Below are 287,293 nucleotides of genomic sequence, written 5' to 3'. Positions count from 1 at the left end.
TGCTGTTTCCTCCGTTTTCCTAGTGCAACCTCAACACAGGGCACACAGGACGCTGGCTGATAGTTCATAGAGTCCACCCTACCAAAGTGGGGGCGGAATGTGGATCTGCTGGGACAAAGCAGAAGAGTCCCACCGCAAGCCACTGCATGCCTGGGTCCCGAGGGAGCAGAGTGGGCCTAGGTGGGGACTTCCTTCTCTCTGGGCAAAGAAACAAAGAAGAAAGAAACTATGTCAAAGTGCTTCTTAAGAAGGTCGCGGCCTCACATCTATGGCCAAAGTAGATTAATTTCCTGTTTTTCTTTCTGCACTGAGCTCCCTGGGACTCATCCTGCTCCCACAACACGACGATTCTTTGATCAGAAAACAGTTCTGTCTCTCTGGCGCTGGAGAGGGTACTGGTGACCATAGCCTCCCTCCAGCCACGCGTCTGCTGAAACCGTGTCGCATTGGCTTTGAGGTTCAGCGAGACAATATTGATAAGTGATATTAAGAATATGCTATAAAAATCCACCCACAGTCATTGGATACTGAGTAAACATCGTCGTGTTTACATGCACTGCAGGCAGAGCATGAGGTCATTTTTAACAAGGTGGTGTTCAGTGTTTTAGTAAGGGCCTTCTGGAAATTTTTACCTGCAAATTTCTATCTTTCCCATAGAGAAGTAGCCATCTCCCAGCTGGAAACAATGGCAGATACCAAAAAATGGGCCAGCATAGGTTCTGTCTTTATTGAGACTTTTAATACTTTGTTCATGGTGGATTAAAAAAAAAACAACAACTAATTTTAGTTTGTTAAAATACGATTTAGGGGCTGGAGAGATGGTTCGATGGCTATGTATATGTCGCACAGAGTGCTCTTGCGGAGCCCCTGAGTTTGGTTCCTTAGCACCCATGCCTTGTGGCTCACAGTCATCTGTATCATCAGTTCTCATGCATCAGACGCCCCCTTCTGGCCTCTGAGGACACCTGCACTCACACATGCCCACAGGCAGACACACAGATATATACCTAACTAAAAATAAAATATTTTGCCGGGCATGGTAGCGCACGCTTCAATCCCAGCACTTGGGAGGCAGAGGCAGGCGGATCGCTGTGAGTTTGAGGCCAGCCTGGTCTACAAAGCAAGTCCAGGATGGCCAAGATATCATAGAGAAACCCTGTCTTGAAAAACCAAAAATAAATAAATAAATAAATAAATAATTTAAAATATTGTTCAACCTTGAGCCTCAAATGCTATCTCCCTACGTTTCTCATCCTAGCCTCAAACTGCACAGGCCCAGATTTACAGAACATTGTGGTAAGAGTCCTTTGGTAAGCCTACTTGCTGCCATTTGCTATTTTTTTTTTTTTACATTTTATGAATTTATTCATATTACATCTCAATTGTTATCCCACTCCTTGTATCAACCCATTCCTCCCTCCTGCCCATTTTCTTCTTACTCCCCTCCCCTATGACTGTGACTGAGGAGGACCTCTTCCCTCTGTATATGCTCATAGGGTATCAAGTCTCTTCTTGGTAGCCTGCTATCTTTCCTCTGAGTGCCACCAGGTCTCCTCATCCAGGGGACGTGGTCAGATATAGGGCACCAGAGTTCATGTGAAAGCCAGATCCCACTCTCCACTCAACTGTGAAGAATGTCCTGTCCATTGGGTAGATCTGGGTAGGGGTTTATTGTTTGCTTTTTGAGACAAGGTCTCACTATGTAGCTTTGGCTTGCCTGGAACTCGCCATGTAAACCAGACTGAACTTGAACTCACAGATCTTTCTCTGCCTCTGCTTTCCCTGTGCTGGGATTAAAGGCATAGACCACCATGCTCAGCACTTAAACCGTTCTGAATAGGAAATCAGTTAAAAAAAAATCTTTTCATACAATTTCAGACTCCAGCCTGAGGCTCCTCTGCTTTGGAGGCCTTCACTCAATCACAGACGCTCTTCGTCTCCTTTTACTTTGCTTTTACATTGATGCATTAGTTGTTTGTTTAGCATGTGTGTGTGAGTGAGTGTATGTGTGTGTGTGCTTGCTTGGGTGTCCATCCTGTGCCACAGTGCTTGTGTAGAGGACTACTCCCAAGAGTAGGTTCTGCCCTCTTCTTACCTTATGGGCCCTGAGGATTGAACTCAGGGTTGGCAGCAGGCACCCTCACCCACCGAGCCATCCCAGTGCCTCACACCACAAACTTTCAGAGGAGGACTTTGTTAATTCTCCAGTAGGAAGTAAAACTCAAGCAATAAAAAAAACCTTTTAAAAAAAAATGCCACTACTTTACTTTCCTCCTGTTTGCTGGCATTAATTTAAAGTGCTTTTTAAACAAAATGGTCTGACGGAAACTGCAAAAGCAGAAAATTGGATCCTCAAACAAATTACCTCGCCCCCCTCCCCCCCGCCGCAACCTTAAACACACACACATTGAGAGAGAGAGAGAGAGAGAGAGAGAGAGAGAGAGAGAGAGAGAGAGAGAGAGAGAGAGAGAGAGAGAGAGAGAGAGAGGGCAGTTTGGCACAAGAGTTACAGAACTAAACAACTAACTCCTGCGGGACAGCCACCTCCTCCCTGTGCACTACCTCCCATCACAGTGCCCCAGCTATTGGATCCCAAGAGCCCCGCCTCCTTCAAGGGGAAACCAGAAAGCTGCAAAGAGACAACCTCACTCCAGTCAGGGTAAGAGAGTCCCACAAGACAGCCTTTAGGGAGGCAGGAACCACCTCGGTGCTCGGTGGGAGGTGCAAACGGATCCCATCCAGTAGCAGATTAGTAAGGCCAACCAGGCAGGGAAAAGGTAGCTGTAGTAATTTGTACTTGTGCTTTCAGCCTTCCCACCCCCCACCCCCTCCACCCTTGGGCCAAGCCAAAACCAAAACTCAGATTCTGCTTAGAGACCTCAGCAGCTGACTACAGATTCTCAGCTTTGTCAACAATGCCCCAAACTTGTCGTGCCCTGCCCGGTTCCTTTGCCTGCCTGTGGTAGTGCTTCCGGCAGGCCAGTGGTCTTGATGGGTCACTTCTCAGGGTTAATCTACCCAAGAACTGCTGCTGGTGCGCCTGCTCAGGCCTGGCAGCAGCAGCTTTGTTTTGTTTTCTCCCATTTCAGTTTTATATTTCCAGAGCCCAAGTTAGTTTGTGATTCTGCAGGGTTGGTTGACGTTGAAACTGGTACAGGCCCCGGGGAGGAACAGGCCCTTCTTACCCAGCCTGGCCGAGCATAACCGCCTGGGGCTGGGCTGTGCAGCCTTGACAAGGCACTACTCAGGCTCTTCCCTGGGAGGCACAGCACAATGTACCCTGAGCTGCTGGGAGCTGAGGTTCCTGAATTATGCTGAACCATCGAATTCACAGCCACAACCAGAGGATTCTGGGAAACTCTTTCTAATCCTCTCAAATGACAGCAACGTAGCCCTTTGTAGACACCTCTTACTCATCTTAAATCTTTCTAGATGCTCAAAGGAGTTTTTCTTGCATCTTAAACAAACAGACAGATTTATATCCTATTTTTCACTCTGTGTGTGTGTGTGTGTGTGTGTGTGTGTGTGTGTGTGTGTGTGTGTGACTATGTGAACGTGAGTACAGGTACTATAACAGCTGGAATGGGTGCTAGACCAGAGATGTCAGTGCTGGAGCTGGATGTGGGTGCTGGTACCCAAACCCGGGTCATCTGAAGAGCAGTGTGAGCTCTTAACTACGGAACCATCTCGCCAGCCCATCTCTTGCATCTGCGTAGTTAGTCAGCTCAGTTACAATGTCACTGGGCTCTATGTCACTCCGTGTTGCAGAAACACAGGGCAGAGCCGTGGTGAGAATACGTCACCGTCCCTTTTCAGCTTTACTCTGCCAATAGGATCTAAGAACAGGCCAAGAAAGGCCTCAAAAAAAAAAAAAAAAAAAAAAAAATCACAGAATCTGTGCACGTGACATTATTAAGAAAGAAGAAAAACCTTGGCAGATGGGACAGGAAGAACTTGGGCTATGCTGTTCAGGGGTAATCTAAAATTTTTTGTTTTGTTTTGTTTTTGATTTTGTTTTTCCGAGACAGGGTCTCTCTGTGTTAGCCTTAGCTGTTCTGGATTCACTTTGTAGACCAGGCTGACCTCGAACTCACAGCAATACACTTGCCTCTGCCTCCCGAGTGCTGGGATTAAAGGCGTGCGCCACCACACCGGACTCTAAATGTATCTTTATGAGATAGACATGCAGAAGGTCCCCACAGACAGAGGAGAAGGCTGTGTGAGAAGAGTGTTGAAGGCATATGGACCCAAGACCAGAAGGTCTGGCCAAGCATGAGAAGGTGAAGAGGCAAGCATGGCTTGTGCACGAGGGCACCTGGGAGCACTGTGTTGGTGCCTTGACTCTGGCCTCCGGACTCCTGAGCTTTGAGACCACTCACTTCTGTGCCGAGCCACCCGGTTTGCACTCACGTGTTATAGCATCCTCGGGGAATGCACATAAGGTGCACAGCATGCGTCCCCTTGTGCTCCGAAGGGTTTCTTTATCCAATTATTATTTGGACGCAGGGTCTTGTCATACTGCCCGAGCTGGTCTTAAACTCTTAACCCTTCTGAGCACTACGTTTACAGGCTTGTACTACAGTGTCTGGCTTGTTTATTTGTTGTTGTTGTTGTTTTAATTGGGTGAGTATTCTTGTTATGGTGTGAATATAGCTTGTTCCCACCAAAGTCCATGATGTAGCTTCAGTCTTCAATGCGGCGGTGCTGGGAGGTGGCGTCAGTGGGAGATGTTTGGTCATGGGGTGGGGCCCACATGAAAGAAATCAGTGCTTTTCCCCAGTTGTGACTCTCACTGCCTGAGTTACTATGAATACTGTTGTTATAAAGCAAGTCCACCCTAAGGCTTGGCTCTTCCACACGCAACTTGCTTCTCCACTTTCAGCCATGAGTTTAGCACAAAAGCCTTCACCAGATGTAGCTGCCCAAACTTTGGCTTACCTGCTTCTGAAACCATGGGCACAAATAAACCCCTACTCTTTAAAATGTTACACAATCTAGGGTGTTCTGTCGTAGCAATAGAAAACAGACAAAGGAAACTCAGTGCTTGAGTTAGGGTTTTTTTTGGATTATTGTTCCTTTTCATCTCTAATAATATATTGCAGACGCTAGTCAAACTGAGTTTTGGTCACAGAACCAGCTGAGGCCACGCCTCCCTTAAGTGGAACACAGTTCTGTCTGGTTCTTACCTAATTCAGAGAACCCTTTCCCAAGAATTCCTTGGGTCCTCCTAGAACAGACTGGCAGGAACCCCAACCCACCCTGGACAATGCACATTGTGCACATCGCAGGCACAAGTGCATACTGAACAAGACTTTCCTATACATTTCAAAATCAGAACTAATCAAGCAACGTCAATAACAACAACCCAGCAATGACGACAATAAAAAGTGGTCTTGGGAGATAGATCAGTCAGGACAGTGCTTACCTCGAAAGCGCAAAAGCTGAGTTCCATCCCAAAATCCACAATTGATACATCCATCCATCAAATCAACCAATCAGCCAATCAACTGGACATTTTATTTTTATTTATTTACTTTTTATTTTTTTGAGACATGGTTAACTGGGCACTTTAAAGCACACTTAGAGCGCTCACACTAGGGAGGCAGAGACAGGAAGTTCTCAGGACTTGTTTGCCCTCCAATCTAGTCTGCTTCATCAATTCTAAGCCAACCCTGTCTCTTTTTGTTTTTTGAGACAGGGCTTCTCTGTGTAGCCTTGGCTTTCCTGGACTCCCTTTGTAGACCAGCCTGGCCTCGAACTCACAGAGATCCACCTGCCTCTGCCTCCCGAGTACTGGGATTATAGGTGTACACCACCTTGCCTAGTGATAGACCTAGTCTATCAAGGAAAAAAAAAGTGAATCAGAAGAAAGAAATCATGGAAACTGGAGAGATGGCTCAGTGGTTAAGAGCACTGGCTGCTCTTCCAGAGGTCCTGAGTTCAATTCCCAGCAATTACACGGTGGCTCACAACCATCTGTAATGGGGTCTGATACCCTCTACTAACTTTCAAGTGTACATGCAGACAGAACATTCATATAAATAAATCTTTAAAAAAGAAAAAAGAAATCATTGTGTATCTTCTCACCGAGTAGTTAAGAACATGACAGAAACAGTCAATAGACGGCAAAGAAAGGGTCAAGCTTGATGGTCCAGGCTCTGGTGCTAGAACTGTCTGGAAATAGTAGATCCTAAAAGGGACCAGGATGTGTCACAACAAGGCAGGGTGTGAACTGAGCACTCAAACACTGTGAACAGCTCTGGGTCTAGGTGGACGATTCACCCAGCCGTTGGTCTCTCCTCCAGATAGCAACTTAATGAGTAGTTGCAAGCGGGCTGGTAAAGTTGTATTGAAACAAGGAGAATCAGATGTCACAGGACTGGCGACAACTGAAAACTCAGGGTACAAGCTTAACTGTCAACTGGTGCAGTTATTCAGATCATTTTTTTCCTAAAGAGATTTATTTATTTACTATTATATATACAGTGTTCTGTCTGCGTGTACACCTGCAGGCCAGAAGAGGGCATCAGATCACATTATGGATGCTTGTGAGCCACCATGTGGTTGCTGGGACTTGAACTCAGGACCTCTGGATAAATAGTCAGTGCTCTTAACCTCTGAGCCATCTCTCCAGTCTAGTTATTCAGATTTTAAGTGTCTTTAATGTCAGTGGGAGAAGGAGCATGCCAGAGGCTCAGAGGTTAAGAGCACTGTCTGCTCTTCCAGAGGTCCTAAGTTCAATTCCTAGCAAGCACGTGTGGCTTACAACCATCTATAATGTGGTTTGATGCCCTCTTCTGGCATGCAGGTATACATACAGGCAAAGCACTGTACACATAATAAATAAATAAATAAATAAATAAATAAATAAATAAATAAATAAATAAATACCAGGCACACGCCTTTAATCCCAGCACTCGGGAGGCAGAGGCAGGTGGATCTCTGTGAGTTCGAGGCCAGCCTGGTCTACAAAGCGAGTCCAGGACAGCCAAGGATACACAGAGAAACCCTGTCTCAAAAACAAAAAACCCCCAACAAATAATAATAATAATAATAATAATAATAATAATAATAATAATAATAATAATAAATCTTAAAAAATATTTTGTACTCATTAACTCTCCAGCTGCCTCAATAATTATTTTTAGGGATCCATACAGTTAGTAATGCTAAGGAAATATATAAATTAACTCAGAGTTAAGACATACAAAAACAAACTTAAAAATTGCTTCTTTGTATCGAATGATGCAATTATGTCATGAAGTTACGACTACACTGTTACATTGCTTTACCACCGGATATGCGCAGGAGTTTATACACAGGTGTACTTGCTTCTTCAGCTGTGTTTCGTCATCTGAGGCAACGTCCAATGCCTGTCATCAATCAGTCTGACATGCTAAGAGCGCATGTGGTCTGATCTGATGCAAAGAATTCATCACTATCTCCACAGCGAAGCTTGCTGTTTGGGAACATTATAACAGGGCGGTGGCTACAACTGAGGGTCTTTAATCAGTTTATGCTCTGAGTTTCCTATTGAAAAAAAAAAAGAAAAAGAAATGTTATCATTACATTATGTTTCTATGATGAATAATTGTGTACACATACCACCAACTCTCTTTTCCCCCTGGGTGTCAAGGACAACTGATTTTCTCATCTGTTATCAATGGAATGTGAATGGCTTCCTAAGATGAACTGTGCTTTCAAATCTCATTTCTCCCCGACCACGACCACAGTGTGATTTTGGTCCTGCTCCTCATCCCGCCCCTCTGTGCTCTAACACCCGTTGGTTTGGTATGTAGGCTTAGGCATGTTCCTGAAAGTCTAATGCTAACCTAACGGGACACGGAAGTGACTTGGAAACCCAAGCGTTTCTACCACTCTGCTTGATCTCAACAATTCCTCCACTCACCTTCTCCTTAGAAAACAGCCTGTTACTAATTCATCAGCACTCAACAGATACCCAGGCAGGAGAAAGACAGTGGCCACCATGTGCCGTCCATGTGTATCTTATTCTCCAAGTTAGATAACAGGACACAATGGTAGGACCACACCACTGGGGCTTCTAGAAAGGTGTCTGATGAGGCACATGGCACTTGAAGTCTCATCTCCATTAGCTATCGACAGCCATCGTTTGTCAATAACTCACACAGACTCTCTGGAAAAAAAAAAAACAAACCGGATGTACTGCCCTCAAACACCCAGCGTGTCAATACAGTCCTCAAAACTCTCGTTGTCATTAGATCCTTAAGAGAGCAGCCAACAGGTCATCAGATGCCAATGTTTGGGAAAAGCAAAACAATTAGCTCCAAGCCAGAGAAAGCTTTTGGCTTAAAAACTGAGGCTGTCTGACTTCAGTATCCAAGCTGTCCCTACCCTGCCTCTCCAGGAAAGCATCAGAGAAACGCTTGCATGGAAAACGCTAAGTTCTCAATAAGTATCATGGAACAACGGAAAGAAATGGAACTGGAGCCAGGACGATGTTTAGTCCTTCAGTGAGGGAGAGGGGACAGAACTCCACCCTGCCTGCCGGAACACATAGCATTTCTTGCAGAAGTCCCATTTTTCTTGCCAGTGGCTTAATCTGGTATAAAATGTGGTGACTCCACACAGGGCTAGAGGTCCTGAGGTTCTCATAAAAGTTTTTAGTTTTCTGAGCCAGTGATCTGGGTTTTCAGCTGGAGGTGGACGGAGAGTGGATTGGATGAGCCTTAATTAGGTTAATTGACAGCTTTGGCAAATGAAGGATATTGCACTGAGAGGTTTCTTAAGAGTGCCTATCTCCCAGCTGCCTCACTCTGGTAGGAAGAGGCGGGAGAGGAAGTCTGGCTTTTAGCTTAAAGGCGCCATGGCTGATGTTTGCTGCAGATGTGAGATGAAGTCTCTTGGGTTTCTCCTCTGGGCTGCTGCCTCAGATGGAGAAGGATGTGATTTCCAGATCCAGCTTGGCAAACAGACAAGGGACAGGGCACCCTCTCAGGGGTGTCTGGCAACCCAGCTTCTGTCCTAGAGCAGGTGGCCAGGGAGGGGATCATTATTTTATCAGGTGGATAAAATATTTTATTAGCATGTACTCATTGCACAAGAGAATGGGTCTCAAAGAAAATAGACTCGAATGCAGTTTCTCTTTTTATATTTGTCTTGCCTTATTGCAATGTTAAGGGTTTGATTTAATTTCTGAAATGTATTATTATATACTAATTAATTATGCACAATTACGGTCAAGCTTGGTATTGCTCGCCTTTAATCTCAGCACTCGGGAGGCAGAGGCAGGCGGATCTTTGTAAGTTCGAGGCCAGCCTGGTCTACAAAGAGAGTTCCAGGGCTACACAGAGAGACCCTGTCTAAAACAAACAAACAAATACACATGAGCATTATGGCATTTTTATATGTACACAAAATGTGTTTTGAACACATTCACCCCACGTGTTACTCTCTTGTCCACCGCCCCTATGCTTCTGTGGATCTATGAAGGCAGTATGACAGAAAGTGTTTTTTCTCCAAAGGGCACCTTCTGCTTGGGTTCCAGAAGGTCTTCTGAGCTGTCTGAGGGCTTCCCAGTGCTCAGCACCTTTCTCTACTTTCTGAGCAAGCTGAGCTCTGTCCAGCAGTATGGGAAGAGTCAGTAAAGGAAAGGTTCGACTTGCGTCTCTCCTGAGCACGTTGAGGGAGCAGGCATTTCTGCAGCTGGAGAAACCACCTGTTTCCCAGGGTGTGCCCTCCCTCAGGTCCGTCAGGACATGTCTCTGTAGCTTGCTGGGGCATGCTTCTTCTATAATGGAAGTAGTGTTCAAACTAGACAGGCAGAGCCTTGGGTGGAGAGCAGCCAGAAACATCCAATGGCAACAAACAGCAAACGTAAGGGGGACATGTTTCCCTGCGGGGGGTGCAGCGGGGAGGGCTTGGCTTGGTGGGGGGAGGGACAGCACTCTCATGTGAGGAGCCAACCCAGGGCTGGGAATTATACTTTGAATGAAACCCCCAGAATTTAAGAGCCAAGAGAATTGGAGACAGAAAAAAAAAATTCCCATCCACACTGGAGAGGGTGCATTTCCCACTGGAGCCTTCTCCACTGCAGTTTGCGTGCCACTGGAGCTTTGCCATGAAGATGTTGCCTGCTTTGACCATGAGAAAATTCAGGTAGGCGGGGCGAGGGGTGAGGGAGGTGCTTGCCCATGGACCCAGCACTTGGAAGTGAGGCCGGCAGATAGGGACTTCTAGGTCAATCTGGACTGCAAAAACAGGATCCCATATCAAAAGAAGGAGACAAAACGAGAAAGTGTTCAAGTCAGGAGGGAAAGATGGAGTGAAGATGGCAAAGCATCAGGCAAGGGTCAAGAGTCACTGTGTAGGGGCTGGAGAGATGGCTCAGCAGTTAAGAGCACTGTCTGCTCTTCCAGAGGTCCTGAGTTCAATTCCCAGCCACCACTGGTGCCTCACAACCACCTGTACCCTTTAATGCCCTCCTCTGCCGTGCAGGTATACATTCATATAGAACATTAATATAAATAAATAAGATAAAATAATAAAATAAAATAAAATAAAAAGAATCACGGTGTAACCTGTTTCTGGAGGGCGATGATTTCAGCACATCCCACAAAGGATAATCAGAATCCTTCTGCTCTCCTCACATTGCTGAGCGGCCTTGGACCAGCCACTTCAGCCTGAAACTCACACTCTAATTCCACAAATTGTAAAGTGTTAGTAATCAGGGCAGCAGCAAGATGGCTCAGTGGGTGAGAGTACTTGTCACCAAACCCTGAAGACCTGAGTTCAATCCCTGGGACCCACAGAGCAGGAGAGAACTGACGACTACCAGCTGTCCTCTGATGTCCACACACGTCCCTGAAATGTGCTCACACACTCACATCACACAATAAACAAACAAATAAATATAATAATTTTTTTCAAAGACAAGGTCTTGCTACATCGTCCTGTCTGGAATCAATCTTGCGATCCTCCTGCCCCAGCCTCCTAAGCTCCGTAATTACAAACATGCACCACCACGTCTGGCTCCCTATTCAACTTTTTAATTTTGTTGTCTGGGACAGGGTCTCACTGTGTAGTACTGGCTATCCTAGACCCCACTATATAGACCAGGCTGGCCTTGAACTCACAGAGATCCAACTATGCCTCCTGAATATTGGGAGTAAAGTCACGTGCCACCACACTCAGTGCTGTTTGACTTCTTAAGGAGCCACATACTATTTCCCCAGTGTCTACACCACTTCATATTTTGTCAGCAATACACAAGAATTCCAATGAGATATTGAACTTCTATTAGTAAGAGACTTTATTCTGTAGAGGAAATCTGAATTTTGGAAAGAAATCGGAGGGACTAATTCCAGCGACATTAGGCGACTGATACCCAGCAAGCATCTGTGGGACAAAATGAAAGCAGGGTGTGATCTTCCCTAAGACAGATGAGGCCCGATAGGCTCAAGACAGGCTTAATTGCGTATGCTTTGCCTCTTCTATAGAAGAACTGAAGAGGCTTGTGATAGCTCACGATAGAGCACTAGGCATACAGTCAGAGTCAGGCAGGGGAGGTATGGAGGATGCCTGTAAGACACATCAGCAGACCGAGCCAGCCTCTGCCTACAGGCTCTTCCGGCCAGTGAGGGCTGCAGGTAGAGAGATGCTGGGGGAATGCTGGGGACACGACTCCATGCACAGTGCAATCCGACACGGCCTCTGCCCACGGGCTCTGTGAGTGTTGCGGGTGGAGGAGTGCTGAGGCAATTACTTACTCCATTCATGTATGCAATCTCCAGCAGCAGAGGAGGGTGAGATTGCTTATGTCATATGCACCTTCACCTAGAGTCTCCCTATGGGAACAAGAAAAGGAACAAGACTCTACATTGATCAGAAAAAGAAGCCTGCTGGGAAGGCAGAGTCTGTACCTCAGAACGGACTCAAGTCACAAACCCTAGGTTTAAGCTCCACTACTTGCTAACCCAGGGGAAAATGCATGAACGCTTTGTTTTTCATCTGTACAATAAGGGCCATGGTAGAAACTATAGTGAGAATTAAATGACTAGTGAGCCTAAGAGTCTTAATCTGGGTCCTGGTTAGTGTTCTACCAGTTGCTCTTTCTGGAATTCTTTTGGAGGTGTCCAGGCCAAATCTGTCATCTCTCTATCCCCAGCCTCCAGCCGACTGCCTCGCTCCTAGTAGGTGTTAGGTATAATTTTCCACTTGGATTACGTAACTGTATTTCCTGTCTGAGATGCCCTGTGCCATACTCTCTCTCTCATGGCAATGGGTGACAAAGTTGAGACGCATGAGGTCAGGCTGGTTGAAGGCGTTGCTCGCTAGGGAACACCCGGAGACTGCGTGCTCAAGAGCCCAATGGAACTCAAGCTGTGGAATGTACTTGACCACAGCCGCCCAGGCCGAGAGCCTCTCCCAGGCTTCCCTCTTGCCTCCTCTCTACAAGGGAATGTCTCACAGCACTTCTTCTTATTCTAGAAAAAGGTGTGACATGCTGGGGAAGGGATGGGAGAGGCAGGCAAGGACCGCCAGGTTACAGTTAGGAGTAGGAAGCTCTGGGCATTACTGCATAACATGGAGATTGACCACACATGGTCTGTGCAGCTCACCTAGCAAGAAGGATTTAGGATCATTTCTCACAAGAAAATGATAAAGTCGCTCAGGGGTAGGCATCTTTAACTTAGTTTAACGGTTGTACCACATAAACATGTATTGAACATCTCATAGTAGCCCATTGATGTACACAATTTTGATTTTTTTTATGTCAGTTGAAAATTAAAAAAGAAAAAGAAAAGAAAAACAGCAAAATAGCTAGTATCATATACTGAATTGATAAAATAAAGGAAAAGCCCAAAAAGCGAACAGAAAAAAATATAAAATTATAAAGTACAGCATGAGCAACATGAACTCTGCAAAGTTCATTTCAAATCAGCGACTCTTTTTTGACTGTTGAATGAATACAAGTTCAAGGCTCTTTGGCGGACACTGGAAAGCCAGAGTTGAGCTAGTAAACATCTTCCCTCTCAAAGATCATATTTTTAAGCAAACTCTCAGAGACCATATTTTCTAAGCAAATGTGTGGTCCATGGATATCCGGGTGCAGGGAAAATGCTGCACTGAGAGACTGGGTGAATGATGTGATGAGGCGCGGGAGAGGTCATATTCATCTACCCTCATGTGGAGGAGTGTGTGTGTGTGTGTGTGTGTGTGTGTGTGTGTGTGTGTGTGTGCTGCTTTATCTTGTGGACTTTGAACTTAGCAGGTGCGGGTGGGAGAGGCAAGCAGGAGGATCTGGAAGGCTTGGGAGGCAGAGGAAGGACGGCTGACAGAAGTAGATGTGAAGGGGGAGAGAGAAGCATAGGTGTTCGGCGGTCAGGGAGTCACCAGTTGAAGATGGGTGACACTGAGTAGACAGGAATGTCTAGAGAGCACACTTGGGGGTCTTGAGGGCCAAGTGAGAAATTCCCAGGGAAAGCAAATGAGAACCTGTGAGCAGGAACATGCTGTGATTAGGCTCGTGGTTGTATGGCCAACCTGGAAGGGACATGTGTGCCTCTCCTTTTCATCTGTCTCAACTGAGTAAATGGACCCCAAGGAATTGGAACTTCTTCTTTCCTTCCTTTCTTAAAAAGATTTATTTATTTATTTATTATGTATACAGTGTTGTGCCTGCATGTACACCTGCAGGCCAGAAGAGGGCGTCATATCACATTATAGATGGTTGTGAGCCACCATGTGGTTGCTGGGAATTGAACTCAGGACCTCAGGAAGAGCAGTCAGTGCTCGTAATCTCTGAGCCATCTCTCCAGCCCCTGGAACTTATTTCTTATGTGTCTCCTTTGGCGGTGGTGGTAGCGGGTGGGGGTGGGGCTGCTGCTAGATCGGGAGCTTGTTTCTCGGGAAAAGATTTAGCTTCTAAGAAGAGTTCTCACAGCTCTGATGACTTAAACAACCTTCCAGGATCAACGATAAGTGGGGCCACACCCTGATGAGGAGCGCTTAGTCAGGCTGACCTCGTGCCCTCAGCTAAACCTACACCTAAGTCAGGACCTCAAAGATGGACTTGGGGAGGTCACTGAATCCCTATTTCTCTTTCTAGATGGCCATACCAAACACATCTCTTTTCTTTATTTTTCACCATCACCCACCCCTTTAACTGGCATATTGAAGACGGGTGTCAAAGCCTGGCTTGTAAGGGCTACCAAAGCCCAGATTTGACCCCAAAAGATGGACAATTTGGATGGTATTCTGTTAATGGCTTGTGAAAAGGACAGGGGTGGAAGAAGAGCAGAAAGGGGGGGGGGGCAAACAAAAGGCACAGTTGAAGTGGAACAGGGCAGGGTTTATACAGGAGAGTGCTGGACGCAGGGATGGACAGGAGGCTGAGGGAAGGAAGCACTTACCATGGCACTTAGATTGCTCTAGGTTGGGAGGCAAAGGGAGGAGCTTGAGGTGGTGTTGGGCGTAGAGAGCTGGGAGCATCTCTCTTCCTTACTGGTCCTCAAGTGCTCAACCCTAACTTACTGTTTCAGAAGAAAGACTCAGATGAGATGGATGGGAAAGGAACGTCCCCTGGTCCCCAGCTCTGCGGGGGTGGGGGCGGGGCAGCTGCACTCTGCTCAGCAGACTTGTGCCCGATGGCATGTAGCACTTCCATCAGGAATCTTCTGGAACACGATAAAGACATGGACCATTGGCTTCATGTCAACTCTCCTTCCGAGCCCCCGTACTCCACCTTCAGCACCGACACAGAGGATTTTTCTGTCCGCTCACCCTCTCCTACTCTTTGACTCATCAGAGAAGATTCTGGCTCTGCTGCTTCAGTGTTTTTCTAATGAGATATAGGTGGGAAGAAAAGCGGCAAAACTCTTGATTAGGGGCCAGCAAAGTGGCTTAGTGGGTAAAAGCGCTTGCCGATAAGATTAGTGACCTGAGTTCAATGCCTGGAGCCTCCATTAAGTTGTCCTCTGACTTTCACGTGCATGCTGTGGCTTGTGAGTGCCCTGCCACCACCACCACCACCACCATGATAATAATAGCTAAAATGTAAATATTTCTCAATCGCTTAGGGTAATTCCAGGATTACTCCTTTGTATCTTAAACTCAGGCAACGAGCTAAACGGTACCACAGTACAGAGTGAGGCCAAAAGACAAAATCAGGCCACATAAGAGAAGCTAAGAAGGAACCAAGAGAGAAGAAAAAAATGTCCTGGGCTAGGTTTCCGGCACTATTTGTAGGGGAGAGTGAGCATCAGATGCAGGGCTCTGGGGCCAGAAATGTGGTGCTGTGATGTGGCGAGAGGCAGTCACCATCTCTGGACACATGCATCTGTATGAACCTTCCTCGCTGAACGTGAGCTGCACTTGTCTATGTGACAAGTGCACCAGGGATGATAGGATGTCCCTTCAACAAGTGACAAGAGGCAGTGATCTCAGTCCTGTTAGCGCTCTCTCTCTCTCTCTCTCTCTCTCTCTCTCTCTCTCTCTCTCTCTCTCTCTCTCTCTCTCTCTCATTACTGTCATGTTAGAAGGGACCCACCTGTCAAGGAACTAAAGATAGCTTGAGGCCAGTGGCTCACCACAGCCCCCAGTGAGGAACTGAGTCCTTCCACTTAGTAAAAGGCAATCCTTCCACCTGTTGGAGTTTCGTTTCTATTGCTGTGATAAAGACCACAACACAACTGTTTTACTCATTGTTTTATTGCTGTGACGAGAAGCCTTAACCAAGGAAATTTATGGGAGGAAAACATCTAATTTAAACCTTGCAGTTTCCGAGGGTTAATTCATAATCATCCTGTTGAGAAGCATGGTGGCAGGCAGGCAGGCATGACGAGGGAGAAAGAAAGAGAGAAACTGGGCCTGGAATAAGGGTTTGGAACCTCAAAGCCTACTCCATGATGCACCTCCTCCAACAAGGCCACACCTCCTCCAACAAGGCCACACCTCCTAATCCTCCCAAAAGCAGTTCTACCAACTAGGAAACCAAGCACTTAAACATATGAGTCTATGGGGATCTTTCTTTTTCCAACTTCCTCAACAACCAAAGGCAACTAGGGCGGCAGGGTTACTTTATTTTACTGTTCCAGGTAGTTCCTTATCACTGAGGAAGTCGGGGTAGGAACTGGAGCAGAGACCAGGAAGAAATGCTCTTTATTTGATTGATCAACCTGCCCAGGGGTGGCATTGCCCCAGGGGGCTGGGCCCTCCCATGTCTATTATTAATCAGGAAAATTCCCCCACAGTCTTACCTTCAGACTGATCTGATGGGGGACTTTACTCTATTGAAGTTTCCTCTTCCCAAAGACCCTGTCTTGTGTCACCTTGCCCCGGCCCGCGAGGTTTTCAAACGGAACCTAGGAAGAGGTGCGGGAGTGAGAAAGGGCAGGAGACACAAGAAACAGGAGGCAAGTCTGGATTCTGATCAAACCTCGTTTATTGAAAAAATTCACAGGGTTTTTATAGGCTTGGCGGCATGGGTATTTGTGTAAGCCAGGGTTGCTATGGCTACCTAACTGTGAGATGCTCCAGCAGGTGTCTACTTTTACACTTGATATAATCACAGAGGGGGAGAAATTCCAGAGAGAGAGAGAGGGAAGTTGTAAAAGATCTGGTTAGTCAGGAAAAAGTTCCCGGAACTGCTGCTTGCAGGCAGCTGGCCTTTATCTGATTTTTACCAGTAGTCTTATTGGAAAAGCTAGTTTATAGCCAGAAAGGAATAGCTCTTACTATGAGCTCGGGGGTCTTAAAATGACCGTCCCCCACATCAACTTGACAAAAAAGCAAAAACAGAACAAAACCAAAAACCCTAGATATCACAACTGACTCCTTGTCAACTTGACACACAACTCGACGTCATTATTAAACCATAACATTTCCTCTCTGTTTCTTTCCAAGACCCCATGTTAGTAGTGCATATAAAAACATAACATTAAAGATCTCACAGTCTTTAATGTGTTCAACACTTTGAAAGTGCAGTGCTCTTTGCTGAGGACACCTCATGCTTCAGACACAGGGACCCAGAGGGCCTGAGATGAACTTGGCTTAATGTCCCCTCTCTGAGGACTAGCTTTCATGGGGCCAGAGGGAGCTTCCAAGGGAGAGAAGCAACCAATAGTTCTGCCGAGCTCTGACACCTAGGAACCACAGCAACTACCAGCATGGTGTGATAATAGCCCTAACTGTGTAGTAAATGACAGGAAATCCAGCTCTCTGATTGGACGTAAGGCCTGCTCCACAAGAGAGAAATCACACCTGGTACTAGAAACCTTGCCTGCCATCCAGGACTGGAGAAATCATGGATCTTGGAGGAGGGGCTACAACTGTCAGTTTAATCCCTAAGTACATCCTAAATATTTGTTCTTATACCCACAAGTATAAGACAGAGCATTCATACACATAAAATAAATAAATCTTAAAAGTTCAATGCTTGGTGTCGACTCCTGACCCTCTGTACTCTAAAGAGCCTGGGATGCCCTCTTTGATGGCTGTGCCATCTGCAGCACACACAGTGAGTCTCCTAGGCTCAGCCCAGTTCTCTGGCACCATCTTTGGCAACCATCTCTCATTCCTAGCATCTCCTATCCTGTAGCCTTCACTGCCAACTAGGCTGCGCGCCTTCACCAATGGCGTCTCCTGGTCTCTCACAGTGCCAAGCCGGTGAGCAGTGTTTGTCCACGGCCTCTCCTTCAATGTATACCTCCAGGCTCCCACTGGTTCCATTCTCTAACTTTCTGGCATAACTGACTGTAATTGTAAGTGGAAATAAACTCTTCCTTTCCCAGGTTGCTTTTGACAGAAAGCAAATGAGGGCACCCCTTGATCTTAGCGTTGCAAGAGTTGGAAAGAGAGATTCCAGCTGAGCCGTGTCCACAGTCTACACTAAATGTGCATTGTTTTAACCCACTCACTAGAAGCACTTTCTTACTCAGCAGTAGATGACCACTATAGCCAAGACCCCCTAGCGACAACATGAGAATGGGGTGAAGGTGGGGAGAGCTACAGCTGAGAACCACTCTGCAAGACACCTCCTCTGCTTGGTGATGGAGAAAGCCCGGGTCTGTGCCAGGAGGCTGGTGACTCCTCGTGACAGCAGAGGCTGCTCTGGTTCTTCCTGTCCCGGCGTGGGTTGGCCTGGAACACTCAGTTCTCTCCATACACCCCTGGCCTCCTCACCGCGTGCCAATGTGTACCTTCTGGAAATGCCTGCTTATCTCTGTGATACTTATCCCTGGCTGTGTTTACTCATTCACGGAACAAGCAGGAGCCGGGCACTTCTGCGTACATGTTGAGTGTCTCTTGTTCGGAATGCCTAGGGCCAGATGTGCTTTTAGGTTTATTATTCTACATAGTTTGGAAAATTTGCATAGCCAACGAGATGGTTAGGGGTTAGAATTCAAGTCTATGCGTGCTGTGCCTTAGCTTCACACACGCTGTATAGACATTCTGAAGGCAATTTTATGTAATATTTGTTTTTAGCAATTTGTACAGGAAACGTCATGTCCTGTTATCATGTTGACCACTAAAATGGTTTCAGGCTTTGGAACATTGGGGATTTCAGGTTTTCAAATTAAGCATGCTCAGCCTGCAGTGTGTGTGTGGCGGGGGGGGGGGATACCGCTGATACGCAGTGGCTGCCACAACCTTTAAAATGTATTTTGATTTCACTGTTATCTTTTTGATCGCTTCTATAACTTCTTCACTGGGGTAACTTTTACCACACACCCCTTGAAGGCTTGCGTTCACAGCACATCCCTTGCTCCCCTGAGCGGTTTCACCTTTGTCACCACCGGTAATGTGAAATCTCTCTCTCTCTCTCTCTCTCTCTCTTTCTTTCCCTCTCTCTCTCCCTCTCTCTCTCTCCCTCTCTCTCTCTATATATATATGACATATATAATATTTATGATATATGTGACATATTATATATATATATATATATCAGAATACACTGGTTTCTTGGCTGTGTCTCCACCTGCCCACTGCGCCTGTCTAAGCTCCAGACACTCAAGTTCCCAATCACCAAGAGTAAACTCACTTTCTCTACCCCTTCTCTCTTGCCTTTCCAAAACTGTTTTTTCCATATTCCCCACCCCCATATACTGGTTTCATATACAGGCTGTTGTTCTGAGACAGGGTCTTGCTGTGTGTCCCAGGCTGGCCTAAAATTTAAGGTCTTCCTGCCTCTGCCTCCCACTTGCTAAGATCATGGGTAGTGACTACCACAGTCTGTTCTCCCAAGTCATGAGAGCATCATCTGCCCAGATGGGATGTGGCAGCCTTCCTTGTTCCTCCCTCCTGGCTTCCCTGACTTCTCAAACCTCCCCAAGTCTTACAGACTGGCTCTCTGAGCACCAATCGGTGCCCTATCGTGTCTCAAGCGTCTGTTTTCTTCTATCAGGCGATACAATGACCTCGGGTCTGACTTGGCAGTCCTAGGGCTGACTTTTTCAACCTCAGCAACTGACCTCACATCTGAGACAGGTGACATTTCTCAATGCTGACTGGGTAGCCCTGGCTCCCACTGCCCCGTGGAAAGGATCCACATTGGTGAATGTGCAGCCCTACAATTCATTATTATGTCTTCTTCTGGCAGTCTCCTGCCTCAGCCTGTTGTGTGTTGGACTTATAGACACCAGTCGCCATGATGGGCTTAGACTTTTATCTTTGGTTGCAGTAGTTGTCTATTACTATGCATTCAGGGAAAGTTTGTTGAATGAGTAGATGAATGAGGAGAAACACGAGTAGACAAAGAAACAGTGCAAGGCTGAGTCTGTATAACTAGAATAAATTGAGAGTTCTAGAAGCTGACATCGTGTCCTGTTATCGTGTTGATACTAAAAAGGTTTCAGGCTTTGGAACATTTGGGATTTCAGATTTTCAAATTAAGCATGCTCAACCTGCAGATCTTTCTCAAGATCTGCCACCCAGGCTTACTGTCATTGCTTTTCTAGAGATATCTCTGTTGAGGGCTGGGAATGTAGCGTGTTGGTGGAGTGCGTGCCTGGCATGCGTGCAAGCCTGGGTTCCATCCTACCACTCCATCTTCTGTCTTTACTTTCTTCCCTGCTACTGTCATTTCAATGAGAAATGTGCCCATAGGCTCAAGTGTATGAACTCCTGGTCCCAGCTGCTGGTGGTGCTTTGGAAGGTTGTGGACCCTTTGGGCAGTGGGGTTTCACTAGAGGAAGTGGCTTACCAGGGGCAGACTTGGAAGTTTTATAGCCTGACCCCACTTCCTGTCTGCTCTCTCTGTTCAACTAAGATGCAAAGAGGTGAGGACTCTCAGCTGTTCATTCCTGCCACCATAGCGCTTGCTGCCCCTGGCCTTGCCTTCCCCTCCACGGGGACTAAGCCCTCCAGTTATGATCCAAAATAACCCTTTCTTCTTCTTCTTCTTCTTCTTCTTCTTCTTCTTCTTCTTCTTCTTCTTCTTCTTCTTCTTCTTCTTCTTTCTTCTTCTTCTTCTTCTTCTTCTTCTTCTTCTTCTTCTTCTTCAAAGATTTATTTATTTATTATGTACACAGTATTTTGTCTGCATGGTCACCAGAAGAGGGCACCAGATCTTATTATAGATGGTTGTGAGCCACTATGTGGTTGCTGGGAATTGAACTCAGGACCTCTGGAAGAGGAAGCAGAGCTCTTAACCTCTGAGCCATCTATCCAGCCCCAACCCTTTCCTCTTAATTTGCTTTTGGCTAGCTATTTTGTCACATCATTGAGCAAAGTAACGAAGACACCAGCCAAACATCAACACTTCTTTGCTTATGCCTTCAGCTTCCTTGCTTGTTCACCTCTCAGGGTGATGTCGGCCAAACAAACCAATAAGCAAAAACAAATGAAAAATGGACTTGGATCCACTGATCAGAAAGACAAACAAAGGAAGTGTACATAGTTGAATAGCATTGCCCTTGTTTTGGTTACTTTTTTTTATTGCTGTGATAAAACACCATGACCAAGGCAACTTATAAAAAGAAAAAGTGTTTAATCAGGCTTACGGTTTCAGAGGATTAGAGTCTATTGATGACGAGCAAAGGAACAGCTGAGAGTTCACATCTTGATCTACAACGATGAGGCAGATTGAGAGCAACTGGGAATATTGTGAATCTTTCGAACCCCAGTGAGACACCTCCTCACACAAGACCACACCCCCTAATTCTTCTCAAACAGTTCCAGCAACTGGAGACCAAGTATTCAAATATATGAGCCTGTGGGAGCCATTGTCTTTTTTTTTTTTTTTTCCGAGACAGGGTCTGTCTGTGTTAGCCTTGGCTGTTCTGGACTCACTTTGTAGACCAGGCTAGCCTCGAACTCACAGTGATCCGCCAGCCTCTGTGCCACCACGCCCGGTGAGCCATTGTCATTTAAATCACAATATCCTCCAAATTCATGTTCTCCAGAAACTTACACCCTGACCTTATTTGGAGCCAGGACTTACCTTGGTTTGTTTGAGCTCTTATAACAAAAGACCCAAGACTTGGTAATTTATAAATCAAATAAACTTTAAAATCATACAACTGTCACGTTCTATGCCTGCCAATGGCCTGTTCCTTATGGGTAGTGCATCTAGGTGCCCTCAGGTGATGAATAGTACAGAAATGAAAAAGAAGGATAAATACTGTGTCCCCACATGGCAAGAAAGGAGACCAAATTCCATCCATGAAATCCATACTCTCCTTTGCTGGATATAAAGACTTCACCATTCTCTTCTGACCTCATTCTCTGGCAGCTCTCAATGTTTCCCCCAGCAACATGTGATTTGGTGTCCTTTTGAGACTCACTCTCTCCTGCCTGTGTCCCCACCATGCAGGAAGATTCTGTGCCCATTGGTTAGCTGGCATCACACAGGCATTCTCCACCGTCTGTGGCTTCCACAGAGGGCAGTGTGTGGAAGCTTTGTTCTGTTCCCTGTTGTCTGCTCTGTCCCACATTTAGGCAGCAAGGCATTTTGTTTCATTGTTTCTGGAATAGGATGACACTGCAGAATGTAGATGACAAAGAAGGCTTGTTAGCCTAATAATCCCAGGCCCAGAACACATACAATGAATTAGGAGAGAGACTAAAAACCAGGCCAATCTCTTAGGCTAGATAAAGAATCTGTGGCCTGAGGAGCAAAAAGGCAGCCCAGAGGTGAGGAGGCCACATTGCTGGGTGCTCTGGACTCTGTTCAGCCCTTGGCTGTTCTTCTGGGAGTGTCTCTCTGCTGATGAGTTTCGCCCAAGTCTTTCTCATGGGTGGGGTTCCACCAAGACTCTCTCCCTTTCCTGGAGACGGCCAGTAGAAAGGATTGTCACTGTGAAAAACAAAGCCTCACCCCATTGTCCCCCACTCAGGATAGTTGTAAGGGGTTCCCAGCCTAAGAGCTCCCCAAGGAAGAGACAGGGGCCCTGGGGGTAGAAGCATTCAGTTCACTCACTCTCTCTGCCCATGGCAGCCGCTGTTCTTGAGGCTTTCCTCACTTCTCACTCCCACTGACTCCACCCGACCAAGAAAAGTATTCGTCTCCCTAAGTCAGTCACCTAGACAGAACCTTATCACTTTCTTGGAAAATGATCGAAGAATGGGAGGAACCTACTTAGGCCTCCAGAGGCCCCAAGGCTCAGGCTTGTACAGGAGAGCTGAGGGGAAGTGATGTGTGGTCGACATGGACAGCGACAGCTTGAATCAGCCCCAGAGTTGCCCGCAGTCTTGAGCTCCTGTCAGAAGCCCACAGTGTGGCTGGAAGCATCTGTGTGGAGTGTGAGCCTGACCTCAGGGCTGGGATAAAGAGCCTGAAAGCTATGTCCTGTGTGGACTTCCAGCTAAAGGTAAAGGCGCTGCCTCATGAGGAAGATGACATCATGGTGATGGTGAGCATGCTTCTCCAGCTCTCTGCAAAGTCCTCAAGAAAAGGATACGGAGCTGGGATGCATGAAACAAGATCTTGGTTAAAACATCCCGTTCTTATTCACTACGAAATCATGTTTGCTAACATGGCTGTGACCCACAAGCCAATAATAAAAACAAAGCCAAAAAAAAAAAAAAAGCAAAAGATTGCAGAAAATATTCATCAGATAGGAAATAAGAGGTTACAAAGTTAACATTTAAAAAGTCCACACAAATTCAGAAAAAGACTGCAAATGGGAAACCCACTGAAAGGCAGAAATAAAAGTGCAAATATAATAATAGAATAAGTATATAGAAAGATGTTTCTTTTCACAAATAATTAGAGGTACAATTTTTTTTTTTTTTTGAGACAGAATAGCCCAATTTAAATTTTCAGTCCTGATACTGTAGCCTTTCAGGAGCAGGGGTTTTGTTTGTGCCACACCTGTGTCTCTCGCTGTATTTGGAATGTGTTTAACAAAAATAGAATATTGGTGTCCCATGAAGGGATATGTTACCTCCTTCTTGTACCAGTCTCGAGTGAAGGAGAAGGAGGTTTTCACGTCTTTCATGCTGAGGGCAGGACCCTTCTCAGACACAAGACAGAAACTCGGGCGTGAAAGGGCACTTCGATTCTTGGAGTCATGGGTTCACACAGATGAGTCTACCCATGTCTGCCCGGAAAACGCTTCTGCAGTGGAACATGGCAGACAAGAGCAGTTACTAGACACTGGTGCAGTGATTCCCTTAAAACGCTGCTTGCTCTGCTTAGTTGCCAAGCATGACGTCACTTGCTACCTGGAGCAGGATGACCTGAGGAAACAGCTAGAACAATGGGTGGTTGCCCTTGACAACCCACTTCTGGACAGGCTTGCTTGCTTGTTCACCTCACCTTGTGGCTTTAGACTATAAAACAAGAATGCAAACTGGACCTGTTACTGAGGCCTTTTAGGAGCCATCCTGGATCCAGGTGAACACATAGCGACAAAGCAAGATCCCATCCCAAAGCAAAAAGTGGGAAGTGTTAGGGACTCAGCTCAGTGGTGGATGTCCCCACTGCAGGGGAACAGCTAGTGACACGTACTCACATCTTTTGTCCCATTATTAACAGTGCAAATCTCAGGGACACTGTTAAAATTTAATGGTAATTTACATAGTTCATACTTCATTTTCTTTTTCGCAGTGGTGCCAGAGATGACACTTGAGACCTTGCTCACTCTAGTCACTGCTCTGCCACTGTCATATATCACCAGGATTCTATGTAATTTTCTGTTAATGGAACAAATGGCAATTAGCCAATGTCACTTAATGTAGGAATTGTTAAATAAGACATGTTCACAGGTGAAATATTTTTTTCCTGCAACTACTGAAGATCGTGGTGGTTGGATGAGACTGTCTCCCCAAACTTAGATATTTGAATTCTAGGTCCCCAGTTGATGGTGATGTTTGGGTAGGTTTAGGGGGTGTGGCCTTGCTGGAGGAAGTATGACACTCGATGATTTGGTGAGAACCAGGTTCAATAAGAGACTTTATCTCAAAAAATAACATGAAACTTGATGGAGGAAGATAAAGACACCCAATACCAACTCTGACCTTCAAACACATATGTGTGCAAACACATATATTTTTATTTTAAAGTTATCAGTCATATGCTATGAGCTGGTTACTCAAGGTCCAGTGCGCAGGCAGGATTGGCTCCCCTCCCATCTATACCACCTTCCTGGCTCATTACCCACAGTATCAGCAGCAACGTCCCTGTCTGCCACCCCCCATTTCCCCCACCCCACCCCACCTCACCCCGTATAGCACCATGGACCCCCAAGGGAACTGGGACTCAGAGAAGTGAAGTGTCCTAGCCAGAGCTGCATAGCTAGAAACAGCAAACGCGGAAGGGAAGCCAAGGTTTTCCAAGTTTGACTCCAATTTTTTCTGACTCCCATGATAGCTGCTGTTTCTACTTTCCTTTTCACTTAGGAACTAAAGTCTGTTTTTTAGCCGTAACATTTTTTTTAAATGAAAGATTTATTTACTTTCATTTTTTTGTGTACAAACTTTTGCCTGCATGCGTGTGTACCATGTTTATGCCTAGTGGCCTTGGGTGACAGAAGATGGCTTTAGATTCCCTAGAACTGGAGTTATAGATGCTTTGGAACGGCCATGTGGTTGTTGCGAATGAACCAGGGTCCTCTGCAGAACAGTCGGTGTTCTTAATTGCTGAGCCATTTTTCCAGCTTAGCAAGCTTAAGCCTCTGCAAAAACTGCAGCTAAAATGGGAATGTCTGAGAATCCCTTAATGTTGGCAACGCTCACGACCGCGTTAGTCAAGATGCAGAAAATACGTCGCCGCCGCTCACCACACTCCAGGCCATTCAAATTCTATCATCTTTCTGTCAGTAACCCTTTTGTTTGTTTGTGTGTTTTTGTTCCGGGATCTGATCCAAGATGCCCACTGTTGTACCGCTTTCCCTTGGATGGAACTAAAGACTTGGAGACCCGCTTTTTAAAAAAGTTTTTCAAGACAGGACATACTTTTTAACACCAGGGGAGGAACCACTGCACCATCTGGCAGTTGTTTAGTGAATCTGCTCAGAAGTTTTTGCGTCTTCAATAACCTCTCGCAGGAACACACAGTCTCTCTCACCAGCTCTTCTTAAGTAGGAGGAACAAGAGCCTCTACAATACAAAATATTACTGACTTTTTATAGTGTCTTTATTAGAATTTCTTCACTGAGAGGGAGGGGGAAAGGGGCACACACACATACACACACACACACACACACACATAGACAGGCAGAATCGAACTTGAACGTTTAATGGTTGGGGGCAACTTGAAGAGAACAAAATTTCTAGGGATTGCTAAGTCCAACATTGCAAAGACAGGGCCTCGCCGGATCTAAGACAAGCTGCACGGGATTCCTGGAGTTTTGGCGGAAACAGCATTTTAACTAATTCCTAGAAAAGCGAGCACAGAGCCAGCCCACATCTGCCCATTAATCTAAGAGAACGCAGTGGCTTCCCTCAGGGAGAAGAAAAACTAAGCTTGCTTATAAACTAATGTTTCTGCAAGCAGACACGCTAAAATTTACTGCTGTTCTTCAGGGAGTTCTGCCTTCAGCAATCCAGTGGGAAAGTCTCTCCTTGCATACTTGCCTATGTTCTCCTGCCCTCCCTCCCTCCTCCCCTCCCCCTCCCTCCTTCCTACCACACATACTTACTGAGCCTTTGCTGCATGTCACATGTTTGCTAGGGGACATATCTGGAAGCAAAGATCAGTGAATAAACAAAACAATGTATTAGGTATGTTAAACCTTTTGGGCAAACAGAAAGTCAAGGAGTGCTGGTGAGGGGCACTGTGATTTCAAATAAATGGCCATGAAAGATTTAGTAAGTAGCCAAGGCTGGTGCAGTGGTACACAGCTATTATCTCAGCCTTGGAGAGGCAGAGGCAGGTGGATGGAGAGTTTGATGCCAGCTTGGGCCGGCCATGGTAGTAAGATTCAGTGTTAAAAAAAAAAAAAAAAGCAAAGGCAAAAAAGTGATGAAGGCACCGAGAGAGAAAGCCTTGTGGGCATCTTAGGGCAAAGCAGGAGAAAAAGAACCGTTGCAGTGGGGCTGGAAGTTTGAGAGCATCAAGGGTCAGAACTAAGAGGTGGCAAAGAAGAAAAACAGGCCGAGCAAGTCCTGTCCTTCTTCCAATATTTAATGTTTGTATGTCACAGATACTTGCATTACTTTTGCAATCAACATCAAAGTGCTATTTACCTCGACTCCTGATTGTTTGGGCACCCTGAGGCCGAGGCACACCAGCATCACTTCCTTCTGATATGGATGCCGTTACATCGATCAGGGGTGAGGGAAGGAGGAAGGAGAGATTGTAGTGAGTTGGGGTTTGACTCTGTGTCTAAGGGGAAGCCATTGGTGTGACGCAGCAAATCGCAAGGCTGTGACGCACACAACACCAGCTTGCATCACTCATGGCTTCACGGGACAGCATGAAGTCATTGACGTGGCTGCATTCCTTACTAGCAGATTCTCAATCAATACCAAAAGCATCTACTATACTACTTCCCGATAGGGTGTAGAAAAATCTACTTCAGCATGCTACCTGTCTTGGTGGTGACATGTGGGGGCAGTGTTTAAAGGACTGGGGTTGCCCTCCCCTTGCTGCTGCCTTCTGACCGTGTTCTCCTTCATATTCAAAGGCAGCATAGAGAGCCAAGGCTTTCCCACATCCCAGTTGTCCCTCCAATCCACATTCCTCTCTCCCATTCTCACAGTACTTGGGAGGCAGAGGCAGGCAGAACGCTGTGAGTTTGAGGCCAGCCTGGTCTACAAAGGGAGTCCAGGACAGCTAAGGCTACACAGAGAAACCCTGTCTCAAAAAAAACAAAACAAAACAAAACAAATTACTACTGTGTATGGGCATCCATGATGGGGGAGAATGTGGGATATCGATGCCATACCCTGGAGGTCAGAGGACAACTTTGTGAAGTTGGTTCGCTCTGTCCACCTTTATGTAGGTTCTGGGTATTGAAGTTGGGTCACCAGGCTTGTGTGCCATCTCCCCAGACCCTTCTCCTGCTTCTAAGGACTAGTGTGATGAGAATGGGGCACCAGGATAGACCAGGACTTCCAACCACACCCATAAATCAGGGACTGTAACTCAGACAGTTTCATGGATTGGCACTTAGACATCTCTAGTGAAGCATCGCTCTGCCCACCACAAAGGGTTTGAGGAATGGCATGATTGCTTGCGCCCTACCTGACAACGGCTCCTTCTGCTCTGTAGAAAACAGCTTGAGGAAGTCAGTAGGGCAGAGAGGACAGCAGCAGCAGAAGGGGGCATGTGTGACGGGGGGGGTGGGGGGGGGGAATGACAACATACACCAAGTGAAGAGGCTCTAGCTACAACTCAGAGCCAAATACAGAGGCTCCAGCCAAGGGAGGGGAGCAATTATGGAGGACGGAGTCAGGCTGGATGACATCTGGTCGCATGCATTAACCTGACTAAATGACAGTCTGCAGCTATTCAAACACCAGTCTGGGGGCTGCAGTAAAGATACCTGTATGTATGTGACTCAAGTCCCTCATTAGGGGAAGGAAGGTAAATTAGTGGATAAGTCACTTTTGGTCCAAACTTGAGGATAGGAGTTCAGATTCCAAGCATCCACAGAAACAGCCAGGCAGGTGAGCTGGCTGCCTTGAATCCCAGAACTTGGGAAGCAGGGACAGGCGAGTCCCAGGACAAGATGGCTGGCTAGAAGAGCCAGCAGGTCCATCTCCAATCTCCTCGATCAAGGCACCTACCCCCACATCAACTTTGGGCCTCCATATGAAAGCACACATAATGCACGGACACCTGCACACACATGTGTGCTCACGTGAATGCAAACATGAATACATGCCCATGCACACAACACACATGAAAACCTATCCCTAATCATATACATTTTGGTTAAGGGAGCATAATAGATTTGGGGTAGGTCTGATCCAATCTGTTTGAAGGCCATGAGGGCAGAGCTGAGGTGTCCTTGATGGGAAAGTTCATCCTGTGAGCAGCAACTGTGGTCCACATTTGCACCGTCCTCACAGGATGCACGAATCAGTATTACATCAGGCTGTTCTGCATAATCTAGCAATGCATGCCTCTGCCATTTCCAGTTCTCCAATCAAATCTGATAGGTACAGATTCCAAACCCATTTTGAATGTGGTGTGGACAAGTGGGAGTAGGGAGAAGAGCAAGGGCTACTGCAGAGTCTCAGGATGGCTCACTCGTCTTCTTCCAAAGTAGGAATTGTGCCAACACAAAGGTCTTTGAGAGAACAGAGTCAAGTGACAACAGGAGAAGATGCTCCGCTGCCCTCGTTTGAGCCTCTTTCTGAGAGCCACATCCACAGGCAGGAACATGAATGCCAGCCCCAACCCAGAGCAACAGTGAACAGTCGCCGCTGTGTCCTACAGCATCCATCCAGAAACACTGCCATTTCCCATCACATTCCGGAATCCACAGGAAAGCTGGAAGCAGACTCGTTTTTCTCCTGTGAAATCTGCTTCCCCTGCTGGCCTGGGCTTTGTGGGAACTCATTAGCTGAACCCTGGGCCAAGGACAAGCAAGCAGGGTTCAATAGAGACCTTGTGAACAACTGTTACTTTGTGGGCCTCGGTCTCCTTGGGAAGAACAGGGTGAGCCTGAAAGTAGAAAGCAAGGAATTTGGTTTTGGTTTTGTATAGTCTTCCTGGAAGGCAGGTTGGGGGAAAGGTAAGGACAGCGGTTATCATTTGCCACTTGTGTTTGGATCCCTGACCCCTTTCCAAGACTCCCAAAACTTGACACTGAGTTGGCACTTAAGTTGGTCAACAGAAGTTGGCACTGAGGTAAAGATCAAGAAATAGAAGGAGGGGCTGGAGAGATGGCTTGGCAGTTAAGAGCACCGGCTGTTCTTCCGGAGGAGCCAGGTTCAATTTCCAGCACATGGCAGCTCACAACTGTCTGTAACTCCAGCTCCAGGGTATCTGACACCTTCACACAGACAGACATACAAATAGGCAAAACACCGATGCACCAATGCACATGGAATAAAAATAAATTGTTTTTTAAAAAGTAGAAGGAAATTTCCTGTGCGTTTAAGCAGCTGCAACAGACTCTGAAGCAACAGAAATGCCAGCTCCATCACTACCTTCGAGGCCCAGAGAGCAGGCTCCTCAGGCCTTCAGCTCTGACCAGGTAGCTTTCGCAGTGGGCCATCTCCTCACATAGACAGAGCATGGCTTTTCCAGCTGTGGCGAACTGCCCTGGTGCTCCAGTTCTGGCCTAGTCATTGCCAATGACCACCAATGGTGCATCTTTAATTTGAGGGGAACCAAAAAGCAGGCTGCTTTTTTTTTTTCAGTCCTATACAGATGCTAAGAGATAAAGCCAGCTAATTTCTAGAGCCTTCTCTCTCCTCTGTCAATTCTAGTTCAGATCAGCAGTTAGCAGTCAGAACCAAACCTCTCTACTCAGACAAGTACCAGATGACAACACCTGGGTCCTCAAGCATCAAGGACACCTTAGATGGTCCCTGCAGGGTCTTTGCTTTCTTCCACTGCTTAAGTAACAGCACATAAGATCCTTATTATCTTGGGCCCCAAAATAAATGAAAGATTTGTATCTTGTCCCCTACCTACCCTTGACCCTCATAGGAAAAAAAAAAGAAAGAAAGAAAAAAAAAAGGGGGGGGGGGAAGCCCCAAGCAGTTTTGTTGGGATAAGAACACACAGACACAGCATACACAATTTTTTGTGAAAATTAACTTTGGTCAAAGCCTTTCCAAAGCTGTCTAAACTGTGATGGGCAGACACATGGCTGAAAAGCCTGTCTAGACTGACAAGTACACACAGATGAGGAAAGAGGACCATCTCTGTAGTTTTAGGAAGCAAAGTGTGTGGTTCTGGGGTGAGGGCAAAGCGTCTCCCAGTGAGGAAGGCCAGAAGATACTCTTGGCCCTATGAGGAAACTAAAGGTGGCGAGAAACCCAGGCAGAAACTTCCAACAACATTGGAAATGTCCTCTGATCTGTGGGGTGTCTGCCCTTGTGACTGACATAGCCTAGAGGGGTCCTTGTCACCAACACCTGTGAGTGGAGGGGAAACTCCCAAGGTGTAGGATTTGCAGAACGTTCAGAGCTTGGTTCTGGTACGGAAGCCCTTATCCACAGCTTTGCCGTGCTTGCCGTTCCATACCCACAGTGGACCACTGTCCAAAAGTATTAAATGGAAAACTTTTAAAAATAAATAATTCATGAACTTTAAGCTGCAGGCTGAGAGGGACCCTGGTCCTGTCAGCTCCCTGTAGCCTTGATGTGGATTATTCCCTCGAGCACTGTGCCCCATCCTCCACCCGAGAGAGCTCCCTCACTTAGTACCCAGCCACTCAGCTCTCAGGACAACTGGGTGGTACAGTAATAACTCAGACCCACATTAAGCTTATGTTGTTGATCTGGCATCCAGCTATTTTATTGTATATACATAGGGAAACACATAGTATATATAAAGTGTGGTGCTTTCTATGGTTCTGTCACCCTCGGGAGTTCTTGAATCCCCTGTGAATAAGAGGTTATGTCCAGTGGGGTATGGTGGCGCACACCTTTAATCCCAGCACTGGGAGGCAAGAGGCAGGTGGATTTCTGTGAGTTTGAGGCCAGCCTGGTCTATATAGTGAGTTCCAGGTCAGCCGGAGTTACAGTTAGACCCTGTCTCAAAGACACAAAACAACAACAACAACAACAACAAAAGTATGTCTAACAAAATATTACATACTGTTAATCAGATTCGATTCCTTTCCTGATGACCTTGTAGTCTGCTCGTTAGCAAGAGGCCAGACTGGGTACACTTGTCTCATGTTTCAGCTATTCTCAGGAATATTCAGCCAAGGAAAATGTGGGTAGAATGCATGATGATAAATTGCCTTAGGACCTTGCAGAAGGATGTGCTTCTGGGCGGGAGGATGAGTAACTGATGCAGGTTTATCGATTACTGAGGAAGGTGAAGACACTGTCCTTCGTGTGTCATAGGTATTACTTTATTTCATCCTACGTGATGAATATTTTTCCTACTCAGTGGGCGAAGAAGCTTTTGCACAGAGAAGCTGGGTAATTTGCCCAGGTCCTTCCAGGAACTGGGGACAGCGCTCCATCTCCGACCTGTCTTCAACTAGAAAATGGGGAAGAAACATGTCAGTGAAAGTGAGGCAGGTTTGCTTTCACCCAAGTTGCTCAGACCCATAGCATGTCACATTGCAGAGTGTGTAACAGGAGAGTTTGAGACTGGGGGCTTTGTCTGGAAGGAATGGGGGTGGGGTGGGGAAAGGACTTGTAATCAGGGATTTCCCACAGCAGAGATGGGTCTAACTATGTACTAGCTCTGGCTGACCTGGAACACACTGAGCAGTCCAGGCTGCTCTCAAACTCATAGAGATCCACCTGCCTCTGCCTTGTATTAACCACGACACTCTCAACAAACAAGATGGTCACAGTACTTCCGGGGGTCATATGTAAAGATTTAACTAGTGAGAGATTTTGCCATAAGACACTCAGCAGTCCTTATTGGTCAATGAGACAAAAATCAAGACTCGTGTTTATGACCTCAAGGCAAAATCTGTAAGACAAAAATTCCTGCAAGCCTCTAGTCTGTAAACCCCACTTGCCCAGGGACAGATAAACTTCCTGGGATGCTGGAGGCTGTTCATTTAAGTTAACAACCCGAGTGGTTTCGCTTCTGTAAACAGGCTTGGTTGCACCAGCTGCACAGGATGTGTGCTTGATTACACGTAGGTGGGAAGTCATCAGAATGTATGCTCGTCCTTAATTGGACAAAGGTGGGAAGCCAGGAGGGCTCTGCCTTTATGAGGCCCTGACTAATGCAACATGGTGCCACACTCTGGGAATCCCAGCATGCACCTAGCCACATCCCTGATCTTAGCCACTGTTTAATAAAGCTTGCTTCAAATTTGGCTCAAAAACTGTGATTGTGGTCTTACTATTTTTTGTTTGTTTGGTTTTTCGAGACAGGGTTTCTCTGTGTAGCCCTGGCTATCCTGGACTAACTTTGTAGACCAGGCTGGCCTTGCAGTCACAGTGATCCATCTGCCTCTGCCTCCTCAGAGTGCTGGGGTTACAAACGTGTACCACTGCACCCGGCTCCATGGTCTTCTTCTTCTTAACCAGTGGGATTAACAGTGTTTCTTTACTCTGACATCCTGAAACCACGTAAGTGCTTTCTTTTATAACTTGCCTTGGTCATGGTGTTTTATCACAACAGGACAAAGGTGGAAGGCACCTGCTAAGCCATTTTACCAGCTTTCCAGTCTCACTTCCTGATCTGTGAACTGTGCATGGGCAAAAAGCTGGTTAAGGTCAGGACTGGATACAAATTGCTGAGCCATGACAAAAGACACCCACAGCCAGCTCCAGATGTGTTTCTAATCCGAGGCTGGGCTTCAAGTCTGCACAGCTGGAAACATCCGCTCCCGGTGCAGAATACATAATCCCCTGGAGGCTGTGTGGGGCGCAGCCCAGCATCCTGTCCAGCACGCCCCCCAGGGCGTGACCACTGCAGTCAGCCCACAGTCCTCAGATCTGGCTCTGCTTGGCTGTCCCTCACATCCACTCAGGAGGAATTTATTTCTCTCTTACTCTTAAGCCTCGTTTCACTCTGCTTTGTATGAAAAGAGATTTCTCCGTGTGGTATTTCCTTATCAAAAGAAGTTTTGGGAACTACTGGCACCGAAGCTGCTCAAGGTCATCGGAGAGAAGGCTAACTATATCCTAGCTCCAGAGAGATGACATTGTGTCTATCAGGGTTCATGTCAGCTGGGCAGGGACACTAAATATGGCTTAAACCAGATCGGGCTGTATTTTTATCTCATACAAAAGCCGTGACAGGAAGCTAAGCAGTACACACCTGTGATAACGGAACCAGGAAAATGTGAAATTCAAGGTCGTCCTTGGCTACATGTGAACTTCGAGTCCAGCCCGGGCCTCATGAGGCCCTCCTGTCCTAACAAGAGGACTTCAAGGTTCTGGGGCTCGACGGAGGGCTCCACAGTCCCGGAACCCCAGACTGCTTTGGATATTTGTTATATTGTAGTCCACAGTGGCTTTCCAGCCATGACATCGGCAGGAAAAGTAAAGGAGAGATGACAGGGCAAAGGGCAAAGGCAACCATTTTCTGGAAGCTTCCCCAGAGCAGGGTGTCTTACATTCCATTGGCCAGACCTTAACCTCCCTGGCACATCTTGCTACCAAGGAAGATGGAACATGACATCATATGATTCAGATTTCTCCACAGCAACAAAACTAATGTGTGTGTGTGTGTGTGTGTGTGTGTGTGTGTGTGTGTGTGTGTGTACCCACACACAGAAACTGGCTCCCGTGGTTACAAAAGTTGTTGGGTCCAAACCTGAAGACTGCACAGGCAGACTAATCTAAAGATAGTCGACTGGAAAGTTCTCTCCCTATCTACAAAGACAGTCTTTTTTGGCCAAGCAAGCTTTCATTGGATCAGATGAAGTAAGGAGGCCTTCTTTTGTTCAAAATCAGCTAAACCAAGCTCGCTGGTCTGGTGTTCAGTCTCATTGAAAAACATCAGCATGGAAATTCCTAGAATAATGTTTGGGCAAATATCTTGGCCCATTATAGCACAAAGTTAACCATCATTGCACGCTTTACTCAAGTCAGCCAATGGCTCGTTTCATATTAGGACAAGTGGCAGCAACCTGCAGCCCACAGGCAATCTGACCAGCTTCCTGTTCTGGGAACACAGCCACCCTCGTTCACACACATTGTCCTCAGCTGCTTAGACACTGCCATGGCACAGCGGAGTAAGTATAACGTGGCCATATGCCAAACTTGAAATGTGCTCTGTCTCTGGCGTTTCTGGAAAAGTCGACTGACCTCTGTTCTGGTTTTTGTTTGATACAGTGTCAGTGTGTATTCCAGATGGCCCCCACCTCCTGAGTCCTGGGATTCTAAGCTTGTGCTACCCCACTCAGTTATGACCTTTGCTGCCAGTGGCTGGCTTCCTAGTTAAACACTGGAGGTCTGAAAGGGTGCTGAAGGAAATCCATGATGAGCAAATAGCGCTCTCGACACAACAGGAGCATAAAGGGATCGCTGGTCTGGTGGTTTTATTTTGTTTTGTTTCCGAGAAAAGGTTTCTTTGTTTAACAGCCTTGGCTGTCCTGGACTAGTTTTGTAGACCAGGCTGCCTCGAACTCAGAGATCCACCTGCCTCTGCCTCCCGAGTGCTGGGGGTCTGGTGTTCTCAGAAGTCTCTCAGTCATTCAGCAACAAAGGTGCTTTGAGTGCCTTATGAGACCCTGGAGGATATGTCAGGATTGTCCTGGCGTAGGATGAAGAACTCACAGGTGCCAAGGATGAGCTAATTACCAGCCATGTGACCCAACTCCTCTGAACTTCAGATTTCTCATCTCTACCGTGAGCAGGGTCCCATTTTGCCTGTGGTATCTAGCCCACTACAAACCTTCCCGCCTTGCTTGATAATGAAAGCAATAATTATATTAAGTGAACTTTATGTGCGTGCCGGTCTCTGCATACTAATTCTTAGTCCTCGTAACTGCCCTGTAAGGTGGGCTTGGTCATTGTCCCCATTTTCTGGGTCATGGAAAGGTCATGGATCTCATCAGTTCACAGAAATGCTGGTTAAAATACAGCCCGTCTGATTTTTGAGCCCCAAAGCCAGGCTGTCCCCACACCTCCCCTTGTCAGAGCCCTTGAGCCATCTGTCTCTTTAATTCTCTGGCCACGAGGCCTTCAGGGAGTAACAGGAAAGCCTAGTGCATGCTTAAACAAGAGGCTCATTGACAATACAAGGCAACCGGGAAGGTGACATGCTTGCTTCGCTCAAATAAGGACAATTTCCACATCCTCGGAGTTGGCAGGGAAGGTGTCAGTGGGGATGGGGCCACGCAGGGTGACAATAGAGGGGCAAGATTTAGAAGACTGGGGGACAATGTGCCAGTCACAGGGAGTAGAGTGGGTGAGGAAAAGAAGCTGGGTTGAAGCCAAGTCAGTCATGGGATGTTCACAAGGGAACCCTGAAAGAACAGCTTGAAATGACCTCAGATGAAGATGGAACCTGAACGTGTGTATGAGACACTGCAGTGTGTTCAGCTGACACTGGTAGTCCCTTGGTGACTTTGAGCAGTGAACTCACCAAATGCAGGCAGTTTCTTTAGAAATAAAGCTCTGAGCCGGGTGTGGTGGCGCATGCCTTTAATCCCAGCGCTCGGGAGGCGGAGGCAGGTGGATTGCTGTGAGTTCGAGGCCAGCGTGGTCTACAAAGTGAGTCTAGGACAGCCAAGGCTACACAGAGAGACCCTGTCTTGAAAAACGAACCAACAACAACAACAACAAAAAAAAAAAAAAAAAAAAAGAAAAGAAAAGAAAAGAAAGAAGGAAGGAAAGAAAGCAAGCAATAAAGCCGTGGTTCCAAGAGGTGTGGCAGGCAGGAGACTAGTTTACGGCTGTTGGCATGATCTAGACATGAGGTAATAAGAATCCGAAGTGAAGCATTAGCACAAGGTGCCAATGGAATGACAGGGATGTGAGAGACGTCATGGGAGCCAAGAGTCACTAAGGATGGCTGCCAGGATGTTAGTAAGCCTGGGCAGTAGGGGTCTGCCGGAGGGGACCTCCATTTGCCCCAATCCTCTGTAAGGTCTCTGTAGCCACGGATCCCCTCAGCATCCTCCAGAGGTACCTGCAACCACTGGGCAGCCTCACCTGCTTCCCTGATGCAAAGCACTGCCTCTGTTGGAGAAGCCTCGCGTAGAGGGAAAAGTACAGTCTCTGTCTGAATCAAATGGAATCTGCTCTGCCCACGGACTAGCACTGTAGCCAAGGACGCTTTTTGTTTTTCCAATTTAAGTGCAACCTACTTGGTGGGGGCATTTGGCACTGTGTCTGACCCACATCGCACGCTCAAAAATGAAGACTAACAAGTTGTGTTCACTATACACAGCTCTCTAAGAGATTTCCATACACCGCTGCCCCCACTATCTGCGGTGGGTGGGGGTGGGGGTGGGGGCGCTAAGACCTTCACAGGTACCAAAATCTGAGTGCACTCACATCTCCAATATAAAGTGGCAATGTACGTGAATATACCATGGGCTACCATTCTGAACACTTACATAAACCACCTCTGCATTAGTTACACTACCTAACATAATGTGAACGCTCTGTAAATGGTTGCTGTATTTATTTAGGAGATAATGACAAGAAAAATATGCATGTTCAGGGGAGATAGAACCAGAAATATTTTGAGGTCAGGGGAGATGATTCTATGGGTAAAGGTGTTGCCACCTGAAAACCTGAGTGAAAAGAGAAGCAACTCCTGTAAGTTGTTCTCTGTCCCTCACATATACTCAAGGGCACAGAGAGAGAGAAAGGGAGGGTTGGGAGGAGAGAGAGAATAGAGAGAGAGGAGAGAGAAGAGAGTGAGAGAGAGAGAACAGACACAGAGAAAGACAGAGAGAGACAGAGACAAGAGGCAGACACAGATAAAATACACATATCTTCAAAAATGTGCTATAAAATAAAAATATTTTATTTGTTATTAGTTAAGTTTGAAGATGTAGACTCTAAGGATATGGAGGTCTACTATATTAATTAATTAATTAATTAATTAATTAATTAACTCCTCATGACCATCCCATAAGAATGCCATTCTTACCCCAAGAAGAAATGAGGCATACTGTAGATACAGAGCTTGCTAAGGTCACAGGGTGCACATAAGGCTGAGCTGAGGATGAGCCCAGGCCACCCGTCATCACAGTCAGCACTGTCTACCACTACCCTGTACCTACATCAACAAGCAAAGCTAGTGTCGGTGCCCATGGGGAATCAGGGAAGAGTGTCCTCTGTAGACCAGGTTAGCCCTGAACTCGGAGATCTGCTGCTGGGCTTAAAGGCGTGCACCACCATGGTTCAGCTTAAAATTCTTAACCAGAGCAGCAAAAGCTCCATTTTTGGGAATGGTTATGACCTCAAGCCCCCTGCCTGGGGCTGGTCTTCATCTCTTTCGGTTGTTGGATCCTGGGAGGAGTATAGGAAAGAGTAGTTCCAGGAGCCAGGTGGGGTGAGGTGGGTATACAGGGAGTGTTCTGGAGGCCCAGATGAATGGCTTTCAACAATCAATAAAGAATTGTTTTGTTGTTGTAACTTTGAGCATATGGAGATACAGCATATGGAGATACAGCATGTTCTTACTAAATAACACTGCTTATCAGTGTTCTCTGGACAGCCTTGGGGAAAAACAAACCGGAGACTATTAAGGACATTCTTAGGTTGCCCAAGATACGTAGGCTTATAGTCATATCTTATTATAAAAATTATGCTTAAGTTGTTTAAAAACTTTTTTGAGGCAGCTTAAGTAATAAGTTCTTTAAAAGTAAAAGAATTAAGATATGGAAAGCTAGGGCTGGGGATCCAGTTCAGCGGATGGAGTGTTTGCCTGGAAGGCATAAGGCCCTGGATTTGGTCTCCAGTAAAACACCACACACACACACACACACACACACACACACACACACACACACACACGATATAGGTAAGTCACAATGTTGCATGTATACAAGTGTTTGTGATGCCCTGGATATTTTGTATCTATGTAAAATTCCTCTGCTAAAATCCTAACCTCCAGTGTGCTGGTGCTGGAGACAGGGCCTTCAGATGGTGACGCAGTCATAAGAGGAGCATCCTTATGGAGACCCCGGAGAACTCTCAACCCTCCTTTGCCATCGGGAGCATAACAGAAGAAACGTCCGTGAACTCTCCCTTTACATCCCCCAGAATCTTGAATTGGACTTTCCAGCCTCCAGGCTGAGAGAAATGTGTTTGTTGTTTGCCTACAGAATTCTGTTAAGAAATCTGGAACCAGGTAAGACAGTTTTATATTTGAAAAGCTAAACTGAGTGACAGCAAATCTGAGCTGCAAATTTGATTCTAAGACTCCTACTGTCCAAGATAAAATGAGAAATAGGGTGAGTTTCCTTATGTTGATTATGAAGTCTAATCTAAATTCTTCAAAAAAGTATTTTTAAAATAATTTTTATTTTGTGAGATTATATCATTTTCCCTTTCCCTTTCCTCCATCCAAACCCTCCCATGTGTCCCACTTTGTCCTCTTTACAAATTTATGGCCTTTTAAAAAATTCTAATTGTTGACATGTATGTTGTATATACATACATGTATACATACAGAGGGAAGACTATTTCTCCTGTTTTCAGCATTTCTTAGTTGCCTGTAGTTCTTTAACGCCAAAGATGTGAGGAGAAAAAACACTAGCCCAAATTGTGGCCAAATTAATTAAAGCAAGCAATTAATTAAAACAAGCTTTTTTATTCATATATACAAACTGTTTCCCCCTAAGGTGGAATTCAAGAGATCAGCCTTGTATGTGAGGAAGACAAGGTTTTTATAGGGAGTTTTCAAATGGGGGGGGGGGGTGCCAGGGCTACTGGAGCAGGACATAAGCATAACAAGCTAGTCATAATTACCTCCTGAGTCAAAGACATGATTGCACGGTGGTCATAACAAAGTGGTCATAACAGTAGTAATAACCCTTTGAAACAAGTGCAGGATTGCAAGATGGTTATAAACAACTTTTTGAAACAGGCAGTATAGAACAACTTGTAGTTGAGGAGAAACAGAGGTTCAATAGCCAGGCGTGGCCAGGGCTGTTACAAAGAGAAACTCTGTCTCAAAAAACAGAAAGAGAGAGAGAGAGAGAGAGAGAGAGAGAGAGAGAGAGAGAGAGAGAGACAGACAGACAGACAGACAGAGACAGAGACAGAAATGTAATCATAAGCAGGAATGTACCTAGTTTGTCTTTACTGTAAGATGGCCTTTAAGCCTAAGATGGAAGCAGGCCAGCTCCATTGTCTAGGGTTGAGGCCCCATAAGCCCCTCTTATCCCATTTCCATGTTAACATGAATGCCCTTGTTCAGGTCATATTTAAGCATCCATGAAACGCAGGTTTCATGGGTTCTGGCATTTCTAGAAGATATAATCTCACAGCAGACACCCTGTTCCTCTTATACTTTTTGTGACCCCCCTCTTCTGAAATGATCCTCAACCTTTAATTAGTTTCTATAAGTGACCTAAATTCTTAAATCCCTATATTTATAATTTAAGTGGGAGGATAAGATGGCATTTTGATATAAAACTAACAGGCGTTCTTCTTCAGAAAGAGGTTGGCCTCCTGTGCCACTCCACAGGAGCATCCTACAATCAAAGGGAAAAACACCTCTGCGGCTTGCTTCTGCCGAGTAGAAAGCCAACGGCTTCGACTGACAGAGGAAAGCAGGGAGAGGTGCAAGCATGGCCTCAGAGGAGGGGAATATGTTTTGGAGCATGCTTCTTGCTTCAAGGGCCTGCCTAAGTGTAAAATGTTTTTTTGCTTCAAGGACCTGCCTAAGTGTAAAATGCTGGTCTTGGTAAGGCACTTTAGCTAACATAATTTGCATGCCAGTGATTTCCCTGCACTCGAGCAGCTGAAGAATGTGGCAATTAGAGCTTCTCAGACAAAAACAAACTACTTTGTAAGTACTGAAGAGGGTTGTGGGGCCTTCCAGCTTTTTGGGGAGAGGCAGCCACATACATAGTCTGGGAAATTTTTTTTTTTCCTCAAGCACCTTGCAAGACCGAGAACAGTCTGGAAAGATCCCTGTTAATGCCAAAGACAGAGACTGTCAGGCAGCTTGTTTCTAATGTACTAGAAGGAATGACTTCTGCCTCTCTTTGTTGTGCCTGTGACCTCATGCCCAGATCTCAGCATCCCCACATAGACTAGAGTGCCCATCTGCTGACTCAGAGCCTGAACTGCAGGGGTCCCCCCTGAAGGCTCTGGGACTCTCTAGGGTGCCAGCAGCACTGATACCCTGCTCCCAGGGCTGTCCGTGGGACCACATCCCTTCCGTGGGACCACGTCCCTTGCGTTTCTGCTCCTTCAGGACATAAGCAAAGAAGGAGATAAATATGTGGCTTCTAGAGGAAGGAGGAAGTGGCCATGACAGCCTGTCCTAGGACAGCTTCGGTCCACTAAGTGCCTGTCACTTAGATCTGCCCCTGCTCTCCACCTCACGCAGAGTCACCTTGGTGCTTTTTTGCTTTATTTGTCTTTGCTAAAAATGGCAAGAATTCTCATATCTCATGAGATGTAACAGGAACTGACTGTTTGCTGGTTGGATGGTAATTTGAAATTGTCAAGCACAAGTGCTGGGACAGGAAAACCAAAGATTTGTGGCTTCCCTAAGAAGGTAGCTGGATGTGCTGACTTTTCTCCTTTTCACTCTGAATATTAAAAGAAAATGAATTCTACAACATCTGGGCAATTCTTTCACTCTTTTGAGAAGCTCGTGCCCACAGCAGTTGGGCTTGGGTCTGAGTTTCTCTCTCTCTCTGTCTCTGTCTCTCTCTCTGTCTGTCTCTGTCTCTGTCTCTGTCTCTCTCTCTGTCTGTCTGTCTCTGTCTCTCTTTCTCTCTCTGTCTCTCTCTCTTTCTCTCTCTCTCTCTCTCTCTGTCTCTCTCCGTCTCTCTCTCTCCAAGACAGAGTTTTTCTATGTATCCCTAGCTGCTTGGAACTCACTATGTAGACCAGGCTGTCTTTGAACTCAGAGAGCTGCCTGCTCCTGCCTCCTAAGTGCTGGGATTAAAGGCCATCACACCTGACCAACTATCATTTTCTTAAGCATCTTTCTCTCTTAATGCTCAGACTTAACTCTGTATTAGAACCTTTTCTTAGTTAACTCTATCTTTGCTTCAAAAGAAAAATAAATAAAATGCAGAGAGAGAGAGAGAGAGAGAGAGAGAGAGAGAGAGAGAGAGAGAGAGAGAGAGAGAGAGAGAGAGAGATCTGTTGGGGGTTGGTCTGATGCTATGTATTCTAGTTAGTGGCCCCCAAGATCTGGCGGTGACCTCTTTCTTTCTCTTCCTCTCTCTTTCCCTTCTTCCCAAGATCCTTCACTCCCTTACCTTGTAAAATGTTGCCCATGCCTACCTTCTTCCAGCCCTGCCCAGGTATCAGCTTTTTTTATTGCTCAAACAGGAAGGCAAGGTTACAAACATTATTTTAGGGTACTCGTTTGGGCAGCCACCAGATCTACTCCCAGCAGACATCAAGTCAACAAACTGGCCCTTTGGCTTCTTTCACAAGTGGGATTTTTGTTGAGCTGTGAGTGATGGGGAACATAACCTTGAACAAGAATGTGCAACTTTAAGCTACATAACGAGAGAGATTGTGACTGTTAAATGTAAGAGGAAGTGGGGCTAATGCCTAATAACCAATTTGATAATATTTATTCTTGTGGTACTGGGAATTAAACCAAAAATGAATGCTAAATAAGTGTTCTGCCACTGTGCTATGACTCCAGGCCTGATAGGTGTGTGTGTGTGTGTGTGTGTGTGTAATGTATACAATGTTGTATCTGCATGTACAACTGCACACCAGAATAGGGCACCAGATCTTATTATAGATGGTTGTAAGCTGTCATGTAGTTCCTGGGAATTGAATTCAAGACCTCTGGAAGAAGAGCCAGTGCTCTTAACCTCTGAGCCATTTCTCCAGTCCCTAGCTACATTTATTAAAAAGAATATTCAATCCTAATTTGATGTAATTAGGAGCCCATATTAATTGTTTTTCCCACCACTGTGACAAATTCAACCTAAGGAATAAAGAGTTTGTTTTATCCCACAATTCACAGGTACATACGTCATGTCAGGGAAGGCAGAGCAGCAGGAAAGCAAGGTCACTTTCCAGCCACAGTCAGAAACAGACATGAATGCTGGCGCTCGTCTCTTTGCTCCTTTTAATTTAGCCCACAGATAGGATAGTTCTGTGCATGCTCTGGGTGGTTCTTCTTTCTTCTGTTCAACCTCTGGTAACACACCCAGAGTGTTGTCTGTCAAGTTGACAATGAGGATTAACCATTACATGGCCAACAAAAACATTTACTTATACTTCAAGGAGGTTGGAGGGGGTCAGACTGCATGGAAGGAAAAAGCAGATAGAAATTCCACATGTTCACACGAGATTGGTCCAGGCTCTTCCATTCACATTTTCAAATCATAAGAGGCACAGTCTGGGCCTTACTGCACCCCTGTCCATCCATAGGTTGAATTCCTAACATTTAGAACCCAGGATGCTACCTTATTTGGAAATAGGATCATTGTGTATGTAATTGGTTAAGGTATGGTCATAGTGCAGTAGGCTAGGCTCCTAAGCCATTATGGCTGCTCTCCTTACAAAAATGAAAACTATACATGTGCATGCGTGTGCGTATGTGCACTCACATGTGTGTGCATACAGGCACACAGACACATAGACACAGACACACACACACAAGCACATGCATGCAAATACATGCACATACACACACCAGGGACTGTGACATATGAAGATGACGGCCAAGGTCTAGTGATTCGATTACAACCCCAGAGCTCTGATACCCACAAGCAAATCAGCAGCAGCCAGAGTAGAGGCATAGAACAGAGTCAGCCTCACAGGCCTCAGAAACGGCCAATCCTGCTGACACAGACACCTGAATCTCACACCTCCAACCAGTAGACCTATGTAGCAGGATGCTCTACTGCTGCCTAAGCAGATGGTGTATACCAAACACTTCATTACAGCAGCCTTAGGAGGCTGACACAGCACCCTGTGCCTAGCCACTCTGCACCAAAGAGTCAGAGCTAACTCAGACAAGGAGGAGTTGAAAGCGGTGGACATAGGTTTTCCCACACATGCTGTTTTATTTACTACATTGACACAATTTCTCCAAATATAAATATTTCCTGAGAAAGTTCTGTCTATTCACACCTATGGCAATATTGCATTTTCCCAGAGAGAGCTACAACAGTTTGCATTCTTTTTGGAACTGCTCTTCTAGAACCATCCTTTTGTTGGTAGGTAACATGGGCAGGGCTGGTAAGCAACAGAATGTGGCAGAAGTGATGCCAGAGGGTTTCTAAGGCCTGGCCCTAAATGTTGATGGGCCTGCTGCCTGGATAGACCCAGGAGAGTTTAAGCACGAGAACATTTTCTTTTCTTTTTTTTTTTTTTTTTTTTTTTTTTTTTTTGTTTTTTTTCGAGACAGGGTTTCTCTGTGTAGCCTTGGCTGTCCTGGACTCACTTTGTAGGCCAGGCTGGCCTCGAACTCACAGCGATCCGCCTGCCTCTGCCTCCCGAGTGCTGGGATTAAAGGCGTGCGCCACCACGCCCGGCTAAGCACGAGAACATTTAACTGCCTGAGGTCACCCCTGTTTAGTTCACAAGCCAATCTGCTAACCCGCTAGCAGATCTGATCTGCCGCTAGGTTGCTTAGCAACATCTGACATCATCATCTGCCGCCCACCACTAGGCGTGCACCAGAGGCACCAGCTACAAAAGGACAAACCTGACACCTCTCTCTCCTGTGTGCTCTCCAAGGGGTGCCCCCTTCTTGTCTCTGCCGTCCCCCTCCCCACTGTCTCTCTGTCTCTGCCTCTCTCTCATGGCACTTAGGCCCCTTCTGTTCCCCAAATAAATCTCTCCATGTTATATGGGTTGAGCGGCATCTCATTTGTAATAACAGCCATAGTGTGAAGAAGCTCAAAGGAAGTCTAAGGGAACCCTCATGAAAAGCCCTGGGAGGCAGGCGCAGAGGAAGATGCAGAGCAAGGATGCCCTCCTCAGCAGTCCATCTCTAGCCCAGAGCCCAAGTCTCCCTACTGAGCCCTCTCTAAATTCTTGACCCACAGAGACCAACCGAGGCAACAAAATGACCACTGTTCACTGAAGTCTCTGAGGTTGGGGTAGCTTCTTTGGCAGGAGCTAGTACCAAGGCATTCCTTAATGTGTTGCTCTGATAATTAAAATTCTTGACGTTTAAATCAACTGTTTGAGAATTTGATTTTCCCTGGGAAAGGGTGAGAAAGAAGCACAAGGAAAAAAGAATAGGTGATTTGGTAACCTAGAAACATCTATTTTTGTAGATTTCCCCAGAGTCTGGTGAGCAATTTTGTGACAGCAAAGCCTGCCGGGCCTTATGCCCATTGGCCTTCAGCCACAGGGTTCATTTCAAATGCAACCATCAATGGGGCACCTTAGGCGTGAAAGCCCTCGAACCACATTAATGCCTATGTAAATCAGTAAATTTGCGTAGATTAGAGAGTCCTGTTCCTTTGGCTCTTTCCGAAGGTGTTCTAATTATGCAAAACTATGTCATCAGGCGTCACAGACATGAACAAGTTCATTATTGGCGGAGGCGCCAGCATCTTGGATATTCAGTTTCCCAACTTTCAAAGGCTCCCAGTTTGAATGGGATCTGGCACTAACTCTAATGATTCGTGATGGGGTGGGAGGGCTATGATGGTAAAGGTGCTGGCAATTTGAATAATTCCCCAGCCCTTGGCATACAGCTTGGATTTGACGGTGCTCAGTAACTGAAGACCAGTGTCCCCTCACCCCCACACCCTGGGTCATTTCCTTCCATTTGGAAAAGGCCCGATCCCTTTGACACACTCCCTTGCAGCCTGCAGCTTGTTTTCCATGGCATCTTTGATTAGGCCTCCTTCTATCAGAACATTTGAATAAATAATCCTCTTGCTCCTCTTTTGTTTACCGAGTGCTTGCCCAGTGTTTCTGGTCTCCAGGACAGCTAGCTCCCAGCATTTCCAGCCAGGAATTAAGATGCCTGTGAAATCCACCCTTGTGCGGCAAATGCCCTGTGAGGGAGTTCTTAGAAAACACTGACTTCTTTTTCTTGTTCAGCCACTAAACAGTAGTTACTGGGAAACAGTCATTTAGAATGGGGCTATTTGCTAAGAATCTCTTCGGACAACAGCTGAGGGGCGACAAAGAAGCCGAAAAGAAAAGGCTTCATAATCTCTTATTTGTGACTCCTTAGTTGTAGCTGTTAGAAGTGACTTCTGCTAGCAGGCAGCTGCTTCTGCCATTAACACTTAATCAGATAATCACAGGGCCTTAATCCACTCTTCTGCATTAGCTGGGGCCTTTGAAGCTATCTGAAATGCTTCCAGAATCCTCCATGGCTTTCCACACACTTCCACTTGGAAAAGTCAAAATGCACTTGGGATAGGAGACCTGAGTCCTCCCAATAGAGACAGAAAGAAAGGCTTTTGTTTTGTTTTGTTTGTTTGTGACCCTCCATTTCCTTCCTTAACGATCCGGTAACATAACAACCTTAGTCCCTGTGATGGCTATTCTTGGCCATATTTTCTACCGGAAGCCTACACAAGCACAAGGAAGAAGAAAGCGTTTGTTCTCTGCCTGCTTGCCCTCACCTTGCTAGCAAGTCCATTTGTCCACTGGCCTTAGAGTCTGCTTCTTCAGGATTCCAGTGTTTGCCGAAGACCAGCTGAGACATCCAGCCTTGTGGACAGAGCAACTTCTGTATTCTTGGACTTTCCATTCATAGTCAACCATTGTTGGATTAGCTGGACCACAGCCTGCTATCGCTTGGCTTAGTATTGATGAAAAGATTTTAAGGCACAGGGAAACTGCAATGCTAGTGTGTGCACACACCTAATCCTGCACAATGGGCTTTATATATAAAAATAAGATAATGATAGATACAAGGTACCAGATATTATATTATATGAGGTTTATTCAATGAGCCTGGGGAGAGAAGGAAAGGGGGGGAGGGGTACCCCAGAGAGAGGCAGAGACAGAGACGGGAAGAAGAGAGAGAGAGAGTAAGAGGGAGTACAGAGAGGGTAGAGAGGGGAGGGCATGTGGACAGTTTGTCCTTTTATATGGCCCTGGGCAGGGCCATGCCCTCATAGCAGGTAAGCAATGACATCACAAGTAGGCAGACTGGAAGCAGAATCCTAGCAATGGAAAGGCCCAGAAGGCATGCTCTTCACTAATCTTATAAGATGCAAAATGGTAAGAGGGTCACCAGCACATTTGAAGAGCTTTGCTCTCATTCTTTTTCTTGTGCCCGATTTTAGGATTGGAGATGCCACTGCTCAGCTGGAGGAATGAAATACAATGAGTTTAATCTGGCCTTGAGGTTGCAGGGGCTAGTAGCAGCATTGAATGGACAAAGCAAGGTGATTGGAATTATAATAATGCACAGCATAAACATAGCAACAGGATGGCCTAACCTGTAATGGTCAGCATAGGCTGATTGATTAAATAAACAGAATGAGATAATTGGTGATTCGGCTATAATATATAAATGCTAGTTTATTAGAAGCAGCATGGGAAGGGAAAGGGGAGCACACATTGGGGATGGGGAAGGGGAAGGGGGAGCACACATTGGGGATGGAGAAGGGGGAGCACACACTGAGGATGGAGAAGGGGAAGGGGAGCACACACTGGGGATGCAGGGAGGGGTAGGGGAAGCACACACTGGGGATGGGGAGGGAAGGGGGAGCACACACTGGGGATGGGGAGGAGGGAAGAAGAGAGGGTAGGGAGGTGGGGAAAAGGGGATCCATGCAATCAAAATGTCTGGCTTATTCAGTGCATCTGTGGGGGAGGGGAAGCACCACCCCTGGGTAGAACACAAGCCATGCCAACCACACTCTGCAACAGGACCTAACACAGGTCAAGTGAATTTTATGGTGGCGTGACTCATGGACATTTGGTATTGGCTAATCAATCATGGTCTTTCCAGGCATGAAATAGATAAGAAACCTACTGTGGTTTTTGTTTGGAAAAACAAAACAAAACAAAAAGCCTCAAACAAAGGGAAGAAAGGCAATGTTGGATCATGGCTAAAGGGACTCTCAGCCCATAAATCAGTTTCCAGACTTGACCCAGTGTGCAGACCCAGAACCCTTTGAATGAAGGCATGGCAGCATTCCCCTGAGGAATGACCTTGATAAAAATACCTAAAAGTCTTACTATTAGCCTTTCCCCAGCCCCTCCCTGAAGGACCTATGGCCTTTCACAAGGGTAACAGTGCACTGGGCAAAGGAAACAATCAAACTTTCCAGGGTCTACTGGAGACTAGGTCTGAATTAACGCTGATTCTGGAAGATTCCAAGAAACACTGGAGTCCTCCAGGGTCTTATGGAGGTCAGGTGGTTAGTGGAGTTTGGGCTGAAGTCTGACATACAGTAGGTCTAATGGGTCCCTGAACTCATCCCAAGGTTATTTCCCCAGTTCCAGATGGTATAATTGGGATAGATATACTTAGAAGTTGGAAGAATTCTCCCACTGGTTCCCTGACCTGTGGAGTGAGGGCTATTATGGTTGGAAAGGCTAAACGGAAGCCTTTAGAGAGTTGCCTCTGCCAAAGAAAACAGTGAACAAAAACCAGCATTGCATCCCTGGAGGAACTGCAGGATTTAGGCCACCATCAAAGGCTTCAAAGAAGCAGAGGTGGTAGTTCCTGCCACAACTCCCTTTAACTCTCCTATCTGGACAATGCAGAAGGCAGATGGATCGTGAAGAATGACAGTTGACTGTCCAAAACTCAATCAGGTAGCGACTCCAACTGCAGCTGCTGTGCCAGATGTGCTGTCTTACTTGAGCAGATGAGTACATCTCCTGCTACATGCGACGCAGCTGTTGATCTAGCACCTGTCTTTTCTCGTACATTTCCGTAAGTACCACCAGTAGCAACTTGCTTTGAGATGGCAAGGCCAGCAGTATGCCTTTACAGTTTGGCTTGTGGGGGATATGTTAACTCTCCTGCCCTGGGTCATAACTTAAAGAGATCTTGTCTGTCTCTTCCACAAACTATTACATTGGTGCACTATATTGATGTCACTGTGGTGATTGGACCAAGTGAACAGAAGGTAGCAACCACTTTGAACTCATTGGTAACACATATATGCATCACAAGATGGGGGAAAAAATCCAGTCAAAATTCAAGGGCCTTCTATCTCAGTGAAATTCGTAGGAGTCCAGTAGTGTAGGGTATACAGAGATATTCCTTCAAAGGGAAAGGATAAGTTATTGCACCTGGTCCCTCCCAAGAAAGAAGAACAATGTTTAGTGGGATTATTTGTATTCGGAGAGAGGACATTCCTCACTTGGGTGTGTTGCTCTGGCCCTTATACCAAGTGACTGGGAAAGCTGCTAGCTGTGTGTGGGGCCCGGGATAGGAGAAGGCTCTTCAACAGGTCCAGGATGCTGCATAAGCTGCTCCACCTTTTGGACCATATGATGCAGCAGACTCCATGGTACTTGAGCTGCCAGTGGCAGATAGGGATGCTGTTTGGAGCCTTTGTCAGGCCCCTATAGGTGAGTCAAAGAAGAGGCAGACAACTCTTCTCCTTTTGAGAGACAGGTCTTGGCCTGCTATTGGGCCTTAGTGGCAACTGAACATTTGACAATGGACCACTAACTTACCATTCAACTTGAGTTGCCCATCATGAGCTGGGTGCTATCTGATCCACCGGGTCATAAAGTAGGAGATGCACAGCAACAACCTATTATTGGATAGAAGTGCTATGTACCAATCAGGCCTGAAGACACAAGCACATTGCATGAAGTTGCCCCAAAGCCTGCTTTCCTCTCCTGTCACAATGTTGTCTGCTGCCAAGTATGCACTAATAGCCCCCTGGGGTGCTCCCTATTATGACTGTCTGAGGAAAAGAAGAGTCCGGCCAGGTTTGCTGATGGTTCTTTATATTATGCAGGCCAGAAGTGGACAGCTGCAGCATTACAACCCCTTTTCTGGGACAACCTTCAAAGACACCGGTGAAGGGAAATAGTCACAGTGGTCAGGACTTTGGAGGAGAACACAGGGTCATATGTTTTGCTTTGAAGGAGAAAAAGCCAGATGTGCAAGTGTTCACTGATTCATAAGCTGTATCCAGTGGATTGGCTGGATGGTCAGGGACTTGGAAAGAGCATGATTGGAAATTAGTGAGAAAGATGTCTGGGAAAGAAGTACGTGCATAGAATCTCCCCAAACGGGCAAAGGATGAAAGATATTCATGTCTCATGTAAATGCTCATCAAAAGGTGACTTGAGCCGAGCAAGAGTTCAGTAATCAAGTAGACAGACAGGATGCCCCATTATATGAGCAGTTAGCATCTTTCCCCAGCCACTCCTGTCACTTCCCAATGGTCCTGTGAACCAAGTAGCCATGGTGGCAGAGATGTGGTTATGTGTGGGCTTAACACCATGGACTTCCACTCACCAAAGCTGACCTGGCCACAGCTACTGCTGAGTGCCAGATCTGCCAACAGCAGACACCAACACTGAGTTAGACATGGCACCATTCCCAGGGTGACCAGCCAGTGACCTGCTGGCAGGTTGACTACATTGGACCACTTTCTTGTGGAAAATACTTGGCCCTTACTGGAACAGATACTTATTCTGGCTATGGATTTGCCTTTTCTGCACGTAATGCTTCTGCTAAAGCCACCATCTGTGGCCTTACAGGATGCCTTACCTCATCATCATGGTAGTCCACACAGTATTGCTTGTGACCAAGGAACTCACTTCACAGCCAGAGAAGTGTGACGGTGGGCCCGCGATCACGGGATCCGCTGGCCTTAGTGTCCTCCCCACCGTTCTGAAGCAGCTGGCCTGATGGAAAGGTGGGATGGCCTTTTATAGGCACAGTTACATCACAAATTAGGTGGCAGCAGCCTGCAAGGCTGGGGGAGGGTTCTCTAGAAGGGTGATATTGTTTTGAATCAGCATCCAGTATGTGGCATGATTTCCTCCATGGCCAGGAGCCACGAATCCAATCGGCAAGACATGAAAAAGGGAATAGTCCCATTCCCTAGAAGCCCTAGTTGACCCACTAGGGAAATTTTTGTTTCCTATTTCTGTGACCTTAAGTTCTGCTGGCCTAGAAGGTTTGATTCCAGAGTGGGGAGTGCTCCTGCCAGGAGCCACAACAACAATTCTCTTCAACTGGAAGCTCAGACTTCCCCCTGGCCACTCTGGGCTTCTGATCCCCAGATTGATCCAGATTACCATGGGGAACTCGGGATTGCTTCTCCACAATGGGAATAAGAAAGCTCATGTCTCGAGTGCAGGTGATCCAGGTGTCTCTTGGTGCTATGATGTTCTGTAATTAAAGTCAATGGGAAACTCTAACAGCCTAATGCAGGCAAGATGGCTGTCTTAGGGTTTCTATTGCTGTGAAGAGACACCTTGACTACTGCGGCTCTTATAAAGGAAAACATGTAATTGGGGCTGGCTTACAGGTTCAGGGGTTTAGGCTATTATCCTCATGGCAGGAAGCATCGTGGTGTGTAGGCAAATATGGTCCTGGAGATGGAGCTGAGAGTTCTGCATCTTGATCAGCAGGCAGCAGGAGACTGCCACAGTAGGTCTAACTTGAGCCTATGGACCTCAAAGCCTGCCTCTACAGTGACACACTTTCTTCGATGAGGCTACACCTCCTAATGGACTTCTTAGGTGCCACTCCTTAAGAGCCAAGTATTCAAACACACTAGTCTACAGGGTCTATTCCTATTCCAACCACCACAATGACAAAGGACACAGCCCTGTCAGGAATACAAGTGTGGATCACTTCTCTAGGGAAAGAGCCAAGACCTGCTAAAGTTCTTGCCGAGGGCAGGGAAAATACAGAGTGGGTAGTAGAGGAAGGGTAGCTATGAATACCAACTGAGGTCACATGACCAGTTACAGAAACAAGGATTATAATTGACACGGGTATTTCTGTTGTATTTTGTTAAGAATACATTTGTACCTATATTTCTGTTTTCTTTTCTCAACTTTTAATCACATGATCTAAAATCAACTAAGATATCAATGGTTATGATGTTTAAGTTTGAGATACTAAAAGAATTGTCCCTTAAGAGACATTGTCACCTATTCTAAGTTTATATTGGTGGTTGCTTGAAGGGTAATTACATCATGTTAGGTGTAGTTATAACCTGGTAAAATATGTGTTTGCAGTTGTACAGTTGTATCATGTTTAGGCGTTATTATGACCTGGTTACTGTTTTCATTTGGAAATGAGTCATGACATAAAGAAATGTGACTGTTTGTCACATTGACAAGGGTGGACTTGTGATGGGCCAACTATTCTTGACTGCATCTGGAATTTAAAATGGCGGCCACAGCTGTGAGGGTTTTTGCTTTATTTGAAGCAGGAAAATCCACTTCTAATCTGGATCTCTGAGTCAGGGAGACATTCCTTTGATCCAGATCTTTTGACTTGGGAAAAGACATGGCTTTAATCCAGATTTCCAACAGGGAACACAAACCTCCCATCTGGGCCACACCTTCTGCTGGAAGCCCGTAGAAGAACATGGAAGAAGGAAGCATTTGTTCCTTGCCTTCTTGCCCTCACCTTGCTAGCAAGTCCATTCCCTTACTGGCATTCCAGCATACACTGAGGACCAGGTGAGCTTAGTGGAGTGAGCAACTACTAGATTCTTGGACTTTTTATTCACAGCCAGACATTGCTGCATTAGCTGAGCGGCGGCCTGTAAGTCATTCTAATAAATTCTCTTTACATGTATGTTCATCCTATAAGTCCCGTTATTCTAGCGAACACAGTCCCCAAACACTAAGGTTATCAATATATTCATTTCACAGATGATCAAACTAAGGCTCAAAGAGTTGCGTTGCTGGGTGAGGGCTACAGTGCTGGAAGCAGGAGAAGCGCTAGGGGAGGTGTAGGAAAGCCAGGATGTGGTCACCCTAGGCTTAACTGAAGCCCGTTACCGCGACCCCAGCACCTCCCTAAATCGCTCTCGGCTCAGGGATAGAAGGGGCATCCACTGGAGCATGCTGGAGAGTGGGGAGTCCATTATCTCTGACTCCGAAGGCAAAGCCAGGCGTGTCAGTTTTCCAAGATCAGCTCAGGGTAGCAAACTCTCTCGCTGGTTCCTCAGAGCTCACCAGAAAGGCTAGTCTAGAAGCTGACGCTTAAGAGATGTGGGAGTTCGGTGTATTAGCATGCATCACCACTTATGTAACACGTCACATTGGAAAGCCATCCTAAAGGAGACTATAAGTTCTTACCCATAGTGATGCTGGTGCCAGAGACTCAGAGATGAGTGCAGAGGCACCAACCTTCTGCTGTAATGGATGGAGCAGAACTGCACTGAGTTAGTGAACAAAATCTGACCATCGTGTAGTCTGAACAAACATACCCTGTCCAAACCGGAAATCAGAATCCAAGAATAATTTACCTTCCTACCTTCCTTTCTCTCCCCTCTTCCTTCCCCTCTTCCTTACAACAAGGTTTCCTCCCTCTTTAAGGATGTATCTTTGGACACAGTGGGAAACCAGGTACTAACAAAACTCACGATTGGAGGATGTAGTTGGGATAGAGCCCTGTTTAAGAGGCTCCCTCGGGTCTTTCTCTCATCCAGACAGTACCCTCTATTGCTGGAGCCTAGGAGGTACGGGAAGCCCCACAGGAAGGCCAGGTTGTTGGGAGAACCAGGGGGTTGGGAGCAGTTCCTCCCAGGAGCCTGCAAGGAGATTATAGATACATGGCAAGCCTGCACCTGCCCACTGGTCATCTCTCCTCTGCCCTGAGCTGGGGAGCCATCTTCTCAGTCCTGTTCCAGCTCAGTTCTTCCTCTATGGGAGGGCAGATCCTCTTCCATACTTACTCATCCCTGACAAGCTCACCACCTTCAGAGGATAGGAATGTAAGACAAAGATCCCAAAGGGCAAAGGGCAAGTGAAGATCTCTGGCAGTCACAGCAGAGTCTACCTTAGTGCCTCTGGGGTAGACAGAAAAGGTGACACAAAAGCCTGCAGGACGTTGAATCAGGATCCTTCCTTGTTTAGTTCATCTACAATTTGAACTCAAACAATTTTCCACCTTTTTCTACTGCATCGAGCATTTTAGTTTTCTTTTAGCTTGATCTCCAAACTTGATGTTTTTGTTAGCTCAGTTCTCTTTCTTTTCCTCTCCGTCACCAAATAAAACCATTCACAGACATCAAATGTCTTAAGTAGGTACAGCTTGGTGCCAGGGGCACCCTGGGCCCTGTCTCTCTACCCTGGACACTGTAAGACACACAAGTGGCTTCTCTGGCTGGGCCAGGCAGCGGAACCAGAGCGCCCAGGTTAGGTGCCCAGCGTGTCTTCTCCTCGGCTCTCAGCCCACTGCTTTCTGAGAAAGTCCCATCCCTGACATTTCAGAAGTGGGTGGGGGAATACTCTCCCTGGCATCTGGAGATCACAGTCAGGCTGGGTGGCCCCAACTGGCTGTATCCTCCCATCATTCATGGAGAAAGAGGTCTCCAGGTGAGGCACCACCCCCACCCCTCTGGAGAATGTCACCAGGCTGCTTCTTGAACAGCTTCTGCCAGCAGCTGGCAACCTTGGCACCGAGGAGAAGAGCTGGGCTTTGGCTGTGCAGAGCAAGGCCTCCCTGTGCCTTCCCCAGCAATGGGGTGATGCCCCCCACATTCATTGCTACCTCCAACCAGCCACATGAATAATACGATAAAGACTTCTTCATTCACTGAACACTGGGGGCAGGAATCGGGGGAACTCCAGTTCTTACCTGGGAAAATGAACACACCATAGGCCACCCTGGGTGGAACAGCCTCTCCTACCATACTGTGTGACCGTGTGTGGGCTGTCACGTCTAACACCCAGGCATCAGCTGACTTAGGACACTTTGGACAACAAGGAGGTCACAAGTAGGGATAAGATGATGGAACCCAAGCCTGGGATGGAGCACACACTGCTCATAGAAAGGATACTTACTGTCCTTGGTCTGCCACAAGCCACCAATAGTCAACATGGGGCTCTGCTAGAACTCACCTTCCTTGCACCAGGGCACTAAGTGGGAAACTATTCTTCTAGAAGCCAATGAGAATATTTCCTCCTTGGCCAGTCTCCATCCTCTTTGTCCCGGTACCATGTCAACTGCCAGTTCCCCTTCTGATCTTAACACTGTTCCACTCCCAGCCGGGTTAGATGCAGACGGGCCTTCAGTTCAGATGGACACACAGCAGCAGAGTCACCAGCTGTTCCACGCTCAAGTTTACAGCTTGGAGGTGCAACCCTGAGGGTGTGCGCTTCCATCCCTGGACAGAGATGCTTCCTAGTGTAGGTCATAGGTCAATACTGGGCTTCTAGAGGGTTGCATCCCTCACTGAGCTGTGTGAATTGTTCCCCCAAGAACTAACTAACTAACTAACCCTACGCCCTCTGCTTGGTTCTATAGGTTCTCCATTCATCAACCGCATTCTTGACAATCAGCGTCCGCAAGCTTCTGGCAAAACGAGGGAAGTTGTTTCCTTGTTTCCCAGGTGGCTCTGCCATCATGTTTGGTGTGGCCCCTGGGCAATTGACAGTTAACTACATTCATCAGTTCTATGGAAACAACTATGGACAGTTCATAAATATCTATTATTGGTACATCTCTTATATTATGTTCTTGAATCATTGCTAAGTACTTTTCATATATAATATTAGTATTTATAATAAATCCATGAAATCCATAGCATCACCCTTATTTTGCATAAAAGGAAATAGAGAGGAGTTTTTTTAAGTTTGCCTGCATCACACAGTTGGTAAACAGAAGTGGTGGGACTTGAACTCAAATCTGTGTGATTCAAAAGTCCTGACTTCTTCCTTCCCAGATACCACCTTCCCAGTAACTCGGCAAACACATGTCTAATACCGACCGCTTCCCAGGTGGTGTCTTTCCTCTTCTTTGGAGCCTTGACTCTCAATTTACTCTTCTTCTCTTTCTTTTCTCCTTGACCAGGAAGAAAGGGGTTCCCAGTGTCCACGGCAAGAAGATCTACAGCTGCAAAGCTAAGGAAAACAACAGCCTAGTTGCCCGTCTTCACCTGTAGCCTATTCGCTAGCCAGGAGAACCTGTGTCGGGTGTGGTGGCTGAAGGCCACAGGCAGAAGCGAAGTGGTGTCTCTGAAATTCCCCTGAAACAAGAGATAAGGGGGAATAGGAAGATGCCCCTCAGAGCACCAGAGCCTGCTTCCCCATCTTCTTAGAACCAGTTGAGTACTGGAGCCATATTCTAACACACAAGCAGCACCACCAGTCACCCATCTGGCCGACAAGAACACTGGCCAATTGTGTGTGGGTCTCTGGGGAGCAATGTTCATACAAAACCCCAATCCAAATATGCATGTGATGGACCTCTGCAGCCAGAAGCTTCGCTTGTCTGGGAGCTGTTGAAATAGTCTTAGGTTGCTGGGAGGCAAAGAAAGCTTTCCTCATTAGAAAAAAATTAAATAAATCCCAGATAGAGAGAACACTGTTCTCCTTGGCCTGATCTGGTGCCCAAGCAGGAACAGAGATTGGATTGTCTCTTAAATCATCTCTAAGGTTGACAGAATTGTTGGTAGCCATAATCCCTGCTAGCCCTGATTGTGAGTCCTGCTTGTGATAAGCTTTCAGAACAGCATGCCTAGATAGCATGATGCTTCTTTCAGACCTAGGACATGAGTCACAGCTTGCCTGCTTGCCTCTCTCCACATGATGGAGTTAGTTGCTGTGGTAGCCATTTGACCCAGGCGTGTAGTGACAATTTTGGAATTTTGGTTTCTTTAAAAACACAGAAATATTGGCGCACGCCTTTAATCCCAGCACTCGGAAGGCAGAGGCAGGCGGATCGCTGTGAGTTCGAGGCCAGCCTGGTCTACAAAGCAAGTCCAGGACAGCCAAGGCTAACACACAGAAACCCTGTCTCAAAAAACCAAAACCAAAAACAAACAAACAAACAAAAAACCCCACAGAAATATTATAATAAAGTGTTTTCATTTTAATCCCATGGTGTAGAGATATAAGGTTGCTTGGGACTGTACTCTAGCAGGAGTGTGGTTTTGCCAGCTGCAGATAATTTCTGTGGTTGTGTGATGTTTGGAATTCTGGGAAATTTTCAGAGGGTACATAAATGTGAGGGCCCCAAGAGGATGGGGGTGAGGAGCATTTGGGGAAGTGGGTTGCAGTTTGTTAGTAGTCATGCTCAAAGAAGAAAGAAATTAGATCCAGGGATCTCTTTCTCCTCTTTCCTTCTTTCTCTCCTGTCTAGTGATAGAGGGTGGATGGGGTGGGGGTTGGGGATAAAGGGTGAAAAAAGAAGAATTTATAAAATATCAAATACCAGCTAGCTACACAGGTGTCACAAGTGGAACTCTGCCTATGGGCTCTGGCAGACACCATGCACAGAGCTCCTGTAACCACCTTACCACTGTGACAGGAGACAACACCATTGCACTGGGGAACCACAAGATGAAAGAGAAGAAACCTAGGGTTCCTGGGAGGATCACTGCATCATTGAGCACAGAAACCACATGCCCTTAGAATTCTTAAATGATATAAAAACTGCTTCTTGCTGTCATCCATGTCTAGGTTCACCTCCATGATGTGCAGTGAGATCAAGAGAAACAGCTTGGTGCCAATATATTCCACAGGAACAAAACAAGCATGCCTGCCAAACCCCTTATCTGTCCAGTTGCATGGTTCCCAAAAGAATTTAGAAATGGAGCAAATAACACATATTTGTTGAGGACCTACCTACTATGTGTCAGGTACAACGCTTCGGTGCTAAGGCTGCGAGAATGGGCAGAGCAGACAAGGACACTGTGATCATGGAAGACACATGAGCAGTCGAATAAAAATAAGTGAAAAGATTCCACCTGAATCATTCCTACATGTAAACTTAGACTCGGACATCAGATCTGGATTCAGATTTCATCGCTGCCACGTACTGTGGTCCTGAAAAAAAAAAAGTCCTTAATATTTCTGGCTACCAGTTTCCTCATCTACAGGGTAAACAATGAAAGAACTTAATTCACAGTGTTGTCCTGAGGATTTGACAAGTGAGGAAACTCTGTGGGGTTTCTGTGTGCCTGGCACAGAGCCCCTCTGACATCATCCAGCAGGAAGCCTTGTTTTGTTTCTTCCTTGCCCTGCTGGGCATCAAACGTGGAGCCTTAGGCACGCTGGGCAAGAGCTCCACTCCCCGGCCTAGATTGCGATACCGTGACCATTACTAAAGCGCTGGCTGCCAGGAGATCAACAAGACCGGCGACCTTTTGCTGAAGAAATCTGGGAGACAACAATCCAGATGTCGTCATGGAAGAGCTAGAAGTGAAGTAACCAAGAGACAGGAAGCAGAATTCTTCTGGGAACCAGGCTGTCTGGGTCTCCGCCGTCTCCTACACATGTATTATAGCCATGATCTCTCTTGGTCTAGCAGTCTCTGCTATTCTTTCAACGTGACTCCAGTTCCCAGGTGAACCAAGTGGGTTTTCCTTTCTCCAGGTAGGTGAGGCACACAGGGCTCTGCTTTGCGCTACATACACAGATACTCCCGTAGATGATCTCAGTAGCCCCGAGTCTCTTTCATCCTCCCCTCCAAATCACAACCTCACATGTTAAGCGCTGCAACTGCCAACGGCCTATCTAGCCAATAAAACAAAAGTAAATTTGGAGCAGTGGAGTCCTCACACCCACATCCACACTCAGGCATTTCCATCACCGGTTATAGGAGCCTTTGAACACTCACACCCACCTCGCTCACACACTGTCTTTTAAGATGAGCTTCAGCGGGGAATCTTTCAACCTTCGGATAGGAATTTCATTAACAAACAGCAAATGCAGAAAAAAAAAAATAAATAAATAAGTGAAAAGTATTCGAAAGGAACCTAAAATTGTCTCATACCGGCCTGGCCCACTGCTTTGGTTGTTCCTTGTTTGTACATTCTGTGTCTGAAAGAAAACAGCTTTTCATTTAATTGGGCATCGGTCCAGGTGCTTGGGTTTGGCTCGCCGCCCGCAGAGCTGTGAATTCAGCCTGGCAGACCAAAGCTTTGAGAGGCGGCAACATCTAACCCAAGCCTGGTCCAAATAAGGAAGCTGAGGAAAGAGCCAGGGGCTTGCTGCTGCTCTTCCCCTTCCCTCAGCCGCACCTTCCACGCGATCTTGGTGGCTAAGAGGACAGGGCTGAATGAAAAGCTCCCCAAGACTCTGAAAAGTCACCGCCTGAGCAGCAAACCTGAATAACCGGGACAGACGTAAGGTCCTACGACTTTCAGTGGTTCCCGCCTGCCCACGCTGCAGGTTTTTCAGGTCCTTGCTTGAGCGTGCACTCCCAGGCGTAAATAAACGTGCAATCAGCACCCGCATCAGCCAGGAGGCTATATAAGCCGGCAGGCACCAGCTTCCCGCTGTTTCCCAGCCCCGGAGCTCGCCCAGTCTTCCACGTAAGTAGCTTTCTAAGGTCGCTCTTGAGTGTGGAGAATGAACTTGTCTAGAGATGAGCTCAAAATGCTAGAATGAAAACAACATTTGCTCTTTGCTTTTCTGCTGGAAAACGGTGGAGGTGAAAGGGGAAACAAAAGAGAAAATGCTTACCCTCCCCTCTTGCGCCCCGCCTTGCGTGGGGCCAGAGCCGGGCTGGGCACTAGGTCTTTTCCAAAAAGTGTGTGCCAGATCGTGATGAGTTTGGAGCGGAGAAGAAGCAGAGAGAGGTTTGTTATTGTTTTACTGGTTTTGTCTGTTTGTTTCTATTTGCATCACCCGCGTAACTGTTATTTATTATTTCGTCATTTAAATACCAATAGCTGCCGTTCTCCATCTCAGCTTTGTATCTACCAGTCAAACATAATAGTGTTTTAGATATGTATTTTGTGTTTGGTGTAAGGGGGAATGAATATCTGGATTAAGTAGCGTCTGGACTTCGAACTTGTAGCACTACACATTACCATGTCTTGTTCTCTGTGTATTTATAATAATGGAAACATCGATCCTGTTTAGAATTCAAAGAAGCGCTGCACACACTCTGGTGTTTCCACAAAGTAGAGTTTTGTGATTTTTGAGCTCAAGCGGTGTCCAAGTATTCCAGGAGGAAGAATCATTAAATAGAAGCAAGAGCATATCACATATTTTAGATAAAAGGGGAGAAATGCCAGCCACTGCATGCAGCTCCTCACATCATAGCGTTTCTAATCCGGGGCAGGTCCTGGAGGGAACATCGCTGGGGAGATGGGAAGGAAGAGGGAAAACAGCTCCTGGAGAACTAAACATCCTGCCGAGAAAACGCATGTAGGGCACTAGGGAGGGAAACTGACGTTAATTACGTAGTTCCTATGTTTAGGTCATGAGTCCTGTGATGAAGGCATATGCCTATAGTCTCAGCACTTGGTAGGCTGAGGCAGGAGAATTGCCTTGAGTTTGAGGCTAGCAGAATTTCAGAGCAAGACCCTGCTTTAGAGTGTGATTCGATTCCAGGACCTTTCCCAGCTATCCACCATGAACCCATCCATCATCCCCACTGTAGCATTTTTGGGGACCATGTTCCATTAGGTAGCTTTGGTTGGTCTGGAACTGTTCGAGTAGACCAGGCTGACCTGGAAACTCACAGAGATCCCCTTGGGTACTAGGCTTATGATTAACTCCAACATACATCTTTATTTTTAAGGTCTTATTTCTCTTATTTTTTAATATGTTTTTACTTGAGATAGACTTTTATCACATTTCCCCTTTCTTCCCTCCAGTTAACCCCTCCTAGCTACCCTCCCTTGAGCTCACCCATGTTCCTCCCTCCCTCCCTTACTCACAAGTTGATACCTCTTTTTCTTTATTACTGTCTGTCCGTGTGTGTGCACACATGTGCGCACTCGAGACAACCAATAAGGGGACTCAGTTCCCACCACACACCTTGAAGCATATTTTCTAGACCCCTGAGAAATCCATGAGTGCTAAATCAAAGTTGTGCCTTGTTTTATTTTGTTTGTTTTTGTTTTTATGGTGCTTAAAACCACTAATCAAGGAGCTAACAGATCTACGGGGCGGGAGTAATGGGCTTAACACAACAGGCAACCCCCCCCCCCCCCAATGACCAAACTGAAGCTGAGTCCCATGTTTGTAAAGGTCTTGTTCCAGTCAAGCTAGTGGTGATTAAGGGGGTTCTATGAGCAAAGATTTGGGGCCTGGGAGCAAGGAAAGATACAAGTATGTAATGAGAAGGGTGGCTAAAGACCACATAGGTTAGGCTGGGAGTGGTGGCACACGCCTTTAATCCTAGCACTCGGGGAGGCAGAGGCACGTGGGTTGCTGTGAGTTCAAGGCCAGCTTGATCTACAAAATGAGTCCAGGACAGCAACGGCTACACAGAGAGATCCTGTCTTGAAAAACAAAACAAAACAAAACAAAACAACAACAACAAAAAGCATAGGTTGTATGTGAATTTATCTTTAGTGGGATAACGCAGGACAGAGGTGGCCTGGGAGAAGAGGCTTGGCATGCAGGGGGTGGGGGGGTTGGAGGGCTTGTGGGGGGGAGTGAGGTGTTACCAAGAGACAGATGAGATCTGGGGGTGATGGATATATTCCCTTCCTTTTGGTAGTTTTGAAACCCAGGCTGGCTTCAAAGTTATAGCAGTCCTCCTGCATTACCTGTCTCGAGGTCCCCCTAGGAGACACTAGGCTGGCTCTGTCTATCAGTATAAAGTTAGGGCAGCCCCAGGCAAAAGCGTGAGCGGGTGACATTTGTCTTCCTGACTTGTACAATTCCTACTGTCTTTCCCTTCCTCCTCACACCTGTGTGGATGCAGGTGTTAGTGTGGGAGTGGGGATGGGGCCTCAGGGCCCCACTCAGCCTGCCCTGACTAACTGCCTGTGTTTCACATAGTGTCCATCTGTGCTAGTTCCAACACCTTACTTCTCCTCAGAGATTCGTTTACCCACCTTGGCAAACCAGTCAAAGTTATGATGCTAATAGACGTAATTGCTTAATGAACCCTGGGTTATTAAGTAGCTTCTAACAAGATAACCTATCTGGGAGTTCTTTGAAATGTTTTTCTCTTTCTCTCTTTCTTTTTTGCTGCTGTTGTTGCTTTGTTGTTTGTTTGAGTCGGGGTCTAGTGTAGTAGCTTTTGATATGTGGGGGGGCGGCTGTCCTTGAACTCCTGATCCCTTGCCCCTACCTCTTGAGTCCTGAGATTATAGCTGCCATAACACCAGCTTTGAAATGCTATATAAATATAATTATCACTTTAATTTCAAAGCAAGCAATTAGGAAAATCACTTTCAGGTAAAAAATATATAATCCCTACTCGTCAGAATTAATTCCAAACAACTGAGAGAAAGAATATCAAGATTGGGCTGGAGAGATAGCTCAGTAGTTAGGTCCTGAGTTCAATTCCCAGCAACCATATGGTGGCTCCCAACCATTTATAATGTGATCTGATACCCTCTTCTGGCATGCAGGTGTACATGCAGGCAGAACACTGTATACATAATAAAAATTTTTTAAATCTTTAAAAATATATTTTAAAAAAGAATACCAAGATTACAGGTTTTCAGTCTCACCTTATAGGCACTGTCTAAGACTGAGTGTTGCTAAATTGCCTTTTCTGAATTAGACAGTTCTGTTCAAGGAGGACCAGGGACAGAGGTGAAGATAAATTCTACTCTGAAGCCCAGAAAAATAACCTCTCAGAATAGACTAGGCTGTGAGCATCAGGGTAGAAGACAAAGTGCTTCCTGCCATTTAGAGTTCATGAAAAAAAAAAAAAAAGCTTTTAGACAAGCAATGGGTTCACATGGCTGGCAAAAAACTCTGTGTAGAAATGACAGAATTTCTTCCTCTGAAGAGTTGCTTTGAACACATCTTCTTCTCCATATTTCCAAGCTCTGTGTAGAAAAGCTTATTTCAAAGGTCGCTTGGACTCTTGTTTTTAATGGCTGTGCTGTAAACCTGGACTAAGTTTTTTGAACACCGATGAGTTCCTGGGTCTTCCAAAGTGCTGAGTGAATGGGGCAGTGGAGAGGAGAAATGTGGCCTGGTGGGATGCACAGAGCACCAGCCCATCCAGTTAAAAACCAGTATGGAAGGACCACCTTCTTGCCTGCTTACCCAGGGTATGCTGGTGGGGAGCAGGTTTGACAGATACACCCCATTGTGCAGATGAAAGATTCCTCCTAGTTCAGACAGCTAAATCTCCTGGATCACGGCCCTTGGACTTCAGTTAGTCCTAATGTAGGTTTGTCGTTCTTTTTGTCGTTGTTGTTGTTGTTGTTGAGACAGGGTTTCTCTGTGTACCCTTGGCTGTCCTGGACTCACTTTGTAGACCAGACTGGCCTTGAACTCACAGCGATCTGCCTGTCTCTGCCTCCCAGAGTGCTAGGAGTACAGGAGGGCGCCAGTGCACCGGGCTGTAGGTTGTTGTTGTTATGTTGTAATGTTGTTAATCCCAGGCATGTATGAAATTTGGAGTGAGTGAGATATGACCAAGCAGGTGCAAGTTTGCCCATGGCTTTCAGTTGCCCAGGAAGTTCTTGCTTTGATCCTCAGCAAGACTTGAATAGTCTCCCACAGACCCCAGCACAGACTGCAGAGTTGAGCAGAGAGCTCAGAGAGAGGCATGGGGGACCTGTTTTCTTAGCTGCGATGCAATGTTAAGGCAGATCCAAAGATTAGAAGCCTTAATTGGGGTTTTAAAATGTATTCTTTTTTATATGTATTATTGTGGGGTGGGGATGCACATTCCACAGCATGTATGTGTGTATATATGTATGTATGTGTGTGTGTGTGCGTGCGTGCGTGCGTGTGTGTGTGTGTGTGTGTGTGTGTGTGTGTGTGTGTGTGTGTAAGTGGGGTGTGGTAAGAAGACACCTTGGAGCTGGTTCTCTCCTGCTGTAAGGAATACTGAGGACCCAACTCAGATGGTCAGGCTTGGCAGCAAGTGCCCTTGCTTGCTGAGCCATCTTGAAGGCCTATAAGGGGATAATAAGTAACTGCCTCTTTCCTGTTGAAAACACCTGGCTGGAGCAATACATTATGTGATCATCTTTGAATAAAACCCATGCAAGTTCATGAGAGCAAATTAATTTCCCTGGGATTTTAGCATTGAGCTTATATCCGCTGCACTCAGGTTCCCTGAAGGAAGCCCCATACTTACACTGAGAGAAAGAGAACCGCTATTCATATCACCCTTACAAAAAGAAGTTCAGACTAAGTGTGGGGGGCTTAAGGAGCTAGTCCTCGCAAGGTCGAGTTACTCTTGTTTGTTTCAGGTAATTGCTAGCTCGTGGCAATTGAAGTGATTTCCAAAATAAAGAAGTTAGGTTTACCTGTCTCCGTGTTTCTGATATTTCAGCAGTTTTTGTAAAATGTGACCAAACATGAAAACCCTGCCAGTTTGTTTACAAGTGAGCTGGCCTGTCCTCATATGGTAGAAACAAACAAAAAACTCCAAGTCGGTTCTAAGAGAACACTAAGCAGGAAACTGATGACAGTCATTCTGGCCACTGGATCTAGACAGATCTAGATAGACCTGGATGGAAATTTCCTGGAATTCTTAAGCTCATCACAGATCTGCTTACATAGTGTAGACTTTGTTGATGTGTTCCCATTTCCTGCCTGTGTGGCTTCTCCCTAAGGAGATTTACATAAACGGCCTCCTTCCACACTGTCCAACTTCCTAGCTTACCAGCCGCCGGGAGTGAACTCTGTTATATAAAAAAATAAGTGATGCTGGGAGCGCCTATCCTCTCACTCTTCATCCTTTGCGAAGGGAGGAGGGTAGCTTGAGGATGCTGGAACTTACAAAGCAGGAGTGGAGGGGGCAAGAGGCTCCCTGTCACTTGCTCACTCAATCGGGTTCAGAGTTCAGATTCAAAAGAGCTTCCGGATGACTGGACAGCCTCAGGGCCAGAGCTGTTAAGAAGCTGCAAGAGGACCTGCTGCTATTTAAGTTGGCTAAGAGAAGACTAAACTTCATTTCTGCTGGGAGGCATGGGGTCCAGCAGCTAGCTACTCACTTTGGCCTTCAAGGAAAAAAATCCAAGGTCAGGGATGGTTGTGGGCCACTGTGCAGTGAACATTGCATGCCATGAAGTATCCCCCGGTATGCAAAGGGGATACACAGGTAAGTTCTAGGAAATAGACTGACCACCAGTAGTCTTTCAGTTGTTATGTGATTATTCATTTGTTCATTTAATTTGGCCTTATATTAAATTAACATTCATTAACTATACGGGCTGGAGAGGTGGCTTAGCGGTTAAGGGCACTGGCTGCTCTTCTAAAGGACAGAGGTTCAATTCCCACCAGCACCCACATGGTGGCTCACAAGTGTCTGTAACTCCAGTTCCAGAGGATCTGATTCTTTTTGGGGGCCTCTTTGGGCCCCAGGGCCACACATGGCGCACAGAGAGACATTCAGGCAAAGCATCCATACACACAAAACAAAATGAAACCTCATTGACTCATGCACACAAACCCCTTTATATAGTGTTTGCAGTTTGTAGTTCATAGCTATCTCGTTGAACCCTGCAAAAATGTCATGGGATAGCTGAGGTAGCATGACAGCAATGGCAGATCCAGGTATGGAAGGTCACACCGAGTCAAATGGAGATTAAGTCACAGAGCTGAAAGACCTCTTGGAGCACCAGCCAGCATCTTTCTGCCACATGTCAAAGGCTAGAGAAATGCTCTTCTGACCCAAGCAGAACTTTCTAGTGTATCTGCCCTCTTAGGTTCCTTTGTGATGTCAATGACTAGACTAACTTGGTTATATCTTCTTTATATAGACTATATATATGACTAGCTGAACACCTGCTCATAAAAACAGCTCGATGGGGCGGGGGGCGAGTAAGACCATATAACTGAGTATCCTGGCAACAGGCAGCTTGGGTAGGTGGACTTCAGCATAATTCAGCATTGTACAAGGTGCCAGCGGCGTGCTGCTTTCTTTGTTACCTAACCATGGTCATAAAATAAGGATAGTAGTTGGATCATAAAAAGTAATAATTAATTAAAGTGTGCTTGGGCAAAGGCATAACTCCATTTGCCAAAGAGTCTTCCCTGGACTTTTCAAAATGTACAAACTATCTGGAGAAGCATCCTTGCTCTCTTTAGGCAGAGTGCAATGACCTCTAAGGGAGTGCGGGCTGAGCCCTAACCACTTATCCTTCTGTCTGCAACACCACGGGCCCCTAGCTACTGATTCTTTTTTTTTTTTTTTTTTTTTTTTTTTTTGGTTTTTCGAGACAGGGTTCCTCCTTGGCTGTCCTGGACTCGCTTTGTAGACCAGGCTGGCCTCGAACTCACAGCGATCTGCCTGCCTTTGCCTCCCGAGTGCTGGGATTAAAGGCGTGCGCCACCACTCCCGGCTAGCTACTGATTCTTACCATGTAATTTTGGCTTGAGTGAAAATACGGTGGAACCAGCGTTGATTCTCAGAATAAGTCAATAAATCATGGCATCATGTCCTCAGAATTACAAATGCAGAACAATTTCCAGCTTCAAGCAATGAGACTGACAATGTTTTCCGAAAGACAGTCTAATTTTTAATAATTGAAAGTGACTAAATGGCTTCAGAACACAAGACAGGCTTATCGATTTCATTCTCCATAGTCCATGTGTAACTTACCTTTATTATATCTTTAATTACCAGATGATTTCTGTCAACCACTTTTACAGTTTGATCATCTTTATACTTTTATGTGACAAATACATTGCAAGCTGTTGATCTAATGAAGATAATTAATAATTTTATAAACAAATTTAATTTGAGAATTAAATGAGCAACCAAATTCAGTAACATACTTGAAAACATATAAAGAAATTCATTAGCTTACATCTCGTTGTATTTGGAAAAATTTTTTTCATTACAAACTACAGAAAGTTGATTTATTTGTTTCCAACCTTGGTCATACCAATAAATATATATATATTTTTGCTTTAATGGTTCTCTTTAGGAAATATGAGAATTTTGTTTTGTGAAAATCTCTAACTGGTGAGTTAAATATCAAATATTTGTAAAGATGAGATTTGATCATTTTGCATATTTTATAAATATCACCCTTCTTTTATTCTCTGGTCTGAAATTCCCCGAGGATGCCCGTATGATCCTTCAGGATGAAATGTTTTGGGGCTCTTTGTTTGTATTTGGAGGCCGGACTAACTCTCTTTGATGTGATGGGTATTTGTATTTACTAAGTGTTAGCACACAGTGCTTTCAGTCCCACAGCAAGCAGAGACCCTGGGCCAGCCTTCCTCTTCCTCCCGCACAAATATCTGTCAACTCCAAAAGAAGCAAATGCTCAGGAGATGTGAAGCCATGGAACATCAACTTACCTTTAACTGCAGATCTTCAGTCTTACGCTTCCTGCATTTTGCTAATCCAAAAAACAGCTCCATAGGAGCTCTGGTCCCACACCTAAGGGACACATCCAATAGCTACTAGGGGGACCAGATGCCCTAGTTGGCTTGGGATGTGTCCACTGTGACCTATTGTAGAGGTGTGCTTATTAAGAATATTCCTTTTACACATAAGTGTTCTAGCTTAGATGACAAATTATATTGCTGCCTTAATTTCACAGGCTGAATATTGAAAAAGATACCTGGTATTAGAGTGTTTCATGGGCCACGCAGCAGTCCTTTGGAGAAGGAGTTTGGTGCAATGTAGTCATCCAATCAAAGCCTCTGTAGGCCTCAGACTGGGTCTCTTGCTCCCATCAGTGGCTCCAATAGTAAACTAACATTAAGAAAGACTGTGGTCGTTGGCAATCTATACCACTCAGATCACCAGGAACCCAGAAGAGAGAGCATCTCAGAAGCCCCTGACCCCAAACCTTGCTTTTGTGGATGAAGACATAATTATAGTCCTGTGGAAATGTGTGCCATCTTCCACTCTTCCGAACTGTCTCACAAGAATCATCATCACTGGCCACAGCTGGAGCGGACAGGCAAGGAGCAGAGTTTTCAGACGCACTATACTGTGAAGAGATCCAAGTTTAAAATAAGTTAAAGGATGTAGCCCAAGGTCCTATGAGGACCTGGGAGGTGGGGAGGTGGGCAGTGGAGTTTAAAATGGAATAGATCTCTGGCTCCCTGCTAGTGTCCTGCCCACCATTCCTTACTAGTTAGTCTTTTCACTCGGTAAGAAGGATTTAAATGTGTCTTCTACAATCTGTCCAATCTAGATGCCTCTCTCTGTAATGAGTGCTGCAGAATCAAAAGCCCTGGTGTCTGCTTTTCTTGAGCTTCCACAAACCCTCACTGAGACTAACTTGTCCTTATCTGATAGTGCCACTTGGGGGCTTGCTAAGAGGATGTGACACAGAGCCGTAACTTGTGCCCGTCTCTTGGATGTCTTGGATAGGATGAGGAGAGGAAAATACAGAGAGACCTGGCCTTTTCACTAGCACCTACTATTAACAGCATAATTAGCCATGTCTCAGGCAGCCTGTATCCACGCTCTTCCTCCTCTGTCCCTCTTTATCCCACTCATGACGCAGCACAGCTTTAATGGCTATTTTTCTATGTCAGGAAGAATGGAAGGGATACTTCTTGAAGCGAAAACAAATTCCAATCAGAATCCACAAAACACCGGGCAACCGGGCAACGTTCCCGGGGCCAAGTCTAGCTACTAGTCTAATCAGAGTTGTGCTATAAACCTCCAAATCTTCAAAAGTTTCTTGCAAGTCCCATCAATATCTCTACCAAAACCTCATTTCCCAAGCCAGCTTTAATTAAAATGGACTTTTAGAAAAGCATTTGCTTTTCCAAATAAGCAAATGGTGTCACTGGGGAGCAGATCAACAGGATAATTTCCTGTGATAGTTGCAGCCATACAGTGCTTTTTTTTTTTTAAAGCTCTGCCCCTGTTGTGTGTCAGCCTGGGAGTCTACCCTCAGCTCATATTCCTTCCTGAGAAAGCTTTTCTGAGTTCATGAACATCGTTGTAAAAGGCAGACTGCTTACATGTGCAGATCTCTCTCTCTCTCTCTCTCTCTCTCTCTCTCTCTCTCTCTCCCTCTCTCTCCCTCTCTCTCTCTCTCTCTCTCCTATTTAATTCCAAAAAGATTGGCTGAACTCACCACACATTTCACAGCACTCTCAGAGGAGCCTAAAGCTTTACTATGATTTTTCACTATCCTTCCGTGCTTCACATACAAGATGGAAACAGCTAGGCAGGCAGCAGGCTCTCAATGGAAAGAACTCGGTGTCTGTGAGAAGAACTGTATGTTAAGGGTCAGCTAACGACGGGCTCGCGGCTGGAAGTCATTCCCAGACACCCACCGCTCCAGCAGCTTTTCATAACATCTTCCTGTTTCCTGAAGAGGATGAAGAAAAATCTAAACCATTGCAACATAAACGTCAGAAACTTCCTCTATCGATTCGATAAGAACGTACGACCTAGGGATGAAGTGGCAGCAACAAAGGCGTGCCGCTCTCACCAAAGGTAAGCGGTGTGGTGCTCTCCGTTCTGTTGACCTCAGCAACTTGTTCCCATTTGTACGCCAAGTTCTTCACCAGTGGCATCTTTCAGCTATGTCTGCACCAATGGGAGAGGAGCACATGAGGTAGAAGAGCCAACCTAGCTGATGGCGTGAGCCGATTTTCCCTGCTTATCCACTGGGCTGGGTCAAAGCTGTATCTCGTCCCCAAAGAAACATGCTAGAGGCAGACAGGGCATTGCCTCCCTCCGGGTCCTGCAGCCTCACTCAGTCCTGCTTTGCCTTCTACACAACCACCCAACAAGGGCCATCTGTTCACTCGGCTGCTCGGCACTGTGGGCATGTGGTGTGGTAGTTAAGATTAGTGTGGATTGTGGCCGGGCGTGGTGGCGCGTGCCTTTAACCCCAGCACTCGGGAAGCAGAGGCAGGCTGACTGCTGTGAGTTCGAGGCCAGCCTGGTCTACAAAGTGAGTCCAGGACAGCCAAGGCTACTTGGAGAAACCCTGCCTCGGAAAACAAAAAACAAAAACAAACAGAGGTTAGTGTGGATGGAGAAGCCAGGTTTTCTGGGTTCGAGGCTCCACTCTGTCACTTAAGAAACTTGCGATTTGAAGTATCCAAGTGATGCTCCGTCCCCATTTAACATCTCGCCATGGAACTGTTGGGATTCCAGATACATGTCAATGCATCAGCCTTTGGGGTAAGAAATGGAGCCTGGGGATAGAACTTAGGTCAATGGGCACTTTTATCTGGTACCCCACCCCCCACCCCCCATACACACCTGTCTTCCATCCTATGCCTACAGCCTCATGAGTGAAAGGGAAGAAAAAGAAAACAAGGAAACAGTGGAGAGGAATGAGCTAAAGGTTTTTTGTTTTTTTTGTTTTTTTTTGTTTTTTTAAGTAAAAGTATCAACACCAAAAGACAAACCAATGTGTAACCAACAGAATGTGAGGGGTCACTTGACAGTCAACACCTTGTCACAATGAAGCTGCACCCACAGCATTTGACTTGACAGTGTCCAGATCTTCTATCAACATCTCCTCACAATGAAGCTGCACCCACAACATCTAATTTTTGAAGGAAGGCTCTCATTTTCACCACTGGTCTTTACGATTCCAGAAAGACTGAAGAAGAGAGACCGTAACCCAGAGAAAGTGAACCATAGAAACAGTTCTTTCCAGGTGTCCAAGAAGGAGATGGATAGCTTGCTGAACCCTTAGTTCCCATCTAATTAGAGAGTGGTGGCATACCACACAAGAAGCACTGTAGAGTTGTGCGCAATGCCTTTGAACACAGCATGGGAGGTTAGTGTAACACTGAGTCGGGTGAGATGTGTACCTCTGCATCTCCTCTTTACAGGAGTAAGCAAGGCCAGCTTTCCAGTGCTTAGAACTTGAGATTTTTTTTTGTTTGTTTGTTTATTTTTTTATTTATTATTATGTATACAGTGCTCTGTCTGCACGTATACCTGCAGGTGAGAAGAGGGCATCAGATCACATTATAGATGGCTGTGAGCCGCCATGTAGTTGCTGGGAATTGAACTCAGGACCTCTGGAAGAGCAGTCAGTGCTCTTAACCACTGAGCCATCTCTCTAGCCCCCAGAACTTGAGATTTCAAAGTATTTAATTTTTCTTTTTTACTATATAAACTCCAATTTCATTTTGAAATGTGTGTGTGTGTGTGTTTGTGTGTGTGTGTATACATTTGCACAGATGTGTATGTGCATGTTCATGTGTAAGTACAAGTGGGGGTCATACACACATGTGGGGGTCAGAGGACAATCTCAGGTTATATTCTTTGGGTACTTCCCGTCTTGTCTTTGAGGTGGCGTACTCACAGGCCTAGAACTTCAGCAAGTAGAGTAGACTAGCTAGAGAGCAAACTTATAGGGTTCTGCCTGTTTCCACACTGCACCCCCCCCCCATCTTGGCATTGCTAGGATTACAAGGATGTACCACAACATCTGACTTTTTACATGAATTCTGGGGATTTGAACTCAAGTCCTCACACTTGGCAGCAGGCACTTTCTCAACAGAGTTATCTTCCTATTTTGTTTTCAATTCTGCTATATTTCTTAGAGCAGCAGGATTTCTAAGGCAAGAAAAAAGGAAACATAAATTAAGAACTATTGGAAAGCAGCAAGCTGAATCAGGAAGAGCACAGGGTCTTTATGAAAGCTCAGAAAATGCAGAACTAAGAAAGAAAAAGGCAGCACTTATATTTTTAAGACCTGGGTTACCCAATAACGGACGGTCAACTCTGTGGTAAGTCCAAAATATCAGATCCCCAGCACGCTGTCACCTCTGTCTGGCATACCTTGCAGGGACGAGGCTCTTGGTGTGGTCACTAGCAACCATCTAGAACAGCACAGATTCAGACGAAGTAGGCATTTCAGTCTCTTAGTCTTGAGTCATAGAAAGCATGTTCTAGAATAGTGTGCATGCATGCCTGTCAGTGTGAATTAGCGGTTCTGCCTGTGTTGTAGCTGTCACACTGGTCAAGAGTGAAGATCTCCAATCTTACAGGGTATACTTGGACAAGATCCCCAAGTGACCTGAACTCAACTTCATCTGTCAAATGGTGCCAGTACGAAGCTTTAAAGGGGTGCATTCAGTTGCCTCTGTTGATTAATGTCAAGTAAACACAAGGGTTTTAAAAAAAGAAGTCTGCATGAGTGTCACCCAGAGGCCAAGGGAGTGAGGCTGGAGCAACCACAGCAAGTCAGCAATGGCCCAAGCCATGTTGGCAAGCATCTTCAGTCCTTAGGACACCAATTCTTCACCAAAGGTGGCGGAGGACTATGTTACAGCCAAAGAGGCAGATGCATGATTCAGTTCTAGCCTAAAATTTGTGACATCCATACAGCATAATATGGGGGCATACATTAACCTTGATGCTTATAAAATGATAAGCTGCCATTTCTCCATCTAGCTAAATAAAAGGCAACGTTTTCAGCCCTCCCCTGACCCTGCAGACAAGCCAATTAGACAAGTTACAGTTTCTTGACTGCAAAACAAAACCAATCCCACTATGGTTTCGGAAAGAGGGTTTTAGATAAAAGTAAAACGACAGAGAAAAACTGGGGCTCAGCACATGATGAGCATCCTACAGTCCACAGTCTAATAGTCTCCCCCTACTTTCTGTCCTTCCCCTTCCCACCTGTCCCTTAGTGTCCATCTGGGGCCTGATATTTGCTCATTGCTGTGCATGTGGTAATTTACTAACTCATTTTGTAAGTGCAAAGTCAAGTCCTGACTTGCAAGAGCTCTGAAAGTCTTACTTTCACTCATATACGCTACAGAGAAGAGTCCCTCGTAACTAGCTTTCCAGCCATTTTTCATCACTGTTCTGGTCACCAATGAAAACGACTCAGCTAGCTTGGAGACAAAGTCCAAACCCTAAAAAAAGAAAATACTTCAAATCCCATTCCGGGCTGGAACAGGAAATACTTTTACACAGTAAGTAGTAATCAGATGGGCCTTTAAACCTACGAGGTCACACAAGCTGGGGATGAAAATAGCTCAAAGAGGTTTAGATAGTACTCACCAACGACAAGAGCTCACAGCTTCCGGCAAAAATTAAGGTTGACAGTGCACGTGGTGGTGAGGCGGCAGAGAGGTGGGACATTGTTGCAATTCAAAGGGGAGTTTTCCTGAAGAACTTTGGGAGAAGATGTTGCTGTTACCCTGTAAGAGAAACAGTTGCACATCCTGTAAGCCAGCAGGTCCAGACCTCATAATCGCTCTAAAGAACTCCCTTCATGGGGCTTCAGAAGGTGGGCATGAGAGTGTGTGTGCAACCCCTGGCACCGCCAAAGAAATAAAATTATCCTTAAAAATTAAAACTTATCTTTCAAACTTACTTCCCTAAATTCATCCCAGCTTACCATCTACTTAAATGTTGAGATGATACACAGTCAAGAACAGGTGGATACGTCACAGGAATTTCTAAATGCTTACAGTTAATTTCAGTAATTAAATTGCAAGCTATAAGGAGGTAGCCAATGCTTACAAATTCGCAGCACTTTGAGTGAGCTAGTTAATATAGGTAGATAGACTCAAAGCAAAAGACCGTGGGATATAAAGCCGTTTGAGCCACTGATATAGGGAAAAAAAAAAAAAAAAAAAAAAAAAAGCCAGCTGTTTTCATTTAACCTCTCGAAAAGGCTTGTGCAATGTGGCTTCCCCAACCACAAAAGAAAAATACAGTGACAGGACAGACTACTCTTCAAAGTGTTTCATAAGATGTGAACAGCCCCAACAGTAAAAGCTGGGGTCAAGATTCAAGTTTAAATGGCTTCAAAATAGTTCTTAGTTTTTTGGTATCTGAAATTGTTTAGACTATCTTCAGAGAAACTTCTCAACAGTTTCCTTATTTCCTGACTGGAAACAGGTGAGAACCTTTACAAGGTCAACATTACCAGGGCAGTTTGATTTATACAGTGAGAGAGAGAGAGAGAGAGAGAGAGAGAGAGACAAGGCAACAGCAAATGTTTGCCAATCAGTGAGGGTTGAAATAATAGAGCCTGATCTCTGCACAGCGGCAACAAACAAATCTAATGGTTTCATCCCCGTAGCTAGAGTGCACTTGCTTAGTGTACTTGGGGAACTAGGTGCTGTCAAAGGGCCCTCCCACAGTCTCCTTAGCAGCTAACCAAGGCCGATGGTCCTTTGCCGACTCACCCTAGGAGTCCTTTAAAGTCAACCAGGACCTCCCCCGTATAACTCCACACAGTTTAGTAACAGAAAGCCACAGAAATCTAATAAAACAAAACGCGCTTGATTCCACAAAGCAACATCACCAGCCAATCAGTTATATAACAGTAGTTACAAAAAGACAGGAAAGCATGTCTGACTCAGGTTCTGCAGTGTGATATTTTTCAAGGCCCGAGGTTCTGGTGGAAGAACCAGCACTGCCTTATCAAGTGGGCTGGGCGGAAACCTCTCCAGGGCAAGAAATAAAACCAGAGGCAGCCATCACCGCTGCTGTAATTCTTTTAAGTTGACAGTTTGGACAGTGGGGCAGCTTAGGCTGGGATTAGCCTATGACTGGAAACACGCCCCTTAAAAATGGCAACAAGCCCCTCCCTGCATCCGCACTGTTAACCCTCCTAAGTTTCTCCCACTAAGCTGGCTTTGCCAAAAGGGGGCTAGCAGAGCCCCAGCCTGGAGCCAATGCTCAGTATTTGTACTATAAAGTTCTGGCAAAGCTCTGGGTCCTTTGACCCAGTGTCTCTGGCTGTGATGACTCTCCAGAGAGTGTGTGTCATAAAAAGGGAGGACGGGTGCTAACAGAAAAGGTATTTCTGCCCTGATGGGCCCCTGTTGCCTTGGTACAGAGACAGGGATCCTTGGTACAGGTTTTAATTTAAGAAACATCTAGTTCCCTAAAAGTGATTTGACTTGGCAAATGATTAAAGCCCCAGTCTCACATAGTTGAAAAGTTTCTGGTCGCGTTTGAAATCTCTTCAAGGGAACTGGAGGAGAGGTAAAGATACTTAGGAAGTAGGAAGTGTAAGTCACAGGTGAAAAGGTTGTGAGCAGTGAGCACCTTATCCAGGTAGTTCACCCCCAGGCACAACCCTCATCAAACCTGCTCAGGAATCTGCTTGGGATTTTTGCAATTGTTTCTTAAGGCAACAAACCAGGGTGATTCCCCGTACTTCTGCTTGGCTCTTACATCAGCAAGCCTGTGAGGAATCTACAGCCAAGAGTATCTCCAAGACCAACTTTCTCTACCTCTGCAGTCTTAACTGGGGGGCGTAGAGGGAAGGGAAGCACTGCTGCTAGTTTTCTTAGCCCCAAGTCTGAAGCTGCATAGGTGTGACGGGGAACACGGCAGGAAGGTCAGAACAACTTTTGTCTTTAAAGTGATGACCTGCAAGAGACCTTGCAGCCGGAGGTGGACCTAGTTTCCTGTGACAGTTGTTTTCGCTCCTGCTTAATTGAGTTAGGTTTGGGAAGGTATCACTCCCAAACAGGAGAACACAGTGAGGCGGCCTCTTGGGATGGAGGCTGGGCAATAGATAGCAAGTCTGGGGTTCAGCGACAGCCCCAACCCCCCACCTCCCCACCCCACCCCATCTCACCCCCATCCCCACCCCATCTCACCCCCACCCCTGGCATGCAAGTGGCTCAGCCTCCTCCACTCTGTTACCCGGTTATCTCTGTCCTTCCATTTCCATCTCTGTACATTGGAAAGAGCCTTAACGTGTCATCTAAAATTTTATAGATGTTATTTGTGACTTTGTGGGCAATTTGAATTTCCCGCTGTGATTTTAATGTGCTTCAGACTTTCTACGGTACGTGTTATTTTGTGATCAGGAAAAAAGTGTTACTTTTTTTTATATATAAAGAAGTGTGGCCTCCAGTCCCCAATTTGTGCCGTGGGCATCTCTTCCCTGAAAGTGTGCGAGTGCCCAGCGCTCCCTAGTGAGGCCCGCACGTGTTAGTCCGCAGCCGAGGTGGGGTGTGGCGTCGGCCCGGGAGGCGTGCCCACGGGCCAGGAGCCCAACCCCGCGTGTGTCCTCAGTTCCCCGGGCAGCACCAGATCACTGGAGGCAGCTCTTTAGGTGCTTCCTCTACTGTCCTTTCTTAGTGGCAGCCGCGAGGCGTCTTCTTCCTTTTCTCCGTCCTAGGCCAGGTTGGGGACGGTACCAGGGAGGGCGCCCACGAGCTCCGCAGCTCGCAGCGCGGGCGGGAGGGGACAGGCGGACTCGCTCACCGGGGGCTTTTGCTTCTTTCGCAGACGCACCCGAACCATGTCGGCGGAGACTGCGAGTGGCCCCACGCAGGACCAGGTGGAGATCCTGGAGTACAACTTCAACAAGGTCAACAAGCATCCGGACCCCACCACGCTGTGCCTCATCGCAGCAGAGGCGGGCCTCACGGAGGAGGAGACGCAGGTGAGTCCCCAATCCTAGAGCATTCTCGGAGACTGCTGAGGAGTCCCCGTGCCTCCTGCCGGCCTCCATCATATGGACCCCAGTCCCTTCATCACTCCTCAATTCCCTGGGCGCCCAGTCCGCTTCCACCCCAACTCCATCCCACTGCCACCCTCCTTCTGGCTTTCCTCTGCCTCCCGGAGCCGAGTTCATGCTTTCTCCTTCGGTGGTGGGAGCATCTCGTCCGCACTCCTTTCGGTTTCCCAGTTCAGTAAATCTTCCCTCTGCGTTGGAGAGTTTCAGGAAGGCTTACTCACATCCAGGGTGTCACAGTTTGAAGGGACTTTGGCGCGATCAGCTTTCTATTCGGCCCGGGATGGGGGGTGGGTGGGAGTGGAGAGGACGTTCGGAGATCGGGGGACTGGACCTACCAGGGTCATTAAGCTGCTCTTCCCGCCACTTCGTGGTGATGCACCTAACGGGCACTTTGCCATCCTCTGGTTCGGGGGTCGTTGTTGTTGTTTTTAACTAATCCTCTGATTCTGAGGCTTAGAGTCTTTCTCTGGAGTTTTCCAAGAAGGTAGCACTCTGACTCTAGGGCCGCAGCATACGACTCCCTAGCACGATAATTGTGTATTTGTAAAAGGCTCCCTCCTTATCCCATTATCCTGAAAATTGCTTAGGGTAGAGATCGAAGTACCGCCTGGTGCAATTTTGGAGCCTTTGGCTAACTTTCCCTCCAATCCGGTCTAAATTCTGACTTCTTGTTTCCCATTGGTCCTGGAGAGATAAGATTTGTTCTTCATGATAAACTATTTGGGAGCCAATCCTGCCTCTTTCAAAGCACCTTGCACCTCTCTACTCTGAACCGGGGATGTTCTTATCCCTCCCAGTTAATAGACTGGAGAGGGAGGGGCTTTGTCCTCTCTTCACCCTGTTCAGCTGAAGCTTAAAAGCTTGTAATGACTGCTCTCTTGGGGTCCTGAGCCCTAAGTCCCAGATGATCCTTATTAAACCAGGGTAACTTGGAGAATTTACTCCGAGATAATCCTCTCCGGCCCAGATCAAACAGAAAGGCTATCTAACCAGAATCAGAACCCAACAGAAGATGATCTATTGTAACCTAACTCCTATTTCTTGCAACACATGAAAAGGCAAGCTGTTGGGAGTATTAGCATTTTAAAACCCACGCTACATTTAAGGATCATACAGATGTCTCATGTTTTAAGAACTGGGCTAAATATATATTGAGGACACAGTACCAACCAGGGATCTAACCCTCTTTCAGCCTCCAAGTCTCTTCAACCTGTGAGACAGAAGAGTCTTGTTTGTCTCTGTCACTCACCATCATATGTGAACGTGTGGTGCTTGAGATCAAAGCTAGGAGGGTCTTGACCACACTAAGCAACGCTGTACCCACTGAGCTATGCCACCAGCTCCATGCTGACCTTTGGAGTGATAGATACTTGCCATGTATTGTTTCGGGCACTGGCTGAGTGTACTGCCACTTACTCTGTCACTGTCTTAAGAGAGAAAGCACAGCAAAGGAACTGATGCACAGAAGGCTTAAGTGGCCCAAACTCCAGCCAGAGCAGTCTGGTTCCGTGCTGTAGACTCTGGGCTTCTATCCTCGTCTCAATGCTAGCCTCTAGCTATTCCTGCATAGAGGTTGGAAACAACTGTAGGGGGCGGTAAGGGAAGAAAGGACAGAAAGATCAGTTTACTCATGCATTAAGCAACGGTCCTTCTGTTGGTTGCTAATCTTACCTGCTATTAGAAAATGTCAGTGAAATCTAGTGGGGGCCGGGAGAAAGAGCATTTGCCTTTTAGAGATCATCCAATGCAGAAATCCGCATGGCAGGGGTATCTGCCCAGGGTAGTTCTTCAGTCTCGCCTCTTCTGCCATCCTCAAATGAAGAAATGGTGCGGCCAGCCTGACAAGAAGGGGTGTGGATGAGTCAGCCTCATGGGAGGGCCTGGCTTCCTCTTCCTGCTGTGGGCCAACACCTTTTTCCTCCAGAGGCCTGCTGCAGCTCAGCTTACCCTCTTATCTTCCTGTCTAGACCTGCAGAGAAGTACCTAGAACCCAGAGCGTAGCGAGTTTCAGGACCCAGGCTTCTGCTTGCCCTGTCATTTGTTGTTGGCCTGGGGCCCATCCCCCATCCTCTTCCCGCTCCACACACCACCTTCATGTGCACTGGCACATATGAAAGTGATTCATAATCTTCTTTGATGTTTACAGTTTAAAAGATGTCTTCTCCTAAAGGAAACATGCCTTTGGCAGATACTGAGTCCAGTGATGAGATTGCAAACATAAGACAATTGCGTTCATCAGATCTTTAAGGATGCTTAATAGAACTCTGGTTGCTGGTTCTCAGCCATGTGTGATGTCTGCTGTCAGCACAGCCCTGCCTCTCTTCTTTACTAGTGTGGTCCTTTCCCAGCCAAAATAATATTCATCACGTAGGCCAGAATTCACCCTGACACCAGCCACCTCCAGAGACAGAATCATGCCCCTCGCCCCCTTTTAAAGCGTGATATAGACAGTATTTCCTATGTCAGTGCAAGCTGGCCATGAACTCACAATTCTGCCTCAGCCTGCTAGCTGTTGAGGCATCACAACACCCAGCATCACATTCCTCCCTAAAACAAGTATTGTGTAAGTAAAAAAAGAAATACACACGATGCACACTTGAGAGAGAGAGTTGCCTATTCACACTGTTGACACTTGGCAAAGGTGACAAAGACTAGAGGTAGAAGCAGTCTGGCGGGGGACTTTTAGAGACCTGTTTTTCTTTTCTCCCCCTCACTCTACACGAAATGGGTAAAATACCAACATCCTAATAAGGTTTAAGGGAGGCACATCTCAGAAAATGGTGTGAAAAGCCAGTCATCATGTTTGTGGGTCACAAATGCAACTGCAGACCTCCTCGTAGCAGCCCCACTATCGAACCAAATCCTCTGCTATGGGAAGTTACCTGCAGGAACTCAGTGGGCAGTGAGAGAGCCTCTGAGTCAGAGACCTTCTTAAATTGTACTTGTTGGGATCCTCAAAGGAGTTTTTCCTCATTACTAGTACTATGTGTGTTTAAGTTAAGTGAAACTTAAGTTAAAGAAAACCCCACAGAATCCCACTCCCTGGGTCTTTTATGGTCTGAAAGTGGATGTGAAGGGGGCTGGGAACACTCTTTCATTTTCACCCTGAGAGGCTGCGATGATAATACAGTACTCTTCATACACCCTCTCATGCACACACACACACACACACACACACACACACACACACACACACTTACATACAGTGTAGTTGGCAGTGTTTCTTGAAGAAGTTCCCAGTGTTTTTTTTTTGTTTTTTTGTTTTTTAAATCTCTTTTTGCTGTTCTGGACTTGTTCCCAGAATCCAGTGTTTTCAGTTGTTGCGTGTTTATCGGTGGGATAAGACCTCTAGAGGCCTCCCTCTGAAGAGGATGAAATGCTAGTTGTTAGAAAGGAGGACAAGAACAATGTTTGGCCCCAACCCCTCCCAACCCTAAGGTCCAATTATCATCTGTTCACTCAGAGTAAAGAAATGTCCATTAGTGAGGAGGGGTAATGAGAGCACCCATTCATGAGTCAGCAGGGGGTAGATATCTTTCTCAGGGGATGGCTGCAACAAAGGGGGGGGGGGGGGGGGAGAGAGAGAGAGAGAGAGAGAGAAAGCCAGGTGGAAAATTAGGATTCGCAGGAGTCAGTGGCTACACGACCCAGGGCTAGACAGGAAAGAAGCTAGCAAGAGTGCGCTTCGTTAGCAGCAGCTGGTGGGCTGAATTACCATGTATTCTCTCTATTGACAAGAAATATACCTTCAGAAAGTAGCGAGCTTTTCTTGCACTTCTTCCCATCCCTCAGTACCAGGCCTCCATTTGTTAAGCGTTTGGAGTGTACCTTGCAAATTCCCAAATATGGTCCAGGTCAAAGCTATTTGGGGCAATGATGTTGAGGGCAGACAGCGTTCTGTGCGCGAAGATGCGGGTGGCGCTTTTGAATGAGGCCAGCTGAACCACTTTGTCTTAAATGAGTCCTGATAGAAAGCGAGGGTTTTTTTTTTTCCCTCTCTCTCTCCTGTTTTAATTAGTCTTTAAAATGCTGCCACTTATTCAAGCTCTAGTCTCTGGAAATCCTATTTAATCAGCACTTGCAGCTTCGAAAACCCCCCACAGTTACCTCATTAATGAAACTGACGCATGCTGCTCTCTAACCAGACCCAGGCTTGACTGAACACACACACACAGATTAAAAGAAGAAAATGTGCTCACTCTTCACAATCCCGTCACATGAGCACCCTCTTCTTGACATTAGTGGTGCCCATGGGGATGGGGCCCATTCAGTAGTGGGTTCCAGGTTCAGATAAACCAGGCACCACAAACCCCTGTAGCGCCAGTGTTTGGGATATAGAAGCAGGACCAAAGGTTCAAGGTCTCCAGATGCATAATAAGGTCAAGGCTAGCCTGTGCTACATGGGCCTGCTTCAAAAGCAATAACAGGGTAAGAAAGGGGAAAAAAGAATGGTGATTCCCAAGAGTGAAATGAGGACTCTAGGTTGCAAGTCCCGGAGAGAAGGCTTTCCTCTGATGCTTGGACCCCTTGGCTTCCTATTGCTTTTCTGTGCTGCCGCCCCTGATAAGGGAGGAGAGACAACTGCTCCTGGTGCTGGGGTGAAGCTGAGCCTCAGCAAGTAAACTCTGCAGGTGGGTAGAGTGAATCCTGACACAGTCCATGCTCAACCCACTACGTGTTGCTGGGAGCCTTTCTTAGTCCTGGAGCCTCAGGCACTTTCCTGAGTGACAATCTGACCCAGCACTCACTTTTTAGAGGCTCTTCTGTCCTGTGGTGGTGGTTCTTCTTCTTCTTCTTCTTCTCCTCCTCCCTCTCCCCTCCTCCTCCCCCTCCTCCTTCTCCTCCTCCTCCTCCTCTCCTTTTGAGACAGCGTTTCTTTCTCTAGCCCTGGCTGTCCTGGATTCGCTTTGTAGACCAGGCTGGCTTTGAACTCACAGAGATCCACCTGCCTCTGCCTCCTGAGTGCTGAGATTAAAGGCTTGCGCCATCATGCTCGGCTGTGGTTCACATTTTTTTCTTGGGCTTACACTCAACTCTTCTCTGGCTCCTTAGCTCTCAGGAGAGACCAGCTCTTCTCCAGTAAGGCCCAGCCTACTTATCGTGGGGCTGAAAGGAATGCTGAACAGCCGTTTCCCACTGGACCACCTCTGTCAGGGCACCCCCAGCGCTGCTGTATTACAGCACCGTTGCCTGTACACCCTTCCTGCCCTTCCACATCCTTACCCCTAGACTAGGTAACCCTTAGGAAGCTCACAAAGGATGCTAAAGGCCACCAAAGCTTACCTTACAGATGAGCTGACTGACTGGCACTATTCTTAGGGAGCTTCTTGCAGCTAGTCGATGACAGTAGAGGTGACTATTAGCTGTGCCTGCACTGTCACCTACCCTAGCAACTTGACCAACTAGACCAGAACTATGTAATCTGACTGTTATTGATGTACTCTGTGACCCCTGAGATGCCAGGCTCAAGGTCTCAGCAGCTCTTCCTGGAGGAGAGGAGCCTGCTACTTCTGTTTCCTCAACAAGGCCTCTTCCAAGTTGGTTTCTTCAAATCCCAGTTTCCAGCTGACCTCCTGGTTCAGATTGCCTGGCACAGTTCTCCTGATCCCATCACCCTCGGGGCTCTCAATCCAAAGCAACATTGTTAGGCAGCCAGTTGACTGGTTGAGTGTGTGCCACACCACTTTACAGCTTACAGAAATGTCTTAGGCCTCCCTTAGTACCATTCTAGAAGCATCTGATTGAGACCTCCCCAAAATTGGTGTTGACATTGGTAAGGGGTACATATTCAGGTGACGCTGAGCCGGACAATTCTGAGTCATGGGTAAACCCACTGCACTTCTCTCTCTCTGCTTAACATGGATTCTTAAGGAGCACTGGTCCAAAGTTGCCTAGTGCTTAGCTCCCAGCCGTTTACTGAACAAAAATTTACCAGGATGCTACTAATGAACAAAGCCCACGCTGACATCACGACCCATCATGAACTATCAAACCCCGAGACTAGAAATCTTCAGGGACATCAAGGAGCTATTTCAGTTCCTTTTATTTACCCCATAAACCTTGACTAATCGGTTACATCTTGAGACTTTGTGTTAAGAGGTTAAGATGCAACTATGAGAAGATGAAGACAGCCTGTACGTTCGTGGATCTTACGTTCTAGAAGAGTGTGTATGCAAGCAATTAAAGTAACGATAGATGATGGAAGTCCTATGAAGTTAGCAAAATACCAGCACAGAAAAGAATAGAGTGGTCCTGATTAGGATGAGATGTAATGATGGTGAAGAGAGAGAGAGAGAGAGAGAGAGAGAGAGAGAGAGAGAGAGAGAGAGAGAGAGTGTCAGAGAGTCAGATGAAGACTATGGCATGTGCAGAGTTCCTGAGGCAAGGAAGTTTGGTGTCATGGTGAGAGAACCATCCTCACATCCTTTGCTTCCCCGAGGAGTGAAATAGACATTTTGGCTTTTTCAGTATGTGACAGAAAATCCTTCACATTTCTCTCTTTCAGAAATGGTTTAAGCAGCGCCTGGCTCAGTGGCGGCAGGCAGAAGGCTTGCCCTCAGAATGCAGATCTGTCACGGACTAGGCAGCTGGGCACCTGCAGCATGCTCCGTGAACTCCACCTGTCCCTCCTTGCCTCAGCGTAACCAGGCTGCTTGGATGTTTCACTGCAGTGTTGAGTGTCCCATTGTTTGCTGCCCTGCTATTTAACACAGTGTGTGTGTGTGTGTGTGTGTGTGTGTGTGTGTGTGTGTGTGTGTGTGTGTTTAATGTATGTAACTAAAAAACAAAAATAACAAGATGCTAAATGCAGTTCTGTGTAAAGCATCGGCTTGACTGGGGAAGGGGTGTGGCTTGCAGTTCTCTTGGGATTTTAATGAAAGATGATGATGTGGGAAAACTTTTTTTGTTTGCTTTTGACCATCATCTTCCAGTAGCAGTGCACATGTATGCCAAGCTTCTACTGAAAAGATAACAGAAGAGGCAGGGAAAACCACCTCCCGAGTCCACTTCCCTGTGTGCTTTTTCTTCTGTTTTATTTAATACGCTGGTGGCTAAATGAGAACACAGGCGTATTTGAGTCATTCAAATTTTACATGTAAGAGTTCCTTCACTTATGGTTGTATTACCTTGGAAAGAACCCTAGGCTAGCTGCTCCACACTCCAACGGGCACAGAAAAGCAAGTAGCTAAGAAAATAAAAATTACAGAGTCTGGAATTTACTTTATTTAAATGAATTTGTTAAATTTTATTTTGCTGAATGAAACAAACTGCTTTTTGTCTCAAAAATGATATTCTAATAAAAAAAACCAATTGTTGAAAATTCATGGAGTCTTTTTTTTTTTTTTCTGAATAAGAAGTCTGTGAAGAAATGTCTGTAGGATGTCTTTCCACATCTTTGCTTTCCCAAGTGTGGCTTAGGATCTAGCCCCTCAGCATTAGGCACAAGCTTGTGAGGCATGCACAATCTCAGGCCATAGGGATGACCTACAGACTCAGAGTCTGCCTTTCCCACAGGTCTCCCAGATGAGCCACACTGTTGCAAGGGACTTCAGCCCTTAGCGTCTATTTACTGTCTCAGCACGTGAATGCCTTGAGAGAATCTCTGTTAACTGTGCATCCCATCACACAGAAGAGTAACTTGGTTACAATGGATTAAACACATGGGGATGTTTGCTTGGGTTTTTATGAAGCAACAGCTGAGCCCGGTGTGGTGGTGGCATGCACCTTTAATCCTAGCACTTGGAGGCAGAGGCAGGTGGATCTCTGAGTTCGAGGCCAGCCTGGTCTTCAGAGTGAGTTCCAGGACAGCTAAAGCTACACAGAGAAAGAAAACCCTGTCTCAAAAAAAAAACCTAAAGCAACCAAACCAATGGCATCAGCTCATAGTAGGTAAATCTGAGTTACTCCTTAATATCATTGGGGATTTTAGGTCATTCTGTCTTCACACCTTGCTATGACTGATTGACTGAATAATTTTTTGAGACTGAGTCTCACTATATAGCCCAGGGTGGCCTTAAACTAAGATCCTCCTGCCCCTGTCCCCCTCAGTGCCTGGAATTTCAGGTACGTGGCACTTCCATTGCGATGTCTTAAGTGCCTGGCTGGCTTTGAGGTGATGGGTTCTGAGACACTGCATATACCCTTCATGAAGGGCGGGGGACACTGGAACAGAGGTCAGACAATGAAGACTCTCCATTTGCCACCCCCAAAGTTTCTGGTAGCCCCTACTTAGCAGCTTCCACCTATATCCCATTGGCTGGAGTGGGTCCCATGATCAAAGAAAGTAGGAAAGGATGGAGCTTGGAAAGGCCATTGGAAATTCATGCTAAGCCATCTAAGAGTGATACTGAGCACCTTTCTGAACTCTTACCCACCATGCTGGCTCAGTCTTTCCATTTCTTTTATCCAAAATAGAGCCCATGAATAGAACACTAAAAATTATCACTAATACAAATGTTTATAAGATCCTATTAAACATCCTTGGCCAGCTTCCTCTCCCTGTACCTTAAAACAGTTCTTCTGCAAACAAATGCACTATGAAGCAGGGTCCGAGCAGAATGGCCAGGCATCTGGCACACTGCCCTGTAACCTAACTCATGCTCTGAACAGCTGTCAGCACCCAGGCTAAATTCTGCCATCCTTCTGGAAAGCAAGGAGGGCAAAGGTGGGCACAAAGCGGGAACGGGGGCATATGATGCAGTGCAGATAGAGAGCAATTTTCCTTTTTGAAAGCTGCTCATTGACCCTGTCTATGCACGTAGAACGGAGATGTGCTATTAGATGACTGTAGGCAAAGCCAACGGTGCACAGATCTGCCCACGGGTAGTGAAAGAGGTGTCAAGAGATGTCACAGGCCGGGTCAGAAGCCAGTTGGCACTTAGGTATGGGGCTCCCCATGCTCTTGTGACCATCAGAAGACAACTTTCTGGAAGCTGGTTCTCTCCTTCCACCATGTAGGTTCCATAGAATGAACTGGGGTCATTGGGTTGGAGGCAAACACCTTTACCTTCCAAGCCATCTCACCAGCAGAATGTCAGAGATCTTTCAAGTACAAGCGAGCCATGCTGCAAGCAAGAACAATCAGGACCAGAAAGGTCAATCAAAGTAGGTAGAAGGATCACCAACCACTTCTGGGACCCAAGCATCCTTGAACAGTCCTTGAATAGCACACGCTTGAGAAGCAACAAGATCCCTTCAGATGTGAATTTGGTACAAGTTCTAATCAACTTGGGTTTCCTTTTTTTTTTTTTTTCTGTAAAACAAGGTCAGCAATAATTTTAAAGGTTTGTAAATAAACAACTATTATCTCTACAAGTACTAGAGGAAGCTGGGAATGGTTTATTTTGGTTAATGAAAAGTCAGAGTACAGAAGCCTGGGGGCAGGGCTTGAGGGAACAATTTCACATTTCTTGATTAAAAGATATACACACACAGCAGGAATTGGCCTTTGCCTTGGACCGGAAGTAGCACTGACTTCAGAAACAAAGATAGCAAAAAATGAAAATAAAGAGAAACAATAAAAGCTATAAAAATTCCCTAGGATCCCACCAGCCAGAGATAACCTCTTATTAATAACATTAGTGTTTTATATGTGTGTGTGTGTGTGTGTGTGTGTGTGTGTGTGTGTGTGTATTATATATATATTAAGGTTAGAGCTATATACCCTTAGTGTTGTAATGTATTATATTAGGGCTAATAACACACATGGAGCCATATTAAAAGTTATACAGTTCAAAACCTTGTCCTCAGAGAATGAAGAGACTCTTCCCAAGGTGGCTCTTATTTAGGAAAACATCTTGATGTACTTGGGGAACTGTGGGGAGGAGAAAGGGGTGAAGAGGGGATACAAGAGAGAAGGAGGTAGCCAGGGTGATATAGTGTTGGTCCCGGGAACTTTAGAGGGGAGTCTACTCAGGCATTTTAAGAAGGACAAGAGTTGGAAGTGAGGGAACGCTCACTACATCAACTTCTGAGCTGCTCTGGAAGGGAGCCAGAGCGAACCTGGAGTGTTGGGTTCAGGGACTTCACACGGCTTCTCTCTGCTCCCTTTGGTGTCGGCATCCATTAGACTTTGAGAACTCCTGTTACCTCAAGACTTCTTGTTAGAGCCCCAGCTGACCCATCTTAACCTGACTCTTGCACCTAAAGGCACAGGGAACACATGAGGTCAAGGAAGTGGGCACAGAAAGCTTGTAAAAGCCAGGAACAGGAAACCTGCTGGGAGATTGTGTCTTGGAGAGATATTAGGGAAGCCAAGACCCAAGAAGTCTCAACAACATGGTTGCCTAAAGAAGTCCTGAACAAGGAAGGCAGCAATAGACGAGCTAACATGGCAAGGGGAAAGCCCATGGGGTCTCAACCCGTGACAGAGATCTACAGGCAACTAAAGAAGGCTACTAGCTGAAGAAATAGTCTTCCCCAAGGAAAAGCCGCCCACAATTTGCTATTCAACGGCAAGTGGCCAACTCTGAAACACACACAAACAAGTAACATTATATGGACTAAGCAAGTTATATTTATATATTCAGGAATACACACACACACACACACTTATGTACATCCTCCTCCAGAGGACCAAGGTTCGATTCCCAACACCCATATCAAGTGTCTCACACCTTCCTGTAACTCCAGTTTTAGGAAATCCAATGCCCTCCGGCCTCCAAGGGCACCTGCATGCATGTGGCCTACACAACTCATGCAGGCACACATACACACATAAACAAAGGTGAATAAATAAATCTTTTTTTCCTGTGTCTTCAATTTTTTAAAATATATTTTATTAATTTATTCATATTACATCTCGATTATTATCCCATCCCTTGTATCCTCCCATTCCTCCCTCCCTCCCGCTTTCCCCCTACTCCCCTCCCCTATGACTGTGACTGAGGGAGACCTCCTCCCCCTGTATATGCTCATAGGGTATAAACAAATCTTTAAAAGATAAAAGAACAAACAAACAAAACAAAACAACCCTCACACCAACTGCTCCACATGTACTCCTACCTAAACTCAATGCCCAAATGATGAGCAACCATGAGAGTGATTTAAAAAAAAATACTAGGAAACTTTGTGTTTTCTTCCCGTGACGGAAGTGCTAAGAGGAATGGCTTGGGCACATGTCAGACCAGGATTTTAGGAGAGCAACCACTGCTTATATAGTCCAGATGGGTGTGAAGATGCCTGGAGCCGAGGTGTGTTGCTCTCTATAAATAAGCGTTCAGACAACGAAGCCAGTTCCCAAGACCCACTTCCTTCCTCTCATCATCTGGGTTGCACCAAACGCAGAGGCACTGCCTGAAGAGGTTGCTGTTCTAGGCTGCGTCACCTGAGCTCCCTGTAGGAGCCTTTTGCCTAAGCTTAGAAAAACATACGAAGCATAGATTTGAATCTCGCCCTAACTAACACATCTAAGTGCGTCAAACGGCGACGAGCTTGACTCATCGTGTGAATCATCTATACAGCTCAGAGCAGCAAGGCAGAAAGACTCTCTTTCTTCTTCTTCCAGATGGGAGCTCCCTTTCTGCCCCACCCCCTTTTTAAAGCTTTCTGTATGGGAATCTGACATTATTTCTAGGAGGAAGAGTCTTTGGGGGTACAGGTATGGTGATCCAGAAATCAGAATATATCATGTGTGAGAAGTATTTGTGCCCAGCAGAGAAAGCTGAGGCAGAGAGAGCTGAGGCAGAGAGAGCTGAGGCAGAGAGAGCTGAGGCAGAGAGAGCTGGCATCCTCTTGGCCCTTCTCCATCTTGAGCTTTGCCTAGGAGTTGGTCTCCCAGCTGCAGATTATGTGTTCATACTCTCATTAGAGGGTTTAGCAACCCGGGGACACTTCCCATGACATCTGCCTTCTGATAGTCACACTTTGGCTGACTTGCTTCTCAAATCATACCGGGCCTAATGGTTAGGGGTTTTTTGTTTTGTTTTGTTTTGTTTTCATTTGTTTGTTTGCTTTTGTTGTTGTTATCAACTTGACACAAACTATAGTCATCTGGGAAGTGGAAACCTCCGTTGAGAAAGTGGCACCATCAGGCTGTGCTCTGGGCATGTCTGATGATTGATGTGGGAGGGCCCCACCTGGCAGGGCCCCGCCCACCACGAGCAAGGCCACTCCTGGGCAGGTGGTCCTGGATTTATAAGAAAGAAGACCGAGCAAGCCCATAAGCAGCTTTCCTCCACAGTGTGTCTCTGCTTCGGTTCCCAGCGCCAGTTCCTGCCTTGAGCTCCGGCCTTGACGGTGGACTGTACCCTGTAAGACGGAACAAGCCCTTTATTGTCCATGTTGGTTTGGGTCAATATTTCATCACAAAAACAGAGAAGCCAAACAGGTCCTATCTTCCTCCATGCCGCAGTCTGCTTGCCATTTCTATGGTGAAGAGTTGGGCTTGAGTAACCTCTAAGTGGAGGGAGCTCACTTAGGCTTATGGTTCTGGAAGGTGAGAAATCCAAGCTTCAGCAGCCGCATCTGGAAGGGCCTCTTCACATCTGTAATGCTCCTTCAAAACATGGAGGAAGTCAAAAGTAAAAAAGGACCAGGTGTGACGATAGAAGGCTAATAGGGAGCTACCCTGCTTATAAAACCCACCCTTACCTCCCCTAGTTCCATCCCACTCCCCCAAAGAGGACACTAATCTCCCTTGCCAACCCAACCCCCTCTTAAAGACCCCACCTCCAAACACCACCCCAGCAGCAGCCCAGCTGCTCATAAGTTTCAGAGACAACATCCCACAGCAGTGTGTGTGGCTCAGAAAACACAGCAAAGATTATGGAAGGAGTCACTCTTAGCTAGATTCTAGAAGACAGCGGCTTCCGTCCTGTCCTCCCTCTTCTTTGATTCCTTGCTCTAGGAAAATATGGCCGTGCTATTGAAGAGCTCTCAGAAGGGGCCCAGCTGGCAAGGAGCAGAGGCCTCCGGATACAGCAGGCAGCAGCCATGAGGAGGCTTGCCAACTGCCTTGTGCGTGAGCTTGGTGAGGCGCCCTCCTGCTCTCGGAGGGGCAGCTTCCTGCTGCAGTCAGATCATGGCAGCCTTTAATGGCTACTTCTCACCAAGACCACTCTTGCAACTGTTTGATCTAATTGAAGTTTGTTGTTTTACCATGCTAAGCTTCGGAATAACATTCTATTGTATGAGGCGATAAATAACCAACCAACATATCAAGGAAGTAATGCGTGCCACTTTGGGATCTCAGCCACGTTCCTCCCAAGTAGCCCAGGTTGGCCTGTAATAAGGGAGACTTAGCCTCCTCTCAGGTGCTGGGGTTGCAGGGCTACTACTCCCACACTTGGTTGAGAATGCAGTCTTGTTTCCTTCCCACATTCTAAGATAGAATACGGCCATTCTAAGTCAAAATGAGTCATCTTAGAGCACATGGATGACAGCAACATAGGGTTCAAGGATAACCAAGCTCAGGCTTAGGTTCTGTATTATTCAGGAAACATCAGGGTTAGCTGCACTAACACTCAACCTCGCTTCTTCTTCTTCTCCTTCTTCTTCTTCTTCTTCTTCTTCTTCTTCTTCTTCTTCTTCTCCTCCTCCTCCTCCTCCTCCTCCTCCTCCTCCTCCTCCTTCTTCTTCTTCTTCTTCTTCTACAGGGTTTCTCTGCGTATCCTTGGCTGTCCTGGACTCATGTTGCAAACCAGGCTGGCCTCAATTGAACTCTGCATCCCCGACTGCTGGGATTAAAGGAATCTGCCATGATGCCCAGCTCATCAACCGAGGTTCTTTAGTGGCTTAAACACAGTGCTATAGTCCATGCTCCCACAAATACTTCACCCTTTTTAATAATTTTTGGTAGAGCTTTCCTTCACGTTGAAGTATTACACAAAGTTTCCTGGAAGGGAGAAAATGACAGGCCTGCGTTGGCAACTTGTCGCTTCTGTGACATACACACACTGGTCTCATCTCATTGGCCACAGTGAGGTGCACAGTCATATCTACCCCTAAGTGGGCAGAGGTGTACAACACTCTCATTTCAAGATGGGGGAGCAGGGTGGACTGGAAATACTTCTTCAGCAGCACAAATAGGTTTTAAGAAACTCAATATATCATCAAGCCAACTCTCCAGACCCAGACTCTCATGCAGTAAACTACCTGGACAAGATATAAATGTGTATCTTGGTCATGTTTTAGTGTTTGGAGAGCTCTCATTATTGACTCCAGCCTGTGTCCTAAGCAATAAAAAGCATATAGCTACCAAAGAATGGACGAAATGGAGCTTAACCGATTCTAAAGTCATTGACCAGGAAAGACCAGGTGCCCAATTGGATAGCGCCTATTTGCCTTTCCAGATCTACTAGCCATTTTCCCTACCCTACTCTGTGGACAAGGAAAGTGACACTTACAGATTACCTCAGTCAGAATCCCTTGCCTCTGACATTAGGTTAGGCCGATGAGGGGTACTAGTAGGAGGTCACAGAAGAAGCCCAGGAAACACCAGGGATGCCACCAGGTTCTGTACACCCACAATTGTGGTTTGACTGTCACTGAGTCGTTCTGCCCAAGGGAGACCATTGTCATTGCTCCATCTCTTTATCTTCCAGCAACATTTCCCTTCTGGGCCCATTCTAAGCCTAGAAATGATAACTGTTGTCAATTCCGATGTTATACCAGCCCTTGTTGGTTTCCCTTAATAGTCTCTATATCATTGTAGAGTCATTTTACTAAATTATTTTCAGTTGTATCTGTCATATATTTTCACTTGATAATACTTACCCCTTAAATGGCAGCTCTTAGTCAAAATAACTAGTTACATGAGAAACAGGCAGACATGAAATTCTTCTAGATCAACCATGTAATATTCAGGGCAAACAGGCATTTGTACTTGACTCTCACAAAAGCAACTTTAGGAAGAAAGGTTTATTCGATCACAATTCCAAGTTACGGTTCACTTCAGTAAAGTCAAGGCAGCAATTTGAAGCAGTTCGTCATGTGTACAGTTAAGAGCAGAGACAGAATGAATCCATGGCTTCTGATGCTCAGCTCAGTTCTTACACAAGTCCCGATCCCCTGCCTAGGGGATGGTGCCACCCACCCAAAGTGAAGGGTGTCGTCTCACTTTAATTAATGTACCCAAGGTGTTCCCTCACAGACATGCCCACAGGCCAACCTAATCCAGATAACTCCTCATTGAGACAGTGAAAAACAGCCGTCATAGCCAAAAAGAGAGGAGCTCAGACAACATGCTTTTGTCCACAAATCTATCCTGGAATAGAAATCCCTCAATGTTCAAGCAGTAAATCTAGGAAAGGAAAGGAAAACAAATGTCAATTTTCTATCCTTTTTTTTTTTTTTTTTAAACTTAACTCATTCTTACCCAAAAGAGATAATGAAAACAAAATACTACATGTCTGTTAAGCTGCTTTTGGCTACAAATGGCTGAATATTTGGCTGAGAGTGGCAAACAAAAAAGAGATACAAAAATCCCTTGTCACCCCAGCTTAGGCATCCATCTCTCTTTTTTCCCCCTAAAGATTTATCTATTTACTATTATGTATATAATACTCTGCTTGCATGTACACCTGCAGGCCAGAAGAGGGCATCAGATCACATTATAGATGGTTGTGAGCCACCTTGTGGTTTCTGGGAATTGAGCTCAGGGCCTCTGGAAGAGCAGTCAGTGCAATTAACCTCTGAGCCATCTCTCCAGCCCGAAGGCGTCCATCTCTTCAAGATTCTCCATCTATGTGGGGTAGACATCATTCCTGTGTATTATTAGGTGAGCTCTTCTTCAAGTATTACAGTATTTACCATGCTGGCCGCTTATGCATCCTTGTTTATTCATCCCAGTGACAGAGGGCTCACCAAACCCTGCTTCCTACTCCTGCAGATAGAGACCACCCATGCGATCTCCTGGCTGTCTTCAGTCGGCCAGCTAAATGGAGAAAGCGTGGATCTAGAAGACTGCAGAAGGAGCCTGGCCCCCAGGTTGATCACATGAACAGAGCATCTGTCCCCTCACCAGTCCAAACCTACCTGAGATGAAATGCATGAACAATACACTTTTCTATGTTTAAGCCATTGAGAATCGAGTGTTTTGTTACAGCAGTCCTCCGGCATGGGTAAGCACAGCTTCCTGGAAGAGTGAAAACCGTCTCAAAGTGGAAGCTGCCCCCAATCCGTTCCCCAGGCTGTCCCTTGCCTTTCCGATGACTTTCCCCCAGCTGGCCCCAGCAACTGGGGAAGGATGAATAAGAAGAGTTCCTTCACCGCCGGGGACGTGGTGGCACACGCCTTTAATCCCAGCACTCGGGAGGCAGAGGCAGGTGCATCGCTGTGAGTTCGAGGCCAGCCTGGTCTACACAGCGAGTCCAGGACAGCCAAGGCTACACAGAGAAACCCTGTCTCGAAAAACAAACAAACAAACAAACAAAAACAACAAAGAGTTCCTTCTTTGATGAGTGGATTTGATAGGGTCCCCGTGGTTTGGAACATCATCCCAGACACGTTTGCCAAACTATGGACACGGCAGCCAAGAGGCCTGGTGAGAAGCAAAGAGGACACTGCGCATTGGGGGCCAAGACTGCAGAGGCCAGGGCTAGATCTTGCTAAAACAAACCAGGGTGTCCGAGTCAGTTCATTATCGTGGGCGGACAGGCCTGCGTTTGCATGGACTTGCGTGTTCCTGGCTCTTTAGATGTTGAGTTTCTGCCTAGAATTCACAAACTATAAAATCTAGGGTTTGCTGAGCAGAGGGTTCCAGCCCACTTGGACGGATTCCAACTTTTGCTCTAGCCTGGAACGAACGCGTGTTGCCCCGGAGTTGAGTCACAGTAACTGAATCAAAACAGCAAAGAGAAAACCTAAAACAGCGAGCATCCCAAGTCCCCAGGAAATGTAAAAGATGAATGGGGAGGATGAAAGGACCAGTCTCTCTGTCTTTCAGCTGTGAGTGGTGCACTGCTGATAGAGGACAGGAAGCAAGCGTGATCCCTTCACCAGATACAGTAGCGCACGCCTGTAACGGCGACACTCATTCGAGCCCCGCCTGGGCTGTGCAGGAAGGTTCAGACCAGCTCTGGCTACATAATGAGACCCTGTCTAAAACAGTCACAGACAAAACCGAGAAATCTCTTCCATAACGGATGATGACACCTGCAGGCTGTGATGCTCTAGGCTCATGACTCTCCACCTTGCTGCAGGACAGAATCACAGGATGTTTTCAAAGACATTTTTGGTCTGACTCTACTGTAGAGATTCAGGCTTCACTGATCGTAGGTCTGGTCAGCATCAGGGCTTTTTTTTTTTTTTTTTAAGTTCACTGGCTGGGGCCATGGTGAGGCCCTAGTCTGAGCTGCTGCTGAAGGGGGTCTGTGGCTATGCAGAGGCAGGGTTTGGAGTCCATGGCCATAGTTCACATTACCACTGTAAGGGCCTGAAAATCACTGAAAGAAAACCTCAGACTGTCCCAGCTCAGGGGAGCCACTGGGGACAACGTGGCTATCCAGAGGCTGTGGAGTTGGCCTCAGGAGCTGACGGGGCTTGTCTGCTTCAACCTCTTGAGAGCTAGGCAGAAATGTGAGCCACTGTGCCAAACCCTCTCTGGACATCTTAAATACATGGAACACTGTGGTATGAGGCCTTTTCCCTTTCCAGCTTATGTTTTCAAGGTTCCTTTCTGTTGTAGCATAGATCAAGTCTTTATTCTGGGGATGGTCAGGATGGGATGGATACATCTATAATCCCAGCACTTTGGGAGGCTGAGACAAAAGGAGTGTAAGTTTGAAGACAGCTGGTTTTGCACAGTAAAACCTTGTGTCAAAAACAAAAGCAATAATAATAATAATAATAAAAACCCCAAGGACAAAATCCTAAATAAATCAATAAGACAAACTAACCAAAATTAAAACCCATTTCCTTGTATGATTAAACAATACTCCGTCATGTGCCTCTGTAGCGTCTTACCTGCTCACCAGCTGAAAGCCTCCCAGGTTGCTTGCACTCTTCCACTGCTGTGAATGACACTGGCGAACTTCGGCATCCAAGTGCTTTATTTTCTGAATGTACATTTGTCTCTCTTTGATACATAAGCAGAGTAGCCTTGTGCAACTTTCTTAGGAGCGGGCCAGCTGTATTCGGCTGCATCACTCTGTACCTGGAGAATGTCAACATTTTCAGCTTGAAAAAATAAATCAAGGCCATCCTGGTAGGTGTAATGTGACACTCACGGATTGGCCATTGCTTGTTGGCCATTTACATACTTTCTTTGGAGAAAAAAATAGTGACTTAAATGCCTTTTTCCCCTTTTCTTTAATTTTTGAGAAAGGATTGTATTAGAGTAGCCCAGGTTGGTCTTGAATTCATCTACACAAACTCTGGTATCCCAAATGTACTTCACCTAGCCAGGAGTTTTATTTGCTCTTTTTGTTCAAGACAGGGTTTCTCTGTGTAGCCTTGGCTATCCTGGACCTCACTCTGTAGACCAGGCTGGCCTCGAACTCAGAGCTCCACTGGCTTCTGTCTCCCAAGTGCTGGGATTAAAGGCCTGTGCCACCACTGTGTGGCTATTTGCTCATTTTTAAAGTTGGATCTGTTTCCGTATATATTTTGCATATTACATCTTCATCACACGTATCATTTGCAAATATGTTTCCCATTCTGGGCAGAACCACCTTTTCAAAAAGTATTATTTTATTTTATGTGCATGAGTATTTTACCTACCTGTCTGTCAGTGTACCACGCGCATGCCTTGGGCTTGTGGAGGCCAGGAGAAGACATTCATTCCTCTGGGACTGGAGTGATGGGTGCTTGTGAGCCACCAAATGGCTGCTGGGAATTGAGGTCCTCTGGAAAAGCAGCCAGTAAGTACTCTTAACTGCTGAGCCATCACTCTAGCCAGAACCGCATTTTTGGTACTGCCCTTAGAAGCACGAACATCTTTAATGTTAGTAAAACTATTTTTCCTTTGGTAGCTTGTATATTTGATGGCATGGAAATTTTGATACCTAAACATACTGGCCTGTTATTCCTGTCCCCTTTCTGAGCCTCTGCCCTCTCAAGCCCTTGTTTCTCGTGCAAAATTGAAAGAAGAGGGGATTTCCCTATTTCGTTGACTTAGGCAGACCAGGCTCTGCTTGGCGGCTGTAAGACACGTGTTTCTGTTTGGAGACTGATATGCTTCACAACAACTACAACAACAACCAAAAGAAGTATTTAAATTAAACGTGTCATCGTTATGTCTTTTGCCATATGTCAACAATTGGAGCATGGGCATTGGTGAACGAAAACTCCAGGCATAGCTTGAGACTCTGCCATTGGTTAAAGAAGTCATAGATTGTCTCCAAAGAGAGTTCAGAAACACCAGCAGTGAGTGACTTATGAGCTCCTGCAGCTGCTCGGTTTAGCAGACTCTAATCAAGGACACCTGCCTCGCACCGCTAGAGAAAAGGCCACGGCAGGAATGGACTAACGAAACCCTGAGGGAGCGCTGCCTCACTGCGGCGACCTGAGCAGCTACCTGAGGGAACGAAGCACCTCTTAGCCATTCCTGCTCAGGTGTACACTGTCATCCCTTCGTCTTCTCTCATGAGGAACCCTCTGTGTTGTCTAGTTCTGGTACTGAGTAGTTATCCCGTAAAAGGCACATGAGCATCTGACATTAAGGGTGTTTCCCTCTAACTTCTATTCTTTAGCCCTCTGCATTCTTATGTGCCCTTCGAAAAGAGAAAACAGAAGGAATCCAACCACAGAACACCGGGGACTGCTATATCGTTTAATAACACTAGTTTGTCTCTTTGGACTTATTTGAAGTTATTGTAAGTTAGACCCAAAGGCCACACATAGATTGAATGCAGCTTCTTTTCATTATAGTAAACGTTGACAGAATGGCTTCAATGTGGCCAACTCAGAGCTAGGCACTGGCACATAGGGCTGATGGAGGCTTTCACTGGATAAACTCACCCAGCAGCTAGCCTTTGCACTGAAGCTGAGCACACCGGCCTCATTCTCCACCTCGGATGGAACAATTGCTCCCTGGGTCTGCACGCACTGTCAGGAAGAAACAAAGGTAAAGACCATGCAGAAGTGTAGAGTGCTTGAGTTGGCGCCTTAGCCTTTTTTGCTGGAAGGTATAAGGACAGAAAAGCATCAGCTCACTCATGCCGAGATGTCCCTGCTGAGTCTCCTAGCAGTTCTCACCACAGTGCAGCACCCCTTAAAAGTAGGAGATGCAGGGGCCAGGGCTGTGACACAGCTCTCTGCACCCCAGTTTCCCATTTTCAGTAGGCAACAAAAGTTTGTCCAGGTGAAGTTAAGATTATGTATCATGCTTCCCTCAGAAAGTGCTAGAAGGTTTTGAGGGGGAAGCATTAATGGCTTTCAAAGGCTTAGTGCTGCAGGCCTGGAGAACATCAGTAGCCCTTGGTGGGGAGTAGTGGAGAGACGCTGCAAAAAGCAGACGGTCTTTCCTCCAAGTTACAGGCCACGGCCGAGACCATGAGATTCTGTGAGCAGAAACCCCAGGGGCCTGCATGCCAGGATAAATGTGCAGCCTTGGGCTCCATGCCCCGCTGAGCACAGAATGACTAATGCTCTCATGGGACAACTCTCAAAAAAGAATGCAGTGGTTTCCAGAGCGCTGCCTTTCTGCAGAAGCTGAGCTGGGCAAAGTTGAACTTCAGGATGAGTTCCTGAGAATCGTAGCCCATTCCTGCCCCGCTGGGAGTTGATGGTCTTTTCCTCCCCCATTCCCCCCTCCCCACCATCAACACTTACCTACTTCGAGTCTTATTCTTTAAGAGGGTTTCACTTGCTTAGCAACCCCCAGTTCACATAAGGCCATCAGCACTTAGACTTTAAGTTGAGTGTTTGATGCCTGTGCTCAGCACTGCATGCCATGTGAATTCTGGAATTCCCTCCTGCAGCACTGCGACTTTTTAAAATATCTGTAATTCTTTTTAATGACTTGGACCAGAATCTCTCTTGTTTCATGAAAAAACAATTTAAAAATTCCATCCAGTCTGGTGAACTTTTGTTCCAATGTTCCCAGTGTCTCCAAAGGTGACCAGAATGCAATCGCTGGCAGAGATGGGGATGGAAAGTCTTATGACTTAGCAGCAGGTGTGTGGCTGTTGGGACCCACAGGATAATCCAAACTTTCCTCAGAATCGACCAAGGCTTCAGGGAGGGACACACCAAGTCTGTCAGAGGATATACCTCAGACTCAACCCTGCTGAAAAAAAAATCATCAACAAAAACACTACTATTAGCTTAAAATATAGCAAGGGAGAAAAGACCTCCAGATAGAGGCAATTGCCCCTCAATGTCCATGGGTGCTTGGTTTCTAGAACCCATGTGGATGTCCAAGCCAAAGGATGCTCAATATATTTGCACATAACCTATGCACATGCTCCCATATTCTTAAAACCCCCTTTAGATTACTTACAATACTTAATACAATGCAAATGCTATAATAGTTGCTTAGGAAATAATCACACAAAGGCGTCTGTAGATGTCCAGTGCAGGTGCAGATGTTGGATATGCAAACATCTTACAGGTTTCACTGCATGATTTTATCTGCTTTGGTTGAATTTGTAGTTACAGAATCTGTAGGCACAGAGGGGCCAGACATAAGATATATGACCAAGTGATACTTTGAAAGATAAGTTTCTCCCCTTTTTTCCCTGGAGGATCTTTTTTTCCATTCCATCTATTCCCATAAGGCTCCCACCTCACTGCCTCAGGGGAAAAAAATGTGGCAAGAGAAAACGGATCCAGCTGGGAGGTGGGTTTTGCTTTTGATTCCAGAAGTTGAGATATTTAGAGTACTCTAGGGTTGGGGTGTTGTGAAGGAGACTAAGACAAGATAACGTGTATCGTCTCCAGACTGGAGAGAGAGACGTCACTGGGAGAATATAAACAGGATCTGGGAGGTTGCAAGTTTTAAGAACAAAAATGACGGTGTCTGGCTTGGCAACACAGTCAGAGAGAAGGGAAGAAAACCCTAGAGAGAAGCAGATGTGTGTTGGCCAGTAGGATTGGCAGCAGCCTGGCACACATCCCACAAAGTGGGCAGGGCAGAAAGTTCTAGAAAGCTAGATGACAACAAAACAAGAACCTAGGAAAGGGATTGCACATCTCAGCAGCCACCAGAGTGGACCAGGACCCAGAGGTCTTCCTGATTTCATAGGCCTGTCCCCAAGTCTCTTCACACATTCTCTTTGTATTGAGGAGACTTCTGGAACCCCAGAAAAATATGAAGCTCTTTTCCCACTAGCTGGGTGGGAGAAAAGCTCAAAGTCAGAAAGCAAGGGGAATTATAAAGTCCTGTTTTTCATAGGTCTGAGTTTTAGGCCAGATTTCACTGTCCAGGAGTTGGCTATGGCATGAGGTGATGCTGCAGGTGGTCCTGGGGCTGGAGGAGGCTTGGCATCTGACTGTGGAGAGCCAGTCTGACGTCTCCTGCATTGACCAAACTACTGCCACAGAGAAGAACATGGAGACTTAGTCATGTCTCTGCCTAAGCAAAAGCTGTGCGTGTATGTATGCCAGCAAAGCAACGTGTTGCTCCAGATCAAAGAGATGCACGCGTCTCACTGCTAATCTTGCCATTGCGTTCGGCAAGCATGAGTCACCTTACGGTTGCCATGGCGTAAAGCAGCTTCCTAGGCACCTCCATCTGTGTTTGTTGGTGGGATAGACCCTATGGTAAGAATTGCTAAGATGCAGTGCTTACTTAACCAATGAGCTGAGGGAGATTTGGAACTTTTCCTAAAAGGTAAAATTGATTCATCTTGAGTACTAGGAGGGGTTACTCATGGGAGTCACCTAAAGGAGAAAGTTTATTTTGGCAGAGGACATGGTCTCTTTCTTATTTCTCTTCTGGTTCTTAATCTTCATGCCTTGCAAGTAAGCTTGTTTCAGCCTGATTGGATGATTCAGGGTTTCCCCAGGAACGTAACTCATGCCAGTGTTCTCTGCCACCCATTTGTTTAAAAGAAAAGAAAAAAAAATCTAGATTTGTCTTTTGGAGAAGTTTGAAGTTTACAGGAAAAAAAATAGCTGGGCAAAGCTTACATCATCTTACATTAGTGGGGTACAGTTGATAAACCCTGATGATCCAAATTGGGTGGGTTACTCTTTTTTTTCTTTTTTTTTCTTTTTATGGTTTTCCGAGACAGGGTTTCTCTGTGTAGCCTTGGCTGTCCTGGACTTGCTTTGTAGACCATGCTGGCTTCAAACTCACAGCGATCCACCTGCCTCTGCCTCCCGAGTGTTGGGATTAAAGACATGTGCCACCACCACCCGGCCAGTGGGCTATTCTTAACTAAAGTTCATAGTTCATGCTGGGTTAACTCTTGTTGCTGCTCATTTTGTGAGCTTGGTCGACTGTAATTTATTCATATTACATTTAAATTGTTATCTCATTCCTTGTATCCTCCCATTCTTCCCTCCCTCCCATTTTTCCCTTACTCCCCTCCCCTATGACTGTGGCTGAAGGGGACCTCCTCCCCCTGTATATGCTCATAGGGTATCAAGTCTCTTCTTGGTAGCCTGCTATCCTTCCTCTGAGTGCCACCAGGCCTCCCCATCCAGGGGACATGGTCAAATATGGGGCACCAGAGTTCGTGTGAAAGTCAGTCCCCACTCTGCACTTGACTGTGGAGAGTGTCCTGTCCATTGGGTAGATCTGGGTAGAGGTTTGAAGTTTACTGCATGTATTGTCCTTGGCTGGTGCCATAGTTTGAGCGGGACCCCTGGGCCCAGATCCACACCCCAGTCTTTCATCGTCCCACTTTCAATCACGCTCCAGTCTTTATGAGCAGCCAAGGGTCTGCATTTCCATAGCCGTGCTTGCTGCTTCACCTTTTCGTGGCTTTCAATCATCATCTCATCTGCGCCCTATTTCCACTTTTGAGCAGAGTCTGCACATGCACTCTCCCACCATGTGTAACAACGAATCCTGACAGAACGGAACTGACCTAGCTCTTCAACAGACGCAACAAACACTAAAACATAACTTGGTCCACCTTCTCAAAGAGGCATATTCTATTAAATTAACAAGATTTTGGCCATTTCTTGTGCTTCAGTTCTTGTGTGTGTGTGTGTGTGTGTGTGTGTGTATGTGTGTGTAAGCACATTTAAACCTTTCTCACAGGGCTGGCTGTCTCCTGAGTCACAGGCACGGTATTAGTTTTGCCTTGCACAGAACATTTTATTACATCAGGATTTTTTTTTTTTTTTTTTTTAACCCTGGAATTCTTTTTCATTCACAGTCCCATTTTTCCTCAAAAGTTTTGTCAACATTATCACTTGGATGTTATTTTTCTAGGGTCTATATGATTTTTCCAACTGAGTAAAAGTAATAAAATGACAAAGTGGTGAACACCGAACTAAGAAAATTTCAGGCATTTTCAGATCTCAGAGTCCCAACCTGGAGCATAAAGAGTGTCACGGTTTGCAAGCTAAGGGACCTTTTGGGAGCCAGCAGGAATGGGTAGGAGCTTGTACTACCAAACAATGGTTTTATGCCACACTACTTTAAATGAGCAAGTCATATTTGCTTAGAATATGTTTACACAGCAAATGGAAGCCCCTGGATAGACCCGCTGAACTGCACCCACCTTAAAAACTGCGAGGATAGGGCTGGAGAGATGGCTCAGAGGTTAAGAGCACTGACTGCCCTTCCAGAGGTCCTGAGTTCAATTCCCAGCAACCACATGATGGCTCACACCCATCTATAATGTGATCTAATGTCCTCTTCTGACCTGCAGGCGTACATGCAGACAGAGCACTGTATTCATAGTAATTAATAAATAAAAATATTTACACTACAATTTGCATTATCTTATAATAGTGATTTTTTTTTTTAAATCTCCTTTGGAATGTAAGCTTGAAGTTTCCTCTCCCCGACCCCTGAGAAGAGGCCCACTGAGTTGAGCAACAACAATCAACTAAAGGGGGCTTCCTTTGAGCCTTGCAAGGATCAGGCTGATTCTCAGGTCCCCATTTCCTTGTCTGGGAGGTTTGTCTTTGCATAGATGGTTGGCAATGCTGAGGCCCTGGCCAGCCACTCCCTGTATACAGCAAGCCAAGAGTGGAAAGCTGGAGATGCTGCCGAAGCCCAGCCATCCTGTCTGAGCTGCGAACATTTATCACATCCGCTAGGACTGTGAACAGTTTTCCTCATTAGACTCCTGCGGCAGCCACTTCCTAGATACCAAGGCTATGAGACTGGGCCTGTTGGTTTTACGAGTGAGTTACAGCAGTTCCTTGCATAGTTTAGAGGTCGTCGCCTTACATGGCTTGCAAATACAGTCAGTCCCCATTATCCCGGATCCCATAGCCATTCAACCAACCACAGACGGAAAATATTTTCAAGGAAAAATAAAAGCGTCTTTCCTGAAGATGTGTGGGTTTCGTGATTCCCTAAATGACATAAAGGAAAGCCATTCATACAGTGCTCATGCTGTGTTTTGCATTGTGCATGATCTAGTAATAATTTAAAGTTTTTGAGAGTTGCACAGAACGCATGCAAACACCACACCACTTTATTTAAGGAACTTCACCATCTGTGGGTTTTGGTACCCACAGGGTGGGTGGGGGAAGTCTAGAACCACTACTTAAGAGCATTGTCTCCCATTGGCAGGTTTCTTTTTAACCTTGTTAATTGTCTCCTTTTTGTGCAAACGGTTTAAATTTAATGTAGTTTTCTTGGTTTATTCTCTGGTTTTGTTGCCTGTGGTTTTGATATCATATAGCCGAGATACAGAAACAACCTCACTGTACATCAGAAAGTTATTACTAAGTTAAAATGAGGTCATTAATATGGACCCTAATTGAAACTGACTGACATCCATGAAGAAAAAGAAGACTCAGGTGAGCTCAAATGGTGGACCACACGAGCACACAGACACCCAGACGACCAGCTACAGCAGCGCCTAGACCTAAGAACCTGCAGCCTCCAGAGCTGTGAGCCACATAGGGCTGCTGGTGACACATCCACCCACATCCATGGTGCAGTGACAGCCTGGTGCACTAAGTCATCATCTGTGCATCATCCTGAGGGATCGCCTTTGATGTCCTTACTCTTAAGCCTCAGCCTAGGTCTGTGTGGACAGCATCTCTGGGAGCAGAGAGCCCCGAATCTGTGTTAACAGTTCCTTTGCAGAGTTTGGACAAAGCTGACTCATCAGGGAACAGCTTCTCAGTTGGCCACGGCTAGGGTTGCTCCTGAAAACAAGTGTCCTCTAGCTCCACCTTGATGTTCTGATTGGCTAAGCGTCGCAAGCTGGAGGGTTGCAAGAGTGAGTCCACCTTCAGTGTTATTTGAAAGATCTCCCGCTGCCTTCAAGGTGCAGCCAGGTTGAGATCCATGCCTAATCTAGAATTTGCTGATGTGGGGGGAAACTGAGGCAGGATGTTACTTCCCAAACTAAGTGAATTTTTTGATAGTATGCATTGAAGAATAACCCTTATTTATTCTCCAGAAATAACAGAACATCCCTTCATGTCTAGTTCCCTTCTGAGACAGGAGACGCCCACATACCAAGGGCTTGGACACATCTGAATGACTCAGAAAACCTGACCCACCACACTAAGAGTCACAGGCTCAGGGGTAGAGAAATGGCTCCGTGGCTAAGAGCATTTGTTGTTCTTGCAGAGGACAGAAGTTCTCTTCCCAGCGTTCATATCAGGCACTTCGCAGCCCCTATACGCCCAGCTCCAGGGATTCTGATTCCCACTTCTAGTCTCCAGATAACTGCGTGCATGAGTCATATCTTAGTCAGTATTCTACTGCGGCGAGGAGGCACCGTGACCACAGCAACTCTTAGAAAGGAAAGCATTTAACTGGGGGCTTGCTCATAGTTTCAGAGGCTTCGTCCTTTCTCATCAGGGCAGGGAACATGGTGCTGGAGAAAGAGCTACATCCTGACCTGCAGGCAGAGAGAGAGACTGGGTCTGGCGTGGGCTTTTGAAATCTCAAAACTCACCCCCAGGGACACACCTACTCCAACAAGGCCACACCTCCTAACCCTCCTAATTTTTCTCAAATAGTGCCACTCCCTGATGAACCTATTCTTATTTAATCCACGGTAGGTCTATACACATACAGAATACATCACATCAGTAAAAGTAATAAAAACCAAATTTTAAACATTTTAAAAAATTAATTTATTTATGCATTTTACATCTCAGTCATAACCCCTTCCCTCCTTTCCTTCCAGCCTCCTTGCCTCTTCCTCCCTCCCCCTCCCCTATTCCTCAGAAAAGAGTTCTTAAACATTGTTAAGGTGTGTTTATTTTTATTTTATATGTATGGGTATTTTGTCTGTGTGTGTTTCTGCACACTCTATATGAGCAGTGCCTGTGGAAGCCAGAAGAGGATGTTGGATCCTCTAGAGCTGAACTTACAGAGGGTTGGGAGCTGGCATGGGAACCGAAGGTGCTGGTAAGTGAACGTGAGGCCTCTGAAAGAGCAACAAGTGCTCTTAACTGCTTAGCCATCTCCCCATCCCCAAGAAAAATAAATCTTAAAGAACTAAGCGTCAGAGGCTGTACATTTGGTGCCACTGTCCTTCTTCTGTCTTGCCTGGAAGTGGGCATGGACCAGGCTCCTGCAGGACGGCTTGAGGATTTATGGTGCTGTTTTTCCTAATGGCTTAGGAAGGGTTGTATTCTAAGCTTTTAGACTTTCCATCGCCCTGATGAGGTGTGAATGCTTTTAACATATAATAAGGCATCTTTTCCTGAATGTGTTTACATTTTTTTTGGTTTTTCTTTATTTTTATTTTTATTAATTTATTCTTGTTACATCTCAATGGTTATCCCGTGTTTACAGTCTTAAAAGAAATAAATCCTTAAGTCATGGGAAAATAATTCTGGAGGTGGTGTTTAACATATCAGCAAACTGGTAAGAGAGATGGAAGTTGGGTAGGACCATAGCAATACCAATGGAAGCAACCAGTGGGGATTTACCTTGCGCAAACACTGGGTTCAGAGCACCTCATTTCTTGTCTCATTTTATCTTTGCAGTAAAGCTGAAAGTCAACAGAGAGGGGGAGAGCTCAAAACACCTCCACCCACACAGCTTACTGTCTCTGTCAGCGTGGTTTCCACTTCTGCCTTCAGGATATGACTCCAGGAAGCTTGCCCACAAAGATGAAACTGTCAATAACCTTCGTTACTGTCCTAAAATATCTTAGTAGCTTGTTGACTCTCCTGGGCTCCTTAGCAGTTACTGCTTTGCAGCATTTGTCACCCTTCTGTCTAGTGTTACCTCCTGAAAGGTCTACCTTAGGCTAGACCCCTCAAGTATCAACTATCACATACTGCTCTTTCCCCACCCCCGAACTCCCACCCCCATAGATGCCACAAAAGCCAAGCTGTTGTATTTTGAGATTAACTTTTTCTGGAAATGTCTCGCCTTCAGAAACATGTACTTTTGCCCAGCCTTGTGACATTGATAATTTGCCTTGAGACCATTTAAAACTACTCAATCTGTTTTCCTACTGGGACTCAGCCTCTTTAATAGCTTGTGTTATTATGAGTCAGTTGGGGTCAGTAAATCAATTTTTTCCCTGTAAAACTCTGCTAAGAGTTCTGCAAAACTGAGCATGGCAGTGTACATCTTTAATCCCAGTACTCAGGAAGCAGAAAAAAGATCTCTAAATTCAAGGTCAACCTTGTCTGGCCTGGTGAATTCCAGGCCAGATAGAGCTACATAGAGAGAGACCCAGTATCCCAAATAACAAAACAAAACAAAACAGCAAAAAGTATCTGTGGTGGTTTGAATGAAAATGGCCCCAATAAACCAATAGGGCAGGGCATTATTGGGGTTGTGACCTTGCTGGAGTAGATGTGGCCTTGGTGGAGGAAGTGTGCCACCAGGGGTGGGCTTTGAGGTTCAGAAGCTCAAGCAAGGCACATTGTCACTCTCCCTGCTGCCTGCCAGAGTCAGATGTAGAACTCTCAGCTCCCTCTCCAGCACCATGTCTGGCTGCACCCCGCCATGCTTCCTGCCATGACAATAACGGACTACAACTCTGAACTGTAAGCCAGCCCTGATGAAATGTTTTCCTTTATGAGTTGCTGTGGTCATGGTGCCTCTTCACAGCAATAGAGCCCTGACTAAGACAGTATCCTGTATTCTTTTCCCACATTATGTTTTCAGTGCTGTTAAATATGAAGCAAAGCCTTGTGTTTGGGACAGACAACACTGACACCAAGCACACATCAGCAGACAGACCACAGGAAACAGACAACAGGACAGATAAAAGACACAGCGAAAGAAGTGGAGAACTCAAATTTGAGCTCACCCTTGGTCGAAACTACTCCAAGAGGGAAAAAAATCTCTGCGCTCTTTCATTGGCTTTGGTGCACTGTGCCTCAGCAAACTCTTGGCTCAGCCTTGCTTCGTTCCAAGGCTACATGATAGTGTTCGGGAGCTAGAGTTTAACAGCCGTACTATTCCTGCTGCCGTTTTATTCATGATAGAATGAGAACGCAGAGAGGTTAAAGACACAGTGCCCATAATGTACAGTTGTAGCCACATATCTATTCTGCTTCTCTCTAACACTTGAAGTTACATCTTAATCTACAAATAGCCAACCCCGTGGTAATAATCCCAGAGAAGCCTGGCATCAGCCATGTTTTAAGTCTACCGAAGCCAGGAAAAGTGGCACTTTTCAAACTCTTCAGGACCCAAGAAGGGCCTGCAAGCTTAGACGTCACAGTTCATTCCACGAAGCTGCGGATTCATGGCCACTGTGCTCCTGGCATATGGGTGTGTGGCCCACTAACCCTGAAGGCCAATGCTTCCTGATCTCCATCCCCTGCAGCCACTTTTCCTCATCCCACCCTCCCTATCTTGCAATCCCTCTCAGGATGCTCATCATCCTGGAAGTCTCAGCAGGACACACCTTGGCCATAGGTAGGAACCAGACAAGCAGGCAGAAGCATGCTACTGTGAGCAGAAACATCCTTTCATCCGGAAACACCACCCACACAGGAAAGGAAAACTCTCACAAAGTCTGAAAGAACGAGCGTCTCCAGGACCTTTTCTTACAGCTATTGCCAGAGCTGGCCGGGGGCCAGGACCGCCTCAGATGGGCCCTTTAGAACTCACGGCCTTCTGAAGCAGGAAAGGAGAGTCAGCTCAGGTGGGAGAGTTAGACCAGCTGTGCCCAACACTCCTCAAATCATGCAGGTTCGTACTGGCCAACTGGTGAGCGAGCCTGGGAAAGCTGACAGAGGGCCGAATGAAGGAGTGTCACCTGCTCTTTGCTTTTTCTACTAAAGTAAAACAAAGTCTACAAACCTATGGTAAGCAGCCAACAGCTGCAACACCCACGTCAGTTTCCCCACTTCACGAGCCATGGCCGATCTGCAGGCTTTTCTTTTCATTAGCTTATTCTAGCTCCATACTCTGTGATTTCATTTCATAACATTCCATTTACCTGCATTCAGCCATATTTTGAAAGCAATAAATAGAGAGTCTCTAAGACATACAATTGGTGGGCTTCTTATTGTCTGTAATTCTGACCATTGAAATGATCTCTCATAGCATCCCCTGACCCTCGCTTCTCCAACCCGGGGCGTGATTGACTTTCGTTTCCAGTGTATCCACATCATATATGCTACACATCCGTAAGTCACTTAATGCCATCTTGGCCAACAGATTGTCCTTGTGGCATCAGAGTATTTGTCTTCCTTCAAGTAATTATTATTTTACTTAATTATGTCCCCAAAGTACAAAAAGAGTGGTGTAGGTAATCTAAATGCGCTAAAGGAGAATATGTGATGTGCTTCCTTTAAGCAAAAGGTAAATGTTTCTTTCTTTCTTTTGTTTTTGTTTTTTCAAGACAGGGTCTCTCTGTGTAGCCTTGGCTGTCGTGGACTCACTTTGTAGACCAGGCTGGCCTCAAACTCACAGAGATCTGCCTGCCTCTGCCTCCCAAGTGTTGGAATCAAAGGCGTGCACCACCACCACCCAGCTATAAATGTTTCTAACTAAATAAGAAAAAATTGGCATACAGGATGATCTAAAGTAGTCGATGCCTTTCTGACAATCAGAAGGTCAGTGGTGGCCTTGAGCTATGCCACTTGCCCATCATTCTCACAGCTTCATCTTGTCATGGAGGGAGCCTTGGCCCATCTCACATTGTTACAAGAAGGGTGAGTACACATGAGGATATTTTGAGGAGGGAGAAACCACACTGACAGGTTTGCATTATAATGCTCTGCAGTAGTGTTAGTGGTTCTTAGTTTCTTATTGTGTCTACTTTAATTAAACTTATTTTTTTTTTTTTTTTTTTTTTTGCCTACTGACACCTTCAGTCCCAGCACCCAAAAAGCAGAGGCAGGTAGAGCTCTGTGGATTTGAGGATTCAGGGCCATTTATCTACAGACTGAGTTCCAGGACAGTCAGGGCTCCATAGGGAGACCCTGTCTCAAAAAAAAAAGTGCCAAAATAATAATGATAGTAAATTAAATATTCTCATATCTACTCATGTATAGAAAGTTATATGTAAATGGTTTGGTACTCTCCTCAGTTTCAAACGTCCACAGAGCACTGGAACAGATCAGCCAAGGACAATGGGGGGTTACTTCAGTTACAAGATGGTCTGTCCCATTTTCTTTTCTTTCTTTCTTTTTCTTCTTTTGTTCCCCCCACCCCCTTGCTTTTCATGACAGAGTTTCTATGTAGCCTTGGCTGTCCTAGACTCCCTTTGTAGACCAGGCTGGCCTCAAACTCACAACTATCTGCCTGCCTCTCCCTCCCGTGCTGGGATTATATGGTTCTGTCCCATTTTCTAATTAACTTAATTCAGTACCTTTCCATTGTCTTTAGGGTGGAGACTTAAAATGTCCAACTTGACATCCAGTGCCCCGCACGGTTGGCTCCCTTCCTCAGCTTCTTTTGGCCTCTTACAGACCTTTCCTTTGGAGCCACACCAACATCCTCTTAGCCTATGATCTCCTCTCCCATGTGCTACAAAGGATTTACTAGAAGGCTATGGGGTGTTCCTGAATCAGAGGAATATTCGAGAGCCAGGAGACTAAGAGATGCTGCAGCATGGCAGGTGGGAGCGCATCGGAACGCCGCCTCCCATCCTTGTGTCTCTCTCCTCAAGACCTAAAGTTTCAGACAATGGCCCGGGAAGCTTGGTCACATGTTCACCCTTTCACTAGGCCACCTTGAAGAAGTCACTTTTTTTTTTTTTGAAAGTCTTTTGTATAACCTTGGTAAACTGGAACTTAATATTTAAACCAGGATGGCCACAAACTCAGAGGGATCTTCCTGCCTCTGTCGCCCAAGTATTGGAATTAAATACGTGTCCCGCCACGTTTTTCTTTTAAAGATTACAAAAAAGAAGGAGAAGGAGAAGGAGAAGGAGAAGAAGAAGAAGAAGAAGAAGAAGAAGAAGAAGAAGAAGAAGAAGAAGAAGAAGTTATTTATTATGTACACAGTGTTGTGCCTGCAGGCCAGAAGAGGGCACCAGATATCTCATTATAGATGGTTGTGAGCCACCATGTGGTTGCTGAGAATTGAACTCAGGACCGTTGGAAAAGCAGTCCATGCTCTTAACCATCTCTCCAGCCCCCTAAAGATTACTTTTATTTAAAACATGTGAATGCATTGCCAGTATATAGGTAACCACACCATGTGCATGCATTCCTGGAGGAGGCCAGAAGAGGGCCTCAGAGAGCCCAGAACTGGAATTACAGGCCATCCTGAGCTGCCTGTGTGAGAGGCCGGCAGTGGACCTGGGTCCTCTGCGAAGGACAGCAAGTGCTCTTAACCATGGAGCAATCCAAGGATAGCAAGTGCTCTTAACCACGGAGCAATCCCCCTCCAGCCCCCCCTTCTCATTTATTTGTTTGCATTGTAGATACTGAGGGGGTGTCCCCAGGGCCTTGAACATGGGAGGCAAGTGTTGCCCCCCAAACCCACACTGTGTGCTCATCCTCCTGTGTAAAGCTTGAGCAGAAGGTAACTTCTTGAAAGGAATGTGGAAATGCTCTCCAAAGGGAAGAAGGCCTCGCTGCCCCCTATGCACTTAGTTCTACCCAATGCTCAGGTTCCAGCCCAGCTGTCTCTCCATTAAAGAAAACCTCCCTCACTCTCCTAAGGGACCGAAGCTCTTTATTCTGTTACGTCACACTACCTCATAACATTATTACTACAGCTATTTTCCACAGGCCTCGAGAACAAAGCTGGCATCTGATTGGTTCCCTGTGCTGTACCTCCCACCTCAAAAAGCAGTCAACAAACATTCACTTGATGGAAAATAAGGCTACATTTCTCCCCTTGGTATAAATTGTGCCATCCCTCCCTCCCAGCAAACAGTAAATTTTAAAAACAGATTTCAATTTAAATTCATGCTTTATTATATCTGTTTTTCCATTTAATAGTCTCAACATTGTGGGAAGAGCCTAACTTACATATAAGGAAACTGAAACGGGGGAGTGAAGAAACTGGTTTAAGTTCCAATGCCCAGAAAGTGGCCCAGGAGAGATACAAACCCTAATTCCAAATTCACAGTAGAAAAAAAAAAAAAAAAAAAAAAAAAAAAAAAAAAAACCTACTATATAACACTGCCTTTCACCATCTCTTATATATAGCGCTTTCATAGTAAAATAAAATTTCAAGTAAATTCATCTCCATTCAAATCTAAGCACGCCCCATAAAAATTAAAATTTAAAAATTTTTGTTTCTCCATGCATCACTTATTTCAAAAACCTAAGCAGATACAATTTGATAAAGAATTTTATGTTTGCTCTTAATAACAATCTTTTGACCCCTGCACTAAGGCAAGGTCTTTTTATGTGCCAGTGCCTTTTGCCTCTGCCTCGCAGATTCTGAGATTACAGACATGTACCAACCCACCTAGACTTGTCTTTTAAAAACTTATTTATCCTTTGGAGATTGACAGTCATTGTTGCTGCCCACTGCTCCTGAGCTCTTGGGCTCAGGCGATCATCCCTCACCTGCATTGTGAAGTGGCACGTGCTTCACCTTGTGGGCATCTGTTTTCTCTCGTTCGTGGTGAGTGGCTGTGAGCGTGGAGCGAGGCAGGAGAGACTGCTGAAGGAGCTAAAGTTCTACTGCTTCCTGACAGAGGCTACAAAAACCATTTCATCTCATCCAGAGATGCTGAAGGGAGATCGACAAGGCGACACTAAGAATGCCCTCAATTCCCAGGACTTGGTAGAGAAGGGCTGGAGACAGATTTCAGTAGGTGGTAGGGAGCAAAGTGTACAAACATGAGAAAGGATCAGCAGCATCAGCATCAGCACCAGCATCAGCACCAGCACCAGCATCAGCACCAGCACCAGCATCAACACAGCAAGAGGGCTGCTGAGATGCTTGTGTGAGCAGGAGGGATAATGAGGCAAGCATTGCTCTCTCCTTTATTGCAAGGTGGAGGGAGTGCCCTAACTTGCTAAAGACAAGACCGCAGACAGCACCTATCTGAGCCTCACAGTGGTGTGCCCTGGAAGTCTCATATTTGGGAGGTGTTTGGTAAGAAGTAAATGTCAGCGCAGGGAATGAAGTCATCTGCCACATGTTCCAGATGTCTGCCTGGGGTCGCTTGCTGTCGTTAACGCACAATGGGTTCTGCCAGCTCCTTGATCCTGGCAGAACAATATGCTTTCAAAGCAGAAGGTTTGACTTTAAAGGCATCCGGGTCATAAAACACAATATTCACTGAACCCCTGGAATAGGAGACAAAGAGACAGCCTGAAATAGGAAACTGATGTGCCCCAGGCATGACTCCACCCCCATGTTTCCAATCCCAGGGTACTGTTGTCCCATTGGGATTTCTTTCTTTCTTTCTTTTTTTTCTTTTTTTTTTAAGATTTATTTATTTATCATATAACACAGTATTTTGCCTGCATGTACACCAGAAGAAGGCACCAGATCTTATTATAGATGGTCGTAAGCCACCATGTGTTTCTGGGAATTGAACTCAGGACCTTTGAAAGAGAGCAGCCAGTGCTCTTACTTAAGCTCTGAGCCATCCCTCCAGCGCCACTCCCCGTCCCCCACCCCCGCCCCATTGGGATTTCAAGGCCTCCATTACACAGGTGAGGAAACGAAGGCGCACAGCTGCGGCAAGCATCATCTAGGAGCTGCCAGATTCCAAAGGCTTTGCTCTTTTCCCAACACAAAAAAGTTATTGCCTTTGTTAAAAAACAAAAAACAAAAACAAAACTTTAGATTAACCGCCCCCCCCCCCTTTCTCCATGCACCTAGCCCTTCTCGTTCCACTTGAACCTTAAATCGCCATACCTTGTGTTTGGAACAGCTAGCTCCTGGATTCTGGCAGACACCCGAGAATGCGCAGCAGCGTAAGATACAGGCCATCGGGCATCTCGGACAGGGAGATAATCTTCATGCACGGGCCTGGACTTCGCTAGAATTACCGTTCGGTCGCTGGGTATGGCAAGCAGTGCCGCAGGGTTTACCTGTAGCGAAAACAGAGACACACATCTCCACTCCAGAATTCCCCGTGCGTGCGTGCGTGCGTGCGTGCGTATGTGGCTGTGTCCCCTTCTCCCTCGCATTTCTCCCCCCCCCCGCAATAAATTGAGGTTCCTCCCTGCTGATCTCCTTGCCTCCCTCTGATGGCTACTGAAGACTAAACGGCTCTGAGTGACTTGCCTACATCATTCCCGTTTCATCTTCACAACACTCTGCCAGGCACATACTTTCTAACGCTAAATTGGAACACCTCTCCCTCAGGCGGGAACCCACTCCGAGGCGCTCTCGTTTTGTAGCTTCCCGTCTGTATCTGCAGAAGCCCAGTAAAGCCTGATCGCCACTCCAATCTTCTGACCTCCTCCCCCTCACGCCCCCCCCCACCCCCCAATCAGCAATACTGTGACCTTTGGCCGCCTGTTTTGGCCCTCTCTGCCCCAAGACCTCTTCACTTGCTAGTTCTGCTAGAGGCAACTCTCCTCAGTCTTGGTTGAGACACATTTTCCTCGTTTGTCTCTAGGGTCAGACATCAGACTCTTGGGGTGAGGGTGGGGTGGGGTTCGTGACCTGTGAAAACAGACTACCTTGTCTAACGGATCTTCCCTACAGTACTTATTAAAAAATCATCTTCTTTGTCTGTTTGAGACAGTCTTACAAGTCCTGGCCCCTAGCTTATGCTATACAGCTCAATTCTGCCTCAAACAGGCTCCTGAGCACTGAGATGACACATTTGTGTACTTACTGTACCTGGCTCATTTAATCTTCCTCATAATATGTATTGACAGCAAAACTCATTAGTCTATTATCTGTTTTTTCCATCTCAATATGAACTGCTCAGGGGAGACCGTTTGCCAGCAGCTAGCTAGTTCAGGCTCTATCGCCTAATAGATGCCAAACAAATACATGCTGTCTGACTATTCTTGTGTTACTTTGAAAGGCACGCCTTCTATATTGTTTCTTTATTGTTACAGTGTTGGTAAAAATAAGAAGGATGCTATAATCTCAGCGCTTAGTTAGGCAGAGGCAAGTGGATCGCTGTGAGTTCAAGGCCAACTGGTCTACAAAGCAAGCCCAGGACAGCCAAGGCTACACACAGAGAAACCCTGTCTCAAAAAAAAAAAAAAAAAAAAAAGATAAATAAATAAGGATGCAGCATAGCAGCCATCCAGTCCTCACTGTAAAGATCTCAGCAGAAAGAGCAAAGGCTCACAGCAGCTCATTAACTTGAGAGCATCTCTTCTCGTCACTTCACCCGTCTCCTTTTCTCCTTACCTAGTCGGCAGGGCGCCCTGCCCGCCACAGACCACTTTCAACACTGTCTTTTCTGATGAGTTTTGAACTATGCCTTGTTGAGGCAAAACAGCATCTTTGGAGGAATCAGAAAGATAGCAGTGGGTGAGTGAGGCAGGAGTGGCTTACGGGTCGGATGGGCAATTCACTCTTTTCTCTTTCATAGCACAGGCCCTCTATCTTGATCTTTGGGTGGGCAAGGTCTACAATCCTTGGAGTTGCAATAGCGCTCAGGGTAGAGAAGGAAATCTTGGTTTCAATCTAGGAGAGAAAAAGAAAGACAGCATGTAAGTGCCTGTCCGGTTCAGCATCATGAAATACGGTCTGAGCTCTCGACTAGGCTTCTCAACAACTCAATGGAAAAAAGATGGCATCCCCCCGACAGGGTCAGCTTCCATCTCACTGAAACTGGATTGTTCATGTCCCAAGCCAGCTTCTCATGGATTCAGTTTTTATATGGCAGACGTGGGAGAAACAGCCAATGATGTTACCTGTTAACGTGGAAATAAGTGGTAATGACTAAAGAGCACCAGCTGAGCCCTGGTGAGATGGCTTAGCAGGTAAAGTCCTTATCATGCAGGCCTGATGACCTGTGTTCAGTCTCCAGGAGCCACATAAAGGTAGAAGGAGAAAACTGGCTCCACAGGACTGTCCGCCCCCCCCCCTGCCTCCAAAAGCATTCTGTGGCAAGTACACAGGCACACACACACACACACACACACACACACACACACACACACACACACATAAATAGATGCGATGAAAATTCAAAAAATAGGCTGGGGGAGGGAGGGAGGAATGGGAGGATACAAGGGATGGGATAACCATTGAGATGTAATATGAATAAATTAATAAAATATTAAAAAAAAAATAGGCTGGGCGGTAGTGGCACACACCTTTAATCCCAGGACTCAGGAGGCAGAGGCAGATGGATCTCTATGAGTTCAAGGGCAGCCTGGTCTACAAAACAGCCAAGGCTGTTACACAGAGAAACCCTGTCTCAGAAAGAGAAACAGAGAGGAGAAAGAAAATTTTTAAAATAAAATACGAAGTTGGGCAAGATAAAGTGTAGCTGTACTGTATGAGTGCACCTCAAAGAGAAGACTGTGCTCTTAACCCTTTAAGGGAGGGAACTCTCGGTGTCACAGACGCCACAGTAAAGAGCATTTACTGAAGCATCCTTCTTCTAATTGGAACAAGTAAAAAAAAAAAAAAAGTAGTGAAAGCCAAGAAAAAAGCAGAAGCCCACATATCTGCTAGGCAGCTAGTTAAGATTTTAGCAGGTTTGGGAGACTTTAGAGGCAAGACCCCTCCCTCATAGTCCACAGGCTGTAAGACAAGACAGAAGAAAACAAAACATTGGGGTGGGAGGAATTGATCTGAGTCCTATTTCTTCCCTGAAGAGGCATAATGCCCAGCACTGCCCAGAAGGCTATTAATATTAATGAATAACCATAGCCCTGAGTCTGGGAGCCATAACCCTCACAGGATTAATACCTCACAAGGGTCTCACTGATGACGAGCAAAGACAGACTGTGATTGCTGCAGTGACACAGGCTTGCCTGTCACTTCTCCAGGACAGTGTCTCTCAGAAAAAGCTGCTGGTCTGAAAGACTGTAGAAAACGTTAGGCAGCCCACATAAGATGTAGATGAGACAAGGTCTCTTTGACCCTTGTCTATGCTCGTCCCTTGAAAGTGTAGTACATTTTCTTATTTTGTTTTTTTAAGGATTTTCTTTAGAATTATTTTATGTGTATGATTATTTTGTCTGCATGCATGTCCATGTACCCTGTGTGTTCCTGATGCCCCAGGAGGCCAGAGGAGGGTGTCAGATCCTCTGGATTTGTTCTTATGTAGATAGTAGGAATCGAACCTGGGTCCTGCTGCAAGAACAACTTAACCATTGAGCTCTCTCCAGCTCCCAAAAGTGTAGTTTATTTTATAAGCCTAGCCTGTCTCCCACACTATAGTCTGTGTGTCTTGCCTGAACTCTTAAATGAGAGATCACAAGGACCAGGAACTAAAGGACCCTGACACTGCCTCCAACAGACCTGGGAGTCACTTATCAGTATCTTAATTGAACATTTGCTCAAATCCTGCGCTCTTCTACTGACACTGCTTGTGTTCGCATTTGAAGGTGGTGGGGCTGGAGAGCTTGTTCCATGCCTAAAAGCACTTGCTGTTCTTATAAAGGACCAGGGTTCACTCCTGGCACCTGCGTGTGTTTCACAACCACTTGTAACTCCAGTTCTAGGAGATCTGTTGTCCTTTTCTGTCCTCTTCTGGCACCAGGCATGCAAGTGGTGCACATACAGACATGCAGGCAAAATTCCCATGCCTATGAAATGAAATAACTCTAAAGATAAATAAATAAATAAATAAGAGCTTGTAGCGGGAGGTAGCAATGAATGGGAACAAAATAGGATGCTAATTGCAGGCAGAAAAATAGTAAATTGTTTTCCAAATTTGCTCTTGGGCTGTTTAAGATGAGAATGTTGAGTCATCAGTGACAGCATTTGTGTTGCATCCCGTACTTTATTCCTCACCTGGGTTGTTGGTCCCATTCCTACTTCACTGATGGAAGCACCAAGGCATCAAGGGCTCAATAGTGTAAGTTTGTATAGTTAGGAAATGGCAAAGTTGGGATTCAAACTGAGGACTGTGCGTGTCTCAACACCATGAAGAACTAATTAAGCATTTAAAGCGTTTCTTATGAATGAAGCTTTGTCTGCTTCAGGGCTATAGGCAAACTGAAGGAATATGTCAACTGTTGCCTTTAATTAAGCCTTTCAGTCAAAGGGGGAGTAAGACAATCATTCATTAGTCATTATATAAAGTACAACACAACAAAGAAAAACTCGACGGATTCTCAGCTTAGTGTGTAGAAGGCCTACAACAACCAAAACAAGTGAAAATGTGAGCAAAATTAGAGGCCTTACATCATCACATTCTAGTTTATAACAAGCATTTATTCTAAAACCATAATAACCCGTACAGTCTAGCGATCATGTAAAAGGAGACAAGTTGGTAATCATAACATTTCAGAATCCACAAATGGACCCAAGATAACTGAACTGAGAAAAAAAATAATCAAATTGTATGAATATTTGTGTGGAACAAAGAGAAACCTCAATCTTTACTTAACACATGCCAAAGGAAAAAATTTACTTCAAAGTAAATCATATATATTTGATTACCTATTACAAATGTAAAAAATTAGAAAGTTTCTAAAAAAAAAATAAATATGCTAGGATCAAACACTATTTCTCAGGAAATTAAAACATATTCACCATAAAAGAAACAATTGGCAAGGTACACTTAATACAATTTAAAACTTTTTTCTAATAAAAATGCCATTAATAGCTGATCAGTGGGGGTACATGCCTTTAATCCTAGCACTGGGGAGGCAGAAGCAGGTGGATCTCTGAGTTTGAGGCCAGCCTGGTCTACAGAGTAAGTTCTAGGACAGCCAAGGCTACACAGAGAAACCCTATCTTTAAAAATAAATAACAAGAAAAATAATAAAATTAAAGCTGGACATGGTGACTCACATCTATAATCCCAGCATTCAGAAAGCTGAGGCAGGAGGATTGTCGTTAGTATGAGGCTAGTCTGTGCTATATAGTATGTCCTCAAAAACAAAACAAAACAACAAACAAACAAACAAAACCCTCTCCTCAAAAAAAAACAACCAAATCAAAACATATATTCACAAACAACGCCTACACGTGAATATCTGTAACAAATTTATCTATAGTGGTCCACATAGAAATATCTCACATGTCCTTCTAAGGTGCATAATCAAAGCCTGATATAGTCACACAATGAAATAGAAAACACACATCAGTACGAAGGAGCAATTCACTGGTACACTCAGTAGTACAGGTGAACCTCTTATATTGAGCAAACTAAGCCAAACTCTACAGAACAGATGATGTGCGATTCTGTTTAAATCAAGGCCATGAGCAGGCAAAACTAGCCTAGGCGCTAAGAATCTAAATTGTAAGTACATCTATGGCAAGGGGGAAGCTTGGGCTTGAGAGGAAATAAGAGGGAATCCTATGGAGCTATTGTGTCTTTGGTTTGGTTTGGTTTCCTCTGAGACAGGTGTCTACTCTTAGCTCAGGCTAGCTCAGGTTTGTGTTAACCAACTCTCTTGTTTCAGCCTCCCAAGTGCTGGGATTATAGGCATAAGCCACCATGTTTTACAGTCTAACTGTAGGCTGTCTATTAGGTAGACATATGCATTTCTTAGCTTGTTAACTTGTACACTTAGAATCTAGAAATTAAAATTCAAGAATTTCAAATTTTAACCCCAGAAAAATAGTTGCAGAATGTGAGACAGGATGAATACCCATCATATGTAAATAAGCATTATATTCCATAAAAATGTACAAGCCAGTAGGAAATAGAGTCATTAATAGATAATTCTATCAAAGAAAACAGTACATGGCAAATAAGTGTGCAGAACTATTTAAACCTTTAGTATCAAAGAAATGAAAATAATGTAATTGAAATATCGTTTCACTATACTAATTTTGCAAAATAATATCTGATGTTGGCAAAGTGCAGTGCAAAAGAGCCAAATAATCCAAGTGAATATGTGCATTAAAATCGGTGTTTGGGGAACTTTCTAGAATTTTATATAAACCATTCCAAAATTCTCACACCCTTTCCTTTATACAGTGATTTTACTTTTGGAGTTTTTATTCTCAGAAAATCGTCACAGAGCGGCAAGTGAGTAAAAAGAACTAAGGCCTTATAAGTTAGGACAGCAAGTAGGACAACGCCATGTGAGGTCTGCAGAACCCAAGCACACGACACTTACTCCCTTAAAAGCCATCAGCATTTAAATCCAAGTGGGTTGGTATGGCTATGGGGTGGTTGTCTACACAGAAGCCATGGAAGCCACGGATGTAGCTAAGTGGACAGAGAACAGTGGATAGCTACTAAGTGAGCCACGAGGCCAACCACATCCAGGTTTTGTAGACTGTCACAATGTCCCTGTAAGAAGGGACTCGGGATGGCAGCCAGCCGAAGGCTTGCTCTAGCTCATCTATCCATTATGAGGTGAGCTGCTGTTAAGCTTGAGGTACGTTTACAGCTAACTGTAAAGAATTAACAACTGTCAAAGAATCACATTAGCCATTTGTGTTGAGCATATGTTCAGCAACAATGTAATTTGTGCATGGATCAGAGGGCAGATGACGCACTGTTAGGCTTACATTTTCTGGTCTTGATAGCAATGTTTCTGTTGTTTTTATAAGAAGTTGTCTTGGAAATTAACGAGAAGGAATTTGGGGCCGAGTACATCTAGATGTACAGTTTACTCTCAAAAGTTATTCTAAAAGCACTATACACACACGTGCACACAACTCATGAAGAAGGGAAGAAGCAGTAAAGGATAAAATGATATTTTGATTTGTGGTACATTTAAAAACTATTAATATAAAAAGTATATGCAGAGCCAGCCTGTAATCCCAGCACTCATGGGGACAGAGGCAGGTGGATCTCTGAGTTCTAGGCCAACCTGGTCTACAAAGGGAGTCCTGGACAGCCGAGGATACACAGAGAAACCCTTTCTCAAAAGCAAAAAAAAAAAAAAAAAAAAAAGGAAGAAGAAAAACAAAATATGTATGTATACTTAAGTGTGACTATTTAAGAGAATTTGGTCAGTTATATGTATAACTGAGGAATTAAGCTTAAATTGTGACATTAAGTAAAAATTGTGTGTTTATTCTTAGAACATTAAAAATAATAATTTCATTTGAACCTGGGTTCGATTCCTGCACAAAGGAGCTGGCTGCTTTCTGTTGTGACAGGATGTGAGGGCGTGAGGATGTCCCACCTACACACTCCTGCCACTGTGTGGCCACGCCTTCCCCTCCATAGCGGACTGTGAGCTTAAGTAAAACCTTCTTCCTTCAGTTTGCCTCGTAATGTATTTGGCCGCACAACAAGAAGTAACTGGCACAGAAAGTGCTGCATGGTACAGTCAGTCTCCACTTACACTCTTTGGAGGAACGTAGTTGGGGTCTGTGCCTTTGGCTATGGAGAGTCGCAGGATCCGGGGAGAAGGATCAGAGAAGCGAACCGTCTCCGGTGCTATGTCGTCACTGAGGGGGCGATACGCAAATGGAAACAAAGTATGACTTTCGGCTGGAAGAACACTAACAGCTTGTAGCTGCAAGCAGCCTGCTACTCTGCGCCGGCTCTGTTAGCAGCATCACTGTTTCCCACACACGCGTTTCTTTGACCACATTGCTGTTTCTCACTAGTCCACTGTATGAGACATATTTCATGTGTCACAGAGTGTGTAAATATGCTTGTAAATACGAAACAAAATTCCAAGACACTGCTTCTGTGTCATATATTCTGATTTAATTTTTTAAAAGTTTGATTTAAGAAAGAAACGAAGGAGAGAGAGAGAGAGAGAGAAAGAAAGAAAGAAAGAAAGAAAGAAAGAAAGAAAGAAAGAAAGAAAGAAAGAAAGAAAAAAGGCAGAGGGGGCAAAAGTGAGTAGGAGCACTGACTGCTCTTCCAGAGAACCTGGGTTCAATTCCCAGCACCCACTTGGCAGCTCACGACTGTCTGTAACTCCAATACTAGGGGATCTGATGCCCTCATACAGACACGCATGTGGGCAAAACACCAATGTACATGAAATAAAAATAAATTCAAAAATTAAAAAACAAAGAAGCTAGAATTTTCTGTCTCATTTTGGGACACCTCATATTAAGTCCCTGAAACACATAGTTTCCCTCAGTCACCACTGAGGATGCTCTGTGTGAGCCATTCTCCTCTGTAGTGCAGTGTGAGATAATCCTTTTCTTAATTCTCAGCCTCTTGGCCAATTATCAGGAGCTGTGTACCATGTATTTCTTTCTCTGATCAAAAATCTACCCTCCCATCAACAAATCTAGAAACTTGGATTTTCTCAAATAAGTGATGACTTTTTAAAAAATTAATTACTTAATTCACTTTACATCTTGGTCACGGACTCCATCCCTCCTCTCCTCCAAGTCCCACCCTTCCTCCCTCTCTTCCATCCCCTATTCCTCAGAAAAGGGGATTCCCCCCCCCCTTCACATCCATCAAGTCACATCAGGACTGTTCATGTCTTCTTCCCCTGTGGCCTGGCAAGGCAGTCTCACCAGAGGAAGCTATAAAAGAGCTGGCAACAGAGTCCATGTCAGGGACAGCCCCTGCTCCCCTTACTAGAGGACAAAGTGAGGACTTTCTCAGAGTGGAGACTTATAGGTTTTATTGTTATTATTAAGATATAATTATCATACATAGAACTTACCCTGTCAAAGTATAGAACCAAATGGTTTCTGGAATATTCACACACTGTTCCACCATCAACATTAATTTCATAGGTAAAAGGATCAGCAGTATTTTCATCAACCCACAAAGCAAAATTCGTATGTTCACAAAAAGGACCCAGACCAGTCTAGGATGGTCATGAACATGAGGGACAAAGTTCAAAGGCCATTCATAATTTCAGGACCGTGATAACCATGACTGTGTGTTGCTATGTAATGGTGCACACTTAGTACATGGAGTAGGCCTGGCAGGTCTAAGTTTGCATTTATAGTAAATTGAGTTTTGACAAGGATATAAAGTGCTGCATGCATATTTGGGTTTGGCTTGCTAGGATTCTGCTGTGGATACATGTATACATGAACGTATGTATTTGCAGGAGATAGTGTTGGTAGCTTTTACTTTTTGTAAAGGATTTTTTTGGGTGCTGCAGATCATGAGCAGGAGCCACCACACCAGGCTGAGAGATTCCTTTTGTTTATCTGGTGGTGAGAAGGTTTACTGCAAATTTTAGCTCCAGCATACCCGGTCAAACGTAACAGTTAACGATGATCCTCTGACCATCACACCTGCTGCAGACAGTCAACAGTTTTTTCCAGTGTTTTTGGAAAGGAACCGCCTCTTCTCTCAGACTAGAGCTAGAGCTACAGTATTGTGACACTTAAGCAAACTAGATCAGGATTTCTGAAGAGTGTAAAACACTACCAAGAGAGCGGACACTCCGTTTTGTATCTCTTGGGTCTTGCCAGCTTCTGGATCCGTTTAGAAGGCCGAGTAAACAATGCAGTAGGAGGGACCTCCCAAATCACAGACTCTCTTCCGCAGCTGTAGTAATACTGAGCCCTACAAGTTGCAGAAGAGAAAAAGAAATCAGTAACACGTGAATTCGAATTATTACCTCATTCTCCAGCATTGGTTCCCAGGCCTAGGAGAGCAGGCAGGAAGCTCACACATGCACTGCTAGGCTATTCTCCACAGGGGGGAATGTAAGTTGTTTTAGAACCAGTTACAGATGATTACTAGGGCAGTCAAGTTCTCAGTTAGTTTCAATTGTCTTGCTCTAAAGCAGGTAGTTTTCTTTAATAAACAATGTGTATCTTCCAAACAGATGAGAAGGCATACTATTGAAAGCAGATTAGCTGTTTTTGTCTTTGTTTCTTTATAAGCATTTTTATTTTTTACATATACATTTATATTATTACACATATCTACAATAAACTACCTATAGCAAGAAGAACCATGAATACAATCAGGAATTATATAAATGTTACATTCTTGGTGTTTTGGCTATTTGTATTTGACAGCCTTGAAGAAAACATCTTTCCTATCTTGGTGCATCTAAAATTCTGAATGTAAATCAGTCTCCATCACATCTTGTTATTATCAGCTTAAAATATCTATCTAGACCTAAAAATATCTTAAGCCCTAAACAACTAAGCTCCATTGTAAAACTAAGTTACCTGGTCTTCAACCCCATCAGAGGCTTGAGAAGGAATAGGTCTTCAAAAACCTCAGAGACATGTGGAATATGGCATTTAAAATGTTTTTATGGGGCTGGAGAGATGGCTCAGAGGTTAAGAGCACTGTCTATTCTTCCAAAGGTCCTGAGTTCAATACTCAGCAACCACATGGTTGCTCATAACCATCTATAATGCAATCTGGGCCCTCTTCTGGTGTGCAGGCAGAGTACTGTATAAATGATAAATAAATCTCATAAAAATGTTTTTATTAATTTAAAGATTCACTAACAATGAGACAGGTTAACCCCTGGCAACACCCAGCCTAACTCAAAGAGGATGATGAGCATCAAAGAACCTCATTATGGAGATGGCTTCAAATGTGGCAAACACACCACTGGACAAAATGTCCTCCTTTCTACCACAGACAGAATTTTGCCTTAAAAAGAGCAAGCTTGGATGCTGACAAAGTCGACAGCCAAACTCTGCCAAGACAGGGTAAGCAAGTCCTCAACAGTTCCTGCCTCGCAAATATGTCTGTCAGTTATATTGGGCCAGAAGGCTGAAGAAAATGCTCCAATAATAGAGAGTTTGGGTGAATATTCAGGTAGCAAACTGTCTCTGTCATCTTCTCGTTTGGAAAGCTACTAACCTGCACTTCCTGTTTACTCAGGGAATCAAGTTTATTCTTTCTCATGTCTTTGGATTTTTTTGTCTTTGGTTGTTTTTTGTTGTTGTTGTTGTTTTTTGTTTTGTTTTTGTTTTTGTTTTTGAGGCAGCGTTTCTCTATGTTATCTTGGCTGTCCTGGACTCACTTTGTAGACCAGGCTGGTCTCGAATTCAGAGATCCGCCTACCTCTGCCTCCCAAGTGCTGGGATTAAAGGTGTGTGCCATGACACCCAATTAAGATTAGCTGTTTTAAAAATGAAATACTTCTAGAAGTGGTGATGCATGCCTGTAATCCTGAACTCAGGAGCCTGAGGCAGCAGGATTCCATCTGAGAGCAGTTTGGGCAAGATAACCATGCAAACACCCCATCTCAGAAAAGGAGAGAAAGGGAAGAGGGAGGATGAAGGAAAGGAGGAGGGAGGGAGAGAGGGATGAAGGGAGGGAGGGAGGGATGGAGAGAGGGAGGGAGGGACGGACGGAGGGAGGGAGGGAGGGATGGAGGGAGGGAGGGAGGGAGGGACAGAGAGAGGGAGGGAAGGACGAAGGGAGGAAGGGAGGGACAGAGGGAAGGAGGCAGGCAGGCTCACTTCACTGGCTAGCTTGCTGGGAGAGTATCCTGGCCCGTATCCCTGTCTCAGCCATGCAGAGGTGCTACCCGCCCGGTGTGGAGCAAGGCTGAAATCTCTTTCTGCTTACCTAAATGTGAGCCCTTACTTCAGATGGATGCCTATCACCATGGAAGAATTTGCCAAGGTGAAGCAAGCATTGGGAGTCACGTGTCTCACTGTGCGCTCTCGGGAAGTTTTTCTCCAGTTGCTTTCTTCTCACCCTGTTCTCAATTAAACCTGCGGCCTTCATGGTTTTCTGGAGCATAAGCAGGAGCTAAGCAGTAGGTGGGAAAATACCAACGATGTTTGGCAGCCTTTTCAAATGTCGGGTGCAGAGGGTTGAGGGAGTGCTCCATCTGGGGTTAGGACGGTGGCGACTCTTACAAGCAAAAAACGTTCTTGTCAAAAAAATAAAATTAAATTAAATTAAAAAAAAAAAAAAAAAAAAAGAACGTTCTTGTCTGTTACAACAGGATCAAGTATTCCTGAGCTAACGGGGACAGAAGAACCTGATTTCACCAAAATGTTGCTGATGAGTACACCAGTTGGTGTGTGTGTGTGTGTGTGTGTGTGTGTGTGTGTGTGTGTGTGTACTGTGTCTGTGTCACAGCTCTGTGTTTTCAGGTGTCCCGAGACTTCTGTATCTGTGGCAGCCAAGAGTGACTTAGCTGATATGCTATATGGTTATGGCTGCAGAAGTCTGGAAGACATTCCAGATCCCACTGGGGAGGCTTTGGTCCCCATCAGGAGGGGGTTTCTTACCCCCATCAGGAAGACTTAGAGCCTCCCATCTGTTTATTACCAGCTCCTGAATGCTCTCCTGGGTGGCTGAGCCGATACTTTCGTTGCCTTTCAAATCAGTGAGCTGAACGTGTTTGTGTGTCCAACTGTTTTGCGTATGTGTAGAGTGTTGACTGAGACTCCGTGTATGTAGGGTTCATTGAGACTTTAATGGACAGAAGGACGGGACAGACAACCTCAAGTTTGGGAGACAAAGCAGATTGCTCCTGCGGCGAGATGCCAATGTCTCATTACCTGTGCTCACCAGGGAGTCAGATTTTGTTGGTTTGTGCTTTGTTTTCTTTTTTATCTTTGTGCCACTCTTGTGACTAAGAATCTTTTGTAGGATTTCCAGAGGCCGCTTTGAGTTTGGTTTCCGGCAGAACGGGATGGAGCCCGCTGGCTCTCAGGACAGTTGCTGTTCTGAATATTGGTTCTTTTCTCTCGCCGTACTGGTACATTTCTGTTCGTGTAGTCATTTTGTGTTTCTGTTTGCTTGCCTGTAACCATCTCAGTTCTAGAAACGGGCCAGGTCTCAAGCATGGCGGCCTGAGCTTAGTGCCTCCCACTTCCTGCTTGTACACTGGGTTGCTGCTGAACCCTGGGTGGAGGGGCCTTCCCAAGCATGGAGGGGGCCCTCCAAGAGCCCCAATCACAAACATGGGGCCTATCGGATCCTTGCTGATATGAGATGTCTGAGCGCGCAGCGTTTGGAGAGGGGTGAAACAGGATTGTTAAGGTCTGCCTTCTCCCTCCCTCCTTGGCTTTTAAAATGTCCACCACTTGCGTTGAGCGAGCACCAGGAGGACACAGGAACTTGGTGCCTTGGTGAAAGGTTTTTTCAGCTTGCAGTTCGGTCGAAAGCCTGCCCCCCCCCCCCCCCGCCCCAAGTCTCGTACGCTGGTCCCTGATCCAGGACCCGGAAAGCCCCAGCTCTTGCCTGTATCGATTGGGTTTAACAAGTACTTTTCCTCTGAAATTACATCTAGAGAAAGTTTTGTCTGTCTATCTTAAAATGTATTAATGTATGTGGCCACTATATGTTTGATTTAACTTGTTTTACTCAAATGTATAAACTTATTGTGTTCTGTACACCTTGCTTATAAATTACTGGTTATTGAAGATGGTTAACAAAAAAAAATCTTTAATATCTGTAACAAAAAAGTTATCTTAAACTTTTAAGTTAGAGTTGGGGCGATTCTAAGCAGCAAGTGGCATAAGCCAACAGGCTCCTAAAGGTACTTTTAAATTAAGGTTTTTGTAAATATAGGATTTAAAACAATGTTTCTTTAATAAGGTATTTAAACTGTACTTCCAGGCTATATAGCTTAAGATTACACTGTGAACTCTTATCTAAAGATTTATAATTTGCATATGGGGTATGATGTTTAAAATTTAAGTTCAAATGCTTGTTTAGAACATATATGTGTGTATATGTATTTGTAACAGATGTTTTTAAATAGCAACCGTGTGGATCATTGATCTGTAGCCTGCCATATGACTCCACCATCTTGAGATAGCCACATGGTATACGACAACAATTTTAGAGCCTCTTGGTCCTAATGAGCTCTCTGCTTATTATAAACGTTGATTCAGATTAACAGACTGCTGTATTACAGACTTTGGAAATGGGTGATTCTAAAAGATACCTTAAAGCTTAGAAATATTAATTTTAGAGCTATTCAATTGCTTATACTGTTAAAATTTGGGTTTTGTCTTCTAAATTTATGGTTATTATGTTCCACCTTCATTCTCAAAACAGTAGAAATTGCTGTCTTCAGAATATGTTTGGCTTTATTTTCTGAATATGGCTCTATTTTTAAGCTGCTTGCCACAGCCTCAAATACCACGTGGCCAGCTGCCATTTTAATTCAGTGGTAAAAAGTGTGGGGCTATAGCTTCTCCGCCATTTTGGCTAAGGGCAGTCTTATAGCTGGGAGCCATCTTGCCATAGCTTCTCTACATCTTGGTTAAGGGCAGTCACGTGACTGGCAGCCATTTTGGTTGTGGGAGACTCAAGCCTCTCTATTGAAGGCTGCCAACAGCATTCAGTTACCTTGCTCAGCACCAAGGGCAACCTCTGTCCTTTAAGCTAGCTTTTACTGTTCTGTCTTAATGATGAAATGTGACAGAATCATCAAGATTGCCAGTCCATCAATTAACTGTATCTATGATTAAAAATTTTACTTAAAAAAAAAAGTTTTGCTTCCATATTAGTTCAGAAATATATTTAAAGTTGTACTAATAACGGATGCAGATTATGATCAGCTATATCAGTGAATCAGTTGCCTGATAGTTAATGAAACAATTCCAAGAGAATGATGCCTCATTCCCTAGGTAGAGTAGATGGTTTTTGTTTGTCAAAATCTTCATATATTGATACAAAATTAAGGTTATATTTTTATTACAGCATACTATGTATCAACTCTGTTAAGGTATTGTGCCTATGTAGTTCTTAAAAATGCTATGTGCAGTTCCATTCCTTTTTTTAAAAGCTACTATCACGAACTGTTTAGGATAATTAAAGCTTATGGTTTTGTTAGCTACTCGTTCAGTTAATCACAGGTGTTTTCTAAAATAATAAGCCAATATATAGCTAAAAACAAGCAATTCAGATATACTAAAATAGACAGCTGTGGTCTTCTAGCACTTACCTGCAGATTATAGATTATAACATTCTGTTTTATGTGTGTAAAATGTAGTTTAGAGCAGAAGCCTAAAGACAGAGAAGGATTGAGCATAGATATGCTGGCCCTCAAGCTTGTCAGAGATCTGCTGAATGTGGCATTAAATATATGTACAATATAATTATGACAGAGAATCCTATATCCTAGCAGTAACCCCCCAAGGTCTTTGAGAAGATTTGGCATGGCAGATGACTCAACTCTGGATTGTGGTTTCCAGCCACTGAGCAAAAACTTCTCCCAGTGTCTTGTCCTCTGATATGGATCAGCCTAACTGTAGACAAACTGGATACCCAGAGAGTCATTGTCTCACGTTGCTGAATATGAGGTGAGGTCAATCTCTTCTGTGTTCTCCTTCCACAGAAACAGCCTCTTGTCTTCTGTGCCTCTGTGCCTGATGGCCAGACTGTCTCTGCCCATAGTGCCGTGTTACCACAGGAGACAACTGCCTAAGTACCAGGATATTGCTAGTCATCTGTCATTTTGATTGGTACATAAAATCATCTAGGTTACAATTTATCCTTCTCAGGTCTCTGATTACCTTGATGGCTAAGCTAATGGTAGATTGACAGCTAGAAGACAATTAGATCCACTGTTGGTACATTAGTCAACTCATTAGCTAGTTAGAACTACTAGGTACTAGGTCTCTTCTCTTATTTAAAAAGACAGACAGGCTTGTGTTGCTCACAGGCTTCATGTTAAATGGTAAACAGTTTTTAGGGTAACTCAACTGCCTGTGTCTCTTGGTAGATAACTAGATAGAAAAATGGTGTGGTTTATATAAGGTCTGAGGATATGAAAGTTTATGTTATATGAATCTAAAGTATTTGAGGGTTTGAGAAAGTGGTTAAAGGTTGATAGATGAAGATAAGAATGTTTGAAGGTCTAAGAAAGTGTTCCAAGAAGGTGTTTTAAGGTTGTCTTATAAATGTTAGAGAGCTAAGAAAGTGTTTCAAGTTGATAAATGCAAGTATTTGAGGGTCTGAGAAGTGTTTAAGGGTTGATAAATGCAAATTATAAATGAAATATTATATGAGGGTCTAAAAAAATGTTTAAATATTGGTAAGTGCAAGTTATAAAAGTTAAAGGATCTTAAGAGAAGTTTTAAGGTGCATAAATGCAAGTTGCAGATTTAAAATGAGATCAATAGAGTTATAATAAGCTGGTAGAGTATTGGCTGCTTATTAATCAGTCCCAAGCTCAAGATTTTATTTCTCTTTTGGTTTTATTCTGAGTATAGACTTAAGGGTGCTTCTTATCATGCTAAAAACTACTCTGTCCAATCTGTATATCAAGACCTCTGGACTGAAAAAAAAAAAAAAGTTCATGCTTTTACTGGGTTTCAAAGGCAAAAACGTACTCCAGCTGTCTTATAGACACAATTTTAACTTCTGTCCCTAGTCTATTTGTCTCAGCAGATTTTCACCTGGCTAAGAGACTCCATACAGAGATGCTGAGATCTGTACCTGCTCTATGCCGATGTATACCAGTCCTGCAGATATGACTACTCCATGTCTCTTCAACTGGATCAGCTAAACAGATGCTTTTGATAAGTGCCCCCATTAGCCTCTGACTAGCTTTTCAGCCTTTCTAGGCCCTGACAACAGCGCCCCTAGTGTCAGCAGAAAGGAGTTACAGAAGAGAATGACCTCGCCCAATTTCCCCCTTCTTAGGCTGAAATGCTAAGTCAAGGGACAAATGGCTACAAGAAAATAGACTCTTAGTTCTGTTTAAACCAGTCATGCTTTGTGCCCCCTTTATATCAAGCAAAGATTGGGCACCATCCAGCTAATAGTCATGAGGTCACAGCACCTGGCCCTACAACAGGCTGACTCAGAGGAATAAGTTTCAGGAAGACCCATGATTGGGTCTTCAATGAACCTGTCAGAGGGAGGAATGTAAGAACCAAACTAATGCCACGTTCTGTATGTTCTGTAACTAAGTGCCATGGTCTGTATTTTCTGTGAGAACTTGTCCTCTAGGTGACCCCTACTTCTCCCTGAATTCCGGGAGTGACCACATACTGCTGTAAACCGTACCTGCCCTCACTCTCCAGAGACTCCACCTGAGCAATGAGATAAAATCAGCATCCAATGTTCCTCTGAGATAAAAAAAACTTCCCATCGAGATTCAGGCTCCACCGAACCCACCTGAAGGTGGACACTCCTGTGACCCACAACCCCTGCTTACGGTTTTTCCCCTTTAAAAACCCATTGCCTTTGAAGCCGGGCCCCACCCTCCTATCCAGTTGCACCAGGAAGAACTGTGGTCCGAGCTTGAGCCATACAACAGGACCCTGTGTATGTTGCATCGGCATCAAGTCCTGGTGGTCTTTTTTTCTTTGCGGTTCTTGCAATCTGGGTGATCTGGTTATTACACCGCCATACCAAAAAAAAATTTTTTTCTGGAAGGAATTTTAGGATACTTTTCCTCCCCCGAAACCCATATTCTCTTCCTTTTGGACCTGCAGAAAAGCAATGGAATTCCTGTTATTTTACCTCGAATGTGTCTCTAGAAAGTGGTCAACCTGCCAGTCATTGTGTCTTACCTTGCTTTGTCCCTACAACACTTTTCACAATGCTTTTGCTCAATTATACTTAGTGATAAAACCCTAAGCCAGCATGATAGAGAAAAGTGCCAGTAAACACACCAGGATCACGCACATTGTGGGAGAGGTGATGAAACAAATGATGTGTAACTGACAAAGGAGATGATTTCCTTTAAGGATTTTCAAAAACTGTTTAATAACCTTAAAAAGCAAACAAATGTGTCAGTGAGTACAACCTACATAAGCATCATTCTGAAACAAAAGTCTAATTCAACCAATATTAGATTAGGGAGGAGTCTTGTGGAGCTGAGTGGGGGGTGGGGTTGTGTGGCAACTCTCAACCTCAGGAATCCCTCGAGCCTGAGAGAAGTAAATAGAGTATTTTGGAGGCCTTAAATCTAAATCTAAGGGAACAAAATCCTTTGGAGGAGAAGATGAGTTCAGGGGAGGACACCCAGGAGGAAACCTCAAAGGCTTTTGGGAGGGCTAGCCATGGCAGACCAGACAGAAACATGGACAGAAAAGCTCTAAGCCCCCCACACCCAGAGTCCTGAGAGAGGAAGGGCCTGGCCAGTCCTCTGAGGGAATCGGAATAGATTCACAGATCCCTTCATATCTAAAATGTCTCCCATAAGAACAGTTTGTATGTGTGTTTGCCTGGAAAAGACATTTCTCCGGCTCAGGATTCCTTAGTTGTTTGTGGTTCTTTGTGCAGGGTTGAGACCTCAGGTGGCCCCTCCCCACCCCACCCGCTTTAACTTGTCTACTGTCATTGTCCTTGAGAGGCCAAGAATTTGAAACAGAGCTAGGAGGGGTATCTATGGGAGGCTCTGAGGAGGGGAAAGAGAAAGGGGAAGGAAGTGAGGCAGTTATATTAATCTCAAATAGATAAAAGTAATTTTTAAAAGCTACTGTAAGAATTCCTGGAAGATATCTTGCGAAGATTTTTTTTTTTTTTAAGCTATAAAGAGATCCTGGTGCTAAATGTGTACCCTTGCTTAAAATGTGAGGCCTTGGGGTTTCGTCACCAGCACTGGCATGGGGACAGGTGGGGTGGGGGGAGGGTGGGGGGGGAGGGCATTGCTTTTTTTGTTTCTTCGTTGTTTTGTTTTATGTGTATACATGTTTTTCCTGAGTACATGTATGTGTACCATGCATATGCCTGTTTCCCACAGAGGTCAGGAGTTGCAGGATGCTCTGGGACTGGAGTTTAGGACTGTTGTGAGCTACTGTGTGGCTGCTGGGAACTGAGCCCAGGTCTCCTACCAGTACTAGTGCCCTGCCATCTCTCCAGCCCCCCAAAAGAAAACCCTTTAAACATAAGGTAAGATGCATTTGTTGTGCAAGCAGGAGGACCAGAGTTAGGATCCTGCTCCCACATAAGAAGGTGGAAGGTCTCATCCACACTTTCATCCACACTACCTGTTACCTCAGCACTGTGTGAGGCAGGGACAGGGGGGTCCCTGGGGCTTGCTGGCCACAAGCTTAGTCCCAGGTTCAATGAGCAACCCAGTTTCAAAGTAATAAAGTGGACAATGATAAAAACAGGCCTCTGTGTACGCACGCAGGCACCACATCCCCACCCTATGTGAGCATGAAACACAGACACACATACACACACACACACACACTTTAAAATACACTTAACTGGAAAAAAAAAAAAAAAAGAGTTCACATTAGGAAATCGTCAAGGCTATTGTTAGAAGTGATCTTGCTCCAGAAGTATTGTTAGAAATAAGTTTGGAAGCCGGGCGGTGGTGGCGCACGCCTTTAATCCTAGCACTCGGGAGGCAGAGGCAGGCAGATCACTGTGAGTTCAAGGCCAGCCTGGTCTACAAAGTGAGTCCAGGACAGCCAAGGTTACACAGAGAAACCCTGTCTCAGGGGATAAAAAAAAAAAGGAAGAAAGAAAGAAGTTTGGGATTGTAAAGGCGACCACCATCCCAGCTGCCGTGTCCGACGAGGCAACCTTAGTTTTGATCAAAAGGGTGGGTCGTAAAGAGCAAACACCAAGCCAGGAAGTGCACTTGACTTTTCTTCTAAGGCGGTGCTTGTGTCTTTTCCCTATTGGCTGAGTCCAGCCTCACAGTCTTATCTGTTTGGCTAGGCTGCAAAGAATTGTTGCCTAGGAAACAGGGCAAAGGGGAAGGAGTCCCTTAGAGTAAACTAAGGTTTTCACTACATGGGAAGGGTCAAAACATTTGCAAGTCTTACAAGGTGGGCGAGACAAAAAGATCCAAATTCCTTGTGCTAACTACAAGTTTCATAGTATTTGACAGAAAAGACTCATGTTTGCTATTTTTCACAGTATGAGACCCCAAACCACCCAAAGGCACAGTAAGCTTGGATTCTCGACTCAACAGTTTAGAGCTGGTGAGAGAGCTGGGCTCTAAGTCTGTTTTCCTTGTCGGGCTCTGACAGAGCAACCTGCTGTCCTGCAGGCACCAACCTGTTAGGGACATAGTGTCGGGAGACCAGCTTGGGCTGGGCAAGGTCCTCAAGTCGCTTAGTCAGCTGAACCTTCAAAGCAGCCTGAGAAATAGGACGGATGGGATCTTGATTTCCCCAAAACAGCTTCCTGTCAACGAAGCAGAAAAGCAGAATGTGATTTTAAATCAAATCCTGCTGACAAGCAACTCAAAGATGGCTTTTAATGACTATATGGATTGGTCTTCAAGAACTCTCTTTTATAATTGTTTTTTCACACTTTATTTGCGTGTGCTAACACTCGTGCCATGGCGGGCATGTGAAAGCAAGGGCAGTCACCAGCCAGAGTTGGTTATCTTTTCCTACCTTAGAGGATCCAGGATCAAACTCAGGTTGTTAGGCTTGACAGCAAGTGCCCTCACTTGCTGAGCCATCACAACATCCTTTTTTTTTTAAACAGGGGAGAGCACACACAAAGTCCCCCACTACCATGAATTATGCAGTCGAGTTTCCCTCATTTGGGGAAATCGCTGGGGTCAGCATACCCTGAGTGCAATGGGTAGGCCTCGCCCTGGGAAAACCACCTTCGTGATCACTGCGCCCCCCCTGCCAGGTAAGTATACTGTCCTGGTCTCTTACAGAATTTTGTAATTTCCAGGCACCAGAAATGAATAAGCTATGGACATTGAAATAAAAATAGAATAAGATGACCTTGTCTACCGTGTTTAAGAACAAATGGTGACCTTGGGCCAGCCAGATGGGTTAGCTGGTTAAAAGGCACTTGCTGCACAAACCTGGCAGCCTGAGTTCGAACCCAGGGTCCCACAGTAAAGAAGAGAAGTGACTCTCAAAGGTTGTCCTCTGACCTCTAAACACACACACACACACACACACACACACATACACACACAGAGAGAGAGAGAGAGAGAGAGAGAGAGAGAGAGAGAGAGAGAGAGAGAGGAAGGATTTAATAATGATAAAATTAATAGTGACTTGACTTAAATGAACCTATTAGTGACAAGAGTTCAGTTTTGCCATTATAGAGTTCACAGTGTGATTTGTAGTCGGGTTGGCACAAAGCAGGCATGCAACCATCTACACAGTGCTCCCTTTTTGAGTGAAAACCTGTGCCAAGTGGTCATAAAATAAAAGGGTAACACAAAAATGTCAACCGCAACCATCTGTGGAACATGTGACATATGGTTTTGAGACATCCGCCACACTTAGTTCCTGTAGCCCTGTGAAAATGGTCTAGCTGCTCTTCCAGGCTGAGGGAGAAAGGAGAAATCAGCACAGGGTTCACCTGAGAAGGTTCCACATGGGGAGGTGAAAGGTGCAGAAGCCAGAATTGATGCTCCCAGCCTGCTAAGGTAGTGATGGGGAACGGAAAGGGTTACCTCCTGAGCTAGGCAGCTTTGTGTCAGAGCAGAAGGGTTCGCTGGGAGATGAAGACAGGAGGATCAGGGCTTCAAGATCATCCCAAGCTAAGCGGGAAACTTGAAGCGCGCCGAGGATACTGGAAGTCCTGACTCAAAATAGTAAGAGAAAATCCTAGTGATGTTGGGTTGTGCAATTAGTCTGTAGATACCAGAATTCATAAAGAAAAAAAAAGCTGAATTTAATTGAAATGAAAGCATTTACTCTGTGAAAGACACCACTAAGAAAAGAAAACAAAACAAAAACAAACTCAGATTGGAAGACAGTCCTCTTGAACAACTAGTTTCCAGAAAATACCACAAACACATGAGATTAAGTAAGAAGATGGGCTGGAGAGCTGGATCAGAGGTTAAGAGAGGTGTCTGCTCTTCTAGAGGTTCTGAATTCAATTCCCAGCAACCACATGGTGGATCACAACCAACTATAATGTGATCTGATTCCCCCCTTTGGAGTGCAGCTATCCATGTAGATAGGGCACTCATCCATAAAAATAAATAAATAAATAAATACTATCTTAAAATATTAATAAGACAAGGATTCCAATTAAAAGTTGTCAAGATACCTCACCAAATGAAATATTCATAGGCTGTAAACCACATTCGACATCCTGTCATAAGGGAACTATACATGAACACAGTGAGTACTGCTACACACCTATTAGAATGCCCACCCAAAGCTGGCATGGAATATGAGAGACAACAGGGACTCTCATCCATCAGAACTGAGGACAGAACATGATCCGGACACACCAGAAGGGAGCCCAATGTCCACATAAGGATAAGTACACACTTCCTATCTGATTCAGCCACTGCGCTCGAATCCCAGACACTCACCTAACTGAGGTTGAAAAACACCAAAGCCTGTACATAAATTTTATAATGGCTTTCTTCATAATTGCCACATTTTAGCAACAACCCTTCATGTAGGTGCATGGGTGAACTGAGGTTCCATACAATGGAATACTACTGGGTTCAATGGAATATTGAAAGGAAATGTGATATCAAAATGTGAACATACAGAGAGAAACCTAGAATGCCTATTACCAAGGGACGGGAGCCCCTCTAGAGCAGACTGCATGATTCCAACGACATGCCAGAGAAGGCAAAAACCACAGAAGCAGAAAGCAGTGGCTGCCAGGAGTTCTGAGGGGAAGGAGGGAGGAAATAAAGGAAGGACAGAGTGGATTTTAGGGCAGTGAACTATTCTGTACCCACAATGCACCTGTCAAATTCCACAGAGCCACAGGACGTGGAAAAGTAAACCCTAGGAATGGATGGATATAGGCTGCTCGGTTGTAACGATACCATATTAATGCAATCAGTGAACTGCAGGGAAGGCAGGAGGAGAGGAGTAACCACACTCAATTTTTCTACAAATCTATAATGTCTCTAAAAAGTATCAGGCTTTACTGAGTAGCCAAAGAAGGAAAAGGGAAGTCCTACAGTCGAGTACGAAAGACTGGGGTCTGGGCTGCTGGAGACCCAGAGAGCAGAAAGGTCCTGGCCACAGGCTGAAGGGCAGTATGCCAAAAGGCTGCTAAGGCAGCTTTTCAGGACACGCGGAAGAGCTTCAAAGGAGTGTGGGCTCACCACTGGGGCAGTGTTTCTCAAACTTTATCAGAAACATCTGGGGAGCTTCTAAATACTCTCAAAGATGCACCCCCAAACTAATTAAATCAGATTTCTGGATGTGTGATTCAGTCTTTGATCGGTATCAAAGATGCCTGCATGAGCCTAATGTGCAGACAAAATTGGGGACCATTGGCCAAGGGTTAGTTTTCCATGTGTTGAATCCCCTGAGGTAACAATACTGGCAAAGTGAACCCAAGTAAGAAGAGATGGTGGCTGCACCTGAGATGCATGTGCAACGTCCAACCAAGAATAATACTTATGTCCTTGATGTAGCAAGCACAGTCATTGCAAACAGGACCATATAATATTGACTTACCTATCTGGAGTTCCCAAGTGATCTCTAGGTCTAGAAAGCTCTTCGACTCTCTTTCTAGAAAAAAAACTAACAAATACCAACTAGTTAATTCAGAGTGTATATATATATATATATATAAAGTGTATTCTTAAGAAGTATTTTTGTGGGCTGGAGAGATGGCTCAGAGATTAAGAGCATGGGCCGTTCTTTCAAACGTCCTGAGTTCAATTCCCAGCAACCACATGATGATGGATAACCATCTATAGTGAGATCTGGTGCCTCCTCCTAGCATGCAGGCACACATGCAGGTAGACTATTGTATAATAAATAAAATCTTTTTTAAAAAAGTATTTTTGTAACAGATGATTTCTAGTCAAAGACATTTTATCTAGGTAGGGACAGTACATCTTTAGGGTGACAGACTGCAGAGAAAGGGTCTGGAGAGATGACTCAGTGGAGTGGTTAAGAGTGTGCTCCGCTCTTGCTGAGTACCCGAGTGCAGTTACCAGCACCTAGGTTCGGTAGTTCACAACTGTCTGTAACTCCGATTTCAGGGAATTTGGCTACAAAAAGCCTGAGCCTCCGAGTGTTCCTGTACTCACATGTGCATGCCAGCACATGATGAAGAAACAAACTAACTTCCAATCCCTTTCTACTATGCTCATCCTGGGCCCCAAGGTTTCCATGTCTCCTGTCTGCACATATGGCCTCTGGCCATCTGTTCTCCACAGAATAGCCACATATCAGAACTCATGTGCTCTTTGCTGGACATGACTTGGCTATTGCCCCCATGAACTCACTGCAGCTACGGTGACATGCCCAAGATCAGGCTAACAAAACAGAGCTACAAAAGACTGTTATAAACATACTAGTAAGAAATACTATAAAACTTCTTCTATAAAGTATATTATTGCAATCTATACAGATCTATACTATAAAATAATGAGATTGAAGAAAGTAATTTGCATCCTTGACATTCTTGCCACGCCTACAGAGCTAAACCTACTGAGTGACCAAAAGCAGACACAAACATCACTTGCCGCAGAAAGTTGGGTCTCAGAGACAGAGGACCCAGAGGACCAGATCTTTCTCACCAGTTTACCACATAGTCATCAGTCTCACCTCCTGAGAAGTTTATTTAAGAAGGGAGGTGCTGAGCAGGTGATGGGAAATGCCTTATCCCCAACCCTGCCTGAGCCCTTTCACGGGCTCCTAGCTCTTTGGGTTAGATTCAGTCTTGACCCAGGCATCAAGTGGGATCCTAACCCGGGCACAGCATACGCAAACCTTTATGCTTGTATCTTTTCAGAGACGCCCTAACCAAGGGGCATGTACCTTCCAGAAATCAGAAAGAGGCGAAAGGTAATTAGTAACAACTCCCAAAGTTGAACACTCACAAAACTGAGCCATCGAACTGAACAGCAAGCTACAAAGGCCTTTCGTTGGGTTGTCCGTCCCAAGCCATCCTTGTTTGTTTAGCTTCTTGTTCCTTCATCTTTGTCTCAGCTATGCTATAGGAGTTGTGCAAACGAGGATTTTACAAACACAGCCAGACCCTAAAACAGCACAACAGTACCCCAGACTCTGGGGACACAGGGTGGGAACACAGTCTTCCCACCTAAGAGGTTAATATTCCAGCACCTTGGAGACTCCGGGTCTTATTATTTTTAAATGAAGCTCGCTTTCCTTGTACTAATTTTTATTGGGAAATAATGTGTGTGCATCTCTATGTGGCAGGTACAGCGAATCAGAGCAGTGTGCAGCATATATCAGGGAAGTGCAGACTTCCACCCCATCTATATGTGTTGAGAGCTTTGTCCTTCTATCCATTTTGAATTATACAGATTTTTCTAAACCAATATATGAATTTCTTGTCTCTTTAAAATTTTTACATGTGTTTACTTTCTCATTTAGTGTGTATGTGTGAACGCAAGCATGAGGAAGGACACGGATCACATACATGTATGGAGGTCAGAGGAAAGCTTTGAGGAGTCATGTCTTTCCTTCCATCATGTGGCTCCCAGGGCTTGAAGCCAGGTGGTTGGGTGTAGTAGCCAGTGCCTTTGCCCACTGAGCCATCTTGCCGGTCTGTTCTGGTATCTTTTATTGCCAATAAACTTAGTTCATTCATTCAATAATTTTTAAAAGTTGTTTGGCTTGCCAGGTGGTAGTGGCGCAAGGCTTTAATCCCAGCACTCAGGAGGCAGAGGCAGGGGGATCCCTGTGAGTCCGAGGTCAGCCTTGTCTACAGTGCAAGTCCAGGACAGCCAAGGCTACACAGAGAAACCCTGTCTTGAAAAAAAAAATTGTTTGGCTTTTTTCTTTTCTTTCTTTCTTTCTTTTTTTTTTTTTTTTTTTTTTTGAGACAAGGCCTTGCTATGTAGCCAAGACTGGCTTCCAACTCAAGGCAATCCTCCTGCCTTTGCCTTTTAAGTACCGGTATTACAGGCTCATGTACCACCATGCCGGGTTGTTACCCAGTAAATGGTTATCCCACACTTTCTATAGTGTCCTAGGGCTGGGTGCTCACTGGTGCATAAAACAGACTCAAGTCAGGGCAGAAAGGCAAAAGTGAAGTAATGTACGCATATACTATGTTAGTTGGCATTATGAAAGAGAATACAAACAAAAACAAAAAAATATGGCCAGGGGCTGGAGAGATGGTTCAGAGGTTAAGAGCACTGGCTGCTCCTCCAGAGGTCCTGAGTTCAATTCCCAGAAACCACATGGTGGCTCACAACCATCTATAATGAGATCTAATGCCCTCTTCTGGCTTGCAGGTGTGCATGCAGGCAGAGTACAGTATACAAAATAATAAATAAAAAATTTAAAAAGATGTATCTATTATTTATACAGTACTCTGCTCCCTTGTGTGCTCGCAGGCCAGAAGAGGGCACCAGATCACATTATAGATGGTTGTGAGCCACCATGTGGTTACTGGGAATTGAACTCAGGACCTCAGGAAGAGCAGACAGTGCTCTTAACCACTGAGCCATTTCTCCAGCCCATAAAAAAAAAAACTTTTTTTTTTTTTAATGGCCAGCAAGATTGTTCAGAGTAAAGTTGCTTGTGGGCAAGCCTTATGGCCTGAGTTCAATCCCTGGGACCCACATGTTGGAAAGAGAGAACCAATTCTGACAAATTGCCCTTTGATCTCCATACAGGCACCATGACAGGCCTACCCCACCCCACCCCCGCCACACAAACAAATAAATGTGATAAATTATTTTCAAAGTAAACAGAGGGACTTGGAGTTTGTGATGGGGAGAAAGCCACATCTTCTGTAGGATGCTCAGAGGCCCTGGTGATCAGGGTGCATCTGAACAGTGAGTAATCACGTGACTTGGCAGACTGATGATTCCATTTCAGAGGAAACCAGTAAGCTCAAAGGTCCTGTCTGAAAACAATAGGAAGCCAGTGTAAAAACAACTAGATGGGATGAGTTAATTATATTTACCCCAAAAGTGCTCCATGCCTGGCATACTCCACACATGCTCATCTTTCTTTTCTCACCTGCAACACGTCGCATGGTACCTTGTAGTTAGGAAATGCTGACTGGACAGGGATTAAATTGCTTAAAATATAAACTTAGTAAAGTGTGCTACAAGATAAATCATGGGACTACCAATAAAGTCAATGATGATACACTTGAGGTAATTTAAATTTGCCTTGTCACTCAAGCTGCTAAGTCAAATACAGGCTACGGGGCAGCAAAACCAATGTTCCCCTCTGCTCCCCTTCCTCAGGCCCTCTGTCCCACATTTTAGACTCCCTTCATTGCCCCCACCCCCTTTTTCTCACTAGAAGTCCATTGTGCCACAGAGCCACATCCCATTTCTTTTGTTTGTTTGTTTGGTTGGTTGGTTTTTTGAAACAGGGTTTCTCTAACAGTCTGGGCTATCCTGGACTCACTTTTGTAGACCAGGCTGGCCTTGAACTCACAGCAATCCTCCTGCCTCTGCCTCCTGAGTGCTGGGATTAAAGGTGTGTGTTACCACGCCTGGCTGCCACCTCCCATTTTTTACTGCAACTGTCCTATCTATATTCTTACTCTCTGAAACCTAACTTTTCCTAGCATGATGCTCCCAAATCCTTGGGGGTCTCTGCACATGGGGCCACCAGTGGGGTCCCCCAGTGAGCATGCTCTTGTACATCTCACTATCTGGTTTACAGCCAGAAAACATTTTCTTTCATATCTAACTAAGTACAATATATTTGAATAAATAAATTCACATTCAGGGGGTTGCATGGGCAGCTAATGAGGATGCTACAATTTTCTTACAATAACGAGGCTTCAGTTATCAGCTAAACAAAACCAAGAACCAGGAACAAATAACAATAACAACAAGCTGCAACCATTCCTCACATTTTTTTGAATCATAAAACAAATAAGTACATACAAGGAGTTGGCTGGATGGCTGAGTTGTACGAGCTCAAGGTCTCTTCCCAGCAGCCAGATGGAGGCTCACAGGTGTCTGTAATTCCAGCTCTGGGGGAGCTAATGCTCGCTCTGTCTTCTGGCCTTCATCGGTATGCACACGAGTCACAAGCACACATACAGACAAACACTCACATAAAGTAGTGATAAATAAATCTCCTCCCCCCTCCTTTTTTTTTTTTTTTTTTTTTTTGAGACACGGTTTCTCTGTGTAGCCTTGGCTGTCCTGGACTCCCTTTGTAGACTAGGCGGGCCTCGAACTCACAGCTATCCACTTGCCTCTGCCTCCCCAGTGCTGAGATTAAAGGTGTATGCCACCACTGCCTGGCCTGATAAATAAGTCTTTTAAACAAACAAACAAACAAACAAACAAACAAGCAAACTAAGTAAAGCAGGCATAAACTATTCTCACTGCCTGTTTAGACGCAGGGACATTTATTTGTTCATGCTCAACAGGCAGTGTTTATTTAGGTCAATGTGCATTTTACTTTGTTCTTGAGACAGAGTCTCACTCTACAGTTAAGGTTGCCTGGAATTTGCTATATACCCAGAGGTGGCCCCAAACTCAGAGCCCCCCCTGCCTTCATCTCCCAAATGATGGGATTGCCGTGTGTGACTTGATCTGGTGCAGACTTTTGAATAAAAAACCTAGAAATTCTCATTAAGAACTACTCCCCCTACCAGCCCTGACACTCAGCAACCATACACCCGTGGGCAGCGCGCATGCGTTCAAGGTTTCATTTGCTCTTAGTAGACTGTAGTTGGTAGAGCCACCTCAGGCCCATTTTCAAGACTCTTGTGAGAAAATAAGTTCTAAACTGCAAAGCATCATACACAAATAAGGTAGGAGTGTTTACTGTTTTTAAAAGGTGGAAAAAATACAGAAGCATAGCAGATAGAAAATCTAAAATAAGTCTAAATAATCAGCACAGCTGTAAATGGGTTGTAAGTAAAAATAAATATGAATGGTTTTAACCAAATATTTAAAAAAAAAAAAAAAAGATAAAAGTGCAAGGTGGTGTTAGTTACTTCCCTTCTGCATGAACTGCACCTGTAGATCCTTGGTATTTCTCCTTAATATTCGATAGTTTCCTCTTCTAAGCTACATCTTAGCCAAACCAGGAATTTGCATCTCTTTTCATGGGGCATTTATTTTGGTGCTTACACACACGCCTTTCCTCTTGCGCAGAGGCCTTTATCTCATTAGCTACTGTCCTTAGAAGCAAGGAGAATCGAGATCTAGGCACCAGGAGATTCATGTAACCCAAGACCTGAGATGGTCAGCGCAGACGCCTATGGCCCTGGAAAGTGCAGGTCTAGTACGAAACGTGCCAACCATGACATCCTTGTCACTTATTGCTGCGCCTTTCTTCTCTTCTCTGATTACTGCTTTATTATTTAGTTTTATGTGTGTGAGTGTTTTGCCCGCTTGTACGTCTATTCACCGCGTGCATGTAGAGACTGAGAAGCCAGAAGAGGGGTATAGGATCCCTTGGAACTAGAGTTACAGATGGTTGTGAGCTTCACGTGGGTGCTGGAATCGAACCTGGGTCCTACGGAGGAGCAGCCAGCTCTCCAGCTCTTTTCTTACCTGCGCATGCGCTTACTTCTTTATTTTGGTGGTGGTTCGGGTTTTAAGGAAATGCTCTACCATTAAGCTACACCCCCAGCCCTCCTTCTTTCCTCTTCCCACTGGAAGGGCCTATCGCAAAGGGAAGGCATGGAGTCTCCTCAGAAGCCAAGGACAGGCTCTCTCTCTCAAACACTCCAGGAGTCCAGCCTTGAGCTTCGCTGGTCACCAGTTCTGGTGTGAGAATGGTATTACCCTCTCGGTCTTACCATTTCCTTACAAAGTCACGGGAAGCAGGGTGCGCTAAAAGAAAATGAAAGCAAAAATTAGATTTGCCAGGCTTAAAAGACACAACGTCACAAATCAAGAGATCACATAAGTAACTATTGGGGGCTAATATCGAAGCTGAATAGATAATGCCGTGTACTAAAATTAGCCACACACAAGTCAAGGGGTTCAAGGTATTTGGTTTTTGTTTTTGTTTTTTAACTGGACTGGGAAAAAAAATTCTAATCACCGGATTTCAATTTTCTAGCATTAAAGTTGACTAAATAGATTAAAATATTTAAGATGTAAAACTTTTGTGTGTCCAATAGAATATTATTTAGCTATATAAAAAAATAAAATCATGGTATTTTCAGGAAAATGAAACTAGAATTGTATTAAGTAAAACTACATACATTTAGGAAGACAGAACCCACATCTCTCATATATATACATTAAATTAAAAAATTTTTATATATGTGTGTGGTTGTGGGATATGCATAAACTAGGAAGGGGACCCTGAGAGGGGAAAAAGATGTCTTAAGAAAAGGTATAAAGTGGCCTGAAAATGGATTTGGAGAGAAGGGGCAATGGAAGAGGAGCATCGAAAAATAGTGTATGAAGATGCAATAATGCAACTTATACTTTATCTGCTAACTTCAATTTTTTTAGCTCTGTGGGTAAAAACTTTAAGTCTCTAGAAGAAACAAGACATTCAACAGATATTAAACAGCAAATAGGATAAATGCTTTAAAATGTTAATATTCAAAGACTACAAAAGTGCCAATCATAAATATACTAAAATATGTCCCAAGAATGAAACAAACTCAGGGTAATGAGCTAAATTTAAGTATGAAAAATCTATGAAAGACCAATAAACATTTTTTTTTTAAATCAAGCTTACTGGTATTCAAAATAATGCAAATGAAAAATGGCATTTAAAAAAGCAGCTATCAAATTAACAACATTTCTTTACGAAGGACAAAGTACTGGAGGGTGAACGAGATGCACGTCCCATGCGCAGCGGTGCACAGCTGGCAAGTGTTAGTACACTGTAAAAAGTAAGTTGGGATTGTGAGTCAGCCATGTTCATACAACGTAACCCAGTTCTGTTTCTAGGAATGAGCCCTAAGGAAACCATTTCAAATGTGAGCAAAGATGTATACATAAAAATATTCAGCGTAGTGTCTCTGACAGTAAGAAACTGATAAATCTGAGATAGCTAAGCCAGGAGAAAGGATTAAACCAACAAAATTGCATGCATAGAAGTTCATGGTTTGGGGGGGGAAAGCGGTCGATTATACGGTCCCCATAGCACCTGGACACCTGTCCAAATAGGCATCGTCAATGTCAGGCTGTTCCAGACAACCTCTTCGTGGGAGTTTCTCATCATATCTGAAGACTCTGAGAAAGCACATTCTGCACTCTGGGGTGTTTCTTGTAAAGAGAGCAAGCAGACACTGGCAACAGGGAGCTACAGGTCAAACCCCAGCTTTGTCCATTTTTTCAACTACACGATTTTGGGTGATCAGATTAAGTTCTGCAAGATTCAGTTCCCTCTTTCAGATGGGAGGATAATAGATCTGTGTAAAGATCAAAGATAGATGATAGATAGATAATTGGTATATATAGATAAATAGATAGATGGTAGATGGTAGATAGATGGTAAATATAGATAGGTGGTAGATGATAGTTGATAGATGGATAGATAGGTAGATGGTAGATAAATGATAGATTGTATATAGATAGGTAGGTGGTAGATGATAAATAGTTGATTGATAGATAGATAGATAGATGATAGATACCTCACCTGTGTGTGTGCATGCATGTAAAGGACATTGTGTATATGAGTGGTAATTGAAATTACTAGTTACAACTTTAGTGGGCCAATGGCTTTATTAGATCACTGTTTTAAAAAAAAAAAAAAAAATCCTAACTGCAGCCTTGGCTTCTATGTGCAGGCATGGTGGATGAGGACAGAACGGAAGAGGGGAGGCGGCAGTCTGGTGGAGGAGACAGCGGTAAAACTGGAAAGATGATTGATAAAAATAAAACAAAACAAAACAAAAAAACCGGAAAGATGAGACTCAGGCATTTCCGGTTGTTCTTTCCAAGGCTAAGCTCATTCTGACCTAAGGAAAGGGGGAGGGCAGTTTCCGATGCTGTTGCTGTGCTGTGGTCCATGAAAGCCGCAACTTTTATCCTATGGGCTTTTCCTAGGCTGCTAACTGGTTCTCAGCTTCAGACACTCAGGTCAGTGTCAGTATAATGCTGAACCAATCCTAACAGACCATCTGTCAATCCAGGTAATAGGAATGGGTAACAAAACTGTGACTCTTCACGCTATGGCCCAATGAGCTTCACTTTTCACAAAGGACAAGTCTGAGGTCACCTCAGTCACTGGCAGAATGGACTAGTTCTGCAGTGGCGAGTGGTAGGCAATGTCTCAAGTAAAACAGTCCTGTGTCATTTCCAAAGTGGCCTGAAGGTCAGACTCGCCAGGGGATCCTTTAAAATATCTGGTCTCAGTTCACATCCCAGATCAATTAAATCAGTTCCTGGAGGTGGGACACAGCTCTCAGGATTTTTAAAGGAGATAGGCTTGAGCCTCTTACAATACCGTTCAATGGCTAAGAGCAATGGCTCTGGAGTTAGGCTGCCTAGAACCAAATCCTGACTCTAAGCTCTGACCTTGGGGCGTGCATACTCCCACCCTCTGTAACTTGGTACCTCGGTATGTGAAATTGGTCCACAAGGTAAGTGAAAGTTAAATAAGACTGTGTGCATAAAGAACTGTACAGTGGCCAGACAGCAAATAGCCAGCAAATGGAAGCCATCATTCATTCCCAAAATGTGTAAGTTAAGAATGCATTGCAAATAGAACTGTGAACACGCCCTTATTTCTAGTTCCATTGCTTTATGCTTTCCACTCAGTTGAGGTTGCTTATATGAATACACACAGTAACACACCACTAAGAGATGTGTCTGTTTTAAAAATTAACAGGTAATTCAAGGAAGGGAGCAAACACAAGTGAAGGAAGAAAAATGAAACAAACCAAGAGAATACATCTAGTCAAGCCCAGCACAGTGTCATCTGGAACATTCTGCCACTTCAAGAGCACTGTCTTTTCCTAATACAGAAATCCCCTTTATCCTTGCTTTCAGTTTTGGTGGTTTCCAGTCACCTGAAGCCTGAAAATATCAACTAGAAACTTCTAGAAGTCGGTAATCCTTGGTAGGTTTTAGACATCTTTCATGATAGCATGTTACAGTTGTTAGGTAAGACTCGTTTCAATCTCATACAAGACCTAATTTATAAGTTAAGCTTTATCATAGGTATTATACGGTTTTAAAACATACTGTACATTGAGTGAGGACAGCGGGAGGCCTCAGGCATTTGGAGAATGTCTTAGAGTGTCTTCCCTGAGGACAAGAGGGGTACTACCGCATTAAAATTGGGGTGACTTTTGGAGGGTTGCAAGGGCTTCGCCACTCTTTTATTTCTTGGTTTTATTCCTTCATAGACAGATTTTTTTCATAATATAATATTTTATTAGTTCTTTGAGAATCAGGTACATTGATCCAACTTGTTTTGATCATATTCACGTCACTCTTCACCCTAACTCTTCGCGGATGCACGCCCACCCGGATCCAACAGACCATTGGAGTTCAAGCATCAGGGAGCTTGTTCAAGGGTTGTACCGGTTTGCGGAGAGCGCTGTGCAGGCCTTGGCGAGCTACGTCCTGGTCCTCTGCGTTTTCCTCCAGTGCACACAGGAGAGGCTTTGTGACCCCGAGTGCGCTGGCTTTCCCCTTGTCTGAGATGCGCTGGTACAGGCTGGGAACCCTCTGGCGCTGCTGAGTGGCCATGGGCCTGGGTTCTTGCGGTCTCTGGTGGCATGGCGCGGTGGCAGCGCTCGTCCGGTGGGGGGAAGGGGGTACCCTCCGCAGCGGCTTCAAGGACGGATGTAGGTCCGAGCCCGTCGGGGGATGGGGGGGGGGGGGGGGGTGGTGGCGGGGAGCAAGGGGAGGCTTGTTTGGGCGGTGCCCTGGCTTGGGTGCTGCGTCAAATACTGACATACTGACATCCTAAAATTTGTCTTATGAGATCTTAAAGGCGTCACGCAAGACTCAGATTAAAGTAGTGTTGACGTTGAAAGGTGAACAATTTCCTTCTTCAAAGTTTACTTTTTTTTTTTTTTTTTTGGTTTTTCGAGACAGGGTTTCTCTGTGTCTCCTTGGTTGGTCTAGACTCTCTTTGTCCTCGAACTCACAAAGATCCACCTGTCTCTGCCTCCTGAGTGCTGGGCTTTAAAGGCATGTGCCACTGGGCCTAGTGGATACACATTTAAAAAAAAGAAATAAACACTATATTGTTCAGTGGCAGAAAGAATGCAAAATCGTGTACTGTGCTACTCTGCAATAAGAAACAGGGAGTCACACTTATGCTCGTACAGTATTTTCTTGTGTTTGTATAAAGACACACAAACTCCCGGGCGTGGTGGCGAACGCCTTTAGTCCCAGCACTTGAGAGGCAGAGGCAGGTGGATCTCTGTGAGTTCGAGGCCAGCCTGGTCTATAGAGTGAGTCCAGGACAGCCAAAGATACACAGAGAAACCATGTCTCGAAAATTAAAAATAAAATAAAATAAAATAAAAAATAAAATAAAATACACAAACTAGTGATTACCTATAAAAGGGTGGGGTTGAGACATGTACTTCTTTTTATGACTCTAGCCTTTGCACTGTGACAGTCTTACAAATTTCAAAATATTTTTGATTTTAACAAGTTTTAAATTTGCATTTATTTACACGGTGTGTGTGTGTGTGTGTGTGTGTGTGTGTGTGTGTGTGTGTGTGCCAATAGTAACCCTGCAGCAGCTTGCTGGAGGTGGTTCTTTCCTTCTACCTGTGGACTAAATCTAGTTTGTCAGGTCAGGGGGTGAGTGCTTTTTATCTGTTGAGCCACATGGCTGGCCCTCAGAATGTTTTAAATTTGTCAATTCTCAGCAAGGTGTGATAGTGCACACCTGTAGTCCCAGCACTTAGGAGGCAGAAACGCAGTCAAAGGCCGTTGTGAGTGGCGTAGTGAATGCTGCTAGAGAGGCTCCGGCTCAGCCAAGGGTTTGATCCCTGGCACTGAGAGAAGAGGAGGAAGAGTTTCCCTCCAAATCACTCCCTACTCTACTCCTCTGAGATCTTATTTCTTTTCAGTTACTCCCCTAAGTCCACACGGAATCTCCTAGGTCAGTGGTTCTCAACCTTCCTAATGCTGTAACCCTTTAATACAGTTCCTTGTGTGGCAGTGACCTCGATCATAAAATCATTTCATTGCTACTTCATAATTGTGACTTTCCTGCTGCTATGAATTATAAATACCTGAGATGTTAGATATCTAACACATGACCCCTGTGAACGGGGACCCACAGGTTGAGAATCCACTGCTCCAGGTCCTCTCTAAGCAGCTCCTGTCCCGTTGTGTTAGCTATGTGGCTTTAATGAACACTCGTATTGTGTGTATTCTTCCTGTTTTTTCTTTCTTTTTAAAAAATGTTTTATTTATTTTATTTTAGTTTCTTTCTTTCTTTTCTTTTTTTTGGGGGTTTTGTTTTTGTTTTTGTCTTTGTTTTTGTTTTTTTCCGAGACAGGGTTTCACTGTGTAGCCTTGGCTGTCTTGGACTCACTTTGTAGACCAGGCTGGCCTCGAACTCACAGCGACCCACCTACCTCTGCCTCCCGAGTGCTGGGATTAAAGGCATGCGCCACAGCGCCTGGCTTTTGAATGTACTTTTATCTTAGCTTATTTTCTATGTAAAAACAGGCTATCGTTGTCTTCTAACTTGGAAAAGTAAAGTAACTGCTCCGCCGGTTACTCCAGCCGCCTTTCCTTTGTTATTGCTATAGCTAGTCCCAGCTCCCTAGCCACATGGTCAGTAGCTACAAAATGGGATCTATATTATACTCAGGCACCCACATATGAACATGTATTCAATACATCTTAATCATAGCTATGTTTGTTAGGTGACCGGATGGTAGCTAGAACCCATTCTATGTTTTAATGCTTTTAACTGGATCTTGATGGATGCCTTATTCTACACTGTACATCAAAGGCAACAGAGTGTCTTCTAAATGGATGCTTAGACAGTGTTTCTTGGGTGGAAGGGTCCTTACTGAGTGAGCAGCGACCTGGTAAAATGCTGATTAAACACAGCCTCACGTCTATCCTATTTTATGTAAATATTGCCTAAATATACTTGTCATATACATAGTCCATATGTTAATAAGAATTCACAAATTCTATTTGGAATTGACAAGAAAAATCTAGCAGACAAATTGAGAAGACGGCTTAAGGATAATATTTTCTAGAGTGATCCAAAATCTCTATAGAAATTCATCAAGCTATTTCAACACAGCTGCTTCAGGTACAGGCAGAGGAAACCTTCCCACAGGTGAGCTTTCCAATTTTCACAAAACAATGAGACATACAAAAACAGTTTTTTTAAATGATGGTCTGAATGCCAGAAACGGACTGTGAGGTGATCCTGGGCAAACAAGCATTCTAGCAGGGGACATTATGGGGCAGCTGGGGAAGCAGGCAAGGAAGCAAGTGGCAGGATGAGGGGTGAAGAGGAGGGACATGGGAAGTGGGGATGGAGGGATGGGGGGGATGGGGATATGGTAGGATGGGGTATGGAAGGATGGTGGGGAATGGGGGATGGAGGGATGGGGATGGGGGTAGAGAGATGTGGGATGGGGGCATGGTGGATGGAAGGATGGGGGATGGGGGTGGGGTATGGAGGGATGTGGAGTGGGGAGATGAGGGATGGGAGGATGAAGGAATGGGGGATGGGGCCTGGGAGCTGGAGGGGATAGGGGTTGAAGAAATGGGGGATGGGGTGACGGGGGATGGGGATCAGGGATGGGGGATGGGGCCTGGGTTGACTCTCAGAGCAATGATAAGCCACAGGAATGACCACTCCTGACAACACCCAGAGGACATCAAAGAAGATGATGAGCATCAAAGGACCTCCCTATGGAGACAGCTTCAAATGTGGCAAACAAACCACTTGGCAAAATGTCCTGGTTTCTGTCACAGACAGAATTCTGCCTAAAAATGGGCAAGCTTGGATGCAGGCAGAGTCGACGGCCGAATTCTGCCAAGGCAGGGTAAGCAAGTCCTCAACAGTTCCTGCCTTGTGAATAAATCTGGCAGAGGTATTGGGCTAGAAGGCTGAATATGATGCTTCATCGCTAAAGAGAGTGTTGGGTGACTGTCCAGGCAGTAAACTGTCTCAGTCATTTTTTCAGTTTGGAAGCTGCCAACCTGCACTCCCAGTTCACTCAGGCATTTTATTCCTTCTCAAGTCTCTGAGGGGGGTTGAAGACCAGATAGTTTTACAATCAAATTTAGTTGTTTAGGGGATAAGATCTTTTTAGATCAAGATAAAGGATTTAAGTTAATAGAGATGAGATATGAAAGATATTGAATTTCATTCAGAAATTTAGACCCAACAAGACAAGAAAGATGTTTACTTCAAATATTACAAATACAAATAGCCAAATCCCTATGAATGTAACATCTATATAATTCATAATTGTCTCATGGTTCTTTCTGCTCTTTGTAGTTTGTTTTATTCATATGTAATAAAATAAATGTATATGTTTAAAAAAAGAAAGAAAGAAAGAAAAGTGGCTCTAAGAGTACTTTCTGGGGCTGGAGAGATGGCTCAGAGATTAAGAGCACTGGCTGCTCTTCTGAAGGTCCTGAGTTCAATTCCCAGCAACCACATGGTGCTCACAACCATCTATACTGAGATCTGGTGCCCTTCTGACATGCAGGTGAAACACTGCATACATAATAAAAAAACAAACAAATAAATAAATAAACCTTAAGACTCCATGAGCTACTGTTTAAAAAAAAAAAAAAAAAGAGCACTGTCTGTTCTTTCAAAGGTCCTGAGTTCACTTCCCAGCAACCACCTGGTGGCTCACAACCATCCATAATGAGATCTAGTGTTCTCTTCTGGTGTGCAGGCACACATTTGGGCAGAATACTATACAAATAGCAAATAAATAAATCTTTTTTAAAAAATCTTAAAATGGCACAGCAATTGAAAGGAGCTAAGGTGAGGAGATGCCTAAGGTAAGGTAAAAGCTAAAAGCCTTCCAATGGGAACATCAAAAAGTCCAGTGGTTCACACCTAGGGATACTGAGACCCCCATGCACAGGACAGGGATGGGGTACACTAGAGCAGTTTCCATGAAGAAAGAAAAGAGACCCTCACAGGTAGCCAAGAAAGGAAAAAGAGAAGGAAATGGAGGGGGGTGAGTGTGGGGGAGAGGAGAGGGGATGGGGTGCTAAAGAAGGCGTAGGGTGGGAGGGTATTTCAAGACAAGAGTCTGTGTGTGCTTGTGGGACTGATTCATTAGACAAGGAGAAATGGATGCTGGAAAGGATTGGAGACAAATATAAGAACAGAGTTCTTCAGACGACAAGTGGAATCTGAGGGACACATGGAGAATACGGCTTTCATAAAAACAAGCGCAGTTCTTCCTGAAAGTTGAGAAAAGGAAGGCTCTACGTACTCATCTTGGGAAGCCAATAAACAGGTGGCAAAAAAGGTAATCTTCCTGAAAGTTGAGAAAAGGAAGGCTCTATAATAACAGGTGGCAAAAAAGTAAGTTCGTGATCGATTGTTTTCTATTTCTTGGAAAAGTATGAGGTAATGTCTTTATTGGATGAAGGAGAAAAGTGTGCAGGTTGGAGGGGAATAAAAAATGCACTTAGACGCATAAGAGTCTAGGAAAACCAACTCAGCCAGTAAATAAAAGGGAGTCTCCCAGTGCCAATTAAGACGTGTTGTGATGAAATAGAAATAAAACTAGTCAGTACAATGCAATTTTGCATGACAAGAGTCAACAGCTAGGGGTGTGTAGAGTACTGGGCTTTACCAGGAATGGAGATCTATCAGAAGTACGGTGGCCATTCAGAGCCAGGGAAGTGGTGGGAGATATAGTAAGAGGGTGACTGCAGTGATAAACCATAGAACTGAGGCCAGGCGAGAAGCAACCCCTAGTGAGAGCATGGGATCGCGGGTCCAGCGCAAGCAGTCTCTAGCGAAGAGTTGGACGTGAGCTTAAGTGGTAAAAGCAAGTCGCACTCTTTCGGTCTCGTTCCCTGAATGTTTGATTTCCCTGGGCCATGCACCAAACACGGGCAAAAACATCCTCTCTTCGAGGATCTGTTTTTAGTTAGGGAGTAAGAGAAATTATATGACAACACACACACACACACACACACACACACACACACACACACACACACACACACAAACCTCAAGTGAAAATAATAAGAGATAGTCGAGGTGTGACCTAACAGGATTCAGTGGTGTAATGAATCTCGAAGCACTAAGAAAGGTGTCCGGGTTTGAGTGCTTGCCTAGGTTCAATCCCATAGAGTCCTTGAAGTGCAAAGAGGTGTGGCTGCAAAGCAGCAGGCAGACGACCCAAGTTCGTCTAAACATGTGAACCTTCAACGCGGACTCCTGCATTCTAGATGGGTGGATTTCAGCGGGGTGGGGGCAAAACCTACCGCTCCGGGAAGCCAGCTGGAGTCGCGGTAGGTATCTGGCCGTTAAAGACGGGGAGGTCCTAGTCTCTGTGATGGAAAGCAAGTCGCCTTTTCCACCGTCGCGGACCTGCGGTAACTGAAGAGACTCACTGGCCTTGCGGAACTGAAGGGAATCACTGCCGCTGCGGGACTGAAGGGAATCACTGGCCGTGCGGGGCTTGGAGAATGTGGAGGCCTCATGAGATTTGTGAGTCTTGGACGCTTTATACTCATCGTCCTCTTCTTCCTCCTCAACCCCTTCGCACTCTTCACCCTCCAGGTCATTCTCCGCCTCCAGGAGCCTGAGCACAAGGGGCTTCGGATGGACCTCAGAGTTTGTGTGTGTTTCTGTCGTGGTGTTCTGCCCATCAGTCACCTCAGACAGTGCAGGTGAACCTGAGAAGTCTTCTTCCTCCATTCCCGTTAGAAACTCCAGCTACCCGAGGGGCAAACTCTCCGCCAGCTGCCCAAGCGCAGTCCTCGGGGTGAACCGGAGATTCAGAGCTGCCCGCGCCTGGCGGGGGACAGATTCAGCTCCGCCCCCGCCGCCTAGCCACGCCCACCCCGCCCATCATCTCTGCTGCTTGGTCACCGGTTGCTAAGGAGACGCGATGCTCTCCTAGGGAGTTCCTCTGTTAGGCGCTGCACAGGAGACAGCGCCAGGAGAGCAGGATGCTGCTCCCACTCCCGGTGTGAAGGGAGAAGACTCAACAGTCTGCGGTACCTGTCTGCTTCTTGAGTATTTGGGTTTTCGAGGTTCCCCGACACCGACTCTTTACAAAGGTTGTGAAGGGGAGGACGACGTTAGGGTGACATTTGATCCAAACTTAATATTCATCAGGATAGTACAGATCTTCAACCTCTCTACATGAAATTCTGCACACCGTCACAACGAAACACTCCAACAGGGTTCTTTCTAAATATATATGTTCAAGGACATCTTGTGCTCCGTTACAGGGCTCACTATCAAAGTGAGACTAAGACTGATAGGGAGAGAGGCCGAGATTAGGTAATAAAGGTGGTAAATTTCCAAGATGGACAGCTTCTTCCTCGCCTTCCTGAGCTGAGACAACTCAAAGGCTTGGTAGGCTTTATTCCCCCAGCCAGCAGGCACCCTGCGGATGGACTGGACCAACAAGTTCAAGGCCTGCTCAGGACTTGTCACATAACAGTTCTGGGCCAATCAACCACTCTTCCTTTCTTCAAACTGACCAGCCCTAAATTAGGGAAGGAAAGTTTTCCTGAGGCTTTAAAACCCCAGTCCCGAGTCCCCTGCTGCACAGGGTCTTTTCCTTGGGTATCTGCTGCAAGTGTGTGTTTCCTCGTCTTCGGTAAGCGCCTTTCTTCAACCGCTGATTCAGGCTGCGGTGCTTGAGATAGCTCTGCCGCAGACTTTACTGCTTGGTTAGAGAAAATTCGACCAAGACCCCTATCCTGTATCACCACAGATAAGTTAGCCCTATTAGTCATGTAGTTAATCTTGTGAATAGTACAGTTGTGTTCATTGATTTCTTCATAGGAATAACTCTGAAATATACCAAAATTTTTGTAGCCTTGGGTGTCTCCCTCCTACCTCGTCTCCCCCCTCCCCCACATTAAAAAAGAAAGGGTTATTTATTAGGTATTCAGTGTTCTGCCTGCATGTACACCTGCAGGCCAGAAGAGGGCACCAGATCTCATTATAGATGGTTGTGAGCCACCATGTGGTTGCTGGGAACTGAACTCAGGACCTTTGGAAGAGCAGGTAGTGCTCCTCACATCTGAGCCATCGCCCTCGCCCCCCCCCCCCACACGCATTTTTTTTAAGCGGAGCTTACTCCACAGTTTAAGCTGGCCTGGAATTATGCAGTCCAGGTTAGCCTCAAACTCTTGAACTTGTGGCCATCCTCTTGCCTCAGCCTCTCAAAGCAATAGGTCATGGGTGTGAGTCATAGTGCCATTTTCTGTGTCTTTAAAAATACTTCTATTTTAAAGTATGTGTTTCTGGGGGGGGGGGCGTGTATGTGCACTTGTTAGTATTGGTGCCCATGGAATACAAAAGAGGGCATACTATCCTCTTGAGCTAGAATTATAGGCAGTTAGGAGCTGCCAAAGGAGCTGGAAAGAAAGCTGGGGCCCTCTGCAAGAGCAGTGCCCCTCTTCAGTGACAAGCCACCTTTTCAGCCTCCCCCATCTATGTTAATGCGTGTCAGAAAGCCTGGAAAGTGCTCATTGTGACATCCAAAATAGTCTGGGAAAGAAGGGCAGAATTGCTGGAATTTCCGTCTTGTGTTTATTTTCAAGAGAAGGAACTAAAAATGTTAATAAACCATCTATCTAAATACACAGTTAAAGACACCATTTACACACTATTGGGTACTTCTTGAATTTACTGTCCTATAGAAAACAGGAAGTTATCTGGAATGGTACTAGGAGACTCACTCTAAGGTATGCATGTTGCATCAAACTCATTTTTTAAAAAAATAATTGCATTTTGGGGCCTGGAGTAGATAGCCCAGTAGTTAAGACCACTCATGGCTCTGGAAAGATGGCTCAATACTTAAGAGCATTTGCTGCTCTTGCAGAGGACCTCGCTTTGGTTCCCAGTACCCACATGCTGGCTGGCTCACAACAGTCTTTAACTCCATTTCCAGGGAATCCAACACTTCTTGGATTATTGCAAGTTCCTGAATACATGATACATGAGATGTATACACACACACACACACACACACACACACACACATTTTAAAAATTACTACTTGCTGCTCTTGCAGAGAACCCACATGGTGGCTCACAACAGACTATATATACTCCACTTCCAGGGAATCTGGCACCCTCTTCTGGCCTCTGTAGAAATGAGGCACACACAGTACACTTTCATACATGCAAAGCATAAAACCTTTAAAGATTTTATTATATTTTTATGTCTTGTGTTGCATGTACACCTGTCACAGTGCAAACGTGGGGGAAATGGTTCTTTCCTTTTGCATGTGAGTCCCAGTGACGGCGCTCAGGTTGTCCTGAGCCATCCCAACAGCTCCAAACTCCTTTTAGTATTAGCATGCAGAATCATACAATGATTTATTAAGGGCTCCCACAACTTTTGTCACTATTTCAGCTGGGTTCCCACCTACCACCCTTTCTTTCTTTTTCTGAAGGCATGACACCTATCTGTGGGAGAATTCATTCCACACAGCTTGGACTAGATAACACTGTCCCTGGCCCCAGGGGTAAGGGTAAGACCTAAGAAGAGCCAATCAGTTCCTCTCAGTGAGATTTGCTATTGAAAATACAGTGCATGTTGCTTAGCAACTATGAGCTATACGAGTGGGATAAGCTTGGTATTGACAGCAGTCTTGCTACCCTGATGAGGAAACAAGAATCTGAGAAAGGGACCCAAGCAAGGCTTAGCAGGGCCAGATGATAGAGAGGCCGCTGTGACCTCTGACCCCCTGTACTAGCCCTCCCATACTCATTTCTCAACATGGCAAGCTTTCTAAGCTTGTTACCAAGCCCCGCCCCCCACCCACCCCGTTTCTGGTACAGACAAACCTGAGCTAAATTTCTGCTGTTTCAGCCTGAAAGTTTGGGCACTAAAATGGTGCTTACTAAATGTTTACAAAGAGAATAAGCAAAAAATGGCATGCATCTCCTGGCGTTTTGACTGAATCCATGTGTTCTGAGCTTGGAAGGCTGGGAATAGACACCAAGGTCTCCATTGTTTGTCACCAAAGTGCAGAATCTAAGATCAGGATGTATAAAAACAAAACAAAACAAAAGTGCTCTCACCCATGATGATACAGGCAGCCAAGAATGAGCAGATAGACCTCCGAGTCTGGGCTGGAAGGAGCCTGCATCACACAAAGAGGACCATGGTGATTAAGGACTGTGTCCATCTCTCCATTCTTGGACGGCTTGGAGCAGATTTCCAGTAATCCTGAATTATTGTGCAATCCAGCTTCCGCATGCCTTAGAGGAGAGGTCTGATGTTGACACACCTGAGTGGTGCTTGGGTGCTTAAACATGATGCTGCAGCACTGAGCATGAGAAACACACTGATTCTCACTTCACAGAGGAAGAACGTGATTTCTGTATGTATGTCCTGTGCTGGCTAGTTTTATGTCAACTTGAAACAAGCTAGAGTCATTTGGGAAGAGAGAACCTCAACATAGAAACTGCCTCCACCGGATTGGCTATTGATGAACCACACAAGGAGGTATGGAGAGGGGGCAGGGCGGGCAGGACCACAGTTGCATTTGCCGTGCAAGCGTGAGCATGTGGGTCTTTTTGTTGTTGTTGTTAAGATTTATTTATTATGTATACAGTATGCATCAGATCACATTATAGATGGTTGTGAGCCACCATGTAGTTGCTGGGAATTGAACTCAGGGCCTTTGGAAGAGCAGTCAGTGCTCTTAACCGCTGAGCCATCTCTCCAGGCCCTGAGTACGTGGGTCATATTCATGGAAACCACCAAAGACAAAACAGCATCCAAGATTTATGGTTCCTGAGGAAGGCCTCCTCAAATCATCTTCTGACCTCACATGTACACACATGAACATACACACAAAACATAAGGAAAAACCACACGTGGGCTGAAGGCTTGATAATACAATTTTTACTTTTGGGTAACAACCCTAATCCAGATGTGTGGGTACAGCACCATGGTGGATGGCATGCTTAACATGTGTGGGGCCCAGGGTTCACCTCTCAGCACCCAAAACAAACAAAACTCCAAATTTCTCTCAAATAAAATAGTTAAAATTTAAAGTTAAAAATGGTTAAATAAAATAACAGTGATCGCATTGAATTCGCATTCTCCGTATATACGCTTTGCATTGAGAGAATAGGAAATGGCTTATTTTTTATTGGGCTTAAGCCTGCCATTCAGCTCTCTTTGGTGATGGTTTGATGGTGAGTTGAGTACTGGGCCGCGTCCTAGTCACTTCTACATATTTGTGGCCAGATGTGCAATCAGGTCTTTGGCATCTTGCATGGTGGAGGGTATCTCTGAGCCATTCTCGGTCACCTGAGTTCCAAACAAGAACAGCTTCCTGTCATTCCCCACTTCAGACAGTGCCAAAGCGTCGTGGATGTCTGTAATGTGATAGGCTGCTTCAAGATCCTTCTCCCAAGCACGGAAAAAGAATAGAAAGTGTTGGTTAGTCTGCACTCTTTTTGGATACAAATATTTGTTCCTTATTCTAAATGACTCCACCATCGTTTGTTTGTTTGTTTGTTTGGAGAGACAGGGTTTCTCTATGCAACCCTGGCTGTCCTGGACTTGCTTTATAGATCAGGCTGGTCTTGAACTCATGTTCATCTACCTCTGCCCCCCCCCCCCCCGCCAGTGCTGAGTTTACAGGTGAGCACCGCTGTGCCTGGCTGGCTCCACCATCTTAATATAGAAAACACCGAGACTTTACTATAACCCCAGCAATCGTATGAGTATAAGCATTTTTATTAGAATTATGACAGTATTTCTGATTTATCAAAAAAAGTGTTTTCTGAAAGGAAAAAAAAAGGACTTTAATTTTTCTTTCTTTTGTGTGTGTGTGTTGTTGTTGTTGTTTTGTTTTGTTTCTGTTTGTTTGCTTTTTCGAGACAGGGTTTCTCTGTGTAGCCCTGGCTTAGTGGGAGGAGTTGGTTGGCTTTTTCTTAAAAAGAGTCATCTATGAACTTAAGCTGGCCTTGAACGTTTGATCCTTCTGCCTTAGTCTTCCAAGCGCTGGGATTACAGGTGTATGCCGTCATCCCGTACTCATCAGTTACTTCTTGTCCATATCATGTTTTGCTCATTTTAGCGCTTGTCACTGTGAGTTTTTTGTTATTACTTATTCGGACCAAAATTTTTATATCAAACTTGTGGAGTCTATCAAGGCTCATGTGTAATATTTATTAATTATTTTATTAAATGAGCATGGGGAGAGGAGGAAAGGGGGGAGGGGTACCCCAGAAACAAAGAGACAGAAGAGGAGAGAAAAGAGGTGGGTAAGAGAGTAAGAGAGTTCGTGTGTGTAGTGCTATCTCTGTAGCCCGGGGCCTCTGTGAGGCTTCCCCTGATGGGCTATGGATGGTAACTAGATGTTGGTAATCACAGTCTGCTACCTAGTAACAACCTGAATTCACTTAGGCATAGAGCCTGTAGTGACTCTGGTGACACAGTAATGGACCCAGCAGGATGTAGATGGTGCCTCCAGTTAAAACATCCATGACATTGGTAAGGGAGAAGTAGGGGGAGACAGTATGGGTAGAAACAGAGGTCACAACCAGAGAATAAATAAGACAGCATTTTTTGCGGGCTGGAGAGATGGCTTGGCAGTTAAGAGCACTGTCTGCTCTTCCAGAGATCCTGAGTTCAATTCCCAGCAACCACATGATGGCTCACAACCATCTGTAACATGACCTAACGCCCTCTTCTGGCAGGCAGGTGTAAGTGCAGAGAGAGCACTGATAGACATTAAATGCACTTTTTAAAAAAAAGGTAACATTCTTTGGATAAGGGCCTCCCTATCTAGCTCAGGCTGGCCTAGAACTTGCCATTCTTTGGCTTCTGCCTCCCACTGTTGAGAGTACAGACATGCGCCTCTAGGCCCAGCTAAGATAACTTTTTGAAAACCACAATGTAACAACATAATGACTTAGTGATTAATCTAAACGAATAGACTAAATATTTCGTCATTAAATCCAAGCAAAGTTTTCCATTTATCTGGGCCCAATGGCATATTCAGCACTCAGGAGGCAGAAGCAGGCATATCTCTAATGAGTTCAAGATCAGCCAGGTACATATAAGGAGTTCCGGGCTACCCAAGGCTACATAGTAAGACCCTGTCTCAAGAAAACAACAAAAAGTTTTCAAGTTGACAGTAAATGGCTCTGTTTATTTAGTTTGATGAGGATTAGGCATACAAACCACAGAACAAAAGTATGGATAAAATTTACTAATTAAGCTGGGTGTGGTGGTGCACTGGTAATCCCAGCACTCAGGGAAGCAGAGGCAGGAGGACCTCTGTGAGGCCAGCCTGGTCTACAAAGCGAGTCCAGGACAGCCAAAGTTACACAGAGAAACCTTGTCTCAGAGGGGAAAAAAAGGAAAGAAAAGGAAAATCTCAGCTGGGCAGGGGTGGCACACACCTTTAATCCCAGCACTCAGAAGGCAGAGGCAGACAGATCTCTGAGTTTGAGGCTAGCCTAGTCTACAGAATGAGTTCCAGAACAGCCAGAGCTACACAGAGAAACCCTGTCTGGAAAAACAAAACAAAAGTAAAATCTCAGGCTGGATTCAGTAATTAAGATCCTGCATTTCCAGAGGCACCCACGTCATAGGGCTCAGAGCTACCTCTAACTTTAGATCCATGTGATGATGCCCCCATCTGGCCCCTGAAGGCATCTGCACTTACAGGCACATATCCCACCACTACCTTCCCTACACAAATGAAATAAAATTCATGCTTTTTAAATGGGAATCTCTGCCAGGTATTGTGGCGCAGGCCTTTAATCCCAGCACTTAGGAGGCGGAGGCAGGTAGATCTCTTTAAGTTCAAGGCCAGCCTGGTCTCCATAGTGAATTCCAGGACAGAACTATGTAGAGAGACCCTGTCTCAGAAAGGGGTGGTGTGTGTGTGTGTGTGTGTGTGTGTGTGTGTGTGTGTGTGTGTGTGTGTGTACTCTCCAGTATAAAAATAGAAATCATAAGCAAGCAAAATGATCATCACTGAGGCACTGGGAAGATGTCAGTGATACATACAACCAACAGAGGGGTCTTTCTTTCTTTCTTTCTTTTTTCTTTTCTTTTTTTTTTTTTTTTTTTTTTTTTTTTTGCAAAAGATGTTAAGTATGGTTCCATCTCATATAAGGAAAGGGAGAAGCTTCAGGCCCAGCCTAGTGGGAATCAGTGTGCTTAGTGTACAAAAGACCTTGGGTTTGAGTCCCAGCACCACTACCTCGGAGACATAAGGGAAAGGCAGGCACTGAGCTCCTCTTGGCTGGCAAACCTAGCAATCGAGAGAAGAGTTTTAGTGTTACGGTTTCCATTGAAAGAGTGTACAATCCAGGAGCTCTAATAAATTGAATACACGATATATTGTTCAATATCTACCTAGTAAAGCCAGATCTTTCTGTGTTAATAATAAAACTATTGAGCACAGGTTCCATTAACATAGTTTGGGGGCTGCAATCCCGAAAGCTAGGCAAGGTGCTCTCCCAACCAATCAATAAGCCGGGACTGCACATGTTCTTACCTGTTTGTTTGCAAACACAACCAGAGGGAGCCCTGGATTTGGTTCAATTAACTGATGAAGGCATTTCTTGGCTTCCGGTAATCGTTTGTGGTCGGCTGAATCCACCACGAAGATCAGCAGCCGTCCCCTGGGCAGGTACATATCCCAGTAGGAGCGGAACGGCTCACTGCCACCAACTGCAGAGAACGGAAGAGGAAGAAGTCAAAAACTCACAGGCACGTCCACCAAGGGGAAGGTGGCAGAAGACATCCGGTCCATGCTTGGGCTGGTTTAGATAAATCTGGGTGTCTCTAGGTGGTATTTAGGGCCACGGGGACACGTGAAGTGCTGTGGAGGGGTGAAGTGTAGAGGGGAAGACAGGAAGCATGACCTGACTTTGGGAACCCAGTTATTGGTGAGGTGGGGACAGTATTGCCACACAGGATCTGGGACAGCCAGCTAGCTAGAAGAGGCCTGCTGCAGTGAGAGGAAGAGGAGGTGCGCATTCTAAAAGCCTTCCTCTAAGCCCCTTTGGTTGCCATCACTACAAAAAGGTATAAACAGTCGAAAGTGGACCCCCATACACACACCACCCGGAGCATCCTAATTATTAAACTACATATCATCCTAAAGTGTACAAGAATCCCATCGAGGGTCACTTCTCGCAAGACCATAGCGTCAACTTAAAGATGCTAATGAGAAACAGAACTTACTCTCCAGGAACTCCATCTGCCTGTCCTCAGTGTTGATGTAAACTGTATTGAAACCTTGGGTGGGCGCCAAGCTGTGCTGGACTCTGTTGGAAGCCAGAGAGTGGAGGACACTGGTCTTTCCTGCACCATCCAGGCCTAGTACTAGGATCTGCTTACTTGTCTCCTGTGACATGAAAGATAAATCAGTAAACCTAATCTTTCAGAGCTGTGTTTAGCTGGCTCCCTGACGGGGCGTGCCTGGTTGTGTTAGGACCTAGTTGTAACCATGGAATTGTTAGCCAGTCTAAACCCAAACTACTGCTGCTTCTGTGATGCTAGTCTTGTGTCACTTTTCCACTGTCTAATTCCTAGTTAGGCTATCAAACTACAAATATATGTATACACACATACATACACACACACACACACACATGCACATACATGCACACACATCTTAGAATTTATGTACTGTGCAGTGTCACAGATCTATGATTACCAGGACCAATGTCCAGACATTTTTCTTCTTTTTTCACGTGTGTGTGTGTGTGTGTGTGTGTGTGTGTGTGTGTGTGTGTGTACACATTTGCACAGGGCCACCTCAGCATGCATATGTAGGTCAGAGGGCAACTCTCAGGAGTTGGTTTTCTCCTTCTACCACGTAGGTCCTGGGGGATCAGACTAAGGTTGTCAGTCTCTAAAGCAAGTGTGTCTGTCTGCTGAGCCATTACAGCACCTCACATCCCTTCTGGAATTCTCATCTATTGGTAACTGCACTCAAGTGGTTTGTGTATGGTACAAGCATGGACTGTTCCACCCAACATGGAAGCAGTTAAGTCTCATCTTCTGTCTTATCTCAGGAGATGGATAACTTGGCTACAAACTATTAGGACAAGATTCCTCCCTTATGTTTTTGTTTGTTTGTTTTTGCTTTTTTGTTGTTTCTGAGAAATCTCTGGCTGTCTTGAAACTCACTTTGTAGACCTGGCTGGCCTCAAACACACAGAGATCTGCCTGCCTCTGCCTCTCAACTGATGGGATTAAAGACACAAGGTACCACTGCCCGGATCTCGCTTATGTTTTTAATTTACTTGTATTTTAACACAAGTATCATAATTAAGCAGAAAAGCTAAGACTATAAAAGTTGTCAAACCTGTCCCAATAGCAGAAGAGTATTTGTTATAAAGTTAGGGATTTGTAAGCAAACGTCATAAGCAGCTTTCTCCTACCATTCCAGCCTTAGAGAGTTCCATCATATATGATCAGAAAGGATCAGAAAGAAGCTCATGCCTTTGATCGCAGCACTCGGAGAGGCAGAGGCAGGCCGAACTCTGAGAGTTCAAGGCCAGCCTAGTGTGCATAATGAGTTCCAGGACAACCAGAGCTATACAGCGAGACCCTGTATTGAAAAACAAACAAACCACACTTGGGAGGCAGAGGCAGGTAGATTGCTGGGAGTTCAAGGCAAGCCTGGTCTACAAAGCAAGTGCAGGATAGTCAAGGCTACACAGAGAAACTCGGTCTTGAAAAACAAAAACAAAAACAAAACAAAAGAAAGAAAGAATAGAAAAACAAATGAACAAAAACCCAAATCATCAGAGAAGAAAGTCAGCATAATATAGAAATAGTTTAGGGTGATTTCTATAGTGCAAACAATATTAAAACACAAACCAACAAAAAACACAATTATCTTTAGTAGTATTGCTTCTAAAATATATCAAACAACTAATTCTGCTTACCCTGTTTAACACTAGAAATTATTATTATTATTATTATTATTATTATTATTATTATTATTATTATTATTAATTGGTTTTTTGAGACAAGGTTTCTCTGTGTAGCTTTGGCTGTCCTGGACTCATTTGTAGACCAGGCTGGCCTTGAACTCACAGTGATCCACTTGCCTCTGCTTCCCAAGTGCTAGGATTAAAGGCGTGTGCCACCACCGCCCAGCTAGAAAGTATTATTGATCCCAGTGCTGAGAGTCAAACCCAGGCCCTTATATGTGCTAGGCAAATGCTCTATCCACAGCCAGAAAACGATCCTTGTTGTTTGACTTGAAGCAGAGCTCACTATGTAGCCCTGCTTGGCCTTGAACACACAGATATACCTGCCTCTGCCATGGAGGATTAAAGGTGAGTTCCCCCACATCTGGCTCAAAAGTAATAGAGCTTTAGAATCTCTAATCATCTCTTTTGTCTGTTGATTTTTGTTTGGTTTTGTTTTCTTGAGTCTTTATAGCCCAGAGTGGCCTTAACCTTTCTAGTGCTGGAACAGAAACACTCATCTGCAACTGAAAAAAACAAAACAAAAAAAAAACTGTGAGAGAAAGATGTTTTAAGGTGTGGTCTGATAGGGGCTAGAGAGATGGCTCAGAGGTTAAGAGCACTGTCTGTTTTTCCAAAGGTCCTGAGTTCAATTCCCACATGGTGGCTCACAACCATCTACAGTGAGATCTGGTGCCCTCTTCTGGCAGGCACCCATGCGAGCAGAATATGTATAAATAATAAATATATATATTTTTAAAAAGGCCTGATAGGGACTTATGTAGAAGACATGATGTACGAAAGCCTCCAAAATATTTTTTAAGCCTCAGAAGTTTAAAGAGAGTATATATTTGATTTTTTTCCCCTTGGGGATATTTTTTCTTTGTCTACGTAGTGTAATCTGGCGCACTCACTCGAGTCTATCTGTGCATGTGTACATGGGCTAGAGGTGGATGCTTAGGTTTTACATTGATTCTGGAGATCTGAATACAGGTTTTGCAGCTTGAACAAAGGCACTTTACCAACTTACCAGCCCTAAGGAATTGGTAGTCCCCTGAGTGCTTCATGGCCCTGTCCTCATCTACTTTCCCGTTCTAAGCATTGCGATGCCGTTCTGAAAATACACTATGGTAAGCACGAAAGCTTTAAAAAGCTCTACACTTCAATACAGACATCAAGGGACAGCTGCAGGCTGTGGATTGTGTCCACCTACAATTTCCACTGTGACCCTGCCCAGGCTACCCTATCATTGTTCATTAACTCTAAGAAGCCCCCAACCCACGCTGAAATTAGGATGTATTTTATACTGGCTGGTCACCTTTTGATTAAGAGCATTTTTTGTTCCTCTTAGTGATACCTAAAATAATGGCATCTGAAGTCTTAGAAAATAATGTTTAAAAAGCATGTCCCCTACTCCAGGCCTGTCTTTCCTAGAAATTCCACACGCGTTCATTTTATATATATATATATACACACATACACACACATATATATACACATATACATACATACATACATACATACATACATACATACATACATACAGTCTACCATACAGGCTTTGGGTTGAGTTAGTGTAGCTCAGTAGTAGAGCTCGTTGCTGAAGGCCAACTCTAAAAGCCAAGGCACAAGATCCTTAGCGTTTATATCTAGAGAAAGCTCAAATCACTGTAAATCAAGAGTTTAGATGCAAATCTAATTTCTTCTCCTCTGGGAGAGTGGGAACTACCAGAAACAATGAGGTTTCTCACACTAGGGAAAATTGCAGGGGCCTGGCCTACCCGGAGTGAAATGGAGAAGCCACCCTGCTAGGTAAATACCCAAATCTAATTCTGCACATCCCTGTTGGTTATTGATAGTTATTTCTTCCACCATCATCTGTGCATCTGTGGAGTCTGTGTTTTACCAGGGATCAAGTCTCCGTTAATAATTCAAACTGTTCAGAACCAGGAAGCTGCTCTGAGCCAAGGAACTGGGAAAGCCAAGCCGTAGAGTTGTTTCTGACCTAAACAATGCCTGGGGTTGTGAGACTAGTTAAGTCTGTGACCCTCCCTTCTAACCGCAGCGGCTCTGAAAGCGGACCTAAGGAGCCCACGAGCGCATCATGTATTACAGGAACCCTATCTCTTCCAACAAAGAATGTGTTCACCGCAAGGTCGAGGAGGAGGGGGTCGGTACTGGCTTCAGCATTGTCTTACGTGGACCGCATGCTGGCGTGAAGCGCTGGACTGAGACAGGAGCCCGTCCCTGCCTTCAACCAGGGCCAACTAAGATCCCTGGATTCTCGACCCTAGACAACAAGGGGGTGGACCCGTGGATGTGAGCAGGGGTGAAGCTGGGGGCGGGAGGGGTTCGTTCCAACCTTGGCGCATCCCCCCATTCATAGACAGAAGCCCTCGGACGAGACCCGGCTCTCTGCTGCCGGCCTGTGGCCTTGGAAGGCAGGGCCTTGGTTCCAGGTCTCTTACCGGCGGCGGGTACAGGGCTTTAATGGAGGTGCCGCTGCTCTCCTTGACCTGTTCGGTGACCTGTTCCTTCTCTGTCTCTTGCTCCTTCGTGACTTCCTTCCCTTTCCCGTTCTCCATGTTTTTCAGGTCACTTCTCTTTTTCTCTTCCTTCCCTTTCTCCTTCCCATTCTCTTTGGTTTTCACGTCCACACTCTTCCTCTTTTCTTCTTCCTTCCCTTTCTCCTTCCCGTTCTCTTTGGTTTTCATGTCCACACTCTTCCTCTTTTCTTCTTCCTTCCCTTTCTCCTTCCCGTTCTCTTTGGTTTTCACGTCCACACTTTTCCTTTTCTCTTCTTCCTTCCCTTTCTCCTTCCCGTTCTCTTTGGTTTTCACGTCCACACTCTTCCTCTTTTCTTCTTCCTTCCCTTTCTCCTTCCCGTTCTCTTTAGTTTTCACGTCCACACTCTTCCTCTTTTCTTCTTCCTTCCCTTTCTCCTTCCCGTTCTCTTTAGTTTTCACGTCCACACTCTTCCTCTTTTCTTCTTCCTTCCCTTTCTCCTTCCCGTTCTCTTTGGTTTTCATGTCCACGCTTTTCCTTTTCTCTTCTTCCTTCCCGTTCTCTTTCCCCTTGCTTTTCACCTCTACAGATTTCCTTTTCTCCTCTTCCTTCCCTTTCTCTTTCACCTTCTCCTTGCTAATTTTTACTTCCGCATCCTTCTTTTTTTCTTTCTCTACCTTTACCGATTCCCTACTGCTGGAAGAAGAAAATTTTTCCCTCTCTTTCTTCGTCTTTCCCTTCTCCATGCCCACCGCCGCCGCTGTTCCCCCCTTCTTTCTCTCCCGCGCGCCCGCGCGCTGGAGTCTCGGCCCTGGATCCTGGCAGGTGTGGTCGTGGTGTGGTGCCCAAGGTGGAGACGTAGGTTCACAGGGCGGCGTAGGCCACACCCGCGGTCACCGCGGTGGCAGCTCGCGCCAGTGAGCCCAGCTGGCCCTCAGGCATTTCGCGTGAGCTTGTCTGCCTGATTCGTTGAATTTGGGGCCAGGAGGAGTGGCCGGTGGAAGAGCGGAAGGGCTAGGATGCTAAGGGGATGATGGCTGGAGCCCAATCTACTGGAACCCGATGACCCTCATGAGAGAAGTGGAACAAACAGGCGAGGACTAACGTGGCAGGAGGCCCTCAGGCACCCAGAGGGCCCAAAGGACCATTTGGTAGTGTTTGAGAAACGCCTGAGAGTTTCCGCTACCCCGCGGCTTCAACCCACAATTTGCTCCGCCAGGGTGTGCCTCTTTACTTAAGAAGCCTAGGGCACCAGAGTCCCTAGAAGACTCCCCACCTTTCCCCAGCGCACAACCACTACCCCAGAACGTAACTTACACGTCTTCCTGCCTCCATCCCATGTGAATTCCACTGGGAGGGCCACGTCAGCGAAGGACAGAGATTGCAGCTAATTAGAACCAAATCAAGGCAGTCTAGTCACGCTCCGCCACCAGGATGTAGCAAATGAAGCACTCCAACTGAGCTGGCACGCTTCCTTAACTACCTCAGGAACTCATAGTTGGTTATTTTCTAGCTGGACTGGGATTTTTTTCACAATTTAACAAAGTTAGTTTTTAGGAATAGGGGTGTAAGCCAGTGATAGAGTGCTTGCTTGTGCAAAGGCCGAGTTTCTTCTGCTCAGGAAAAAGGATGCTGTGTAACACCAGGACCAGGCTGTACTGGGGAGGCTGAGAGAGAAGACCTCTTGAGCTTAAGGCCAGACTGAAATGACACTGGAGTTTCAATGCCACCATATGGAAAAATTTAGTTTCTACATGACATTGATTTAAAAAAAAAATCAGATGTTTCAAATAAGCTGGTAAAGAACAATGGTAAGTCTCAGGGGGCTTGAGTGACGGGACAGTTTTCAAGGTTGGCGCTCTTCAGTTGCCTTGAAAATGCCAGGCTCAATACTCTACAAAGTTTGTTTCTGTTCATTGATGCACATACCAATAGGATGTGCGTTTTAAGATGTATTGTTTCATATTTATAGGTGTTTTGCCTGCATGTTATGCATGTGTGTCTTGTGTGTAGTGCCAGAGGGGGCCAAAGAGGGTGTCAGATTCTCTTGAACTTGAGGCACAGACAGCTGTGAGCTGCCATGTAGGTACTGGGAACTGAACACAGGGCCTCTGGAAGTGCAGCTCATGCTTTTAACTGCTGAGCCATCTCTCTAGCCTTTGAATTTCCAGCTTTTAAACTGAGTTCTTCCAATCCCACTAGATTTGTAGTTTTTCTGGGAAGGACAGGAGACAAGGTTAGATATTCAGCTTAAAAGTCTTAGATATATTAATAAGGAAGTCATTCATAAAATGCCAACACCTGAAATATCTGTATTCACACTCACTGCTAGAGTTTATTTTATTTTAAAATTTAAAAATGTGACACAGTGAATGGATGTTTTCCACATTGGTTTTTATAAATGTATACACACACACACACACACTGAACTGGTTAAAGACTTCCTAAAAATAGTGACCAGAACATTAATACAGATGAAATTTAAATTTGAATGACTTATTTGGCTTAGCAGTGACAATACCAAGAACTCTTAGTAACACCAACTAAGAGCACTATGTATGTACACCACGGTGTCTTGGATCAAGATTCTCAAAGTTCAGTATATCTCACCAAGATTCTGTTGGTCAACTTAAAGAACTCGCCTCAACCACGGGGAAGTGACTGAATGCTAAATGACAATTACGCTTGTAATAGGGTGTTCAGTCTCACCAGGACTGAGCTCTGGAGAGCTGTGTAAACCGCTCTTAGATGCAGATCCTGACTATGCAGAACAGAAGGGCAGCCCCATTTCTAATTCCACAAAGCAGGAGCCTTGTAATAATTCATTGAACAAGTTTCAAAAGATAACGCTCAAACACAGCAGCACTTTTATTAACAAGGACGGGGTAATCTGATCACAGCAAGGGAAGTGTGAAATAAACAGTATCTCAGGTGGCATAGATGAATCCTAAGCATGGGAGGCACCCATGTGTGTCACAACTGCTGAGTGTGAAAGTGGCCTGCTAGCAATCAAAGACAAGAGCAACATTTGTACCACAATGTGACGGTGAACCATGTCACTCTGAAGAAGGTAATGAAGGGTCATGTCCCAGAACCAGAAAGGGGAGCCAACTGAGGACTAGCCGGGGCAGATGCTCTCATGAACTTCATTATCACCTGATACTGTTTCCTCTTACATAAACAAGTCAAGGTTTATGTTCTTGACAGTGGCCACTAGCATTGAGATTAAGAAGCCCAAGCCCGTTTGCCCTCAGAACACAGGGTCTAAGAGTCAACTACTTGGAACACTGATATATGTTTTGAGGTCTTCAGTGGAACTAAATCAGCATGTTAACATAATCTGAAAATGAAATGACAAGGGCACAAGGGAGCCAGATGTGTACACATATATATCCACACACCAGAGTCCCAATTCCAGTGCACAAGACAGAGAATTATAGTTAAATTATTTTAGACAGAGTCTTTCTGGCCACTCACTAAGATCCCTTTTCATCACATGATAATTCTAAACAAATCCTTGGAATGCTCAGAAGATTCCACCTTAGCCTCCTCGTAAGACATAATTTAAGGTGAGACTTGATAGGTTCCCGCATCTTCACACTAGTTGAAACACTTTCTACTTAAATCCTGGGAAACTTAGATAACATGTCTTACACTGTCATCTTCAGTCTTCTGTAAAGCTATTTGGTACAAGCAGGCCACACCTGCTTAGGCAGTTTGAGGAGGATGTTTTCCCACTGGAAGTTTAAAAAATTATTTCAGGACTATCGGATGGAGGAGGGAGCTCTGTGCTTCTTGCTGTGTTACCTTTATTATGTCCCTATGTCACTGACACTGCACTAGGAACAGCCTGCAACAAGTACATTTTCATCACCAGCCACTTTTGCCTCCTTTCTTCTTCTTCTGTTGCTGTTTCTTTTTTGTTGCTGGGGCCCCTGCGGGTTTCTGGTGTCTGGGGGGCACGATGTTGCTTGTAGAGGGAGCGATCGTGGCCGCACTGCTAGGCCGTGGGGAGGTGGGTGGGCTGCTCACTGTCTTACTGGCATCTCTGAAATCATCAAACCAGAGAAGTGTTTAGTCATTTAGAGATTTAATCCAGGAGAAGGTGTGTGCATGGATGTGCATGGATCTCAATTTCCACACCTAATAATTTCCCACACAGTTAAGGATGGGATGCACCATATCTCTGTCCACTCTTCTTTTGACTATTTTAAAACCATTTTATAACCAAAGAAAGTGTGATATATGCTACATGCCAACTTTAGTAAATCAGCTTTAAGTGATTTATAATCCTATGTAGAAATAATTCACATTTTAAATTCTTCTTTCTGGACATTTGCTATCTCAGAGTTAAATGAGACAGTATCTTTAGTTTCAAAACTAAACGTAATTGTTAGGCTGCTTCATGATTTGTAGGACTGAGGTTAAACCCAAGGCCTTAATAGCTAAGAGCTCTATTACTGGGTCACTCTCACAGCTCCTACAGTAGCTCACAATAAAATCAGTGTATTTTCTTCCTTTGACAAAGTGCACATCCTGAAGGCTGTAGCACTGTCCTTCTCATGCAGCATACTAACAAAGGCTCACTAACACTTGAGACAGCCTCCGGGATGAAGTGCATTCTGAGGGCTCTCTACTGGAGCCACAACTTACAGCTCGGAGGAGGCCCCTGCGGTCGCCCCCTGTGTGCCTTTGCCAATCGGCTCCTTCTTTTTGCCCTTCTTTCTTCCTCGGTAGTAAGACCGCTCTCGCATTGGCAGCCATCTTTCTGGATCTGGGGTAACTTTGGGGTCATAATTCTTAGGCAGTTTCCCTAGAAACAATTGATAAATGAGAAATACACCTAGAAGAATTTCAAAATTGTTAAAGCAATGTGTTCATGCCTTGGAGCTTTGGAATAAATAACACAACTGACATTTGTCTGAGAAAGCCTTTTCTGTTTTTTGTTTCTAAGCATTTAAACACTAAGTTCATACTCAGGTTAGTCTTGTTAGATTTGTCTTGTTTAGCTTACTTTTATAACTTGCCTCTTTTATTACTGTTGCTCTTTTTGCTTTTTTGAGAAAATTTTTCTCTGTGTAGCCCTGGATGTCTTGGAACTTGTTCTGCATACCAAGCTGGCCTCGAACTCACAGAGATCCACCTGCCTCTGCCTCCCAAGTGCTAGGACTGAAGGCAGCTTTGTCCCTGTTTTTGATCTTTCTATGGCGCCTGGGATGGCCTTGTATAGCCAATTCTGCTGCCTCTACCTCTGAAGTGCTGGGATTGTAGGCATGACCACGTTCAGCTGTTGAGAAAAAAATTGTCTTGAGATGGTGTCTCATGATATAGGGTTGGTTGGCCTGGAAATCACTGTGGAGAACTGGTTGGCCTTGAATTCACAAAGATCTGTCTGTCTCTGCCTCCCTAGTACTAGACTTAAAGCCTTGAGCTACCACGTCTGCCTTTGAGAAAGTTTTATTTGTGTATATCTTAGCAAGAGCGTTTGACTTTAAGACATTATGTAAAACATTTCCAGGTATAACTACAAAATGTACAATTTTTATCTGACAAAATAATACATTTTAAAGAAAAAAAAATGGGACACCAATGTAGGAAGATCACAAGTTGGAAGCCAGCTTGGGTAAAACCATGCTACATAGCAGAGTACTGGGACAAAACTGAACAAATGAGACTCATGAAGACAATGGACTGAGGCAGACACAACTTTATACAACTTCTGTAAACTCCAGTAAAATAGCAATAACTACATATTTAGAACTTGGAAAACAATTGGACTGTTGGTTATTCATATAAATAGGTTTTGAAAATCAAAGTCGTAACTGGCAGCGGGCAAAAATCAGGAATTAGGCTGATTTATTTTTCAGATTTCCCCTAAGCCCAGGAGCTGGAAGTGGCAGCTTCTAGAACCTCTAACTGATTGAAGTCAGGTATAACAATTCCATATCCTCTTGCTCGGGATTAAAGAACAGTCTGAGCCAATCAACGCACAACATCCCTACATGTGGGGCTAATCACTGACTCATTAGCCCAATCAGATTCCAGTGTGTAAGGCTTGCTCAGTCCAGTGAGCCACTGTCTGTTCTCCTGGATATAGACAAACGAGAATGTGGCCCTGACTGTTACCAAAAGCATCTTGGCTTCTGTATGACTTAGTTTTGTGGACAGAGGATCAAAGATACAAAATTACTATCAGTCAATTTAATGCTAACCTGCATTTTGACTGTCAGTTTTATGAACAGTAAATTGTCTTAAGCCAGTTTGGTACAATTTTATAGTATTTGTGAATTCTAATGTGAAAGAGCTTACTATGTGTGAGGTGAAAAGCCTGACATGCAATAACACTTGATTCCACTCACAGATGAAACCTTTGCCTTACCGTCCACAGTCACGTGTTAATACTGCTATGGCAGCAATATGAATTTAGGCAATCAAACTTTTTTTTTTTTGGTTTTTCAAGACAGGGTTTCTCTGTAGCCTTGGCTGTCCTAGACTCGCTTTGTAGACCAGTCTGGCCTCGAACTCACAGCGATCCGCCTGCCTCTGCCTCCCGAGAGCTGGGATTAAAGGTGTACACCACCACACCCGGCTGGCAATCAAACTCTTAAGGGAACACTTTAATGCATTGAAAATGTTAGTGCCAGTCAAGGCAAAAATTAATGTTTGAAAATAACAGAAGAAGATAGCATTTCTAGGTCCAGGGAGTATGACTTAGGGATAAATTCTAACTTTTATTGTTGAAAAAGGAATCTAAAACTAGGCATGGTGGTGGACACTTGTGGCTCTAGCACTTGGAAGGCTGATGCAGGAGGACTGCCTGGACAGCTTGACAACAGCTTGAGCTATCTCAACACAGAAATCTAACACGTATTTTTTTCCTCAAAGTCTTACCTTTCTTTTTCTTCTTCTTCTTTTTCAAATCTCCCTGTCTAAAAACAAATCAAGAACCGTTATCATCATTGTGATAAAATGCAGTTCATTACATATGTGCAGAAGAGCAAGCTGGGCGTGTTTACATTAATGTTTACATTAAGGCTTGGTACAGCTCATAAGACATAGCTAGCTGGAATACTAATCCAAGTCTAGCCAATCACACTGGAAACTTTTCCTTTAAGAAAAATCAATCATGCTGTGTGGAGGGGAGGGTGGGGTGGTAGTGTATGTAGCAATGCATGCCTTTAATCCCAGCCCTCGGGAAGCAGAGGCAGGAGGATCTCTTTGAAGCCTGATTATCACAGCAGAGTTCCAGGATGGCCAGGACTACTCTGAGAAACACTGTCCTGAAAACCAGCTGCTGGCCGCCATCACCGAGAAAAAAGAAAAAAGAAAAAAGAAAAGAAAAGAAAAAAAGAAAAAGAATTCATTTATTTGTGTGTGTGTGTGTGTGTGTGTGTGTGTGTGTGTGTCTGTGTGCGTGCGCATAATGGGCTTGTGGGTTCCAACACTATACTAAGTACTATACATGTTGGTTCTCTCCTTTCACCTTTATGTGGCTTCTGAAGATAAAACTCAGACTATTAGGCTTGCAAGGCATGGGCCTTTATCTGCTGAGCTACCTTACTGGCCTCTTTTTTTGATATAGCATCTTGCTAGGTAATATAAACTTGTCTCAAAACTCCACGTTCTGCCTCAAGGCTTCTTTCTAGTGCTGGAACCTCCTGAATGTACCTCAAGGCCCGGTTGAAAAATAAAAATCTTGAAATAGTATGTATATGGCTTAATGTAAAACACTTTAAAAGCATAGAGCTCTACTACTTAAGTCATTTATACAAACAGAAACTGGCCATGCCTTAGTAACTGGTGAGATTGTAGAGAATCAAAAAACCCTTTGGCAGAGAACACGTGTAGGCAGTCTTTAGAGGAAGGTAGAGAGCAAATTGCAATGGCCAAGGCCCTGGGAAGGGGAAGGATGGGTGGGACACTCCTACTTAACCTGTACTTTTTCTTTTTAAAGACAGGTCCTCATTATGTAGGCCCAGCTAGCTTAGAACTCAATACATAGATCAGGCTAGCCTTGACTCACAGAGATGCCCTGTCTCTGCTTCCCAAGTGCTGGGATTATACGCATACCTAGCCTGTTTTTGTTTTCCCTTAAAAACATCTCATGTAGCCAAGGCTGGCTTTTACTTGACCCTTGAGCCTCTGTGTCCCAAGTACAGTTAGTACAGGCAGGTACCGCCATACTTGCCTTACTACGTAGAGAAGGCTGGCCTTGAATTTGGGATGCTTCTGCTTCATACTCTCAAGTGTTTCTTATAGGCTGCTGACACCGTGCCCAACTATGCTGTATCTTTATTTTGATGGTGCTAGGGACCCAACTCCAGGATCCCCTCAAACCAGGCAAGTGCTCGAAGACTGAAGTCCATCTCTAGCTTCGACTTTAAAATTGAACCTTACAAGTTTATTACTTTTTGAAATAGATTAAGCAGTTTACTAAGTATACTAGCAAAAAAGAAAAAGCTGGGCCTGGAAGGGGACTTAAGAAAAATCAGGAAATTATTTCAAAGTAAGCACTGGGCACTCTGAAGGCTACAATTAGAAGACAAAACACCCCTTTGTATATGTCACATCGGGCCCAGCTGATAGCTGTGCATCAGAGAACTGAGGCTGAAGATGGCGAAGTTTGTTCTACACGAATGAAGAGCACAGTGCATCATGTCTCTCTCTCTGCTCCAGACTGACCACTCTCTCACCACTATCCTTAGACCTTTCTACCTGGTGTGCTCCCAGCAAACCCTACAGGACACCTCCACTCCAATTACTGTTTAAATGGTTGTGTGTGTGTGTGTGTGTGTGTGTGTGTGTGTGTGTGTGTGTGTCAATGTCCAGTATAAACACAGATTCAAAATACACTAGACCATCACTATTTAATAGTACAAAGAACATTAATAATGTCTAATGAAATTTCTGTACTGAAAATTTGAAGCCAAAAAGTCAGGGTGAATAAGAAGGCTCAGTGGGTTAAGGCGCCTGCCACAGAGCTTGATGACCTGAGTGTGAGCCTTAGCGTGCACACAGTAGAAAGACACAACAGGTTGTTTCCTGATCTCCACAGAAGTACAGGGCACAAGTGTGCCCCTCCTCCACTGAATAAATAATGCTTAAAAAAAAAAAAAAGGCAGGGTAGCTGGGCGTGGTGGTACATGCCTTTAATCCTAGCACACAGAAAGCAGAGGAATGACGATCTCTGGGTTCAAAGCCAGCCCAGTCTACATGGTAAGTTGCAGGCTCTTTAGGGCAACATGAGACCCTGTCTCAAGAAGTCAGTGTATAAGCCAGGCTTGGTGGTGCACACCTGTAACAACTCCAGCACTTGGGGAAGCAGAGACAGGCAGATCTCTCTGAGTTTGAGGCTAACCTGGGGTACAAAGTGAGTCCAGGACAGCTAAGGCTACAGAAAGGAACTCTGTCTCGAAAAACCAAATATAACTAATAGTTAGTGTACAGGCAGGGGTGGTGGTAACATCTGCTGGGAACTAAACTCAGGCCCCCTGGAAGAACACACGGCTCAATTAACCATGCAGCCGTCTCTCTCGCCTTTAATACCCTATTTTGTTTAAATTAAAATTAAAAGGCTGGCTCTAATGGCTAATGTCTGTAATATTAGCATTTGGATAGTTCTGAGGCAGGTGGATTGCTGCAAAATTGAGGCCACTATAAGTTATAGAACGAGATGCTGACTCAAAATAAGCCAATCCCCATCCCCTACCCTGCCCCCCCCCAAAAAAAAATCTAAGGAAAAAAAATTGTTTTATGTATTTGTAAACAGGGAGAAAAGGTTGCAAAGGATGTATTGTCTATCGGAGGTTAGTTAAGGAGACAGGGCAGGCGGAAATAAGGAGTAAAAGGTGCAAACAGCAATAGAGAAGAACAAGACAATCGCCTTCACATGGAACTTTTATCAAGAGGTACTTAGGGCTGGGGAGATGGCTCAGTTGGTAAGATGTCTACTGCACAAACTCAAGGACCTGAGTCCAGAGCCTCAGCAGCCACATAAAGGCTTAGCTCAGTGGCAACCCCTCTGCACCCCTGCATGCTGGGGAGGCAGAGCCGAGAGGATCCCCAGGGCTAGCCGGCTAACCCAGCTGGCTGAATGGGTGCGCTTCAGCGGAGACCCAATCTCAAGAAATGTGGAAACTGACTGATGTCGCCCTCTAGCCTCTGCACACATATGAAAGTGCACCCGAACATATGCACATAAGATGGAAGTTTTTACTCTTTATGAAATTGTTTTTGTCTTTAGACAGGGTCTCACGTAGCTCAGGATAGAGGAACTGGCTTAGGCTAAGGATGACCTGGAACTCTTGATCCCCTGGCATTCCAGGCCTGTGTCACCATTCCAGTTTCAGTGATGCTCAGGACTGAACCCACAGCCTCCTACATGAGAGGCGGGCCCTCGACCTCCTAAGCTACAACCCAACCCCATCAGGTTCTTTTACATAATTTTAGATCATCTATAGAAAGTGTTGTACAAATATTCTGAATTAGAAAAGCATTACCCTTGTTCCTTTGGTTGGTTATCTCCAGTAGCTTTCCCACCCTTCTTCCGAATGTACGTAGCACCAGGAGAATTTTCGAGAGCCTCAACATCCACTTTTAGAGACATACTGTCTGATGAGGGCAGGTGCTTACTGAGACTGGAGTGAGGCAGGTATTTAGGAACACAACACATAGTTACACGTACTTATGTCTGTTAGCACAGCTTTGCCAACAAAAAGATGCTGTCTTTTTCTGATGGCCTTTACCAAAAGCACAAAATACTCTTAAATCTCCTACAGAATCACATTCTGAGAGGAAGCTAACCATCTATTCCTTAACTCAAGGCATTTCCCAAATTGCCAAGGGTAGAGGCTGCTGGGACTTCTTAGCACCCAATATGCAACTCAGTTCTGGGAACCCACCATAATTAGAGCAGCACTTAGAACCCAAAACTGACCAAGTGGATATTTCGTTTTCTTGTTCTTCGAGCCTAGGGTAGTCTTGAACTCACTCTGTATAGCCAAGGATGACTCAACCCTCCTGCTCCTGCCTCCAAAGGGCTAGGATTGCAGGATCACACTCCCGTGCCCTGTCTCCACTTATCAGCACTGTTTGTGATGGGCATGTGGCCTCCTCCCCACCTCATTAGCATTTTTCAATCATACTGATACATAATCCTAAACTGTGCTTTCACTAGGTAGAAGCAATCTGTGAGCTGAAACTTCTGCATGAACCACAAGCACTAGCAGAGCCCTGGTGCTCAGAGGGCTGTGCCATGGAGGATACGCCTTTGCTTTCTCCGGATCCACAAGGGAGTAAGCAGAAATAAGCTGGGCTAGGGTGTGAATATCTTTTGAATTTTGTCTAAAAGAAGAAATAAAAAAGTTAATAAGCGGTTTATGAAGTCAACACTAACATAAAGAACCTGCCCTGCCCCCACCCAGGCACAGGGTGTGGATCCCTGCACCACTTTCCAGAGCTTACTTCCACAGCTGTTCTAGGTCACTAATGGCCTCCTTCTTCCGTCCATATTTGAGCTTGAAGTTTGCAGCTTCTCTTATCAAGGACAAATGAGCAGGGGATTTGGGCTACAGGTTCAACAAAACAAAATAAAACAACAAAGTTTTAAGCTAAATATCTAGCTAGTTGGCAAAATCCTATTTGTTACCCTTTAAAATAGACCTGCTCACTAAATTCCTCATCGTAAGTTTTACAAAGTATGTGAAAGGACAAGTAATCATAATTTATGAAACCAGAACACAATCCACTTCTATTGTGGTCACAAAATACACACAAGCTGGAAATGTAGGTCTAGCAGTGCCCTTTTAGGAAGCCCAGGATGTGGTCTATCTCTAGGACCCACCAAATAAAACCGCAGTGTCCTAAAATCAGATCTTAGAAGACATGGCACATTCTCAAACATTAATTCAACATAGTACTTTCCAGAATACTGATGCCTCCAACTGCTAACAGTTAATCATCGTGTGAACAGAACATGTATGCACGTACGCTAGTAAGTTGATACGACCATGCAGAGCTTGATTCTGGAAAAAATGATGATGCTCCTGTTAGCTGAGCCAGGGTAAATACTCACTCTCTACACTGCTGCTCTAACGGCTGCCGCCCGGAGGCGCTTCCTTACCAATAACGTACCGTATCGTGACCTGAGCGTGTGCACGTTCACACTCACGTGAACAAGAGTAAGCTTCTAAAAAATACAAATGAGCTCTTTCATCTTGCAGCTGATGCTCATTGTATAACAATTTTATTTGGACCTAGTGTATTTTACAAAAATTCATTTGATGGTCCAGTAAGTAGCCTTCCATGTAAAAATAGTGACTCAGAATATTTCACTTCTCTGTAATCTTTAGTTCAGTAGAACTTTATTATTTATGGAAAAAAGATGCCCTTATAATACTCTGCTCCATTCCTTTACCTGGTGGCTCTGGTACCACTGGATAGCTTGTGTGAAGACCTCAATGGCACTATCAATATCTTCCTCATGGCTGTACATGGTCACCAGTGCAGACACCTGTGCAGCAAAAGTCACAAGAACAAAGTCAAGGAACGAAACTCTCCCTTCACTCTTAGAACAGAGTTTTGAAAAAGTAAAAATGATAAAGAATGAGTAAAGATGAACGGGGCCTCTGCCTGTGTTAATTCCCCATGACCTTTAGCCTTTCAGAGAATACAGTTCTTGAAACACTTAGAAAAAATGTTTTGTTTTTTTTTCTTCAAATAAGGCACTTCTCTATAAAACAGATGTTCTTCTAAAGCAGTGTCAGTTTGATAAGAATAGAATAAGAAATATAAGCATTTTGATACATTTATACAAACTATTTTGCTAGACATCCCAGAGTGTGATCAGGAAGCTCCCAGGACGGCTAAAATTGGATGAGATGCACATGGTCTAAGCTGCAAAGAGCTTACCCAATGAGTTCGTGGGCAGCACTCTGTGTGTGTGTGTGTGTGTGTGTGTGTGTGTGTGTGTGTGTGTGTGTGTGTGTGCTTGTGTACTTAAGGAGCAGTAAAAGGACAGGAACTGGTTGCATTTTACAGAAACTTGGATAAAACCAACAGTCTGGCCACACGGATCAGAGAAACAACGAGTGTGACAGTGAATCTTGATGCCATCGTGACACAGCTGGGAAGTGGGGCCCTCAATTGAAGAACCGCCTCCAGCAGACTGGTCTGTGGTCATATGTGTGCGGCATTTTCTTAGCTGTTGACCGACAAGCCCAGGCCACTGTGAGCAGTGCCATCACTGGGTAAGTGGTCCTAGGCAGTATAAAAAAATGTAGCTGAACATGTGCCTGGGGCAGGAGGACAGCGGCGCTCTGTGGCCTCTGCTTCAGCTCCGGCCTCCACGCTTCCCACAGCGACTCATTGATTTACTGTAACTTAAAAGCCACATAAATAAAATCTTGCCTCCCCACAGTGGGTTTGATCAGTATTTTATCATAGCAACAGAAAATTGACTAGGGTGTAAGCAGTATCAGTGAGAGATTCTGCAGTTATTAAGAAGATAATAAGGGAGCACTTGGACAGCTTCTATGGCAATGAAGTTCAGAGAAAATAGGTAAGTTCCTTAAACAGGGAAAGGCCAAATTTTTTAGTCATGTAATGGTTACAATTCTAGCTTAAAAAAAAAAAAAAAAGACAAACAACAACAAACCCAGCAGAAGCCTTAAAATAAGAATGGAGAGAAAGCACCATGAAGACAGAATGTGCTTATCCAGCTGTGAACAGCTGGACAGAAACAAACGGTCCTTGTTCAACAGACCAAGGCATGCTCTATCACCACCGAATCAGTGAGCACTATGAAAAAAAGAAAAAGACACTTTCTGCCTATATAAACCTGCAGAGTTGGGAGCTACATAAACCTGCCTCTTTGAGATAGGCCTTCTCTCTGTAGTCCTGGCTGGCCTTAAACTCCAAGAGATCCTCCTGCCTCTGCCTCCTGAGTACTGGGATTAAAAGCCTGGTGCCATCATGCCTGGCTTAAACCTATTATATTTGAATAAACAACAACAATCTAAATTTATTGACCACTACTTTCAAGTTGTTTAAAAACAAACAAACAAACAAACAAACAAAAAACCCCAAACAATTACAATGACATGCTAAGCAATCTAACAAAAGAAAAAAGTCCATACACAGATCTGAGATTGACGCTGCCCTTTATGGGTAATATGGGACCTAAGTGAGACAACACAGCTGACTACCGAGCACAAAATGAAATGTATCCCAGACAAGTCACTTATTTACCCTAATGCTAGCTCGACCTTATCAATGCTTCAGGGACTGAGTAGAAATGAAAGAGAATATAAGGCGCAGACATGCAAACAAAGTATTATCTTCCCTGTCCTGTAAGAGTCACTGAGAAACTTACCATGCCTGGTTTATGCTTTAATTCCTCTATGCTTCTCAATATTAGACAAGCTTTGGAAATATTACCTAAGGAGATTAAAAACAAAATCAGCATCACAGCAAATAAAGCATACAAGAAAATTTACTTCCTATCAATTTTCCTTGGGGAAGAGATCACAAATTATATTTTGCAGTATCTCTAACTACATAAGCTCTGGGGCTGTTGGAGAGTATACCCACTGCTTATTTCTTATGTAAGAAACTGGCATGTTGGTGGCATGACTATGCCTGGTGCATGTGTGGTGTGTGTGACTGCATATGACCATAAAGAGAGTGCCAGTGCCCTCCTCTCAGTCCCCTGCCTCTTACTGTGGAGACAGGTCTCCCAGTGAGTCAGAAGCTTGCTGTCTTGGCTGGCCTGCACAGACAGCAACCTCCTACGATCTGCCTGTTTCTACGGTGGAGTTTCAGGTGTGCAGAGCCATGCCCAGCACTTTAGGTAAGTCCCAGGCATTCAAACTCAGCTCCTCATATGGCCCAACAGGAGCTCTAGGGCTCTGCACTGTCTCTGAGCTTGAAACCATGTTTTCCTAAAGCTTACAGAGTCACTATTGGCAGAGATGAACTTTCAACTCCAGGCTGTTGAGTGACATTTCTTCTTTTTCAGATGGCAACCTGAAGGCGGTGGGGTCTTTCCCCAAAGGCTTTGAAATTTGTTACTAAAGACTAGAGTGTAATGAGAAACTGGTAGTATTAGAATTCTGATTTTATGCTTACTGCAAACTTCAATACCTCAAAGCTTTCACCTTTAATTCTTAACCCCATTTCACTAAGAAGTCTTTCTTTTCCTTTTTTACAGTTTTCCCTAAATGCTAACTGTTCTTCCCCAACTCATGAAAATTTCATCTAAGCACTGTGGCTAGCTAAAGTTTTCTGGACCATTTGCTACTGTCATTGAGAACTTGAGCTGTCCGATGTGTAAGTCTGCAGTGTTTAGGTCCATTCATTCGTGCTGTCCTACACAGGCTGTGTAGTGACTATAGCAAAGAAACTGAAACTTAAAACTTTGTTTCTGAGACGGGTCTCACTAAGCAGCTGCATCAGCTTTGAATTCACAGTCCTCCTGTGTCAGCCTTCAGAGAGCAGGGCTACAGCCATGCATGCTATGCTCAGCTGTAAATTTCGGTTAATGCTGGTCAGTTCAAAATTTAAATAGATATGTGAAGACAGCAGCTACCACACCAGACAACTATATTCTAGATAAGCAAGTTTAATTAAAAAATAATCGTAGTTTTCTACTGTGTATCAAATATATCCAATCGCATAAGTTTCTGTACGAAGTATATATATATATAAAAGAGGACACGCTAAGAAGTACTGAGAAGCACCTCCTTTCTTGCTTGTGCAGCCCCAGAGACAGACATCTCTACATGGGACATCTGCCCTGCAAAGCCACCTCGTGCTGTACAGACCTTTACGGCTTGAGAAACTCAGTTTACCTGCACAGGAACAAACAAAGCGAAGGGCCAGCTTCCTCTCTGCTCAGTCTAGTCTGTTTGAAACAACAGTTGAACTTTACCACTGAACAAAGAACTTAAAGTCAGATGTTAATACCTTGAGAAATTTTCAATTGTGCCATAGTAAGCTTGATTTCAGCTGCATTTTCTGGATGTTGATCAGAAAATTCCTAAAATATTTTTAGTTGTGGGTTAAAAACACACAAATTTAGTTTATACAACTGTAAGACTTTACAATTACTTATCTCAGGTATGTAAAATTTAAAGTTCAGCTTAAAGTATTAAACTTTTGGTTTCAGTAAAAATCTTGTTTCTCTGTGTAGCCCTGGCCACCTTGAAACTATAGACCAGGCTGGTCCCTTGCCTCTGCCTCCTGAGTGCTGGGATTAAAGGTGTGCGCCACCACACCTTGCTTAGGTCAAAATCTTACCTTGGAAACTGTATCCAACAGCCATGCTTTCTGAGTGGTGCAATGTCCTACAAGGAGCACAACAACGCTGCCAGGTGCGATGGCGCCCGTGCCCGCCTTTAATCCCAGCACTCGGGAGGCAGAGGCAAGCAAATCACTGAGTTACAGACCAGCCTGGTCTACAAGGTGAGTCCAGGACTATCACACAGAGAAACTGTCTCAAAAAATAAAACAAAACAGAACAACAACCAAAAAAACCCAACTATGTCAAATTCCCAGAAAGGCACTAACAGAAATAATGAAGATGCTACAGACTTGCTTTTAAAGAGATCCTCACTGGGGGTCTCTGCTAGGCAATATGCCTTCAGAACGGTCCTCATCTTATTCTGCCCATTTCCCCAACTGTCTATACTCACGGTTTGGGATGCTGAAAACTAAGTATCTCCTGAACTGCTGATGTGGAGTTTGCCCCACTGAGGTAGTAATAGATGGTTTAGTATTGCAAGCCTAAAGCTCAACCCCTAACTCATGTGGAATGGATCTCCAAATGAAAAAGCATTCTTTAGCGTTTACACAAATTTACATAATACAACATATAAAGAAGTTCCAACTTACAAGTCACCTAAAGTGACACTGGAAGTTAGTGGTGCATTACCCACTAGTTTGTAGGTTGTTGTAGTGTAATGCAGAAGCTTGTACTGTACAGTGTAATGAAACAGCTTCTACTACTCGGCACCTATTAAGTATTCATGTTTAACGTCTTTACCTGAAGTAGCTCTATTGCCTTTGCGTGTTGCTTTTCACGACAGAGCTGGGCAGCTTGGATTAACACGGGCAGGAGACGCTCAGGACTCTGGGACTGCAAGCTGGCAGATATTTTTCGGCATTGGTCTGCCTAAAAGATGCCCCGCCTTTATTAGTAAGTGTATTAATAAAATTAAACATTAAATAATTCAAAATAAAGGGATGGTAATCAGCTTGTAGAATAGTAGGTGAAAAAATATGTAGGGCTAAGCAAATCTGTTGATAGCGCCCATCTCTTATTTTATTATGACAAGATTTGTAATTACTGAGCTTAAAAGAACTGTGGATGCAAAAGGCACACTCTAACTGGTCGTCTGAATACCTCAGCTCCAGGTAATGAAGTTCACAGTTTCTTCCTTACAGCAACACAACAAATGAAAAGCCATGGAAATAGACTTCTTGCTGAAACATCAGGAAACCCTGACCCAGCTCTACATACGAACACACATCACTGCTTCTCACTTGTGGACTACAATCTTGTGCTCTGTAGTATGGATTCAGAACTTCACTAGAACACAGGGAAAGCCTTGGGCTGGAGAACCGACCCTGCAGTGAAGAGCACTGGGTGCTCTCACAGAGGGCCTGGGTTGTAGGAGATTCTCCATCAGGCACACATGTGGTGCCCAGACATACGTGCAGACAGAACACATAACATAACAATAAGTGTGTAAATAACAAATGCTTTTTAAAAAAGAATTGAGCCTCTTAACAGTTATAATTTGTGATACTTAAAATAAAACAAAAAGTTGGATTTGAGATGCAGTTTGTGTCTTTAATGATTCTACTTTAATTCAGGAAGATTAACAATGAAGGTAATCAAAGGCCGAGATCAATCACCAACACAGTTAAACAGGACAGTAAGATGAGAGAGCCGGCGTTAACTCTTTCTCTTAAAGTTACTAACTCCATACACTTAGAGAAGGGGGTAAATTAGTCATTTAGCAAGGTTATCAAGAAGTATATTCATACTAAAGAAGGAACTAAGACAAAAGACAAGTAAACATAAAGACATCACACAAATTCCCACTGCGCTTCATATGCCAAAGTAGTCCAAAGCCAGGCAGAGAGCAGAGACTTTACTTACCTGGTTTGTATACATAGCAAGCAAGGCTTTGTTAAACTCTATGGCTTGCAGCTGTCTCTTTGAAAGCTTAAACTCTACTCCTTCTGCATTGGTTAATTTCACTTTCTTCTTGGAGTCAAAGACGTTTTGGTCCTAACAAAGAAAAGTTTCCCACCATTAGCAGTAGCTCCTGCTTAGGCTTCTGTGACTCTCCAAAGCCTTCCCTTTCCACTCGTGTATTTCACATAAATACAAGAAAGCCTGGACACACGTACTGGTTGAGGTGCCTGCACTAATACACTTGTCTTGGGTTTTGGCAACTCAAGTCTACTAGGACACATATTTTCCAGTCTACTTATAGCTATGAAGATGCCGATGATGCCTTAGACGGAAGAACAAGATTTTTGTTTTATCTTCCCATTGCTGACTGCCAGTTTTTAGTTTTTGTTTTTCAGACAGGGTCTCACTCTATAACCCGGGCTAGCCTGGCATTCCCAGCAGTTCCCTGCCTTGGCTTCTACAGTGCTGAGATTAAGGAGTGAACCACCATTCTTGCTTGTTTTGTGGTTTTTAGGTAATATGTCAGGCAACACAAGCCCTAGTCACTTAAGACTACAAAGATATGCACCTGCAGTGCCCTTTAGAATACAGATGAAGGACTGGAGAGATGGCTCAGAGGTTAAGAGCACTGACTGCTCTTCCAAAGGTCATGAGTTCAATTCCCAGCAACCACATGGTGGCTCGCAACCATCTATAATGAGATTTGTATACACAATAAATAAATACATCTTTAAAAAAAAAAAAAAAAAAAGAATACAGATGAAAAGCAAGGAAGGTAGCAATCCCGCTTGCATTGTAGCTACGTAATCCCTAAGTTTCTGAAACAGACACTCCACTATGGTCTCCACTTTCAGCAGACAACATGCATGTAGCACAGTTACTCTGTTCCTTTTGTAAGATTCTCCTTCTCAACTAGGCAGCAACAGGAAGACTTTTTTTTTTTTTTTTTTGGTTTTTCGAGACAGGGTTTCTCTGTGTAGCCTTGGCCATCCTGGACTCACATTGTAGTCCAGGCTCGCCTCGAACTCACAGCGATCCGCCTGCCTCTGCCTCCCGAGTGCTGGGATTAAAGGCGTGCACCACCACGCCCGGCTGCAACAGGAAGACTTATCAAGTATCATGAATTTCTTAAGAAAGCATGACAAAGAAAGGCTGGGCAGTATCTGAATCCATGTTCTAGCTCTTCCTGGCAATGACCTCACACAGAAGGCTTCTTTCCGTCTCCTACACACAGAAGATAAGGAGTACCACCCAAAAAGATTACTGTGAAAATGAACTAAAGTAGTACTTCAGAACTCTACATGAGGACAGGGGAGATGGCTCAGTTATAATGATGGCTCACCTGCCCATACCTTGTCCCCCATAAAAAAAAAAAAAAAAAAAGGACAAGAAAAAAATCATATAGAAATTTAGACTCAGAAAAAAAAAAAGGAAAGCATCTATGTACTTAAAGGTACAAACTACTTATATTATACTTTACATGTCTTCACTGTTAGCATAAATTAGAAAAGTAAAACTTTATGAATTTACAAGGCCTACAGCCACGAGAAGGAAGTCCTTCTTTTTTACTTGAATAAACATGGTAGAAACACCAATATTATGAATTAAAAATACTTTCCACTATGATTCTGTTACACCCAAAATTCTTTTTGTCATGGGAAGAAGAATGCATTTTAGAATAAAGATGGGCAGCACTATGTTCTCAGTATAAAACGCATGTAGAAAGCGGAGTGCCCATACCTTGTTGACGGTAATGATGTTATTTGCGATTACAGCCAGCAGCGCCACGTCTGTTGGCCTGTGAACAAGAGCTGTTAATACCAAGCACACTCTGAATAACAACACACAGAAGCCTCCTCGTGTCTCAGAAGGTTACCAACTCACTTGAGTTTTATTATCTGATTGTAAAGCTGCAGCGCCTCCTCCGTCCGCCCCTGAAGCTGCAGGATGTAGGCCATCTGACCATGGATGATGGCCAGTTCTGCCTGTGGGTCTTCCTCAGTCCCATCCTAAGCAGAAAGAGACACATCTACATAGTTTTACCAAGTGATCCAGACATTTGAAACATAGTCGCACAACTTAAGGAATGTTCCCTGAGAAGCAGCTTTGAAATTCAGAATTGCAACTTAAGAAAAAATGGAAAGGACATCTTGAAAGAATGCGGTTACAGATGTAGGCTTACACTGTGTTAACCACTAACTGTACTATACAAAAGTAGCACATGTTTTTGATAATACCTCTCCAAATTCTTCTTCTTCTTTTTTTGTTTTTTTGAGACAGAGTCTCTCTGTGTAGCCTTGACTGTCCTGCACTCGAGTTGGAAACCAGGCTGGCCTCGAACTCACAGTGATCCACCTGCCTCTGCCTCCCACGTGTTGAGTGCTGGGATTCAAGGTGTGCACCACCACACTCAGCTCCCATCAACTTTCTTATTTGAGACAATCTACCACTTGCTTGAAACTTGCTGCTCAGGGCAGCGGCAGGTTCCTGAGTTCACCTGCCTGAGCCTCTGGAGGGCTGGGGTTGCAAGTGCATGCCATCGTGAATTCATCATGTCCACGAAGCCAGCAAGTCAAGCTTGGATCATCAGCTCACACAGCAAGCACTTTACTGAGCAAGTCCCCACCTGCAGCATGCTTTTCTTCTAACCCACATTCACCTGGTGAAGGTACAATGGTTGAGTGGGGACCAGATGCTTATTCCCAAACACATGATTCCATTTGTGTTTGATAGAGAAATGTTAAACTAAGTAGCACAGTGAAAGAAAACCCACAAGTACAAAAAGATGTTTATCTTGAGGCAAATCACAAAGAACACTCAGAAAGATTTGCTGAAGACAAGTTCCTAAAGAAAATTACTACCTGATTACATATGAACCAAATGCATGGTACTATCTATCTATCTCACAAAGTTGAATGAAATATCTCCAACTAATTATTAGTCTCAAGCACTAAATTTGATTTTACTGAATACTTACAGAATCTTCTGAAAATGAACGGCGGCAGAGATCTAAAGGAAAAAATGGTTTTAAAATTAGTATTACTGGACATTTCTCATTCTTTTCATAGTTCCCAAGAGCAAAACCTACTTTCTGAGCAGATTTCAAGCAGTCTACCATCTGAGACACATCCTTGGGCTCTGGATTTTTGTTTTAAAGCTATCATTTTGGATGTGTTTTGCCTGCATGTATGTATGCACACTGTCTATGCACCTGGTGCCTATGGAGGCTGGAAGGTGGCGCCTGCTTCCCAATAGCTGGACTGACATATAGTTGTGAGCCCCAGGTGGCTGCTCTAGCAGCCCGTGTTCTGAACCATTGAGTGATCTCTTCAGCCCCGACACCGCTTTTCACGTAAGGACAGACTAGGAATGCACTCATTACTCTAAAGCATGCACTACTGACCAGAGAATTTTGCCCAGCTTCCACAATCAATATTTTACAACATAGAAACTCATGTAGTTTATGACTTCTTATTCTTCTAACTATTCCTTCAATTGATCTTTAGGCAAACCTATGTTTATCTAATCTAAATATTTCTTTAAAATTCTAGAAATGGAATTCTTTTTTGTTTGTTTGTTTGTTTTGAGACAGGATCTCTCTATGTAGCCTTGGCTGTTCTGGACTCTCTTTGTAGACCAGGCTGGCCTTGAACTCACAGAGATCCGCCTGCCTCTGCCTCCCGAGTGCTGGGATTGAAGGCGTGTGCCACCATCCCCGGCTTAGAAATGGAATTCTTAAATAAGACAGTGCAGCATGTGCAGCTTGTGGAGACCAGAAGAGGGTGTCAGACTCTCAGAATTGGCGTTTGGGTGCAAGCTAAATTTTAAAATGTGCCACACATCACCCAAACCTTCTCTCTCCTCTGATTCCTCTCCTTTTCTTTCCTGTTTTCCAATTGGTGCTAGAGACTGAACACACAGCCTCGAGAGCATGCTGACTATACGCCTAGGACCCTGCTTTTACATTAAAGGCTTCAAATATATGTAGACACATATGGAGAATATGTGATTGCCTTTAAAAAGAATTTAAATTTATATTCTCTGCCTTATTCTGTGTTTGTGCAATATGCATGTCATGTGGAGGTCAGAGGACAACCTGTCAGGCTTAGTGGCAAGTGGCCTTGCTTGCTGAGCCATTTCACTGGTCCAGGAATGATTTTCTTACATACTGTTTTGTCACAGTAAAGTAATTTACATTTAGTACTCATAATAACCCGCTCAAAGATCTACTCTTTAAAATTAAACGTTAGAAACTACTTTGATTCTTAAATAGAAATAGAGATATGGCCAACGGGAGTCAGGCTAGATAAGCTCCTGAAAACTCTCATTATTCCAATAACTTTCACCAAAGAATTTCACGAATATCAAATGCAATTGTTGGAGATTGTCAAAAGTTATAATATCCCACACTGTATTTATAGAAAGTTTTAAAAACTCCCAACCTTCAGCTTTCTGTAGGATTTTCATTGCCTGGTTCAGCTGGCCTTGCCCTATCAGTGCACACGCAGCATTGTAACAGAGTTCATGTGTGCCTTCTTGGAGACCCAAGTGCTCCTGTCACAGAGAAAAAGGTCCGTCAAGCAGTAACCGTGGAAAGTCTCTCTGAGCTGTGTGGGTCAGGAGGACACTCACTGGAGCGGCTTTTCCCCAGTTGCTTTGAGCTGCAATGACTGCTGACAGGTTTGTTTTCCTCTCCTCATCATAGTCATCTTGGGAGTTCCGGACAAGATCCCTGTACACGGCCAAGCATTCGTCGTAGCGTTCCAGGCGGTACAGCTGAAGGCCAGAGCAGAGTCAGAGGTGACTAACACAGCCTTGTTTTTTAGACCTCACTAACACTTTCTGGAACCAAGAATATAATATGGGTAAGCCAAGTGTTTATATATGTTTAACTAGTTTTCTGTACTAATACTTAAAAGAAAGGTACTTGCATTGAATCTTTTTTATAGTACATATTTGTAGGTGTGAATACATTTAGAAAAGCAAGTTCTTTATCATAGTTAAATGCCTAAAGTTTGTGAAAGGAAATCTTTCTATAGCAATCTATGCTGTTGCCTGAATTACAATGGGGAGGGAGGAGCTACACAAAATGATTACTAAGTGTCAGGAAACAGAAGAAAAATTAACTGCTAATCAAAGACTTAACATTTCCTAGAAATGTTGGGTGCAGTGGCGCACGCCTATAATCCCAGCACTTGGAGAGGCAGAGACAGGTGGACCTCAGTGAGTTCGAGGCCAGCCTGGTCTACAAAGCGAGTCCAGCACAGCCAAGGCTACACAGAGAAATCTTGTCTCAAAATTTTTTTCCCTAGAACGTCACCATATGTGACTTTCACTTTTTATTTCTTAGACATCAGGCGTCGTACACAATGACAGCAACACCAAGTGCACACAACGTGACTCTCCGTACTTCAGCCAAGTCGTTACTAAAGGACATAAGGGCCAGGCGTGGTGGCACACGCCTTTAGTCCCAGCACTCAGTGGGCAAAAGCAGCTGTGCCTTTGCGAGTTCAAGGCCAATCTAGTCTACACAGAAGTTCCAGGCCAGCGAGAGTTACATAGTAAGGAAAACCTCAAAACAAATCTCAAAACAAAATACACAAACAGAAAGGGTGGTAAGAGCTGCTACTCTGGATCAGTTAGTTCCCTCTGTATATCAGCACTTGTTTCCTTCATCACCTCCTAGAACTCACCCTTTAATTCTGCAATTATCTCTCTGTCCTCTCGTCTTTAATAGCACTTTCAGATCAGGTTTGATTTTGCCTCCAAACCCTTCAAGGGCCGGAGAGAGAGCTCTGTGGTTAGGGCCACTTGTTGTTCCTGCAAGACCTGGGCTCAAGTCCTGGCCCCTACGTGGTGAGTGGTCCACAACTTCAGTTCCAGGCCATCTGATGCTGCCTTCTGACCTCCACAGGCACAAAGCAAGCATGTGGGACATAAACCATACATGCAAGCAAAATACTCAATACATGTATGAAATGAACAAATCTAATTTTTAAAAATTTCAAAAAAGTGCATTTTCATAGGGTACAGTTTTACAAATAAACTACATATTATAGTACAGAAAAAGCCCTCCAAATTCCCATCTTTCATAATCACCCTATTTTAAGCTTAGAATATTAGTTACATATTAGAAATCTGTCTCAACTATGTACCTAGCTCACTGGCCTTTACCTTTCTAACCAGTAGTCCCAGTTTCATACAATGACCCTAAAGAAGTCATTGCTTCTAAAATACAGTCTGTACAACAATCCCAGTAAAGAGGAAGAACAGGGAACACGTCTGCAGCAACATGGCTGCCCTGATCACATCCAAAGACCTGCTAGGTCTGGGTGATTTGGCTGGAAGGCAGACATGCCCTTAGTCCCAAACAATAAAGGTAAAGTTAGTTGTAGAACGAAGCACCCATGTTTGAAAGTGATGTCTAATTGAGAGGCAGAGAAAGTGAGGAACAAGAGAAAGACTTGACAGAGTAGCACATGCCCAGCTCTCTGAGGGAAGAGAAGGTACTTGAGAGAGCAGAGCAGAGGTAGAGAGAGGGAGGAGGCAGTTTTACCAGGAGAGCTTTACAGAGACAGGCTGAAGAGAGAACAAGCTGGACACAGGTGAAGACAGAACGACCGGACAATGAGGAGGAGCCAGGAGGCTAGAATAGATGGCTAGACTTAGTTTGAGGTCAAGCAGAGCAATTCAGTCAGAGGCCAAGAGCAGCCAATTTGAATCAGTCATCTTGAAGAGGCGTTTGAGCCAGAACAGCTGAGTTGAACCAGCTATCCAGAGTTTCAGAAAGAACTAGAAAGGGTGAACTTCATCAGCAGTAGTCTCAGAGGCTGAAAACATTCTAGGCCTAGATTAGATTGTACGGAGGCTAGAAGCTTCCAGGACTAGGCAGGCCTAGGTTAGCAGGTGGAGGCAGCAAGCCTACAAGGCGACAATTACCTCAGGTGAATAAAAGTTACTCTTAGATATGTCCAAACCTCAAGAACTGGTTTGGTGGCTAATTTGGTGGAGCATCAGGATGGGCTGGATTTCTTCAACCCTGCCCCGTGTTAACTTCAGATGACTGTCAACAGGCATTTAAAGCAGTAATTACCACTTGTCCATAAAGCTCCTTCAGTTTGTCTGTCTGCTGGTTGGCACTTTCTATTGTCTTCAAGGCATTCTCAATTCTGTTCAGCCTGTACTCGCAATACGCCTTCTCAAAGGAGAGAGAGTTACTGAAGGGAAAAACAAAAACAAAACCAGCATCTGATTACTGTCTAATAAAGCAGAACACTGCATATGCCAGGCTGCCCTAAGTACTTGATGTATGTTAATCTATTGAACTGTTAGAACAAAGCTGTGGGAACTGCCTCCCAAACCACACAGGCCTTAAAGTGACACAGAGTACTATAGCCATTTCCTCATCTACCCTTTTTTTCATGAATATTAACAAACTACTGGTATTTTGATACAAGTATTAGAAAAGGCAATCGTGGAAGAGCTAAACACAAGATTGCCTTTTGACACAAGGAGAATACAATCACTTACATGAGCCTCCTCTTGAGACTTGGGGTATAATTCAGTTAATACTGTGCTTGCTTAGCATACACAAAGCCCTGGGTTCTATGCCCAGCACCCCACAACTGGATGTGGTAGTACATGCCCATTATCTCAGCGTCAGTACAGGTAAATATCAGAAATCTAAGCTCTTCCTCAGCTACCTGAGAAGGTTGAGGCTAGCCTGGGAGAGGGGAGATGCTGTCTCCAGTGAAACAAATAACTATCAAAGGAAAATATATTAGAAATAAAACATGCTATTTATATATAACAATGTAACTGGTAAATATTCAACCAAGCAAGCAGCATTTAAATCCCCAGATTTAAAACTCACCTACATAAAAAATATCTAAAATTCACTTTGAAGTTTCAACCAGCCGGGCATGATGGCACCTTTAATCCCAGCACCTGGGAGGCAGAGGCAGGTGGAGAGCTGTGAGTTCAAGGCCAGCCTGGTCTACAAAGCGAGTCCAGGACAGCCAAGGCTATACAAACACACAGTGTAAATCTGTCTCAAAAAAAAACAGAAACCAAAAGTTTCAACCATAATCCCCCACCCAGAAAAAAAGCTTAACAAAGCAAATATGAAAATGTAACAATTCAACAAGTTCATGTTCTGTGAAATGATAAATGAAAAAATTTTTTAAAAGCCATCAATATTTGAAAACAACTCAAATGTCTTGGCCTAAACAATTAATGGACCTAAGGCCAGAGGTCAGGCTAAGCTCGTCTTAAAACTTCTATCAGTTTAGATGTTTATATACACATGTCTAGTGGGCAGATAGCTTTTCTCCCTCCATGAACTACGGCCACCCCAGACCCCCACCCAAGGTGGCCGCAAACTAGAATTTGGCCTCAGCTTCCTGAGGGCTGGAATACAAGCCAAAATTGCTTACGTAGCTCTTTTCTTTTGTTTTTCCTTCCTTTCTTTCTTTTTGGTTTTTTTCAAGACAAGGTTTCTCTGTGTAGACCTGGCTGGCCTCGAACTCACAGTGATCCACCTGCCTCTGCCTTCTGGGTGCTGAGATTAAAGGCGTGCACCACCATGTCCGGCTTTTACATAGCTCTTTTCACACTTAGGCTCTGCCTTCCTTTATGGTTTACCTCTTATTAGCAGTCCAAAAGAAAGACAGCTCTGGAAACTGTCGCACATACCTGTAATCCCACAATCAGGAGGCTGAAATAGGATTCTAAGTTTGAGACCAGCTTCAGCTACATTGTGCGTTCCAGGCTAGCAAGGATTAGATCCAGAAAAAGACAAACATACAAACACGAGACAATGAAAACCCAGGAAAACAGAAAACAAGCAAGTGAGCAAGCAAACAAACCAAAAGCCCAAATGAAAAGACTGTGACTGCTTCTAACAGCAGAGCAGAACAGAACAGAGGTTACTACTGTGTCTTCCAGTTTCAGAAAGACCAATGACAAACAAAACAAAGGAAAGAAAAATAGGTCAGAAATAAGCGCAGAGTAGAAGAACGCCGGGGGGAGGGGCCAGAGCTCACTGGAAGTATTCCTAGTAGCTGTACACCTAGCTGAATACTTACTTGGCTAACGCTTTGGTGTGAGTACTGATGACATTCAAGGCTTCTTTGAAACTTCCATTCTGGATAAGACAAACAACTTTACAGTGCAGGGCGGTTACATCGTCCTTGTTGATCTGCAATACTAGACGACAATTTTAGGAAAACCACTTTTAAATCCAATCCTCTTCCACATCTTTACAAAATAGACATTGAAATACAGCTCGCCTAATATACGTGAGGCCCTAAGTCCAATTTCCAGCACTGCGAAAACAAACAAAAAGTACAATGCAGTGGGGTGGTGATGTGCACCTTTAATCCTAGCACTCAGGGAGGCAGACACAGGCCAATCTGTGGTTCAAGCCTGGTCTACAAAGCAAGTACAGGACAACCAGGGCTACACAGAGAAACCCTGTCTTGAAAAAACAAAACCAACCAACCAAACAAAACAAAAAACCAAACAGAACAAACCAAACAAACAAAAAGTCCAATGCAGACATGACATATCTTGTGGAAATGTTCCAAAGAAGTAATCATGATTTCCCTTTCCCATAAAGAGATCAAAAAGAAGGGACCAATAACTCAGGTGGCCAAGGTTCAACGCTAACAGCAGGTCAGTGTCAAACTGACCAGCGCCACAGTTATCATAGCTGCCTTTGCTCCTGGTCAACCACAGGCAACGGGTTCTCAGGTTAGGAGTCAAAGGAGTGTCTAGAAACTAATACATGCTGCTGAAGTGGCAGTCTTGGAGGATTTAAGAACTGCTGTAGGGCGTTGCACTTACGCTATAGATTGGCTGAAGGCCGGGTTAAGGGCTAATGCTAATTCAAGTAAGTTTGGGAATCGCTGTTTTTCTCAATGCCCTGTGGCCATCAACGCTACTTTTACAGTAACTCAGAAACCCGAAGACGCAAAGTGTATGTTACTGCTACACCCTTTACATAACTAGCTTTGTACAGGTAAACGGGTTGGTAGTTACACTCCCAAACTAACGTAACAGCGGTACAGCTACTGTAGAACAACAACGTATGGAATCTCATACTGAAGGCAAATTAAAATTAGAAATTATCACTTATAAAGGCTAAAGACACAGGTCAACCTTTCCCCCCTATGTTATTTTAAATGTGAGAGAGAGAGAGAGAGAGAGAGAGAGAGAGAGAGAGAGAGAGAGAGAGAGAGAGAGAGCGCGCACACACACACACACACACACACACACACACACAGAGGCTAAACACTACGTGGAAAAGAATACATGGTAGGCTTGACATCCACACCCCTCCCCTTTCGAATCGACAATGCCTCCTTCCACCTTGTTTGCAACAGCAAGGATATCCAGGAAGGTTCCCTCCCTGTCCCTCCCCCAGCCCGTCAACAACTTTCTTCCACGGCACTGTCTTGATCACGTAAGATAACGAGGGCGAAACGTCAATCTGACATCTTTGCAAAATCCAGCAGCGGAGAAGAAATTCAAGAACAATTTGGAAGCTGTTCCGGACGCCGCGGTCTCTTTAAATTCCCCCTCCCGCTGGCATCGGGAACCCGCGGGTACTGAGGGAAGTACACGTGGCCCTAAAGCAACCGATCTGGGGCCGCCGGTGGCCGTGGGGCCGAGCGGGCGGACGTCGCGATCCCCTCCGCGCTGTGCCGGGGAGTCGCGCGCTGGACACAGGCGGCGTCCTCCGGACAGCCCTGGCCGCCCCGACACTTACTCTTGTTGATCGTCTTGAGGGCACGCGTGAAGTCGCTGTTCTGGCCATAACGGTTCACCTCACTCCACAGCGCAGGAACCGACACCCCGCCGCTACCGCCGCTCGCCATCTTGGAGGGAGGGGGCGGAAGGAGGAGGAGGAGTAGGGCGACCCCTGCCCCGGAAGAGGATCTCGAAGTTGGCCCGGCGGAGGAGGAAGTGAGTGGTTGCTAGGAGACTGGGAGTCACCGAGTGTAGGTCCCAGAAGTAGCGTCAGAGTCGTCCAGTCTCGCGGCAAGAAATCTGTCTGCCTAGCGCCCGCCCCTACTCTTAAGGAAGGAGTCTGGTTCGGAAGGGGCTTACCAAAGCTGTCAGCCCAAGCCGCCAGCATTCTGGTGCGACCCCTATGGTTGGGCTGTGGCGGGGCGTCTATAGGGTGGTAACTCATTTAAGCAACCGCAGGGAGTCGCTTGAATAATGACTGGCAGAGCCAGGGGCTGACTCTGGGGGAAGCGAAGGAACATCTGGTACTGACGAAGACCAGTGAAAAGCCCTGTTTCGCCTTCCTTTGGGATCCAGTTCGGATCCAGTTCAGGAGCAGTGGTCTGGAAGCCTGAACTGGATTCTACGAAGATGTCGCATAGTAAACTACTCCTCGGGCGTGTTGGAATACTTTTAAAAGCAAACTTGATGAACGATCGTGTAGCCTGGCCAGACTGCATCCTGTTTCCACGGCTCAGCTTCCTGTGGTGCAGTCTCATGCATGCTAAGCAAGTGCTCTTACCATTCAACTATACCCCCAATGCAAGAGGCTCTACTTCTGAGCACGGATCCTCTAAGTCCTCTCTCATTTAATGCCCTGCAGTTCTGAGACCAGAGGCCTTATTTACTTTGCGTACTACTACGGCTTTTTATGGTTGCCTGGGAGACCTGGACCAAACCTTCCTTCACTTCCCCCGAGAGTCAACCCCAGGTTCTCTTAATGAAGTTGTTACTCAGCCTTTAAACCAAATATTTATTCATATTTCTTGTGAAACTGTCATTTGGCGCCCGTCAACGTTGTGTGGTCATCATACTGAACTTAGGAGGAAAGATTTATTTTGGCTCATGATTTTTCACAAATTTCATCCCATAGTAGGATGGCTTTGTTGAGGAAGAGCATCGTGATGAGAATCATGTAGTCGTTGACCAAAAGGTTCACATTTAATGGTTACTAGGAAGCAAGAAACTGGAGAAGCCCCCAGTCACCTTTAAGAGCACCCCCCCCCCCCAAGCCTTCACTCCCTAAAGCAGTAGTTCTCAACTTTCCAGGTCACAACCCCTTGGGGGAATTTGAGTATTAGATATTTTCATTACGATTCGTAACAGTAGCAAAATTAATTACGAAGTAGGAACAAAATAACTTTATGGTTGGGGGGGGGGGGGCTCACCACAACATGAGGAACCGTATTACAGGTCACAGCATTAGGAAGGTTGAGAAGCTGTCCTGAAGGTGCCACCATCTCTTAACAGTGCTAAAGGAGGGCTGGAGAGAAGGCTCAGTGGTTAAGAGTGCCACCTGCTCTTCCAGAGGTCCTGAGTTCAATTCCCAGCAACCACATGGTGGCTCACGACCATCTATGATGTGATCTGATGCCCTCTTCTGGCATGCAGGTGTACATGCAGGCAGACCACTGTATACATAAAAGAACAAAACACAAAACAAAACAACAACAAAACAGTGCTAAAGGAGCCTTTCCAGGCCACTGAAAACCCTAACATAGCGTACTCCCAGCTGCTGAACATGCAGTACTCCACTAGGTTACGTGGGTTCTGTGCCCTCATCTTTGGGAATTTGCACTTTTATTCATTCAGCAAGTATTTCCACTTTGGGAATTTGCACTTTTATTCATTCAGCAAGTATTTCCACACCGTGGATGTGCATGTGCTAGGGATTTGCAGTTGCTGAGATAAAATGAGATGTCCAGTGCGCTTGTGTTTACTTCCCAGTTAGATGAAATGGAAAATAAACAAAAATACACTAGGTGGTAAGAGCTCTGAAAAACTGGGCGTGATGATTGAGAATGAATGAAGACATGTGTTGGGTTCAGACCCTGGACAAGCAGCTGAAGTGCCCCCCCCCCCCCATCCTGAACTTTCCAGACCAGGAGTAAAGTTCCTCTCCTGGAGGCGCCTCGTTATATAATCCAGGCATTCCGGTTCCTCTGCACGGTGACTTCACCCCTTATTGTAAAGTTGGTGAACCCGCCAAGAACTGCCCCCCAATAAACCTGCATTTCTACTCTAATTCGGCTTGAAGTGGCTTATTTTATCGGCAGAGATAAACTATTAACATTCACCTCCCTTTTCATTCTAATTTTTTTCTTTAAAGATCAGAAAGTCTATCAAAAATACTGTCATTAATCCATATTAAGATCATTTAAAGGCCTGAAGCTCTAATTCAGTAGTAGCCACTTGCTGGGGAAGCACAGGGCCTAGCTTCAACCCCTTTGGAGGGGGTGATGGTGGATCCCAGAAAACACAAAATCAGCAATAAAATGAAACAAAAACTGCACACACAAGCCCAAACCCAAATCAACCCCCCCAACGGACCATTTATAAATGATGTGACATTGCCTGACTCAGGACTAAGGGCAGACATTCGGCACTGGTTATCGCTGCCTCTCCAGGACCTTGCGTATCCTAGGCTGTCGTTGTGGGATGGCTTTAGGAGAACGAAAGCAGTGGTGGGTGTACACAAGGAATCGACCTGCCTGACAGCTAGAGGCTGAGAAGTCCCACAGTCTGTCACCTGCAAGCTACAAGAAAGTAGTGATAATACTTTCAGGTCCAACACAATGGCCAAGCTAGAGACACCGATATCTAAGGGCAAGAGAAGATTTCCCAGTTCAAACAGAAATCAGTTTCACCCTTCCTTTTGTTCTGGCTTGCCCTTCAATGGACTTTACAGTCTATCCAGTGCTGTTCTCTTCCAGAAGCAGAAATGATTACCAGTTCCCCGGGCATCTCTTAGCCTAGTCAAAGTTGAGACATTAGCCATTATGCAGTCATGCAAAAGCTTGTTTGTATAGGAATAAACTAGGCCAATTGTGATTTCCAAGAAGCCTCCACACACCGTTTTACACCAACAATCCCATGAGACAAGTGCTATTTAGCCACCTATCATGCTGAACTCTTGACCTTCCCTAAGCTGGGACTACAGGTTAACCTGTCCTAGGGAGTCTTGTGCCAAGTAATGGCAGCGTATGCTCCCTAGCTCAGGAGCAAACCTAGCTCAAGTCCTCCTAGGCAGGGTGGTTTCAAGGTGAGTTAATTAGAAATTTATTTTCTCTACAAGCTATTTGTAATATAATATAGTCATTTGCCAGAACATGGCTTATATATCTCACTTTAAGTGTTTCTTGAAGCAACAGGAATTTCAAGTAGATTTACAAAAAACCAAAACCTTTTAAAAACTAGGGCTGGGCGTGTAGCCCAGGTGGTAGAATGCTTGCCCAGCATCCACAGAAGCCTGGCTCTAATCCTCAGCACAACAGGAGGATCACAAGGTCCTTGCTCAAGGACGTATGCACATACCTACACATGTATACATGTCTAAAGTTCAAGGCTAGCCTTGGCTATAGATCAAGTGTGGGGCAAATGTGGGCTACATGTCAGTTCCTCAATTAAAAAAACAAAACAAAACTATACTACTTGCACACTTGAAAAATGTTCTCCTGCCAGGCAGTAGTGGCACAGGCCTTCATTTACACCCAACACTCGGAGACAGAGGCAAGGGGGTCTTGAGGTCCAGGACAGTCAGGGCCACAGAGAAAAACCCTGCCTCAAAAACCAAATACAAGTTAACAGAAATGACAAAAGCCTGTGTATGTTTTACAAAACAAATCCTTTCATACATACATAGCACTGATTATACCACATATCAAGGAACTAATAGGAGCTAGAGAAATTATTCAGTGGTTAAGTATATACTGTTCTTCCAGAGGATCTGAGTTTGGTTCCTTTTACTCATTATCAGGGAGTAACTCCAGCTGTAGGGAAATCAGATACCTCGTCTCTGAGGGAACTGACACACACACACATACCCACACATGTCTACATATTTAAAAACCAAGAAAGAGAATGGTAACATTGATGATGACCACTGTTAATGTACGACCCTATTAACCGATTACAAATTTTGATGTGCCATAGTTAGGGTCTTCCGTAAAGGGGTAGTGGAGCAGACATAGCAACACATAGCTATGGCTATGCAAGTAACAGTGAGCCTGTCTAGATGTTAAAAATTTCTTAAGTCCCCTTAATGTTAAAACTGGTGTTAAGAAACTGTAATTGGGGCTCAGCAGTTAAGAACACTGGCTGCTCTTCCTAAGGTCAATTCCCAGCAACCACATGGTGGCTCATGAGTATCTATAAATGTCTCTGATGCCCTCTTCTGGCAAATAGGTGTAACTGCAGACAGCACGCCTACATTAAAAAAACAACAAAACCCCCAATAAACAAAAATGAAAACTGTAGTTATCTAATTTCTAGTAGATATCCAGGCATAGCAGAGTGAAACTGAGTGATGGTTAATCTTCACTGTCAAGTTGACAGGTTTTAAAATCACCATGGAAACACACTGTTGGATTGATGTTGATGAGGGTGTTTGCAGAAAAGCATAGCTGAGCAAAGATGACTCATCTTGATGTGGGTGGCACCATCCCATGGTCTAGGGCCATGGACGGAGTAAAAAGCAGAAAGTGAGTGGGACGCCAGCAGTCAGTCACCTGACCATGGAGCAAATGACTAGAGACTCCTGCCAGCATGCCTTTCCCATTTAAGCCAAAGTAAACTAATACAGCATGAAAGAAACACAAGTGTTTCATTCGAGTTTATAATCCAGCAGAAACTGTTATAGCCACCATGGTTATGCAGTCTCATGAAAACTGAAGAAGCCCAAGTAACTAACATCTTTATTTTTTGTGGAAATCTTTTTTCCTTGGGGAAAACAGTGATTTCTCCTGCTAGCACCTATGCATGCTGGAGCAGTGCTCTACCGCTAGGCTATATCCTTAAACCAGGTTTCACATGATCCAGGCTAGCCTTGAACTTGTGAGCCTCGAGTAGCTGAGAGGACAGTTCTGATAATGAGCCTTACACACACCAGTGATTTTTTAACCTACTGACTGTGGACCAAAGTAGCTAAGGAACCTGTAAAATCAAGTGGTGATTTTAAAAACATGCACAACACACATCAGGCTCAAGTCTATGAATTTTTTTTTTTTTCTATAAAAAGAGCCAAACACTGTCAGTCTACACTGAGGTGAGGGAGGGGATGTGCATTAGTCTTAGGGCAACCAAAGGCTTAGTGGAGAGTGGTAGCCCTCCAGTCATCAGGCGCACGTTAACCCTCAACTCCCATGTGTATAGAAGATAGGCCAGTTAATTGAAGGCCTAGTCAGAAGTTAAAATGAACAAGACTTGGTGAGTAAAGCAGTGAAAGGTCAGAAGATCAAAAAAGAACGACAAGTTTCTGACTTAGGAGGTAGCTAAGACAGCAGCCCCAAGTTACATACAGGCTTAAGGGCTGATTTTTGTGATGGCACCCACAGGACAGATAGGCAGAAGTAAGTGGTTGGACTTAATAAGTCTAGCAGTACAGAGCCAGGAGCCAGGCATGCTAGTTTTAGCTTCAAGTGTTATCACCTGATAGCGCTAAGAATTTGTAAGTAGAAAAAGGGTGAGGGGGAAAAAAATCAGTTAAGTTTAGCTGAAGGGGCAGTTCTAGCTACACCAACGGGGCCCAGGTAAATAAATTACAGAACACCTGAACAGGTGAGACTGGTGTGGGCTTATCTCTATTCCATGTGCGCCAGCCTCGTCATAAATCCCTTCAGAACAAACTTAAATTCTCTTATAAAAATTAATGTGTAAATTTACACGCAAAGTCATGGTTGCTCAGATTAAAGCTTAGTGACATGTAGGACAGTGTACCCCTCTATTTCCAAATACTGAAGAAAAAAATTACAGCGAAATAACACCATGTTCACTCATACAAACTCTGTAACCTACAATTCTGCCCCCTCACCATGTTGGCATGGCAGTTGGCAGTGAAAGGCAGCACAAAAACCTCAAGCCACATGGAGTAAGCATGTTCAAGACTACTGAAGGTCCCCAAGGTGCAGGAGACAGCAGAGGAGAGGTGAACGTGAGACCTGCTTCCCTAACACACGCATGTGATGGAATCTACAGCTAAGCCTCATGAAACACAAACTTGGATTTTCTAGTAATATCTGCACCTACAGAAGTGAATCTGGCCCGTTGTCCAGATACACACCAGCAGAACAACCCACCAGCCTGCCCCCACGCCTAACTGTGATTACAAACTGAAATGTGAAAGCAGTGGTAGGATGATAATTATAAGTGTGGCTAAAATGTTTTTACCAGAAAATAAAAGTTTAGGACCTATAAAGTTACCTACCAATGTTAGTTTAAGGGCTAAGCAGTATTTACTCAGTCTTTTCCTGGAACGGCAAGATGACTGCATTGTCCTAATACATAAAATACAGGAAAAAGCTCTTTCCATCTCTTCCATCTTATGTGTCTCTTCTACCCCATCTCAATTTCTTAAAAAACAGACAAACAAACAAAAAACCAACCCAAACCAGAGTTAAAGGTGAAACTCAGAGGTAATTACTTGCCTAGCATTTGCAAGGCCCCAGGGTTTCCTCACCACTGTAAAAACAAACCCCAACAAAGCACAAATACAGTCCTTACCTAGAGATTCATGTAATAATGTACTTTTTTTATTTTTAATTATTTGTGTGTGCTCATGTGTGTGCATGGTGCAAAGTATTTGACAGCAGGTGCATAGGGAACCAGCCAGGCCCTCCGCAGATGATCCCAGCTGGTTCTTAAACCAGAGACATTGCTCTAGCCCCCACATTACATACCTACCCAACAATGATCACAGTGTGAGATGTAATCTAGCAGAGTTATACCCATTTTACTAACTACAAAGATTTTTTTTTCAATACATAGTTCAGGCTGAACTTGAACTTTGTGATCCTGTTGCCTCAGCCTCTGGAGAGCTGAAGTCACAGGGACACATCACAGTTCAGAGCTAGAAGACATTAATAACATCCACTGACAAGTCAACCCATTAATCTAGAGGACCATCTGTTTGTTCCCTAATGTGAAATCATTTTTGCTTGATTTTTTAAATCCAAACTAGGAATATGTAACTTTTCTCCTGAAAACCAAATTGCTTTTTTACAAATGGGATTCTCTGATTTTCTTGTCAGCTTGCTTTAAGGATATCCACGTGTTCAGTATGCTCGCTCGAAGTTTGGCCCACACCAAATGGTTGTTCAACCCAAATATCTGAGCAGCAAACTGGGCGGATCCTTCTGGAGAAAGGATAGTTGAGCAGCCAAGACCTATCAGGAAAGAGAGAAAAATGAGTTAGCGGTTTATTTTAGAGATGCATACTAAGCATATAAATATAAAATCATTTTTTAAAAAAACCTGATTTAAAATGTTAGGCTGTGGCTAAAATATGTAATAAAATACTAATAGATGAAGCTGGGTAAAGACACTGAGATTGCATCTTGAAATGTTGAGTATACATGCAGTAGGAAAAGCTTGTAAGGGCTTACCACTGGGCAGCCGAAGGGATGACCACACATCCTGAGCACCCCAGTCTGGCGTGATGGGAGGACAGCTGATAACTGGATATGCGGTATTACCAGACATCACTGGGCCCAGACCATTGCTTCTGCCCGCCACTGCAACAAACACAGTAGGTATGCCGTCCCCTAGGGAAATTGAAAGATAGTCAGGTCCTTTTGTTTTGTTGACAATAACAGCAGTGAGGAACAAACAATGCAGGGCAGGTGAGACTGTTCGGTGGGTTAAGGGGGACATTGCTGCCAAGCCTGAGGAATTGCTTGGTTGGCCTCTGCAACCCATATGGGATTGACGGTTACAACTGGTAGATGCATCTGTCTACACTTACACAGTAAGGATAAATATAAAGAGAACTTTGAATCTTTGATAGTCTGCTATAGAAATAATATCTTAAAGATAATGGACTACATATAAATTCAAAATGTGAGGTTCAACACCGTGTCTCCTAACTGTATAGTAAGCAATAACTGAGGTTGACTAGGTTTGGCCATTTCTGAGATCTACTGTCTAAAGGGAATGTGTGGCTCATCGCCTCCTTCTGCTGTTGCTGCTTAGACTGAGCAAAATGAAGAACCTCAGCAATGGAACAGCTATCTTTCATGTTGAGTCATTCTTAACAGGGTGCCCACCAGGAGACTCACATGATTAGAGATTTTGTGGATACTTCCTGAATAACACAGTCCCTGGGTGCTAGGGTACATGGAGTACAGCACAGCACCCACAGTTCAAGTGTTTTGCACACTTGAGACTACAGGCTCACTCATTTCTAATATCAAAAACCAATACCAAAAGAGCACAGACAGATTTCAATCTCTTTAAGAAGTGTGACGTATTCAACATGGGGTCTGACTCTGACTCACCTCATATGTACAGAAATCTTGTTTTATCCTCCCAACGGTTAGGATTACAGGTGTGGTACCTACTCCTGTTTTGTTTGTTTTTGTTTTTCTCCACGAGACAGAGCTTCCCTGTGTAGCCTTGGCTGTCCTGGACTTGCTTTGTAGACCAGGCAGGCCTTGAACTCCCAGAGATCTGCCTGCCTCTGCCTCCCGAGTGCTGGGATAAAAGGTGTGTGCCACCACCATGCTTGTACTTTCGTGGCCAGAAGAGGGTGACAGATTCCCGTATGGCTGGAACCACACATGGTTGTGTAGACCATTTTAAAGATATATATATAATATTAAATTGTAAGCATGTGTGCCTCCAAGAGTTTATGTGCATCACATCCATGCAGGTGACCAGAGGCCACAGGTTGTCAGAGAGCACGGAACTGGAGTTACAGGCAGCTGTGAGATCCTGAGGTGGTGCTGGGGATCCAGCTGAGGCATCTCTTCAGCCCCTCCACATTTATATTTTAAGTCCCCTTTCCCTGTTCTTTTATAGGCTTCTAAAGCATCCCTGGAGATAAGTGTAATAAAAGTATACATATGATTTTCCTTGGAAATGTTCTTAACCATTATTATTAAAATATGTATTCCAAAATGTCTTACCCAAATCAGAAATGCCCGAAACTGTCTGGTAATGTTCAGTTTACCTTCATATTCTGCTTTAATCCTCAGAGTTTCATCTGGTCCTTTATGGGCAGATGTCACTCGAAGTTCACATGGAATCCCAAAATTTCCACAAGCCTTCTTAATTTTCTCACAGTGACCAAGGTCAGAAGTTGAACCCATCAGCACTACAACCCTGCACTGGCTGTCCGACTTCAGAAGCAACTGGAAAAGAAAAGAGAAATATGAAAAAGACAAAATGGGTAAATACTCAATGTAACAGAGTCTGCTTCCTCTATTTTTGTGTGTTTGGGGTTGCTGAGCACATAGATGCTTTAAATTGAGACAGGGACTGGTTATATAGCTCAGGCTTACAATCCTACTGCCTTCTGGGTGATAGGACCATAGGTGTGTACCACCTTACCTGCCTACAGCTAAGACTTATCATCAGACAAATTATGTTATGAAGGTAACAAGCCTCTTAACAGTCAGGGAACAGTAAGGAGTCTTTCAGGGCAGGTTCCAGCACATTCTGTTGAACCTTCATGGTATAATCAACCGAATGAGGTTGCTTTGAACTCTAAATATACACTAGTTGAAAACAGTCTTCTAAGTGCTTATGATTCACAACGAGTCCCATCCAGCTCTCGGTGAATTCATAGCAGCAACGCTGTAAGAATTAAAGTGACACAGGAGCTAGAAACAGGAGTCCAGGTCTCCACGCCAGACTCTGGGAACGCTAGGGTTATCAGAGTTGTGGAGAGGTCTGGCCTATCTGTAAGGAAGCCTGGCTGCATAGTCCTCAAGGTGTTCCTTCCCTTCAAAGTCACCGAAAAAACGATGCAAAACGTCTCTCACATTTTATTTTGGAACAAAGGTTTCTTTTTTTTTTTCAGTTTCACTGAATCAGTTCCACACTGGCCTGGAATGTGAAACCCTCATGTCTTAGCCTCCAGAGGAGCTGGGATTGTCAGTGTGCTCCATCACAGCTGGCTTGAGACATTTTTCATTTTTGCTGTGTATGTACAAACATAGGGAACGCAGAGGACAACTTCAGATATTCCTCAGGCACCACCCAGCCTTTTCTCTTTAATTTAAAAAATTTCAATTTACTTTTGTGTATGTGTGTGCAGAAATGTGGAGGCCAGAGCACTTTCTGAACGCACCTTTTCCCTTTCCCCTCCCATGGTTCTGGGCACTGAAAAGGTATGGGGATAGTGTAGCATCTTGTCAACCAATCTACTTTTGTTTTTTCTAAGAAAAGGACTGTCAGTGGTCTAGAACCTGCTGAGTATGTTAACACAAGAGGTCCAGTGGCCCTCCTGACCCCAATGCCAACCTTCGGATTACAAATGTATGCTTCTTTCTGTTTTACATGGGTGCTGGAGAATCAAAGTCAGGTCTTCATGCTTGCAAAGCAAGCAAGCACTTTACCAAATACCGAGCTACTTCCTCAGCCCAATGATGTCATTAAAAAAAAAAAAAAAAAAAAAAAAAAAAAAAAAAAAAAAAATATATATATATATATATATATATATATATATATATATATATATATATATATATATATATATATATATTTATATTACAGGTTTGCTAAAGAATTACCTGCACTCGGTCCGCAACCCACTCAAAGTTTTTCTTTACCATCTGGAGTCCTTCCGGAGTTACTTCTTTGAGGTCACGGTAAGACTAGGAAATAAAACAGAAAGTTTAGAAGATAATTTTCTCTTGCTACCTTAAAACACTTGCTTCCTTTCTTCAAGTAGAGATTATGACAAGTTTGTATGTGAAAATGCACCTAGATATACAGATTTTTTTTTTCAATGAAAAAGTTCAGTCAGTAGCTTTCAGTTAGCTTTCCTTTAAGGTCAAATGCTTTCTTCATTAGCAATTATAACTGACTTAAGAATTAAAATGTGTACAGACAGGATCTTGCTTTTGCTAGGAGAAACAAAGCCTCTTGACAGGCCCTATCTGTCTCTTAGTCTTGATGTTGTGAAGATACTTATTAAACAAGGGCACTTGTTCCTTTACAGTTTCAGAACCTGAAGATGCTAACTACAAGAATGTGCTTTACGTGCTAAAAGCACTGCTTACCACCAAATGAGACGTCGTTGCTTACTTTTACTGTTTTGGTATTGAAGGCCGAATCCAGGGCCTTGTGCACGCTATGCGAGTGCCCTGCTACTGTGCTCTATCTCCAGTAGAGACAGGATTCTCGCCCCCTCCCCCAGACAGGGTTTCTCTGTGTAGCCTTGGCTGTCCTAGACTCACTTTGTAGACCAGGCTGGCCTCGAACTCACAGCCATCAGCCTGCCTCTGCCTCCCAAGTGCTGGGATTAAAGGCGTGCGCCACCACGCCCGGCTGAGACAGGATTTTTAAAAGTAAACATTTATCAACGACCCAGACCACTATCCTTGCCCCCTTCACCTCTGCCACAGCTCGGCTCACGGGGTAACAAGCTCAAAGCACAGCATACCTGTTTGTCTTTCTGCTGGCTCCGATCTCCCGCCGGCCAGAGCCTCCAGGAATCATTATCGATAACATCGGCAAGAACAATCTCTTTGGTGGTTACATCAACCCCAAATTCAATCTTCATATCAACCAGCGTACAGTTCTGGGGCAGCCAGGATCGCTCCAGGATTTCAAAAATAGCTTGTGTGGCATGACTCATGATGTCAACTTCAGTCTGGCCTATAACAAGCCCAGCAAAGCAAAACTTTGCGGCAATGAGTTGCTCCTCAGACCATTGGGGGTCATTATTGGCATCATCCTGAGAATGAAATAGCAATATAGTTAATTTTCTACAAGAACACCCTATGATTCAAGTAATTACTAAGTCGACTTAAAAATTACTGTAATTTGTGCCTTTGTGTACATGTGCATTGCATGTGTGAAGATGAGACCAAATTCTAGTTCTTTAGAAAAGTAGCAACTGCTGAGCAGCCACTCTAGCCCTAATTTGACCACTTAAAAAAAGTCATTACTTTAGCCAGGCATGGTGGCCCATGCCTTTAATCCCAGCACTTGGGAGGCAGAGGCAGGAGGATCACTGTGAGTTCGAGGCCAGCCTGGTCTACAAAGTGAGTCTAGGACAGGCAAGGATACACAGAGAAACCTTGTCTCGAAAAACCAAAAAAGGAAAATCATCACTTTTCTTTTTAGGCCTGTGTGTTTTGCCTGTACACACGCCATTTGTGCACTATGTGTGCACCTGTACCATAGAAGCAGAAGAGGGAAGTGTAAACCCTGGACATGGCATTACAGGCAGTTGTGAGTAGTCATATGGCAGCTGGGAAGTGAACCCTGAGCAAGCGCTCTTAACTGCTGAGCCATCTATCCAGGCCCTAGTCTGTTTACTTTTAATAATTCTTTTAAGTTATTTAAACAAGCAACTCACTCTAGGTAATGAAATACTTCATTCCAATCTGTCCTCTCCTGTAAAGCAGGCTTTGTGTATGAATGCTTCACCTGCGTATGTGTGCATTATCTACATCTAGTTTGAAAACAATGTCAATACTGCATTTTAAGGCAGTTAACTGTATAATTGTTATACATAATAATTAAATCTGTAAAATCCTAGCACTTGGTAAGCAAAACTTGAGTTCGAGGGCAGCCTGGGCTACACAGAGAAACCTGTCTCATAACAAAAACAAAAATCATCCCCTCTCCCCCGATTATATAAAAACGTGCAGGGTGGCCTTGAAATAGTAACCCTTCCATGCCCCTTCTTTCCTGTAAATGTTATTTATCAGGAAGTATGGGTGTTTGCCTGCATGTATGCACCTGCAGGCCAGAAGACACTGTGAGATTCTTGGAGCTAGACAGTTATGAGCCACCATGTGAGTGTGGGTCCTTTAGAAGAGTGGCCAGTACTCCTGACTGCTGAGCCGTCCCTCCAATTTATTTTTATTAATCAACCTCGTCAAAAAACATTTTCACAGATTCCCCCCAAACCTGACTTATTGTTGTTAATGTAAGTATATATTATTGACATAAATTTCTGTATGACACGTGCAATATCAGATGACTTTTTAAAGCAATTACCTTGAAGAACATCTCAACTTTTGGTGGGTAAAACTTATACCCCTCCTGTACCCCAGGGTTTCTTTTGAGAAAAGATCCAGTTGCAATTCTTCGGCATACCCATTCAATTGGAATCATCTCACATTGGGGCGCAATGAAAGCAGTCTCCCCATATTGCCTGGTAAAAGCAGTTTTGATACCTACACATTGACGATAAAAGAGGGGGGAAAGCAATCAATTTTTCTTTAAAGGTAGGCAGAACCTAAAGAACAAAGTCCCCACCCTTCTCTCTCTCCACCCACTCTGATGCACACGTAGTGCAGTCCAGAGCCGGCTTGTCCCTCTTTACGTAGTTTCTGGGGTTGAACCCAGAAGGTGAGACCTGCACAGCAAGGGCTTTACCTGCGTAGCCAACTCAAAACACCTGTCAAAACTGAGTGGCACCGTGGGATTAGAGAGATGGCTCAGAGGCCAAGAACGCTTACTGCTATCCTAGGACCAGAGTTCAGCTGCCAGCACACAGTAAGTCCAGGGGATCCAGTGTTTCTGACCTGCTATGGCATGTGCTCAAATGTACACACCCATATACAGGCATACGTAATCAAGAAACAAAAATCGTAAAAGGTAAACAAGATGTTTTTCTATTATTTTATCAAAGTATCAGAATTTCATTTTAACATCACATGGCAAATCTCCCCACTACTAACTGTGTACCTTTGTAGAAGGCACATAAACCATCCAAGAGGCATTAAATTACACCAAAAGCTAACCTGACTACAGAATTCTCATGTCTACAGTTCATTATTATATTAATCCTTACAGACTGATTTACTTATCAATCAGCACAGCCCGATATTTGGAAGATGCCTTTTCTTTTAATGCTTAAATAATCTTTGGAAAAGGCATCCATCAGGTAGTGTCAGGAATAGTGCAGTTACTCCAGCCAATAGCACAGGAAATATGTGTTCTTCCATTCTCCCACTGTTACTGAAAAGCTAAGCCTGAGAGCCGTTTGGAATGGAAACAGTTTTATGTGGTGACCTTGGAAACTAACAATCTCTTTGATAGTATATCATACTCAGGGCTGGACAGGTGGATCTCTAGTTAAGACTAATTTACTAAGAGCAGAGGAGCTGGGTGTGGTCCACAACCACCTGTAAGTAGCCGCAAGGGACTGGATGCTCTCTTCTGACACCAGAGGGCTCATCCACGTATTGGGGTGCAGCTACATACACTTCAGCACATACACATAAAACAACTTGGAAAGCAACAAGACCTTATGACCCAAATAAAAATAATGTCTATTACAAAAATATAATTTATTGTAAAAGTAATATATAATATGTAAAATAAAATATTTTATTATAAAAAAACCCTAATTCCCCTTCCTTCGTTGCAATGTTCCATATACACGTTCTAGTTTTAGTTGTATCTTTTAACTTCTCCAATGCAAGAAAAAATCTTCAGATTTTCACAAGGTCGACCTCTGTTCAGCCCCATCCCTTATACTTAGAACAGGACAGAGAGGCACAGCTGCTATTTTCAAATACGTCTCAGGGTTTACAAGCAAAAGAAGGACTTAAAAAATTCTGACCTGAGGCCGGGCATGGTGGTGGACACCTTTAATCCCAGCACTCGGGAGGCAGAGGCAGAGGGACTCATTTCAAGGCCAAAGGAAGTCCAGGACAACCAAGGCCACACAGAGAAACCCTGTCTCAACAAAACAAAACAACCCAAAACTGAACTGTCTCCAACAGACAGAACATTCCAGGGAGCAAATTCAGGTTATTATTTGGAAGTTACACTGATGTTTCCCGTGACTGATGAAGATTGTAGCAACCTGTTGGTTACTTTCTCTAAAACTCTTTTCTCTGTGGGAGGTGGTGGTTTGAACGCTTGGTTCCTAGTTGGTGGAACTCGTTGGGAGATGTGACCTCGTTGGAGAAAGTCTGTCCTCGGCACAGGCTTTGATGTTTCAAAAGCCCAAGTTGTGCCCAGTTAGCTCTCTGCCTCCTGCTTGCAGTGTAAGCTCTTAGCTACTGCTCTGGTGCCTTGCCTGTTTGTGGCCATACTCCGGCCATGCTGGTCATGGGCTCTACTCCCTGGTTGCCTTGGTCGCACTAACAGCAAAGTAACTAAGACAGTGGGTAATAATGGAGACTGAATTCAACTCAGGCTCTGTGCATGCTAAGCAAGTACTGTAATCCCTGGGCTATCCCGAGCTCAGGGGTTTTATGAACTAAACCACCACCACTTCCCAAACGGTGAACTGTTCTAGAGACCCTTAACACAGCCACCCCCCAGACTAAGAGCCGGCTACCTGCTTTTGATGTGATGAAACACGCCAGAAGTATAATATGTTCTTGCTCCAAATAATTTCTCCCCGTGAAAACAAGCAATATGAAAGACACAAAGGAAGTACTCACCGGCCTCCTGCAACAACTGAAAAATGCAGCTGGTGATCTTATTGGAGATTGCAGCTTTGCCTTCCAGGTGATTCTTTCTAGCGGCATTTCCTGCAGTAATCTGGTCCTTGGACTGCAGGAGCACTCTTCCTGGATTATCTAACAATTCATAGACTTCTTTTGTTTTACCCTCATAGAGTTTCTTCCCGATGTTCAGTACTGTGGAGATAGAATTATATCAGATTCCAAGAAGTTTTCCCAAATATTGAAGAATCAGCTAAAATGTTGAATCACTGCATAAACAGTGATTAATATCAGTAAAAGTTAATAAAAACCATTTGTAGAGAACTTTATACCCTAAGGTATTTTCCACATATATCATGTAATTTTGTGTTTGGAGGTGGCCTGGGTGGGGTGCCCTTCACCTCTGCAGGCAGCTGGGAGAGTCATGATAGCAAGTAAACTGACCTTGCCCCTAGTCAGCTGCAGCACTGGGGAGGGCCATGAGGTGGTGGGGTGGTAGGTAGGGCAGCGGTGGTTACTGGCTGACCCAGGGCTAAAGGATCTCCTCTATACAGGGCAGGATACAGTATTGATGGTATCACAGAAGCCAGAGATCTCAGGCCAGACACATTTCAATGCAAATGAAGATGTGTGGACAGAGGGACATACTGTGGGATACAGTGACATACTATAACTTCCATGAGTTCTTTTTTTTTTTTTTTTTGCTTTGTTTTTTGTTGTTGTTTATTTGTGTTTTTATTTTGGGGGAGAATGAGGGTGAAGAGCAGATATGAGGGGACAGGAAGATGAACAGGACTGGGTGCAAAATGAGAAACTCACAAGGAATCAAAAAGTGGGGAAAAAAACAAAACAAAACAAAAACAAAAAAACAACCCAAAACCCCAAGGCTCACAAAAGTTGAGCTCTGCATATGCAGAACTATAAATAATTCCAAATCTTCTGATATCAACACCATGCTTTCTCTACTATCAGCTTGTCTTTGAATGGAAACAACTAAAATTAATGTAACCGTACCAGTATTATTTTGCAACACAACTATAATACATTACTTAAACTAACAGGAGAAAAATGCTTCCCCCCACCAGACTTTTCATAGCATGCTAAATGGGAAAATTCAGAACAATTTCTTTATTTTAAATTAATGTGTAAGAGGCTCCTTCACTCAGTAGAGGCAGTGACAGGGGTCATAGCTCAGTGAAGTTTGGGGGGTGAGGGGTGTTGTCAGGTCATAGCCTAATACATTCAAGGTCTAGGTTGAAAGTCTAATACAAAAGGAAAAACAAACAAATCCAAACCCTAACCCGAGACATTTTTATGATGTTAAAGTCTGAAGGTGGTCACACCCCCACTAGGCATAGGGGCAACAGGAGGCTCACCTCTGTTTACATTTCCATTAGCCTGCTTGCTCAATCCTTGGTCATCAGTGCCCTCTTTACTGAGGACGTAATGGAAGAAGTGAGCACAGTACAAAAGCATTTTTTTTTTTTCCTTTGCTTCCCCTGAGACAGGGTCTCAACTCCATAGCCCTGGCTAGCCTGGAATGCCCTTTCTAGACTAGGCTAACGTCAAACCCAAAGATTAACCTGCCTTCCACTGTGATTAAAGATGTGCATCACCAGACCAGACAAAAGCACCCAATTTTAATGTTAGTCACAAGACCTAGGGAATACTGGACTTCTACATTAGAATGATTTACAAGAAACTCAAAAGTAAGCGAAGTTTAAAGGCGCAGGGAGCTGCTCCTCGTGTTCCCAGAACACACGGATCCGCAGGACTTCTCCAGCGTGTGCGCCAGGCACAGCAAATGACATCTAGTTTCTGTTCTCAAGGGACCTACGCCTTGAAGGAAGCTGGCAATAAATAAGAAGTCCTAATGAAAAGAATATGAAGTAGAGACTAGGGGATCCTGTATTCACAGTTGGGCCACTTTTCGCCAGAGGAGTCTAGAACAAAGTAAAAGCTAGATGGAGAACTGAAAAATGACCAAAATTTAACAAGGAGCAATTTAAAGAGGCAAGACCAAGTTGCACAAGCGTAGTAGAGCAGGCCAGCACGGCTAAGCACTTAGTGCTTAGTTATGTGCAGATTGGCAGTGGTGAAACAGCAGCCAAGCAGGTAGAACGAACAGCAAATAACAGTTAGCTGGGAGGTCAGCCTGTTCCACATAGTTCTAGGACAGGCAATCACATCAGGAGACCCTACATGGAAAAAAACAAAACAAAACAAAAAACCAGAACAAACCTGAAGAGTTGCTCAGGTCACACCACCAGGCACAGGAAACCAAGTTAAGTGTCCAAGAAGAAAATCAATGGCCTATCACTGGTCCAGTGTACTTAGAACAGATGTAGGAGGCAGTCCCCCGTTGGACCACATTTTACTTGTGATGGACTATGAGGGTGGGGTGGGGTGGGGGGTGTAATTGGCCACAACCTCTGCACTGGAACAATCTGTTTCTGGAATGTTATTTTTACAACCCCCTTACTTACACAATAAACTGACTCTTTGGCCCAAACTACCCAGAGACATAATTTTCTTATTATGAGAAAACCTAACTTCTGGTAGCACTGACTTGTTTATCAAGCGTTCTTATGGTTTAAAATGGTAAAAAAAAAAAAAAAAAAAAAAAAAAAAAAAAAAAAAAAAGGCATTTTGTAAAAACTTAATACACCATTCAAAGCTACTGGCCTTTGGGTATCTGAGATCACAATCCTAGTTAGCACTAAATAGGTGTAATTTTTCTTTTCCCCCCAACTATGCTAACTTTGATTCTGGGTTGGCCCTAGTGATGAGTAATTTGGCCAATTGTTGCCACTGATTTACAGGGCGAATCACCATCGTTCTAACCTAATGTCCAGAAGAATTAACAAGGTTTAAAAAAGCACCAAAGGGGAGAGCTCCAGTTTGAGCTCGAAACTTATTTCTCTGTTTCCCTTCTAGAACTTTTAAGTTATTTGTATTTCATGCCTAGTTCCCAGTCCCTCTGAAAACCTCCATGCTAGGCCTGACACACTGTTGCCTTCTATTTAGTTCACTACTCCCTCACCTTGCTTCATCCGCCATATAGAGTTGACCAGACAACCACAGGGCAGCTAAGTACTAAGGAAAGAGCAGCGGACAGACTCAAGACAGATTTGGTTTGAAAGGCATTAGAGTTTTAGTCAAGACTTGTATTTAAGCTGGGGGGTGGGGGGGGGGGGGTGGTGGCGCACGCCTTTAATCCCAGCACTCGGGAGGCAGAGGCAGGCGGATCGAGTTCAAGGCCAGGCTGGTCTACAAAGTGAATCCAAGACAGCCAAGGCTACACAGAGAAACCCTGTCTTGAAAAACCAAAAAGACTTGGAAAGATGAAACTGCTCTTGCCTATAAGACCCAAAGTCAGCTCCCAGAGCCACACTGTATGGCAGCTCACATTCAACTGTATTCCAGCTCCAAGGCAGGGCCTGGTCTCCATGAGCATCTGTGCATGAGTACACATATGCACACAGATACACAGTAAAAGAGAGATGGCTCAGCAAGTAAGGACATTTGCTGTTTTGCAGAGGATCCAGGTTCAGTTTCCAACATCTACATAGTGGCTCACAACCACTCTAAAGTCTAGATCTGGACACCGTCTTCTGACCCTTGTCAGCACCAGGGGCACATGTCACATGTGGTACACACAAGGATAGGCAGGCAACACACAGAAGCTCCCCCTCCCCCGCAATTAACAGACCTTTAAAAAAATATAAAAATTTAAATAGACTAAAATAAAGCCTGGCACCTGTGATTCCAGTATTCTGAGGGAAAAGCAAATGTTCAAGTCCAGCTTCTGCTACACAATGAGTTTGGTCCAAATCTCAAACAGAATAGGCTAAGACGAAATTAAGCAGGCAAACTAAAAGTTTCCACCTACCGTTCTAAATTTTACTCACATCGATATTCATCACCTAGCCTATGTGATTTTAAATGAGTACAAAAAAATATAGGAGGCTTGGAGCCCAGTCCCAATTCTTACATCTATGAAACACTCCTGTATCTAAGGCTCAGAGAACACCGTGGAAGAGGGGCTGGAAAGATTGCAAAAGCCCGAGAAACAGGGAGTTTACTGTTCAAATGTGAGCTGAGCAAGGAAGGCACCAACGGACATGCCAAAGTGGATGGAGAAAAACAGGTACAGGCAACTGGGGAAAGCTGGAGTCAGGAAAGGTGATCTTCCTGCCCTGAAAACAGAGGTACAAATAACGTTATAAGGCCATGTAGTTTGTTCTTAGGAATATATAGATATATACACACATACATACATATATGCATGCATTAACAGTAAAAAAAAAAGAGGCCATGAGGGGCCTGGAGAGATGGCTCAGTGGTTGAGAGCACTGTCTGCTCTTCCAGAGGTCCTGAGTTCAATTCCCAGCAACCACATGGTGGCTCATGAACCCGATGCCCTCTTCTGAACTGTAGGTGTACGTGCAGGCAGAGCACTGTATACATAATAAATAAATAAATCTTAAAAAAAAAAAAAAAAAAAAAAAAGAGGCCATGAATTTAAAGGTGAGTGGGCAAAGTGTCTATGGGAGGGCGGAAAGGGAGAAATGTAATTATAATCTCAAAAACGAATAGAAAAGAAAATATAAGGGAAGCATATACTTAAAGTATGACAATGTTAGAGAGTAATAAGCAAGCCGAGCATGCCTTTAATGTCAGCAAGTACTAGGAGGTTCCAGGGTAGCCTAGGCTACCGAGAGAGACCATGTTTCAACAGCACACACATACCAAGCTCAACCCTAGAAATGAACAGACTGACGAGGTTTGAGACTGTTTCATGGACTGAAATTTAAGCCTTAAAAAAGGTTTCTTAGGAAGCATAAAAGTCCATCTTGAGTCCTCTAACTCCAGTTCCAGGTAATCAGACCTCCTGGTCTACGATGGGTACATTCCAGACCCAAATGTACCAAACACTCACATGTAAATGGGGGGAAAAACCAGATGGAGCAAAGAGGGAAAATTCTAGAGAGTTTAGCAGTTTAGAAGTACAGAGCCAGGCAAGGTGGTGCATGTCTGATTTAATCCCAGTACTTGGTACAAAGTGAGTCCAGGATAACAAAGGCTACAGACACTGTCTGGAAAAACCAAAAAGTAGAAAAAGAAAAAAAAAGGAAAGAAAGAAAAAGAAAACCCAAAAAAGTACAGGTACCCTGATCTCAGAAAAATTCTGGCACCCAGTCCCAGTTTTATGGAGCTATATAACCAAAATGCCAGGGGTGTTTTCTTTTGCTTTCCATAGGTAGGAAAAGTGTGCTAGGGCGTCATTATTAATCTAGAAACTTGTGCTGTGGTCCAGGGCCAGTGTTTTATTAAAATAAAAAGCATGAACTATCCTTCCCGAGGCTCTTACCGTGCAGGGACAAAGTTTTATCTTAACTGCAAATCTATCAAATAAATCATGACAAGGAAACCGTTTGCCTTCAATTTCGGCGCTCTCCAAAGTTGTCACAGCACCAAAGACTACTAGTTATTGCCATGACCGACCGTTACTAGCCCACAACCGTAATCCCAAATCAGCACTCGACCAAACCTAAAAGTCTGGACCTACTTTTGAAGAATTAAAATTCCTAACTTTTCAGCAAAAGAAATGATTGACACACTAGTCTTATCAGAATAGACAATAAAAATTCTGCTAGCCTTTGATTGTGTATCTACTTATCACAAAGTTTCCAGGAACCTCTCTAGTTCCTGGCCTTTTCTCCTCCGGAGTATCTTTCCACTCTCCTGCTTTTACTCCTGTCTCCGGCCATTTCTGGGCATCTGGGGAGGCCCCGGGTGCTTTGTGTCCCAACGCACGTCTCCCAGCGCTTGGACCACGTGTGCGGGCTCCAGGCTTCAGAAGCAGTGGCGGAGAAGCGGCCCGGGCACCGTGCCAGGAGGATTGCAATCCGACCCTGGGGCCGAGCGTGTCCCCGCCAAGCTTGCTAGCTCTCTGATGAAGGGCTGGGTGACCCTACGAAAGCCGGTTACTCACCCTCAGCTGTCGCCATTATCCTAGGCTGGTTGGAAGTGCACACCGCGCGGGAAAGAGAAGCGGCCTTCTAGAAAACAAGCGAGATCACCGAGGGTCAGGGGGCGGGGAAGGGAGGTACTAGTTACAGACACGCCCCAGGCTGCTCTGGGCACTGGATTCGAGTCCCTGCCCCCTCCGAGACCCTCCCTTTCCTCCCCCCTCCCCTCTCACCCCCCCATCAAGGCTTCCCGCCGCGCAGGCGCGGTGACGCGCCCCCTGTTTCGGGAGGCCCCGCCTCCGGCAGTGAAAAATTGGCGCGCAGGCTGCTGCCCCTTCCCGGAGCGTACCAAGTCCTGACGGCCGGGGTGAGGCGTGCGAACAGGAGGCCGCACAACTCAAATCTCCTGAGGGATAAACACGATTAGCTGCGCTACTCTCTTCGCCTACGACTTGAGAGCGGGAAAGTGAGGGAGACCTCCACGTGCAGGACGACCAGCTTCCCCGACCTCTCCCGCGGACTAACCCCACCCCCTTGACTCCGTAGCTCCGCCCCCGCCCCTTGCCCTAGCTGATTGGCGGGTGCTGGAGGCCGAGCTGGTCACGCCCCCTCTGGAGGCACGCGCAGTAGCGAGGATCTAGCCCGCGGCCAAGGAGGAGGCAGTCTGTCGCTGAGCTTCTGAGGCGTACTATAGCGGAGCGGACAGCTGGTTGGTGCTTGGACCACGCCGCGGCCGCAGGTCCCAACACGTGCTTTTCGGCGGCGCCATGGAACTGGAGGAGTTGGGGATCCGTGAGGAGTGTGGCGTGTTCGGGTGCATCGCTTCTGGAGAGTGGCCCACGCAGCTAGATGTGCCGCATGTGATCACTCTGGGACTCGTGGGGCTGCAGCACCGGTAAGCAACAGGATGAGGGGTGGGGGTGGAGCGGCAAGTATTTGCACAGCTCTGCGTGATGAGCCGCTTCCAAGCTCTCACGGGCTATGGAGACCGCAGGACTAAGAAGGCTTGCTCTGGACCTGGAGGGTGGATTTCACGAATCAGGACCAGAACCTGCGCACGGCATAGACCAAGTGGGGGTGGGGTACACCTTGCCCGCCTAGATATTAACCTAGCATTCCTCCCTAATGTTCCTTACTGGTTAACTGCAAGAATGTGCACCTCTCCCGCGGGTTTGTTAGGCAGGAGTTGACTTACACTAGCCAGGCTGGGAAGGAATTGTTCCGTTCTCTTTGAACCTAGAGCTGTTTTTGAGGTAAGCTTCTGTAGGGTGGTGGCTCGTGAAGGTCCTGCGACACTTGTAGTGGTTTTGCGCCTGGCTTTCGGCTTGCGGGAGCTTTGTTTGCAAGGAAGGACAGAGCTATTGAGCAGCTTGTCAGCCTGCAAAGCAGTTATAGGTTTGGGGCTCTTGAGTTTGAAAGTAGTTATAGCTATGGAATCATGGGGACTCTAGTGTTCAGATCCAGGGAAACAGGACTAGTTCGTATTCAGGGTGAGCCATAGCAGTAGTAGATATCAGATACATTAACTTAAGTCAGAGAGTGAACTTTTAGTAATAAATAAAAGCAGTAAAAGTCAGCACTAACACCCTTCTTTAAAGGGGAGAAGTAGTGGGTTTTTGTTTTGGTTTGGTTTTTCGAGACAGGGTTTCTCTATGTAGTCTTTGCTGACCTGAACTCACCCGGCTGGCCTTGAACTCACAGAGTTCTGCTTGCCTCTGCCTCCGATTGCTGGCTGACAGGAGTAGTGTTTGATGTCAAGATACACATTTACTTGGGAAAACTGAGAGACTGTAGGTTTTTGGTTGTTTTTTGGTTTTTTTGAGGTGAACAAAACCCACCTTTGCTTCCATCATCTTTCTGTTTCTTACCACTTGACCTAACTGGCAGTTAGTCTAAATCTGCTGAAGGAAACAATACAGTACAAGCTAGGGTTTTGCAGGTCTCCCGAAACTATCATAAAGTTTCATAGCAACAGTAGCAACAGCTTCTAGAAGAGAGCTTATCAGCAATGTGGGTGCCACATGTAAAAAAGGCATCCCTATCCGGGCGTGGGGGTGCACTCCTTTAATCCCAGCTCTTCTAAGGCAGAGGTAGATGCATCGCTGTGAGTTCCAGGCCAGCCTGGTCTACAGAGCAAGTCCAAGACAGCCAAGGAAGGCTACACAGAGAAACCCTGTCTCTAAATAAATAAATAAATAAATAAATGCATCCCTAAATGGTTACCTTTCCCTCACCAAACCTAACTTAGAGGTAGCTTTTTTTTCAGAGTTCTCCATCTTTGAATTTGAGTTTCATATTCTGTATACACCTTGTTTATTAAAAAAACATCTGGGGTCACAGCTGGGTGTGGTGGTGCATGCCTTTAGTCCCTGCAGAGGCTGGCTGATCTCTGAGTTCCGAGGCCAGCCTGGTCTACAAAGAGAGTTCCAGAAAAACCAAAACCAACCAACCAACCAAACAGAAAAGCATCTGGAGTGAATCAACACACACCCAAATTTTAACTGGAGTAAGTCTATCTTGTGTAATTATGGCTTGACTTGTAATAGAGTTCTCATTTGAAACATTCACAAGCTGAGCAGGTTGGAATTACGTACTTAGGAATACACACCTATGTAACAACAATTAATGAAAAAGGAAGTGTATGTGGGGGGATATGTAGGGAAAAGGGAAGGGAGAATAATGTAATTATATTATAAGCTTTAAAAAATTGTTAAGAGCTGGGAATGTGCAGGACACTTGCCTAGCTTGGCGGTAGCCCTAGGTTCAATCCTTAATACAAAGGAAAGGGGGGGGGGGGGTATTCAAAAGATTATGTATATAACCCAAACAAGAAAGCTAAATGTGATTCTGATAAGCAGTGGTCTATAATACTTTCAGATGTTATATTGATTATTCCATTAAGAGCAGTGGGAATGGATCTAGAGAAATTTAGAGAACAGATGAAAGTGACTCCATCTTTTTCTTTTTCTTTTTTGTTTTTTTGTTTTTTTGTTTTTGTTTTTCAAGACAGGGTCTCTCTCTGTGTTAGCCTTGGCTGTCCTGGACTCGCTTTGTAGACCAGGCTGTCCTTGAACGCACAGCGTTCCGCCTGCCTTTGCTTCCCGAGTGCTGGGATTAAAGGCGTGCACCACCACGCCCAGCTGACTCCATCTTTTTCTTAACTGTTTACATTTTGGTCAGTTACTTAGAAAGTTCTCCTTATTCCTTATTTGTCATTTTCTTTAAATGTGCCCTGGAAGAAAAAGAAGCTTTAAAAAAAAATTGTTTTGACCTTGGGGGTGGGGGTGGGTGGGAACTGCGTGTAGGGGACTATATGTGGTATTTTTCTTTTAAAATTAACTACAACTTGCCAGCTGTGGTGGCATATGCCTGTAATCTGCAGCAGTAGAGAGGCAGAGGCAAACTGATCTCTTTAGTTTGAGACCACATAGCAAGTCCCAGGCCAACCAGAGCTACAGTGAGATCCTGTCTGAATAAATAAATAAACAAACTACATCTCGATTTCTAGTTCCATGCTCCTGTGTTACTATGTTTCCTATAGTTGCTTTTATATGAGATAACGATGTAATTAGATAGTGTAAGACCAGTGAAGATAAGATGTGTTAGGTCTATCAGTGGCCTGTACTATACAGTGGGGTGCATAATTGCAGTACTGTCAAACACAGCAAGAGTTGTCTACCAAAAGAGGAAGGAAGGAATGGCTTTAGCAGGATGGCTATTTAACTAAACTAAGCAAACCTTTGTTAGGAGACTAGTGTTGAAAATAGGACTGTGCTGTTTCTTTTTCTTCTTTTGAACAGCAGTGATGAGCTAGTTTCTGGGGGAACAAGCATGCTAGAAAACAGACTAAGGATTTTTCGTGAACAAGCATGGCGTTTAGGTTTACCTAGCTCTCGGTACAAGTCCTAGGCAAGGCAAAAAAGTTTAACTTAGAGCAACATCCTTACCATTTGGTGGAACTGACTTTAATTGGGGGAAAAAAAAAAATCAGTGGAACACCCTTATGTTTAGAAGATATAATTGCTTGCTACCCTAACACAGTAGGTCAGGGCCAAAGAAGATTAAGAACATGGTTTTTGGGGGATGGTGTGCTCGGGCGTGCATAGGGGCCACACACTGGCTGCGCACAGACTGTGCTACCGAGTTACACACCCAGCCCAGGAACAGATGAGTGCCGATGGCACTGAACATGGGAGCATTAAAACCTGAAACCTAGAGAGGGGATACCAAGCGAGCACGTAGTAGGGTAATAGACAGCTTCGCCGCAAAAGACGTAGTTTAGAGCCGGGTGGCAAACTGTTAGTCCCAGCACTTGGGAGGCAGAGGCAGGAAGGTCTCTGAGTTCCAGGCCAGCCTGGTCTACAGAACAAGTACCAGGACAGCTAGGGCTACACAGAGGAGTCCTGTCCCGAAATACCAGAAAGGGGGCGGGGAGATTAGTTTATTGTAGACGCCTCCATTTTTTACTTCTCTCATGAAGATGTGCTCACATTCGATTCATATAGCCAACAGCTGCTGTGTGGATTTGTATAGAGGAATGTTAATTCAGAACATGGTTGCTCTGGCAGGAGATCGCACCCAAAGATCTTCTAGGTCTGCGTGATCCAGCTGGAATGCAAGCAGATCTGAGTTCAAGGCCAGCCTGGTATAGAGCAAATAGCAGGTAAAGGAAAGTTGAGGTCTAGGCGTGCCTTTAATCCCAAACAATGAAGGTAAAGGTAGTTTGTAGAAGGAAGCAGCCATGTTTCTTTTACAGGTTTGAAAACATCAGGTCTAGTAGTTTGCAGGGTTCTGAGCCAAGTATACGTCTCTGGTGGGTCACTTCAGTCTCTAAATCATTGTCACCTCTTACGAAGACGGGAATGGTCTGGACTTCTATACAATTTCATAAAAGGAATTACTAGACACATCCTACAAACCATCTGCTTAAAGGTTCTTTGTATAGCCGGGCATGGTGGTGCACACCTTTAATCGGGAGGCAGAGGCAGGTGGATCCCTGTGAGTTCGAGGACAGCCTGGTCTGCAGTGGGAGTCTAGCACAGTCAAGGCCACACAGAGAAACTCTGTCTCGAAAAACAAAACAAAAACAAAAGCAGAACAAAAAGGGTTCTTTGTGTAGTAGGGGTATGGTTTGTCCTCCAAAGGTGTGTGTGGGATGTGGTCCTCAGTGGCGATACTGTACCAGTCCGTATCTTTTAAGAAACAGACTTTACAGGAAAGAGAGTGGTTAGGCATTGCGGATTAACGGTGGTCTGACTGAGTAAGTTCTCTGAGAGCAAGTTGTCATAAAAGAGTAAGCCTGGCCCTTGAGGTTTTTTTGGCAATCTGTCCAACCATGCTTTTCTTCTCTTCCTTGCTCCCTCTTATACTTTACCTTTACCATGAAGTCACCTACATTGAGGTCCTCACCAAAAGCAGAACTGATGGAACCCCCAGCACTTGGGAGGCAGAGGCAGGTGGATCTCTGAGTTCAAAGCCAGCTGGGTCTACAGAGTGAATTCCAGAACAGCCAGGGCTACACAAAGAAACCCTGTCTCGACACCCCGTCTCCCCCCACCCCCAAAAGAAAAAACAAGAAAGAAAAAGAAAAGAAACAAAGTACCTAGGCCCAGCAGGGTTGTTCAGGCCTTTAATCCCAGCACTTGGGAGGTAGAGGCAGGCAGTCAGATTGGTCTGCAGAGGGAGTTCAGGACAGCCAGGGCTACACAGAGAAACCCTGTCTCAGAAAACCACCCCCACCCCCAAATACAAAATACCTAGCAGTTGTATTTGGTTGTAGTAACAGAAAATAGCTGAGTTTTGTTAACTTGGGATATGAGGATGTCCTCCCTCTGTCAGTGAGTCATCATGTCCCCAGAACAGGAATTATTCCAACAGCTAACAGACATTTTATACTTCTAAACATTTGTGAAATTTACCTGATGGAGGTGAGGGTCTCGTTGGAAGAAACATTCTGTAGAGTCTTCCAGTTCTGTTAAACTTTCAGGAAACTGGTCTGTAATGATCTCAGGAGAAGTTGTCTTGAGAGACGTAGACACTGTTTCTGCAAAGAGTAAATAATATGACTCGAAAAGCACTCAGGAGGGAGAGGCGCCTTCAGACAGCCTCCCTGGGCGGTGCTTGCAGGCCTCTTCCTGAAGTGTGTTGAGGAACACAGGAGGAGGTTATTAGAGAGCTTTTCTGGGGTGCCAAATCAAGGCTAGTGGTGTTAACCATGAAGGCGAAGCACCAGCTCAGTCTTGGGCGGTCCTTACAACTTCCGGATCTGTCATGTCATCTCTCAGGCTACTCCCAAGTGTTGGTTCCGAATGATGCTTTTATGCTGTTCAGCCAGCAGCAGTCTCTTTTCCATGACCTGTTCACTGGAGGTTAAAGGTGGGACAACTCCTCAGCTCTACATTTTATAAATAAACAAAAAATGGTAATTTAAGATTTTTCACCTCCCTTGAGTTTTGTCTACTCTCTGATACTGTTATATGTCGCTTAAGCACGGGGCTGTGTCTTCCAAGAAATGGAGCATTAGACCATTTTGTTGCTGCGCACATCATGGCTCTTAGTGTTCAAGCTCCGTTCAGTACAGCTCAGCAAGGTATCTGGACTCAATCGGGAGACTTGGTAAACATTAGATGTAGGAGGCTGCTGCCAGGGTAACGCAGTGCAGTTTAACGTCACGGGAGCCTTTTTATAAATAGCAGTGCACTAAAAGAATGAAGAAAAGGACAGTCTAGCCAACACAGACACCAGTGACACTACCACCATTATCATGTCTGGGTGTTCTATGCTCGGCCCATGATTGTGCTGTGCTTTCAAATGACTGGCCCTGTGGCTTTGGCTTGCTTTTCACCAACATGACCGAATGTGTAAGGAGGTTTGTCCCATGGTGCTTTCTGGTGAATCTCACTGAGTGATAGTTTTCAGCTTCTTTGTAATTGTACAGGATCACTCTAGTATATACCATCCATCGCCTACAAAATGTTCCCAAGCAGCACAGGGCTGCACTGTGTTGAGCTCCTGCTGTGTATATATAAGGCACCTTGGGCTGGAGAGATGGCTCAATGGTTCAGAGCGCCGCCTGCTCTTCCAAAGGTCCTGAGTTCAATTCCCAGCAACCACATGGTAATTCACAACCACCTGTAACATGATCTGATCCCCTCTTCTGGCCTACAGGTGTACAGGAAGGCACAGCACTGTGTACATACATACATACATACATACATACATACATACATACATACATACATAAAGGCATCTTGATGAATAGGGGAACACAGAGCAGATGTGGCTTCTGCCCTCACAGAAGTGTATAACTCACCAGTTCAGAAGCACAGGCTTCTCCAGGCCCCAGTTTCCACATTTTTAAATTGGCCGCCTGATCATACCTACCTCCTAACTGTAGGAGCCAAACTCTTAGATGTAAACTGTTTAGAATAGTCCCTGGATATAAGTATGTGCTGTGACTGTTCCACACTTGAGTATGCACTCGGTAGAGGTACGTTCATTGACAGACATGCAGCGACTCATATTGGCCTCAGTCTGGAAAGAAACTGGAATATTACAGTACATTGGAGCAGGGAGAGTGATGGAAGGCATACTCATGTACAGTAGACCGTCCCAGAGTAACACTAAGAAAAATTCTTAATGCGTGCACAATTAGGGATGGATCTCAGAAACACTGCTGCAATGAGAAAAACTTGACACCAGTTCACACTAAGGAAGAAAAAAGCACAAATCTTAAGCTAATCTATTGATAGATTGATTAGCGATGGTCTTTATGGGATGGAGTTAAAAGCTAGCAAGTTTGTAGGGGGTCTAGTATTTGTTTTGTTGGTGGTGGTCTCGGTTTTTGTTTGTTGGTTTGTTTTTATTGTTGTTTTACATGCTTTTGCTGTGTAGCCCAGGCTGGCCTTGAACTTGTGATCCGTCTGCCTTAGCCTCCTGAGTACTGGCCTGGCAATATGCTGTATACTGATTTGGGTGATGATCATGTGAGTGTGCTGTCTAGGAAGTAGCAGAGAGCGACTAGAACTCCACTTTCCTGGTCTTCAGCCCTGTGCAGATTCCTGTATATAGTCAGCCATCTGTCTACAGCATTCTGTACCCATGGTTTCAACCCATAAATACTGGAAGTATTTTTTTTTTTTTTAACTATCTGTACTAAACAATAAAAAGTCTTTTTCTTGTCATTGCTCTTTAAACAATACAGTGTGACTATTTCATAGCAGTTACACCTTATTAGATATTACCAGCAATCAGATGGTTTAAAATACACACAGGGATGTAGCTTATATACCAATATTGTGCCCTTTTATATAAAGAACTTGGATATCTGCATATTTGGGTTTTCTATATTGCATCAAACTGCCTTTCCTAGTGTCTGGTTGGCTCGCATTTTTGCTTTTTGAGACAGGATCTCACTCTATCCCGGGCTGGCCTGGAACTCTATTATGTACCCCAGGATGGCCTCCATCTTCCTGCAGTCTTCCCTCAGTACTGCCTTTACAGGGAAATGAGTTGTTAACATCTGGATCGCTGGTTCATTTCAGGGTTTTAGTTTGCATGACTCTAAAAAAGGCTTCAGAGTTTGACTTATCTTCATACTTATTAAAAGAGTCTACTCATTATTACCTACCTTTGGAGAAAACCAAGCTTTATAGCTTATTAATTTGTGGGGCCCTTTCCCTTTACATAGTTAAGTGCGATTTAAAGGGACGTGGTTATTGCACAGTTACCTGACTGGGAATGTGTCCAGTTACTTTGAGAGTTCCTCTTTCTTTTAATGAGCTGTGAACTAATTTCCCAGCATTCTTTACTCTTGAATAGTTCACAAACAATGTATTTAGTCTAATTTGTCAGGGATGGGGCTAAATATCTCTGTTATCAGGAAAAAGCAACAAAAGTTTTCACAGGGGGAAAAAAAAGCTCTTGGTATTTCTCAGGCTCGGACCATCCCAGTTCCTTGGCTTTCAGAACGACCTTCAGATTGTTCTAAAGCAAACATAAAGTCAGTCTGTGACACCTTGTGGTATATGTTAGTTTTCAAGTATATCAAACTAAGCATATTTAAATGATTAGAAAAAGTAAAGTATTTTGGACAGGGCTAAGAAAGAAATTGAAATTAAAACTGTGCTTTTCTACTAATAATTATAGTCAGTTGAATAAATAGTAGTGGTGTATGGATTTTATTTAGATTTTTCTACATGACTTAACTACAAGGAGGAAAGTCCTTAGAGTTCTTTTTTTCAAATTATTGCCAAGCTCACCGTGTTTGCGTTCAGCAGTTCCAGGAGCCCTGCTTATTAAAAGATGCAGTCAGTTTCTTCATAAAATCTCAGTTTCCTCAGAGGGCTGTCATTTTTCTTTTGTAAAACTCTGTGTTCATATTTTAGATTTTTTTATATTTAGTGCGACATAGTTTCCAGTCCCTGTCTATCCCAGACTGGCTGAGTCTCCTGGCAGTTTCCTCAAGTACTTTTCTTGTTTCTTGCGGCCTCTTCAAGCCTTTGCTTAATGTTTTCATCAGACCATCTATGAATCAGTGCTCTGCCTTCGCTTTCAGACCCGTGTTTTCCAGCTCCCGAATCATTGCTGTTACAGCTTTCAGCGGCTTCTAAGGGAATGTGATTACAGGACTCTTTCAGCTACTCAGATAAGTTAGTAACTCTTGTGTTTTGAGTATCATTCACCTAGCACACCAGGATTGTCATAAGTCATTGAGAATTAGAATAATCTCAGTTAGGGGAGAGTCCATTTTTTTCCATACCTCCATTTCAATCTAAAAATAAGGCAGACAGCCCCCTGATATAGCTGATCGCAATCAGGGTTTTACTGGATTTTTGTAAATATAGAAAGCTATTTCTTTCGGTTAGAAATAGACATTTTTCTTCCTCTCCTATTATATTTCATATCAATTTAGGTATAATAAAACTCTGAGGTAACATCCACTAGAGATATAGTTCCCAACTACTTAAGAAGGTATATATATCAAAAGAACACTTAAGATCTAGCCACTTAGACTCTGACCTGGTAAGACTTTGGAGTGCTGGGGGCCCACATCTTCTGGGCTATTTAGTAAATTCATGGTAATTTCTTTTGTTAGAAAACAGAGTAGCAAGCCAGGTGGTAGTGGCGCACACCTTTATAGGCCGAGCACTCGGGAGGCAGAGGCAGGCATATCTCTGTGACTTTGAGGCCAGCCTGATCTACTACAGAGTGAGTTCCAGGCTAGTCAGGGCTACACAGAGAAACCGTGTCTGGAAAATAAAACAAAACAAAAAAAGAAAAAAACAAGCAAAAAGAAAACAGAGTGGCAGCTTAAATTTGTTCTTGCAATTGAAGGTTATGCGAACATTCTGTCCTTTAGAACATAACCTTGAGACTACGAACGTTTGCTACTTTCAACTACAGGCCGTGTGTGCTGAACTTGGGGCTGGCATAGTGTTTTCAGAGCAAGACTTGTTGAGTGCCTAAGAACATTCTTATGTGAGCTTCATCGTAACTAAGACTGCTCCTTAATGCAGTTCATAGGAAGAAAGGAGACCACGTTAGTGGTGTTTACAGTTTTCATGTTGAAACAGTAGTCTGTATTTACCCAGAAGGGTTTGACTAGACAGATTTTTAAACCATAAATATTTTCAGGAACTGCTAGTCCTAAGCCTGATACATGTTAAGGGGCTATCCGGTGTGCTAGTGCACATATGAAATGTTTGCAAGTCGGTTGTTCACACCCTAGGTGAAGCTCACTTACTACTCCTGTGTTGGCATTCTGAACAGAAGTGTAGCAGTCTCTGATAGCACCCGTTAATCTCAGGACACTATTTTAAAAATAGTACACTGTAGAGGAATGTTAATTCAGAACATGGCTGCTCTGGCAAGAGATCACATTCGAAGATCTTCTAGTTCTGTGTGATCCAGCTGGAAAACAAACACGCCTTTAATCCAGGAGACAGAGGCAAACAGATCTGAGTTCAAGGTCAGCCTGGTATAGAGCAAGTGTCCGATAAAGAAAAGCTTAGGTCCAGGTGTGGTGGAAGCAGCCATGTTTGAAAGTGATGTCTAATTGAGTGGCAGAAAAGGTGCCAAATCGGAGAAGATTTGACAGAATAGACTACCTCCAGCTCTGAGGAGAAGAGAGAAGGAAGGGAAGCTACTTTACGAGGCAGTTTTACAGAGAGAGGAGGCAGTGTTCAGCAGGACAGTAATAGAGAGATGGGTTGCAGAGAGAGGACTCAGGTGAAGATGGAATGAGCCAGAAAATGAGAAGCCAGAAGATCAGAGCAGATTGCTGAGTTAGTTTGAGGCCAAGCAGAGCAGTTTTGGACCGAGAGAGAAGCCAGATTAAATAAGTCAACTGGAAGAAGAGTTTTTGAGCCAGAGCAACTGAGTTGAAGCAGCGAGCCCCGAGTTCAGAAAGAATAAGGGTGAACTTATTAAGCAGTAAGTCTCAGGCTGAAAATATTCTAGGCCTACATTAGATTGTATGGAGGCTAGAAGCTTCCAGGCCTAGGCTCAGGTTAGCAGAAGGAGGCAGTAAGCCTCCAAGACACCAATTGAGCCAGAAGAAGAAAATGACTTTTACCATACACTATGTATCTTGAACAATATAGATGTTCATAAAATTGATTTTAATAATTTTTTGAGGCAAAGTCTGTCTATGTAGCCCTGGGTGTCCTTCAGTTTGCTATGTAGACTAGGCTAGACCCAAAACTCGCAGAGATTCACCCGCCTTTGCTTCCCAGGAGCTGGAATTAAAGGCGTGCACCACCACACCTATCATAATTCTTTGTAAACTAGAAAGTTATGTGCATTAATAATAAGCCAGTGAGGCAAAGTCATAGGAGGCCTGTACGTGTGTGCAAGAATGGGCCTGAGAAGAGCTACCTCAGGCACAGAGCTAGAGCACAGAGCTTGTTCTGGCCGTATTTACACAGGGAGACCAACATGAATTTTGATTGTGGCACCATCAAATGACCTCAAATGGTGGACTGCACTCTGGAGTCCTGTAGGGCCACTAAGATTTATAGTTTATTCCCTCTCTGTCCTTTGAGACAGGGTCCCCCTATATATAGCCTTAGCTGGCCTGGAACTTGCTTTGTTAACCAGCTTGGCCTCAAACCCAGACCACCCACCTGCCTCTGCCTCCTGAGTGCTGGGAATAAACGCATGTATCACCGCACCCTGCAGTTCTTCTTCTTAGTAATTACACTGTGTAAAAAATGGCATGAGTCCTGAACCATTACCCTAGAGAATATACAGAGTTAGATTCCTGCAAGCCTCTGGTTATGGTATTTTTTTATTTTTTTATTTTCTTGCCATAGACCAATATATAACTCTTGTGTATTTCTGTCAAAGGTAGTAGATTCATTCACGTTGCATTCACTGCCAACAGCGTCTGTAAGCCATGCCTGGATGAAGGTTATCTGATGTCTTTTCTTGATAAGGTTTAACAAAGCACCTAACCTTTAGAAGCTCTAGATAGCATGGCAGCCCTGAACCCGGGGCATTGCTCAATTAAAAGTCACCTCCAAGTGTACAAAAATGTGGACAACCACAGGGGTGAGTACCATTTGGGTGGCAGCAAGATGGATCAGAAATCCAAAGTCATCTGCATGGGAGATAGAGGCCAGCCTGAGCTGTGTGAGACTCTCCATAAACACAACTAATTAATTAGCACCTGTACTCTGGAAAACGTACTTGTTTTTCAAGTGTTGATGATGTCACCTTGTGGTAACAAGAGCGTAGCTTATAGACTACATTTATTTCTCAAGCATATTTCAGCTGGTTTTTAATTAATGTTTTTCTAGCTTAGGTTCATGGCATTTTGGGTTTTGTTTTGTTTTGTTTTTTAAATTCTCTTAATACCCCTGGAAAGATAAATATTTGAGGAACAGATTCTCTGGTATATATGTATGTGGGTGTTCATTTTTCAGTGTGAGAATAAAATTATCAAAGCTTGAAATTAAAAAAAAAAAAACCCCACCTCTTGTATACACTATAAGCTAAAATAAAGGCAAGATGTTACGATATCTGCCTTGGGAATGTCTGTATTAGGATATTGCAGGTTTCCTTGTCCTTTGCATAGCAGATATCCCTTAAAAACATCCCAAGGGCTGATCTTACTGCAAAATGTAGTAAGTAATGGCCCGCTGTGCCTGGTTACTGTGCCCAAGCCACAAATGCTAGAATGGTAAATCGTTAGCACAGGCTTTAGAAGAAAAGTAAATATTTTCCCATCCATGGGAAAACTTAAGTTTAAAATTTTCTTATATGTAAAGGCTCAGACGGGAAAGAAAACAGGATTATTCTGGGATACCTTGATGGGAGCAGTTGCTGGGGGGGGGGGTAGGGGCTATCTTGGTCAAGCAATATGTGAGCTTCACAAATACTGGTGTGCAGGAGAAGAGGGGTTACCCAGCGATGCTTACTAATGAGGCCTCATCTGAAAAGCTGCTTCGTTTTAGTGCCAAATAATTCCCGGGCCTTGTAGAAATTTGGATACTTGTTTAAGTCACTGTAACTGGGAAGACTTTTAAAGACTGTAGTGCAAAGAGAATATGGTTCGTCACTGGAAAACATTTATACCCCAGAGAATTGAAAACAGGCTCAACATAAAGTCAGGTACTTTCTGTGGACAACAGTATGCAAGTTCCTTTATAAAAATTAAACACGTTGCCATAAGACCTAGTAGCTTCACTCTGTATCCTGCCCCAAAAGATTTGGAAGCAGGAACCCAGACTTTTGTGTACTCTTGTTCATAGGCTTTGCTCAAAATAGCTAAAAGGCAGAAAGAACCCAAATGACCATTGTAGGCAAGTACCTATGCAGAATGTGACACCGATTTAATTCTACAGCATACACGAACCTGAAGACATTATGCTAAACGAAATAAGAGATAAATCATTTCTCAATGCCGCATACATGAATAATGACATTGGTGAAAACACAGCGTAGAACAGTGGAAGAAGAATACAGAATCCTTTAGCGGATACAGTTATTTCACTTTGAGACGATTAAAACTTCTGGAGACAGAGTGGACATGGCTGTGCTGCAGTGTGGATGTCCTAATGCCACCAGCTGCAGTGAAAATAGTGATTTTACATTTGGTGTTTTTCCACGCTGGAGGCAAACGCTTTTACCATGGCAACAGTACTCATAAAAATCCAAAACAGAAACAACTCAAATAATCCATCGACCAATGAATGGAAAAATAGTATATCCATAAAACAATATTATTCAACCGCAAATCAAAATCCCGCCAAGGCATGAATGAAATTTGAAGACATGATTCTAAGTAAAAGTAGCCAGGCCCTAAAGGCCACCTAGTGTACCATTTATGTGACATTTCCAGAACAGTGAACTCTGTAGGGGTTGCTAGGGATGGCAGAGGATCCTCCAGGCAGTGAAATGTCTGCTGATGGATACAGGGTTTCTTTGAGGGCTGGTCAGCTTGTTCTAAAATTAGATACTTGTGATGATAAAATGTGCTCCCAGAGAGTGGCAACAGATAGGCCCTCTGCTGGCCATCTCCGTGCTGATTTTAATTAAAGCTTAATTTCCGCAAGACGTTTTAGTACAGCCCCGAGTTTTAGGGTTGTCTCAGATGAACATCGTGGCCTTTCCCTATGGATTTAGGGGTCTGATATCTGAGTAGCCTTCGAACGGGATTCATTTTGCTCATGCAGAACCTACCTACTGTGCCCGATTCCATCCCTCCAGTTCGGAATCGACCTATGGCTACCTGTTAGATGGGCGTGCTTGGAAGGACATGCGATACCAAGGTATTCCAACCATATATATGGTGGCCGAGACTCGAAAAGAGACAGGCAGATGGCTGGTAACCTTATATTTCTCTTTTGTCAGTCTTTTTTCCCTTTGATCATTTTCTTTTGCTCCTTGATTGCTTATGTTTCAAACCCAGGAAGAAAACCAAAACATTTATTTAGATCCGGGGCAGTTACACAGGGGAACCCTGTCTCAAAAAACAAAACAAACAGACAAACAAACAAAAAAAGAGTGGAATCTGGTTTTTAACTAATGACAGTCCATGCCCCGCCCCCGCCCCCAACTTATGAGAAAAGGGCTACCAGATTTGACGGCTTAGCTTAGCCTTTCTACTTTCTGAGGCTGAGCAAAACTTTCTCCGTGGTCTGAGTGAAGAGGTGGGCCATTAGCTAGGCGGCTGGCACTCTCCTCGTTTTCCTGCCTTTCACCACAGGGCAGTGGTTGTCCTACCTAGCATGCGCGGGCAGGTGTCACCCAGAGGACTTATGAAAACAGTCCCCTCATCTCAACCTTTCTGGTGCCGGAGACCAAGAGTTTACAGTTTAAATGCCTTCTCAGGTGACGCAGTTACAGCTACCCTTTAAGAACAACAGCCTACGGAGTGCTGCCTTATTTTTGTTAATTTTCCCCTCCATTCACGAATTTTGTCAGTATGGGTGTTACTCAACAGCATGTCACATAAAGTTACATTTTAAGTAGCAGCTTGTGTTTGCCTAAAGCCCGTCAGGAAGGCCTGCCCTCTCAGACCTCATCTGGATACAGTTATTCTCTGGAGCCAATTCCTGCAAATACCATCACTCTGGGAGTTAGGGCTCCGATATATGAGCTTTCTGGAAGCTGGGTGAGGCATAATTTAGTTTATTCCCAGCGATGCCCTATCGCAGCGTCTTATTTTTGTCTTCGGTTTGAAAGCAGCATGAGTTTACCTGTGCCTGGACTTTGTTCTACATGTGAGAAGCTGCCTTCTGGCTTATTGCTTACTGAGTCATCTTTAGTGACTGCTCCAGCATCTGCTGTAGGAGCAGAAGGAAATATGTGGTGTTTTACTTTCTTACTCCCGTTCAGAGTCTCACCTTAAAGTCACTAATGCTCTGTGACTGTTTGCTTTTAGATTCCTCACCTTTGAGGCTGGGTGTGGTGGCACGTGCCTTTAATTCCAGCACTCGAGAGGCAGAGACAGGATCACTGTGAGTTTGAGGCTAGCCTGGTCTATGAAGTGAGTCCAGGATAGCCAAGGCTACACAGAGAACCCCTGTCTCAAAAAAAGATTCCTCACCTTTGAGCATCATTTGGCCTCAGGTCACTAGTGGGTAAATTTCTAAGTCTTCTGACCTAGTTTCCATCTTTCCTGCTGAGCAGTGACATCATCACACTGCCCATGGGCAACTTTATCAGTGGACACCTTACATTTTCTTTGTAATGGGAACAGCTGCACAAACACCTAACATACTATCCTATTTTTTTCTACTTCCATGAAAGTTTCAGTCTTAACTGGTATTTGGTCCTGACTTCTTTCGATGCACACAGTTAGGGTTGCATCATTTAAGCCACAAATAAAATCTTTAGAAAAGTACATTGTAGAGGTCTTGTGGGCTATCTTGCCCTATCTTTCCATTTAGGCAAAAGTCTGTGTTCTTGGCTGCTTCCGGGTTCCATCCATAGTGACTGAGTTAAGACTTGGAGTCTGGCTCTTGGTCCAGTTTATTTTATGTTACCTGTTTGTGTACACTGTATCTCTGACCTTTGAACTACATTTATTTTAAAGGACTTCTTTAAAAATTTCTTCAGTGCCATTTTTACAGTTACTATTTTATGCAGTTGGTGTGAAACTTGACTTCTGTGATTGGAGATTGCATATTGGCATTTTGAAAAACTTCATCTATTTTAGGATTTGTTCTGAGAATTCTACTTTATTTCTTTTGTCCTTTGTAATTATGTAATTATTTTTACATTTTGGAGGAGCATAAATATGCATTAAACTTATGTCATTATCAGTTCAATTTATTAAATAACATTTATTTTGATCTAGGGCTATTACACAGGGGAACCCTGTCTAGAAAAACCAACCAACCAACCAACCAAAAACCGAGTGGAATCTGGTTTTTAGCTAATGACAAACTTATGACGCCCAGAACGTGTTGTCTAGTAAACCAGAGAAAAGGGCTACCAGATTTGATGGCTTAACTTGTAAGACATCGGCCTTTCTACTCTCTGAGGCATTCAATTTCCTGGAGGAATCCTTATTATTGGGATCTCCATGACAGACGTTTAGTGGTTTTATTTATATATTTAAGATGTGAGAATATTAGAAGAGATAGTTGTCTTGTTTGGAGGTGTGTGAAAAACACCGGGGGGCATTTTTCGACATTTCAGTGGCCTCTGGGGTCAGTCCTTGAGCTCAGGGTACCTCCTGTTGCAGGCCTTCTCCCCTGGTCACTGTGTGGTAGGTTCATACTGCAGGATTGCATCCAAATCGTGCAAGAACTTGTTAGTTAGTTGTACAGCTGCCTCCTGAGTTGTGGGCACACTTAACTGTTCTCGATTCACACTTGAGATCTTTATACTTTCCCCAGTACTGTTTCTAATCTCTTTATTCTCCTAGTGATTACACAGCCTTTTAGCAATGTAAATAAATATCCCTTTATTTCTCAGTGTTCTGTAAAGTGATTTTCGTATATTTCTTTTTGCCCAGACGCTGAGTAAAGCTTTCACTTCCTCCTCAGTCCAGTGCTTTCCAGCTCCACTCTCCGTGTTGAAAGTGACCTGGAAATGATTCTCTATTTCTAGCTAACGTTTTGTTTCCTAGGAAACCAAAGGACTGGTTGTCAATAAGCTCCTAAGAGCTTGAAAGGATGTAGTTTAACTGGTCCAAGCTGCCTAAGGGAGTAACTTAAGGATCTGCCAAATAAGCAGGCTTGGTGGTTAAAGACGCCTGGATCTAAATAGTTACCGTCATACTCATGTGGACTTTAGGGAGAAATTACCCCTGGAACAAAAGGAATGGAAACTGTTTGCGGGGGGTGGGGGGTGGGCTGAGAGATGGCTCAGCAGTTAAAAGCACTGACTGCTCTTCCAGAGGACCCAGGTTCAATTCCCAGCACTCATGTGGCAGCTCACAAACTGTCTGTAACTCCTGTTCCAGGGGATCTGACATCCTCACAGACATACATACAGTCAAAACACCAATGTATATAACATAAAAATACATTTTTTAAAAAAAAAGTAGTTTTAGAGCCAGGTGGTGGTGGCGCACGCCTTTAATCCTACCACTCGGGGAGGCAGAGGCAGGTGGATTGCTGTGAGTTCAAGGCCAGCCTGATCTACAAATCAAGTTCAGGACAGCCAAGGCTACACAGGGAAACCCTGTCTTGAAAAACAAACAAACAAAGTAGTTTTAGAAAACTATTTGTTGGTGTATTTCTTACATAATTTTTGGCCTCACTAAAAATACCAATTTTTAAAAATTACTTGGAAATGGTTGGACATTTTTCAAAAAGGTTTATAGTCAATATTGATAGCAATGCATTTAAAAAACATTACATTTTGGGCTGAATTGATAGCTCGGTGGTTAAGATCCCTTGTTCTTGCAAGGAGAGGACCCAGGTACTGTCCCAGCATCCATGTAGCAGTTCACAAATGTGTGTAACTCCAGTTCCAGAGGATCTGACACCCTCTTATGGCATCGACTGGGGCACCAGGCACCCATGTGGCACACGTACGTACATGCAATCAAAACATTCATACACAGACAAAAATTTTTTTAAAAAGCATTACATTTTGGCTGAGATTTATAGCTAATAATAACCCGAAGACCATTATTTCATGCTGGGGGAGATGGTGCGAGCCTTTAATCCCCGTATTAAGGAGGCAGAGGCAGGTAGATCTCTCTGAATTTGAGGCCATCTATACATAGCAAGCTCCAGGACAGCCAGAACTACATAGAGAGGCCATGATACCAAATGAGAAGGGGGTGGTGTTGGTTGGTTTGTTGGGGAAAGCTGGGAAAGTGTACAAAGCAAGAAAAAACCTTTAGACGGGTGTGGTGATCGGCACCTATAATCCCGGCACGCCAGAGGCTGCAGCACGGAGATCCCATGAAGCTAGTGTGTGGTACAGTGCTAAGACCTTGTCTCCGAAACTTTCTTTTAGTGTACGCAGCTAAAGCCTTTTTGCCTTCTAGTATATTGATGTCTACGTACTTTACTGATAGAAACTTATTCAGAGACCAGATTATATAGACATCAGATATCCAAATCCTCGCGTTGGGTTATCTGTCCTGAGCCCGTAGTATACCCTCACCGCTGCACGTTTGGTATGGTACCTGTTTTCTTTCTGTTTCTTTATAACTCATAATCATAGTACCTACCCCACAGGATGGTTGTGAAAGCCAGATTGAGTCGTTCACATAAATACAGAGAGGTGAAGCACCTGGCATAGCAGTTAGGTTCAGATGACACTGTCACGTAGTTACAGTCCACAGATGTGAGGACAGAGTCCATAGCATTCAGTACGTTGTCGGACTCAGCTTACGGGTTCTATTTGGGAAAGGTATGTTCAATAAAGTTCTACAGGAAGCTTATTAACCGGGCCGCTCTAACAGATGCTGCATTCGTTTGTCCACAGGGGTCAGGAGAGTGCTGGTATTGTGACCAGTGATGGCAGTGCCGTGCCTACATTCAAGGTGCATAAGGTAAGTTTGTACATTAGCAGTGTTGATGTTAGAACTGTTGCCAGCTGCCCATTAATATGTGGGGTAGAGACCAGGTGGTGGTGGTGGGCATCTTAAATGCCAGGACTCGGGATGCAGAAGCAGGTGGAAGGAACTAAGGTTGAGGCTAGTCTACGTAATAGGACCCTGTTTTTAAATAAATTAGTAAATAAATGTGTGTGAGGGTATAAATAAATTTGTAACTAGAAGCAATACTCTTGAATCCATTTACTTGCAACTTTGTGTCCTCACATTTGTCAAATTGGGATCTGTTCCTTTCCTTTAACTAGACTGGCTCCTTCAAGCCAGGAGGTTATCTGTTTAAATACTTTTAAGATCCCTTGATTTTTTTTTTTTGTTTTGTTTAATGCTAATTTCAGTTTATATTTGATAGATTTCACTGCCCTGAAGTAAAATCTTACTGCTGTCTGTCTGTCTGTCTGTCTGTCTGTCATTTCGATGTTGTGGCGATTGTAAACGCCACCAAATTGCTAGCTGCTAAATGAGTTTAATGTGAGTATCCTGAGCCTCTTTTAAAAAGTGAATTCAAGCCGGGCGTGGTGGCGCACGCCTTTCATCCCAGCACTCGGGAGGCAGAGGCAGGAGGATTGCTGTGAGTTCGAGGCCAGAAGACAGTTCCAGGACAGCTAAGGCTACCCAGAGATACAAAGAAAACAGCAAACAAACAACAACAACAACAACAAAAAAAGTGAATTCAGATGAACAGTGGTAGAGCAAGTTCCAGGACAGCCATGTCCTGTCTCAGCCCCGCCCCCCCCCCCCCCACCCCCAAAAGTAAAGCCATGCAAATTCTGGAGCAGGGAGAGACAGTACGTGAAATATCTAATTTGGGTTGCCCAAGCCAACTCTTGTTAGTAGCAATAGCAGTTTCTATTTTTTCCTAAGATCCACTTTTACTTTGACTTCTCAAGGGAATGGGTCTCGTAAATCATGTTTTCACCGAAGACAATTTGAAGAAATTGTATGTCTCAAATCTCGGAATTGGACATACGAGGTACGCCACTACAGGAAAGTGCGAACTGGAAAACTGCCAGCCATTCGTTGTCGAAACCCTTCATGGGAAAATAGCTGTGGCGCATAATGGCGAACTGGTAAATGCAGCTCGGTTGAGGAAAAAGGTAAGTTCTGTGTTGTGATGGTGAAGGGAAGTTGGGGATCGCAGCAAACGGCATCTTCTAGTTATTGCCGCCTGTCTCCTCGGTGCAGGAAGCCATTGCATCCGACCTGCCTGGCGTGCTTGCTCTGTGTCCAGATTTTCGGACTCCCGGGTAACTGGAGGCAGTGCCGCTCCGTGCCGTGATCTGGATGGAGTGTTGACTTGTGGTCGCTGCCAGCAGAGTGATGAATTACTGTAAACATCTCCTTATAACTCCTTTCCTATGTTTACAGTTGTTTGAGAGAGAAAAAGCCAAGCCCAGCTCAGGCTGTGACCAGACGTGGGGTTTTCTTAGACAGACCAGTTGGTGTCCTGTAGTCCGTCCTTCCTCGGGTCCCCTATGTCACGGCCTCCGTGTTGAGAGCTCATTCCGTAAGATTCTCACCTCTGATGCCCACTGCAGGTCTAGGCCCCAAGCACCTTGGTAGGGCCTACAATCCACTGCTTGATTTTAGCAGCGCAGTGGCTCAGAGAACTCAGGAAAAGGCTTAATTTATGCCTGTTGATTTATTTTAAGAGACATCATGAAAGACATGGAACACGTGAAGAGACGGGTATAGCAGGGTTTGTGGGGGGAGCATGGGGGAAGCTTCGGTGCCTTCTAGATACCAGCGGTTCCGTGAAGCCAGTCCTTTTAAGTTTTATGGAGTCATGTCTGCTAAATGTCTTTGGTGATCATCTCGACCTTCAGCATCTGCCCCCTCCTTGGAGGTTTGGTCTAAGGCTGAATGTAGCCCTCTGATCGAGTGATTGGTTTCCATGGTAGCTACCCTCTATCCTAACGCTGCCAAGGAGTGTCTAGCCACCAGTCCTATCCTTACTATGTTATTGTACAGAATACAATTAATTTTAGTGGTCCAGATAATTTTAGTATTGTGTGCCAGGAAAGATTAGGCTAAAATCAATATTAATTTGGACTTTTTGGCTCTCCATATCTGTCAAGGGTAGATAAAACACTATTTAGAGTAGGAAGTAGAGAGCAGTATGTGTTCTGAACATGAACAGCCTTCTTCCTTCTTATGCCCTACGCACTTGTCAGGGGTTTACATTGTGTCAGTTACTACATGAAACAGAGGCTGGCTGGGTGGTGGCGCCGCGCACCTTTAATTCCAGCACTCCAGGCAGGGGCAGAAGCATCTCTGAGTTCGAGGCCAGCCTGGTCTCCAGAGCAAGTTCCAAGTTAGCAAGGGCTGCACAGACCCTGTCTTGGGGGGAGGGGGCAGGGCTATAAAGAGGATTTTTAAGTGACTTGTTTTCTGGTTTGAGGTTCTCAGGGTTGAGCCCAAGACCTTTCCCTCAGTCCCATACTAGATTTTATCAGGGACATAAACATCTGCAAAGTTTGGTTTTACAAAAGTCTGGAACTATCTCCCATGGGTATCAAGGGCAGTAGTGTTTTTCTTTCTTTCTTTCCTCCTCCTCCTTTTTTTTTTTTTTTTTTTTGTGACCAAGTCTTCCTGTAACCCAGAACAGAGCTGTAGCTCTCACTAACCTCAAACTCATGGCGTCCCTCCAGCCACCATCTCCCAAGTGCTGGGGTTACAGGCATTTTCCTTATCTGAATAATATTATGAAAATGCAAGAAGAAAGTGGAGCACAGATTCAGTACTCTTTGTCTGAAATGCTTAGGTGAGAGGCCTTTCAGATTTTGTAGATTTTGTGTGTACATTATGAGACGCCTTAGGGATGATACCAAGTCAACACGAAGCTCACATCTCACGATACAAATTAAACACATTGGCTAAATAAAAGTAATTCTGTGCAATTTTTTATTTTTTAAGCTGAGAGTTTCTCTGCTTTATTCACATAGAAATCACAAAGATGCAAAGTATAGCTCCCTTAGTGTCGACAGTTGTGAGCCTATGGTGTTACAGCCCTCCGCTTGTTAGTGTTATGGCTCTGGGCTTTTCATGCCAGTGACCCAGCGTCTAGTGTTACAGCCCTGAGTTCGGGGTGTTGGGGAGCCAGAGCCAGTGGCAGCATTTTGGAAGCCTCCCAGTAGTCAGGTCTTACAGCTTCTCCACAGCTGTTGCAGCCCACGGTTCTCTGTGGGTCTCTCACCTTCTCAGTACTCCCCACAGTCCTTTTTCTTTTGTGTGTATGAGTGTGGGGGCCTTGGTGTGTGTTCTGTACCCATGTACGTGATTGTACCTCTGGAGAGTGGCTACAGAAGTTGCAGGCTAATTTGAGGTGACGCGTTGGTGTGGGAATTGAACCTGAGCACCCTCCAAGAGCAGCAGGTGCTTATAACTGCTGAGCCAGCTCTCCAGCCTTTCCCAACAGTTCTTCCTCACTCTCTGCAGTCTTCTGTAGCCTACGGTCCTGACCACCCTCTTTGAGCACTTTAGCCTTCTTCTAGTTGTTCTTGGGTGTCCCTGAGATAAGGAGCCCCAAGGGACCATCTGTTCTCACACAACCAATCCAGCCTGCTGGACCCGTAAGAAAGGTCCTGAGTAGGCAGCAAAGCTAATAAAGGAACTGCCTAATCAAATCGGTGGCTATGTCACAGCGCAGGGCAGCGCACAGGGAGTCTCCCAGACAGGTGCCCAGTGGGCGAGAGGAGCCTTGCTTGTATGTGTGGACCAGCTGACAAGGTTCAGAATGTCACTGTCCCTGAGGGGCTGGAGACAACAGGGATGAGGCCAGGAGGTTACCTGGATGTCTGCGGACTGCAAGCTACAGGCTGGGTTGTATAAAGGTTAGCTGATGCTATCATAGCATAGTAACCTTTGAGGGTTCTTGGCAATTGGAGTGCGTACTCACACACACACACACCACACACCACACACACGCTAAGTCTTTACAGGTGTCCACTGTTGGTCTGAGTCTCCTCTGCAGTTGTCCTGGCCCATTTACTTGGCAGCTATCCACATTTCTCTGAAAATGATGAAAGCTAAGTTGTGGCTCTCACCTTTCCCCAGGAAACACCAGTCACCACGTATCAAGTGACACAGCAGTGTACCTCCCAGCCCTGCCATATCTGGGGGCCACTAAGATAGCAGTAGCAGCTCTGTAGCCAGTTTCTGGCTTCTGTTTCTGCTGTCTCCAGGCAAATACAGCTCCTGGGTAACTGCTGCACTGGGAAGTCTCAGGAAGGGTCTGTCAGCTGTCAGTCATGAGGCCGAATGTCTAGTTCCTGACAGTTTACTTTATCTAAAGAAATAGATAATTGGAAATAATTGCAAGAATCTGTTGTGAACGTGCGCGGTGTTAGCAGTCAGCTAAGCAGCTTCAGCAGGGCTGGGACTCCTGATCCAGACCCCTGGAGCCGTGCTGGAACTCAAAAAGTCACAAAGTTTGGAGCATTTGGGGGTTTGGGATTAGGAAATACTCTGTATATTCTTAAAGCATAAGAAGACATGTGAAGGCTGGGTATGGTGGTGCACACCTTTAATCCCAGCACTCAGGAGGCAGAGGCAGGCAGATCTCTGTGAGTTCGAGGCCAGCCTGGTCTACAAAGTGAGTCCAGGACAGCCAAGGCTACACAGAGAAACCCTGGCTCAAAAAACAAAACAAACAAACAAACAAACCCCCCCAAAAAATAAAATAAATAATAAGCTGTTGTTTAATAAAAAAGAAGGCATGTGAGGAAAATGGAGTATAAACTTGAAGGTGAAAAATATCAGAACATTATAAAGTGGAAACAATCACAGGAAACTAGAATCCGCGAACAGGGGCAAAGATGCGTCCTCAGGCAGCCTGTCCACCTGTGCTGTTTGGAGCTTCCTTTGTTAATGGGGCCCAGTTTCTGTCTGTGCGTGATGATTTCATCCTTTTGTTGCTAATGACATGGCATCTTACCATTCCTGGTATAGTGGGACTGTCTCAGGCTCTCCAGCAATATAAGTAAGGACAAGGGGGCTTATTCATGTTTAAAAGCTTAGGCCTTTAGCTGGCAGCCTCTTAGCCCATCTGACTTATCCTCACTGTTCTAGCCCACAGCCGGCCGCGTGGCTAGTCCTTTACCTTTCTGCTCAGTCCCGATACTACTGTCCCATGTCCCTGGCGAATTTCCCACCTCTCACATTCTCCCATTGTGTCCTTCTCTGCCTGGAAGATCTGCTGTCCACTTCCTGCTCAGACACTGTCAGTCAGCTCTTTACCAAAGCCCATCAGATATAATTCTTGACTGCCTTCGGCAAACAAAGAAGGAACACACATTTATAACCTATGAGACTGTTGGTGGGCCATAGCTCTCTGCCTACACTGACTGAACAATTGCATATGCAGAGACGTGCCTTTACTCAGCGCACCCCAACTTCCTGGTAGCGCCTTGGGGTGCATTTTGCCATTCACTTATTGTTACCTGCTTTCTGCAGTTCATTCAATTCTAGTCATCATTTAATACCTTCAAGCTGCTTAGCAATAGTATGCATACATGTTCACACACATGCACATACATGTACACACTTTGTTTAGCAGTTTTAGAGATAACTAGCAACAGAAGTTGAGCAGTGTTGAGTTGGTAGTGTCAAGTGTGGCTCCCGTGCCACCGCGGTACTGAGGCGAGGGGCTGCGGATTTAACTCATGCACACACACACGCACACACACAATAACACAGCGGGCTCTTCGTGCTAAGAGAGCAGCAGCCACAGCAGCAGCCGCGGCAGCGGTTTATTACTCCTCTTCCAGAGTTCCAAAGAGCATTCTAATAGGCAGCCAAACAGGAATCCTCCTCCCAGGTGAAATCCGTCAAGAGGTGATTGCACACAGGAGGAAAAGTCTCGAGGATGGGAGGGGCGCGTTCTCAGAGCAGTAAACATGACTAGCTAACCAAGATAAACACAGACATGGAAGCTGCTAGAAACAGGACATGCAACAGCAAGACAGGCAGGGTGTCCACTTAAGTTATCCTGTACGTGTCTGTGGGGCAGCTTCTGTCTTGGGTAGCCCTGTTCAGAACATCATGATCATAAAGTAGACTCAACTAGTGTTTATTAGAGACTGCCTACATTTAGTCATTTAAGATGGTGATTCCTGTCTTCTCATTGGTCACAAGCACGGATATTCATTTATGCCACACACAAACTCGGTCGGAACTTGGTATCTGTAGAACACCTGGTTTCTACTACTGTGTCCTGTAGGCTGAGGGGTGGAGCATGGAATGGTCTAATGGTGAAACTTTTCCTCCCCTGCAGCTTCTGCGGCACGGGATTGGGCTTTCCACATCCTCTGATAGTGAAATGATTACCCAGTTACTGGCGTATACCCCTCCCCAGGAACAAGATGATACCCCAGACTGGGTAGCAAGGTAATTGTGTAACTGACCCATGCTTGCAGCTCCGGCTATGAGAGCTTTGCTTGCGTTCTTTACATTCGGAGTGATTCACGCGGTTACTTGTAATTCCAGAATTAAGAACCTCATGAAGGAAGCGCCCACAGCCTACTCCCTGCTTATAATGCACAGGGATGTCATTTATGCGGTGCGGGATCCATACGGCAACCGTCCTCTGTGCATCGGTCGTCTTATTCCAGTTTCTGATATAAATGACAAAGGTAATGAGCTTCAGAGGATGTTTGATTTTCATAATGCTTTTCAAAAACATACAGTGCTCTGCCTGCATATATACCCACAGGCCAGAAGAGGGCATCACATTACATTATAGATGGTTGTGAGCCATATAGATGGTTGTGAGTCACCATATGGTTGCTGGGAATTGAACTCAGGACCTCTGGAGGAGTGGACAGTGAGTGCTCTTAACCGCTGAGCCATCTCTCCGGCCTTTTTTCCTTTTTTTTTTTTTTTAAATTTGTGTGAGTGTGTACATGCTTTGTATGTGGCTGTCTGCTCCTGTGCTGTTTAAGGAGGCCAGAAGAGGGTGTCTGCTCTTGTCCCCTGTCGCTCTACCTATTCTGTGAAGCAGGCTCTTTCCTGACCTTGGAGGTGGCCGGAAGCCTGGCCTCAGTTGGAGTTACAGGTATGTGCAGGATGCGAGGCTTATTAACGTGGGTGCTTGGATCTGAACTCAGGTGCTTGTGATTTCATAGCAAGCACTTCAGCCCCAGCTGTTGGTGTTCTTTAAAGTGTGTGTGTGTGGGGGGGTGGAGATGTACACGTGTGCGCGCGTGCAGGTGTGCTTGCCTTGTGCGTTCGTTGAGTACAGGCCAGAGGTCAACTTCAGTCGTCATCTTCTGTTGCTTCCTTCTTTGCTTTTTGAGACTGAAGTTCACAGTCTCGGCTGGAGTGGCTGGTTAGTGAGCTGTGTGGGTCTCCTCCAGAGCTGGGGCTAGCACAGGTCATGAACGCCATGTCTGGCTTTTAGCTGGTTGCTGGGATCCAAACTCAGCCCCTTATGTTTGCATAGCAAGTGCTTTGCTCACTGAGCCATCTGGCTATCTATGGTCTTAGTTTTTAAGGTACATTTCTTTGGCTGTGTCTGGCTGTTCAATGTATTTAATACTATGGTCCTTTTGCCTAACCTTTTTATTTCTGCAGTGATTTTTCTTTATGGCTTACCTGGCTTGTTCAAACCACAATATCATAATGTTAGAAGGAGGAACCCTGGATTATTTTTTTTGTTTTTTAATTAGGCCATGCTTTTAATGTGGTCATTATAGCTGCTTTTATCTATTTGGTGTTTAGCTACTCTATTGAAAAAGCCTCGTTAAAAAAAAAAAATTATGTCCTGTATTTGAACATGCACGAATGACATACGGAGCTCAGAGGACCTCAAGTCTGGGAGTCCATGCTCCTTCTGCCACAGGGCCTCCAGGGAGCGAACACAGGCTGACCGACACGGGGCTTCCAGGGAGCGAACACAGGCTGCCCGACATGGCAGAAAGCACCTTTATCCAGTGAGCCGCCTCACTCAACTAAAAGCCTCTTTAAAAAAAAAAAAAAGAAAGCTCCTTGAGGGGGCAGGAGCTGCAGCTGATTAATACAGTGCTTGCCTAGGTTGTGCAAGGCTCCTGGCTTCTGTCCCCTGGACTCCATACAAAAAAGCAGACATAAAACAAGAATTCCCTGAACGTATTCACTAAACTGGTTATCTTGTGATTTATAGAGAAAAAATCTTCAGAAACGGAAGGATGGGTGGTGTCTTCAGAGTCTTGCAGCTTTCTATCTATTGGTGCAAGGTAAGGTGTAGCCTGTTCGTCATTTTAATTTTTTCCATGTTCTTGAACATTTTTCTGCCAGGTATGATGACACATGCCTGTAGTCTTAGTATTCAGAAGTCTGAGGCAGTGAGGTTATGAGCTTAGGAGATACACACACACACACACACACACACACACACACACACACACACACACACACCACACACACACACACACACACACACACAACACACACACACACACACACACACACACACACACACACACACCACACACACACACACACACACACACACACACACACACACACACACACACACACACACACACACACACACACACCCCCCCCCCCCCCCCCCCCCCCCCCCCCCCCCCCCCCCTTTTTGGGTTTTTCGAGACATGGTTTCTCTGTATAGCTTTGGCTGTCCTGGAAGTTGATCTGTGAACCAGGCTGGCCTCATAGAGATCTATCTGCCTTTGCCTCCCAAATGCCGGGATTAAAGGCATGTGCGGCCACCACCCAGCGGGTAGTTTTCATTTACCCACGACTTTTTTCTTTGCTATGAGAAAGCGTTCATGCACGTGGTTTGTTATTTATAGTGTGAATAGCAATTCTACTGACTTTAGTGTCCCAGCACTACTTTTTGATTTTAAAAATACCATCTGTCTTTCAAAACACTAGTCTCTCTTGATTTTTTTTTTTTTTTTTTTTTTTCCCCTCCTGTGTATGTGTTTGTTTTTAATGCCCGGTCTCACTCTAACCCAGGCTACCCTGGAACCTGTGGTAGTTCTCCTTCCTCTGCCTCCTGAGACACAATGCTCACATGATCTACTTTGTTTATTTTGTAATTACATGTATTTACTTCTGCAAGGAGGGGCACATGCAAAGGCCAGGAGAGTTCTCTTTTTCCACTCAGGTCTTGAGGCTTGGCAGCGAGCGTCTCTACCCACTGAGCCATCTCACCAGCCAGGCTTACTTTAGGCCTGACAGACGGTTTGGCTGGTAAAGAGCCTGCTGCCCAAGCACGCGGACCTGAGTTTGGATCCCGAGCACCTGGGGAACAGGCTGCTGAGAGAGAGAGAGGTGTGTGTGTGTGTGTGTGTGTGCGCGCACACAACTTGAGAATCAGTCAGTTCTTTCCTTTTACCATGTGGGTTCAGCAATCAAACTCAGGTCAAGTCATCAAGTCTTAGAAGCAAAGTGTCCTTAGCAATGATCCTTAAGTCCAAGGCTACACAGAGAAACTCTGTCTTGAAAAACAAACAAACACCATGGCGCACACCATAAATCCCAGGGAGGCAGAGGCAGGTGGATCTCTAAAAGCTTTTTTCTTTTGCCTTTTAAAAATTAGCATGTATTCATTGTATAAAATGATAGGTTTCACAAATGTCTTCTGTTTGTGTGTTTTGTTTTTTTTTTTCTAAGATATTGCCATGAAGTCAAGCCTGGGGAAATTGTAGAAATATCCAGACATGGAATCAGAACTCTTGATATCATTCCAAGGGCTGAAGGAGACCCAGTGGCTTTTTGTATCTTTGAATATGTGTATTTTGCAAGACCAGATAGTATATTTGAAGGTCAGTACAGTTCTTCTCTTTGCCTATTCATATAATCTCATTTATCTTAGTGGAAGGTGAAATTTTATAAATACCACACAATTGAAACTTCTAGCTTGTGTTTTTCTACTTTATTGCTTCTGCATATATTATTTTTATCCTTTTGTCCAATCTATAAAATCCTAGCACCAGCTTTTTAGAATAGCAATATTATGCTCAGTTAAGACAGTTTAATCTCTTTTCCACACATTCCAGATCAAATGGTTTATACAGTAAGATATCGGTGTGGTCAGCAGCTGGCGATCGAAGCACCCGTGGAAGCAGACTTGGTTAGCACAGTTCCAGAGTCCGCTACGCCTGCTGCTCTTGGGTATGCGGCAAAGGTATTTACTTTTAATTATTATCACTAAGTTGGTCTTCTGGCCTATAAAGGGGAAATTTACCAACTACATAAGAGGGAAAGATTTGGGGGTCTAATGTTGATTCCTGTGCAAGAATTATTGCACATTTCTTTCAACAAAAAAGTGGGCAGAGACATGGCTCGGTAGGTAAAGAGGTTCATGCTACCAAGGTCGACCACATGAGTTTGATTCCTGGGACCCACGAGGTAAAAGAAGAGAACTGACTCAAGTGAGTTGTCCCTACTTCCACACAAGCTTTGTGGTGTGCGTATGCCTGTGCAGGCACATGCAAGTACACAGTAAGTAGGCTTTTGTTGAGGTAACCCACACACACATATTGTATCAACTGGCTATGAGGGTATATCCCTGTATTATCAATTGTTAATTTCGGTGCCAGTGGCACCAGGGTGGCAGGATAAATAAATGCTTGTTGCTTTCCCACTTGCCCCCCCCCCCAAAAAAAAACCAAAAAAACAAAAGGCAGGCTGCCCTTAGTCATGTCTGCTCCACAGGCCTGGGCCTGGATTCTCTTATTCGGGTCTTGTGTCTGGGTGCTCTCTGACCTGGGGTGATGCCTGCCCTTTGTCTGCATCTTGGGCCTAGTCTGGATCTTGGACCCCACGTTGGGTGCCAGCTCTTTTAGTGGCTTTTGAGGGATCCTGCTTGGGGTTTAACAGTAAAGACACGGAGGCATCTGTATAGTGTAGGGCTGTTGCCCTTTGTGCTGGGGCAGTCTCTCAGCTGGCCTTCTACACTTAACCCAGCTTCCCTGCTGTTGTGACCTCCCTTTATGTGGCTCTCTACCTCCCTGCCCTTCTCCTGTCCTGGTCCCATCTCCTTCTGTCTTCTGCCTCAGCTTCAGCTGGTAGCACTTTATCTCCAAATATCACCCCCCCCCTTTTTTTTTTTCTCATACAGAAAAGCTGTTAGCACAGCTGGAGGAGGGCTGAGGTGACCCCGCCCACCACAGTTTTTTAATCATGCAAAGATGAGAATGTTGGCCCTTACTTCTAATTTCTAATAGCATACAGAATAAAAGGGTTTCAGTGTGACCTTTTCATCTGCTTGTGATTTCACCCTGTCCTTCCCCACCCCTTCCCCACTGTGCTTCCTCTTTCCCTTTGCAGTCTTGCCTGCCCCATAATAGTTCTTCTTTGTGCTTTTATGTCACATGTACTCCATTACCCTTTGTTTCCACCGTCCCTCATGATCTCTTCTTCCTCTCTCTTGGTCTTTCTGTTTTCAACACACACACACACACATACACACACACACACACCCCCAATGCAGATTTTCTTTGGATTGGCTAGCTTCTATTTGGTGGTGTGCCCGTCCTTTTTTCACCATTTTAAACTGCTGTATAAATGCCTTTGTGAGTTTCCACAGGATCTCTTCCTTTTCTTGGAATACAGTCTGCTTTCTCTTATTCTGACTCCCCTTTGGAGAAAGCTCTGGCCTAACATCTTACTCAACAGTCTGAGGCCCCAGCTTATTTTTTAAAAAGATAGAAGTTGCTTGTGGTAGCATATGCCTGTGATCCCAGCACTAGAGAAGCTGAGGCAGAAACAGCACCGAGTTGGAGGCCAGCCTAGGTAACACAGTGAGACACTTCTTCAAAAACAAGATGGCGGTGGCGAGACTGCTACAGAATTGGGGGTGCCATAGAAGACCCTCACCTGGCTTCTAAGGGCAGCGCTGTGCGCATGCTGTGGGGAAGGTTACCGTGAGGAATGGATAAACACCTCCTGTCCCTGAAAGGCATCATCTTAGCCTAGTATTGCTTCTAATTGTGTGTTTATTTCCCTCCGTCAGCGTGGGCTGCCATATGTGGAGGTGCTATGTAAAAACCGATATGTAGGAAGAACCTTCATTCAGCCGAACATGAGGTTAAGACAACTTGGTGTTGCAAAAAAGTTTGGCGTGTTGTCTGACAACTTTATAGGCAAAAGAATTGTTCTCATAGATGATTCGATTGTGAGAGGCAATACTATCTCGCCCATCATAAAACTCCTCAAAGAATCCGGCGCAAAAGAGGTAAGTAATGTTAAAACACACGCTGTAGCACTAAAAATTAACCATGTGATGTCATCATGGAAAGCCCTGTATGCAAGTGAATAGTTCAGTGTAATTTAGCTTTGCATATCAGATCGCTTTATGATAGCTGGGCAGCAGTACAGAGGACGTTTGCTAACTACTCTTACACGAAGTTTAATCTTTAATAGATTGAAAAGTTAAACATAGAAGGTCACTCCCAGCACTTGGGAGGTAGTGGCACGAGGGTCAAGTGTTCAAGGACGGCTGTGGCCTACTGATAAACCTATTCCAAAAAAACCCAACCAAACAAACATTTCACAATATAATGCTTTTGAGTCAATGTTATATATTGTTCCTTTAGACATTACATGTCTTAGTCAGGGTTTTTATTGCTGCCATGAAACAACATGACTAAAAAGCAAGTTGAGGGGAGAGAGATAAGGTTTCCATTTCCATGTTCATCACTGAAGGAAGTCAGGACAGGAACTCAAATGGCAGGGACCTGCCTGGAGGCCAGAGCTGATGCAGAGGCCATGAGGTGCTGCTCCCTGGCTTGCTTACTATTCTTCACTTGCTCTGCCTGCTTCCTTGTAGAACCCAGGACCGCCAGCTCAGGAATGGCACCGCCCACAAAGGGCTGGTCCTCCCCATCAATCACTAAGAAAATGCCTTAGGTACAAGCCAGTCTCCAGCTGGAACTGTGGAGGCATTTTCTTAGTTGAGGCGCCTTCCTCTCAGATGACTTGAAGTTAACCCAGAACCGTTTTGCATATCATGTCACCGCACATTTAGTAGACGAAAAATTACATAAAAGTAACTTTTACATTCTTTGAAGAATCCAGAAGAGTTGTGCCTCCCTTTATTGCCGTGTTTACTTTCTTTAGTAATCTGAAACAAAGCCTGCACTATCTCCAAGGAGTGCATTCATTATTTTTTTTTTTTTTATTCTCAAAGTTATTCTGACTTCTAAATATTTTAGTCCTTTCAATTACAGAAGCACAATGCCTCTTACAGTGAATAGCTGAGTGAGTGCAAGACGATAGAAAGCAACAAGGATGGCGATGCTTAGAACATTGCAAGAATGACTAGGGTCTTGGCAGCTTTTTGACGACCAGTTATGGTTCTGGTAATCTCACCGTTGGAATCTATGAAGATTATTATCGAGAAGAAATAAGAGAATGTAATATGCTCAGCATCTGCTGGTGTAGTAAGAAAGAACTGATAACCACATAACTTGAAAATGGTTGAGTGTGTTCAGTGACGTGCCTGCCAAGCTGGTGAAATGTGGTGTGGCCACTTACATCTGTATGGAGACTGCATAAAACAGGCAGGTTGTTCTGATACTATGAAAGATTAAAAAGAGACGGTGGATCTTGGTTATGACCAGGTAAATGAACCTAACAGAAAGGGCAAAAACAGTAGTAGACAGAAGGAGCCAAGTCATAATTCGGAAGATTTCCATTATTACCTGGCAGATTGTATCTGTTTAATATGGTAAAATAAAAGAACAGCAAAGTACCGTTTAAGTATTAAAACAAAACAAAAGTAGCACTAGGAATGTGCACTCATCAGTAGGAAGTACAAGATACTGAGAAAGAAAATGCCTCATTGAGAAAAAAAACTCACAAGTGGGGTGTGGTAGTCCACGCCTTTAATCCCAGAGCTCAGGGGGTAGAGGGAGGAGGATCACTGTAAGTTCGAGGGCGGCCAGGGCTACACAGAGAAACCCTGTCTTGAAAACCAAAGAAAGAAAAGACAAAAATTCATAGGCTAGAGAGATGGCTCAGTGGTTAAGAGCATTGGTTGCTCTTGCAGAGGCCCCAGGTTTGGTTCCCAGCACCCACGTGGTGGTTCATAGGCAACCCTAACTCCAGTTCCAAGGGATCTGATGTCCTCTTCTGACATCTGAGCACCAACTGTGCTCATGCGGGCAAATAATATGATTAAAAAAAATTTTTTTTTTTAAAGAAAGAAAAAAATTCACCTATTGAATGAAATCAAGTCTGTGATTTACACTATTGCTCATGTTGTTACTGAATGTCCAATAAGACAATTTTATTAATGGAAAATACATAATTAATTTTGCTGTGAGTATATAATACCATTTCTTTTCAAGGTACACATTCGAGTTGCTTCACCACCAATAAAACATCCTTGCTTCATGGGAATAAACATTCCCACAAAAGAAGAGCTCATAGCCAATAAACCAGAATTTGAAAGTCTTGCAGAGTACCTTGGTAGGTATTAAAGTTTCTGTACATTTTAATTGTTTGTTTTAAATTTTAATTGTACTTCGGTGTAAAACAGTAAATAATTGGAAGATAAATTTGAATGCAGGAGAGATGACTCAGCAGTTACAGTTCTTGCCATGCAGTTTTTGTGGACCACAGTTTACGTTGTAAACACTGCTGGGTGGGTATAGTACCTCTGCGACTTCACATGCGGAGGCCGCACACCTGGAGTAAGCTGGCTACCTAGACTAACAGAATCGGTGACTCTGAGACCCTTAGCCTTGCCTTGGGCTTCTACACACAAATGTACACATATACACACTGGGGGAAATCGCTTGAAGTAGCACCAAAAGTTATCTTCTAAAAAGAATTTAAACACAAAGATTGCAATTCCTATTTTGTGTGGTGACACATGCCTTTAAATCCAACCGAGAAACCCTGTCTCGAAACACCAAAAACAAACCAAAAAAGCCCACAAACACAGTTCTAAAGAGTAAAAGGGATGAACAGTTACATTAGGTCAAAGCAAGCTCAGAAGAGGGCAGTATTTATCATAGAGTAACTCCCTGACACGCACAGGATTGAATCGAGAGAATTGTACATTCCAAACAACAAGCATTTGTGACCACTAGGCCACATCCCCGGTTCTTTTAAAAGTTTGAATTGCCCTGGTTGGCCTGAACCTTGCCTCAGTTTCCCCAGCACCGGGGGTCACGGGCTATCTGTCATTACACCCAGCTTCCTCTTTCAGGAAGGCTAAAGGAGAAATTGTCATGCTGGTGGGAATGGTGCTGCCTGTAGCTGTGCCTTGGTGAAGTGTGTTTTCCCTTTGTGGAGGAGACGCTCCTGTCACATCTCTTTCCCTCCCGCAGGAGCGAACAGTGTTGTGTATCTGTCAGTGGAAGGACTGGTTTCGTCTGTGCAACAAGAGTTAAAATTCAAGAAGCAGAAAGTGAAGAAACGCGACATTACAATTCAAGCGAACGGCAACGGCCTGGAGTGCTATGAGAAGACGGGACACTGCACAGCCTGCCTCACTGGGCAGTACCCTGTGGAGCTGGAGTGGTAGCTGTGTGGCTTTGAGACTAAAGGGTGGTCAGGAAGTGGTTTGTGTGCTGTCCCCTCAGTTGGCAAAGTGGATCCCACGTGCTTATGTACGTATACCTCTAGAAGCTTGGAGATTTTTCTAAGGTTACTAAATTGTGATAATTGCACCATGATGACTACCTGTAATACGACGTGTGGGGATTCTTTTTATGCAAGGATTGACTTTTTTTTTACCTAGGAGAAGGCAGGAGGCTGGTGGTATTTCCCTGGCCCTTGCTTGGATGGTTTGCAAGAGGTTAGATTAAGGGGTGTTATGCACACAGGACAGGGGGCTTTGTAAAGTTTCGTGAAAAATCTGAATTCATTGTGCCCCATAGGTATGTAGTCTGTACAGTTAAGCCTGTAGTTATGGCCTTGATCTTAGATGCCCTCCCTCCCCCACACACAGTTGTGGTTCTGGGGACCAGTGTACAACTTTTAAAGAAAAATACAAAGTGCTTGGGATGCTGAGGCAGGAGAATATTGAGTTCAGGGCCAAGCTGGGCTTTCCTGCCTCAGGATACAAAGTATCCTTCTGTGCCTGGGACTCCCCCTTTGTCGACTAAGGCATTGGTACACACAGTACTCACTAGGAATGTGAGCCCATGCCGTCCGTGAGATGTTTAGCACTGCCGCTTTACCCCACGTTCTTACAGTGCATGGTCATTAGCTTTTGCTCAGTTAGCTTGCTGTTTCATTGTGATGGAGGGCAATGTGCAGGTTTGCAGACCGTTTCCCTCCCTGTGGGATGCAGCAGAATGACAGAAATGGATCTGGAGCCTTCCCCTCCCCACACACTTGACTAGAAAATGTGCTCAATAATATTTAGCCCAGCAAATAACTTAGTCCATTGGAAGTAGAAAACAAAATTTCAATTCCAACTAAGCCTTTTAGCCTGAATTTTTATTAAACTTGGCTGTTTGAATTGAGTGCTTGATCATTTTCAGTCATGTATACACGTATACTTATATACATGCTATTTAAATTGAGCAAAAATAAACTTAATGGGGCCGGTTCTGTTAAAGGCAAAGGAGACACCTGCTGTACCCAGGCGGCAGCTCACAATCATGTATTTTCTACTTTGTTTGGTTGGTGAGTTTTTATTTTAAAATTTTTGTATGATGCAAACAGTGGATTTAGATGATTTACTAACAACTGTTTGTGTAAACTTTTTCACATGCAAAATAATTATTTCTATATTGTTGCCAAATTTTACTGTATAGTTTCCAAACCCATTTAGAAACATATTTATTAATAACTGAAATTACTAGTCTACATTTGGTTTATAGAGTCATGTGTTACATAACGGCAGGTCAAGATGAAATGTTACTACTATAAGGTCAGGTGCTATAGTCGCTGAGGTGATCCTGTGGCAGAGACACAGGCAGATTGGCTTTCAGCGCCCTGGGGCTGTTTCAGTGGGTGTAGCCTTTTAAGTTGCGTGCATTACCCTTGGTAGCATGGAGGGGGTGAGGCCCGTAGGTCAATTTTTAAAAGAAACTCAGGGAAGGTACTAAAACCAAAATCTCTAATTTGACTTTTGTGTTTTCCATAGGTTTTATTTTGTTTTATTGGGACACTTTTATAAAGGGAAATAATTACTGTGATGGTTTTATAATTGTACAACTTTCCTAATTATTTCCTCATCGTTACCTTTTATTTCACAAGTTTCTGACTATGAGTTAGATTAACATTTTTTACCAGTTTTCAAGCCTTCTTTTATGTGCTTTAAATGTATATAACTAGAGTACTATCTGCTGAAAAGAAGATGAAAAATGTGTTTGAACACAGTTAATGTCACAAACTAATGTAAGCCTACTTTTTCTTACCTTTTTGTGATTTTTTTTTTTTTTTTTTTTGGTGACAAATATATGTAATAAACCTGTGTTTACATGTGTGCTTTTAAAAAACAATAGTAATCAGTACGTGCGGTAGGCAACATGGTAGGACAGCACCACGTTCCATACCTGGCACTCGTTAGTCAGATCTTATTTCTCCGATTCAGACATTCTAATAAATAGTCCATCTCTTAACAAGCTGGGCAAACTTATGTCAAGTAGGAGGGCAATACACTGGAAAATAGAATGCCGAGTCATCACAATGTAGAACACTTTTTTTGGAAATACTGGAGGCACCGCTCAATCTTCAAGGGGCTTCGAAAACCCAAGCAAAGTAACCAATGGATACATTGGTACAGCCAGACAATGTGGTCCTGCCCAGGTGAAAACAGGCTGTGAAGCAACCCAAGATTTAGATGCACACCATCGTGTAAAAGACAACTGAAGATGCCACACTCAGTAATTTCAACTGTCTGGTTGTTCGGAAAAGGGAAAACTAGACAGACAGACAGACAGACAAGAATGCGTAAGGACAGCGGTATTAGAAGTCTAAAGACCCCAGCGTGCAATTCTCCCGAGTTTCCAGCTGCTGCCTTGTGGAGCTCAAACTCAGAAGGAGGCATTCAGTTGTCACCTAACCCTCCCCCACTGCGGACCTGGCCTGGCGACTGCTGACCGCCCAGCTTCCACAGCCTCGTGAGGAAGTTTTAAAATGACTCAAAAAAAAAAAAAAAAAGAAACCTCCACACACCCAGAAATTTACATCCTATTGCTTGTTTCTCAGGAGACTCCAACACTATGGCTCAGTTTCTTGAAGAAAGCATCTCTTTGTTCTTTTTGAAATCCCCCTTCTCCCTGCCTTTTTAGCAGCTGGACAGTAAACCACACAGTTGACACATGCTTTGACATGTGGTCAGCAACTGTGCTATGCATCCTATTAGTAAACTGCCATGTTCAGTTTTACCCCACTGAGAAGGTGATTTTGGCCTTCTCAGTTCAAATCAAAGCATGTTCGTCCATCTATTTATCTTCCTTTCTGTCTGTCTGTCAGACTTTTTGAGACAGGGTCTCACGAAAGGCTCCAGCTCCACTGAAACTCAGAGACTTGCCTCTGCTTCTTGAGCTCTGGAATGGATTAAAGATGTGCACTGCACCACATCTGGGTTTTTGTCGTTGTTTGTTTTGTCTTGTTTTTTGTTTTTTTTTTTTTTTGTTGTTGTTTTTTGAGTGTGTATGTGCGCACGGATAGTATAGGTGCCTTCAGAGGCGTCAGATGCCCTAGACCCGGTGTTACAGGTGATTTTTGAACTGCTTGGCATAAGTGCTGTTAACTGCTGACCTGTCCTTCCAGATCTCTGCTCCCCCCTTCTGTGTGTGTGTGTCTGGTTTTTTTTTTTTTTTTTTGTAACATGTGTGAGTGCATGCACTTGCATGTGAAGACCAGAAGATAATCTGGGAGCCATTTCTCTGTCTGTCGTGTGTGGGACTACACTCAAGCCCTTAGGCTCTCTGGCAAATGCTCTGCTTGTTGAATCATCTTGCCAGCTTTAGTTTTAAAGGGTCTTCCAAGACCACTTGTCCATGGCTAAACTGGGGCTCCAGCCCTGTGAAAAGAGGGAAAGAAGAACAAAACAGCTCAAGAATGAAAATCCTGTGTCCTTGTGAACAGAAGGTGAGTAGAAACACTGTCCCTGAGTCTAGCTGAGGGTGACTCACTCCCCAGGCTAAAGCCCAGGCCTTATCCCATAGTCTAAAAATGCCTCTGGGAGGAGCTGATGCTCCCAACCCTCGCTGTCCATCAGGAAGGTCCCCTGTCCAGCTGATCTGATTGTCTCAGTCTGTCTGCCTGTTTGTTTAGCTCTTGCTTGTGATATATTTAATTCGATCACTTGAAACCAAAACCTTGGCTGTCATGGTCTGTTCCCCAGGCAAGAAAAACCATTTTCCAAATTGTTTTTTAAAATAAAAATTTGAAGGAAACCAGTGCAGTTCTTTTCTGAGGGAAAAGAGAGAGAAGGCCTGAAGGGGCAGCATGAGAATGTGGGTGTGCACGGGGCCTTTGATGCTTAGGCTGCAGTCAGGACTTGAAAATAATGAAGCCGTTATGGTTGTGTAAGAATTACATATCACTATAGGAGAGGGGCCGATTATAAGCTATTATAATAATAGCTGATGGTCCTGTTTGTAGACTAGAGGTTCCTGAGTGGAAGGGAACAGTGTTAGTGGAAGAATTTACACTGTAACAATATCCCCTGGGGTGAGGGAGGTAGGCCCAGAGATGTGTACACACATTGGGTTGCTTTACAGGAGACTGATTCCCTCACTGTTTTTTATGGTTAAGTAGTAGCAAGTGTGCTTTTTGCTTTAGGAAGTTGTGAGTCCCTTAAAGCCATGCAATCCTGCAGCAAAGGCTTTAGTAAAAAGCAGTTCAAAACCTGAATGAAGATGAAGATAATCCTTTCAAATGTGTAAACTATAAGTCCCTGGCTAGAAAAACTTGAAAGCCTCTGGGGTTAAGGAGGTCTCATTCTCCTTTAAAATCAGCCTTGAGGGAAGTTCTGATGTGGTCGGCCAGAGGGTGGAACACTGGAACATCCAAGTGAACAGGAGAGGCTAAGAGGTGGGGTTCACTGGGCAGATAAAAGATGGTGAGATCTCTATAGCAAAACCAAGACAAGTGTGCTAGCTAGTTCTCTGTCAACTTGTCATGTTGCTTCAATCACTTAGCGCATTTTTCTTGATTACTTATTGATGTGAGAGGGCCCAGCTCAGTGTGGGCCACGGCGCCCCTGGACAGCTAGCTGGGCCTGGGTTGTACCAAAACAAAAGCAGAACAGCCTGAGCACTGGAAAGAGGGTTCAGGGGTTAAAACCACTGGCTGCTCTTCTGGAGGACCCAAGTTTGTTCTCAGTATCCACAGTATCACGACTGTAAGTAAGGCCAGTTTTACAAGTCTGACAGTAAGGTCCTCTTCTGGCCTTAGGCCAGGCGTGCATGTGGTACAAAGACACACATGCAGTCAGAACACCCAGCTTGAGCAGGCCAGTAACCATCCCTCCAGTCTGTACTTAAGGTTCGGCTTCCAGATTTTCACCTTGAGTGCTCTACTATTTCTCTTAGTGGAGTGCGACAAAACTTGCTTTCCCCAAGTTGCTTTTGGTCATGTTTTATCGCAACACTAGAAAGCTAACTAGAACAAGTAAAATACTAAAGAGGTGTTTGGAAATGCCCACAGTACATAGGGGAAAAAATGCAGTTGCTAAATGGGTATTTTTTGCACAGTTTAGTACAACAGCTTCTGGTCCCCAGTAGTTAAGGACACACTTCTGTGTCTTTTTGTTTTGTTTTTCGAGACAGGGTTTCTCTGTGTAGCCTTAACTGTCCCGGACTCGCTTTGTAAACCAGGCTGGCCTCGAACTCACGGTGATCCTCCTGCCTCTGCCTCCGGAGTGCTGGGATTAAAGGTACACGCCCCACAGACCTGTAGATGGGAGCGTAGCTGCTCCCACTCTCGTCCCATCAGGAACACAGAAACAAAATCACTCCTTCCTTCCTCTCTGCTGGGGCACAGTAACTCACAGTAACTTGGTCCTTCACATTGATTGTAATAATTGTCACTCTTGGAAAACACATTCAAGCATATAGGGGCCGCTGTTCACCTCAGAAGGGCTTGGGTTTCCTTATAGGGAAGTGCTGTAATCAGCTTGCAGATGCTGTAAGAGTGAGTTTCATTCTGACGGGGGAGGGGGGGAAGGGGGAGGGGCTTTCCTTGCGGGCTTCACCGCAACAGTGACGGTCCCACCAGTCTTGAATTAGGTTCCCAGAAAATGAGGGGATAAAGCCAGTCGCTCCCGAGCTTGGCGGTGATTTCTTCACTTCAAACTCTTGGGATATTTTTACCCCCACTTTAGGAACATGGAGACTCGGGTTCAAATTTCAACTGTGCTGTCTAGAGAGCTCCTTGCCCATCCTTTTCGGTTCCCGGCACCCACGTGGTGGCTCACAACCACCTGTGACGCAAACGGTGCACGTAAACTCCTGCAGACGGACTCACAGACACTGCGTGTGACAGAGCGCGTGACAGGTCTAAACCCACCTCTCCAAGTTTGGTCGCTGGCCCTGTTGGGGGGGGGGGGGACCACGTGGCATGTGTGGGCGGAGTCCCGTCGGCGGTAGCCCCGCCCCCGACGCTGGCGTGACGTCTTGGGCGCCGGAAGATTGATGCGCGAGGCCCGGCGGCGCGGCAGCTTTACGGTTGCTGGGCGTCTGTTGTTCTGCTGGAAAGTGCATTTCCACGCGCTGTCGTGAAAAGGTGTTGGGGGTGGGGAGCTCGCGGGAGGGTCCTGAAGGAGTGGGGCTGCTCCGGTCCGCCGCACTTCCGGACTCTGCCCGGCATGTCTTGGAGCGGATGAGTCTGTCAAGCTCATCCGGGTCACCTGTGTCCATCCGGTGTCCTCCAGTGAAATGCCACGGGCACCGGCTTCGCCACCTCCTATCGTGGTCCCGAGAGCCAGTGAAAGGTTTTTAGAAGCCACGTGGTGTATTGTAACTAAAGGTGGCTGCATGGTGTGTATCAAGACTCGGATGGATAGTTTACCAATACTTATAATGTCCAATATAAGGAGAGCCCTTAAAAGCAGGATTGTTCTTGACAAAATAGATCATTTACAGTTGTAAATTAGCGAGCGCCTTTAGCTGGATGCTCTAATACGAAATCTGCTTGTTAGATTATCCTTTTGTTGTTCTTAAAGGCCTCCTTTAAAAAAAAAATCACAGTCGACTTGTTTTTTTTTTTCTTTTTTTAGTATTTAAATTAAAGTGTGGTGGTAGTAGTGGTGGGGGAGTTGGGGAGCATGCTTTAGGCAGCCAAAGGGTATCTGTCAGGAGTTGGTTCTTTCCATCATGTGGGTCCCAGATCGAACTCGAGTTTTTTTGTTTTTTGCTTTTTTGTTGTTGTTGTTGTTTTGTTTTTTGTTTTGCGTGATGGCAAGTTGCTTTAGCCACTGAGCCATCTAGCAGACCCAGGTCTGTCTGAGCATGGAAGAGATAATGTCGTTTAGAGAAAGAGAGACTAATAAAATTCGACGACTAAAACGAGAACCTGGACAAGACTGAATTTTGCCACTGGGAACTTGTAAATTCAAAGTAGGGAAAAACACCTTACTGTATAGATTTTTATATGGTGGTTCTGTAGTTAGAAAAATGACACTTTCTCTTAAGAACTAAGTTCATAGTCCTGTTGCTCTACTGCTGTGATGTATGTTATTAGATTATGTTATTTTCTTGTGAGAAATTAAGTTATACATGTGCTTAGTTTTTGGAGGAAAGGTAACTTCCAAACAGACGATTTTATTTTACTTTAATAGTGTTTTGCCTCCGAGTATCTAAGTGCACCACGTTTGTGCCTGGTGTCTTCAAAAAGCATCTGATCCCCTGCGACTGTGGACTGCTTTGAGCCAATGTTTGCATGCTGGGCTCAAACCTGTGTCCTCTGAAAGAACAAGTGCTGTTTGACTCCTGAGACACGTCACCAGGTCTAGCCTAGATTTTTGTAAAAATAAGTATAATACACTAATGTGGAAAATTGGGTACTTAAATTTATTTGGCTATTCCATGTTCTTATACAGGCAAAAACAGCAGAAGATACTCTATTGCAATAACATTATATTCCAAAATAAACTCATTCCCTATATACTATATTCCATATATAAGTGGTACATGCTGTAGTCAGTTTAATTTGTATATCTATGTGTTTGTGGAAAATCATCTTTTGTGTTATATTTATGGAAACATTTATTAATGAGAAATACCATAAGCATTAAAATTATTGTATTTTAAAATTTGATACTTAGGGGTCACATTTTAAAATTTTTATCCTTTCAGACATTTTTTATTTTATGGTTTTAAGAAGCCCTTTTCTTTAACCAACTTGATGGTAATTAATTGACACAATTGAAAATTATAATTCTATCTTGGATCAGTTAGTAATCACCTAAGTATGAACAGGTAAAGAACTGGAATATTTGAAATATAAAAATAATAAATCTTATTTTCTCTGATATACGTTAACAAGATTCAGAAGAAAGTCTCCTTTGCCTTCAAGGAAACTAGGAGAGGCAATATTTTTGTTAGCATTGATCCTTAATGGTATTTTGTTTTGTTGTTTGTTTGCATATAGAATCTCTCTATGTAGCCCTTGCTGTTCAGGAACTCTATATAGACCAGGCTGGGTCTATTCACAGAGACTCAGCTGTCTCCACGTAAGATTAATTTGCTGGGATTAAATGAATGCTTCACCATGGCTGGCTTTTTTTTTTTTAAATGAAGTACTATTTGAAATTTTTTAATCTATATATTATTATTATTATTATTATTATTATTATTATTATTATTATTAATTCTTTTTTTGGTTTTTTCGAGACAGGGTTTCTCTGTGTATCCTTGACTGTCCTGGAACTCACTCTGTCGACCAGGCTGGCCTCGAACTCACAGCGATCACCTGCCTCTGCCTCCTGAGTGCTGGGATTAAAGGCATGCGCCACCACCGCTTGGCTTAATCTATATTTTAAAAAGCCCAAAAAAAACTTTTTTTGAGAGAGGGTCTTACTATGTAGCCCTTAGCTGCTTTGGAACTCACAGTGTAGACTAAGCCAGCCTCTGCCTCCAGAAACATTTTATTGGTATATCCTAATGCTGAATTAACTTCTAATACCATTTAGGACCTAAATTTAAAGGAATCTATTGGCAACTTAAAAACACACACACACATCAGAGTGTGAAAAGTTTATTTCTTGCCATTTTAAAAGATCTTTAAGCTGGGCGTGGTGGCGCATGCCTTTAATCCCAGCACTCGTGAGGCAGAGGCAGGCGGATCGCTGTGAGTTCGAGGCCAGCCTGGTCTACAAAAGTGAGTCCAGGACAGCTAGGACTATTACACAGAGAAACCCTGTCTCGAGAAACCTAAAAAAAAAAAAAAGATCTTCAAGTATGAGAAATGGCAAACACTTTTATAGACTGTTGGAAGTTGGCCTGATGTATTTTGATGCTACTTACTGTTTGCTGTCTCTATACCTTGCCTAAGATCCTAACCCGTTTGACCAGTAAGAGGCCATCACACCTGGGCAGGGCAAAGGGCATAGGCATGGATAAGGTTCCAGGGCTCAGGGAGATTTGAGAGAATCTTAGGAGAAGAAGAGACCAAAGGAGAGGAGAAGGAAGAAGGCCCCACTATGGGAAGTAGATCAGGGGATTAATATCTGCCCTGCCCCAGGTTAACTAAGGATATTTTAAAATATAACAGGTGTCTGTGTCTTGATTGTCTGCTAGCGGGTTAGAAAATACTGCCATAATAATAATCACAGGCCTAAAAATAAATATTATTAGGCCATACTGGTAAATTAACCACAGCAGTAGACAATGGGCTGTAACTGGGTAGGAATTAAGTGAGGACGCTCTCTCCTCCTGTTTGTTCTTCTGTTAAAGATTAATTTGGGGCCTGTGGGTGTATCTCAGTGACTGAGCTTGTCTAGAAAGCCCGGGGCCCTGGGTTTACTCTCCAGCACTGCACAACAAAAAAGACGTTGATTTCTGTCTTCCTAGAACTTTAATCCCCACAGGACTTGAAGTCGCAATATAGGAATCTGACTACTTCATATTTGTGACAAAAACTGGGGAAAAGCAAAAAATTAAGTCATATGCTTTAAATTTAGTTGTATTGGTTATTTATATATTTTTTAAAAAGATTTATTTTGGGTTAGAGAAATGGCTCAGTGGTTAAGAGAAATTGTTGCTCTTGCAAAGGACCTGAGTTCAATTCCTGGCACCTGCATGGTGTGTCACCATCCCTCAGAGCCCAGTTCCAGGGGATTAACTGGCGAACATGCGATGTGCATGCATGCAGGCAAACATGCGATGTGCATGCATGCAGGCCAAAGGCGTACATACAGAACGTCTGAGAACAACGTTTCTTTATTTTTCTTTTCTGTCTGAGCGTTTTGCCTGCATGCACACAAGTGCGTCATGTTTGCTCCTGGCGCCCACAGAGGTCAGAACAGTTGGAGCCTCAGGACTGGCGTTAGCAGTGCTTGGGAGCTGCTGTGATTCTGGGAACTGAACCCAGGTCCTTTGCAGCTAGTGTGCTTAATCAGTGAGCCATCTCTCCAGCTCCTCTGTTATGTCCCTTTTATATCGTGGTCAATTGGAAAAATAATAAACTTTTCTACTTGTTTAGTTCTATTGTGTGTGTGCCCCATCCTTGCCTTGTGTTTATGTTCTGAGTCACCGTTAGGTCAGCTGTCGTCACATTCATTTCTTAGGTCATTGCTTTCAGCAAAGCTGCCATAGGTATCTTGTAAATTTAAAGCATCCTGCATCAGTGACACTAAATACTGCTCTTACTTTAAGGACAATAAGAGAGAATTTATTCTGAGGCAAATACGCATGTCAGGTTCCAGGAGCACAGATTTCGGTCACCCCCAGACATCCTGTCCCAGCACGGAAGCAGTTCTGTGAGCTTGCATAGCTGAAAGACAGAGGAAAGTGATCCATCAAGGCATCCAAATACGTGGGTGGGAATTAGGTCGGTGGATTACAGCAAATCAAGGGAAATTCCATTATAGGCGTGCTCAGATGGTATTCTTAGCCCCGGGCTTGGTGGGAGCTAAGGTACTTAGCTTCACAAAGGCTCAGGTTGAAGCCATGAGGACATGGGTGGACACAGGTGGGTAATAAACCTGCTGTCCAGATAACCCAAAGTAGTTTGTCTCTGAGTCGGCCTCATCCCACCTCTGCACCTCATATGTTTTCATCAGTCAATCAGCCTTGCAGAACCTTTACATAGCCGTAGCTTTTGTCCGGGTGCTTCCTTTCAGTTTGTTGTTTGGTAGTGCTGGGGACAGCGCTCAGGACCTTGCACACTGGCTGTTGATCTGTCACTGACCTACATCATTTTTGTTGGTAGACATATTTTCTCCTCACCTCCTGAAAACTCCCCTAACTTCTAACATTTCTCTCTGTGCATAGATTTCTCAGGCACGGGTGTCTAGACAGACCTCAGTAAGATGACTCTCCAGGAGTTGGTGCATCAGGCTGCCTCCGTCCATATGGACAGAACAGCTGTGTGTTTTGATGAAGGCAACAGCCAGCCTCCAGTGTGCTACACCTACAAGGCTCTGCTGAGCGAGGCTTCAGAATTATCCAGTTTCCTGCTAGCACACTGTGACTTCGGAGGAATTCGGGAAATTGGTCTCTACTGTCAACCTGGAATAAACTTACCCTCTTGGATTTTAGGGTAATATTTCTAGTATAAACAGATACAACTCCAAGCTACTTATTATTGGATTCTTTTGCATTAGTTTATCATTTTCTTTTTTTCTTTCTTTTTCTTTTTTTTTTTTTTTTTTTTTTGTATTTTTTGAGACAGAGTCTCTGTGTAGCCTTGGCTATTCTGACCTCAAATTCCCAGCAATCCACCTGCCTCTGCCTTTTTGAGTGCTGGGATTAAAGGCGTGTGCCGCCAAAACCACTCAGTTACTTTATCATTTTCTAAAGAGGTTAAAGTACACATTTCTTCTTGTATTTTTATTCATTTACATTAGTTAATTTGAGCTTATTAGGGAGAGACTAAGGGTTTTCACTAATAGAATATTTAAATATCTCACAGTATATGGTCCTTATTTGTCTGTCAAAAGAAAACAGTTAAAGCGTTTTAAAACTGTCCTTGTGTCAAAGAAAATCTCTGATCCATCACTGCAGTCCTTGTTAACTCTTTTAAATGTTGACAAGCTCTTTCTTTTTTTCAGTACTGAGTATTGAAGCCTTGGACACGGTAAACAGACTCCATACCATTGAGCTTCCTCCCCATCCCAAGTGATAAGAAGTTACAACAGAGTTTTGCAATACCCCAGATAGTCACTGGGTGCAAGATAAAATAGCTTTTTACAGCCGAGGCTCCGCCTAAGCTTTGTGATATGCCGATGAACAATAAAGTCCTTAGAGACATCAAAGAGCTCCCAGCAGAAGTTTATTCACTGTGTAACCTTGCACTTGTCCTTCAGGGTCCTTCAGGTCCCGGCAGCTTATGCACCTGTCGATCCAGACTCACCACCATCATTGTCGACCCACTTTATGAAGAAATGTGGCCTTAAGTATGTTCTTGTTGAAAAAAAGCAGGTTAATGTAAGTCTTGATGTAAGTGTTTCAGAGGGGTGTGAAGGGGGAGGGAGGGAGAGAGGGAGAGAGAGATGGAGAGATGGAGAGAGAGAATATGAGCGTGTTAGTGAGTTAGTTCAGTTTAAGAGTTCTCTGTATTGACCTCTGAATTCACTGGCTCTGGCAGTGTTTCTCATCCTCAGTGATGTCATCATTTTGGTCGAGTGTGTGTCATGGGACGTTTCCCTTACAAGATGAGATGGTCAATAGTGTTAGTGCCTTCCCCACATTAGATACCAGTAGCACCTTTTAGCTATGGCATCCGAAAAAGCCCAGATCTTCCCAAGTGTCCCCTGCCTCCCACCACCCTGCATACTTCACTGGGAACTAACATTTTATGATACGGAATTATCTCCTAGCCTTACGATGGCTGTGTATTTTTCCTTCCTGTTCCCACGTTATTTCTATGGTGGAAGCTGTTATGGTACTTGGAGAGCCCACTTTTATGTACTTGTGTCAATTACAGTGGTCCACTATGTTAAAGAATTACAACTGAGGTTACATTTTGAAAAAGAGATGAGCTCTTAGACCACACATTAGTGGAAAACTATATTACTTAAAAATTTTTAAGAATGGAGCTGGAGAGATAATCAGAGGTTAAGAGCACTTGCTGCTCTTGCAGAGGACCTGGGTTTAGTTCCCGGCACCCACAATGGGTGGCTTACAAAAGCCGGTAACTCCAGTCCCAGGGTATTCAGTGCTCTCTGCTAGACCCTGCTGGGATTGGATTCACATGGTATGCATACAAACAAGCAGACACACAATACACATGAAACCGCAAGTGTCTGCCAGCAAATGATGTAGCTGAGAAACACTGCTTTAGACACAGGAGCTGTATTGCATGGTCAGTAAGAGGCAGTCCATGTTCTATTATTAAATTGTTTTTTGTTTATAAAATGCTGTCTATCCAATGAAGAAAAATATTATACAACATGTATTTAGTGTAGCTTTCTTTTACCTATCCGCTATATGAACCAGTTTATATTTGAGAATAGGTTAAGTGCATTGTATGTTTTTGTGTGCACGCACACATGATGTGTGCAGCTGGACGAAAGGCCTCCTAGAGGATTACAGGTGTTAGAGTGGGGTCTCTAGAAAGAAAACTGGGAGAGTAATATGGTTAGTAAGTGCTTTTGAAGTAAATGTCAGTGTCTTTTTAAATTTTATTTTGTTATGTATACAGTGCTCTGCCTGCATGTACACCTGCAAATCAGAAGAGGGCACCAGATCCCATTATAGATGGTTGTGAGCCACCATGTGGTTGCTGGGAATTGAACTCAGGACCTCTGGAAGAGCAGTCAGTGCTCTTAACCTCTGAGCCATCTCTCCAGCCCAAATGTCAGTGTCTTAACTGAAGTTTTCCCTTTACTCCTGAAATTTCCTTTGTTACTAGAAATACACTAAAGTCAAATAACAATGTCACATTTTCTCTTTCTTTCTTTCTTTCTTTCTCTCTGTTTCTTTCTTTCTTTCTTTCTTTCTTTCTTTCTTTCTTTCTTTCTTTCTTTCTTTTGAGACAGAGTCTCACTAAGTGGCTGCTCTGGAACTCACAGAGACCTGCTTGCCTCTGCTTCCCAAGTGATGGGATTATAGGCATGCGCCACCACACTTGGCATGCTTACTTTTCTTAAGTCATGTTGAAATTTTATCAGGCGGTTAGGCATGAGAATTAGTTGCCAATATCAAGATGCTTTATGAAGGCATACAGTAAGGGATTGGTACTGAAAGCCCCATGGTAGAGCCTTACCTTCCTTGGCCACCATTTCCATGATGGTGAGCGTGGTCTCTTCACTTGATGAAGGAGCACCAAGCGCCTGCCTACAGCACTTATTCTCAGCTAGGAACAGCTCTGCCTCCCAGGAGGCACTGCCAAGTGTCTGCAGATGTTTCTTACTGTCCTGATGAAAAACAAGGTGTTACTGGCATCTAGTAGATAGTAGGTGGTGCTAAAAATCCTACAGTGTACAGACAGGCTCCCACAGAATTAACGTGGCCCAGATGTCAGCAGTACCGAGGCTGAGAAGGCTGAGACGGGCGTGTGGGAGGACGGTGGTGTGTGCAGTCCTCTGACTCTGTGCACTGTGAAGGAGAGCAGGGCCCCAAGGGAGCTGCCTGTGACTCAGCACACAGAGTAGAGCTTTAATGGAAAGGAGTGAGTTTAAGTTAGGTCTTAAGAATATGTAAGTCCTGACCTATTTTTGTTACTGTTTTGTTTTTAATAAAACCTTAAATGTCTCATGCTGGCCTCAAACTTGCTATTAAGCTGATGACCTTGAACTTCCTTTATTGTTTGGTTTTTTGTTTTGTTTGAGAGAGGATTTCTCTCTACATAGCCCTGGCTGTTCTGGAACTCACTATGTAGACCAGGCTAGCTTCAAAGACACAGAGGCCTGCCTGCCTCTGCCTCCGGAGTGCTGGAATTAAAGGCATATGCCACCACCCCTGGCTAACCTTGAACTTCTATTAGAAAATCCTGCTGCCTCCACCTACTGTGTTCTGAGATTACAGATAGGTACAGTTTGCCTTTAACTTTTATTGTTGTTATTTTAGTATTATGGACTGTATATGTTTGAACTTTTGTTATTTATTTATGAAAAACTCAGATTGTTTTAATTAAGCTGGTATTCTTTATTTTTATTTATTTTTTTGCTTTTTGAGACAGGGTTTTTCTGTGTAGCCTTGGCTGTCCTGGAACTCACTTTGTTGACCAGGCTGGCCTTTAATTTAGAGATCCACCTGCCTCTGCCTCCCAAGTACTGGGATTAAAGGAGTGAGCCACGATACCCAGTGTAAGCTGTTCTTAAAAATCAGCCTAAGAAGCTTATTCAGAAGAACCCTGCTTTAAATATGTGCAAGTCAAGTGTGCTGGTGTACTCTGTAATCCTGGCACTCAGGAAGCTAATGATGGCCTCAAGTTTGAGGCCAAGGTAGCTACATCGTGAATTCCAGGCTGGCCAGGGCCACATAGTAGGAATTTATTTCCAAAATTCAAAAACCAAACAAACTAAACATAACACTGTTTCATCCAGCTTACTTGTGTATCACACCAAAGCAGCCAAGTCAGAACCCTACAGTTGTTGGCCCGGTAGCTGGACGGTCACAGCAGCTCCTGCCGAGTCTGCTCCCAGACTCTTGGTGTCCACTCCTAGTGCCTGCCCAGTCCAGAACCATTGCAAAGGACTCAGTAAGTGACTCTCACCAACAAGCTTTAGACACATCCAGTTGTCACTGGGGCTCATTGGATCCCGTCACATAGGTTAAGGGCCAGACTCCTGTATACTAATTATGCGAAGTAATTGAGGAGTCTCATTTCTTCTCCTGTCAACAGCAAACCTCACCTTCTCGTTCATTTTTGCACATTTCTGAAGTGCTTACTGTTCTCCACAGTGTCTGCTTTCTTAGGTCATATGCTCCGTATTGGTGATTGTCTGAACTACCCATCGTCTCATTTGCAGAATAGCAAATATTGCCTATGAGATTTCTGGCTCTTTGTGTGGAGGTCAGTTCAGCTTCTCCGCGAACATTTTCTTCATTGTCATTATTACGTTTACCACATTGCATTGCAGTTATGTGCTTTTATATATGTCTGCGTTGAAGGTGAGTTTGAAAATCAGGACACTTAACTCTTGGATATGTCTCATTTCTCTTTGTCCCAGGGTATATAGCTAGTACACCCATCCCCAGTTAAGCCGCACTGAATGAGTAAATGGGTATTTTACATTCTCTATAAAAGAACCCTTTTTAACATGTAATATTTGTAAATCTCTTCTCTAACAGAAATTCAGATCTTCTCATGAAGCAGTTTTGAACTGTAATACGGTTTCAGAAGAGCACAAGGACCTGGTGCTCTTCAGATTGCACTGGGAAAACAGGGAGGTGAACTCAGGGCTTAGGGACAGAAAAGGTAAATACAAGGTGGACGACAGAAAGCACAGCAGGGCTTGTGAGAGCGGCGCTGAGGAGAAGGAGCGCGTGGACCTGCGGCAGGAGTGCTGCTTGGCTTATGTCCTGCACACCTCAGGGACCACAGGGACACCGAAGATCGTCAGAGTGCCGCACGCATGCATATTGCCCAATGTCCAGCACTTCCGGTAGGTTCTGGCCTTTGAGCCCTTTTTAGAGTTTTTGTTTTAAGCTGGATGAGGTAGGACTCAGCAGTAATCTAAGCATTTGAGAGGCAGAGGCAGAAAGATGACAAGTTTGAGGCCAGTTTGTGCTGTGGAGAGAGGCTACAGAGAAAAAACCCAAAATTTACATTTAAAAAAAGAACAAAAATAATTTTAAGCATCTGTTTTCTTTTTAAATCTTGATCTAAATGGATAATCTTAGTTAACTGAGCAGTTGGATCCATCCTGTGTGATGTGTGTGTGATCTGTAGTTCTGTACAGACAGGAGTGCACGTGTTGATAAGAGGTCAGTTACAGAGCAAACACGTGGTGGAACCGAAGCTGTGTGGTGTGTGCTGTTCCAGAGCACTGAACGTTGGCCTCACTCGTGCTAGGCAAGGGCTCCACCTCCAAGTTGTCACTGGCCTGTTTCTAAGGCAGGCTTTTTATAGGATAAACCGTAGCCAGGTAACAGCCAGGTAACCAGGTGGGAAGCCATGGGAGGGCAGCAGCACGTCATTTTCATTAGCTAGGCACAAGAAGAATCGACTTTGTTCTGAACACATGTATCCAGGTGGCTAGCATTTTAAGCTGATTGCACGGGATTTAGGGTAGGGAAGCTCTTGGGGGCTTTCCGGATCTCTGGGAGTAAGGAACATAGCAGGATGTTGCAGCCTTAACTCAAATAGAATATCATTTATCAAATTTAACCCAAGTACAACATGCAGTTGTCATCTGTTGTTTTATTCTAAGCAGCAAGTATTGAACCTTCCTGGTTTCAGGCAGGTAGGGCCTGTGAACTTGAACTTAGTTTTATCTTATAATCAAAGTGGAGACTTGGAGTCAAAATGGTTTCTGCTCTGCTAAGAGCTGGTGTTAACAGAGGAGCTACAGTCATGCTAGGAACTAAAGGTCTCAGCGGAGGAGCTATAGAGTTTAAACAGGTTACAACACAGTTTTGTTTTTGTGTGTGTTTTTTTGAGATAGGGTTCATCAAGGTAGCTTTGACTGTCTTGGACTCGCTTTATAGACCAGGCTGGCCTTGAACTCACAGCCATTCGCCTGCCTCTGCCTCCTGAGTACTGGGATTCCATGCATGCGCCACCAGCCGGCTGAGAATCTGCTTTCTTTAGGGAGTGATTTATGTGTTCAACTTAAAAGTGGTGGCATAGACTGAACAAACCCGTGTTTTAATATGCTAACTTAAACTCTTCTGCTGCTCCTTGTTCTCATAGAAAAGAAAATTCCAAATGCTAGGAAAAAGAAAGAGTAGGGTCTATATTATACATTACTGAATATGTTTGACATGTATCCTAGCATTTAGGTGGTTGTGGCAGGAGGATTAAGACTTCTGCCCAGCCTGCGACATATAGTGAGGCCTTGTCTCAAACATAAAAATGAAGGGTAAAGAAGTGACGCAGTAAAGGGTACTTGCTGCAAATTCATGCTGTTTAGAGTTCAGATCCCAGGACCATGTAACAATCTGGCCATCCCACAAATGCCTGCAAGTCCAGCTCTGAGGAATCCCATGCTGTTTTCTGGTCTCTAGCTTCCTCCCCTCACACATGGTAGTGTACCACCTGGTGTGTGTACACACACACACACACACACACACACACACACACACACTTTCTCTCTCTTAAGAAATAAAAATAAAAAATAAATCAAACAGAAGAAAGATTCTACTGAAAGGAAACCAGGACACGAGAGTGGGTTATTATAAGGAACTAACTCACATAGCATGGCTGAGAAAATGTGGAGACCATGGGGTAGGCAAGCTAGGAGAGCATCAATAGCAGGCTGGAACCCCATAGGCATGAGACTGCACAGCATCGACAGAAACACAGTCAGATGGGCAGGATGCTAACTTGAAGCCACAGCTGTTGCTGCTGCTCCTTTGTAAAAACATTATATTTTAATTTGTTTATAGTTGTGTGTGTTTATCTGTGGGTCTGTCATGTGCATGCAGAGCCCAGAAACTTTGGTTCCCTCTGCAGCTGGAGCTAGCTTGACTGCACAGCCTGATCTCCCAGTAGTGCTGGGAATAGTGGCATGCTCTGGACCGCTAAGCCATATCTCCAGCCCTATTTGATTTTTGTATTGAGGAAGAAATCCAGCCAGTTCAGGATTGATAAAAGTCAGCTGATCACGGATAACAGAGTGTGTGCTGTGCTAAGTGGCAGCTGCCGGCCCCCTATTCTCTGCTTCCTTCCTTTTCAAGGGAAGCCTAAGTGACTGGAGGTGCACATCTGAAGTCCTAGCGATTAGAAGGCCGAGTAGGAGGACTGCTGTGAGTTTGAGGACAGTCTGGGTTACAGAGTGAGTACCAGGCCAGCCAGAGCGACATAGTGAGACAACGCCTCCAAAAAAACAAAACAAACCAAAATAAAAGCATAGTAGGAAGAGAGTTCTGGGGGTTACAGTTTATTATAAATTGACATATCAGAAAGTAGTCACAGATGATAAGACCTGTCTGGCAGAAGAAGAAAAAAGTGTTATTTAAGGACCCTTCTTTTATTTATTTGTTTGTTTTTAATTTTTTTGAGGTGGGAGCTCTCACTATGTAGTTCTGGCTGTTCTAGAACTCATTATGTAGATAAAGCTGTCCTGGAATTCACAGAGATCTGCCTGCCTCTGCCTCCCAAGTGCTGGGATTATAGGCACGCACCACCACTCTTGGTCCAACCTTTTATAAAGGGTTTCTAGTAGCGACAGCACCATTTTGGATAATCTGAAGAATGAAGTCTGAAGAATCCAGAAAACTTTTCTCCTTGATAATGACCTTGCTGCTTTTTCATTCTCCCCCTCCTCTTCTTTTAGACTTACCTATTTTTATTTCATGTCTGTGAGTGTTTTCCTTGCATGTATGTCAGTGTACCATGTGCCTGAAGAGGGCATGAGTCTCCCAGAACAAGAGTTTCAGATGGTGGTGAGCTACACCGGGGGTGCTCCTGGGTCCTTTACAAGAACAGGAAATGCTCTCAACCACTGAGCCGTCTCTCCAGTCCCTACTCCATGTTTCTTCAGGGTCTCTGCAAACCCAGGCTTAAGCCTTCCCCATGACGCCTCTGCTCTGTTTGCCTTTAGGGTACTTTTTGGCATCACCCAAGAAGATGTTTTGTTTCTGGCTTCACCTCTGACCTTCGACCCATCTGTCGTGGAAATATTTGTTTCTCTCTCCAGTGGGGCCTGTCTACTTATCGTACCAACTTCTGTCAAAGTGCTCCCATCAAAATTAGCTGATGTTCTCTTTTCCCGCCACAGAGTGACTGTGCTACAGGTACACTTCAGCAGCAGCAGAAATGGCTTCTTCAGTCTCCTAATGCTACACATTTTAGAGGGTCCTTTATACTCCTATAGTTCTTCCCAGTGCATTAACGATGGTGTAGTTAGCTCATCAAAGGCTACCACCTTGTGATGGCACGTGTTTGTTTTAAAATGAAAGAGAAAAAACATTCCCCTGGAGTACAATAACTGGGAAAACTTGACCCTGACTATGGATGTGGTGTTGGGTCTCTTCTATCATAACATTTAAGCATATTGTGTTTCCTACCAAAAGCTGGTATATTACCCCATTACAGATGAGCTAAGAAACAGGTGTGCCAGCATCTGCCTAGAATCCCAGTACTTGGGAGGTGGAAGCTCCCAATGAAGAGCTTAAGACCAGCCTCTGCTACATAGTGAGTTCAAGGCCAACCTGAGCTACATAGAATCCTGTCTTTTAAAAAAGAAAAACAAACAAAAAAATTGGAGCTAGAGTGTGTGTAAGAGCACTTTTTATGAATGCACGAAAACCAGGCATGCCACATATGCCTGAATCTCGGTGCTGGGGGCTGAGGCAGCAGGGGTTCCTGTAAGCTCACTAACTGGCTAGCCTAGTTCAGTAAGAGACTCTTCTCAAAAAAATAAGGTGGAGAGTGGTAGAAGACACTGGATATGCACTGCGTGCATGTGCACACTAATGCCCATGTGCACGTGCACCAACACCTTTTCCACAATTGTAAAAACTATTTTTTATTCTTTGAGAATTCACCCTCTCTCTCCAATTCTTCAAGATCTGCTCCTCCTTCCCTACCTAACTACCCAATTTGTGTCTTCTTTTCTTCCCCTTCATCAAGGCCAATTTGTGCAGCTAAATATTGGACTTGTAGCCTTCCACTAGCACATAGTTGACCTACCAGGGCTACACCCTTAGGAGAAAATTGACCCTCTTAGCAGCTGGCAGTTGTCAGTGGCTCCTTGTCTGGAGATGGGCTAAGAGTACTTGTTATGTTTCAAGGGCGCCAGAGTTCAGGTCTCAGCACCCACTTTGGATGGCTCTGGCTCTAGGGAATCTGACACCCTTTTGTGGCCTTTGTGGGCACTTGCACATATATGCATGCACCTACATGTAGTCACACACATATATACAAATAAAGTCTTAAAAAGCTCAGAGAGCCCTGTGTCGTGGTGCATACCTAAAATCCCAGTGCTCTGGCAGATCTGTGAGAAAGATAAGATGAACCTTCTGCCATGTTGTTGTTGTTGTTATTATTACTGTGTGTCTCACCAGTGTGATAAGGGGAAAGGTGAAGGAAGAAGAGGAAAACAATGGAAGAGAAGAAGAAGCGGCTGGAGGAGGCGTTTACTATGCAGTTAGCATGATGACGTATCTAGCCGACTAGGAAAGGCAGGGGGAGGAAGGAAGGCGTTAGGACTAACTAACAAGCAGTAAAATTGGAAGATATTCACTTGATATAAAAATAACTGTACCTGTATGTATAAATATATGTATATATTCATATGCGTTTCCATATATGTGTATTTCTAGTAAGGAAATACCTGAAGTAAACTTAAGAAAATATTACTTTATGCTAGCATAACAATAATAAGTCAAAGACTAGTGGGACCCATCCACAGAAAACTTGGTAACATTATTCATGGAAATTAAAGGCCTACCTATGTAACAGACATTTCACACATATGTAGGAGTCCCAACACTGTCAGGAGGGCAGTTCTCGCTGCCTCCATCTGTAAATATGTCACGTGTCCTAAATAAACTCCTCCTCCCCTTCCCCTGCTCCTTGTTGCACTGTGAGACACCAGAATAACAACAGCAGCAATAAGAAAACGTGGCAGAAGGCTCATCTTTATCCTTCTGGTGAAACCACTCAAGGCTTCACCACCCTGCTGCCAGAGTGCTGGATCTTAGGCATGTACCACCACACAGAGCTCTCTTCATTTAAAAGGCTTTACTTATTATTTCTACCAAAATCCAAGTAAATGTTTGTAGAAATTTCCAAGTCGATCCTAGATTTTTATATGGAGATGGCAAAATCAGTGCTAACTTCTACAGTGGAATACCACTTGGCAATAAAAAGGAAAGGAACTGTTTATGTATACAATAACATGGATGAATTGTGAAATACTTATTTAGGGTTTTATAAATAGGGCTTGCCAATTGAAAATTGGCAAATCTAGCCTTGGGGCTAGAGAGATGTCCCAGTGGTTAAGAGTATGTCCTGTTCCCCCAGAGGACCAGAGTTCGGTTCCCAGCACCTGTGTCTAGTGGTTGACAACCACCTGTAACTCCTGGTCTAAGGCAGGCAGCGCTCTCTTCTGGCTTCTGCAGATGCACACACAGAAACATACACTGAAATAGTAATAATGTTAGGAAAACACCACAGCCTTAATGTCCACATGGGCTCCAAATGCAAAGCTTGAACTAATTATACATAGTTACCTGAGGAAGGAGAAAACCTGGTGATTTGACTGTGTTTCTAGGCAACGCCAACATTGCTGAGAAGATTTGGATCTGAGCTGATCAAGTCCACTGTCCTGTCAGCGCATACTTCTCTGAGAGTGCTAGCCCTTGGTGGGGAAGCCTTCCCCTCACTGTCCATCCTCAGAAGCTGGCGAGGCAAAGGCAACAGGACGCAGATATTTAACATTTATGGTATCACTGAGGTATCCAGTTGGGCGACTTTTTACAGGATCCCAGAGGAGATTCTTAATTCTACTGTGAAGTAAGGGCTTTAGTTACACCCACTAGAGGGGAGGGGAGGCATTAATGCTGGTGTTCGTGAGTTGGGGTTGGGGGTGGCAGTTGGCTGTGATGGCTGTCGAGGTCATGATCCTTGCATGGGAAGCACATCCTCTGTCAGGGAGCCACACTCCAAAGCCTACTAATGGGTTCTCAGGTGCTGTAGTGATCATTTCAAACACTATTTTGTCCAGAGTCTCGAGTGAAGAACCCAGAGTCTTCTCTGTAACTCGCGATGAGCTCCTGCTAGACTTCTGTAACTGAACCAGTAACACACGGCACCCTTTCTGCTTACTGCTCCCTAGTGCGGTCTGAATGGCACCGTAAACTGTTTTTGTTTTATGTGCTGTATTGTGTTTTTAATATGCTGGGAAGTCATCTGCTCAAGTGTGAGATTTAAACCTGCTCTGGGCTGTCTTTTTTGCAGGCATGATTGCACTGTGCAGCTGGGGTCTCCACTACTTGGAACAGTGGTTGAAGTCAGAGACGCAGATGGGTCCCCAGTTCACGAAGGCACTGGCCAAGTATTTTTAGGTTGGCTTACATTTGTTGGTTGATTTTTCAAAAAGAAAAACAAGATGTTTATTTTATTCATTTTATGATTCTTTTATGTAGGGTGTACTTTTCAGTGCTAAATGTTAATCTTTTCATAATCATGAGATATTTCAAGTTTACCTGAATTATTTCACATGCAGTTTCTAATAATTTAGGAACGTAACTTAAAATGTTAGCATTTATAGACAAAACTATATCTACCAGTATTCTAAGGATATGTTTTAAATCATATATATTTTTAGAAATTATATATATTTTTAGTTTTATCTCTTTACTAACTTCCTAAAGTTATCGTGCCCAAGTTTACCAGGTAGCATTTAAAAGTTTCTCAGTTTGAGAGGAGCCTTGATTTTGACGTTGTTAAATAAAGTGTCCATGGGTCTTAGACAATGGAGTTTGTCTTTGAAAGGTGGGGAAAACAGAGTGTGCTTCCTTGATGATGACATGACAGTGCCCCCTGGCACCATGCGAGCCACAGGAGACATCGTGACTGTGAAAGACGGAGAGATGTTTTTCCTGGGAAGAAAGGACAGCCAGATCAAGCGCCATGGCAAACGCCTTAACATTGAGTTCGTACAACAGGTAGGGCCACCTAAGCACCTTTCTGTGGCCCAGGCTAGTCTGAAATTCCAAGTCTTCCTGCCTCCCGCTTCCTAGTGTTACGGTTACAACTGTGAGTTCCCAAGCCTGGCTCTGTGGTTAGCAGTACTTACTGCTCTAGCAGAAGACAGGGTTGTTTCCTAGCACCCTTCTGTACCCCTCCAGTTGCAGGGGACCCAGCACCCTCTGACCTCCTCCAACACCTGCACTCACATGACTCACACAGACACATATACAAGAAAGAAATAAAGTAAATAACAAAGTAGACTTTGAGATCTTTGCAGATTGGTTTATTTGCTTTAGAATGTTTTGTTTTGGGGTCTTTTTTTTTTTTTTTTTTTTTTTTTTTGGTTTTTGGTTTTTCAAGACAGGGTTCCTCTGTGTAGCTTTGGCTGTCCTGGACTTGCTTTGTAGACCAGGCTGGCCTTGAACTCACAGAGATCAGCCTGCCTCTGCCTCCCGAGTGCTGGGATTAAAGGTGTGTGCCACCATGCCTGGCAGACATATTATTTTTGAAAGTGGTAATTAATACCTGGGATTTTTAAAAAGTTGTTTACTATTGGTATCTATGACTAACAGAAGTACCACTTTCAATGTAGATACCAATAGCAAACAACTTTTTGAAAGTCCCAGGTATTTTCTGGAATTTAATTCAGCTGTACTGATTTTAGAGATAGACTAAGTCTGAGCCTTCACGGGCCTGTTGCTAGATGTCCCCGTGAGTAAATGAGATAATCTCCCCTACAGGTGGCTGAAGACCTTCCCCAGGTGGAGACCTGTGCAGTCACGTGGTATAATCAGGAAAAGTTGGTTCTCTTCGTCGTCGTCTCCAAAGCTGGTTCAGTAAAGGATTGCATCTTTAAAGAACTGCGGAAACACCTCCCAACACACGCCCTCCCTGATGACGTGGTGCTGATTGATAGCCTCCCGTTTACATGCCACGGTAAAGTGAAAAGCAGACGTGTGCAGTACTGGAGAACACGTGCTCCAGATTAGGCTAATGGCCACCGAAATTCATTATAAGTGACACTAGCATTAGTTATGGTAGGCCCGCTCTGAGTCAGCTCTGTGGAACCAGCTCATTTCTCTTCAGAACTGTCTGTGAGTGGATGGCATTACTCTGACATATGAATTACAGGTGGGTGATTGCTCCCTAGGTCCCTTTACGGTGTGTCTGCCTACTGTGCATTGGAAGGCTTAGTGAGCAGCTGAGATCATGTGATGGCGGGCCAGGAAGCAGAGAAAAGGATGAAGACAGGCTCTGTCTGGCTGTCTCCTTTCCTCTTTGTACCCCAAGCCTGTATTCAGGGATGGGTCTCCCTGCTTCGTTCATCCTCTGAAGATCCTTACAGATGTACTCAGTGATGTTCCTCAGTTTCCTAGGGGACTCTGAGTCCAGCCAGATTGGTCCTGAAGGTCAGCCATGACAGCTAGACAGTGGCTGTATTTCTCAGGGATCACCATAGAAACAGAACTAATGTTTAGATAGAGTTAGAAAAATATTGCCAGGAACTGACTGACATGGCTCTAGAGCCCCGAAGGTTTCACACTGGAATTGTGAGCTGGAGGGGCCTCAGAAAGCTGGAGCTGTAATTCTGAGTTTTGTAGCCTGAGGACCAGGAGAGCCAGAGCTTTAACTCTGTGGCAGGGCATCTCCCAGCACATACAGTGAGGATGAGATGGGGTGCAATGGGGTGCAGTGCCCTCCTCCTGCTTTTCCTGTGTTGAGCCCCCAAGGGCCGTGCTGATCTCCAGCCAGTTTGGAAACACAGTCTCCTTTAGTTTGTCCACTGGTTCATATGCTAAAATATATGGATATTTTGTGAAATGCCATCATAGATAACCCAGAGTGAGTGATAAACAGTGGCCCAACCCCATGGCCCACTCACAGTGACACCTAAATCACACCATCACAGTGGTAGAGTTGAAAATCTGCCTAGTACTACTTAGCTTCAAATTATATACATTTTGGCAACAGGGTCTTGAAGTCTTTTTCAGGGTAGCCTTGATTTCAATATGTAGCCCAGGCTGAAAAACATATTCTCTTAAAATCAGACACAAGGCCACAGTCCCAACACTAGGGAGACTGAGGCAGGAGGATTATTACTAAGCTTGACATCAACTTGAGCTACATAGTAAGACCCTCCTTTATTTATTTTTATTTTTTAAAGATTTTATTTATTTATGTATAAGTGCTCCATCTGCATATACACCTGCAGGCCAGAAGAGGGGATCAAATTCGAGTATAGATGGTTGTGAGCCACCATGTGGTTGCTGGAGATTGAACTCAGGACCCCTGGAAGAGTAGACAGTGCTCTTTTTTTTCTTTTAATTTTAAAAGATTTATTTATTATTTATACAATATTCTGCCTGCATGTGTGTCTTCACACCAGAAGAGGGCACCAGATCTCACTACAGATGGTTGTGAGCCACCATGTGGTTTCTGGGAATTGAACTCAGGACCTTTGGAAGAACAGACAGTGCTCTTAGCCTCTGAGCCATCTCTCCAGACCACTAGACAGTGCTCGTATCCTCAGAGCTGAGCCATCTCTACAGCCCCCAAGACCCTGCTTTAAAGAAAAAGTCTGGGGCCAAAGAGATGCCTCAGCTGGTTGCTGCACGTGCCTGATCGTTTGATAACTTGACGGTGATAGAAGATAATCAAATCCTGAAAGTAGTATACACACACACACACACACACACACACACACACACACACACACACAGGGACACATATTTTAAAGTATGTTTTATATGTGTATATGGGTGTGTATACACTATTGATAGTACCTTACCCATGACATTTAGATGCATTTAGTTAGAATACACAAGGTGCTTTTCATTCCCTGTACTCACATTCTGTGCCTTGTCCCTCCCACTCAGCACCACGTCTTGAGTTCTTTAACTTAGTAAGCGGCATCTCTGTGTTATTCACTATAGTCTTTGTAACATTGGCCTTCAGAATTGCTTCTCTGTTCTGTATGATTTCAGGGCTTTATAGTGAAGGGCATGACCAATAAACATACAGTGGCTCTGGGGCAAGATAAATTTATTTGCTTATTTTATGGGGTCAAACCTAGGACCTTGTATGTGCTGAACACATGTTCCACTACTCAGCTTTGACCCCAGCTGCGTGGTTAAAATTCGAATGTTATTTTAATGTTTTTTTTTTTTTTCTCTTCATATTAAGGTAAAATTGATGTTTCCGAGTTAAACAAGAGATATTTAGACTACATAAACTCACAGCCCAGGAATAAGCCCCATGGAAAAGAGGAACTTTGGGAAAAATTACAGTATTTATGGAAGGTACAACTTCTTAAATACAAACTTATTTCTATAACTCATTCATTATAGGGAATTTTAGTATGCCCAGTAAGCTAGTAAAACTATTTTAAGAATGTTATTGCTGCCCAGGTGCCAGTTAGCATACTTTCCTTCATCTAGTTTGTACATAATGAAGGTTAGAGTGTTTAATTAAATGTCTCACAAAGAAATTCATTGAAGGGGAGGTAATGTAAATGGTGCCAGTGTCTGCTTGCCTACCGACAGGACTCTCCCCTGGAGAGGCAGTGCAGTGCCTGCTGCTCTTGCCATGCTAAAGCCATGCTCTACTGAGTAGGTTGGCCATTAAATTCTGGTTCTGCCACTAGTCCTGAGGAGAAACGTGCAGTAGCTGTGTGTTTCTACCCAAGGCATTTTGAAAAGTATTTCAATAAGTAAGCAAATTTTCTTAGATAAGATACAGATCTTAACTGGAGGGAAGCGGGGAGGGTGGCACATGGCTTTAATCCCAGCACTTAGGAGACAGAGGCAAGCATGAATTCAAGGACAGCCTAGTCTACAGTGATAGTTCCAAAATAACCAAGGATACACAGAGAAAACCTGTATCTTATTTTTTTAAAAAAAAGTTCTAGCTAAGAATGAGTCTAAGAACTGAGCTCCCACAACTGGGTGTGGTGCGCACGCCTTTAATCCCAGCACTCAGGAGCCAGAGGCAGGCAGATCACCGTGAGTTCGAGGCCAGCTTGGTCTGCAAAGTGAGTCTGGGACAGCCAAGGCTACACAGAGAAATTCTGTCTTGAAAAACTAAAAGTTCTGTGGGTGATTTGGTTAGTCTTTAAAACAGGCTAGCTAAGTTCTTCCCACTCCCTTTGTGAACAGTCTGATGTGTGTGAAGTGGACCAGTTATTTCCATGTAAGGACGATCATCAGTGAGGATCCTAGCGGCTAGTTGGTAAAGCAGATATTTCTGTGAGCTTATTCTGTGGGTAGGACAGCTGCTCTAAAAGGAGTGATAGGTAGCAGTTACACAGTGAATCTGTGACAGAGTTGGTAGTGCAGTGATGGTCGTTAGTGTAGAGAATTCCTTTTAGTTTAATTGTTAGCGTTTTTCTTTCTTTTATGCTGCTGCCTGTGCTGTAGGTATTGTGAGCTCCATGTCACTTGCTACGTTGTAAACTCTGCTGGTTTGGGCTCTTACCGTATCTCCCCCGTCTCTTGTCTGTAGTCTGTTCTGAGTCTCCCTGAGGATCCCGAGGGTACTTTGAAGGTTCCCGACAACTCCACCTTCTTAGACAGTGGCGGGGATTCCCTCAAGTCCACATGGCTCCTCAATGAGATTGAAAAACTGACCGGGACACCCCTTCCTGGCCTTCTGGAAGTTATTCTCAGCAGCTCCCTCTTAGACGTTTACAGCCTCCTCATCCAAACCGTGTTTGCGCAGGAGGACCCGAAAGTCAGCAGGAGTTATGCCACAAAAAGGAAACTCAGTGACACCGATCCCGAGGAAGCCGGGGGGAAGCCTGCACATCTGCCACCTGCCTTACCTTCAAAACGGGACAGCGAGACAAACGCTGTGCTGGCTCTGAGCAGAGGGAGCCAGGCTTTGTCTCTGGGCACCGGGAGGCTTTTAACTAAGTCAGGACACTGCCCCTCAGTCTGTCCTCTGGATTTAATTCCACAGATGAACACTCAAATATTAAGAAGCATAAGACCCCCAGTGCCTGATGAAAGGTTGGAAAAGCCACCAGTTTCTCAGGAGAGGAGCCCTGGGGCAGGGGCTGAGAGGATGGTGCTGCGTGAGAGGTGGCGATCAGACACAGGCAAATGCGTAGATGCTTCCCCTCTGCTTGTGATAGCAGCTGTGGATAAGTCGTCCACTACCATGTATGTCGGCTCCCACTCGCACAGAGTGCAGGCAGTTGACCTTTACTCTGGGAAGATGAGGTGGGAACAGCTTTTGGGAGATCGAATTGAGTCCTCAGCATGTGTGTCTAAGTGTGGAAACTTTATTGTAGTGGGTAAGTTTCTGAATCTGAACAGTGTGTGTGTGTGTGTGTGTGTGTGTGTGTGTGTGATCGTATGGTTGGTTGTTGTTGTCACAGGTCAGTGGTTAATAACGTACTGCTTAGCAGCATGGCTTGGATATAAACTCAGCTCTGTATTGCTAAACTCCATGAATTTGGTGGGTTGTTGGATTTAGAACCTCCCTTCTCTTGTGGACAAAGTGGAAACTTGGTGCCGTAGCACACATCGTACTGAAACCTTCTGACTCACAGCAGTTCCCCTGCAGGCCTTCTGTGGACCTGAAGATCGCTTGCAAGATGGCTCCCGGGCAGCACTGCTAGCACGGGAGCTCAGTCCTCCCCCCACAACCCCCCAGAAACAGGGCTTCTCTGTGTTATCTTGGCTGTCCTACTCTTGCTTTGTAGACCAGGCTGGCCTCAAACTCACAGGGATCTGAGTGCTAGGATTAAAGGCATGTGCCACCACGCCCAGCTGAGGGAGCGCAGTTCTTAGACTCGTTCTTAGTTCATTTTTGCTGAGAAGATTCAGGTTTTACCACGCAAGCTTCTCTGTAGCAATCCAAATGTTTGCACAACATAGCATGCGACGTCACTCACAGTGAGTGTTCCCAAAGAGAAAGCCATAGGAGCCACATAGTACCTTTTAGAACCTATTCTTCAATTTTGGAAGACTTAATTTTGTCCATTGAACATAAACCACCAAGTTTAGTCCATGCTTAGGGGAGAGAATCATTCTCCACCTCTTGAAGAATATGTAAGAATTTGTGGGTGTGTTTTAAACCCATGACGACCATCAAAGAGTTGTGGACAGGGTGGAGCAAGCTTAACAGTCCACTGTGCACTGCACAAGCAAAGCTCTTAATGAGTGATGATTCTCAAGTCAAAGCAGTGAGTTGGCCATGGACAGAGCCCTGTAGAGTGGGCAGTGAAGCCATCCACTGTGATTTGGGTGTGCCCAGGTGTCTGTAGTGATTTTACTTGCAGGGTTTTCGTTGTTTATTTTAATCATTTCTACTCAACTACATCAAGGTCTGGGATCCCTGCACTGCCTTCTCGTCCATGGGCACCACTTGGGAAGCAAAGTTTGGTATAGTTACTAAGAATACAGGTTCTTGCCATGTGGCTGTGCCACATGGTGATTTGGAAATTTGGCCCCATTAATGACTCTGCTTCCATGTTGTCAACTATAAGTATGGATATAATTATGGTAAAATATTTGAAAAAGTAGGCTGGGGATGTGATTCTGATGGCTCTAGGTCCAGTCCCCAGCATGCATAAAGCAGGTGGTGTGTAATGCACACCTGTAGTCCCAGCACTGAGGAGGCAGAAGGCTCAGAAGATCATGCTCCCCTAACAGGATACCTGAGGCTAGCCTGGGCTAAAGACCCTGTCTCAAAAGAATAAGCCTCGGATACATAGGAAACACCCAGTGGACATTGGTTGTTATTGATGCTAGCGTTTCTGAAACAACGAAGCTGTTACAATAACTGTTGGGGTAGGAGAATAATCTGAGGCCCGTGACGCTGGGTAATTTATCCAGCAACAGCCAGTTCTGTCAGTGTGGGTGTGCACATGCCCTCATGCAGTCAGTGTGGGTGTGCACATGCCCTCATGCAGTCAGAGGACAACCTCAAGGAGTCGGTTTTCTCCTTGTCCTGTGTTTGTCTTGGGATCAAGGCCAGGTGGTCAGGCTTGGACCAGGTGCCTTTGCTGTCTTGCTGGTCCATAGTACTACTACAGAGTGAGGGCTGCTGGGTGCAGTGCTGTCTCCTCTAACTCCAGCACCCGGGAGGTGAGGCCGAGTGCTGTCTTAAAGACTCCACCACAGCAGCACTGAGTAACGCTTTACACGAGTGACTGCCGTTCAGTTTCTGATTGTTTGCTGAAATCTAAATCGGGTGGATGAACATGAACATAAATGAAGGGTGTGACTAGAAACCGCCATTTTTTAAACTAAATATTTTATTTCAATGGATCTCAGTCTCATCTTTTACATTTGTTTCTCTGTAGGCTGTTATAATGGATTAGTTTATGTTCTAAAAAGTAACAGTGGAGAAAAATATTGGACATTTACTACTGAAGATGCTGTCAAAAGCTCGCCAGCCTTGGATCCAACCACAGGACTCATTTACGTCGGATCCCATGACCAGCACGCGTATGCTCTAGACATTTATGTAAGAAGTCACTGCCTCAGCATCACACCGCAGACACACAAGTGCTGTGCAGTGCTCTGAGGGCAGGTGGTAGCTAGAGGCCAAGCATAGCAGCGGGTCTGGAAAGGCGTGGTTAGTTACATGCTATCATCTTTAGTGTCCTTTCAAATAATGTCTGCACTATAAAGCATTCAGAATGATCATAACAGAAAAACATCAAAGTAAGAAATCAGTAGGCTATTTTAAGGTCACATTATATGAAAATATCAAATTTTCATAAAAACTACAAGAAATAGACTGAGGTTGTTTTTGAAATAACAGTGAATCAAAACTTATTAATTGGTATAAATAGAAATAAAGAGTAAATATAAATTAATTAGAAAAACCCAGATAGAAAACCAAAACAAGGGGACATAAACACATAAGATCACCAAGAAGCTGCTGAACACAAATGTTTCAGTCCTTTAGCCTTAGAGCAATGAAAATGAGACACTGAGATTTGCAAATACATAGCTCACAGTGCTACAGTGCTTGACAGTCAGCGCCAGTGAGATAGGTTGCAGATAAGAGGGCACAGAGGAAGATAGATGGAGGGCTGCAATACAGCTCAGCTGCCATAGTACCTGCCTGGCATGCACAAAGCCTTGAGCTCGATCCCTCAAACTATATGTGGCTTATGTGTCTGTCACCCAGCACTTGAGAGAATCAATGGTGTGAGGTCATCCTTGGCTACTTAGTGAGCTTGAGGTCAGCTTGGCTACATGCCTTAAAAAAAAAAAAAAAAATCCACAGACACACGTGCACATGCACAGCAAGTAAATGTAATAAGCAGTGTGACTGTAAGTTTCATGTCCTTTGACCAAAAATAATTTTTTTCTCTGATTTCATCATGGCAAAATAATTAGAAACATAGACAAATATGTGCGTCAAATTGTATATAAGATTGAGTAATTGGTTTCTAACAGTTTTTCAATCAGAAAATGAGATAATTTTATTTTTAATATATTAAAATTATTTTAAGTCATTTTATAAAATCAGTGAAAGAAACATACCAAGTTGTATGTTCAGAATGAGTCTATGCACACATACACTGTCACACATGCATTAATCAGATGGAAAAATACTAATGTATTATCCATTGTACGTGAGTATCAGTGATGTTCTTTGCTGCCTTGGTACTAACTTACCTGCCATCACACGCCTGAAATCCCAGCACTGAGGAGGCAGAGCCAGGAGGATTCCGAGTGAGTAAAGAGGGAGGGCAGAGAAGAGAGGAAAACCGGAATTACATAGACAGTGACAACTGCTTCATGGTCTAGCACGTGCAAGGCTCTGGCTGCAGTGCCAGCACCTCCAGGACAGAGCACAACACAGTGTTAAGGCTACCCAAACCTTAGCCTCTCTGTGTGGGGGATTGTTAACCACTGGCACCACACACTTAATTCAAACTCTTATTTGCAGGAAAAGACGTGTGTCTGGAAGCTGAACTGTGGAGGAACTCTGTTTTCTTCTCCATGTTTGAGTCTGGAGCCACACCACCTGTACTGTGCCACACTCGGGGGACTTCTACTGGCTATAAACCCGGTAGGCATAAAGTGACGTGTTGCTGTGTTCCCCGTCTTGATTTTGACGTTTGAAAGTCTGAGTACTTTTCAGTTAAATGTTCTCCACATATTAATGAGCTAGAATTCACTTAAAGTGGTTGAAATTATTTGGAAAGACAAGGAACTATGAGCTCATGTTTTATATTGTTATTTGTTTCATCAGCTGTTTTTAACCTTTAAGAGAGATTTGCTTATTTTTATGTGTGTAAGTATTTGTCCGTCTATCTGTGCACTATATATGTCCGGTACCTGGAGAGGTCAGTGGAGGGTATGGGATGCCCTGGGACTGCATTACAAATGGCTGCTAGCTGCAGTGTGGGTGTTGGGAATCAAAGTTGGGTTACTGTAAGAACGGCATGTGATGTGGCCACTGAGCCCTCTCTCCAGGCTGTTTTTAAACCTTTTCATGTTAAGTTCTCGTCTGTCCCTCAGTGGCGCACGCCTTTAATTCCAGCACCTGGGGGCAGAGGCAGGTCGATCTCTGAGAGTTCCAGGTTAGCCTGGCCTACATAGTTTGTTCCAGGGTAGCCTGGCCTACGTAGTAAGATCCTTTCTTTAAAAAAAAAATAAATAAATAAGTAAAACAAAAGCAAAGCAAACAACAACAAAAAGCTTCTTGTTCATTGTAAAGATCTTAATTTTTCCTGACTTTTAAGTTGTTTTTCCATCCTAACGCTAGATGTTTGTGTTAGTCTCTGCTTTGTTTTGTGTTGGGGGCTGACTTTCGCTCTGTCCTAGCTTTTGTAAATACGCACTGATTTTCTGCTGCAGTCCGTCTATCACTATCCCTGTGGCTCTAGCTTTGAAGATGGTTACTTTGTTGTAAACTGGCTCTGCAGGTAGAGGCACTTGCTGCCAAGTCTGACAACTTGAATTAACATTCCTCCTACATGACAGAAGGAGAGAATCCCTTCACACAGGTTGTCCTTCAGCCTCCACATGTGCCCTGTGGTACATACATACGAACATACATGTGCACAAACACCGTAAATAAATGTAATTAGAATGTTAGACTTGATTAGTAGAATGATTTTCAGTGCTATCAATTGCTTTGGTCATGACAGGCTACTGGGAGCATAGTTTGGAAACACTCCTGTGGAAAGCCTCTGTTCTCTTCCCCGAGGTGTTGCCAGAGGTACATTTGCATCGGCTGTGTGGATGGCGGTTTGCTCTGCTTCACTCACTCAGGAGAGCAGGTGGGAAGATCTAGTTCTGTGTGGAACCCTTGCCCCCAGCCCTGGAGACTGAACCAAGGGACCTGCTTATGATCAGCAACAGTTCTGTTCCTAAGCTACATTCGGAGCCCTTGTTTGATGTCTCTCTGTCTCTCCCTGTCTCTCTCCTCCTCCTCCTCCTCCTCCTCCTCCTCTTCCTCCTCCTCCTCCTCCTCCTCCTCCTCCTCCTCCTCTTCTTCTTCTTCTTCTTCTTCTTCTTCTTCTTCTTCTCTCTCTCTCTCTGTTAATGTCTGCTTTGTTTTGTGTTGTGGGCTGACTTTTACTCTGTCCTATCTTTTGTAAGTACGCACTCTCTCTCTCTTTCTCTCCTGTCCCCCCCCCCCTCTCTTTCCTCTCTTTCTTCCTCTCCCTCCCTTCCTTCCTCCATGTGTGTGTGTGTGTTTAAGGCATATGGGTCTGAGTTTGATGTGTCATATATCATATATAATTAAAATGTATATATATAATTAAAATTTTTTTTCAATACAAGGTCTTACTTGCTGTCCTGAAACTCACTGCATATGCCAGGCCGGCCTACAACTGAGATCCGCCTGCCTCTGCCTCTTGGGTGCACATGCTACCTGGCAATGCACAAATTTTTGTTTAATGCTTTAAATCTAAAATTCTTTTCAGTCTAATTCTGTCTCAATTTGTTTGGAAAACTTGAGTAAAACATGTTTTTTCCCCTTTCTCTTTTTTTTTTTCTAGAGCTAGAATTGGAGCCAAGTTCCACCCACTGCCCAAGATTGTTTTTAACAACTTATACTGAAGACCTAATGGAGTTTTTTTTTCTTTAAACACAGTGTCTCTAAACATAGCAGTAGGAATTCTCAAGTATGCTCAAGATTCATTATCATGATGGCCTAGTGTGTCTTGTCCTGGTTGTACCACTGGAGCAGTCTGGCATGAGAATGCTACTTTGCAGAGATGGGCATCACTTTTGTTTTTGGAGTTACCGAGAGGTCTCCCATTTCCCCTCTTCTGTCAGTGTGAAGAGCCCTGTCACGGGTAAGGTCGCACTCGGGTGACTGGCTGTTGCTCCTCTTTCCTTGCAGGTTTGGTGCTTCTCTGCTGGAGGACCAATCTTTTCATCCCCGTGTATCTCAGCATCAGAGCAAGAAGTATTTTTTGGTTCCCATGACTGCTTTCTCTACTGCTGTAGCGCAGAAGGTCACCTCCGGTGGAAGTTTGAGACGACAGCCAGGGTGTACGCAACACCCTTTGCTTTCTGTGACCACGGCCGTAGCAATGAAACGCTGCTGGCAGCTGCATCTACTGACGGGAAGCTGTGGGTCCTCGAGTGTCAGAGTGGAGAGCTGCGAAGTGTGTGTGAACTCCCTGGAGAGGTATTTTCTTCTCCCGTGGTCTGGGAGTCAATGCTTGTGATTGGGTGCAGAAATAATTATATTTACTGTCTGGATTTACTGTGCGCTGATAAGAATAATCATCGTCCTTAAAAGTATGTATGTGCGAGACGGTCGGAAAATGTCATTGTAAAGCTATATGTAGATTTTATATTAAAGAGTCTATTTTGGTTAAGGAATTTGTCTGCGGTACTTCAAGAGAGAGCAGCTATGTTTATTTCCTATGGAAGATGCAGGAGCTTCAAGGAGGAGAGGATAAACCACTTGGTAAGTTTAGTAGTACTTTTAGTTATGTGTGCTGGTGCGCTGACTAGTTTTATGTCAACTTGACACAAGCTAAAGTCATCTGAGAGGAGAGAGCCTCAACTGAGAAAATGCCTCCATAAGATTTGGCTGTAATGCTCCTGTAGAACATTTTCTTAATTAGTGAGCGATGGGGAACCCAGTGCATTGTGGGTAGTGCCATCCCTGAGCTGCTGTTTTTGGCTTCTGTAAGCATGCTGATCAAGCAGCATTTCTCCATGGTCTTTGCATCAGCTCCTGCCTCCAGGTTCCTGCCCTGTTAGAGTTTATGTCCGGATATCATCATTGAAGAACTGTGCTGTGGAAGTGTAAGCCAAGCAAACCTTTCCCTCCCCACCTTGCTTTTGGTCATGGCGTTTTATCACAGCAACAGAAACCCTAACTAAGACAGATGGTTAATTGTATATTTTTGGAACATTTGTTTTAATGGTCAAAAGGATGCTGCACTAGGTTGAATGTCTTCATCAAAGCACCCTCACTGGGTAGTATTGAGGTGGAAACATAACCCCACTATGGTGCTTAGGGGTGGCACCTTTGAGAGATGATTAAGGTTATATGAGGCTATGGCAGGGATGCTGAGGGACTGGCACTTGTAAGAGGAGAGAGCAGAGTCAGTGTGCCCTGCCTTGCCATGTGACGCCCAGCACCATCTTGGTTGGGACTCTGCAAAGGTCTCTGTCAGTTAGGGACACTATAACCAGATATCGCCACTGGATCTTGAACCCTTTGGATTTCAGAACCGAGAGCTAAAGAACCCTGTGTTTGCAGTTAGTCTGTGATAGTCAGTCATAGGCAAGTGAACGCAGGCAGCTGGCAGTCACCACTTCTTGGTGTGGGTGTGAGGCTGTTTATGAAGTGGTTGAGCCGACCGACCGAGACCTGTGTGTCATCACCAGTGTGCCATTATGGGTGGGTTGTCCCTTCTGGAATAGAAGGCAGGAAAGGAGTGTCTTCTTGAGCTGGCCATTCACGTTTGCCCTTGGACACAGAGCTCCTGGTCTGGGATGTTTTCAGACTGAGACTTAGCAATAGCTACTGTAAACACCCCACCCCCCACCCCACACCCCCGCCTCTCAGGCCTGCAGGCTACACCATCGGCTTCCTGGTCTTGAGGCCTTTGGGCTTTATCTGAATTGAACTACACCACAAGGTCTGCAGGTCTCTAGTGTGCAAATGACACATGGTGGCTTTGCACTCTCCATACCCTCATGAGCCAATTCCTGAATCTCTTCTTTTATAGACATCTGTTAGATGTTTCTCTGGAGAAGTCATATTAGGCTATATATATATATATATATATATTTAATAAATAAATAACCTTTCATTTTTCCATCTAGATAAATATATCTGATTATGTTTCTTTAGAGAACCCTAATACATTAACGTAGTTCTGTGGCTTTCAGGGGGGGTTTCAAGATCTTTGTGGAAAAGAAAGAGTCAGAACATATTTTGTGAGTTAGAAACAGAATACATCATTTACTGTTTATACTGAAAATTTGAAAAGATTTTTATTTTTTGTGTTTTGCCTATATGTATGTAAACACACCATATGTGCATTCCCTTCAGAGACTGACAGAGAGCATGAGATCCTTTGGAGCTGGAGTGAGCCGCTGTGTAGATGCTGGGAACTAAGCCTGGGTCCTCTGTAGGAAACAAAAGCTCTTAATGAACCATCTCTCTAGCCTGAGATGGGGAGAGAGGGAGAGGGAAGGACCATGTGTGTGCATGGCTGGGATTTGAACCCAGGGCTTTGTTCATGCTAGGCAAGCACTCTACCAGGGAACTGGGGCCTTACGTTTCTACACATACACCGTTTCAGCGTGATACCGGTAGCAGCGGGCGTTCATCATCCCTGCTATGTAGCCCACACTGACTTCACAGTTTTCCACCAAGTTCTTGCAGGTCACATTCCCAGAGGGGCCAAGGTGTGGTTACCCTGTGGCAGCCTGCCCGCAGCTGTACTGCTCACAGGCTGCTGAGCCGTGGCCTACAGTTAGGAGAGTGCAAGATCACTGTATCTGAGATGCAGAGAGAGCACTTGCAGTTTGGACTTGAGATAAGCACTCTCCCTCATTCATACGTTCTTCCACTGGAATTTTTGAGAAAAATAAAATAGCATTAGAAACAACTTGAAATTTTCTTATCCATCCAAAACTCTGTAAATAGAAGATTACTCATAGATGGCCATTAAAATCAGTCAGAACTTCAGCTTAAAAAGGACATTTCATGAGTGCCAAGGATCTTGTCAGTATTTTATTGAAAGGTCTTTCCCCTTAAATAATGGACATTTTTACATTCAAACTGTATACAACCAAAATCTCAAAATAATATTAAAATCACACTAAGGAATTTTTATTAAGTATCTACTTAATTTTATTGTTGGTAAAAATATTGCAAGACACTTGTAGCTAATGTTGCTGCTTTAAAATAAGCAAACTAAACATCACAAGAAGAGACGGTGGATACATACTATACATTTGCAGATAACCAGCTAAAATGAGAATTTAATGGTAATCAACCATGTTTTATAAGAAACAATTGCACTTGAAACATTTTTAAAGTAAACAAAAAATTCTACTTTCATAGATAAGTCTATGAACAGAGGTTAATCATCTATAACCTTGCTAGAAGTGTGTTTAAATTAAAAAAAGTTTGTATATTTAATACAGCAGTCATTCATTAAAAGAAAAAAAGTCTTGAATTTTTTGTTTTCACAGAACTTCCCCATAGTTTGTTGCTCAGAAGAGTGCAACACAACTAAAGCAGAATAACACTTCATTGGTATTTAGTGCAGGTGTGGGGTGACTTTAAATGAAATGTTAAACATGGACTCTTTAGCAAGTATGATGGCTGCCTTTTCTTCAGTAGATTCTTCTTTTAAAGATGTTGGTGGGTATTCTTAACCAATCTGTTTCCTGTACTGTGGTGTACTCAGCTGGTGGTGCTGAGTCAGGATGAAGGCATCTACTAGTCTTTGTTTGTTTGTTTGTTTGTTTGTTTGGACACAGAGTCTCCATTATGTAGCTTGGCTGGCCTGGAACTCAGTGTGTAGACCAGACTGGCCTTGAACACATAAGAGATCCACCTGCCCCTGCCTCACAAAGGAAGGTAAAAGGCGAGAGCCACCACACCCAGCCCTATTATTTCTCATCTTACTTCTGTACCTGTTTCCTGCTTTGACTGTGGTACTGGCCAAAGCTGACAGGACAGAAGGAGGAGGCAGTTTGGAAGAATTACTGTAGCACTATAATTCTAGGGCTTTGGGTGGAAAGATTCCCATTCAAAAGTGTTATAGATCAGTGAGGAAATCATTGAACTAACAAACATCTACACATCAGATTTAA

General features: G+C 44.5%; 7 protein-coding genes and 2 non-coding genes across 10 annotated transcripts; 3 read left to right on the top strand and 6 right to left on the bottom strand.

The window, feature by feature from the left end:
* Positions 1-58,165: 58,165 nt before the first annotated feature.
* Positions 58,166-82,244, top strand: Hopx (HOP homeobox). 2 transcript variants are annotated; one of them, XM_051170368.1, is made up of 3 exons: positions 58,166-58,327; positions 75,248-75,404; positions 81,985-82,244. In XM_051170368.1, exons 2-3 carry the CDS (start codon positions 75,261-75,263, stop codon positions 82,060-82,062), a joined length of 222 nt encoding a protein of 73 aa, XP_051026325.1. In that variant the 5' UTR covers positions 58,166-58,327; positions 75,248-75,260; the 3' UTR covers positions 82,063-82,244. The 2 variants fall into 2 exon arrangements, with proteins under 2 accessions (XP_051026325.1, XP_051026324.1); XM_051170367.1 differs by having other exon boundaries at positions 58,172-58,511.
* LOC127211136 (small nucleolar RNA U13) lies at positions 78,198-78,301 on the bottom strand. Its single transcript, XR_007833411.1, has one exon. It is a non-coding gene; the product is annotated as a small nucleolar RNA U13 (small nucleolar RNA).
* Positions 82,245-109,705: 27,461 nt separating the features above from the next.
* Thegl (theg spermatid protein like) lies at positions 109,706-150,420 on the bottom strand. The gene is made up of 9 exons (XM_051170413.1): positions 149,919-150,420; positions 140,333-140,366; positions 134,077-134,142; positions 130,715-130,843; positions 120,224-120,361; positions 118,206-118,347; positions 112,324-112,455; positions 110,716-110,891; positions 109,706-110,138 (listed from the first exon to the last, which is right to left on the bottom strand). The coding sequence occupies exons 1-9, from the start codon at positions 150,352-150,354 to the stop codon at positions 110,024-110,026; spliced, it is 1,368 nt and encodes a 455-aa protein (XP_051026370.1). The 5' UTR covers positions 150,355-150,420; the 3' UTR covers positions 109,706-110,023.
* Positions 131,150-131,313, bottom strand: LOC127211095 (U1 spliceosomal RNA). Its single transcript, XR_007833379.1, has one exon. It is a non-coding gene; the product is annotated as a U1 spliceosomal RNA (small nuclear RNA).
* Positions 150,421-154,724: 4,304 nt separating the features above from the next.
* On the bottom strand, positions 154,725-164,039 carry Arl9 (ADP ribosylation factor like GTPase 9). The gene is given in 6 exon segments (XM_051170143.1): positions 154,725-155,043; positions 158,159-158,334; positions 158,851-159,013; positions 159,720-159,770; positions 163,565-163,793; positions 163,966-164,039. Coding segments are annotated over 6 exon segments (870 nt in total). The 3' UTR covers positions 154,725-154,866.
* A 2,266-nt stretch (positions 164,040-166,305) lies between these two features.
* On the bottom strand, positions 166,306-192,217 carry Srp72 (signal recognition particle 72). The gene is made up of 19 exons (XM_051170216.1): positions 192,071-192,217; positions 190,386-190,506; positions 188,393-188,516; positions 185,932-186,075; positions 185,742-185,853; positions 184,277-184,308; positions 183,184-183,308; positions 183,040-183,097; positions 181,261-181,392; positions 180,139-180,267; positions 179,061-179,133; positions 177,469-177,533; positions 175,513-175,608; positions 174,561-174,664; positions 174,363-174,440; positions 173,597-173,734; positions 169,989-170,026; positions 167,751-167,910; positions 166,306-167,145 (listed from the first exon to the last, which is right to left on the bottom strand). The coding sequence occupies exons 1-19, from the start codon at positions 192,177-192,179 to the stop codon at positions 166,968-166,970; spliced, it is 2,016 nt and encodes a 671-aa protein (XP_051026173.1). The 5' UTR covers positions 192,180-192,217; the 3' UTR covers positions 166,306-166,967.
* Positions 192,218-199,151: 6,934 nt separating this feature from the next.
* On the bottom strand, positions 199,152-214,121 carry Paics (phosphoribosylaminoimidazole carboxylase and phosphoribosylaminoimidazolesuccinocarboxamide synthase). Its single transcript, XM_051170234.1, has 9 exons — positions 213,993-214,121; positions 213,667-213,733; positions 207,666-207,863; positions 205,261-205,439; positions 203,693-203,986; positions 202,818-202,901; positions 201,254-201,434; positions 199,689-199,847; positions 199,152-199,469 (listed from the first exon to the last, which is right to left on the bottom strand). Exons 2-9 carry the CDS (start codon positions 213,680-213,682, stop codon positions 199,303-199,305), a joined length of 1,278 nt encoding a protein of 425 aa, XP_051026191.1. The 5' UTR covers positions 213,683-213,733; positions 213,993-214,121; the 3' UTR covers positions 199,152-199,302.
* A 40-nt stretch (positions 214,122-214,161) lies between these two features.
* Positions 214,162-248,859, top strand: Ppat (phosphoribosyl pyrophosphate amidotransferase). The gene is made up of 11 exons (XM_051170233.1): positions 214,162-214,538; positions 233,045-233,111; positions 234,062-234,268; positions 239,446-239,558; positions 239,658-239,803; positions 241,312-241,384; positions 242,793-242,944; positions 243,179-243,306; positions 245,137-245,358; positions 247,475-247,595; positions 248,462-248,859. Exons 1-11 carry the CDS (start codon positions 214,411-214,413, stop codon positions 248,656-248,658), a joined length of 1,554 nt encoding a protein of 517 aa, XP_051026190.1. The 5' UTR covers positions 214,162-214,410; the 3' UTR covers positions 248,659-248,859.
* Positions 248,860-254,909: 6,050 nt separating this feature from the next.
* On the top strand, positions 254,910-284,275 carry Aasdh (aminoadipate-semialdehyde dehydrogenase). Its single transcript, XM_051170273.1, has 15 exons — positions 254,910-255,079; positions 259,535-259,802; positions 260,569-260,689; positions 264,500-264,813; positions 267,916-268,108; positions 270,592-270,833; positions 271,278-271,384; positions 271,815-271,987; positions 272,753-272,948; positions 275,196-275,311; positions 276,513-277,305; positions 279,322-279,485; positions 280,926-281,048; positions 282,133-282,264; positions 283,338-284,275. The coding sequence occupies exons 2-15, from the start codon at positions 259,573-259,575 to the stop codon at positions 283,737-283,739; spliced, it is 3,306 nt and encodes a 1,101-aa protein (XP_051026230.1). The 5' UTR covers positions 254,910-255,079; positions 259,535-259,572; the 3' UTR covers positions 283,740-284,275.
* Positions 284,276-287,293: the final 3,018 nt, after the last annotated feature.

This window comes from Acomys russatus, chromosome 28 (genome assembly GCF_903995435.1).
Source record: "Acomys russatus chromosome 28, mAcoRus1.1, whole genome shotgun sequence".
NCBI classification, from domain to species: Eukaryota; Metazoa; Chordata; class Mammalia; order Rodentia; family Muridae; genus Acomys; species Acomys russatus.
The sequence above is the reverse complement of the archived record's forward strand: the minus strand, read 5'-3'. Positions and strand labels throughout refer to the sequence as shown.

Bases quoted from the DNA above. Each gene is read 5' to 3' on its own strand.
- Hopx (XM_051170368.1), top strand. From the start codon at position 75,261: ATGTCGGCGGAGACTGCGAGTGGCCCCACGCAGGACCAGGTGGAGATC. The intron at 75,405-81,984 runs GTGAGTCCCCAA...TCTCTCTTTCAG, and splicing joins TCACGGAGGAGGAGACGCAG to AAATGGTTTAAGCAGCGCCT.
- Ppat (XM_051170233.1), top strand. From the start codon at position 214,411: ATGGAACTGGAGGAGTTGGGGATCCGTGAGGAGTGTGGCGTGTTCGGG. The intron at 214,539-233,044 runs GTAAGCAACAGG...GTTTGTCCACAG, and splicing joins CTCGTGGGGCTGCAGCACCG to GGGTCAGGAGAGTGCTGGTA. The intron at 239,559-239,657 runs GTAATTGTGTAA...TTGTAATTCCAG, and splicing joins ACCCCAGACTGGGTAGCAAG to AATTAAGAACCTCATGAAGG.
- Thegl (XM_051170413.1), bottom strand. From the start codon at position 150,354: ATGGAGGAAGAAGACTTCTCAGGTTCACCTGCACTGTCTGAGGTGACT. The intron at 112,456-118,205 runs GTAAGTGGAGAC...TTTCTCTCCTAG, and splicing joins ACTACGTTCCTCCAAAGAGT to ATTGAAACCAAGATTTCCTT. The intron at 110,139-110,715 runs GTATGGCGATTT...CTCCTATTCCAG, and splicing joins CTAGCTGTTCCAAACACAAG to GGGTTCAGTGAATATTGTGT.
- Srp72 (XM_051170216.1), bottom strand. From the start codon at position 192,179: ATGGCGAGCGGCGGTAGCGGCGGGGTGTCGGTTCCTGCGCTGTGGAGT. The intron at 184,309-185,741 runs GTTGGGAGTTTT...TTTTTCCTTTAG, and splicing joins AATCCTACAGAAAGCTGAAG to ATCTCTGCCGCCGTTCATTT. The intron at 167,911-169,988 runs GTAAGACTTTGA...AATTGTTTCTAG, and splicing joins GAAGAAGAAGAAAAAGAAAG to GGAAACTGCCTAAGAATTAT.
- Paics (XM_051170234.1), bottom strand. The intron at 203,987-205,260 runs GTAATTGCTTTA...TTTCATTCTCAG, and splicing joins AAGTTGAGATGTTCTTCAAG to GATGATGCCAATAATGACCC. The intron at 199,848-201,253 runs GTAAACTGAACA...CAATTTCCCTAG, and splicing joins GATTAAAGCAGAATATGAAG to GGGACGGCATACCTACTGTG.
- Aasdh (XM_051170273.1), top strand. From the start codon at position 259,573: ATGACTCTCCAGGAGTTGGTGCATCAGGCTGCCTCCGTCCATATGGAC. The intron at 275,312-276,512 runs GTACAACTTCTT...TCTTGTCTGTAG, and splicing joins AATTACAGTATTTATGGAAG to TCTGTTCTGAGTCTCCCTGA. The intron at 281,049-282,132 runs GTAGGCATAAAG...TGGTCATGACAG, and splicing joins TTCTACTGGCTATAAACCCG to GCTACTGGGAGCATAGTTTG.